This window comes from Geotrypetes seraphini, chromosome 5 (genome assembly GCF_902459505.1).
Source record: "Geotrypetes seraphini chromosome 5, aGeoSer1.1, whole genome shotgun sequence".
Taxonomy (NCBI): domain Eukaryota; kingdom Metazoa; phylum Chordata; class Amphibia; order Gymnophiona; family Dermophiidae; genus Geotrypetes; species Geotrypetes seraphini.
The window spans coordinates 243,899,494-244,137,059 of record NC_047088.1 but is presented as its reverse complement, the minus strand read 5'-3'; the positions used below and the strand labels follow the sequence as shown (position 1 = coordinate 244,137,059).

General features: G+C 43.9%; 3 protein-coding genes across 4 annotated transcripts; 1 reads left to right on the top strand and 2 right to left on the bottom strand.

Moving 5' to 3' along the window:
* Nucleotides 1-228: 228 nt before the first annotated feature.
* On the bottom strand, nt 229-141,942 carry CFAP221 (cilia and flagella associated protein 221). 2 transcript variants are annotated; one of them, XM_033947169.1, is made up of 25 exons: nt 141,778-141,941; nt 137,258-137,446; nt 120,496-120,596; nt 115,563-115,646; nt 114,577-114,672; nt 105,532-105,632; nt 91,233-91,336; nt 77,437-77,602; nt 74,230-74,350; nt 74,021-74,132; nt 70,901-71,009; nt 68,612-68,699; nt 65,332-65,421; nt 63,167-63,262; nt 54,403-54,496; nt 49,879-50,015; nt 48,534-48,614; nt 38,548-38,652; nt 38,302-38,442; nt 35,179-35,337; nt 25,604-25,707; nt 24,097-24,192; nt 23,034-23,138; nt 10,644-10,709; nt 229-1,206 (listed from the first exon to the last, which is right to left on the bottom strand). In XM_033947169.1, the coding sequence occupies exons 2-25, from the start codon at nt 137,391-137,393 to the stop codon at nt 1,119-1,121; spliced, it is 2,580 nt and encodes an 859-aa protein (XP_033803060.1). In that variant the 5' UTR covers nt 137,394-137,446; nt 141,778-141,941; the 3' UTR covers nt 229-1,118. The 2 variants fall into 2 exon arrangements, with proteins under 2 accessions (XP_033803060.1, XP_033803062.1); XM_033947171.1 differs by lacking the exon at nt 10,644-10,709 and having other exon boundaries at nt 141,778-141,942.
* An 11,586-nt stretch (nt 141,943-153,528) lies between these two features.
* Nucleotides 153,529-186,885, top strand: SCTR (secretin receptor). The gene is made up of 12 exons (XM_033944131.1): nt 153,529-153,628; nt 158,014-158,124; nt 162,577-162,680; nt 163,233-163,330; nt 170,520-170,652; nt 177,675-177,828; nt 177,939-177,999; nt 180,601-180,670; nt 180,816-180,907; nt 181,664-181,802; nt 183,248-183,289; nt 186,703-186,885. Exons 1-12 carry the CDS (start codon nt 153,529-153,531, stop codon nt 186,883-186,885), a joined length of 1,287 nt encoding a protein of 428 aa, XP_033800022.1.
* Nucleotides 186,886-221,715: 34,830 nt separating this feature from the next.
* On the bottom strand, nt 221,716-230,377 carry TMEM37 (transmembrane protein 37). The gene is made up of 2 exons (XM_033946066.1): nt 229,533-230,377; nt 221,716-223,199 (listed from the first exon to the last, which is right to left on the bottom strand). Exons 1-2 carry the CDS (start codon nt 229,551-229,553, stop codon nt 222,627-222,629), a joined length of 594 nt encoding a protein of 197 aa, XP_033801957.1. The 5' UTR covers nt 229,554-230,377; the 3' UTR covers nt 221,716-222,626.
* Nucleotides 230,378-237,566: the final 7,189 nt, after the last annotated feature.

Here is a 237,566-nt window from a genome sequence, read left to right as displayed (position 1 = left end):
GAAATACGGCCCACATTGGGTCCGTATTTTCCAAGTCAATGTGGATTTTGGAGATTACTGTACATATAAATTAATTCAATAAATCTTGGCATCATGAACATCAGTTCCGCAGTTTCCTTCTTTTGTCTTTCGTACTAATGCAAAACATAAAATCTTGCAGCAAAAACAACTGCGCAATCCCAAAGTTCTTGACGAACTCCATTTTGGAGGAAAATGTATTACATGCCCAGTGGTCAGATCCTACTTTATTTTAATAACTGCGTTCAGGTACAAATTTATATTAAAGCTTTCAGCAATTATTGTATACTTATACATTATTTCCAAGCCATGCTGAGCAATGTCTACTGTTCTGCCCAGCTACTGAGATATGTTTATATTTGAAGATTCTCACTTAGATGGTAAATATTCTATATGGTATACTTAGGGATCTTCGATGCAACTATATAGATGTAAATAAATCCCAAGTTATTCTAATCAAAAACTTCTCAAATCCACTCTTTGTTTCTCTTATCGGGCCTCGGGCCCCTTAAAAGATATTTAAGCTAAGTTAACTACTTAAAACATATTTAAAAGTAATTGTAAGAAGAAATAGAGTGAAAGTTTGTTACAAAAGAGGGGCCAGTGACGAATAGACACATGAAATCCACCGCTATGAACCATTGTTGGGCGGCGGAGGTGTTTCGCAGAGGCCCAATAAGAGAAACAAAGAGTGGATTTGAGAAGTTTTGGATTAGAATAACTTGGGATATATTTTCATCTATATAGTTACATTTGAAGATGATCATCAAAGGGATTCTCCCTCATTAAACGCAGGCACAAAAGGGAGTGCCAGAGGTAGGGTGGTGCTGGGGCCATCCTGACAAAGGATGAGTTGAAAGTGTATATTTTATTTCCTGTATTCACTTCCCAGTGCAGATCGTGTGCCAGTGTCCCCGAGCAAAACATTTTCAAAGAGAAATTTTAAAGGGAGTCTCCCTTTGAAATTACGCTTACAAGCGCATGGATTCAAGGTATCCAAGGGCCTGCAGGCTACACAGGGGGACTGAAAAGGAACCCCCCTTATAATTAGTACAGAAAAGTTTAGCAGCTGCTTTGTAGAATCCTTAGACATGCAAAGTTTATTCCAGAATCAAGTTTTTGTTGACAGTTTTTAGCTTCATAATTTCCAGCCTTGCTTTCACCTTTCCTTGAAGATTCTCAGACGTTCTGTAGGGGAAGAAAAAGGGAAGACTGTTAGAAAAGAAAGCGAGGAAGCAAAATTCTGAGCTATTATATGAAAAATAGTGAAAAGCAAAAATGATACATTAAGGTACATTTAATTCATTTTCTATGTACTGATAGGGCTGGTCTAATATTTATGCACTTTCAAGTTTTGGTAAAAAAAAACAACCTCTCCTGACAAATGAAGACCCTTAGGGCTCCTTTACCTAAGGTGCGTTAGGGCCTTAATGCATGGAAAGGCACACGCTAAATTGCCACGCGCTGGCATTGAGCTGGCATTATTCTAAAAGCATACCGTTCAGTAGCGCACCTTAGTAAAAGGAGCCCTTAGTTTATCCTCTGGGGCTGGTCTGTGATTTTCAACTTAGCATTGCTCATTTTCTTGGTATGATCCCTTTTATTACTTTATTGCCAAGGGCTCAATTCATTTAAACTTGGGATAGCATTTTGCAGACCTTAGGAAACTGGAAGACTGGGTGCCCAAATGGCAGATGAAATTTAACATGGACAAATGCAAAGTGATGCACATTGGGATGAAAAACCTGAATCACAGTTACTGGATGCTAGGGTCCACCATGGGGATTAGCACCCAAGAAAAGGATCTGGGTGTCATCATAGACAATACGATGAAATCTTCCATCCAATGTGTGGCGGCAGCCATAAAAGCAAATAGGATGCTAGGAATTATTAAAAAAGGGATGGTTAACAAGACTAAGAATGTTATAATGCCCCTGTATCACTCCCTGGTGCGACTTCATCTGGAGTATTGCGTTCAATCCTGGTCTCCTTATCTCAAGAAAGATATAGTGGCGCTGGAAAAGGTTCAAAGAAAAGCAACCAAGATGATAAAGGGGATGGAACTCCTCTCATATGAGGAAAGACTAAAACAGTTAGGGCTCTTCAGCTTGGAAAAGAGACGGCTGAGGGGAGACATGATTAAGTTTACAAAATCCTGAGTGGAGTAGAACAGGTACAAGTGGATCGATGTTTCACTCAGTCAAAAATTACAAGGACTAGGGGACAGTCAATGAAGATATAGGGAAATATTTTTAAAACCAATTGGAGGAAATTTTTTTTCACTCAGAGAATAGTTAAGCTCTGGAACGCGTTGCCAGAGGATGTGATAAGAGCTGATAGCGTAGCTGGTTTTAAAAAAGGTTTGGACAAGTTCCTGGAGGAAAAGTCCATGGTCTGTTATTGAGAAAGACACAGGGGAAGCCACTGCTTGCCGTGTATCGGTAGTATGGAATATTGCTACACCTTGGGTTTTGGCCACCATGAGAACCGGCTACTGGGCTTGATGGACCATTGGTCTGACCCAGTAAAGCTATTCTTATGTTCTTAAATCTTGTTACTTGGTAATTTAGAAGAATAAACATATTAGCATAGCATCATTAAAAAGCTGCTATAAGATCTGGGTGTCTTTAAACAAATCATGTAAACCTCCTTTATGGGATCTTGAATAAGAAATTACATTTTGAGCCTCTTTTCATTATGTGTAAGCCTCATTACCCCTTACTTAACCCTCTATTTTCCTAGAGAAATGACCAGTCTTCCAAATCTGAGCTTAAGATGAGATATACAGCCCATTCTCCTTATTCATGGTAGTGTGGTTCCCGAAAATGTTTGTGAACTGTGTAATCATGAATAACGAAACACTGAGTCTATGGGAAAATGGAGTTTAGGGTCCCGAAGTACATGTTGTCCCTCAAAACTACAGAAATGGAACAATAGATCTTATTGGGGGGTCGCCATGCAACAAATTACTCAAAATTGGAAAGACTATACTAAATTAAATTACACATTTTGGTGGAATTCAGTTTGCCACATATATAAGATGGAAAAGATTACAACAAGGGAATATTCATAATTTTAAAAAAGTGTGGGGCCATTGGCTAGTTACTCTAATGATCAGATATCTTAGCACATGGATAGACTATATTGGGATTAGGGAGGGTAATATATTTTTATTTGGAAATAGGAATATTGATAAAAAGGGGGGGATAGCTATTTCATATTATAAGAATATTTGAATGTAATTCAAGTGTTATGAAATAATTGTACTTTATTATGTATTTTCACTTGATGTAAGAAATGAAAATGAATAAAGATTTATAAAAAAAAAAAAAGGGTTAGGTTCCTGAATGGGATAGCACTTAGAGTACCTGTAATTCACTTTCCGGATGCTTTGGGGGCCATATCTGAAAGCCTGACTACGAGATGAAAGTGAAAGCAAATACGCAAACACAGTGGCACGAATGGGGAATATTGGTAGCAATTGATACAACCGCAGATACGTGAAATCATGCTTCGGGAATGTGCAAATAACAAGAATGAACTGTAGAAGTTTTTTCCCTGTCCAAGTTGCCTTACGGTCTGTTCTCAGCCCAGTCCTTGGGACAAACCATCCAGTCAGGTTTTCAGGATATCCACAACAAATATACATGTGATAGATAGTAGTCATCCTTCCTTGGAATTCATGCTAACCTCAATAAACGACGAACTTCGCCCCCACCCTTTAGGCATCCTACTACTTTACCGCCCACCCACCCCCTGGAACAAATCCTCCGACTTAGTTCTTGAGACCATAACAAAGGCCTATCTAAAATTCCAAAGACTATTGATCATTGGTGACATAAACCTTCACCTAGAAGACAACACCAACAAGGACACAACTGAGTTCAAAGATTTCCTCACTTCCTTAGGCTTCACTGCTCCCCCGCCCACCCCTACCTATGAAAAAGGGCACTCCATTGACATCATTAGTTTTCTTGACCTGACTGAGCACAAAACTTCCGCAGACATGACCCGTTGGGAACATGTCCCCTGGTCTGATCACCTCCTTGGGTCTTTTTGCCTCCCAGTCTTCATGTCAGCCCTTGATATCCCAACCCATGCCACAAACTTCATCTCCTACCGCAAAAAAATCTCAAGTGAATTATTCTGGTCCCAGTTTCTCAACAAACTCCCTCCTCTTCCCAATCACATGGACCCAGACTCAGTCTGGCACAACTGGGTGACTCTTTCCGAAACCACATACCGTGTCCTTGCCCCTCTAGCCACTAAACCCATCTCCTACTCTCATAAGGCTCCCTGGTATCTCCCATACCACAGAGAATTAAAACAGAAGTGTCGGGCCCTAGAACGGAAATGGAAAAAATCAAAAACCCCCCTAGACAAGCAATCCTGGAGAGAAAACATCAAATTCTACAACTCCGTGCTAAAAAAAGCTAGGAAGATTTACTATGGAGATAAAATCTCCAAGTCAAAAAACCAAAACAGTACACTGTTCCACATCTGGCGGAACCTAACTTCTAAAAACAACTCCGCCCCCTCCCCCCCTCCCATCTCCAAATGACCTAGCCAAATTCTTCAATGAGAAGATCACTACCATAAAGAGTTCGTTCCCCTCAGCTATCTCCTACAACTCTCTTTCCCCGAAAGACTCTGACCCTATCCCTGCCGACAGATCTTGGACTACATTCGAACTTGTATCCGAGACCCAGATCTCTAAACTCTGCCTGAAACTTAAATCCTGCAAGTGTATCCTAGATCCTTTCCCATCCTACCTTTACGAAAACATCCCTGCGCAGGCCATCTCTTCCCTTACAAACCTTATAAATAAAGTTTTACTATCTGGCCTGTTCTCTGAAATGGGACACATTGCCTTATCCCCTCTTCTGAAAAAAGCCGATCTCGACCCTTCCTCACCATCGAACTACCGCCCCATAGCAAACATCCCTCTTTTAACAAAACTTCTAGAGACCATAGTCGCTACTCAGCTCTCCTCCTACCTAGAGAGATTCTCCATTCTCCAACATTACCAATACGGATTTAGGCCCAATTTCAGCACCGAGTCCCTCCTAGTTTCCTTAATCTCAAAGGTGCAACAACTACACGCCCGAAAAAAATTTGCTGTTCTCCTACAGTTTGATCTCTCTGCGGCTTTCGACGTCGTACACCATGACATACTAATCTACCAACTTTCAGAGATAGGAATAGACTCCTCTGTTCTAAACTGGTTCTCAAACTTCCTCCGCGCTCGTTCCTATATTGTCAACACAAACGGCTCCAAATCTGCTTCATGGACACCATCCTGTGGTGTCCCCCAGGGCTCCCCCCTATCCCCTATTCTCTTCAACATGTATATGACCTCCCTGAAACTCCTCAAACTATCCCCCCTTGAAACAATCTACACATATGCAGACGATATCCTTATCCTCCTCGAAACAGATTCAAACCTTACAAACCTCCAAGATAACATCTCTTCATGCATAACGAGACTTCACACCTGGTCCCTCTCTGTACAGATGAAACTAAATGAATCAAAAACAAAATTACTCTGGCTCGGCCCAAAACTAGCACACCTGCCCACCCTCTTCACTCTACCCACAGGCCCTGCTCTGCACCTTGAATTCTCTAGCAAGGTCCTCGGCATCACCATCGACTCCTCCCTTTCCCTCAACGATCACCTGAACTCCTTGGCAAAATCTTGTTACTTCAGCCTCCACATGCTGAGGAAAGTTAGATCCTATTTTCACCAAAAACATTTCACCGTCCTTGTACAATCCATCATCCTATCCAAACTCGATTATTGTAATGCCATCTACTTGTGCCTAACAAAAAAAAGTCTCCGCAGACTCCAGCTTATCCAGAATACTGCGGCCAAGCTGATTTTTGCTAAACGCAAATCTGATCACGTCTCCCCACTACTTACCAATCTTCACTGGCTCCCAGTACTTTCCAGAATTCATTTCAAATGTTCCTGCCTAGCCTTCAAGATCATTCACGGCATCCTTCCGCCACTAATCCCTCTATTCTTCTTCGCCCAGACACCTGCCACCACCAGATCAGCCCACAGACATAAACTATCCTTCCCCTCTCTACACGGCATCCTCCATGCAGGTAAACTGGGAAAATCCCTCCTCTCCAAAATCATGGGCCTTTGGAACAATCTCACTGTCCCGCTGCGGAACCTGGGTTCCCTCCAACTATTCTGAAAACAACTGAAAACCTGGCTTTTCCCTAGCATATAACTTTCTCTCCTTCTGTCTACATCCCCTCTTTTTATATGCTTTTGTAAACCCTTCTCCCTTCTCTTCTTATTTTTTAAGCTTTGTAAACCGTGTCGAGCTCCACTTCCGTGGAGATGATGCGGTATATAAACTTAAGGCTTAGTTTAGTTTAGTTTAGATCTGCATGCACTGCCTCAATCTTATGTTTATTCATTTCCTAACTTATGTCAATGCACAATAATACAAGTTAATTTAAATTATTAGCCTGAGCAACTAAATAGGCCCCATTATTTAATGTGTTTTAGATCACATCGATACAATTTAGTAACTGAGGCTATTAAACTGTAAGCCCTCTAGGAAAAAGGAACCACCTACTGTATGTGAATGTAACTTGACTTAAGCTACCAATGAAAAGTTGTGAGCTAAATGTAAACAAATAAGAATATATAGGGAAAGGTGGGAGGGGAGAGGAAGGAGGAGACTGGAGTGTGCAATTGGACGAGACTGATTCTCCTTCCCACATACACATTTACTCACTCAATACTCCACCTCACTATACTGTCAAACACCACCATAAATCCCCAGCTAGGGCCATATTCTGGGTTGGGGAAGAGAGATTGAGTTTATGCCCTACCATCTACGCTTCCGATCATTTACTTACTGCTACTACTTATCATTTCTGCTCGATGTATGCAGCGCTGTACATTAAAACATTCAAGAGACAGTCCCCGCTCAGTAGAGCTTATAATCTATTTGACTCTAGTGCTTTCTACTAACTAGTCTGGACTCATAGGAGCATGTTTAGTGTGCTACACAGTTAGGGGGAAATTTGTCAAGTAGCATTAGGGTCTTTGCACTGACGTTAGGGTATTAATGCAGGCTAAATACTAAGAAGCTCATTTTAGCATGTGTTAATTTCCTTAATGTGTGTTAAAGCTCTAACACCTGTGCAAAGGCCCTAATGCTGCTTGATGAAGTCCTCCCTTAGTGTAGGTTTTAGCATGTGCTAAGTGTAAGCACAGACCTTTGCAAATAGCTACTACACATTGTAAGAGCAGGTATAGTATATATTTTATATACTTGAATATAAACCTAGATTTTGGGGCCAAAAATGGGGGTTTCAGTTTATATTCAGATCTACGGCTCTGCATCCCCCCACCCAAAACCTTTGCAGACCAAGTGACCTGCCCAGGGATTCAGGGTGCAAGTGAGAGAGGGGTGAGATTTAGAGGGAGACAGAACTGCCATCTCTTCTAGTTTGTTCAGGTCCCTTTGTAAATCTTCACAGTCCTCTTTAGTCCCAACTCCAGACTTGCTTTGGGAAAGCAGATTGCTTCACTGGTGAACCAAGAATGATAAGATCAGCCCTGAGTCTGACCAGCTTTAGAATAGTAGCTCAGGCAATCTTACTCCCATATCTGGACTATTGCAACTCTATACTCCAACATCCTTAAGAGATTGCTGTTGCTCCAGAATAGAGCAGCTAGACTGATCCTTCATAAGACCAGGTTTGAGAGGGCCAGTCTGCTGGTGGTGGAACTGCACTGGTTGCCAGTTAAGAGCAGAGTCCAATTTAAAGTCGCATGTATGGTCCATAAGGCTATATAAGGGGAAAACTCGACTGGGCTAACTCCTTCCTTCTACAACTCAAGAATGACCCAGTGCTGCAAACTGCCTCTTCCCTCTCCATGTCAAATCCAGAAAAAAATCCCTCTTCGAGTCTACCTTCGAGTTTCAAGACCCCAAGATATGGAATTGCCTTCCAGTCTGCTGGCGACAGATCCCTTCCTATTTTCAATTGAGAAAATCACTAGAGACACATCTGTTCTCACTGTAATCCAAGACAAACTCTACATTAACTGATCCTTGATGTTACTGTTAAGAATCCTTATTAATCTTATGTAAGCCACAATGATTCCTTGCTGATAATTGTGAGATAATAGAAAGAGTATGATATGATATGGTATGGTATAGTATATGCTAATTGCTAACGTGCTGCATGGTTAGTGTGTGAGAATGCCCATGTTAAGAAACTAATGCACCACAGTAAATAGGTCCCTAAGCAGATACCTGGATAAAACCATGGCCTGCAAATGACCTAAGCTGACAAGGAATTTCCATCTGTGGGCAGTGCGGCCACATAGGATGCAAGGGAGGCAAGGGCTCCAAAATTGTGCCCTGTCCATTGCCTTCCCTACTTGGCTATGACTCAGTGGGTGGGATAGAAGCTCTAGGTGGCATTTCACATGGGGTGTGATTCTGGCTTGGGACGGTCTTGCGTCTATGGAACAGACTTTGTGCTCGCAGGCCTGTGAATATAGAGTGGGGTTTACAAATTTCCTCAGTAATATATATTTCCAATACGATAACTGCTTAATAATCATCTGTTATAATTTGTTCTAAAAGTGTTTATACTAAGGGGGAGGAGTTATCAGTGATACTGTAGGTTATTTTACTGCTAACCCCATTTATTAACAACTAGGTCTTACTGCTAAAATAATCTAAGGAAGGAAGGGTAAGGGTCATGCATTTGATTCACTGCCTTTCCATGGTACAATGAAAGTTGCTTACAGGTACTTATTTTGTCCATGAAATAGCACCAGTTAGAAGTAATATAATATAATATGACTAGTCTTTAAGCCCGTTACATTAACGGGTGCTAGAACATATGTGTGTGTGTCTGTCTTTTTCTCTCTCTCTCTCCTTAGCCGCTTTCTTTCTTTCTGCCTTTCTTTTTCCTTGGCTGTCCATCACCACCCCTTGCCTGCTCCCCCTGTCCATTTTCCCTTCCTTTTACCTCCACTGTGTCCACCACCACCACCCCTTCACTGCTCTCCTTATGCAGCAGCAGCCCTTCTCCCTTTGTTTTACCTCCCCCCTGTCCAGCAGCACCTCTTTCCTTCTCCCTCTGTCCAACATTAGTCCTCCGTTCCTTTTTCTTCACCTCCCCTGTCCATCAGCATCTCTTTCCTTCTCCCCCTGTCCAGCAGTAGGCATCTCTTCCTTTTTTATCCTCCCTCCTCCTTCTTATCCCTATGATACTCTTACCTTGCTCTGCCCCTGATCAGAGGTTCCCGACAGCTGCCCAGTTGCACCCATTGGAAAAGTTCCCACTGCCGCATCCCGCACCCCTCCTGACGCGGCTCCCGCTGTCCTTTCTGTCTGTCTCTGTCCCTGGCCTCCTTTGCCTGTCTGTCTTTCTGTGTATCTCCCTGACTCTGTGTCTTTCTTCTTTCCTTTCTGTCTCCCTTCCTCCCTCTGTCTGTCTGTCCAAAGCAGCATTCCATCCCCATTTCCCTCCCCCCACACCAGTTCCCTGTGCACCTGCCCCTGTGTCTTTCTTATTTTCTTTGTGTTTCCCTTCCTCTGTCTGTCCAAAGCAGCATTCCATCCCCCTCCATTTCCCTCCCCCCACACCAGTTCCCTGTGCACCTGCCCCTGTGTCTTTCTTATTTTCTTTGTGTTTCCCTTCCTCTCTCTGTCTGTCCAAAGCAGCATTCCATCCCCCTCCATTTCCCTCCCCCCACACCAGTTCCCTGAGCACCTGCCCCTGTGTATTTCTTATTTTCTTTGTGTTTCCCTTCCTCTCTCTGTCTGTCTGTCCGTCCAAAGCAGCATTCCCTTCCCCTCCATTTCCCTCCCCCCCACCAGTTCCCTGTGCAGCAGCATTAGCGTTTCCTCTACCCCCCCCCTTTCCCTTCCCACGGGCCGGACTACAAAGGTGGTGATTCCAGCAGCGCTTGCATCAGTCTCCACACGCTGCTTCGGGCCCTTCTACTGCCCTGATTTACTCTGGCACGTCCCTGATGACATCATCAGAGACGTGGCAGAGCAAATCAGGGCAGTAGAAGGGCCCGAAGCAGCGTGTGGAGACTGATGTACACGCTGCTGGAATCGCCATTCGGGCCCGCGGGAAAAGAAGGGGGTGGGCGGCAAAGAAGAAACGGAGATCGGCGGCGGCGGCAGGAGAAACGGAGAACGTCGTCTGGCTGCGGTCCTGCTTGTGGAGGCGATAGGCTGGTGATGTATTAGCGCGCATGCGCACTCCTTAGGCCACAGACCTACAGCGCACAGAACACGCAAATAGGAGTGCGCATGCGCGGCTATCTCTTTATTATATTAGATATGATATGGTGTACTTGATGTAAGATGAAAAAATGAATAAAGATTTGGAAAAAAAGAAGTAAAATGGTAGCTGTCATTGGCAACTAGGCCCCTAAGTCAGTATTCAGTGAATGTTTTAACTCTCACAGTAATGGAAATTTTAGGCACTGTAAATGGTTTTTTTGTGTTAAGCCTGCTAACGAGGTTTTAGGCACTGTAAATGGTTTTTTCCTTAAACCTGCTAACGAGAGATCCCACATTCATTTCATTCATACAGAATAATAAATAAAACATGTGATTTACTTTGCAACAGATTCAGGGGAAGTGGTAGTGGTGAAGGAAGAAGTCTTAGATCCACCAGGTAGCTCACTGCAGAAAAAAAATATAAAACTTTAGTCCTATGTAACTTCTTTTTTTTCAAATTCTTTATTCATTTTTTCATCTTACATTAAGTACACAATATTACATCATTTAAAACTTTTACACATCACTTGAATTTCTATCTATTGTCATCGTAAATACATAAATTTATTCCCTCCCCACAAATATTTCAATCAAAAATATCATATAAATATTGTATTCTTATCTATTGATTAAACCTTTAATAGAACTTTATACCATCCCCCTCCCCCCTATGTATAAATATACTGTCAGTGGAAAATGATGTCTAATTATTACAATAATTTGTCAATGGCCCCCAAATCTTTTTAAAATTATTATAATTCCCTTTCTGTAAAGCAATTGTTCTTTCCATTTTGTAAATGTGGCACAACGAATTCCACCAGAATGTATAGCTAAGATTATTGCAATTTTTCCAATTACTGGTGATTAGTCCTATGTAACTTTTAATACATCTATTACAAAAAAAATATTTTTGTTTGCTTACATCCTATTGGATTAGGATAGGATAATACTGGCTAATACAATAAGCAATCAATGAAGCTTCAAAGCTCACAGAGTGCATTGCTACAAAATGGAGTCCCAATATTTAATGGAGTCCCAATATTTTATCATTGGCTTTCCCTAAAAAAACATCAGGAAAAAAAGAACAGAGTAAAAACTCCAACTTTGAAGAAAAAAACCTTGATGTTTCTAGCCCACAATCTCTGATCCTTTCCAACCCAAGGAAGGTTTAAAAAACCAATTTACAATGCCAGAAAAAAACCTGTAAATAGGGAGGTCAGTTCCCACTACCACATCCTTTGAACTCAACCATATGTATTCAAAAAACTTGGCAGTGCTTATCTTCATGCCGTCGAAGAACTCATAAAACATCCACTTCTGGTGCTTCAGCTATAGCCACATAAGCAATGAACTATCTTCCACTTTGTATTTCATAGATTACAAGGGGAGCGTCTTCTTTACAAGGATGGGCATGAAATTTGGGAAAGAACTGATATGATTAAGATGGACATCAGATACCACCTTAGGAAGGAACTTAGGTGCGAACAGAGAACTAGTCTGTTGTGATGAAACTTCATGAAAGGTGGATCTGCCATTAGGACCTGAAGTTCACTGACCATGCAAGCTGAAGCAATGGGCACCGCCAAAAAGCACAGTTACTTACCGTAACAGGTGTTATCCAGGGACAGCAGGCAGATATTCTCACATGTGGGTGACGTCATCCACGGAGCCCCAGCGCGGACAGCTTTTCAAGCAAACTTGATTGAAGTTTCAAGTTTGCACACTGCACCACGCATGTGTGTGCCTTCCTGATCCACTAGAGGGCGCATACCCTCCTCATGGTCCTCAGTTCAGATAGCTAGCAAAGAAGCCAACCTCGGGGAGGCGGGCGGGTTGTGAGAATATCTGCCTGCTGTCCCTGGATAACACCTGTTACGGTAAGTAACTGTGCTTTATCCCAGGACAAGCAGGCAGCATATTCTCACATGTGGGTGACCTCCAAGCTAACCAAAAAGGGACGGAGGGAAGTTGGCAATACAAGAAAACAGATTACGCAAAACCGACTGGCCAAACCGGCCGTCGCTCCTGGACAGAGTATCCAGGCAGTAGTGGGAGGTGAAAGTATGAACCGAAGACCAAGTGGCAGCCTTGCAAATCTCCCCGATAGGCGTCGACCTGAGGAAAGCTACAGAAGCCGCCATCGCTCGGACTTTATGTCCCGTGACTCGACATTGCAGCGCGAGACCAGCCTAAGCGTAGCAAAAGGAAAAACAAGCAGCCAACCAGTTGGACAAGGAGCGCTTGGAAACTGGGCGTCCCAACCAATTAGGGTCGAAGGACAAAAAGAATTGAGGAACCGTCCAAGGAGACTGAGTGCGTTGAAGACAAAAAGCCAACGCCCTCTGACAGTCAATTGTGTGAAGCGCCACCTCGCTAGGAGGCGAGTGGGGCTTCGGAAAAAAGACCGGAAGAACAATGGAAAGATCGAAAGGAAAGTCCGAAACCACCCTGGACAAGAACTGGGGTTGAGTACGCAGGACCCCCGTGTCATGATGAAATACAGGAAAAGACGGGTCCGCAACCAGAGCTTGCAGCTCACTGACTCTGCGAGCAGACGTGAGAGCAACCAGGAAACCCACCTGCCAGGTGAAGTAATTCAAAAGAGCTTCATCAATGGAATCAAATGGAGGTATCACCAATTGAGCCAGGAACACACAAAGATCCCAAACCACCGGAGGGATGTACAATGAAGAGATCCCTCATAAAACGGGAAACCATCTGGTGGACGGAGAGCAGCGTCCCATTTAGCGGCCGAAGAAAGGCAGCAAAAGCACAGAGGTGGACTCGAATAGATGTAGATTTGAGACCAGACCGAGACAAGTGCAACAGAAAATCCAGCACTGAAGGCAAGGAGGCAGAGAGCGAATCCATGCGGTGCTCAGCACACCACTCAGCAAATCAGGACCATATCTGGGAAAAGCATTGCCGAGTGGAGATCTTTCGAGAGGCCTCGAGAACACCCCCACCGACTGAGAGAAACAGAAGGAGGGAGGCACGTTGCGAGGAACCAAGCTGATAAGTGTAGAGACTGCAGATTGGAATGCAACAGAAACCGCAACACTGAGACAGCGGAGACAGGAACATAGGTAGAAGCTGAGTCTCCCTGACACGCTGGAGGAGCAGGGAGAACCATGGCCGCCAGGGCCACAGAGGAGCCATCAAGATCCTGGTGGCGCAGACCGACAGGAGGTGTATCAAAGACCCGAGAATCAGAGTAAAGGGAGGGAACGCATAGAGGAACCTGCCCATTCCATTGAGAAGGCAAGCATCCTCCTCGATGCGAACCCAGGAGAACATCCTCGAGCAATATCGAGGCAACCAGTGAGTGAGGGGCGAAGCGAACAGAACTACCTGTTGGGTTCCCCACCGAACAACCACATGCCGCAGAGTCCGAGAATGGAGCAACCATTCATGCGGTCGAAAAGGGCGACTCAACGTGTCCAACAGACAATGCTGCACGCCCTGGAAAAACACTGCCCGAAGAAAGAAGCAGTGGTGTAACGTCCCCTGCCAATGACGAAGGGCTTCCCTGCAAAGTAACAGGGAACCTGTACACCCTGGCTTGGTCACAGAAACAACGCAACCGAGATGTCGGGACGCACCAGGACCCTGCAATCTTGCAACCCATAACGAAAATCCACCACGGCATTGTAAATGGCCCGGAGCTCCATCAGATTGATGCGGCTGCGACAGTCTGCACCTGACCAAGGACCCTGAGTCCGAAGGCCGTCGAGGTGCACCCCTAAGCCCATGCCGAGGAGTCCAGCGGCAGAACCTTCTGATGCGGGGATACGAAGTGGTGGCCCACCAACGAAACGAGCGTGTCCAGGAGGGAGGCACCACAATGTGCTGGGAAGCGGGATCCCGATCCTGCCATCACTGAGATGCTCGGGTCCAGCGGGGAACACGAAGATGAAACCAGGCGAACAGCGGGACATCACCGTGGAGACCCCTGATCCAAAAAGGATCAGCAACAGCTCAGCCGAGGCCGAAGACCGCTGAGACACCAGCTGACTCAAGCGCCGACAGGCAGCCTGCCGAGGCAGAGGCAGAAAAGACCGGAGGCGGACCGAGGACAGAGGGGCCACCTTCCGGCATAAACAAACAAGGGCCTCCCCCTGAGGCCGAGACAAGAAGGAGCGCAGACAAACTGGGTCCAGGTCCGCCCCGACGGACTCCCGAGACCGGGGTGGGCAGAGTCTGACCCACTCCCGTACTAGAAACTAGTGCAGGTCACGAAGGGCCAGGACCAGACGCAGAAGGGAGGATGGGAATGCCCAACCGACAGAAGAGAGGCAATACTCCCGGTGCGTAGACACAGAGACACCCCTCCCGAAGGGAGGGGAGGAATCCCCAGAAGGGGAGCAGCCCAGAGGCTATGCGAGAATAGTCAAAAGGACGGCCAGGAGTCGCCGAAGCCGGCGGCTGAACCCTAACCCGGCGCTGCTGCAGCTATTGCGGCTGCTGCAAAGGAGGCCGAGATAACACAAGAAAGGTATCCAGAGGGCCCCTCCGGAGAAGGAGACCAACCCACTAAGGCAGACGGGATTTAGCTGGAGGCGTCCCGAGGGGCGAAGGACCGGTCGCGGTCTGAGAGGCGGTTAGTGGCCACCGCAAGAGAGGCCTGAAGAAGCGCAGAACTCACGCAAGTAAAAGCGGCGAGACGACCCTGGAGGTTCGGATCCTCAGCCACACTCTGCGCCAAGCGAGATGACGCATGGCGGGAGCAATAGAGCCGGAGCAGGGAGAGAGTCTCCTCCAGGAAACCAAACTCCGCACTACAAGATTCCGTCACGGCTGCCCGGAATGAACCGAAGAGAAAGCGGGGAAGCCTCTCGAACCGGAGCTGGAGACGCCGAGGCGCAAACCCGCAGTCGACGCCGAGGCCCAATACCTCAGCCGCTGCCGAGGTAAAACGGCCCAAGTGACGTCAAGGCACAAAGCTTCCGTCGACGGCACGAAGCCTCGGCAACGACGAGGCACCGAGCTCCAGCCGACGATGAGGCCCTCAGCCTCAGTCGACGTCGAGGCACAAGCCTCAGGCGACGTTAAAGCACCAGCGTCAAATGACGCGGAGCACACGGCCGCAGCCGACGTTGAAGGTACAAAGACACACAGCCTCAGTCGACATCGAGACCCCAAGCCCCAGTCGACATTGAGTCAGAAAATCAAAGCACAAAGCCTTAGACGACGTCGAGGCACCCAGCCGCATACTACGTCGAGGCACAAGGCCTCAGGCGGTGGTGAGGCACCAAGCCGCAGTCGACGTCGAGGCACAAAGCCTCAGTCGAGGCACCAAGCCCCAGTCGACGTCGAGGCACCAAGCCCCCAGTCGACGTCGAGGCACGAAACCTTCGTCGACGTCGAGGTACGAAGCCTCCATCGACGTCAAGGCACGAAGCCTCAGTCGACGTCGAGGCACGAAGCCTCCGTCGACGTCGAGGCACGAAGCCTCCGTCGAGGCACGAAGCCTACGTCGAGGCACGAAGCCTCCGTCGAGGCACGAAACCTCCGTCGAGGCACTAAACCTCCGTCGAGGCACTAAACCTTCGTCGACGTCGAGGTACGAAGCCTCCGTTGAGGCACGAAGCCTCCGTCGACGTCGAGGCACGAAACCTCCGTCGACGTACGAAACCTCCGTCGATGTCGAGGCACGAAGCCTCCGTCGACGTCGAGGCACGAAGCCTCCGTCGAGGTCGAGGCACGAAGCCTCCGTCGGGGCACCAAGCCTCCGTCGGGGCACCAAGCCTCCGTCGGGGCACCAAGCCTCCGTCGGGGCCCCAAGCCTCCGTCGGGGCCCCAAGCCTCCGTCGAGGCCCCAAGCCTCCGTCGAGGCACGCAGCCTCAGTCGACGCCGAGGCACGAAGCCTCAGTCGACGTCGAGGCACACAGCCTCCGTCGAGGCACGAAGCCTCCGTCGAGGCACCAAACCTCCGTCGAGGCACCAAGCCTCCGTCGAGGCACCAAGCCTCAGTCGACGGCGAAGCACCAAGCCTCCGTCGAGGCACCAAGCCTCCGTCGAGGCACCAAGCCTCCGTCGAGGCACGAAACCCCCGTCGACGTCGAGGCACACAGCCTCCGTCGAGGCACGAAGCCTCCGTCGAGGCACCAAACCTCCGTCGAGGCACCAAGCCTCCGTCGAGGCACCAAGCCTCAGTCGACGTCGAGGCACACAGCCTCCGTCGAGGCACGAAGCCTCCGTCGAGGCACCAAACCTCCGTCGAGGCACCAAGCCTCCGTCGAGGCACCAAGCCTCAGTCGACGGCGAAGCACGAAGCCTCCGTCGAGGCACCAAGCCTCCGTCGAGGCACCAAACCTCCGTCGAGGCACCAAGCCTCCGTCGAGGCACCAAGCCTCAGTCGACGGCGAGGCACGAAGCCTCCGTCGAGGCACGAAGCCTCCGTCGAGGCACGAAGCCTCAGTCGACGTCGAGGGACGAAGCTCCAGTCGACGTCGAGGCACGAAGCTCCAGTCGACGTCGAGGCACATCGAGTTTCAGAAGTCGGCACCGTACCAATGAAACTGGTAATAAAGGTGCAGCAGTGCACTCCATAAGGGCAACCTCGATATGAGTATTCCCATGAAAGGAGGCACGCTTTGAAGGTCTCGTAGAGGCGGGCACGATCGCACTCGATGCCTGGAATGCCTGAGACTCAGCCGGTGGCGTTACCGAGGTAACGCACCTAGAAGAAAGAAAGAAAGAAAAACTTACCGGGGATCGAAGCTGCACAGTCCGATTCCAACGAAGGAAAGAGGATCCCGGCCATTCTGCTCACACGAGGTGAGCCCAGAGAGAGGCCAGGGAAGAAGAAAATACAGCTGCAGGCAAATGAGGCCTAGCCGCATGGCTGAGGCCCAAGAAGGGCCTGCCGGAGGAAAAACACAATAAAAAGTCCTCTTTTTTTTTTTTTTTTTTTTGAAACAAAGAAATACACGATCAATTAACAAACGCACAGCGACTCCCTAACAAAATAAAGAAGCCGCGGTGCCAGAAAGGCACTTAGAAGAACGCAGAGAAGAGAGACAAGGTCTTTCTGGCTCAGCGGAAAACTAAGAACTGAGGACCATGAGGAGGGTATGCGCCCTCTAGTGGATCAGGAAGGCACACACATGCGTGGTGCAGTGTGCAAACTTGAAACTTCAATCAAGTTTGCTTGAAAAGCTGTCCGCGCTGGGGCTCCGTGGATGACGTCACCCACATGTGAGAATATGCTGCCTGCTTGTCCTGGGATAACAAGAGTTTCCAGGGCCTAGATTCTCAAAAATATGCATAAAAAACTAATGGGTTGCTGTCGCAGCCGTTATTGTTGCGATTTTCAAAAAGTGAGTCATTCTGCAAAAAACGCTCATGCAAATGAGGTTGGCAGAGAGTAGAGAAGACTCGCTAAATTTGCATGTGCCCGTTGCTGGTGATAGTGATGGGCACATGTGCAGAATAAACACACACAAAGAAAAAAAAAAAACGACAGCGGGAGAGATGCCTAATCTCTTGCGCTGCCAACCATCACAGCGCCACTAATCAACACAACCCTCAGCAGCGGGAGAAGCCCAATCTCTCCCATCGCCAAACAACACACCTCTCGGCAGCAGGAGAAATGGCCAATTTCTCCTGCCGCAAATCAACACCCCCCTCCAGCATTGGAAGAGATGCCCAATCTCTCCTGCCACCAACCAACACATCCCCCAAACCCCCTCGGCAGCGGGAGAGATGCCCATGTTCTCCCACTGCCACACAACACTCCCCTTTGCCTCCAATGGCCTCCATCCTCTTCCCCTTACCTTACTTTAGATGGCTGGCCAGAGGGAAGCCTACTCTCTCCGGCCAGCTGGCCCGCCTCTTCAAAATGGCAGGCCTTCCTTTCCCCGGTGCATCCGGGGAGGGGCCTGAGGCTCTGACTGGCCCAGGTTGTTTAAGGCCTCTCCTATGGGAGGGGGCTTAGGGGGGCCTTAAACAACCTGGGTCAATCAGAGCTTCAAGCCCCTCCCCGGATGCACCGGGAAGGGGCCTAAAGCTCTGATTGGCCCAGAAGAGGAGGGCACAGCTGGAAGAGGCCAAGAGAGAGACTTTATGGAACCGGTGTGTGTTTCTAAATGAGGTCAGTGACCTTTTCCACCTTATTCCAAAAATGATTGCCTCCTGAGCATGGAACTTTTGCTAATCTCTCTTGCACAGCAGTCTGAAGATCTGAGACACTCAACCAGGAAAATCTGCACAATCCGATACCCAAAGCATCAAAAGTGCCTCTGGTCATATATTTTCTACAATCCAGCTGATTCTTGTTGAGTTTGGGAAACACAGCAGCCCTATACTTCAGTAAAAAGTGGCATGTAAAATTAACAAATCAAATCAGCACTTACAGGCTATTATCCTTCTCCCCACACCTTCCCAGAGTCTGTGGCTGCCATCAGCAAAACAAGGAACCACAAATACATGGCCTCCGAGACTCCACTGCACTCTCAAGAGTAAGCCAGTCCCATTCCTCTGACAAGAATCTCTGACATTTCTTTCACGTCAGAGGGGGCAGGTTCAATAGGGCCCTGGAAGCGCCATGGCCTCTAAGAGGCCCAGTGCTCACTATCTATTTGTCCTCACAGCCACACACCTGGGAAGATGCGGGTCAGGTGGTAGTTATGGAAATGAGCGAGGAAACTAGTACAGAATATGCTGCAATTAGCTGTGAGGAGAAACGAGGCTGCTGCTGCAGATTTGCTGGTGAGGCAGGCTTTTGCTACCCTTGAGCCAGCCCAGCCCTTTGGACAAAGAATAGCAAAATGCTTTTGTAATTTCTTATTATGTCCTTCCCTCATTTATTGAATTACCTGTAAACCGTGCCGAGCTCTATCTTTATGGAGATGATGCAGTATACAAACTTAAGGTTTAGTTTAGTTTAAACCAAAAACTCATCATATGATGTATCTCAGTAGTCTCAAACTCAAACCCTTTGTGGGGCCACATTTTGGATTTATAGGTACTTGGAGGGCCGCAGCAAAAAATAGTTAATGCCTTATTAAAGAAATGACAATTTTGTATGAGGTAAAACTCTTTATAGTTTATAAAACTTTCCTTTAACAGTTAAAAGGAAAGATATATAGACTATAAAGAGTTTTACCTTATGCAAAATTATCATTTCTTTAATAAGACATTAACTATTTTTTCTGCGGCCCTCCAAGTACTCTATTTTTTCTGCAGCTCTCACATTTAAAGTTTAATATCTTTTTTTTCTCAAAACTGACACATTTCAATCACTATATTGAAAATAAAATCATTTTCCCTACCTTTGTTGTCTGGTGACTTTATTTTTCTGTGCTTTCAACTATGTTTCCAGGGCCTTCTTGTCCTTTGACTGTTTTTCTCTCCGTCTTCACTTTCTGCCTTGCATCCATCTTTGGCATTAACTTAATGTTCAATTTTTCTGCTTTCTTTTCAAAATCTACGTTTCCATGTCTTACCTTCCCTTCCTATCTCTCTCTTCTTCCGTCCTATTTCCATGGTCTGGCATCTCTTTCCTTCCTTTCTCTCCCTCCCTCCTTCCTTCCTTTCCCCTGGTCTGGCATCTGTCTCCTTCCCTTCCCCCATGCCCTGGCATCTCTCTCTCCCCCTCCATGGTCTGATATCTCCTTTCCTTCCCTCCCTCCCATGAACTTTGCATCTCTTGTTCCTCTCCTTTCCCTTGTCTTCCTTCTCCTCCCTTCCCTCTGTTTCCCCAATTGGGTGCAGCAGCAACAGAAGCAGCATTTCCCTTCCCCCTTTCCTGTGCAGCAGAAGTATTTCTCTTCCCTTTTCCCTCCCTCTCCCTCTCCAACTTGCGGTAGCAGGAGGATTTTGACATCCATGAAGGGAGTACAGCTCAAACAAATGGTGCTAGAGCCCACTAGGGCCGAGGCCATCCTAGACCTCGTACTTACAAACAGCGAGAGTGTCTCGGAGGTCTCAGTGGGAGAAAAGCTAGCTACCAGTGACCATAACATGGTATGGTTCAATCTCAGGAAAGGTTTCCCTAAATCACAAACTAAAACGAGGGTACTCAATTTCCGGGGCACTGATTTCGCACGTATGGGAGATTTCGTTCAACAGACGCTGCAGGATCAAGAAGCAACTGATAATATGGAAACCATGTGGTCAAACCTGAAATCGACCCTACACGAGGCAACTATCCGCTACATAAAATTGGTACATAAACAACAAAGACACAAAACACCCCAATGGTTCACTGAAGAGGTCTCGTACCTCGTCAAGGAGAAAAAAAGAGCATTTCTTTCATACAAACGTACGGGAACAGATGAAGCTGACATTGAATATAGGGCCAGGTCTGCAGCAGTCAAAACAGCAGTCAGGGAGAGCAAGCTCGCAGTGGAAGAAACTCTAGCAAAGAACATTAAGAAAGGAGACAAATCCTTCTTCAGGTACATTAGTGACAGGAAAAAAAACACAAACGGGATAGTACGCCTCAGAACACCGGATGGGAATTACGCGGAAACAGATTCCGATAAAGCCAAATTACTGAATGAATACTTCTGCTCGGTTTTTACCTGCGAGGCACCAGGGAAAGGGCCACATCTGGAAGCCATGTCAAGCGTGGAAGACCCATTTCAGAATTTTGAGTTCACACCAACTGATGTCTACAGCGAATTGTCAAGACTCCAGGTGAGCAAAGCCATGGGTCCAGACGAATTGCACCCAAGAGTGCTCAGAGAGCTGTGCGAGGTCCTGGCGGAACCATTAGCCATGCTCTTCAATCTCTCCCTAAAGAAAGGGAGAGTCCCCCTGGATTGGAAAACAGCGAATGTTGTTCCTCTGCATAAAAAGGGATGCAGGGCAGAGGCCGCGAATTACCGACCAGTGAGTCTCACATCGATAGTATGTAAACTCATGGAAACACTAATTAAACGTAAGTTGGACACGATCTTGGATGAGGGGAATCTCAGGGATCCTAGTCAACATGGATTCACTAAGGGTCGGTCGTGTCAATCCAACCTCATCAGCTTCTTTGATTGGGTAACAGGAAAGCTGGACTCAGGAGAGTCTCTGGACATAGTATATCTGGATTTCAGCAAAGCTTTTGACAGCGTCCCACACCGCAGGCTACTAAACAAGATGAAATTAAATGGGGTTGGGTGAGACGATAACTGCATGGGTCAATGATTGGCTGAGTGGTAGACTTCAGAGGGTGATAGTCAACGGTACCCTCTCTGAAACATCAGAGGTGACCAGCAGAGTGCCGCAGGGCTCGGTCCTGGGTCCTCTCCTTTTTAATATATTCATAAGGGACATGACACGAGGGCTACAGGGTAAAGTGACATTATTCGCCGACGACGCAAAACTGTGCAACATAGTAAGTGAAAGCTTTTTACAGGATAGTATGACACAGGACCTTCGTACTTTGGAAAACTGGTCCTCGACATGGCAGCTAGGCTTCAATGCTATGAAATGTAAGGTCATGCACCTCGGTAGCAGAAATCCGTGCAGAACTTACACCTTAAATGGAGTAACATTAGCTAGAACCTCAGTAGAACGAGATTTGGGTGTAGTCATCAGTGCGGACATGAAGGCTGCCAAGCAGGTAGAGAAGGCCACATCCAAGGCAAGGCAAATAATGGGATGTATCAATAGAAGTTTCGTCAGTCGGAAACCAGAAGTCATAATGCCGCTATACAAAACCATGGTGAGACCTCATCTGGAATACTGTGTGCAGTTCTGGAGGCCGCATTACCATAAAGACGTGCTTAGAGTCGAGTCGGTTCAGCGGATGGCTACTAGGACGATCTTGGGGTTCAAGGGTCTCTCGTATGAAGAGAGACTGAGCAGACTGCGGCTCTACACTCTTGAGGAACGCAGGGAGAGGGGGGACATGATTGAGACATTTAAATACATCACAGGACGTGTCGAAGTGGAAAATGACATCCTCTTCCCCAAAGGACCCTCGACCACAAGAGGGCATCCGCATAAACTCAGAGGGGGGAAATTTAGTAGTGACACCAGGAAGTATTTTTTCACGGAAAGGGTGGTAGATCACTGGAATAAGCTTCCGGTGCAGGTGGTCAAGGCCACAGGCGTGCTTGACTTTAAGAGCAAATGGGACATGTACGTGGGATCCCTAAGTAAGATGATTCACTAGCATCTAGACTTATTGGGATGGGCCAGTAGTGTGGGCAGACTTGGTGGGCTATAGCCCTTTTCTGCCGTCATCTTTCTATGTTTCTATGTTTCCCTGTACAGCAGCAGCAGCAGCATTTCCCTAGGGTCCCCCTTTCCTATGCAGCAGAAGCATTTCTCTTTCCCCTCCCCTTCCATTCTCTTCCTTGAGAAGCAGCAGCATGTCTGGCCGGCTCAGTTGATCATTCCGTTCAAAGCCACGGGTGGCGGCTCCTCGCGCCTGTGTCTGAAGCATCTCTGATGTTGTGACGTCAGAGAGGCTTCCGATGCAGGAGTGGATAGCGCGAGGAGCCGCCATCTCACGGCTTTGAACGGAACGATCGACTGAGCTGGCCAGACACGCTGCTGCTCCAAAAGGAAGGGAAAGGGAAAGAGAAATGCTGTTTTGATCGCATCCAGACCGCGGGACGCAAAATAGCACCTGGAGAGCCGCATGCGGCCCATAGGCCGCGTGTTTGAGACCGCTGATATATCTGGTATAAAAGGACATTGAATTGTTATAGCATTGTTGCTTCTTTGTAACAAGTGTTTTCCACACACAACAGGATTGATTTTACACTCATTCACATGCTTACCTTCCAACTTCTTCCAGTGATGAATATAATTTTTCCCCAAACGTAAATTCAGCTTTGAGCATATTTGGGGTAAGGTATACTTTTGGTTCTCCTTCAGTGGTTTTACTAGAATATAACAAAGTAAGGGTAGCTTTAGTTTTTATTTATCTCTTGCTTCCTGGAGAAATTTGTAAAATCAAATGAGAAATGATCATGATCATCTGTTAACAGAGGGGGAAATTAATAATGGCTGACATTTTGCTACTGTGATCCTAATTTGAATTTTTTTACTGTATTAATAGAAATGAGGAGATTAATAGTCAAGGGCATTTCTATGAGTAAAACAGCATTTTACTTTCAGACATAGGCTATTTATATCAAGCGCATATGCACTTTTTACTCCACAATTTAATTTTATTAACAAATTAAGGGCCCCTTTTACAAAGCTGTGGTAGCGATGCTGCTGTGGCTTTTTAAATGGTGCCCTAAGAGACCCTTTTACTAAAATGTTAAAATCTGAGCTTAATTTGTTTTAACGTGGGACTTTCCTGTATGCTAAATTCAGTTTTAATGCAGTGGGTCATTGGGATTTTTATAAAAACATTTTGCATGTTCTGTACAAATTTTTCCATTAGCATTCAGGACCTACAAAAAATGAAGGTGAAAAGGAGAAACTAATGAAAACAAATCTACCCATTATTGTAGCAGACCATGGGTAGTTTGATAATCTACCCCCTACATTATTAGTTAAGAAGGACTTCACCTTAAGTGAACAGTTCCCTCTCACCACCTGGAATACCCAGCTTGTTGGCTACCCTGGGTGGAGCACCCCCCCTCCTCCAGGCAGAAGGAAGATGCATGGAGTTGTTGCAGGGCAGTGGTCCGCATGTACATGGTTGTCAGCTCCACTGACCTCCATCCCTTCTGAGGTCAACTTTCTTTCTGGAAAGGGTGATGGCAGAGCCAAAGGCTGTGCGTATGCGGACTGTGGTCCCATGACTGCTCCAACTCCTGGGACAAATCGCCCCCATCGCCCCACCTTTAGTATGCTAGAGACCACCCCAACCCCTCCCCCAAATCTTACCTTGCTGGTACAATGATTTTCTTGTCTCTGTCCAATAGGCCATCAAGTGTAGGAGGTCCTTCTATAGGTAGCAATTCTGTACTGAAGTGATCACACCTGCAGAAACAGAATACTGTGCACTCTAACAAAGGGCCTGTTTGGTTGGAAGTTCATGAGTTTCACCTAACAGAAACGTAAACCAGCGCTCAAAGGTAAAACAGCAGTCTTATACATTTAAGAAAATATTGCTTATTGGAACGACAGTTTTCTTCTATTCCTAGTAGGCTATGGAGCTATGAGACTTAATTGAGAACAATCTGAATGTTTTCCTCTATTGTAATACTTCTCCCAAATGTAGCCACATCAGCCATCTCTAGTAACTACAGCACTGCCGCTTATGATTCCTTCTAGAACCCAGTAGGTATACATCTGGAGTCAGGCTTGTAGGTGCTGCTATTGTACAATGGCTGAACCTCACAGATGGTAAAGAGTAATGGATTTGATGTATCACCTTTCTACGGTACAACCAAAATGGTTTACATTTATTATACCATAATTTTTACTTGCTTATATTCACTGATCTTGGTAAAAACATTATTTCTTCTTATGATAAATATGCATGTAAATAAATAAATAAGTGTTCAGCCTCTTATCTCCTGCATATAAGCCACAGCTCATCAGTAGATAAATGCAATAGATAATATATCAGCACAGGCTGGATGATTTATGATTTGCGATCAGATATAACATACAATAAGAGACATACAAGTGCTATGATGCTTCCGGAATGATCTCACTGTGGCTCATATGCAGGAGATAAGAGACTGAACACTTATTTATTTATTTAATTATTTATTTACATACATATTTATCATAAGAAGAAATAATATTTTTATCAAGATCAGTGAATATAAACAAGTACAAATTATGGGTTTTTTGAATCAGTTATAAAGAAATACTGGCAATATAGACTTTATACTCATAATTAGTTAAGTTACATTTATTATATGCAGTTACGCTCTTTACCCCTAGGGGGCTCACAATCCAAGTTTTTGAACCTGGGACAAAGAAGGATTAAGTGATTTGCCTAGGATCACAAGGCACCAGAGTGGAAATTGGACCCACTTCCCCAGGTTTTCAGTCCACTGCTCTAACCATTAGTAGGATTGCCAGATGTCCAGGAAAACCCGGACATGTCCTCTTTTTATCATATTACTGTCCTCAAGGCTCATGTTTTCAGATTCTTAGTTCATTGCTAATATTTTCCTTTGGCTAGCTAGTCTATTTGCTAACTGAACAGAGTGGCCCTAGTAACATTTGTCATTTCAAAAATGGAACACAGTATTTGGATATAGTTATTGAAATGCTAAAATACATACATGGAACTTTATCATGCACAAATGCAGATATAGAGAATTTTGAGTGGAACTAGGAATCCTTCAGGGATGATATACAAACAGTGACATACACAGTGAATGCAAGGTATAAAAGCTGCATCAGAAACTAGGAGAAAGTTCTGTTTGCTTACCTTTGAGGCACTACTGATATACTAGTTGTAGAAAGAGTGCTGGAGAAGGAAGAAAGAGCCACTGATGGAAAATTTCTCCAGCTCATTAACCCTTGTATCACTTCCTAAAACCACAGATAACAGGAACAAAAACAGAAGATGGTAAATAAAGCAGTTCTACAGAAATTCTATTTTTATTGCCCAGAAAGTTAAACAAGGAGGTGGCAGCTGAATAGCTCATGTCTCTTGCCCTGTAGTAATTAATGAAAACTACATAGCATACAGTGGCATAGTAAAGGGAGGGGGCGGGGGGGGGGGGGGTGGGCAGTCTGCCCCGAGTGCCATTTTGATGAGGGCGTGGGCACCTATCCTCCTCTCTACTCCCTGCTCCTTCCCCACCCCCCCAACTGCTGCGCATGCATGCCACTTCCCTTCCCCCGTACCTCTAAGATTCCTGGAGCAAGCTGCAACCCCAAGTTGTTATTGCGCCAGCGTTGACTCTTCCTCTGATGTCACTTCCTGGACCCGCATCTAGGAAGTGACGTCAGAGGAAGAGCAGACGCTGGTGTGACAGCAGCTTGGGGGTTGCTGCTCATGTCAGGAACATTAAAGAGGTTCGGGGGAAGGGAAGCGGTGTGCAACAGGAGGGGTTAGGGAAGGAGCGTGTGGAGGTGGGCGGGCTGAGAAGAGGGTGGGGGAGGGGCACCACCACCCGGGCTCCTCTCACCCTCACTACGCCATTGATTGTATATATGGATTTCCTGGCAATTCCAGTGTAGTTTTTAGATAAAGGCAAGGTTCAATAAGTTAGGGGAGGATGGCAAGAAAGGTGAAGCAGCAGGAACAAACACAAATGAGGCAATTTATGTGTGTGATTGAAAAATTGTTGATGAAAAATTTAAAGCTTCACTGAAAGCTGACATCCTAAAGCGATTACAAAAGACACTGCTGTAAAAGATTTTGTGACGAATGTTGTAGAAATGTGAGGGATCTTTACAGAAGTTCTATCCCTGCACATCTATTCAGTTGGCCAGCATCACTTGATCTAAGCATTTTCTAAAATACATGCAGGAGTGCACATATATTGTATATCAAAAAAGCAACCTACATCTTCCAGATGTTCCCATCCAGACCACAACTCTTTGACATAATCCCCCATCTGAATAAAGTTAGGGTTGTTTTTTTTAAGTTTAGAACCTTCACTTTTAATGAACCCTTTTTATACCTGTCTTAATATTAAACCACACCACCCAGTAATCACTGGATGCCAGATGTTCACCCATTCATAATCACTGCCCCATCCTGCATGGCTTTGATTACCAACTGCTGGAACAGCTCTCCTTATAAACATAAGAACATAAGCAGTGCCTCTGCCGGGTCAGACCACAGGTCCATCCCGCCCAGCAGTCCGCCCCTGCGGCGGCCCAACAGGTCATGACCTGCCTTAATCACCAGAAGGGGCCCCCTTTGCCACCTAGGTTTGTCATCAAAGTCCTATCTTCCCCTCAAAGTCCTAACCCTCCGGCCTTGCACCTGCACGACCTGGTGAGCTGTCTATACTTATGCAACACCCCAGCACCTCCCTCAGTACCCTACGATCCCCTTTTCCCTCAGGAATCCGTCCAATCCCTGCTTGAATCCCTGTACTGTACTCTGCTGGATCACTTCCTCCGGGAGCGCATTCCATGTGTCCACGACCCTTTGGGTGAAGAAAAACTTCCTTGCATTTGATCTGAACCTATCCCCCTTCAGTTTCTCTGAGTGCCCCCTCATACCTGTCGTCCCCTTTAGTCTGAAGAGCCTGTCCCTGTCCACCCTCTCTATGCCCCTAAGTATTTTGAAGATCTCTATCATATCCCCCCTGAACCTCCTCTTTTCTAGAGAAAAGAGCCCCAGTTTATCCAGCCTCTCGGCATATGGGCAGTTTTCCAGTCCTCTTACCAGTTTTGTTGCCCTCCTTTGGACTCTCTCAAGAATTGCCATGTCCTTCTTGAGGTGCGGCGACCAATATTGAACGCAGTATTCCAGATGTGGGAGCACCATCACTCGATACAGCGGCATGATGACTTCCCGCGTCCTGGTTGTTATGCCCCTCTTGATGATGCCCAGCATCCTGTTGGCTTTCTTCGAGGCTACTGCACACTGTGCGGATGGTTTCATGGATGGATCCACTAGCACACCCAAGTCTCTCTCAAGTCCGGTGTCTCCCAGCAATCCCCCCCCCCATTTTATACTCGAACAACGGGTTCTTTTTCCCTATGTGCATGACCTTGCATTTATCTACATTAAAGCGCATTTGCCATTTGTTTGCCCAGTCCTCCAGCTTATCGAGGTCCCTTTGCAGTTCCTCACACTCCTCCCTGGTCCTAACTCTGGCGCAGAGTTTGGTATCATCTGCAAATTTTATAACCTCACACTTTGCTTCCGTTTCCAGGTCATTGATAAATATGTTGAAGAGTAGTGGCCCCAGCACCGATCCCTGCGGCACACCGCTCGTGACTCCCCGCCAGTCAGAATATTGGCCTTTTACTCCGACCCTCTGTAGTCTACCTGATAGCCAGTGCTTGATCCATCTATGTACATCCCTGCCCACCCCGTGGTTCCACAGCTTCCTAAGCAGCCTTTCATGTGGCACCTTGTCAAAGGCCTTTTGAAAATCGAGGTAAATGATGTTTATGGGTTCCCTTTGTCCACCTGACTGCTTATTCCCTCAAAGAAGTACAGAAGGTTTGTCAGGCACGACCTTCCCTTACAGAATCCGTGCTGGCTTGTCCGCAGTAGGCCATTTTTCTCGATGTGCTCGCATATGCTGTCCTTGATTATTGCTTCCACCATCTTCCCTATAACTGAAGTCAGGCTCACCGGCCTGTAGTTCCCGGGGTCACCTCTCGATCCCTTCTTAAAGATAGGTGTGACATTCGCCAGTTTCCAGTCCTCTGGTACCTCTCCAGTTGTCAAGGATAGGTTGCAAACATGCTGGATTGCGCCTGCTATTTCCTGTCTTAGTTTCTTTAGAACCTTTGGGTGGATCCCGTCCGGTCCCGGAGATTTGCCGCTTTTCAACCTGTCAATCTGTTTGAGGACAACCTCCCGACTTACCTCTATATGCCCCAATTTTTCGGCCTGCTCCCCACTCATGAGATCCTCTGAGTCCGGTATATTGGACGTGTCCTCGCTCGTGAAGACCGACGAGAAGAACGTGTTCAACCTCTCAGCTACCTCTTTATCCTCCTTAATCACTCCCTTCCTATCCCCATCATCCAATGGCCCCCACCTCCTCTCTCACTGGTTGCTTCCCCTTTACGTAACTGAAGAATGCCTTGAAGTTTTTCGCCTCCCTGGCCAGCCCCTGCTCGTATTTCCCTTTTGCTTTTCTAACCTCTCGGTGGCATTCCTTTTGGCATTTCCTGTGCTCCTGGTGATTTTCCTCCGTTGGGTCCCTCTTCCATTTCCGGAAGGACACTTTCTTGTCACTGATTGCCCTCTTTACTTCAGGTGTCATCCAAACCGGGTCCTTTGGCCGCTTGTTCTTACGGCCTTTCCTGAAACTGGGGATGTACAGTTTTTGCGCTTCCTGCAGTGTGTCCTTGAGAAGGGTCCAGGCGCTCCCTGCAGTCTCCATCTTAATGCCGTTCCTGAGCTTCCTCCCCACCATTTTCCTCATAGCAACATAGTTCCCTTTCCTGAAGTTGAGCGCAGTTGATGCGGTCCTCCCCACTATGGGTGACCCCCTTTCTAATGTGAATCTGATCACATTGTGATCACTGTTGCCTAGTGTTCCTCCCACTTCTACCCCTCTTGCAGGCCCCCCTAATCCGTTAAGGATGAGGTCAAGAGTAGCACCCCCTCGTGTCGGTTCCTTGACTAGTTGCTCCATGAAGCAGTCCCTCACAGCTTCTACGAATCCTGCTTCCCTCGTGGAGTTGGTGTGACCCGTACTCCAGTCTATCCCCGGGTAATTGAAGTCCCCCCATCACTGTTACACTTCCAGTCCTGCATTCCTGTCTCAGTTCTTCTTCCAAGTCGTGTCCTATTGTTTCTGACGCACCAGGCGGGCGATAATATAGCCCCAGCTTTATATCTGCATTCTTCTTTCCCGGCAATTTGACCCATAGCGATTCCAGCTCCTCTGACTTTGTTGCCGTATCGATCCCAATCGAGTAGATATAGTCCTTTATATACTGCGCTATGCCTCCCCCCTTCTTGTGGGTCCTGTCCCTCCTGTAGAGCTTGTACCCTGGCAGCGCCACGTCCCATTGATTTTCCTCTGTCCACCAGGTTTCTGTAATTCCTATTATATCCAGGTCCTCCCCCTTGGCCATGACTTCCAGTTCACCCATCTTAGCCATGAGGCTTCTTGCATTTGCTTATAAGCACTGTAGGTCCCGGTGCTTGTCCTCCACCTCTGCCTTTACCTGGGCCGCCTTCCCTTGAGTCTTGGGCCGTTTTCCCGCTCCCGGTGCCACAACCTCTGCCTTTACCTGGGCCACCTTCCCTTGGGTCTCGGGCCATTTTCCCGCTCCCGGTGCCTCTGCTGTGCCCTCCGCCTTTACCCTCGAAGCTCCCTTCCTCCCCATGTCCCCTCCACCCCACCTCCCTGCTTTTCCCCAGGGAGTACCAGCCCCCTCCCGTGCTATCATCCCCTGAGCCTTGGTTTGTTCCCCCTTGCCTTGTGGCTCCCCTTTGCCCTGTGGCTCCACCTTATTGCCTTCTGTTTGCACCCTGGTGTCATCTCGCCCCCCTGAATCCCCTGTTTTCCCCTTCCCCTTAAGCTTCTCCCAGCAAGTTGTTACCTGGTGTTTCCCTCGCTGTCTGATCACGAGTTCCATCGGTCCCCCGTCCTCCTCCCTGCAGTCAGCCCGTTCAGCATCTTTTCTGGATACTGCTGTCCGAAGCGTCATCAGGTCAGCTGTCGGCTTTCCCCCTCTCCGTAGTTTAAAGCCCTCTCGATCTCCTTCTTAACGTTGGCTGCTAGGATTCTTGTTCCCGCCGTGCTCAGGTGCAGGCCATCCCGCTTGTAGAGCTTGCTCTTTCCCCAGAAGGACGACCAGTTCCTCACAAAGTGGAAGCCCTCCTCTTTGCACCACCTCCTCAGCCACGCATTCACCTCCTGGAGCTCGGCCTGCCTCCTTGCATCTGCCCTCGGGACCGGCAGAATCTCCGAGAATGCTATCCTCTGTGTCTTCCATTTCAGCTTCCTTCCCAGGACCTTGAACTGGTCTGTTAGCGCAGGCATGCTGAAGTTCCTCCGGCTTACATCATTTGTTCCGATGTGGACAATTACTGCTGTCTCCTCCGTTTCAGCTCCGTCCAGGATCCTCTCGATTCTGTCGGCAATGTCCTTTGTCCTGGCCCCTGGGAGACATGTCACCAGCCGGTCCTCTCGACCTCTGGCAACGTGACTGTCCACCTCCCTCAGGATCGAGTCTCCCACAACAATTGCAGTCTTTCCCTTCCTTAAGAGCCTCCTCTGCCTCAGGTCCGTGTCCATGGTGAATCTCGGCGCTTCTCCCTCGGGGTCCTTGGCCTCCTCTGCCCTCCTGGCCTCTCCACTAGGTCCATCCTCCGGTGGGTCCTGGCTCTCGTCTGGTGACACCTGTCTGAGCTGCTGCTGGTTCTGCTCCTCGACCCTCCTGTAGCTCTCCTCGATGAATCTCTCAAGGTCCCTCACCTGATCTTCAATGAAGCTGTTTCTGTCTGGATCCTCAGACACCTGGCATGGCTCCTCTGAAGCGTGCTGCCCCTCCAGGTCCTGAACCCTGGCCTGCAATCTCGCGACCTCATACTTCAGGCCTTCCAGCTCCTGGCACCGGCCGCATATGTACTCCTGCCTTCCCGAGGGGAGGTAGTCGTACATATGGCACCCCATGCAGTATACTGGAAAGCTCTGGTGTATTCCGGCTGCCTCCATTTCTATCTTATCCGCTCCGCTCTCCGGTCTCCCTCAGCTCTCCGCTCCGCACCTTTGGTCCGTCTGTCTGCTCTCCGCTCTCTCGTCTGCCTGCTCTGCTCTCTCCTCTCTCCTCTGGCTCTCACCACTCTGGTCTCCTCTAATCTGTTGGTGTCCTCACTCCCTTGCTCTCCCTCTGCCTGTTGCTGCTGTGTCCTCTCTCCCACTCTCGCTCTCCGCCTGCTGCTGCTGTGTCCTCTCTCCCTCTGCCTGCTGCTGCTGTGTCCCCTCCCCCACTCTCGCTCTCCGCCTGCTGCTGCTGTGTCCTCTCTCCCTCTGCCTGGTGCTGCTGTGTCCCCTCTCCCACTCTCGCTCTCCGCTTGCTGCTGCTGTGTCCTCTCTCCCTCTGCCTGGTGCTGCTGTGTCCCTTCTCCCACTCTCACTCCCGGCCTGCTGCTGCTGTGTCCTCACTCCCTCTGCCTGCTGCTGCTGTGACCTCTCACCAACTCTCACTCTCTGCCTGCTGCTGCTGTGACCTCTCACCCACACTCCCTCTTTGCCTCAGGTTGTGTGCTGACCTTGGTGTAGTGCCCTGGCCCTTCTCAAGGCCCTTCGCAAAGGCGCTCTCGCTAAGGCGAGCGCCTTTGCTGCTCGCCTTCGCTGCGCGCCGAACGGCCGTGCGCCGTTGGCTCCCCCCCTTTTAAGGGGGAGTCCGGGCGCCCGACGCTACTGGTGCCTCGCTGGGGGTGGGCGGAGCTTCCTCTCGCCGCCGCCCCTCACCACGTGTCCACCGCTCTCTCCTGTAGCCCCTTACTGGTGCCTGCTGCCTCCCGACTCGGCCCCAAGTAAGTGCCCGCTCTGCTAACCTCTGCCGCTTCTCCTGCTCGTGCCCTCTGCCTCCCGACTCGGCCCGATAAAGAATCCAGGATCTCCCTACTTCTAGCATACCCTGCAATATGGATATCCCCAATCAATATCTGACATTAAAATCACCCATTATTAATATTTCCTCATCTACAGCTATATTTTGAATGTCTACTATTAAATCCCTGTCCACTTTTTCCACCTGTGAAGGAGGCCTGTATATCACATCAATGTAGATACATTTTCCATTCCCTCTTTCCAAATTGACCCACAGTGCCTCTTCCTTACTCCTACTTTTCTTCCTACCCAGTCATGGTTCTCTGTGAACATGTCTTCGTGATCACCACTAAATCAGTCTCTTTCATCACAGCCTCTAGATCCAAAACCTTATTTACATTACATTAGTGACTTCTATTCCACTCGTACCTTGCAGTTCTAGGCAGATTACAAAGAAGCTAACTGGACATTTCCAGGAGATTTGCAATTTAGGGATACTTTGGATATACTATGGACATACTATTAGCATATACTGCTTTTGAGACACTGCCCCTTTTTTCTATGTGTGTATTGGTATTTAATGATTCACTTACCTTAGGGCTTATACTTACCTGGAGGCTTTGAACACCTAGCCCCAATGAGTTTAAAGCCCTCTTCAGTAGGTTAGCCAGTCTGTTACTGAAGGCACTTCTTCCCTTCTTTGATAAATGCACACCCATCCATGCCCAGGAGCCCTTAGAAAATCATCTCTTGGTCCAAGAAGCCAAAATACTTTTGATGACACCATCAGCGAAGCCATGTGTCGATCTTCAAGATGCAAGGTTCACTGCCTTGGCCTCGACAGGGAAGACTGACAAGAACACTAACTGAGCACCGGTCTGTTTCACTTTGTCTCCCAGAGCCACAAAATCACTTTTGATATGTTCAGAGTGGTACCTAGCAGTATCATTTGTGTCAACATGGATGAATAGCTTTGGATAATATGTCATTAGGTTTGATGAGTCTCGGCAAGCTCTCCATAACATCTTGAATTTTGGCACCAGGCAGACAGCACACCTCCTGGGACATCATGTCTGGTATATGGATGGATGCTTCTGTACCCCTGAGAAAGGAATCGCAAACCACCACTACCTTTCACCTCTTAGTGGTCACGGAACCTGCAACTTTGGGGATTTTGAGCTTTAGTTCTTCCTCTCCCAGGGATGCTCTCACCTCCTTCACTTCCAGGGTTGCATATCAGTTCTTCAGGTCAAGAGAAGGTACAGCTAACTTTCAGAAGGCAGTGGCAACTCCAGCACAGAGGTGGCTGATGGCCCCAGGCAGTGCAAATGGTTTGTATGACTAACTGATATGTTACAGAAATGAATTGCATGAGATATACTTGTTGTTCTTTATAACAGATATGTTCCTATAGTTTAAGATGTTCAGCCCCGACTATTATGATTTCACTTTGGTCACTTTAGACCTCCTCAGTTCGGTGGATTGGAATCCTGGTGTCAGGTCAAAAGTGCGCCAGGACAAAGGCGCACGCAGACAACTGAGCGCAATGCGGAGCCGCGCGCCGAAGAAAATGACTGTTTTATAGGGCTCCAACGGGGGATGTGGGGGGGAACCCCCCCACTTTACTTTATACAGTTCGCGCCGCGTTGTGGGGGCATTGTGGGGGGTTTGGGGGGTTGTAACCCCCCGCATTTTACTGAAAACTTCACTTTTTCCCTAAAAAACAGGGAAACAGTTAAGTTTCCAGTATGAGGGGGATTACAACCCCCCAAACCCCCCACAACACCGCCACGATCTGTATTAAGTAAAGTAGGGGGGGTTCCCCAACAAAAACCCCCATCGGAGCCCCTAAAAACACTCTTTTTCTTCGGCGCGCGCTTCCATCTTGCGCTCAGTTGTCGGTGCGCGCCTTTGTTTTCAGCGGTTTTGTCTATGAACCGGAATCTTGCTCTTTCTTAGCTACTGCGCTGCTGGTTTCTTTTCTTGTGTAGCCATGGGCTTCTTTCGCCCTCTTTCTTGTTGGCTTCTACTGGCAGCTACCTTTGTATTTGTCTATTTTGGTTTATTGTTGTGCAGGGCCAGAGATAGGGGAAGCGGAGTTGGGTGGGGGTGGGATTTGGGGACCAAGGGACCTTTGCTGTATAATTTCTTGAACCACTGTACCTACAATTGTATTCCTTGTTCTTTTTTCTGGCTTGTTCAATAAAAATTGTTTCAACTAAAAAAAAAGATGTTCATTATGTATTTGTACTATTAGATAAATTGTGTAAATTGAATACATTGTAGATACTTTTAGCCAGCCTTATTCACAAATACTCTGCTTTTTTTTAGGGATTTTCTTAGGGGGAAGGGAGGGAAATCCTACCCATTAATACCCTTCTCCTTCAGGTGGTGGCACCAGGTGTCAAGCACTCAGGAATCACTGGAACCTACCCAAGGGGGATTCTTGCCAGAGATGTTTAAAAGAGAACAATACATGCATATGCCATATACACATCTAAATAAATTGCACGGTGGCCCGTGCTAATCGGTTTCATAAAAGAGGCCCTAAATAAACAACCTTACTAGTACAGAAAAGGAATGTATTAAAGCAACATTCATCTGGAGTTTTACAAAGAGAAGCAAAGGGAAGTCTCAAACTGAAGCTAGAAATGTTCATTTTACAGCCACATCTGCACCGTTGGAACACATGTTTCTGAAGGGCAGTGCTCGCAAAGCATGCTGGGATTGGGTTTGGATACAATACATCACAAAAAAACAGATGTACTGATATGTCCTACAATGTTACAAAATGTTAATGACTATGCAAAGTAAGTTATAATCATGATATAATAAGTGCTGGTACCTCTCTGTTCAGGAATTTTCTTTGTGTGTTGGCAATGCTGTTTTCCCCAACTCTTTCTTGGCTCATTGTGTATTTTGGGATAGGACAAACATAATATGAAAGGTCGGTTTCTGGATAAGAGAGAGATCTTTTGAATGCAAAAAAATCTGGAGCTGGATTCTGGAAAGAAAAATAGGTGAAACAATCTGATTTTCTTTCAGAAGATTTAATGACATACTTAATTGTCTACAACAGCAAAATTGGGGTTTTAATAGTCTGTACAATACCAGTTTCCTTAAAGAAGAGAGAAATTATATCTTACCTGTTCATTTTCTTTCTTTTGGTGCACCAGATCAGTCCAAGACATTTGGGTTTTGTCTCCATCAACCAGCAGGTGGAGATAGAGTAAAGAACTGTGATGTGCTACATAGGCATCAGTGCAGTTTAACAATTCAATATTATATATCAAAGCAATGGAAACATAAAATAACTTCCTCTTCTGCTAACAGGCAAACCAATAATAAAGTCCTCATTCAACAAGAGAACTTGGAACAATGAATAAAGAAGATTGCCTATAAAAATGTAGAACCTTAGAAGAGACAATATAGTACAGGTAGATACCATGTTTCCCCGAAAATAAGACAGTATTTTATATTCATTTGTGGCCCAAAAAAGGCACTATGTCTTATTTTCGGGGTATGCACATGATCATCTCTCCCTCCCTCTCCTTCCCCCCAATTCTTCCTCTTTCCTTTCTCTCCCCCACATGTACAGCATCTTTCCTCCCCTCCCTCCCATCCCCTTGTGCAGTAGAAGTTCAGAAGTTTGCCCAGCTTCTATCCTTCCCTCCCTATCCCTTGTGCAGCCTTGCCCAGCTTCTATCCTTCCCTCCCTCCCATCCCTCGTGCAGCCTTGCCCAGCTTCTATCCTTCCTTCCCTCCCATCCCTTGTGCAGCCGAACCCTTAAGCACCCCTCCACCCTGCGCAGCCGAACCCTTGCTGACCCTCCATCCTTCCCTCCCCACTGACCGTGAGCGAGCCCTACCTTGATCCGAAGCAGCGTCGGACCGGCAGCACTCTAAACAGGCTGCTTGGCCTTGTCCATCAGGAATTTCATTCTGCCACGTTGGAGAATTGCCGGGGAATCCCGGGACTAGGGCTTATTTTTTGGGTAGGGCTTATATTAAGACCTACCCTGAAAATGATGCTAGGGCTTATTTTCGGAGTAGGTCTTATTTTTGGGGAAACATGTTAGTTGTACTGATCTGGTGTAACTAAAGGAAAGAAAATTAGCAGGCAAGATCTAATTTCTCTTTCCTTAACATTAGTACCAGACTAGTCCGTGATGTGTGAAATGTCAAAAAAAGCATTTTCAAATGGGAGGAAACGAAAAAAGACTCCTGTTCTATTTACTGAAACACCAAAACCAGTTTCCTCTTTTGCTACAAGATCCCGTTCTGAGCTCTTTGGGGAGGACAGGATATAAAAACAAATACATAAATAATAAATATGAAGAGAGGAACATGTTGCAGTTTTACAAATGTCCAGGAGACAGACAGCAGAACGTTCAGCCAAGGAAGAAGTCTCCCCTAATGTAGTGAGCTTTCAAATTCGTAAGAGGTTTTTCCCCACTCAAAACTACCTTCGGAGTTGCAGCTGTGGAGCCTAGAACTTGCATATAATCCCAAACTCAAAGGCTTTGCTGACATAAAATTTCCTAATTTGAGACTGGAGCTTTTGCATTCTGTGAATAGTAAGAAACACTTTTACTTGTTGAAGATTGAAGAGAACTCTGAGATATTCCAGGGACTGAACAGGTATCAATTTGCTTGTTTAGTTGATTTTATATCCGCCCTCCCCTCAGAACAAGTTACAAGTTTACTTACATAATAAAGCGTATTTATACGAAGTGATGGCAAATACAGTATGGTAAAAGATAACAAGGCAAAACACTGTCTGACAGGAATGGTAAAACACAATAAGACATAATATGACAAAACATGGATGGCATGGCAAACAGTATTACAGAGCATGGCTAACCTAGTATGACATGGCAAAATAGTATGGCAAGCGTAGTTTGACAAAACATAGCGAGGTAGACATGGAGCGGCAAACACTGTGTGGCGTGGTATAAATAGTATGGGAAACACAGTATAGTAAATATGACTAAGTCTAGTGTAGTATAGTACGACAAAAATGGCGACAGTTTGACAAAGTGTGAAAAAAACAATGTATGAGAAAACATGGCATGGTTAGACATACTTATAGCATGGTGGGACCATACATATCAGTGAAGTGGGGGGGAGGAACTTGGTATGGTAGAACATTAAATGGTGGGCAATGCAATGTATTGGCATGTACATGGCATGATAGGATGAAGACCAAAAAAACTAGGTGAAACAACCCCAGGCAGAGCAAAAACTGAAGAAGAAACCAAGTGGGGAGTCGGACAGTACACATCAACCTCGAGAACAACAAGTTTTATTAATATAAAAGCAAATAAAATACATATATATCAACACAACGTCCTTTGTCTTTTTTCCAGAGAGTTTCTCCGATTTTCCCGCGATTTGTACCACACTTCGCGAGTCCTTACTACACGCAAGTGCAAGCACGATTTTTAGAGTTTATGATTTAAGTATAACAGTGCCATCTTGTGGACTGACCACTATGCCCCTGAGGCAGACTTCCTTTTGGAGGCTGAAACATGGACCGTCTCGGGTCACCAAGACAAAGGACTTTATATTTATGTGTTGATATATTTATATTTATGTGTTGATATATATGTATTTTATTTGAGTTTATATTAATAAAGCTTCTTGTTCTCGAGGTAGATGTGTATTGTCCCACTCCCCACTTGGTTTCTTCTTCAGTTCATGATAGAATGAAACACACCCCAAAGACTGAAGCAGAACTAACACTCTAGCAGCGACTCAGACACTTTCTTGATGAGAAGATGCTCAAATTAACCAATCATCCAGAGAGGAATGAACTAATTTCTTCCCAAAGAAGAATTGCAACTACCCATGATCTTTGAATATGTTTTGGGAGGAGTTGCCAATCCAAAGGGCATCACCTGAAATTGAGAATGTTGGCCTAGAACAGCAAACCCATTAAACAATTATCCTTCATATGTTTACTTACAAAAATAGAGAGAGGATGGTATTCTGCAGGGCTGAGCAAACTTTCTGGCGGTAAAACTTTAAAAGCTGTAGTGTCTTCTTCAAGTTCTTTCCTTTTTCCCTCAAGGATTTCAGCAAGGAGGCCTGTCATCATCACATCATCCTGAAATGAAAAACAAAATAGAAAAATACAGTAGCTAGCATTTGAGAATAAATATCAATTGAAATAATAAAAACAATGTATTTATGTTTCTTGGCTAGACATTACCTCAGGACCACTCCTAAGAGAGCGGAAAAGGTTGGTTGGTCTATAATCAATTGCATTCTGGACAGATAACGGCAGGTAGCCCAGCACCTTGTAACGCTGAAGGATCTGCATATCAATGAAGATGCTTCATTAGGACACACACAAACAGAACTAGATTCAGAAGTTTTAGAAAACACTACACAGCCAGTTTCCTACGGTACTGAGTTTAATCAGCTTTTATGAGAATTTCACAATATAAAAGTGTTCTTTTCTCTCAGATCATAAAAACAAGCATTAGCAACAGGCTATTTGAAAATTGCAAATCCTACATATGCTTGCAGAGTAGTGCTATCTCCCTAAATTTACTTACAGTGCGAGGTATATTCCTGGACAGGTTTGCATTTATGTTCATGCTTTTGAATTTTTAAAGCTCACTAAAGTTGGCAAATATTTATAAATAAATGTTTTATCCAGCTAAGGATGCCGCCGCCATCTTTTCTCACAGTAAGATTGGAGTCGGATGACAGCGGCAGCCTTGGTGAGTGCAACATATAGAAATTGAAATATTTATGGATGAATTTTGATAGGAGAGGGGCAAGACACAATTGGATGTGACAGCTTCTGTTCTATATTTTGCAGGGAGACCCTTGATAAAACACTTTTTTGTGTGAAACATGTTGGGTCTGACTCCCAGGTTTTGGCTGAGATAAGTATTTATTACTTTTAAAATCTATATCACAATATTGAAGATATGAAGTGATTCATTTAAATTATTTATTCTAAAAAAACACTTAAAGAATATTAGCAAAAAAGAAAAAAAAATACTACAAATGGACAGCCAATGATGAGACACCACGGTATGCTTCCCGCAGTATAAATGATTACAGCGGAGGAGTGGTGGGGCTGAGGCGTCTTTTTGAAGCATGAGATGTTTGAGCAAGTGATGTATTAATTTCATATATATCCAGACAGCACAGCAGCATATACAAATTTGAATTTTTAAAAGCGTGCATTCCATTTTCTCAGGAAAACTAATCGTAAAAATTAGCTGGTGAAAATGTGTGCAGATAGAAAATGATCCTGCAAAGAGCGAAGTGAAGATATGCACATAATTCACTTTGAAAATTATTGTGTAGTCTGCAGGTAAATGATACTCATGGACTTTGCACCCATACAGAAAGTTATAAAGTCATTCCCCAGGTCATTGTCAAAGAAAAATCCTGGTTGAAATTGGTATATAAATGATTATTGATGTTGGCTTTTTGAATACAGGATCTGTTGTTAGCATCACTTGGGAGCTATTGGTCTTATGAACCTTCCCAATGCAAGTGCAAAGATCTCTTCTTCAGTTATATAGATCACAGTTCTTCAACCGCCGGTCCGCGGACCGGTGTTGGTCCGCAGAAAATTCCTGCCGGTCCGCGCAGGACTGGCGAGATCAACTTCTTCAATTTCCTGCCGGTCCGCGCAGGACCGGCAAGATCGAGGAGCGCAGGGCCGGAGAGATAATGGGAAGCCTCAGACTGTGCTTTCTTCCCTTCCAGCGGCTCTCCTTACGAGCGCAGCGATTCAGGAAGGAAGCCTTGGAGCTTTTGCTGAGTCGGGCCGCCTCTGATGATGCAACTTCCGCTTTCCTCAGAGGCGGTGCGACCCAACAAAGGACCCGAGGCTGCATTACTGAATCGCAGCGGTGGTAATTAAGAAGAGTTGCTGGGAGGGGAGAAAGCTGCTGGGCATGGTGAATAAAAAGAAAGGGACAGCTGCTACTGGACCTGGAGAGGGAGAAGGAGAGATGCTGCTGGGAGGGGAGGAGGGAAAGGAGTCTGGGAAGCTGCTGGGCAAGGGGAAAAAGGGACAGCTGCTACTGGACCTGGATAGGGAGAAGGAGAGATGCTGCTGGGAGGGGGGAGGGAAAGGAGTCTGGGAAGCTGCTGGGTAAGGGGGAAAAAGGGACAGCTGCTACTGGACCTGGAGAGGGAGAAGGAGAGATGCTGCTGGGAGGGGAGGAGGGAAAGGAGTCTGGGAAGCTGCTGGGCAAGGGGAAAAAGGGACAGCTGCTACTGGACCTGGAGGGAGGGAGAAGGAGAGATGCTGCTGGGAGGGGAGGAGGGAAAAGAAAAGGAAGAGAGTTACTGCTGGACAGGGGGGAGGAGGGAAGGGAGAAGAAAAAAGGAAGGAAACAGCTTGCAGGGAGATTAGAGGAAGGGAAGGGGAGAGATAGGAATGAGATGGGAAGGGGGGTCAGCAGAGAAATTGAGAGGGTCAAAGAAGCTAGATCTGGTGTAGGAGAGATAAAAATGAAGAGAGCAGTGAAGCTGGAGTGAATTGTGTAAAAAGGAGAGAGGGGCATAGAAAGAAGACAAATACCATATGGAAGGGGGAGAGGTCAGACTGTAGATGGAAGGGGCAGATGCTGGATTGAAGAGAAAAAGAGGGCAGACGCTGGAAGGAAGAGAGTGAAAAGAAGATGAAAGCAGAAACCAGAGACAACAAAAGGCAGAAATAAATAATTTTATTTCTATTTTGTGATTAGAATATATCAGATTTGAAATATATATCCTGCTAGAGACATAACTGGGGACTGCAGTATTCTGTTAGCATGATATTTCTATGAACTTGGCTTGTTCAGTTTTCTTGATAGTAGAGGGGATATATGTGAAGGGGAGGGGAGACAGGGGTTTTGTTGGTCCATGCTCTGTATATTTGTATTTATAAAATCACAATTGTTCAGAATATTGTTTCTTTTTATACTTTAATAAAATACGTTCAATATAAAATCATAATTGCGGCTTGTGCAGATGGGATCAGATGGTTTGCGGGGACCGAGCTCGCGGAAATGGAGCGTAAACGGGGTTTTTAAATTTTAGTCCTATTAGTTTGCCGGTCCACAAAATAATTCTTTTATTTCTGCCGGTCCACGGGTGTAAAAAGGTTGAAGAACACTGATATAGATCATGACAGCAGAAGTTCTCTTCCTTATATATACAATTGTGTCCTGATCAAACTGTTATGTTCCAATGAAATTTTAGGTCAGCACTGCTCAACCTTTTTCTGGTCACAGCAATGCTCTTGACCACACTATAATATGTCATGATGATGCACCATTCGGGGTTGCAACCCTTAGTTTGGGAAGCACTGCTCTAAGTGAACAGAAGATAACACAATCTCTACTTACTACAAAGTTAAACACAAATCAGTTGACCAAGTGCACAGCCTAGGAATATTTATTTATTTAAAAAATTTACAGTATATACCGCATAAATCTTATGTGATTCACATAAAAAACAAACTTAAAACTTTGACTATACAAACACAGTAATCATAAAGCTAAGTCCTACATAACTTGAAATAACATCCCCACACACAACCCGTCCTTGACATATGATAAACCAATTTCTCAACCGCAGTCAAACCCCATCACATAAATGCATTGATAAACAGGTATGTTTTTAATAGTTTCTTAAAGCCTAATCTGGACTTACATAACCGCAAGGTTCCAGCTAGAGTGTTCCAAAGCTTCACTCCCCCACCACCACCAACACCATAGCATCTCCAATCCTTGAATGAACAATTGACCAGCTCTTGTTAGATTTTAACTGCATGCTTGTTTCAGATCGCAAAGCTCTTCATGGATTACTGCAATGCGCTAGTCAAAGGTCTGAGGAAGGAGGGGGAGGAGAAAGGCCTGTACAGGTGCATACAGGTGAAGAAGGTAAGACCTCCATGAAACTGGAGGTGAAGACAGAGCCCCCTGAAATCCCCAGAATAATAGAAAAATGGCAATACATTTTACAGGCCTGAAAAATACTTTGAAACATTACAGTTCTCACAAACTCTTATCTCTGCTAAAATTAGCAAGCCAAGCGGAACCCATCCTTCATACAGAAGCCAGCAAACATCTGCTGAAGTCTATCTGTGAGAATAAAATTACCAGCACAGAAGGGGATTACTACATACCTTAATCAAGAATATAAAATTAATTACTGTACAAATAAGGAATGGGCAGACCTTGCTTGGAAAATTGGAGAACCTTGATATTAAAAAGGCATATGTCGGAAAATAGATAGAACCTTTTTGGTAAACAGGATATCACGCGCAATATGACTTAGGAAAGTAAAAATATTGTCCAATTAATGAAATGATAAGAAAAATGACCATTATGACAAACTGTGTATGTCCAATAACAATCAAACACGTAATATGTACTAACGTGGTCTCAGACTGTCAAAAATATATAAAAAGTTAGTCTTTTGATAACTCAGCAGGACAGACACCCAGGTATACTCAAGCACTTGAAGTATATTATCTGTCAGCTCTATATGCTGAAGGGATTTATTCTTGTAACTTGTTATTGATTATCAATAAAATATATATTACTTATACCAGCATATTGGGTTGTCATGAGGTCATTCGGTGAGGTCCATAACAGGTGGCCTTCAAGTCTCACAGCAAAGAATGTACAATGTCTCCAACGTGTACAAAACAAGGCGATCAGTCTTCTAAAAAACCTCCATGCCCGCAACCCTGTCTCCCAGGCTCTAGCGTTGGCTCACTGGCTGCCTGAAACCAAACATTGTTTCTTCAGGGGCCTGATGCTAGCATTCAAATCCTTGCACAACATGGCACTGGGCTATGTGACGGCTAAGTTTCCTCCATATGTGCCAAACAGGTCCTTCCTCTCCCAGAATGAAATATGCCTCAAAACGCCCCTGGCCATGCCCTTCAACTGCAAACTGCCAAATAACATTCCTACTCCCACTTTATACCGAGCCACTGGAATCGACTGCCCCCACAGATCAGATCCCTTGAAGGACTCCTCAACTTTAGGAAAGCAATAAAAACATACCTCCCCCTGCCCTTGTCTGATGGACTACAAAGAAAAGTATATTGATACCGGATCTCGGTATGTGTCATGTAAGGAAACTTGTATTGAAAAATCTGGCACTGTAACTATGGCAAATCTAACCTGTAAACAGTCTATGTGTGTCAAGCTAGGATATAACTTGTACTGGAAAACTTGTACTGTAAGGACAATTATGGCAAATCGTAACCTGTAACCTGTATAACCTCTATAATAAAACCCTAAGCGCGCATGTGTACTTACAATGCCATGATCCCTGCCACCATGATGTGTGCCTCCGTATTCTATTTGCAGCGCACGCGGCGGTTGGATGCTGGCCTACACGAAAAAAAAAAAAAACGCTGCCCACAGAGACAAACAGGAAGTGAAGGACCGCAGCACACAGTCGCACAATCAACTCTAACATCCGTTTCGGGGGGGGGGGGGGTAGGGAATCAAGCACCCTGGAGTAGGAGGACAGGGAGAGAGTGTGAGCGTTAGAGATAGCTCCACATAAGGCGCCGCTGTAGGCACCCCGGCAACGGGTAGAGGAGGAGAAGGCCCGATGATAGGGAGAGACCGCTGGAATTTGGAACAAATGGTGCTACTGGACAGGGGGAAGGTAAAAGGAAGGGATAATGACTACTGTTGGACAGGGGGAGCAGGAAAGAGGTGCTGTTGAACAGGGGGGAGGTAAAAGTTATGGAGAAGTGCTACTGCTGGACAGGGGGATCAGGGAAGAAGTGTTTCTGGACAAGGGGGAGGTAAAATCAATGGAAAAGGCTACTGCTGAATAGGGGGAGCCGTGAAGAGGTGCTGCTAGACAAGGGGGAGGTAAAAGTAAGGGAAAAGGCCTACTGCTAGACAGTGAGAGCAGAGAAAGGGGGTGTTGCTGGACAGGGGGGAGAAAAAAGTAAGGAAGAAAGGGTGCTAGCACCCATTAATGTAACGGGCTAAAAAACTAGTTATATTTATTAGTATTAGACCACTAGTATGTGTCAAGTTAGGATAATAACTTTTTTTTTTTTAATTCTTTATTCATTTTTACATATTACAACAAGTGTATAAGAAAAATCATTTGAACTTATAAATATACACTTGATTAACTTTCATATATCATTAAAAATATAACTTTTCATCAAATATCTATATTCTATAATATTTTGAATATTATGAACTATTCCTAGTATCTAAACAATTGATATCAAGTTAGAAAACCCTCCCAACCCCTCCCTCCCCTTACAAAAGTTCCATTCCCAATACATCAAAAACAGTTAAATACTCTTATACATTATAGGATTTAATATTTATTACCCACCCACACCCCTCCATGTCAAATATCTTACTTTGGGAAAACGTTATTACCGTACTCATTACAAAAATCTGTTAATGGTCCCCAAATCTTCTGAAATTTACCAAAATATCCTCTTTGTATTGCTATTGTGCGCTCTATTTTATATATATGACACAAAGAATTCCACCAGAAACTGTAATTTAATCTGCTATGATTTTTCCAATTGAATGTAATCTGTTGAATGGCAACTCCAGTCAATATAAAGGATAATAACTTTTATCATAAACTTGTACTGAAATTATAGCAAATCCAGTGCAAATCATAACCTGTTAACTGTATACCACGCACACATGTTTACCCTGTAACCTGTTCTGAGCTCTTTGGGGACAACAGGATAGAAAAGGAATTAAATCAATCAATCATAAAGTATTACATTATGGCATGCTTTTATCTCTCTCTTGCCATCTAATTTCATACAGTCCATCCAGAACCTTAAGATCCACACAATCCAATCTGCAATATGTCCCTTCACTAAGACAAATACGATGGCTCCCACTATCTAATATAATAAAATAATAGGCCGCGCATGCACACTAAAAAAACGTGTTCCCTGGTCTGTCGTGAAAAAATGAGTGCGCATGCGCGGCCCCGCCTCTCACTGTCCATAGTTCTGCGGCGGCTTTCAAATAAAAAAAAAAAAACTTACACAACTGCGGCGGCCTTCCTCACCCCTGGCTCTCACTGCATGGTACCGGCTCCTCTCTCGAACTGCACCAGGATCGAGAGAGGAGCTGCGGCGGTGGCTTTCAAATACAAAAAAAATAAAATAAAATACACAGCTGGGGGTCGCCGCTCTCACCCGGCTCTCACGGTGCGGCTGAGCGCTGGCGGCCGGCGAACCCTAATTGCGGCAGCGGCTTTCAACTACAAAAACAAAAACAGCTGAGGGCAGCAGCTCTCACCCGGCTCTCACGGTGCCGTGTTCCCTGATCCGATCTCTGTTCTTCCTGCACCATGGCACGCCGCCGCCGGCCGGGAGCTCCTGGGGGCCGGCGGCGCAAGCCGCCCGGCCAGTGCTGAGGTCCCGCCTCCCGCTTCCGCCTTACACGGCGCCGCCAGACCCGGCCCTACACTCAGATCCGCGAACAGGGGATCAGGAACTAAACAGAGATTTTAAAAAACATACAAACAACAGTGGACAAGGACAGAGACACATAAACACTCACAGAAGGACAGGGGGCGAAAGAGACAGATTGAAAAAATCACAAAACACAGAGGACAAGGAGAGAGACACACACAGACACTCACAGAAGGACAGGGGCTAAAGAGACAGATTGAAAAAAATCACAAAACACAGAGGACAAGGAGAGAGAGACACACAGACACTCACAGAAGGACAGGGGGCTAAAGAGACAGATTGAAAAAAAATAACAAAACACTAAGGAGAGAGAGAGACACAGGAAACAAATGTTACAGCCGGTAGGCTGTTTTAAAGAAGAGGAGCCGCATGCTGGACAGGGGGAGCAGGTAAGGAGTGCTGCTGGACAGGGGGCGCAGGGAAGAGGGTCAGGGGGAGAAAGTAAGGAGTGCTGCTGGGTAGGGGGAGCAGGGAAGAGGGTCAGCGGGAGAAAATAAAGATAGCTGCTGGACAGGGAGAGCAGGGAAGAGGAACAGGGGAGCAGGGAAGAGGAACAGGGGAGCAGGTAAGAAGTGCTGCTGGACAGGGGGAGCAGGAAAGAGTGACTGGGGAGCAGGGAAGAAGTGCTGCTGCACAGGGGGAGCAGGGAAGAGGGACAGGGGGAGCAGGTAAGGAGTGCTTCTGGACAGGGGGAGGTAAAAGGGAGAAGGCCTACTGCTGGACAGATGGAACAGGCAAGGGGTGATGGTTGACAGCCGAGGAAAGAGAGAGACAGAAAGCGGCCAAGGGGAGAGAGAGAGAAAGAAAGACACACACATCTATTCTAGCACCCGTTATTGTAACGGGCTTAAAGACTAGTAATAATAATAATTACAATAATAATAATAATTTATTTTTATATACTGCCATACCCGAAAGTTCTAGGCGGTTCACAACAATTAAGCATAGTACAAACAATGCAAATCATTTGAGATTTGGCAAGTTACATGCATATAATATAGGGAAAAATACATACAATATAAAAAAGATACAAGCAATTTAAAAATGGAATAAAAAATGTTAAAATAATAAAAATACATTAAGAACCCAATCTGTTGAATAATTGAGTTTATATCTGTTTTCTAAAATCAAGATAAGAGGAGGCTTCTAACACAGTATTGGCAAGCCATAAATTCAGTTTGGCCGCCTGAAAAGAAAAGGTTCTTTCAAGGAACCTTTTGTAATGACATAATTTTATTGAGGGATATGCAAACAAGTATATTCTTCGAGAGCTCTTGTTAGTGTAACTCAGTGTAAAATGAGGGATAAGATAACCCGGTAGCATGCCAAATACTATTTTATAGCAAATGCATAAAAACTTAAACAAAACTCTGGATTCCAATGGTAGCTAGTGGAGCTTTTGATAAAAGGGGGTAACATGTTCCCATTTTTTTAGGCCGAAAATAAGGTGGACAGCCGTATTCTGAACCACCCTTAATTTTCTGAGGATTTTCTTGAAAGCGCCCAAATATATGATGTTACAGTAATCAAGAATACTCAGAATGGAAGATTGAACTAACAGATGGAAAGAGGCTTCGTCAAAGTACTTCTTAATGGTGCGGATTTTCTAGAGCACCAAGATACTTTTCTTAAATACTAAATCAGAATGTTTTTCCAATGTGAGATGTTTATCCAAAGTTACTCCCAGTATTTTTAAGGATTGTTCAATATTATAATCCATCCCATTCACATGTATCATAGTTTCCTTGATTTTATCATTAGGAGCTGCTAGGAAAAATTTAGTTTTTTCTGTATTTAATTTTAATTTGAAAGCAGACATCCAAAGTTCGACCTGATTTAAAATGATTGAGAATTTATGAACTCAGATGAAAAACAAATTAGCGGAATGACTATAGTAATGTCATCCGCATAGATGTAAAATTTGAGCTTTAGGCTCTGCAAGAAATTTCCCAAAGAAACAAAATAGATGTTGAACAAGGTGGGGGACAAAGGGGAGTCCTGAGGAACTCCACAGGAATTGTCCCAACCGTAGGAGAGAATATCGTCCTTTTTTTAAAAAAATTTCTTTATTAACATGAAATACTATCATATAACACTTGAACATCATACATTATATTCTTAATATGTAAATTAATTAAAAACCCTCCCATCTTTCTATACAATCATTAAAACTATCATATTCCTTCAAAATTTCAATTTCGCTACATCTTATCTTCCAATCCCCTCACCCCCCTATGTATATTATCAAAGAAAAATGATGCCTATTCACTACAAAAATCAACCATCGGTCTCCATATCTTTAAAAAATTCTGTATTGCAGAATATCATCCTTAAACACCTGATAGGATCTTTTTCCCAGGAACCCATGGAACCAATTCAGGACTATAGAGTGCTATATCAAATTAATTAATAACTTGATATTTAAACACGACAGTTGGCATTTGAATTAGTCATGGATATTCAGTACTGCTATCTGGATACTGAGCTGCACTATATATCCGTGTAGTGCAGTCAGTATCAGAGCTATCTCTATCTCATAGAATTACTCTGAGCGTTGGAGCAGTGTAGGAGCATTTAGCTCCCCGGGCTGCAGTAGAAACCTCTACCACAGCTTAGTAAAAGAAGGCCATAATTAGTGATATTGATACCTTATAATAAAGGCATTTAAAACATTTTAATCATAGTTAGTGGACATATTTACCATATAAAAAGAAGGAGAAGATATAAAACTTAACCGTTAAGACGAAGAATGGAAGTAGTTGTTTGAGATGAACTTCAGCAGGCTTGACAGAGAATGAAAGAAGAATATCTTCTGTCTAAAACAATCAAACATTTAAAATTAACATCATTTTTAATTTCAATTTTTTTTTAACAAATAGCATTTATAGAGATAAAATAGATTCTGCTTTTCACCTTTTCAGGTGCGTTTCATCCAAGTAGTGCCTGTTGAAGAGACCCCATCCATCTGTTTCTGTACGCACACACACACACACACACAGACATATAGGACACATACATATACCACAACACATACACACACACACACACACACACACACAAAGACTCATGCTTCAAACAGTTCCTGACACCCTAACAAGTCACACTTTACTGTGTCTTTTCACACCCAGTCCCTGAAAATATGTGCTTGAGATTTCAAATGGAGGAAAAAGAAATCCCTCAATTTGTCACACTATAATTATGCACTTTTTATCTTCTTGTTTGTTTCTATTGACACACCTCCATAGAGTCGTTGGCCTCTCCTGCTCACTCTATGTACTAACTCAGGTTTTTATCCTCCAGCAACTCAGTGGCAGGAGACATGAATTCTTCTATCTGATAATATAAAGATGGATTGTTTTGTCCCCTTTTTTTTTCTTTCCATCCCAACAGATATAGGCCAAGAAATTATACCTAAGGAGCTTAAAATATCTGTCTGTCTGGGGGCAACATAGCTGAGAATTTAACATGTGAAAATTGGTTAGAAGAAACAATGAATTCAAAAATAGGCAATACACTTCTTCCTCCGTATTCACTGTGATAGGGGATTAACAGAACTGCAAATACAGAAAAACCGCAAATAACTTTTTCATATGTTATTCGCTGTTTTCTATTAAAAACCATCGTGAAATGGTGAAACCCTTCCCATTGTTCTTACCATTCATGTCTTCTTTTCTAATAAATACTATTGTAGTTCTGCCCTCTTTTCCTTATGTATCTGTTAGTTTGTATGTCAATCTGTTAAATTTATGCAATTTATTGTAAAAATTAGTATATTGTAAAAATTAGTATATGTGTATACCTTTTTTATTTTATTATGTAAATCGCTTAGTAAATTAAATAAGCGATTCAATAAGTTAAAAATAAACTTGAAACTTAAGGAGAGGCAAAACACGGTGATGAAAGTGCTGGGAATCAGCGATTTCTCTATGCAAGCTGATATAATTTGGGGGGAGGAGCTATCAAGTTAAAAACCGTGAATAACTGAAACCGCGATTGCTGAAACCTAAATTTGGAGGGAGAAGTGTACTGTGTTTTATTGATTAATTTATTTTTTAGGAAGTGTTACATTTTATCACTTACCAAATCCTCGCTCTTTTCAGGTGGATGGGAGGGGAATGCGAATGGCAGCACCTTTTCCTGACTCACTTGGAGAGAGACTGCAATGTCTTTGTCTTTGTGTACTTTAAGGCTGATATCTGCTATACTTTCTTTTGAAACTAGGGAAAAATAAATGTCATGTAACATTTTAAGAATCTGACTCGATTTTGCTTTTCCCTGACCACATATATATGATGTAAATCAACCAATTCTAGATTGCTGTCTTGAGAGCTTTACAGATCTACACAAGGAAAAAAATTGGTTTGTTTTTGGACTTTAGGCCTCCCTCTTTTTTCATCCTTATATACTGATTTAAAATGTAAAATGTTTATTCCAACCGTTTAGCATCTGCAAGTTGACATTACACATGTTTTTTTTTTTTTTTTAAATCTTTATTCATTTTTAATACTTCAATAAGTGAAAACAGAATAAACATTTTACTCTTTAGACATCACTTATAATTTTACAAGATTCAAACAGATCAATACCCTCCCCCACCCCATCTAATCATAAGAACATAAGAACATAAGCAGTGCCTCCGCCGGGTCAGACCATAGGTCCATCCTGCCCGGCAGTCTGCTCCCGCGGCGGCCCAAACAGGTCACGACCTGTCTGAATCACCAGAAGGGGCTCCCTTGCCACCTTGGTTTCTCATTGAAGTCCTATCTTCCCATCGTAGTCCTAACCCTCCGGTCTTGCACATGCACGACCTGTTGGGTTTCTATACTTATTACCTGGTTAGCTTTCTATACCTGTGTTACATCCCAGCACCTCTCTCAGTATCCCACGATCCCTTTATCCCTCAGGAATCCGTCCAATTCCTGTTTGAATCCCTGTACCGTACTCTGCCTGATCACTTCCTCCGGTAGCGCATTCCAAGTGTCCACGACCCTTTGGGTGAAAAAAAACTTCCTTGCATTTGTTTTGAACCTATCTCCCTTCAGTTTCTCCGAATGCCCCCTCCTACTTGTTGTCCCCTTCTGTCTGAAGAATCTGTCCCTATCCACCCTCTCTATGCCCCTCATGATCTTGAAGGTCTCTATCATATCTCCCCTGAGCCTCCTTTTTTCCAGAGAGAAGAGCCCCAGCCTATCCAACCTCTCGGCGTATGGGCAGTGTTCCAGCCCTTTTACCAGTTTCGTTGCTCTCCTTTGGACTCTCTCAAGTACCGCCATGTCCTTCTTGAGGTGTGGCGACCAATACTGAACGCAGTATTCCAGATGTGGACGCACCATCGCTCGATACAATGGCATGATGACTTCCCGCGTCCTGGTTGTTATGCCCCTCTTTATGATGCCCAGCATCCTGTTGGCTTTTTTCGAGGCTGCTGCGCACTGTGCAGATGGCTTTAGTGATGCATCCACCAGCACACCCAAGTCTCTCTCAAGTCTGCTGTCTCCCAACAATGCCCCCCCCCAATTTGTAGTTGAACAATGGGTTCTTTTTCCCTATATGCATGACCTTGCATTTTTCAGTATCATTTTTCAGTATCATTAAAGTATCTATAAAATTTTACCATAGTTTTAGAAATACACTATACATGTTTAACCATAAATTACACATGTATAAACATTCAGAATTGTTTATCAAACCTCATAAATACACCCTTCCCTCCCAATACCATTAGTAAAAATATTCATTTTAAACCTTATATTCCACCCCTCCCTGGATGTGCAGTTTATCTGACAACAAAAAAAATACAACTATAATAATTCTACAAAAGACATCAATGGGCCCCATATTAATTTAAAATTTTTAGTATTCCCTAACAAATCAGCGTTCATTTTCTCATATTTATAAATTAGACATAAACTTGCCTACCAGAATGTAAAGTTAAGACGATCCCAGTTTTTCCAGTTACGTGTAATCAATTGTACAGCTGTACTTGTCATAATTAAGAAGAGTTGTCTTTTATATTTGGCTAGGGGATCTTTAACATGCAAAATGGTACCACAAATCACTACTTCATAAGTTAAAGGAATCGCAGATTCTAAAATATTATTAATATGTCCCCAATGATCTCCAAAAAATCAGTATCTTAGGGCAATAAAATAATAAATGATCCAATGTTCCCACGTCTAGATGACAGTGCCAGCATCTATTAGATCTAGAATTATCCAACTTATTCAATCTAACTGGGGTCTAAAAAGAACGATGCAACAACAACAAAAAAGTTTGTTTCATAGATGCTGACGCTGTAGTGTACACCTCATCCTCCAAGACCAAATACGTGGCCATCGAGATGCAGAAATATACTGCTTAATCTCAATGCTCCAAATGTCTCTAAGAGCGTTTTTGGGTTTCTTATTCACAAGTTCAGATATTAATTTATACCACTTGGCGGCCTGATGTCCTTGCATAACTGTCTGAAAACAGAGGAACTGCAAGCTATAGTAATTTTTCAAATTACGCCAATCAGGGAATCCCCTCTGAATAGCCTGCTTCAGTTGCAACGATTTATAAAATTGAAATTTTGAAATACCAAAAGATTGTTGCAACCGTGAAAAATCAAGCAATTCTCCATTTAAAATAACATCCTCTAATGTTCTTATGCCTGCTTGCATCCAATCTTTCCAGGCAATTTTAGACCCGCCTATTTGTATCTTGGAGTTCAGCCATAGGGATTGACACAAAGACTGTTCTATAGGAATTTCAGTTAACTTATTTATACATCTCAGGGTCTTCCAAGTATCTAAAATAATGATATTATCCTTAGCATAACTAGGTAGTTTAATGTCTAATATATGTGACAGGTCAAATGCACGCAAGACAACAGCGCGCGGACAAAAACGTGAAGACAAATCAGTGCAAAGATAATTGCGCGCAAAGATAATAGCGCATGAGACAATTGAGCGCAATGATAACTCAGCGCATATGAGACAGACGCATTGGGGACATAATTTTCCATTCCAAAATTAACCATTCTGGATAATGTTCCATGAGGTCAGGCAGGATCCAGTACATACCCTGACGCAGAATATAGGCCTGATGATACCTAAAGAAATTTGGAAAATTTACCCCCCTCCACACTTTACACATGTTAACTTTTAGGTTAACATACATTAAATTTATTCTGTGTGCACTGGGGGGGGGGGCTTTTACTAAATGCACAACTAGTGCACACTATCAAGCTACTGCAAAATACTTTAAAGTTTTTTTGTGGTATTTTGCCTGTTAGCGTACAGTAAACCCTGCACCACCAATTTTTCAAAATATTTTGGGGAAAGGGCATGGTATGGGAGGAGACTGGGCATGAAAGCATTATCTAGTTAGTGTATGCTAATTAGGGTGTGCTAACTGGATAACACAGAGTTAATATGGGAGCTCTAAGTGCTTCCTAAATACATTCAAGTCAAATTTTCCCAAATAACATGCTAATGACAATCCACCCCCCCCTTTTTACAAAACCGCGGAAGCGGTTTTTAGTTTAGACCAGCGCGCTTCTAAAACAGGTCTAACTTAAATGATTCAAGTTAGACCTGTTTTAGAAGTGCCAAAAAGATGCCCAAACTGACCAGATAAACATTGGAGGTATTAATCTCTGCCCCCCACCCCCACAACCCCAGTGGTCACAGACTCCTTCCCACCCCAAACATTTTGCAGAATGTCCTGGATCAGGGGTCTCAAAGTCCCTCCTTGAGGGCCGCAATCCAGTCGGGTTTTCAGGATTTCCCCAATGAATATGCATGAGATCTATGTGCATGCACTGCTTTCAATGCATATTCATTGGGGAAATCCTGAAAACCTGACTGGATTGCGGCCCTCAAGGAGGGACTGAGATCCCTGTCCTGGATGGAACTTAGATATTTCATCCTGCAAAATGTTTGATTATATCTGCAGGATGTTCACGTCTAAGCCGGCCCATATCACGCCTCCCAACATGCCCCTTTACTCTCTGGGCACACAGTGGGTGAAACGTCCCACTAGACGTCCAGGAAATGAGTTTTGATTATCGACACTTGGCTGTTTTGGTGAGAAAAATATCCAAATGTTGACTTTTAGGCGCTTCTTTGGACATTTGGATGTTTTGATTATGCCCTGATAGTGTTTTGATTATGCCCCTGATTGAAATTGCCCTCAAAATGTGCCGTGTAAAATCTGGGCATAGCATGCACTAAAATCCCATGTTAGCACATGCTAAGCCTAGATTTCAGCCCACTTTAGTAAAAGGATCAGTTATTTTTTTTAAGGTGTACTAACAGACCATATATGTGTTGATGAATGCACATCCTTGGAAGGCTTCATTAGCACAAGAAGTTGAAACAAGACCCTCTTTCCATTTAATCACCATTTTATGAGCACAGGGGCCACCTGGCACGTTCAGCTTCTCTGCTGGAATATGCCTGCATTACTACTTGTTTGAAACCAAATAGCTCTGCTTGACTGGAGACCCAAAATTTGCTTTCTTATGAAAGAATCAACAGTCACCAGATAATGGTCTCCTGCACAGCAGTGCAAAGCATTGCCACAAAGCCATCAACCTACAATTTGTAGTCTTATTTTTACCTGATTCAGGTCCTCTATCTACGAGTTCTTTGAGATGTTGAACCAGTCCTTTTAATTGCTCCAATCTGTGATTTACTCGACACCGAATTAAAATCTAGGATAAATCAAGTTTTAAAATATATATTTATGTTATTGGATTAGATATGAAAGCGAGTCTCACAGAATTGCTATTTCATAAAATTGAAGTTGTAAAGGTTTGCATGCTAAATCCACCTGTGTACTTTGCACCTACTTGCACAAGTGGCTGAGTGGGTGCAAGACAGCTGGAAATCACAAGTATATGTGCTGTTTTACTCCCCCAGGTTAAATGTGTCCACAGAAGTGCCTCTTTTCACCAGGATAAAAGTATATGCATCATGGAAGGCCATGTGCACATTTAGGGTTCCTTTTACGAAGGTGCGCTAGCGTTTTTAGTGCGTGCTAGCCAAAAAACTACCGCCTTCTTAAAAGGAGGCGGTAGTGGCTAGTGCGCGCGGCATGCACTAAAACCGCTAGCGCACATATGTAAAAGGAGCCCTTAATCAGCCAGAGGACAATTTTCAGGCAAGCCATTTTACCTTGATGAATTACTATCTAAGTAAATGGTGTGAAGGTTGATTCTGTAACTGGATGTGCCCCTTGTGCAAGCAAATTCACAGAATACTAGTACTTAAGTGTGCTGTACATATATCAGTGAAGGTGCTAGCCAGTGGCGTGCAGTGAAGGTTTTCAGGGATTCAGTGAATTCCCCAACTGTACAGCCCTGCTTTTTTAATTTTTTTTGTTAACTTTATGCTTGATGCAGTTTGATTTGGTGAGTAGGCAGCCTGCTCAATCAGTCAAACTGCATCAAAGAAAAAGTACAAAAAAAAAAAAAGCAGGGCTCTTAGGCTGGGGATTCTCTGAACCTCTTCAAAAATACAAAATGCATCTCCCAATATCATACAATATGGTTTAAATTTGAGAGAAGGATCTCAGAAACCTGCTTGATGTTCTCAATCATTCAATCTGTCAAGACTTATACAGTTCCAAGTCTCTATCATGGATCCTGAAAAACCTCTCTTACTATATTATGTATATTACTTAAAATTTCTTTAATTTTTTTTGTCTTTTTTGTGCAATTCTTAGGTGCAAAACTAATGTTGTTTTTTTTAAGTTCTTTATTCATTTTAAAACTGACAAACAAGTGATTAATATTATAACATTTCATTTCTTTTTTTTTTTTTTTTTTTAAATTTTTATTTATAAATTTTTCATTCTTACAATATTTGAATCATACAAAATATTATTAATTATTACATATCCAAAATATTATCATTAATAATTCATAGTATTTAAAATATAATATGGTAAAGATTATATAATATCATGTAAAATATAAATCCCTCCCCCTTTTTATATAATATGTTTCCACTAATTAATCAAATCCCACCCCATTCATATATAATTTTTATCATTGTGCTAAGAAACTAATCATTAGAATAATTTGTCAATGGTTGCCAAATTTTCTTGAAATTAAGAAGACTTCCCTGTTGTAACGCTAATATTTTTTCCATTTTATAAATATGACAGACAGAATTCCACCAGAACGTATAATTTAATTTGGTATAATCTTTCCAATTTTGAGTAATTTGTTGCATGGCGACTCCTGTTAGTATTAGTAATAGCTTATTATTATTTGCTGAAATCGGACTCTTAGTTCTCATTGCAGTGCCAAATAATATGGTGTCATATGAGAGTCCTACATGATTTTCTAGTAACTTATTAATTTGGGGCCAAATTGAATTCCAAAATGCGTTTACACAGGGACAGAAAAAGATTAAATGATCTAACGTCCCTATTTCCAATTTACAATGCCAGCATCTATTAGATCTAGTACTATCTATTTTTTGCAGGCGCGTTGGGGTCCAGAACACTCTATGTAATAAAAACAACCATGTTTGATTCATAGATGCTGACTTTGTAGATCTTAATCTCCAGGACCAAAATCGTGGCCATTGAGATTCAGAAATTGTCTGTCCAATCTCAATACTCCAAATATCCCTAAGACCTGTTTTCTTTTTTTTATTTAAAAATCCGTTTATCAATTTGTACCATTTTGCGGCTTGGTGACCCAAAAAATCCGTCTGGAAACATAGAACCTGTAGACTATATTGATTATTTAGATTTTTCCATTCAGGGAACCCTACCTGAATGGCCTGCTTCAATTGCATCCATTTAAAATATTGTGTTTTATTTAATCCAAATTTATTTTGCAATTGTGAAAAACTAAGCAGTGATCCTTCTGATATGACATCATTCAATGTTCTTATTCCTGCATTTATCCATTGTTTCCAGACGATTTTAAATCCGCCAATTCTGATCCTGGAGTTTATCCATATTGATTGATTTAGATATTTAGCAATAGGTTCTGGTGATAGATTACTGATATATCTCAATGTTTTCCAAGTGTCAAATAAAATTCTGTGGTCTTTGTATCTTTTAGGCATTGTTATAGTTATTAATTGTTCTGGATATAAAGGGAACAGGAGCCGCCATTCTAAATACAGCCAATCTGGTACATTTTCTAAAAGGTCTGGGAGGATCCAATACATACCCTGTCTTAAAATATAGGCTTGATGATACCTATAAAAATTTGGAAAATTTACCCCCCCCTTCCATAATTGGTCTTTGTAATGATACTAAAGCGATTCTTGGTCTTTTCCCACACCAAACAAATTTTGTAAGAACATTGTTAAGTTTTTTATAAAATGACCCCTGAAAAAATATTGGAATCATACTCATTTGGTAACAAACCACAGGCAATATCATCATTTTAATTGTTTGAATTCTTCCCCACCAAGAAAGATGTAGTGGATTCCATTGCTCACACATTTCTGTTATTTTTTTCAATAAAAGTTTTTCATTCTCTTTGACTGTATCTTCAATTGTATTTTTGATCATAATTCCTAAGTATTTTATTCCATCCTCTTTCCAAATAAATGAATATGGGTCAAATAATCCTTTGGTACAATGAACATTTATTGGGAGAATTTCAGATTTGTTCCAATTAATTTTATATCCAGAAAAAGTACCATATTTTTCTATTAAATTAAGTATGCATGGAATAGTAGTTTCCGGTTCTCTTAAATATAATAATATATCATCTGCATATGCAGATAATTTAAATTCAAAACTGGTAAATGATATTCCCTTTATCTCCTTAGTTTTGTTTATTGCAATTAATAAAGGTTCTAGGACAATATCAAAAAGTAAAGGAGACAAAGGGCATCCTTGTCTAACTCCCCTATGCAAGTTAAATCTATTTGATAAATTATTGTTAATATATAATCTTGCTCCAGGAGAGTTATACAATGTCTGAATCATTTTAATAAAACCGGATCCTATACCAAACCATTGTAAAGCTTGGTATATAAAATTCCATTCCACTCTATCAAAGGCTTTTTCTGCATCTAAAGATATTAAAAAAGCTGGATCATTTATATTTTTTGCTAAATTTAATGAGTGGAATGCTAATCTAGTATTATTTGAAGAATGTCTTTTAGCAATAAATCCTGTTTGATGTACATTAATAATGAAAGGAAGGGCTTTTGCCAATCTTAATGCTAATACTTTAGCCATTAATTTGTTATCCACATTCAATAATGAAATAGGCCTGTAATTTGATACAAGAGTAGGATCTTTGTTTGGTTTTGGTAAGACTATAATTATCGATTCTGCCATAGTACCAGAAATATTTTCATTCTTTATTTGATATTGATACAAATTTAACAGATGTGGTAATATGATATTTTGGAAAAATTTATAGAATTCAACAGTATACCCATCTCCACCTGGAGCGGATCCAACTCTAAGAGACTTCAATGCTGTTTCTAACTCTTTTAAAGATATAGGTTCTTCTAAACTTCCTTTTATATGATCTGGAATATTTGGTCCAATATATGAATTTAAAAAAGTTAATCCATCTTGTTCTTTATTTTTATAAGAATTGGAAGTATATAATTCTTTATAAAAATCAAGAAATTGTGTTATAATATCTTTTGTGTTGGTATGTGTGTTACCTTGTGTATCTTTGATTGCAATAATCTTAGATTTTCTTTTCTTTACTTTAAGAAAATTTGCTAATAATTTCCCCGCTTTATTTGAATTTCCATAATATTGTACTTGTTTATTGAAAATGTCTTTTCTCACAATTTGAGAAGAAATCTCATTATATTTAACTTTTAATTTTAATATTTCTTGTAATGTTTTATTTTCCCATTTCTCAATTAATTTATTTTCTAATAATTTAATTTGTTTTCCTATTTCAAGAAATTGTTTTTTTTTTTGTTTATTAATAAATGTTGAATATGAAATAATATTTCCTCTCATAGTTGCTTTAAAAGCATCCCATAAGATCTCAGCATTAATAGTATCTGATTCATTAAATTGAAAGAATTCTTGCATTTTTATTTTAAAATCTTCAAGAAATTTTGAATCCGCTAGTAAATCATTATTAAATCTCCATATTGAATCAAAGTTTTCAACATCATAATTTTGAAGATTAATCCACACACCAGCATGATCTGAAATTATAATGGGATCAATTATTGCTTTTAGTACACGCTGCGCTATATTATTAGAAACAAATATATAATCAATTCGTGAAAAAGATTTATGGACCTGAGAACAAAAAGAAAATTCCTGTTCATTAAAATGAAGAATTCGCCATATATCTACTAAATCACAAGATAGTATCAAATTATCTAAGCCTAATGATTTCATAACTTTACTTGGTTTTTTATCCAATATCGGATCCATTACAGCATTGAAATCCCCTGCTACTATTAAATTAGATGTAGCCAGTGGTAAAAGTAATTGTTGAATTTGTTTAAAAAACTCCATTTGATTCGTATTAGGAGCATATAAATTGAATAAATTCAGGGTTGTATTTCCCAGAACCATTTCGATATGTACCCATCTTCCTAAGGGATCATAATTAATTAATTTAAAATCTGCATTACATTTTTTGTTTATTAGAACAGCCACTCCAGCTTTTTTCTTTAAAGCCGGTGCAAATAAACATTTAGAAATCCAACCTCCAGATAATTTTTTTGATTCAATTTCTGAAAGATGGGTCTCTTGAATGAAGTAAATGTCCGCATTTTGATTTTTAAGGAACGATAATAATTTCTTCTTCTTAATAGGATGATTTAAACCATTGACATTCAGGGAATACATTTTTATATCCATCTAATTAATAATTATGTTGTGACCAATATTCTATGATAATTTACAAGATTAGTTCCTAGCACATTCAATAAAAATTTATCTCCTATCCCACCCATTATTTTCCCTCCCTCCCCACCCATTATCATATTCTGATTTGGAACACGCATTGGTCATGCAAAACCTAAATCTCCATCCCCAGGCAACTAATAATTCATTATATTATTTAAAAACATATTTCTAAATTCAATACATTCTTTATACTTCCACCCTTATATAATTGTATATTATGTCCATTTAATCTATAAAATTTTTTTTTTTTTTTTTATAAATTTACTGAGAATTATATATATTTGATTCATAAAATTAAATTCAATATCATGCATACATGTAATATAATACTCTGAATAAATAAACATATTACAAATATAGCTCTTATTCTCTATATATCTGTTATTCATCATGTAAATTAAATATATCCATTTTTATAAAAATATTAATATTAATAATAATGCATTTCAATCATTTTCTTAGATCATCTTCATAATAAATTAATTTGAATGAATAATTGAATAAAATATACATTTTATATCAATAAATAAGTTTTATAATAAATTCATATTTTATTAATTATCTACCAATCAGTTACTTAATTTCTTATTTTTCATAATAAGTTAATATGACAGAATAATTGAATTAAATAAAAATCTTATAGTAGACATCTATTTTATTAATTAATCCTGTCAATAATCAAATTATTTTCTTGTATATATTTCATAAAATTATAATTTTCTTACACAGAATTAAAATATTGTTTTTATAATAAATTAATATATTTCATTTTTATATCTTATTTTCAATATAGCAATAATAAATTTTCCTTTCAATATTTTTAATGATAATTTCATTGTAAATCATTTCATTATTCATTAATCATAATAAGTTAATATGCTATATAATTGAATAAATTCTCTATTTTGATTAAAATATGTATTTTATATAAATTTTTAAATAAATAATTTATTTATTTATATTTTAATAATTTAAAAAAAAATTGTTTTTTTTTTTTATATTTTATTTTATTTATTTTTTTTTTTTTAGTAATATTAATGATTGTGGATGCTAATATTTTATTAATAATTAATTTAATAAAATAATATTATATTATTGCATCCACTATATCAATAAATTATATTTCCAGTTAGTAACATTTCTTATGTCTTAATTTTTTTTTTTTTTAATAATCTTCTTTATTTTCCCTTTTTTCCATCTTCTTTCTTCTTTCTTCAGCTGAATTATTCTGTTTTTTATGTAAACATAGGTTCTTTTTGTGTCAAAAATTCTTTCAGTTTTGCAGGGTCTTGAAAATATATGGATTTATTTCCACTGGATACTCTCATAGTGGATGGATAATATATTCCATATATGTATCCTTTTTCTTTCAGCTGCTGTCTGTATGTGAGGAATTGTTTTCTTATGTTTGCTGTATATTTAGCAAAATCCGGTACTAAAATCAGTTTTGATCCTTTATAATTCAAGTTTTTATTTGCTTTTGCCATTTTTAATATTTCTTGAGCTTGTTGATACCTTAACACCTTGAATATCAAAGGTCTTGGAGCAGTCTGGTTTACTGGCTTTCTTGTGGGGATTCTGTGGGCTCTTTCAATTTCTAACGGCCATTTTGAATTGAGCTGAAGCAGTTTAGGTAAAAGATTTTCCAAGAATTGTACAGGATCTCCCCCTCCAATATTTTCAGCCAGCCCCAAAATTCTGATGTTCTTTCTTTTTCCTCGGTTTTCCATGTCCACCAATTGATTTTTTAAAGCTGCTACTTCTTTTTTATCTTTGTCATATTCTTGTGTGAAGGATTCAAATTTCTCCATTTTTTCTTCCATCACTGTCATTCTCAGTCTTTCCGTTTGGATCTCTTGTTTCATGTTAAGAAGTTCTTCTTTAACTTCAGATATTTTATTGGCATTTTCAGTCAGCATCAGTTTTATTTTGAACAGTTCAGTCATTATATCAGACTTTTCAGTGAGTTCTTCAGTCTCCATCGGGAACGGCACACTCGATGGTGACAGGGGAGTTACTTTTGTTCTTTTTGCTGATATACCCGATGTTGAAGGTTTTTCAGCTTTCCCCTGCTTCATACTCGCCATTTCCGACGTTGTTTTATGTATTTTTAATAGCGATTTGAGAAAGTAGAAGTTTTATTTTTATTCCGTTTGTTGCCTGGATACGGGAGCGCTGCGGTTAGGCTGCCATATCGTGCGCGCTCCAAGCCACGCCCCCCATAACATTTCATTTCTAATAAGATATTCAACACTTTAAAACTTGACATTCTTATACATATAATCCATTAATGTAAAAATTATAACCCCTCCCACCCACCCACCAATCCTTTAAAGAATATAACCATAATAAACATAAATCAAATCATTAATTGAAAATATTAACCATCCAATTCCCCCCTCCCCCCCAAAAAATATATGTAACAATAAAAAAAAAGAAAAACAGTGTTCATTCATTACAATAATTTTCTAATGGCCCCCAGATCTTTATGAATTTATTATAATTTCCTTTCTGTATAGCAATTGCTCTTTCCATTTTAAAAATATGACAAAGTGAATTCCACCAAAATGAATAATTAAGATTAGTATAATTTTTCCTATTAGCCGTAATATGCTGAATTACCACCCCTGTCATTATTAATAGAAGTTTGTTAAAATACAGCCCGGTTTTCAATGCCAGTCATCAGAAACAGCCTAGCATTGAATATATAAGTGCAATGCTGCAGGCAGTCAAAGTGCCTTATCATAGTTTCACTTCAGTAAGGACTAGAGAATGACACGGTGACTGTTATCTGTGGGTAGACACAAGAACATGGGAAAAAAATCAATTGGTTGCCACAGGTACAGGGACAAGGTCATTCACTGCCCCATGGAGCGGTGAATGGCCTTGTCACCGCAGTAAAGGATCTGCCGCAAGTTGCCTCCCTTCTCATCCCTCCGGTCAGCAGCCCCCTCACGATCGCATGTCCAGCAGCCTTCCTCACGATCGTAGATGCAGCAGCAGCCCCCCTCCTTCCCTATCGTGGGTCCAACAGTCCTCCACCCTCACACCCAATGTGGAGCCACTGTTGTTGCCGCCACTGCTGGTGATACCATTTACAAACAGGTCTCCTTCCTGCCCTCCAGCTGCATGCTCCCCTCTGCTGAAACAGACCTGGAAGGCTTCCCTTAGGGTCAGCCAGGGATCCTAGTTACCTCAACAGTCCTCCTTCTGGTACGCCCCCAACATTGTTGGCTTATTTTTCAGCGCTAATTGGGCATTTTTTTTTAGCAGTGATAACCAATTAAATGCCATTGAAAATGCTCAGTTAGCCAAGATGCAAGTTAACCAATTAGCGTTCATTCACGGTCAATTAACTCGCACTGAATATCGAATGGTTAGTGCCTAATATACAAAGAGGTATATTCATCCTGTCTTTTGCTGTTGTTTTTCACCCTGAAGATATTTAGTTAAGTTTTTATCATCCAAATGGAAATCATGGTTAGTGATGAGGTTCTTTACTTACTTTACGAGCTGCTTGCTGAAACCGTTGCAGAATTCTCCGTCTGCTGGCCCACAGATTGTTAGTGTAAAAATCAAACTTGGGTTCATAGGAGGGATGCTGTATTAACCACAAGTACAAGTTTAGATTTTTATTTTGATACAAGTGAAATAACAACATACAAGGTTTAATGAAGCTTAAACACTAAAGTTATGCATTTCAAGCTAAAACAGTTTAGTATGCTCCAGAGTAATTTAAGGAAATACTTTTTTTACAGAAAGGGTGGTAGATGCGCAGAACAGTCTCCCAGAAGAGGTGGTGGAGACAGAGACTGTTTGAATTCAAGAGGGCCTGGGACAGGTGCATGGGATCTTTCAGGGAGAGAAAGAGATAATGGTTACTGCTGACTAGATGGGCCATTTTGCCTTTATCTGCCATCATGTTTCTATGTTAAAAATAGCATGCTGGTCACTAATAATTTAGCATACATGCTAAGATGGTCTGTGGATTTGAACTAATACAAGGAGACTCATGCAACGTCTTGATGTGGCCCTTTGAGGAGGCATTTTCTTGATAAATCCCCCTTCCAACTAGTATATCAGCATTATTTGGGAGCTAAAGCAATGGAAGGAGAATATTCACATCCCTCCTGCTGGCACAGACTGGGAACGGAGACCCTCTAGAATGGTAAATAATGGAAACTCAAGACGATTTTTTCCACAACCCAAAAACTTTAATACAAAATACTGTATTTTTCGCTTCATAAGATGCACTTTTTTTCCACCCAAAATTGGGTGGAAATTTCGATGCAACTTATGAAGCGAAGGTAACTTTTTTTCAACACCCCCATCCACCCCGTTGTATCTTTTTAAAATGTCCCACTCATTGGGGGTACGGGGGCTGACTGCTGCCCGCCCCTGCCGCTGCTCACCACCCACCTGCTCACCGCCACTGCACTGCAACTCCAGGAAGGGAAGGGCCAGTGTGCAGTAATTGCATGTCGTTGGCCCACAAGCCTTCTCCCGATGTCAGAACTGACATCAGTTCTGACGTTGGGAAAAGGCTTGTGGGCCGGCAACGTGCAATCGCTGCACGCTGGCCCTTCCTTTCATTGAGTTGCAGCACAGTGGCAGACCCAGGCCAGAGGAGGAGGAATCGGCGGAGGGTAGGTTTCAGCGCGGCAGGGAGGGAAGAAGGTAGTTTCCGGCACGGCAGTGAGGACAAAGGTTGGAAGGCAGTGAGGGGGAGGAGGCACGAACTCGGGCCATGGGAGGGAGGTAGGTCAAAGAACAAAGGCTGGAAGGTAGTAATTGAGAGAGGGCACGAACTCGGGACATGGCAGGGAGGTAGGTCGAAGAACAAAGGCTGGAAGGCAGTGAATGGGAGGTAGCACGAACTTGGGACATGGGAGGGAGGGAATAGAAAGGGACAATTGTTGGGCCTGAGTGAAGAAAGGAAGGAAGAAAGAAAGGAAGGAAGGAGACTCATGAAATCACCAGACAACAAAGGTAGGAAAAAATGATTTTATTTTCAATCTAGTGATCAAAATGTGTCAGTTTTGATAATTTATATCTGCTGTGTGTATTGTGTGTATATGAAAAATGAAAGGAACAGCCTGGCAGGGAAGGGGAGACAGGGTGCAGAGCCTGGGAGGGAAGGGGACAGGGTGCTGAGCCTGGCAAGGAGTGTGGGGTTGGGTGCAGAGCCTGGCAGGGAGTGAGAGGGGCTGGGTACAGAGCCTGGTATATATTAGTACATAATTTGGTTCAGAATGTTTTTTTTCTGGTTTTCCTACTCTAAATCTAGGGTGCATCTTAAGGTCTGGTGCATCTTATGGAGCGAAAAATACGGTATTATATGTACTTGTATTGCAAGACCTTGCTCATTTAAAACAGTCACTACACTCCTGCAGCGTCAGAGAGAGAAGAATCACTGGCTCAGTTGTGATGTGTGTATACTGTATGTACTTGTATTTGCAAGACATTGCTTGTATATCAAGTTAAAATTTAATCAAATGTTTTGCTTGTCTTACAAAACACTTGCAAACCAAGTTACTTGCAATCCAAGGTTTTACTGTATGTTGAAAAATACTACAACCTATGTAGTTTCTTGAGCAGATAGAATTATCTAGGAAAAATAGCTATGACAGGACCAATAGTATTATTAGGCTAGGGTATCACATCCTGTACCTGATTGGCAATCCGGAAAACACGGTGAATGCAAACTTCTACTTTGTTTCTTTGAAATTCATGTTCTTCCACTGGTTCACCTTTATAAAGCTAATCAATAAGAATTAATATTGAACAGAATACCTCTCCCACACAAAAGGGCAATAAAAAGTGAAAGGCATAGGTATGCTTTATCTCCATCAAAATATTTCAGCTGACAAAAGGATGTAGCCAGGATTTTAAAAATATTAAGTATAACAGACATAAAGAAATGCAAGTATATACTGAAGTTTTACAATATATAAGTATATGTGGAGCTTTGAAGAAGAGAAAGGAAAAGCAAAGCCATTAGGACATCGGATAACTTTGTTCAATTTTGTTTTAATAAAAGCAGAGATTTTGGAGTGATCTTTGATGACAGCAGTTGCAAATTAAAGATTTTATTATGACATATTCTTAACTAAAAACTAGTGCTTTGCTCAGAAATTTATTTATAAAATATGTATTTGCTGCTTATCTCTATTCTAAGCAAGTTACAAATCAAACACTAGAAATATTTCTGCTTACTACTGTCAAATCTATACTTTATAGCAGTGTCTCGCAAACTGGAAGCTGCGGCTCGAGAGCACCTCAATGTGCACATATGTCACTGCATCGACATCCGCCCATGCATGGATGCCCTCCAGATGGGACTCTGAGCTGACAAAGAAGAGGCGCAGAGAGGAGAGGGGCTGGGCTGGCTGACTGCCTACAGGATGTGCCTCTCACATTTTCTCCGTAACGGCACCCACTATTTGGAACTCACTACCTTTACAGTTAAGAGTAGAACAAAACTTGGCTAAGTTTAAGAGCAGCTTAAAATGCTTCCTTTTTAAAGATGCATATGATTAACGCATCTGATTCAATTTTGATGTGTTTTATACAATCTTAATTCACCTTTGTTTCTTATCAATTTTAAAATTCCCTATCCTTTCCCTTCATTTCTTCTCTCTGTTTTAATTTTTTTTTTTTTTTATTGTAATTTTCTTCCATACGTCCCTTTTCTTTTATTCCTCCTTCCCACCTTAGTATGTCTGTCCTTGTATTATCTGCCCTTGTATTGTCTCTGCCCATTATTTATTTTTTTTATTTTAATTGTACAACGCTTTGAAATATATTATAAAGCGTTTTATCAAATTTTAAATAAACGAAACAAAACGTCCTATAGGCATTCCGCAGGCGCTGGCACCTCTCCTCCTCCCCGGCACACCTGAAATCTCATGTGCTACAGCACACAGTTTGTGATACACTGCATTATAGATTTGGTAGACCTGTCTCAAGGTGGGTGCTTATTGGAAGATGATCCAGTACAAGCTGCAATCTTAGTTGGATCTTGACATGCCATGAAACCCAGCTATCTATTTGTTTAATACATGTAGAAGAGCTCCGGGAGCACGCTTGAGACAGTAACGTTTATCGACAACGGTCTTAATGTAGTTACTGAGGTCCTTTTCCCACTTTTTCTAACTTATTTTGTTTGGGGCTACTCAGATCTGTATAATGAGGAATATTTTCTATTGATTTGAGTATATGGTTGTGGTTTATATTCTTAATGTAGCATGTCTCACTGTGGCTACTGCCTGGAAATCAGAAAGTGTTCCACCTGCCTATAAATGGATTACAAAACTTTGGTTTGTAGCTGATATGGACTAGATCATGACACTGTATAACAAGACATTGGCTAAATGGAAGTTCATATGAAAAAGATATGGGGGAAGCCACTGCTTGCCCTGGATCGCTACTCCTTGGGTTTTGGTCAAGTACTAGGGACCTGGATTGGCCACCGTGAAAAAGGGTTATTCGGCTTGATGGACCATTGGTCTGACCCAGTAAGGCTATTCTTATGTTCTTATGAATCCTTTCTGACTCATTGCTCATAGAATTTGCTTGTGGACATTCATTGCTCATATGTTTTATTGCAAAGTCTGGTGGAAGAGGGAGGGGATTTTGGGAGGTGAGGTTTGAGAAACAAATTGGGGGTTTATATACATCTTGCAAAAAAAAAAAAAAAAATTAGAAGCTCCAGTTTGGGCCTTTATTTTTTAGAAGCGATTTGCCTTATGTGGGGGGGGGGGGGCATTTTCGAAAAGGGCGTCTAAGAACAATTTTGATGTTTCCTGCTAAATGTCCAAAGTTGAAAGCAAAGAAACATCCATTTTTGAAAGTCGAACCACTAGGTGTTAAAAAAAAAAAAATTGTCTACTTGAATGTCCAATCTTTAGGATGCCTAACTTTACACCCCATTTTCGACCAAAAAAATGTCCAAGTTGAAAACACCCAAACCCAGACCATTTGGACTTGACAATGACCATCATTTTGAAGAACTGGCCTCACAGACATACCAACAGAGCAAACAGGGCAACGCTGTGAATGTCACATAAAAAGTGCTAGAAGTACATGTCACCATATACCCCTTATAATTTATGGTGAGCCCTCCAAAACTCCCCAAAACCTACTAGACTCACCTTTCTACCACCCCATAGCCCTTATGGCTACATGTGGCACCTATATGGCTGTAGAGTAGGGTTTTAGTGGGCTCACACTTTCCACCCTAAATGTAGTGGTTAGAGTGGCTTATGGGCCTGGGTCCTTCTCTCTATGGTTCTCTGGCCCACCCACCAGGTTACTTAAGACACCTGTGTGATGCTCTACTAGGCTTTCCCATATCAAGTGCTGCTGTTCTAGAGACAGGTATGTACTCTTCCATTCAGATCTTTAGGAGGTAAGAGGGGGTTAGTAAGCAGTGGGGGAGTGCAGGGGGTCATAATTTAATGTATCCAGTGGTCATCTGGTCAGTTTGGGTCCATTTGTGGCACTTGGATGCTTCTAAAACAGGCCTAGCTCTGAACGTCCAAGTTCCATCCAGGATGTCTTGGAAAAGGTTTATTGCTGCAAGACGTCCAAGTTAAGCCCGCCCAAAGTCTGCCCATAACCCACCTCCCAGCACGCCCCCTGGAATTCTGGATGCACTTCACAAGAAACGTCTCACTAGATGACCAGGAAAAGGGTTTTGATTATCGGCACTTGGATGTCCTGGCAATCAGGACGTCCAAGTGCCAATTTAGGCTTTTTTTTTTTTTTTTTTTTTTTACATTTTAGGTTTTTTTTAATTATAAGCCCCATATTGTTTATTTTACTGATGTTTGATATATATTGTCTGTTCTTTGTAAAGTTGACTTGACCAATTCATAATAAAAAAAAATAATTTTATAAATAAATATAACATCTATACTTTTATTTAAAAAAATTAAAGAAAACTAACCTTATATTGTTGTTCATCCCTTTTGTGCTGATCAATAATATTTTTTCTTAATTTTGCTGAAATTGGATTTTTGCCAAGAGTCGTTTGCCTGCAATAAATACAAACAGGCAAGAAATCTTTCCTCCTATGCAGTTCAAAAGAACTTGTAGGATAATTTTCAAAGGATCCATCTGCAATTCTTAAGAAGTCCTGTGGCTAGATCTGGCCATTTGAAAACTGCTCTAAGCCTAGTGGGCAAAGGGGCCAATTCTAGAAAACAGGAGCTCACATTTACACTTGCATTACTGTATATGTTCAGAGTCTTAGCATATGTGTGTAGATATTCTAACATTCTACTTGCGTTATTCTGTAAATATGCACATATCTTATCTAGTGTTTATTTGCAAGGGGGCATTCTTCCAGTATTCTATAAATTCCATGCATAAATCTGGCATTTAGGTATAAGCAATTTAATGGCTGGTGCGACAGGTACAGATTGTGCCCTGTCATGAGGGAAAATTATAACTGATAATTTGTTACAATTAAAAACTGTGGAAGAAATGGTGGTTTCCTTTTAAGAAATTAAGGGGAAGGAAACTACAACTCCCACAAAGCCCGGGCTGGAGCAGAAAATTGCCAAGAAAGGGGGGGCCAGCTAAGGAGTTTCCAGCCGAAGCTGTGGATAAATGGGAGGTATGGCTCAGAAGTGTGGGGGGCAAAGAAGCCTTCATCCCAGGAGGAAATGTGCCCATATTGGGAGAGGCTTGGAGGAGAAAGCCAGCTATCCTAACCAGGAGTGTAATGAGACAACCCACTAATAGGTTGGGAGCTAACAAGAACAGGGGAATTGAGACTCTGGGGTCCCTTTAAAATATCTCCCATGAGACAGAGAATCCTAGGGAGGTGGGGGAGAAGAAGGAAGAACCCACTGCTTGGAGAAGGGAGAGAGTAGATGGCCTGTGAAGCTAATCAGGAATGCCCATGGGGAAACTGATCCAAGGACGGACAAACATTTTCTATGAACTGAGAAGAACAGCAGGGAATGGAGGATAGGACTGTAAAGTCAGGTCCTATCCAGGATAGCTTTTAGACTGCAGCTCCTAGTTATTATGGAATAGAAACCAGTCTTTTAGTAAAACGTTTGGAGAATGTTAAGAAGAGAAACACCTGGACCATGTTAGAATGGAAATACGCAAATTAGATTTCAGTCTCTCTCACAGGCTTCCATAAGTCTGTGAGACTACTACTACTTATAATTTCTATAGCGTGGTACACTAAACACGTATCAAACATTTCCTGCTTGACAGAGCTTATAATCTAATCAAAATAGACAAACAGGATAAACAAGGGAATAGGGAATTGCTTATGGTGGGAATGACTAGACAGACATGGGTACTCTACAAGTGAATAGGAGTTAGGAGTCAATAACTAATAACAGCCTCAAAAAGTGAGAAGTGCACCAGTAATGAAAGGCAGCCATGCAACTCCTGAATACCAAAAAACTCCTTGTAGTAGTACATTATAGTAAACTTACACTGATAAACATACTGGTCAATATTCAACCAGCAATAGTAAACATTTTTGTAAATGTTGATCACCAGCAGCTAAAACAGACCTGGATATTCAGTGCTGGGCCATGTCTGGGCACTGGCATTGACTATCTGGGCCAGCAGTGGAAACCATGTCATAATTTTTATACTTTACCTAATTGTTTTGCAGGGATGTACTGTAATTAGGCAGATGATTCAGTTTCAAATTCCATTTTATTTTGACAAGTGCAATTAGCTTGTGGCTGTATGTAAATAAGAGTCCAAAGATATGAGTGAAAGGACTCTAAGGGCTCCTTTTATCAAGCCACACGTTAAACGGCCGGCCGCGCTAGCCGCTAACGCCTCCCTTGAGCAGGCAGTAGTTTTTAGGCCAGCGCGGGGGTTAACGTGTGATGAAAAGTCGCATGCGTTAACCCCGCTAGTGCGGCTTGATAAAAGGAGCCCTAAGCCTTGGTGTTTTACACATTTTATATATGTGATATGTTTTTAAGGCTTGGTGTCATATATTTTATACATGTGATATATTTTTTATGCCCAATGGTTGATGTGCACAGGCCCTTCCCCGCTTGTCTTTTGCAAATAAGGCACTGCATCAAGGAAAGTAACTATAATCTGTAGGAACAACACTCTGAGCTAGGATAACTACGACCTTGTCCAACATGATTGCTGAAAATGCATACATTTGTGCGAGTTAATACTTTAAGAGCAATCATGTCAGGCAGGATCATGGTTATCCTAGCTCGGTTCTAGGTATATTCACCATTTAAGATTATTTATTTCTTCATCTGCCTCGTTTTGTCGGACGTTTTGCTCAAATGCGGCCTCCTTCATCTGATAGTTCTGTGGTTCTGCTCCTGGGTGAGATAAGCCTGAAGAAAGGATTCAGAAATATGAAATCAGCGAAGAATATTGGTGAAGATGAAAATATACTACTGCCAGGGGTTACATCTCTTGGAGGGACTTTCTTTCTACGGCACCCTTGTAAATGTGTAATACAATACCATATGAAAAAATATATATTCTTTGAGCCATTCAGTTGACAGCCTTTCTGGCAGGAACTCGACTGGATGAAGGGAAACTAAAGTGAAGTGCAATTGAATAAATGATATCCTTTCTCAGCTAAAGGGATCTTGTTTTCCTATATATTTGAATTAATATTTTGTTAATATGTTCGCCTAATCCTTCTTGGATCTAATTGGAGGACTTGAGCTGAATTTAAGCTAAACATTTATTTTATTTGATTATTATGTATTTTAAATTTTGAGTATTATTTTCCTGCTTTTCTTCAACTTTCTGTACAAGTGGATACTTGTTTTGTAAAATGTGAAAACTTGATAAATAAATAATAAAAAAAAAAAAAGATGAAAATATACTTAAAGGGCCAAATTCTACACATAGAGTCAAAACAATTGGTGCTTACTAGAACGGTGCTTAGTGCAATTCTATAAAAGGCATACACCATCTATAGAATTGTACTTAGCAGCTATAAGTGTCACTAACATTTAGGCGCACCCATTTAGGCCTAAATATCTAAGTTGTGCGTGGATTGGGCATATTCTATAACAGTGCGCTAAACTTTTAGGAGGTCCGCCCATGCTCCCCTCTAGCCATGCCCCCCTTTGGAGCTTTATGCACTAGAACAGGCGTGCACCACTTTATAGAATGCGTCTACCAAGTTGTACTCTATGTGGGTAATTCATTCAATGATCACACGAATATCTAGAATGGTTAATACAGTTGTGAGTGATCTTTTTAAACATTCAACATTTTCACATATTCTCTCCTTAGATCATTGGAAATAGTGCAGCAATCCTATAGAAAGACTGCTTAAATCATCATCAATCCTTTAGATCAGGGTGCCCAACACATCGATTGCGATCTACCGGTCAATCGCAAAGGAAACGCGAGTCGATTGCGGAGCCCTGCCTTTCAAAATAAGCTCTACCGCGCACAGAAGACACTGTAACGTATAAACACCGCTGCCCAGGATCTCTCCCTGCCTGCCCCCTGCTGAAGCCGCCGCCAATTCCTCCCTGCCACCCGATACGCTACAACCACCTCCTTGGTCCGCCAACGCCGCAGCACCCACCGTCGCCACCTGACATACTCCATCCAATCATCCTCCACCACCGCCACAACTCCAGGCAAGGAAGGGCCAGGCGCATGCAGCAATTTCACGCCGCTGGCCCAAAAGCCTTCCCCCCCCCCTCCGACGTCAATTCTGACATCGGAGAGAAGGTTCTGGGCCAGCCAATCAGCTTCAGGGGCGGGAGGAAGGGGGTAGGACAAAGGCTGAAGTACAAAATGCATGTTCACCGACACCCCATGCATTTTGTGCAGCAGTGGTGATTAAGAATGTACCCGGAGTAGCTGTAAAGACTACAGTACCATCTTACTAAGATAAGTAGTTTTTGTTCCTTTTTTAGGAGCTGTGGATGTTGTTAGAACTTATGCTATATAGTAATGGTGGGTGAGACTGTGAACAAGCAATGATGGTCTCTTTACACAGCTTCTCTGTGATATTTCACTGGGATATAGTTGTGGGTCTGAGTGTTCACTATTAAGCATGTATCATATTTTGTGTGGTTATTTTTTATATACAAAGAGATTTATAGATTGTTGATGGGTGACTAATAAAAACAGTATTTAAAGTGGATCACAACATGAGATTTTGTTTCAGACTACAAAAAAAGTGCTAAAGAACATGCAAAATGTTAAAATTAGTTTATGGTGATGCTGCAGTGACCATGAAGCAGTTTACAAGTGGTTCAGGTGATTTCGTAATGGCTGTGAATCAGTTGAAGATGAGGAGAGATTGGGACATCCTTCAATATCAAAAACCCAAGAGAATGTTGAAAGAGTAAGTGAAATGATTTGATCAAACAGGCGATTGACTATTAGGGAAATTTCCAAGGATCTGAGCATCTCTTATGGTTCCGTTGAAAACATTTTAACAACAGATTTGAACATAAGGCAAGTGAGTGTGACCTGAGAAATGGGCAAATGGTTTCATCCTCCATCATGACAACGCTCTGTGTCACATGTTGCTTCTGGTATGGCAATTTGTCAAATAAAAACATTACAGTGCGTCCTCATTCACTGGATCTGGCACTGTATGACTTCTGGCTTTTCTCCAAAGTCAAAATGAAAGGTAAACATTTTGAATCAATTCAAGACATCAAGGTAGTCACGACAGCGCAACTAAAAGCACTCACAAAAGAGGACTTCCAGAACTGCTTCAGAAAGTGACAAAAACGATAGGATGTGTATTTGAAGCGAGGGGGATTAATGGCAATGTGTCTTTTAATGTAATATTTTTTTTTAATTTAAACATTCACCATATTTTTTGATCACACCTCGTACATTCAAAGCTGAATAGAAATTTTAAAACTAAATAAATACACTTCTCTCAGAACAGGTGTAAATGTGTATGCCTGCTTTCCCTGAAGTCATTTTATTAAAGTACCCAAGCTCATTATAAAGTAAGTGCAATCTATATGCTTAGACGCCTTGTTATAGAACTACACTTCTCCCTCCATATTCGCGGGGGGGATGCGGACAGAACATAGCTGTGAATACCGAAAACCGCAAATAACTTTTTGCATGTTATTCGCGGTTTTTCAGTAAAACAGACTTGAAAACGATAATAAACCGTGAATAACCCGACCTGCAATTTGCTCCGTACAACGCCTGGAGCAGCGAATTCATTCAGGAACCACCGGGAGCTGCGATTTCCTCCATGAACCACCGGGAGCAGCGATTTCCAATGTGAAACGCCGGATTCAGTGATGAAAATTAGGGGGAGGAGTCAGCAGCCAAAAAATCACGAATAAGCGAATCCGCGGATACGGAGGGAGAAGTGTACTCTTTCATCTGTTACCTTTCCTGAGATCTTTAGCCTTTAATTTTCCTGGCTCTTGGATTAACACAGTTGCCACAGCGTAAGGATTTGACAGATCTACTGGAAACTTCAAGTTCTGGTATATAATCTCCTGGGGAATAAAAACAAACAGAACCTTATAAATGAAGTGCCAACACAATACTGCAGACACCTCATATTCCAATCACTAAACATCTTTGATGATGCACCTTTGCTTTAGGCGGAGGGCTTTTCATCTGAGTTTTTCTCCGTGGGATTTCTACCACTGACTTTGCCAAGCGATTTTTTAATGATTTTGAAAAGGCAAGTTGATTTTCGAGGTCTTCTTTTCTAATAATATAAGACAATAAATATGATTAGTCATGTTTTGTAGTCAACATTGAGCTTACTTGTACTTTGTAGGTTGTGATATCTTTCATTAAGACAGCATATGAAGTGTCTAAAGATGATGGAGAACACAAGTTTTGAGATCACAAAATTCCATTCTTCAGATTAAAAATAAATAAATAATTCTTCCCACATGGTCTTAAAAGCTCGTGTACAAGGTTAGATATCAAAATATCTAGAGTCTAGAATAGTAGGACATCACATGCTCTATTTACATTTCCTTCGGTCAAGGGCTGTAAAAATAAGAAATATCACGAACAGGCGGTGTATTATGAGAAAGATTTCTGACCACTGTTAGTTAGATCTATTTCATATGATTACAAAAGTTAGATAGCTCTAAGTCTAATAGATGATGGCATTGTAATCTGGAAGCAGGGACTTTAGATCATTTAATATTCTATTGTCCCTGTATCATGGCATTTTGGAAATCAATTTGGTCTTAAATTAATTGTTTATTAGAAAACCATGTAGCATTATCATATGATACAATAATGTTCGGTATGTCAATGAGAACAAAAAGTCAAATTTCATCAAGCAATAATAAACTTTTATTGATCATGACAGGAGTCGCCATACAACATATTACCAGTAATTGGAAAAATTACAGTAGACTTAACTATATCTTCTAGTGGAATTCGTTATGCCCCATTTACAAAATGGAAAGAGTAATTGCCATACAAAGAGGGAATTATAATAATTTTAAAAAGATTTGGGGGCCATTGACAAATTATTGCAATGATTAGACACCATTATCTATTGAAAGTACACTTATACATAAGGGGAGGGGTTATAAAGTTATATTAAAGTTTGATCAATTGATAATATTTATATGATATTTTTGATTAAAATATTTGTGGGAAGGGTGGGAGGGGAGGGTATAAATGCATGTTTTTAAGATGATGTTAAAAGAAGTACAAGTGATATTTACAAGGTTTAAATGATGTAATATTGTGTTCTTTTTTTTTTTTTAATATAATTTCTTTATTCATTTTTAAACTTACATCAAGTGTACAGTAAATATCAACCAAATATAATACAACATCACTTGAAAAATTTTCAATATCAAAAACCAAGGAGATTTAACCCCCCACCCCCTCCCAAATTCATATACAACTAATATATACCACATGAAAATAATATCTTACGACAATCATCTATATATTCTTAATGGAAAAACAAGAAATCCACCCCCCCCCCAAATCCACATGTGAATTAAGATTGGGAAAAGAAATTGGGATGTAATATTGTGTTCTTGATGTAAGATGGAAAAACGAATAAAGAATTTGAAAAAAAAAAAAAAAGAAAGTTGTTGAAAACCTTTCTCTTCTCTAAATTTTTGATTAATTAAATATCTTCACATTCTTTACAATATTCTCTGTTTTTTTCTTTAGTATAATCTTTTGTTAACCGCACTGAACTCGTGGCTATGCGGTCTAGAAATCTGCTGTTATGTTATGTTTCTAGGCTGACTTAATAGCCAGTGCATAGTACTGGCATGTAGAAGATCCCAGGTTTGACCCCCAAGTCAGATCTCCTACTCCTAGGTTGGCTGAGGCCAAGGGTGCTGCAGAGTAGACATGTGCATAGAGACGTAAGCTGGTCCTCATCCCCACCCATCCCCAGTCTGTTTGGATCCATCCTCAATCAATTATTTTCCAAAATTACCCCAGCATGCTCAGAATAATGAGCATGCAAATTAATGTTGTGTTAAAATTGAGATATTAATTAGCTGCTCACTATTCTGCATTAATTTTCCTGTCAATGCTTAAGTGCTGATTGGCTCAGGCACTAACAGGCAAGTTGACTTAAAAAAAAAAAGCATGTCATGGTTCCCTTACTCCAACTCCTTTCCTATTAATTAAACCCCCCCAATAAAAAACCTGGCCCAAATCCCACCCACCTCAAACATTGAGTACGTACCCCCCTGAACATCCCTCCCAAACATCAGGTGACCCCCCTCACCTTAAAAAAAATCATTGGTGGTTCAGTGGACCCCTTCCCAGCCCCCTCACAAAATTTCTGGTGACTTAGTGGACCCCTCCCAGCGCCTCAGAAAAGGCTCTGTGATCAGGTGGACCCTGATCCTCCCTAAAATAAAAACCAAAGAAGACAAAGCCCTGGCTAGGCCAGACCAGATCCCTTCCCCCCAAAAGATCCACCCTAGTGACCTAGGTGTGGCCTTGATGCATCTCACCCCTTTAACCCCACCCTGACATACCTTCTAGGAAGCAAAGGAGGAGGGAAGGATGTCTACTTCCTCCTCTCTTTGAATGGAGTATTCCCCCCAAATTTGCGGGGGTTCCATTCCAAGAACACCCACAAATTTTGACAAACTGCGAATGCAGTTTAAGGGGCTGATCGAAGGCAGGAGAGACAGGAGAGGGCAGCTGGGGGCACGGCAGGTGCTGAAAATCATTTGTGGTATTTTCCGACTGCCTCTTCCTGGTACTAAAGTCAGGCTACACCAATCAGGAGCTGCTTTGACACGCCTGATAGCGTGTCAAAGCAGCTCCTGATTGGTGTAACCATGACTTTAAGTGGCGGTTGGAAAATACCGTGAATTCGCGGGGGTTTACTGTAAACTGTACTGCGCTCCCCTGGTAAGAGAAATGCAGTCTTCTCAAAAATGCAGAACAACTTACTGACATTTTTACAGAACCATACTTCCTTATTGTTTCATTGAAGCGTCTCTTTTATGATGTTCATACTAAGGCTTCCTTTCACAAAGGTGCGTTAGGGCCTTAACACGCAGAATAGCACGCGCTAAAATGCCGCATGCGCTAGCCGCTACCGCCTCCTCTTGAGCAGGTGGTAGTTTTTTGGGTAGCGCACGCTAATCCGGTCCGTGTGCTAAAAACGCTAGCGCACCTTTGTAAAAGGAGCCCTAAGTGACTTTAAGTCTTTTGGATTATATTCACATTTCATAATTGAATCCTGTCTTGAGCATTACTGGATAACAAACTGAAACAAATAATCCTAATCAGAACGTGCAAAAACATTCAAAAATAACCAAATGTTCTGAAACTTACATATGCTGAGTAGCCAAATGTGGATATGACGTTCCAGTGAACACGCAGACATATGGCTTTGAGTTAAACTGTGAAATCAGTACTTGCACCTTTATTTGAGCTGTTCCATATTCAAAAGGTGTATATCTAACAACGATTTCCACCTGTTCATTAGCTGGAATTAATCCTGTTAAAAAAAGATATTACAGTAGTACATTTCAAGAAGATATTTCTTGCTCCTAAAAGCTCATAAATTGGCTTGTCTATGGGGCTTTTTCAAAACAGAAAAATGTAAGATGGAGGTGTTTTTCACAAAAACGTCCTCACTATTTTTGAAATTCATTTTTAAGACGTTATTCTATACAGTTTATCAAAATCTCAAGGAGGGGGGGGGAGCTTGTTGGAGGTGCAGAAACTTGAGGTACAACTATACGATGGGAGGGATATTATTGAATGAGAGTACACAGGAAAGGGACTTGGGGGTAATGGTGGACATGACAATGAAGCCGATGGCACAGTGCGCAGCGGTCGCTAAGAGAGCGAATAGAATGCTTGGTATAATCAAGAAGGGCATTGCGACCAGAACGAAAGAAGTTATTCTGCCATTGTATCGATCGATGGTGCATCCGCATCTGGAGTACTGCGTCCAATTTTGGTCACCGTATCTTAAGAAGGATATGGCGTTACTCGAAAGGGTCCAGAGGAGAGCGACACGTCTGATAAAAGGTATGGAAAACCTTTCATACGCTGAGAGATTGGAGAAATTGGGTCTCTTTTCTCTGGAGAAGAGGAGACTTAGAGGGGATATGATAGAAACTTACAAGATCATGAAGGGCATAGAGAAAGTGGAGAGAGACAGATTCTTCAAACTTTCAAAAAATAAAAGAACAAGAGGGCACTCGGAAAAGTTGAAAGGGGACAGATTCAAAATGAATGCTAGGAAGTTCTTCTTTACCCAACGTGTGGTGAACACCTGGAATGCGCTTCCAGAAGACGTTATAGGGCAGAGTACGGTAATGGGGTTTAAGAAAAGATTGGATAATTACCTACTGGAAAAGGGGATAGAGGGGTATAGATAGAGGATTACTGCACAGGTCCTGGACCTATTGGGTCGCCGCGAAAGCAGACTGCTGGGCATGATGGACCTCAGGTCTGACCCAGCAGAGGCATTGCTTATGTTCTTATGTTCATTTTGGGTGGGACCAGGTTGGGCTTACAATTTGGCTGGTTTACTGCAATAATGGAACATTGTAAAAACGTCCAGGGCAAAAAATAGTTACTATTGAAACAGGCCTAGCCAAAAATATCCTAAGTGCCAAAAAAGGTGCCCAAAGTGACCAGGATAAAAACATGATCCCCTTTAATCCCCCAGTGGTCACTTACCCCTTCCTACCCCCCTAAGAGGTAAAAGTGACAGTACATACCAGGCTCTATGACAAGTGCAGATATAATGGCAATTCCTCTTAGAGCAGAAAACCAGGTCCCTAGAGAAGCCTAGGAGTTGGTGCAGTTGTAGGGACCCAGATCCATATTCCACTATAACTGATTCACTTATGGTGAAAAGTATGAGCTGGGAGAAACACTAACTACATGGGTCAATGACTGGCTGAGTGGCAGACTTCAGAGGATGGTAGTTAACGGTACCCTCTCTAAAACATCGGAGGTGATCAGTGGAGTACCGCAGGGCTCAGCCTTGGACCCGCTCCTTTTCAACATATTCATAAGGGACCTAACTCAGGGGCTTCAAGGTAAGGTAACGTTATTCGCTGATGATGCCAAACTATGCAATATAGTGAGAGACGGCAATTCACCTGATAGTATGACACAGGACCTACATTTGTTGGAGCTTTGGTCCTCGACCTGGCAGCTGGGCTTCAACGCTAAGAAATGCAAGATCATGCACTTCGGCAGCAGAAATCCGTGCAGAACTTACACCTTGAATGGTGAGACCTTAGCTAGAACTTCAACAGAACGAGACTTGGGAGTGATCATCAGCGCAGACATGAAAACTGCCGATCATGTGGAGAAGGCTTCATCTAAGGCAAGACAGTTGTTAGGTTGCATCCGTAGGAGTTTCATCAGCCGGAAGCCTGAAGTCATAATGCCATTATACAGAACCATGGTGAGGCCTCATTTGGAATACTGTGTGCAATTCTGGAGGCCACACTACCGAAAAGATGTGCTGAGAGTAGAGTCGGTGCAATGGATGGCCACCAGGATGGTCTCGGGGCTCAAGGATCTATCGTACGAGGAAAGGCTGAAAAATTTGCGGTTGTACTCACTCGAGGAACTTAGGGAGAGAGGAGACATGATCGAGACAGTTCACAGTGCAAGGCCAGCCGAAGGGAGACTGTAGGAGCTGTGCCTAGTCCTGAGCACATGGTAGCAGAGTTCTGAGCACATGGCAGAACAGTGAGCGGAGAGTGTGCTAGCAGGAAGAAGCAGAGAGAGGAGCAGAGAAGGCGGTGCTAGCAGGGGAAGAGGCGAGAGCTAACTCCGCCCACCCCTGACATCACCAGCCAAACTCCCCCCATAAAAGGGGACGAGCCAACAGCAGAGAGTTCACAGTGCAAGGCCAGCCGAAGGGAGACTGTAGGAGCTGTGCCTAGTCCTGAGCACATGGTAGCAGAGTTCTGAGCACATGGCAGAACAGTGAGCGGAGAGTGTGCTAGCCGGAAGAAGCAGAGAGAGGAGCAGAGAAGGCGGTGCTAGCAGGGGAAGAGGCGAGAGCTAACTCCGCCCACCCCTGACATCACCAGCCAAACTCCCCCCATAAAAGGGGACGAGCCAACAGCAGAGAGTTCACAGTGCAAGGCCAGCCGAAGGGAGACTGTAGGAGCTGTGCCTAGTCCTGAGCACATGGTAGCAGAGTTCTGAGCACATGGCAGAACAGTGAGCGGAGAGTGTGCTAGCAGGAAGAAGCAGAGAGAGGAGCAGAGAAGGCGGTGCTAGGAAGAGGCGAGAACTAACTCCGCCCACCCCTGACATCACCAGCCAAACTCCCCCCATAAAAGGGGACGAGCCAACGGCGCCTTAGCGAGAGCGCCTTTGCGAAGAGCCTTAAGAAGAGCCAAACTACATAAGACAACGATACCTTAGGGCAACAAGCGGACCTCTCAAACACACTATCCCTTCACCCTAATCGTACAGGCTCTCATACTAACTCACAGACAGCAACCCTCTCAGACATCTCAAACTCTCAATCTCTCAGACACCCTTATCTTTCAAGCACTAGATACCCCAATCTTCCAACTCTCAGACACCCTAACTTTCAAAATCTCACACCTGCTCACAGACAGATTTTTCTAATTTTCCTAATTCTCTTCCTTACTGACAGGCAGACCTCAATTACAACTCAGCAATGGCAGGGAGGACAAGAAGCGCGAAGTCTACAATCAAGACCAATATTCCAGTCGCTATGGGGATCCAGGAAGCGACCACGGACTGCGTGCAGAAGGAGGAAGACCCAGGACGGTGGACAGAGGTCTCTGTGCAGACCGAGACCATCCCCCAGCGCTACACTACAGTCTCTACACAGACAGAGGAGGCTGCGCAGCTGGATGGAGATCTCATGCAGGAACTAAGGAGCCTCAGGGAGGAGGTGATACGCCTGAGAAGCATCCGAGAGGACGAGGCCTACATCGACGGAGTCGTCCAGGAGCTGTCCCAAATCACCGAGCAGGCCCATGACAAGTCCATCCTCGAGACACCCAAATCATCAGCTTTGAAACCAACAATTGGGATACAGGAAATGGCTAGCGGCACTGACTCCTGGCAGCTTGTGACCTCCTCCACGGGCAAACATAGGAGACCCCCCCTTTTTTTCAATCTCTTCATCTTCTCCTTCTTCTTACAAACAGGGCAGCTATACATCAACCCCTCAACTCGTCCTGCGGAACAGATTCCAGATTCTTCAGGAAGGAACTGCCGATGAGGAACAGGAGCAGGCCCAACACCCAGCTCCATCTCCAGGGACAACTGACCGGCTTCCCCCAAAGAAGCGCAGAGTAATAGTCATCGGGGATTCCATGCTGAGGGGCACCGAGGGACCAATTTGCAGACCGGATATGCAATCTAGGGAGGTCTGCTGTCTGCCTGGAGCCAGGATACGAGATGTCACCGCCAGTCTGGATAGACTACTCACGCCCCGAGACCACTTTCCTATGCTTCTTGTCCACATAGGAACCAACGACACTGCCAGGAACACACCGGAGACCATCACCAGAGACTTTGGAGCACTGGGTGAGAGGCTGAAGCAGACAGGAGCGCAGGTGGTTTTCTCATCGATCCTCCCAGTTAGAGGCAAGGGAAGAGCCAGAGATGAACGTATCCTGAGGACGAACGAGTGGCTACAGGGATGGTGCCGGGATATGAACTTCGGATTCCTAAACCATGGGGAAGCGCTACAAGGACTTCAGGGACCAGACGGACTCCATCTGACCAGTAGGGGTAAGAACGTCTTCGGACACCGACTAGCCCGCCTGCTTCACAGGGCTTTAAACTAGGTAAGTCGGGGGAGGGTACCCATTCACATATTAGTGCAGAAAGGAATTATCCTGATGAGGTGAGTCGAAACTCCGCTTCCATGTCCAAGGTAAGTACCCACATTGCAAACAGTTCTTTGGGAGTCACACCGACTCGGGTAGGATACGCTTCACAGGGACTTAGCAAACACAAGATATGGAGGGCCATGTATGTCAATGCACACAGTTTAGGTAACAAAATTCTAGAATTGGAGGCTGAAATAAGGAATGCCGACCTAGATGTGGTGGCAATATCTGAAACTTGGTTCACGGACTCACATGGGTGGGATATGGCTATACCGGGCTACAATCTACTTCGTCAGGACAGAGAGGGCAGGTTAGGAGGGGGGGTAGCTCTATACATTAAAGAGGACATCAAAACCACCAGGATCACAGATGTCAAGTAAACCGGGGAGTCCCTCTGGGTAAACCTGGCAAGAGGCAGAGAAAAATGCCTGTATCTAGGTGTGGTTTACAGACCCCCAAGACAACTGGAAGACATGGACGCAGAATTAATTGAAGACATAGAGAATATCACTCTACGAGGAGAAGCTGTACTGCTAGGGGACTTCAATATGCCTGATGCAGACTGGAACTCATTTTCAGCGACAACCAGCGGTAGCAGGAGGCTCTTAACCTCCATAAAGGGAGCACGTCTCAAACAAATGGTAACGGAGCCCACTAGGGCCCAGGCGATCCTCGACCTGGTACTCACCAACGGGGAAAGCGTTTCAGAGGTCTCAGTAGGAGATACGCTAGCCTCCAGCGACCACAAAATAGTATGGTTCAACCTTCCCTAGATCAAACACGAAAACAAAGGTACTTAATTTCCGGGGCACAGACTTCGCACGCATGGGAGATTTCGTCCATCAGACGCTGCAGGACCAAGCGGAGACCGATGATGTAGAAGCTAAGTGGTTAACACTGAAATCAACCATACATGAAGCAACTAGCCGCTTCATAAAATCAGTAATTAAACGACAAAGAAACAATAAACCCCAATGGTTCACCGCGGAGATCTCGCACCTCATTAAGGAGAAGAAAAAAGCGTTTCTCTCCTACAAGCGCACGGAGAAAAGAGAGGCAAAAGTAAAATATAGGACCAGGTCTACAGCGGTCAAAATGGCAGTTAGGGAGGCAAAACTTCGAGTGGAAGAAATTCTGGCAAAAAACATTAAAAAGGGGGACAAATCCTTCTTCAGGTATATTAGTGACAGAAAAAGGAACACAGGCGGGATAGTACGCCTTAGAAGACCGGATGGAAGTTACGTGGAAGCAGATTCCGATAAAGCCGAACTACTGAATGAATACTTCTGCTCAGTCTTCACCTGTGAGGCACCGGGACACGGTCCCCAGTTGAAGGCAACACAAAGCACAGAAGACCCGTTTCAGAATTTTGAGTTCACACCAGGTGAAGTTTACAGTGAACTGGCAAGACTCAAGGTGAACAAAGCCATGGGACCAGACAATTTGCACCCAAGAATGCTCAGAGAATTGAGCGATGTCCTGGCGAAACCGTTGGCTGAGCTATTCAATCTCTCCCTAAGTAAGGGGAAAGTTCCCCTGGACTGGAAATTAGCTAATGTCGTTCCTCTGCATAAAAAGGGTTGCAGGGCAGAGGCTGCGAATTATAGACCGGTGAGTCTCACATCAATAGTGTGCAAACTCATGGAAACACTAATTAAAAGCAAATTGGACACGATCTTGAATGAAGGGAATCTTCGGGATCCCAGTCAGCATGGATTCACCAAGGGTAGGTCCTGCCAATCCAATCTCATCAGCTTCTTTGACTGGGTAACAAGAAAGTTGGACTTGGGAGAGTCTTTGGACGTCGTGTACCTGGACTTCAGGAAAGCTTTTGACAGTGTCCCACACCGCAGGCTGCTAAGCAAGATGGAATCGATGGGGTTAGGAGAGACACTAACTGCATGGGTCAATGATTGGCTGAGTGGCAGACTTCAGAGGGTGGTGGTTAATGGTACCCTCTCTAAAACATCGGAGGTGACCAGTGGAGTGCCGCAGGGCTCGGTCCTGGGTCCACTCCTTTTCAACATATTCATAGGGGATCTGACTCAAGGGCTTCAAGGTAAAATGACACTATTCACCGATGACGCCAAACTATGTAATATAGTAAGTGAATGCAGTTTACAGAATTATATGGCGCAGGACCTGCTTACATTGGAAAGTTGGTCCTCAACCTGGCAGCTAGGCTTCAATGCTAAGAAATGTAAGGTCTTGCACCTCGGAAGCGGAAATCCATGCAGGACGTACTTCTTGAACGGAGAAACTTTAACTAGGACTTCAGCAGAACGAGATTTAGGAGTAATCATCAGTGCAGACATGAAAACTGCCAATCAAGTGGAGAAGGCTTCATCTAAGGCAAGGCAGATATTGGGTTGTATCAATAGAAGTTTCGTCAGCCGAAAGCCTGAAGTCATAATGCCGTTGTACAGGGCCATGGTGAGACCTCATCTGGAGTACTGTGTGCAATTCTGGAGGCCACATTACAGTAAAGATGTGCGCAGAATTGAATCGGTTCAACGGACGGCCACCAGGATGATCTCGGGGCTCAAGGGTCTCTCGTACGAAGAGAGACTGAACAAATTGCAGCTCTACACTCTTGAGGAACGTAGGAAGAGGGGAGACATGATCGAAACATTTAAGTACCTCACGGGACGTGTCGAAGTGGAAGATGATATTTTCTTTCTCAAGGGACCCTCGGCCACAAGAGGGCACCCGCTCAAACTCAGGGGCGGAAAATTTCATGGCGACACCAGAAAGTATTTCTTCACAGAGAGAGTGGTTGATCATTGGAACAAGCTTCCAGTGCAGGTGATCGAGGCAGACAGCGTGCCAGACTTTAAGAATAAATGGGATACCCATGTGGGATCCCTACGAGGGTCAAGATAAGGAAATTGGGTCATTAGGGCATAGACAGGGGGTGGGTAAGCAGAGTGGGCAGACTTGATGGGCTGTAGCCTTTTTCTGCCGTCATCTTCTATGTTTCTATGAGAAGTTTACGTATATTACCGGCCGTATCGAGATGGAAGAAGAGATTCTCTTTCTCAAAGGACCCTCAGCCACAAGAGGGCATCCGCTCAAACTCAGGGGCGGGAAATTTCATGGCGACACCAGGAAATATTTATTCACCGAGAGAGTGGTTGATCCTTGGAACGAGCTCCCGGTGCAGGTGATCGAGGCAAACAGCGTGCAAGAATTTAAGAGCAAATGGGATGCCCATGTGGGATCCCTTAGAGGGTTAAGCCAAGGGAACCTGTCACCAGGAGTGGGATCCCTAGGATAGTAGACTTGGGGGTGGGTCAGTAGAGTGGGCAATCCTGATGGGCTATGGCCCTTATCTGCCGTCATCTTCTATGTTTCTATGTTTCCCAAAACCACAAAATACCTACCGAACCCACATACTGTATAGGTTACACTTGCAGGCATAAGGGTTATTGTAGTGGTATACATTTGGGTATAGTACACTTTTTGCTATTCCTGCAGGACTCACCATACAATATAAGAGAGTTACGATGTGATGTGCACCTGGGACCATTCATGTGAAGTTCACTGCAGTGTGCCCTAGGCTGTTCCGCTGCTCTTCTGGGATGTCTGTATGGCCAGTCTAGGATGACTGCTGGCCCCCAGAATCCCAATGGCTTGTTTGGTTTTCCCCTTGGATGTTTTGGTTTTTTTGTTTGAAAATGGCCTTTAATGAAAGATGCAGTGATGACACTGCCAAGAACACCCTGGAGGACATAGCCAGAGACTTCGGAGCTCTGGGAAAGAGGCTGAAGCAGACAGGAGCACAGGTAGTATTCTCTTCAATTCTTCCTGTTTGGGGCAGAGGAAGGGACAGGGACGAACGTATCCTGAAGACGAATGAGTGGCTACAACGATGGTGCCGGGAGATGAACTTCGGATTCCTGAATCACGGAGAGACACTACAGGGACTACAGGGACCAGACGGACTCCACTTGACCAACAGAGGTAAGAACGTCTTCGGACACTGACTAGCCCACCTACTTCGAAAGGCTTTAAACTAGGTAAGTCGGGGGTGGGTACCCACTTTTACACCAGAGCAGTAAGTAACAATCCTGATGTGGCGAACCAAAACTCCGCTTCTAAGTCTAAGGTAAGTACCCTTACTGCAAAAGAATTGCTAGGAGTCACTTTAACTCAAATGGGTGGCTCTCTGCATGAGCTTAGTAAACAAAAAGAGTGGAGAGCTATGTATGTTAACGCACACAGCCTAGGGAATAAATTTCTAGAACTGGAAACAGAAATAGTTAATGCAGACCTAGACGTAGTAGCAATTTCAGAGACATGGTTCACAGACTCTCATGGGTGGGATATAACTATACCAGGATACAACCTGCTTCGCCAAGACAGAGAGGGTAAGTTAGGAGGAGGGGTAGCACTTTACATCAAAGAAAACATCAAGACAACCAGAATCACGGATATCAAGTATACTGGGGAATCCATCTGGGTAAACCTGGCCAGAGGCGGAGAAAAATGCCTGTATCTTGGTGTGGTGTACAGACCTCCAAGACAATCGGAGCACAAGGACATTGAATTAATTGAAGACATTGAGAATATCACCTTACGGGGAGACGTTGTTCTGTTAGGAGACTTTAACATGCCTGATGTAGATTGGAACATACTCTCAGCGACTACTTGTGATAGCAGGAGGATATTAACGTCCATGAAGGGAGTACGGCTCAAACAATTGGTATTAGAACCCACTAGGGCCCAGGCCATCCTGGACCTGGTACTTACGAACGGGGAAAGTGTCTCAGAGATCTCGGTGGGAGAACCGCTAGCCACCAGTGACCATAACATGGTATGGTTCAATCTTAGGAAAGGCTTCCCTAGATCACAAACAAAAACAAGGGTACTCAATTTCCGGAGTACTGACTTCACACGCATGGGAGACTTCGTCCATCAGACGCTTCAGGTTCAAGAAGTAACGGATAATGTGGAGGTTATGTGGTCAACCTTGAAATCGACCCTTCATGAGGCAACTATCCGCTACATAAAATCAGTAACTAAACAACAAAGAAAAAAGAAACCCGAATGGTTCACTGATGAGGTCTCGTACCTCGTCAAGGATAAGAAAAGAGCGTTTCTCTTGTACAAACGCACGGGGGAAAAAGAAGCAAACATTGAATACAGGACAAAGTCTGCAGCGGTCAAAACAGCAGTCAGGGAGGCCAAACTTCGAATGGAAGAAACTCTAGCGAAGAACATTAAAAAAGGGGACAAATCCTTCTTCAGGTACATTAGCGACAGGAAAAAGAACGCAGACGGGATAGTACGCCTTAGAACGCCAGACGGGAATTATGTGGAAACAGATTCTGAAAAAGCCAAACTACTGAACGATTACTTCTGCTCAGTCTTTACCTGCGAGGCACCAGGGCACGGGCCACGGCTGGAAGCAAAAGAAAGCAAGGAAGACCCATTTCTGAATTTTGAGTTTACACCAGCTGATGTTTACAGAGAACTTTCAAGACTCAAGGTGAACAAAGCCATGGGACCGGACAATTTGCACCCAAGATTGCTCAGAGAGCTGTGCGATGTTCTGGCGGAACCATTAGCCATGCTCTTCAATCTCTCCCTAAGTACGGGGAGAGTCCCCCTGGACTGGAAAACAGCCAACGTCGTTCCTCTGCACAAAAAGGGTTGCAGAGCAGAGGCTGCAAATTATAGACCAGTGAGTCTCACATCAATAGTGTGTAAACTCATGGAAACTCTACTTAAAGGTAAATTAGACACGATAATGGATGAAGGGAATCTAAGGGATCCCTGTCAACATGGATTCACCAGAGGTAGGTCATGCCAATCCAATCTTATAAGCTTCTTCGATTGGGTGACAGGAAAGCTAGACTCGGGAGAGTCTCTGGACATAGTGTACTTGGATTTCAGTAAAGCTTTCGACAGTGTCCCACACTGTAGACTATTAAACAAGATGAAATAGCTGGGTTTGGGTGAGAAACTAACTGCATGGGTCAGTAATTGGCTGAGTGGAAGACTTCAGAGGGTGGTGGTCAACGGCACCCTCTCTGAGACATCGGAGGTGACTAGCGGAGTGCCGCAGGGCTCAGTCCTGGGACCATCCCTTTTCAACATATTCATAGGGGACTTGACCCGGGGGCTTCAGGGTAAAGTAGCACTGTTCGCCGACGATGCCAAACTGTGTAACATAGTAAGTGAAAGCAACCTCCAGGATAGTATGACACAAGATCTGATCACGTTGGAAAACTGGTCCTCGACATGGCAGCTAGGCTTCAACACTAAAAAATGTAAGGTCATGCATCTCGGCAGCGGAAATCCATGCAGAACATACTCCTTTAATGGAGAAACACTAGCTAGGACTTCAGAGGAACGGGACTTGGGGGTAATCATCAGTGCAGACATGAAGGCTGCCAAACAAGTAGAGAAGGCCTCATCAAAGGCAAGGCAAATGATGGGATGTATCAATAGAAGCTTCGTCAGCCGTAAACCTGAAGCCATAATGCCACTCTACAGAACCATGGTGAGACCTCATCTGGAATACTGTGTGCAATTCTGGAGGCCACACTACCGGAAAGATGTGCTTCGAGCTGAGTCGGTCCAGTGGATGGCCACTAGGATGGTCGCGGGGCTCAAAGTCTCTCATACGAAGAAAGACTGGGCAAACTGCAGCTCTATACCCTAGAGGAGCGCAGGGAAAGGGGTGACATGATTGAGACATTTAAGTACGTCACGGGTCGTGTCGAGGTGGAAAACAATATATTCTTTCCCAGGGGACCCTCGGTCACAAGAGGGCACCCGCTCAAACTTAGAGGAGGGAAATTTAGTGGTGACACCAGGAAGTATTTCTTCACAGAAAGGGTGGTAGATCACTGGAACAGACTTCCGGTGCAGGTGATAAAGGCCACCAGCGTGCTCGACTTTAAGACTAAATGGGACATCCACGTGAGATCCCTACGAGGGTCGAGTTAAGGAACTAGGTCATTAGCATTCAGACTTAATGGGGTGGGTCAATAGAGTGGGCAGACTTGATGGGCTGTAGCCCTTTTCTGCCGTCATCTTTCTATGTTTCTAAGTTCAAAAACATCTAAAATAGGGCACATTTTTGAACCAAAAGACAGAAATGTTTCTGGTTCCCAGTTAGATTGAATAAGTTGGATAACTCTAGGTCTAATAGACGCTGGCACTGTCATCTAGACCAGTGTTCTTCAACCTTTTTACACCCGTGGACCGGCAGAAATAAAAGAATTATTTTGTGGACCGGCAAACTACTAAGACTGAAATTTAAAAAAAAACATTTCCGCCCCGTCTCCACGAGCTCAGTCCCCGCAAACCATCTGATCCCTTCTGCACAAGCCGCAGTTATGATTTTATATTGAACGTATTTTATTAAAGTATAAAAAGAAACAATATTCTGTACAATTGTCATTTTATAAATACAAATATACAGAGCATGGACCAACAAAACCACTGTCTCCCCTCCCCTTCACATATATCCCCTCTACTATCAAAAAAACTGAACAAGCCAAGTTATTACAGAATGCTACACAGAAATATCATGCTAACAGTATACTGAAGTCACACATGACAGGAATAGCGTTAGGGGAGTGACCCCTGGTCAGAGAGAGCCCTAAGCTAGCTGGAAGCTAAAGAAGCACTTCCTGGGCTTTGCAGTCCCCAGTTATGTCTCTAGCAGGATATATATTTCAAATCTGATATATTCTAATGACAAAATAGAAATAAAATTATTTTTTTCTACCTTTTGTTGTCTCTGGTTTCTGCTTTCATCTTCTTTTCACTCTTCCTTCCAGCATCTGCCCTGTCTCTTCAATCCAGCATCTGCCCATTCCATCCACTGTCTGCCCTCTCCCCCTTACATAAGTATCTAACTTCTTTCTATGCCCCTCTCCACTTTCCATTCAGCCTGTGCCGCCTCTCTCCTTTTTACATCATTCATTCCAGCTTCACTGCTTTCTTCATTTTTATCTCTCCTACACCAGATCTAGCATCGTTGTCCCCCTCTGCTAATTTCTCTGATGACCCCTTCCCATCATCAATCTCTCTACTTTCTCATGCCTGACTCTCCCCTTCCCCTCCTCTAATCTCCCTGCCAGCTGTTTCCTTCTTTTTTCCTTCTCCCTTCTCTCCTCCCCCTGTCCAGCAGTAACTCTCTTCCCTTCCCTTTCCCTCCTCCCCTCCCAGCAGCATCTCTCCTCCTTCCCGCCAGATCCAGTAGCAGCTTTCCCTTATTTTCCCTTGTCCAGCAGCTTCCCAGACTCCTTTCCCTCCTACCCTCCCAGCAGCATCTCTCCTTCTCCTACCCTCCAGATCCAGTAGCAGATGTCCCTTTTTTTCCCTTGCCCAGCAGCTTCTCAGCCTCCAACAGTGGCTTTCTCCCCTCCCAGCAGCTCTCCTTACTTGCCAGCGCAGCGATTCAGGAAGGCAGCCTCAGGTCCTTTGTTGGGTCGCGCTGCCTCTGAGGAAAGAGGAAGTTGCATCATCAGAGGCAGCAGCGACTCAGCAAAAGCCCCAAGGCTGCCTTCGTGAATCGTTGCGCTGGTAAGTAAGGAGAGCTGCTGGGAGGGGAGAAAGCCACTGTTGGAGGCTCCCATTGATCTCTCTGGCAAGCAGCTGGAAATAAAGGCTGAAGAGGCTGAAGAGGAGGGGAGGAGAGCTCTGATGTTGGAGGGAGTGAGGCTTGCTGCCGAAGAAGTGTTCCGGTGCAGTGGGGGATGATGTGGCCTCCCTTCCCCCTCACTATTCTGAAGTGGGAACACGCCAGTCCGTTGAGCCCTTTAAAGGGCTGAAGAGGAAGACAGGAGAGCTCTGAGGTTGGAGGGGGTGGGGCTTGCCACTGAAAAAGTATTCCGATGCAGTGAGGGGGGATGATATGGTCTCCTTTCCCCCTCACTGTGCTGGTCCATTTCTAAGCTCAGTATGTCTTTTTACTAGTTTTTCTCCTTTCTAAGTATGTTCTTTGTGTGTAAGATTTTTTAATGTGGTACTTGTATTGAAAAATGCAGGGAACACCCCCAACAGGTGCTACAAATCTACAGCTACCATGCAGTAAAATCCTGTGTTAACTGCACATTTTACCATAGTTTAGTAATAAGACCCCACTGATTGCTACTTTTCCTATTATTCTACATATTTATGACCTGCGGAATGAGCAAGAATTTCAATATACTTCCCCATCTTTGCTTGTTTTTAGGAAATTTTCACAGAGGCTTACAATCAGGAACAGAAAAGGAACTTCTACAAAATGATATACAAAGGTTATACCTGATGTTGGCTGAACAGTGAATGCTGGATGAGAATGAATACAAGTGATGGTGAACTCAAAATCTATTGGACAGCTGCATTTCAAAGGGATGACATAATCCTTGCTGAAAAAATAAAAAGTTGCATTTTATTATGCAATATTTTCATACTTAAATTATGAAGCAAAATGCTTTTTCAGGCAAAATTTATTTATTTTTATTTATTTATATAGTCCTAGGCAGTTTACAAAAATTAGATTAAATCTAATTAAATAGAACACCTGAAAGGATACTTAGAAATCATCATCCATTAGGTCTGGCTTAGTGGTAGTGCTTTGTGCTGCCTTGTGGCAGGCCAGGGTTGCAAATGATGTAAGTCAGTGTTTCTCAACTTCTTCAAGCCAAGTACCCCCTAAGACTAACAAATATGAACAGAGTACCCCCAACCACCACCCGCCCAAGCTCCACCCCAGACCCCACCCCCATTACTAATTGTAATGCAATTTCTTCCATTCATTTTTCATAAACACACAATATACACAGCAGATATAAATTCTCAGAACTGACAAAACCTAAAACTGGACTTAGGGACATTTGAAGCATTGAGATTAAGCATCAAATTACTGCGTCTCAATGGCCACGAATTTGGTCTTAGAGAATGAGATGTACTGTGTCCACATCTATGAGACAAACTTGGTTTTTCCTTTTACATAGAGCATTTTGGACCCCAGTTACATTACAGAAGTTAAATAGCTCTAAGTCTAATAGATGCTGGCATTGTAATCTTGAGATTGGGACATTAGATCATTTATTATACTATTGTCCCTTTATCTTGATCTTTTGGAAATCAATCTGGACCCAAATAAATTGTTTATTAGAGAATCCTGTGGCTTTGTCGTATAATACGATTCTATTTGGTATGTCAATGAGAACAAAGAGCCAAATTTCATCAAACAATAATAAGCTTTTATTGATTATGACAGGAGTCGCCACACAACATATCATGCATAATTGGAAAAATTGGAGCAGGCTTAATTACAGTTTTTGATGGAACTCATTGTGTCACATTTATAAGATGGAGAGAACAATAGCCATACAAAAAGGGAATTATAAGAAATTTAAAGAGATATGGGGGCCATTGACAAATTATTGTAATGAATAGATACCATTTTTCCATTATAATACAATACAAGTAAAGGGGTGGGGGGGGAATTCTGAATTTTGTTCAATGTTTGGATCAATAGAAAATAATATTTTATAGGTTATATTTGATTGCATATGTTATGGCAGGGGTGAGTGGGAAGGGATTAAATTTTATGTATAAATGTTAAATATGATAGAAATTCAAGTGATGTATTTAATTTCAACTGTCATTTATTGATACACTTGTTGTAAGATGTAAAATGAATAAAGAATAAAAAATAAAATAAAATAATTTTCCCTACCTTTGCTGTCTGGTGATTTTATTTTTCTAATCATCTTTTCCCAGTCTCTGGTTGCACTTCCTTCTGTCTGTGCTCTTAACTGTGTTTCCAGGGCCTTCTTATCCATTGACTGTTTCTCTCATTCTTCACTTTCTGCCTGCATCCATCTTTGACATTGACTTATAACATTAAACTTTTTTCCATTTTTCTGCTTTCTTCTCAAAATCTACTTTTCCATGTCTTCTCTTCCTATCTCTCTCCTCTCCCATGGGCTCTGCATCCTTAACCTATATGTCATGTCTGTCTGTCCAACTTAGATTGTAAGGTGGCCAAACAGGTTGAAAAGGTGACGGCGAAAGCTAGAAGGATGCTAGGTTGCATAGGGAGAGGTATGGCCAGTAGGAAAAAGGAGGTATTGATGCTTCTGTATGACTTTGGTGAGACCTCATTTAGAATATTATGTACAATTCTGCAGGCCGCACCTTCAAAAAGATATAAAAAGGATGGAGTCGGTCCAGAAGAAGGCTACTAAAATGGTGTGTGATCTTTGTGATAAGGCGTTTGGGACAGACTTAAAGATCTCAATCTGTATACTTTGGATGAAAGGCAGGAGAGGGGAGATATGATTGAGTCGTTTAAAATACCTACATAATATAAATGTGCTTGAGTCGAGTCTCTTTCATTTGAAAGGAAACTCTGCAATGAGAGGATATAGGATGATGTTAAGAGGTGATAGGCTCCGGAGTAATCTGAGGAAATAATTTTTTACAGAAAGGGTGGTAGATAAGTGGAAGTCTCCCGGAAGAGATGGTGGAAACAGACACTGTGTCTGAATTCAAGAGGGCCTGGGATAGGCATGTGGTATCTCTCGGAGAGAGAAAGAGATAATGGTTACTGTGGATGGGCAGACTAGATGGGCCATTTGGCCTTTATTTGCTGTTGTATTTTATGTAAACTCTTCTGAGAAGGGACCGCCTATTAAATGTGAAAATATAGAGTGCTGCGTATGCCTTTCAGCAATATAGAAGTGATAAATAGTAGTAGTAATGTCTAAAGTCTGGAACTTATTTTGAACAATAAAAACTTTTGAGACACATTAATTAATTGTAACCTGTTCTGGGCTCCTTTGGGAGGACGGGCTAAAAATCGAATAAATAAATAAATAATAGATCTATAGCAGGAATCTCAAATTCCCTCCTTGAGGGCTGCAATCCAGTCGGGTTTTCAGGATTTCCCCAATGAATATGCATTGAAAGCAGTGCATGCACATAGATCTCATGCATATTCATTGGGGAAATTCTGAAAACCCGACTGGATTGCGGACCTCAAGGAGGGACTTTGAGACCCCTGATCTATAGGAACAAAAGTCAGGAGGATTATCTGCCAAGGTATAACAATAAGCTCACTATTTTGTCAAAAGGAGGAAGGAAAAAAAACCAAAGAATAGAGAACACAGCAGATACCCCTGAGCCACAATTTTCAGGTTTATTTTTTTAGTCACAGCAAAAGAATGAAACAGGACAGGAAAAAAAAAACCCATGTTATCACTGGATCATCTGAAAGCTAAAACTCTGCTACTCAAGAATGATGAATATGGTTCGATTCATCAACATGATTAATAGCACCATAAAATCCCTAAATAGAGCAGCTTGTCAGATATCATTTGCTGAGCTAATAAACCCTAGTAACTCCTTGCAATGCTTTGGACAGCATGAAAAACCAACAATCTGGAAATGCTTTCTGGGAGGTTTAGTATCAAATAATTGAGAACTCGCAATTTTATCTGTTTTCTCAATTTTAATGTTTAGTTTTTAAGCTTTACAGACAAAACTGTTACAAGGGAGAGCAACAGTATAATTTGGGCTTTACCAAGTACTCTACTCGTATGCATGTGACCTTAAAGAAATAAAAGGCACTTTTATTAAGCTGAGTTATCATTAACAATTGCATAACATAGCTCAAAATATCATGCTCAGGCATCCTGCGGTATTTGCCAAACTAGCCCCCACTAACTGCATGCTAAAAAAATATTTCTAAATTTTGTGGGAGCAGAGAGTGGGTGTTCCTGTGCTAATTAGCTGCTGTAGCTATATTACTCTGTGTAACTGGTTAGCGCGGGATTACTGTGTGAGCCCTTACCACCTAAAAAATGGGTGGTGGTAAGTGCTCACGCAGTAACTTTTTAAAAATCACCACATGCTAATGCAGCACTAATATTATGTATTTGTTTTATCATGTGTTTATTTTTATATTATGCATGTAAATTATGTAAACCGCTTAGTTTTAAATGGTATATAAATTTTTAAAATAAAATACCGTATTTTACACTCCATTAGACACATTTTTTCCCCAAAAAAAGTGGGTGGAAATTAGAGTGCGTCTTATGCAGCGAATACCCAAAGCGCGCGCCCTCCCCCCCCGTTACCTTATTCTAATGCGGCCACCCTCCCTCGCTGAATGTGGCGCACAAGGCAGGCCCTGGCCCTCTTCCTTCTACCTGATGCCTCCTGCGCGTACCTTTTTTTTTTTTTAACTTCTGGATGCAGCGCCTTGCTGAGAGTGGTGCACCAGGCTGGCTGCCTGATTCCCGCCGCTTCCTCCGAGAACTGCCGGCTGCATCTTCTTCTGTTCTCTCGCGTAGCGGCGCACCAGGTTGCCTGCCTGGTCCCATGCTGCTTCCCGTGAGAACACTAAGGCTATTCTTTTACAGCAGCTTAGTAAAAGTGCCTCTAAATTGTCAGCTCACTGGTTGCCCATAGCCAAATGTTGTGTCTTCAAAAGCCTTGCACGACATGACTACATGACAACCAAACTTCCTCTGTACGTATCAAAACGGTCCCTCTGCTCCCAGGATGAAATATGCCTCAAAACGCCCACTGGTCGTACCCTCCAACTTCAAACCACCAAACGACATTCCTACTCCCACTTCATACCAAGCCACTGGACTCGACTGCCCCCACAGATCAGATCCCTTGAAGGACTCCTGAACTTTAGGAAAACAATAAAAACAGACCTCTTCACCTAACACCCCCTGCCTATGACCAATAGATTATAAAGAAATGTATGTCAGTACTATATCCTCAGTATGTGTCATGTTCAGATATAAATTTGCATTGATAAATCTTGCACTATAACTATGGCAAATTTAACCTGTAAACTGTATATTATGGGGCTCATAATTTAAAAAAACCCATCTACAAAGTGGCCTAAATGGGTACTTGGACGATCAAAAAGCCTGATCATCCAAGTACCCATAACCAAAGCTGGTTTTAGACGTATATAAAACCAGCTTAGGCCTTTCCCCTAGGCGTTTTTAGAGGAGGGGAAAGGGCGGGATGTGGGACGACCTAGATATAGGCGTACAGCAGGTATAACCAAAAGTTTAGGCAGGTTGCCTAGTCGGCATTTATACGTTTTGACTTAGACCAAGTCAAAACAGGTATAAATGCCGAAAAAGGGGCTGCTGCGCTGATCGTGGCTGCCGCGATGAGCTCAGAGGCCCCAGCAACCTGCCTATCCCCCACCACAACCATCACAGCAGGAGAGATGGCTCATCTCCCCTGACGAGATGGTGATCACTCCTCTACTCGAATTGCCGCGACACGCAGCAGGAGAGATGCCCAATCTCTCCTGCCACAGTTTGTGGCAGTTCGTGTAGAGGGGTGATCGCTATCGTGGCAGGAGAGATAGCCAATCTCTCTTAACGTGATCCACCACCCCCTTGACAAGATCAATACAGCCCCCCGCGATTGGCTCGGGTAGGAGGGGGCCCAACCCCTCCTGCCCCAGCAACCCCCCCCCCCCCCGACTCGACATGGGCAGGAGGGAGCTCAAGCTCTCCTGCCCCATCAACCCCTCCCCAACTCGATCCGGGCAGAAGGGAGCCCAACCCCTCCTACTCTGGCGAAATCCCCACCCCCACCACCACCCCATTAAGATATGGGCAGGAGGGATCCTAGGCCCTCCTGCCCCCTAACCCCTCCGATCAGCCCCCTTACCTGCCAACCCCTAGACCCCCCAGCCAATCCTGAGACACCACCCCCTACCCCCGACACTCCCCCCATACCTTAAAAAAGTTGGACGGACGTATGGATCCCAAGCCTGTCCGTCCAGCAGGCCCACCATCTGCAGAATGGAGGGCCTTAGGGCCTGATTGTCCCAGGCGTCTCAAACCCTGCCCACAGGAGGGGCCTTAGACGCCTGGGCCAACCGGAATTGGCCCAGTTGCCTTAGGCCCCCTCCTGTGGGTGGGGCCTTAGGCACATAGACTGGGTTGGGCCCATGTGCCTAAGGCCCCGCCCACAGGAGAGGCCTAAGGCAACTGGGCCAATTCCAGATGGCCCAGGTGCCTGGGCCAATCAGGTCCTAAGGCCCGCCATTCTGCAGATGGCGGGCCTGCCGGACGGACAGGTTTGGGACCTGTCCGTCCGTCCAACTTTTTTAAGGTACGGGGGAAGTGTTGGGGGTGGTGTTGCGTGGTCAGCGGGGGGGGGGGGGGGTCGGTCATGGAGGGCATTGTGGGCAAGAGGGTCTAGGATCACTCCTACCCATATCTTAATGGGGGTGGGGGGTTTTCACCAGGGCAGGAGAGGTTGGGGGGGGTGATGGATCGTGGCAGGAGAGAGTGGCTATTCTCCTGCCGTGATAACGATCCAAAATGCCGCGGTTGATGGCACTTCGGGATCGTTATCACAGCAGGGGAGATGAGCCATCTCTCCTGCCACGATCGTTGCTGGGGGGGGTGTTTATGGATTTTGTAACCGGCATTCTTTATGACAGATACCAGTTACAGAATCCAGCTTCCTTCCCCTAAAGGCTCTTGTGTTGGGCGTTGGGGACTTAGGCTTTTTTTTGGTTAATTATAAGTTGTTATTGTAGATGTAATGATGGTCTCGGTGTTTAAACAGCTGAACGTAGAGGCAAGCATTATAAAAAAAAACAAATCTCCTTTTGGACATTTTTTTTGAGAATGGACATTTTCCCTGCTTCTACTTTCAGCGTTTAGGGCCTAGGCCAAAAGGGGACTTAGACTTTTTTTTATATTATGCCCCTCTATGTATATTGGTATTAGACCCCTACTATGTGTCAAGTTAGGAAAAAATTTGTAATGAAAATATCCTGCGCTGTAACTATGGCAAATTGTAACCTGTATATTGGTATTAGATCCCTATTATGTGTCAAGTTTGGATAAAAATTTGTATCAAAATAACTTGTACTGTGGTCTCCCAAAAGCAAAAAGCCATAGGACCAGGGAACAGCTCGCTGGAGAACGCTCTCTAGAAAAGGGAGAGCGCGCAGCCATACAGCAGCGGAAGGGCACTCCAAGAAATGATGAGTAAGGGAGCTTTCAGACCGGTGGCACTTGATACAGACTGCATCCTCCCACAGTACCATCCAGGGTTCTGTACATGGCTGTCTTGGTGGTGAAAAAGCTCCTGTTAACACACTGGGTGGGCGATTCTGTGGTCTCCTTCCCGATGTGGAGGGCTCGATTGGCTGATGTGGGGCGTTATGAACTTCAGCGAGTTCCTCCGTCTGGTACTCTGAATCAACGATGTTACCGCGATTTGTGGCAGCGGGTGTTGAGGGGCTGTTCCAGCATGGATGCAGAGGACGTGCCTGTCTCCCCCTGACTTCTTGATTTCTTCTTCCTTCTTTCGTTCCCCCTCCCCTCCCTTTGTTGGGGGGGCGGCTGCTGCTGTTTGTGCTTCTGTCTTTTTATTTCTCTTTCGTTTCTCTTCTGTCTTTTCGCCCTGGTCCCTGGAGTTGCTGCATCTGCGGTGATGTGGGTGTGTGTGCCTGGGTGGGTGCTGTTGGGATGCTGGATGGACTGTGAAGGGTGTGCTTGGTGAGGTTTGTGGTGTGGGCGTGGGATTGGCAGATGTGTGGTTGCTTGGGGAGGGGTCTTAACACAAAATGTCAATTGTGATGGGCGTGCACTAATGGGGTTTTTCTTTTTGTACCGTGTATTTCTCTGGTTGGCCTTCTCTTTTATGTTGTTCCCGACTGTTGTCGATGGCTATGTTCTGGCTGTTTTGCCCATGGATGTATGTTCCTTTGCAATTGTTAATAAAGATATTGCAAAAAAAAAAAAATAATAACTTGTACTGAAACTGGCAAATTGTAACCTGTTAACTGTATATTATGAATGTATGTTAATCCGTAATCCGTTCTGCGCTCTTTGGGGAGAATGGGATAGAAAATACATAAATAAATAGAAAAGCCAAGAAAGTCCAGCATTAAATTCGTCGGGACAGAGAGGGCAAATTAGGAGGGGGGGTAGCACTATACACTAAGGATAATATCAAAACTACCAGGATCACAGAGGTTAGATACACAGGGGAATCACTTTGGGTAAACCTTGCCAGAGGGAACGAAAAATGCCTTTACCTCGGTGTGGTGTACAGGCCTCCGAGACAAAAGGAAGACAAAGACAAAGAATTGATTGAGGACATAGAGAACATCACTTTGCGTGGTGACACAGTACTGTTAGGCGACTTCAACATGCCAGATGCTGACTGGAACACCCTCTCAGCAACTACGAGCGGTAGCAAAAGAATAGTAACCTCCATTATAGGTGCACAACTAAAACAAATGGTATTAGAGCCCACCAGAGAAAAAGCAATACTGGACCTGGTACTCACAAATGGAGACAGTGTCTCGGAAGTATCAGTGGGAGACACGCTGGCCTCCAGTGATCACAACATGGTATGGCTCAACCTCAGAAAAGGCTTCTCTAAATCAAACACAGCAACGAGGGTCCTCAACTTTAGGGAGGCAGATTTCGACCACATGAGAGACTTTGTCCATCAAGAGCTGCAAAACCATGCAGAAACTGACAATCCGGAAACTATGTGGTCAAATCTAAAATCCATCATGAATGAAGCAACTGGCCGCTACGTAAAAACAGTAAGCAAACGCCGGAAAAACAAAAAACCACAATGGTTCAACAAGGAAATTTCGGACCTCATTAAAATGAAAAAAGAAACATTTATCAACTACAAACATCTTGGGAAAAGGGAGGCAAAAGAAGACTATCTGGCCAGATCTAAGGCTGTCAAAAAGGCAGTCAGGGAAGCCAAACTTCAAACAGAGGAAGATCTAGCACGGAACATTAAAAAAGGGGACAAATCCTTCTTTAGGTACATTAGCGACAGGAAGAGAAACAAAAATGGAATAGAACGCCTTAGGAAATCAGATGGAAACTACGCAGAATCTGATACTACCAAGGCAGAACTGCTAAACGAATACTTCTGCTCAGTATTCACCTGTGAAGCACCGGGAGATGGTCCACAATTACAAATAAGAGACAGCCAAAATGACCTGTTTCGCGATTACGAGTTTACACCTAGTAGCGTCTACAACGAACTTTCAAGACTCAAAGTGGACAAAGCCATGGGGCCAGATAATCTACACCCCAGGGTACTCAGAGAGCTGAGTGAAGTTCTGGCTGAACCACTATCCGTACTCTTCAATCTTTCCATGCGCACGGGAAAAGTACCCCTAGACTGGAAAACGGCTAACGTAATTCCACTCCACAAAAAGGGATGCAGAACAGAGACAGGAAATTACAGACCGGTGAGTCTTACATCCATAGTGTGTAAACTCATGGAAACACTGATCAAACAAGAACTTGACAAAATTCTAGACGAAGAAAGTTTACGTGATCCACATCAACATGGATTTACCAGGGGAAGGTCCTGCCAATCTAATCTGATTGACTTCTTTGACTGGGTGACCAGTCATCTGGATGCCGGTGAGTCCCTTGACGTGATATATTTGGACTTCAGCAAAGCTTTTGATAGCGTCCCACACCGAAGGCTGTTGAACAAACTAAAATCGATGGGATTAGGGGATACATTCACTACATGGATAAAGGATTGGCTAGATGGTAGGCTTCAAAGGGTGATGGTAAACGGTACCCCCTCCAAAACGTCAGCAGTGATGAGTGGAGTACCTCAGGGCTCCGTCTTAGGGCCGATTCTATTCAATTTATTCATAGGAGATTTGACCCAAGGACTTAGAGGAAAAGTATCACTGTTTGCCGACGATGCCAAACTATGCAACATAGTTGGCAACAGCAGTGTGCCTGACTTTATGACGCAGGACCTAAGAAAGCTCGAGCAGTGGTCATCAACTTGGCAGCTAGGCTTCAATGCTAAAAAATGTAAAATAATGCATCTAGGCAAAAAAAATCCACACAGAACTTACACACTAAATGGTGAAACCTTGTCCAGGACCACGATGGAACGTGATTTAGGAGTGATCATTAGTGACGATATGAAGGCTGCCAATCAAGTAGAGAAGGCTTCATCCAAGGCAAGACAAATGATGGGCTGTATCCGTAGGGGTTTTGTCAGCAGAAAACCTGAAGTAATAATGCCACTGTACAGATCCATGGTGAGACCTCATCTCGAGTATTGTGTTCAATTCTGGAGACCACACTACCGAAAAGATGTGTTGAGAATTGAGTCGGTTCAGCGAATGGCTACTAGGATGGTTTTGGGGCTCGGGGATCTCACGTATGAAGAAAGGTTAAAAAAACTGCGGATGTACTCATTGGAGGAGCGAAGACAGAGAGGAGACATGATTGAAACCTTTAAGTATATTACTGGGCGTATAGTGGTGAAAGATGATATCTTCAGTCTTACGGGGCCCTCGGTAACCAGAGGACACTCGCTGAAAATCAGGGGAAGGAAATTTCAGGGTGATGCTAGGAAGTACTTCTTCACCGAAAGGGTGGTCGATCATTGGAACGAGCTGCCTCAGCGGGTGATTGAGGCCAGCAGCGTGTTAGATTTCAAGAGGAAATGGGATATTCATGTGGGATCTCTAGGAGAGTAAGAATCAGGGGGTGGGTCACTGGTGTGGGCAGACTCGATGGGCTGTGGCCCTTTTCTGCCGTCAATTTCTATGTTTCTATGTTTCTATGTTTAAATTCAGTGAAAGGAACTGAATTACATACCAAAATGAAGCTAAAGTTCTCATTCTGAAAACTTGTTGTCTTTGGTACAGCAATGTCAGTATGTTTAGGTATGTTAATAAATTAATTTCAGTGTATTTGAAGGTTTGTGGGCTGCACCCGCCTGGCCCTTCCCTTCCCGGAGTTGCTGCGGCAATGGCGGTGGATAATTAAATGGAGCTGGTGGGTGGTGGCGGTGGGCGAGTGGCAGCGGTGGGAGATAATTTAAATGGAGCTGGCGGGGGTGAGGGGGCAGGGAGGAATCAGCAGTCAGCCCGCGCACCCCCAACAGGTGAACCGCGTACCCCCTAGGGTTCGCATACCGCAGGTTGAGAAACTGCTTTAGGCTGCCTAACACCACTTCCGGTGTTGGTCATGTCTACTTTGGCATTTGGCAGTCTAATGCACATACATAGGCGCAATTTCAGCATGGTTTTCTAGGCGCCAGTATGCGCCTCAAATCTCAGTTAAAAATGTCATTTGGACGGCTTTTTTAATGGAGGTATGGGTGCCTACTGGTGCCTAGAAAATCAGTGCCAGTTCGAGAATCCTGACTTTATACTTTGTTTTTAAAACGTAAAAATGTGCCTTTCAGAACTTTCTCCTTAATTGGCTGCACTTTATATATATATACATACAATTTTCTGGAAGGCAACAGAGAGTAGTGGTCAATGGAGATCGCGCTGAGGAAAGGGATACCTCAAGTGATATGCCTCAAGGCTCGGTTCTTGGGCCTGTTCTTTTTAACATTTTCGTAATCAATATTGCTGAAGAGCTGTTAGGTAAGATTTGCCTCTTTGCAGAGGATACCAAAATCTGCAATAGAGTAGACACTCCTGATGGTTTGGATAACATAAGGAAGGACCTAGTAAAGCTTGAGGAATGGTCTGAAATTTAGAAGCTAAGATTTAATGCTGAGAAATGCAAGTTAATGTATTTGAGCTACAAACACTCAAGAGATTGGTACGGTTTAGGAGGTGAAGAACATTTGTGCACGAAAGAGGAGTGGTACTTGGGTGTGATAGTATGTGATAATCTTAAAGTGGCCAAAAAGGTTGAAAGCTAGAAGGATGCACATGGAGAGAAAAAGGAGATATTTATGCCCCTGTATAAGACTCCGGTGAGACCTCATTTAGAAAATTGTGTATAATTCTGGAGACTACAAAAAGATAAAAACAGGATGGAGCCAGTCCAGATGAAGGCTACTAAAATAGTCGGTGGTTTACATAAGCCATATGGGAACAGACTCAAAGATCTCAATAAATATACTTTGGAAGAAAGGCAAGAGAGGGGAGATAGGTATTTAAACATCTCTATCATATGTGACATAAATATGCATGAGGCCAGGCTTTTTCAATTGAAAGGAAACTCTAGACCAGGGGTGTCAAAGTCCCTTCTCAAGGGCCACAATTCAGTCAGGTTTTCAGGATTTCCCCAATGAATATGCATGAGATCTATTTGCATGCCCTGCTTTCATTGTATGCTAATAGATCTCATGCATATTCATTGGGGAAATTCTGAAAACCCAACTGGATTGTGGCCCTTGAGGAGGGACTTTGACAACCCCTGCTCTAGACCGAGAGGACATAGGATGAAGTTAAGAGGTAATAGGCTCAGGAATAATCTAAGGAAATACTTATTATGCGGAGGAGTAGTTTATTGCTTGGTGCAGTGGTCTGGGAACCAGGTTCAGTTCCCACTGCTGCTCCTTGTGACCCTGGGCAAGTCACTTAACCCTCCATTGCCCCAGGTACAAAATGAAGTCTTAGATTGGGAGCCCACAAAGTACCTGTATATAATATGTAAACTACTATGACTGTAGCACAAAAAGGCAATGTATCAAATCCTTTCCTCATGTCTGAGCTAAGTTAAAGATAAGACTCTTTCTCTACAAAACTGCATAACCTGAACAGCTTGGTTTACTGCATCATTTCCCATTCATAGTGTCTTTAGAATTTTGCTTACATTTAAGTCAGGAACAGGTACGTATGCTCTTTGTAATAGTTGGCATATGAGCCATGAAGGAAGCAAAAATATGCCTGGCTTAAGAGCTAGAGGAATTTCATTAATTTTCTTTTAACCTCCTGCGTAAACACAAAAGGTAAATGTTCAGCTGGCCGCTAAGCACAAATTTATACAGCTAGTTTACCTGTATTACTTTATGCATATTTTCAGTCAGACTATGGGGCTCATTTTCAAAACACTAAGACGTCCAAAAAACAGCATAAATCAGCATTTGGATTTTTTTTCTCGCCAAAACATCCAAGTGCTGATTTTCGAAACCGACTTTCTGAACTTCTTGCAAGGTTTCTTAGCTGCTGTATGTCCAAAGTTCAAGGGGGCGTGTTGGAGGCATGCTATGGGCGGGCTTAGCATTTGGATATCTTGTAGTGATAATGAAACATTTCCTAAGATGTCCAGGACGTAACTTGACCTGTTCTAAAAGAATCTAAGGGTCAAAAAGGTGTCCAAACTGACCAGATGACAATTGGAGAAATTAAGAAATGACACCCCACACACACACACACACACTCCTCCAAGTGAAAACTGACCCCCTCCCATGCCATACCTGTCTCTAGAACAGCATCACCTGGCATGGGAAATTCTAGAAGAGCAGCACACATTTGTCTTATGTAGCCCTGGTGGGCTAATGAACCAAAGAGAGGAGGACCCAGGCCCATAAACACTCTAACCACTACATTCACCCACCAAAAAAGGTGCCATATAGGTGCCACCTGGGCTACTGGTGTAGTAGTCAGGTAGGTATGGTGAGATGTGTACCTGACACCTTTTATGTACGTTCAGAGCAGTGCCCTTTAAGGTGCCCCAATGCTCTATTGGAATGTCTCTGTGGCCAGTCCATTATAACGCTAGCCACTCCCACGTCCAAATACTCTGGATTTGCACGTATTGAACTTGGATGTTTTTGTAGTCGAAAATTGACATAAAGGTTAGGCGTCCTAAAGTTGAATGTCCTGAAAGCCAAGACGCCCAAATAGGTCATTTAAAAAAAAAAATTGGATGTCTAATGGTTTCAAAACTGGATGTTTTCAGCGTCTGAATTTTGGACTTACACACATTATCGAAAATGCCCCTCCACATATCCAGCTTTAAACAGTGAAAATGTCAACATAACTTTGTACCGATACAGTATTTATGTAAAGTTTTCCGCCTTTTCTGACTTCAGAGCTGAATGCATGTTATTTGAATAAGGGCTGAATATCATCACTATTTGGATGACTATGGCCCTATTCCAAATCAAATCCAGCCCAACCTTAGCTGAACAGATTTTGTGTGTAAAGAAACTCTTGAGCCAAATCTGCAGTCTTTACACCCAAAAGGCCGCAGTGCGCTTTTAAGATGGGTGACTTGATCTGGATGCTCAGTTTGCTGGGGTGAGAGAGCGATGGTGAGCTAGGGAGTACCATGGGTGGGGAGGGAGGAGCATATGGTTCTCGCAATTAGTCATAGGTTTATATATTGGGGATAAGTTGGGGGAGGGAGGTGGAGTGGCTTCTTCGGGGCTCAGAGTCCAGGGCCCCGGAGGGCCATTCTGTCGACTCTGGCCTTGTTTGCCTTGGGTGAATTGGGGGGGGGGGGGGGGTTGTTGCTGTTCTTATCTCCAGTATGTACTTGCTTATCGGTTGAATTTGATGCCTCAATATTGGTACTATGAATCTTTTGTGTTTTATTGTTTTGATTGCATTATTGTTTGCATCAATAAAAAAATGTTTGAACCTAAGAAACTCTTACAAGTATGAGGAATTTTTAAAGAAAGCCACTTATGCTGTCAGCACCTGATGACTACAATAAGGGTTTGAATATCAGGTTTTTAGTTGTATGTATGGAAAATTAAATTAAAAACTCAACATGAAATATTTGTAACTGAATTTTCACAAACTATGAAAGCACTTTGGGAATAGTTCAAAGCTTACCTGTATCCAAGTGGAACATCAGATAAGTTTATATATGATGGAAAATCCACATTATTCATAACTGGGTAAGCATGAATGGGAACCAGTAATGCATCATCGCCCTAGAAATGTTTGCAAAACTTCCAAATTAATTATACTTTTAAAGTATTACACAATATACATTTGTATATGCAATAGAAAGTTGCATAGGGTAAAATCTGGTCTTACCTATTAAATTTCCTTATCTTGATTTCTGCTACACCAGTCCAATGAATAAGTTATGTCCCCCTATCAGCAGATGGAAGCAGAGCAGTTCAAGATTCTAGTGACTTCACCAGTATAGTAAGCGGTATAGACTGGAACTTACCTGTATACCATAACTAACATGAACAGTAAAACTCCATAATAACTTGCCCAAAACACATTTACAAAACTCCCCAGATTATGAATCCAATACTGAAAGTTAGGCAAATGACCAAAGAATCTCAAACTGAGGTTCCATGGTGGATCTGGACTGGTCTAACAGGATAAGGAAGGTGAAATATTTTTTCATTAATTTCCACTAGACCAGTCCAGACCAATGGGATATTATCAATGCTTTATCCATCATGGGCAAAGGAAAACAAGAACCTCTTTAAGAATGTCCTGCCAAAGGTTCTGTAACCTTTGACCCAAACATAAATATTTAACAAAAGAATGCAGGGATGACCAAGTTGCTGCCCTACAAACGTCCTCTGGGCTAGTGCCCTAGCTTCTGCTCATGAGTCGCCTGACCTAGTTGAGTGAGCCCAGAGCCTTTGCAAAACCACTTTATGGTTGAAGATATGCAGCAGTCTTAATCCAGTGTACCAGTGATTACTTCAAGGTCACCTGACCCTTAAATGAACCAATAAAGAGCATCAAGAGATCTCCTGAAGGAACTGGTGACCTCTAGATCAGTGGTTCTTAATCCTGTCCTGAGGGACTACCAGCTATTCGAGTTTTCCAGGTATCCTTAATGAACCAGAATGCTAATCCAGGATACTCTAAGGAACCCGTCTAGATCTTCCTGGGTTAGGGGATACAACTTGCTCATAAACTTAGTAACCCTGAGCATATGATCTGGCACCTTCTACTCATCTAGCATCAACTTGGAAAGAGACTTATGAGGGGAAAGGCCTTGGGGGGGGGGTCCCTTCAGCCTCCAAAACCTACTCCTGCAGTGCTGAAGGAACAAGTGAACTCCATTAATAAGTGGTTAATTCTTCATGGCAAAATAACTGAACTATATGGGAGTCATCATCCCTCATTTGGAGAAAGATCCCCCAACTCTAGAGAAGAAAGACCAGGAGAAACATCCTGCAAAGCTACAAAAACACCTCTAATCTTCATCAAGTGAAGGACTGTAGTGCACCAGTTAGACTGCAAAACTGCAACCATGGGGTCACAAGCCTTAGAATGTGGTCCAGGGAGTCAGGTAAAAAAAACCCAAAACCTACAAAAAAAATTCTGTTGCACCAGTACAACCTGCACCATCTGCTGAAGGCAGTGAAATATTGGCAAGTTTCAGGCTGCATCACTCCTTATACCACTGATGTCACTGGAATCGTTAGCTGTTCTGCTTCCATCTATTGCAGTGGTCTCAAACTCAAACCCTTTGCAGGGCCACATTTTGGATTTGTAGGTACTTGGAGGGCCTCAGAAAAAAAAAATAGTTAGGGCTCCTTTTACTAAGAACGCAAAAGATTAGTATGCGCTAGCCGAAAAATTACCACCTGCTTAAAAGGTGGTAGCGGCTAGCATGCATGACATTTTAGCGTGCGCTAAAACCGCTAGCGCACCTTTGTAAAAGGAGCCCTTAATGTCTTATTAAAGAAACGACAATTTTGCATGAGGTAAAACTCTTTATAGTTCATAAATCTTTCCTTTTGGCTAAGTCTTAATAATAATATTGTAACTTATAGCTAACAAGACATGTGATCACGAAACTGTTTTATTTTACTTTTGTGATTATGATAAACATACCGAGGGCCTCAAAATAGTACCTGGAGGGCCGCATGTGGCCCCCAGGCTACGAGTTTGAGACCACTGATCTATTGCTAGAAAGACTTAGCCACTGGTTTGGACAGGTCTAACAGGATGATAAAGAAAGATTAGGCTCTTACCTTGATAATCTTCTTGTAAATGTGTCAAGTAGTCCTGAATGCTAGGGTTATGCATTTAAACCCACAAGTTGATTGCAGAATGCTGTCAATCATCTTTGAACTTTGCCTCCTTTCCAGGAAGTTGTTCCTGCCCCCTCAGTTTCTACAAAAGCAATTAGCAGCACTGTAATGACAGACACAAATGGAAGGAGGGTCATGGGGAAAAATTCCTGACACTGAAGAGGCCTCAATGACAGCAGAGAGTCGTGAGGAAGAGATGTCAATCATTCAACCGTGGTTTTAAATTCAAAATTCACTTTATTGGTAGTAGCACTGCGTAGACTCAACACTGATAGTGTTTCAGTGGAAATGCCTTTGTCAAGAATCTCACGGAAAAATAGACTTCACAATACAAATACTCTTGTGTGATGTAGAGAATTAAGCGACAATTCAATGGTAGAAGAGTGCAAATCTCTGCATGAAATTCACTGATGACCACATATAGGAGCTCCTCTAAAACCAGGCTTGGACTACAGCGTCCAGCCCGGCACTTCCAGTCTCATACCTTCGACTGAAGAAACAAGTTGCCTTTTTGTTGAATATTGAGGCCATGAAGTCAAACATCGGACGTCCCCAGTGCCTTGCTATGCAGTCAAAGACCCTCCAAGAAAGAGACCACACCCCAGGATCCAAGGCCTGCCAACTTAGGAAGTCTGCCTGCACATTCTCCACCCCAGCTAAATGAGCCGCTGAGATGGCCAAAAGATGGGCTTTCATCCACCGAAAGAGCAGGCGAGCTTCCAAGCTCAGCGGTGCACTCCTGGTGCCTCCTTGCCTGTTTACATAGGCTACTGTAATCACACTGTTTGAGAAGACTCAGACTGTCTTTCTTTCTAAGATGCTACCCAGAACTCGCAGAGCTAACCGTATCGCTCTCAGTTCCAAGTGCTTGATCGACCATTTCCTCTGAGATGGGGAACACCGCCCTTGCAGCAGACATCCCTCGCAATGAGCTCCCCAGTCAAAAAGATTGGCATTCATTGTTAGGACTATCCATTGGGAGATGCGTAGTGGTGTTCCTCTGTTCAAGGACTATGGCTCCAACCCTTGCCTGACCATGGCAGTGAGAGATCCAGGACGTCCGCTTGCAGAGAACACTTTGAGAGGAATGACTCCTGAAGCAGGCAAAAAGTGTTCTCTTGCCCAAGGAACCACATCTATTGTGGTTACCATGGATCCCAGCAGTTGAAGATACTGCTAAACTGAGGGGGTTGGCAGGCTGTGAATCTCCCCAATATGCCTCATGAACTTCATTTTGCCTGCTTCTTGGAGGAAGACTGCTCTGTGCTGTCTCGAAATGGATTCCCAGATATTCCAGGGACTGGGTTGGGATCAACTGACTCTTCCTGAAGTTGACTACCCAGCCCAACATCTGTAGGAGCTGGACCATTTGCTCTACCACTGTCACTCTCTCATCCCTTGAAGATGTTCTTATGAGCCAATTGTCCAGGTAAGGATGCACCTGAATTCCCACTTTGCAGAGCTGCGCTGCCATAACAACCATCACATTTGTAAAGGTTCATGGTGCTGTTGTTAGGCCAAAGGGAAGAACAGAGAAATGAAAATGCTTGTCCAGACTATTGAATCTCAAGACCTTTCTGTGAGCCAGAAAGATGGGAATATGCAAATATGCCTCTGTTAGTTCCAGAGAGGCAAGGTATTCCCCCCGGTGCAACTGAGGCAATGACCGACCGCATCGTTTCCATTTAAAAGTAGGGAATCTTGAGGGCTGCGTTGACCGACTTTAGATCCAGAATCAGTCTTTCGTCTTCTGAGTCTCTTTTGGGCATAATGAAGTGTATGGAGTATCTGCCCAAGCCCCATTATCCTGAAAGTATAGGTTATCTGGACCCTAGAGCAATAAGTCCCTGAACAGTCACCCACACTGCCTTTTCTGGTCTCCCTCCCAGAAAAGTAAGAAAGAGATCCAGGAGGGACCAGTAGAATTCAAGTTTGTACCCCTCCTGAATGACCTTCAGCACCCACTGATCTGAAGAGATCTGTTTCCAAATCTGCCAGTACTCTGCCAGCCTGCTACCACCCCCCCCCCCCCCAAGCCCGCCTCGTGAAGGATGGCTGCTATCCAGGCATCATTGCTGTTTCTTGAAAGCCACAGAGGAACAGGATCTGGACCCTTGGGGATGTTTGGTGCTACTGAACCTTTGTCTCTGGCCTCTGATTAGAGGACACTCCTGAATATTAGTGAAACTGTCAGGAGTCACAAAAATTTCCCCTACCGGACCCCCTCGCTTTCCAGGGTCTGCTATCTGCTAAGGATTTTGGCTTGTGATCCATCATACTAGCCATTAAATCATCCAGGCACTTGCCAAAGAGAAACTCTTTTTAAAAGGAAAGTTTGCTCAGGATCGCCAAGCCGAATCTCCAACCCATTGCCTGATACAGAGCATTCTGCAGGCAGAGATAGAATAAGCTGAGACGTTGCTAAGGACTCTGAAAAAGTCATACAGAGCATCTGCAACATAATCCAAGAGGAACTTGGGGGTTAGTGTTGCTGTCCAGATCCGGAGCCCGGCTTAGCTGAGAGTGGCATGCCTGGGCAATATAAGATGCCGCCACTGCCGCTTTCAGTCCCAGCACAGCAGCCTTGAATTGTCTTTTGATGACAAAGTCTATTCTGCAGTCCTGTGTATCCTTGAGGATTATACCCCTCTTCACCAGGGAGTGAAGTTCGTTTCGTAACTGAACCACCAGTAAATCCACTTTAGGTATAGCATACCGCTGCTGAAACTCAGCATCCCTTGGGAAGAGCTTAGCCATGGACTTAGTTACCTCTAAGGACGCCTTTGGTACATTCCAGTGATCTGTTAACATCTTAGTAATCATTGGATGTGAGGGGAAACAGGCATTCTGTTCTTTGGCGCTGCTCATGAGTGAGCACTGAGCTGTGGAAGCTTGAGGAAACTCCAACTTTAGTTTCTCATTTAGAATATTGTGTACAATTCTGGAGGCCGCACCTTCAAAAAGATATAAAAAGGATAGAGTCGATCCAGAGGAAAGCTACTAAAATGGTATGTGATCTTCATCATAAGGCATATGGGGACAGACTTAAAGATCTCAATCTGTATACTTTGGAGGAAAGGAGAGAGAGGGAAGATATGATAGAGACGTTTAAATACCTAAGTAATGTACGGTAAATGTACATGAGTCGAGTCTCCTTCATTTGAAAGGAAACTCTGCAATGAGAGGGCATAGGATGAAGTTAAGAGGTGATAGGCTCCGGAGTAATCTAAGGAAATACCTTTTTACAGAAAGGGTGGTAGATGCATGGAACAGTCTCCCAGAAGAGGTGGAGGAGACAGAGACTGTCTGAATTCAAAAGGCCTGGGATAGGCACATGGGATCTCTCAGAGAGAGAAAGAGATAATGGTTACTGCGGATGGGCAGACTAGATGGGCCATTTGGCCTTTTCTGCCATCATGTTTCGATGTTTCTAAACCTTGCAGGCTAGAAGGTATGAATAACCTTCGCACTCTTGGATCATCTCTGAGATTCAGGGCTGCCACCTGATCGTGGTCAGCCCCTCCCAGCTAGGATGCTGAATCTCCTAGAGCTGAGGACCCTGAATGAGAAATTAAAGGCATGGACTCTGAACCTTCATTCTATGAGTCCACCATAGCTTGAGTCCCCATGAAATCTGCATGGCTTCTTGGGGTGGACCCTCAGCCTTTCATAAAAAAACGTGGTGCTATCTCCGCCAAGGCTCCCGAGAAGTTAGGTTGGCATTTGAAGCTTAAAAAGGCATAGTACATCATGTGTATGAATTTGGGAGCGGACCATTGTCCAGAGGGTCCTGGCAGGGTCTCCCGCACTGGCTTCTGGTACACAGCTACATTTTGCCCGGGACCCCAAGTCTGTTTTCTCTGGCTCCTGCCAGAATTTATGGATAGAAAATGCTCCAACTGAGCATCTAAGCCACCGGAAGCAGAAAGGGAGGTAAAGCCCAAAGTTCCCCCCCCCCCCCAAACACACACCAAGCTGCATGTGGAACAATGCCCCCTTCAGACAGGTATCCATCACAAATCTGATATGAATCTGAAGTTATCTCCACCTGAGGAGTCCATCTATACTGTTTTCTGTCAAAAATAAGGGGTATTGAGGCAGATGGAGGCTTTTAAACAAAATCAGGAAATCCAAGATGGCCACCGCAATAGCAATTCTGGCGCCTAAAACAGCCTGTAAAGAAAAAATGCAGGGAAGGGGTTTGGGAGGTGGGAGACTTCATCCCTAATCTCAGAAACCTTCAAAAATGACTTTTAAGGACAACCCCTCCCCCCCCCCATCCCCATTTTCCCCATAGGCTGCAATTGCCATGCTGCTGTGCTGGAGCTGCACAGGGAAACTTCAGATCAAAGGTGAGAGAAGATTTCTGTCTCAGAAAGGCCTGCAGTCCAACAGATGGCTTGTTTCTTCAGATTAAATCCCATCAACAACCTCAAGAGTCATAAATGTTTAATAGCAAACTTAAGAACCCCAGAGACACCACTCGGGACTCATAAATATTCATTGTCCTAAGCTTCCATCTCCTCACTGGTTCATATAACTTTTATCCAATATTCAATAGCTTATTTATTTAGCCAATATAAAATATTGAAAGCATTAATGATATGCTTTCAATATTTTATATTGTCTAAATAAGCTATTGAATATTGGAGGTTCTTAAGTTTGCTATTAAATATTTATGACTCTTTAGGTTGTTGATGGGATTTATATTGAAGATTTCCTCAAGATATTAAGATTTAGAGCATAATTAAATCAGTTTTTTACTCGGACTGCCATCCAGTTCCCAATGTAGAACTGAACCTTCAGACCCCCCCACGTGATCTTGTGGGGGGAGGAATGCAGTTGGCCCTGATCCTGGATAGAACTGCTATGGGACCCGCTCAGTCTGCACTCAAGCCTACTGCGGACTGAACCTGGGGCAAGCCACTCAAGTCCACTGTGGACAAACCTGGGGCGAGATTGCTCTCAAGGGTATGGATCCTGAGCTCTGAGAACTATTGATGCAGACTGGCCACACAGGAATCATGCGAGGCATGTGCCTGTAGGCTACAGACCTCAGCCCTGATAGTCTGTATCTTCTCGCAGCTAGAGATGTCCCAGGGTGACTGGGATCCTCTGCAGCACCGAAAGCCTCCAACCGGATAATAAACCCCCCAAAATAATAAAGATTAAACTTGAGCAGAACAGACAGGCTCTCTACTCTTTATTTATAGAAAGTAAGACTGAGGGGGTGGAGCTTAGGTTACCAGAAAAAGGAGGATGGATTGAGACATCCGGGTTTTACTTCCATTGCTTTCAATCCGTCCTCCTTTTTCTGGAGCCGTATGGTAATCCTAGTGGCGCTCATCCTAGAATAATGGGAGGTGGAGCGAGAAAATCAAACAATGGGCTCTCTACAACCTTGCAATTAATGGAGATTTGACCTGTTGGTCAAGACTACCAGCCTGTTACACAAGAAATTAATATTTTTAACTATAGGGTGGTTGATGAACAGTCAAGACAAGAAACAGAGCATCAGATCTGGGCTTTGAAGATTCAGTCTCTCTCCTAATCCTCAGTGCCTTCAAAAATACAAATGGATCTGGAGCCCTGGAAAATGCCTTCAAAAAGGGGTTTGCTCAAGACTTCTCACTAAATACATAAACCAAACTGTACTAAACAAAAACACGGAAAACAGATAAATGAAAAATCAAAATGATGGTTTTGACCAATGAAAAGGTTATAGAAGAGTCATTTGCTAGTTGTATCATTTAGATGTCATCTTAAGCCTTTATTTCCTGCCCAGGCCACAAGTCTCTTTTGCAAATGGCTCTTATACACTCCTCCCTCAATATTCGCGGGGGTTAGGGGCAGAGCCGGCCCGCAAATACTGAAAATTCGTGAATAACTTTTGGGCTGACTCTGACCCATCCCTGCCTTCCCCTGGCATCCCGGACCTTACCTGGTGGTCTAGTGGTCTTTTGGGGCAGGAGCGATCTTCTTACGCTCCTGCCCCATGCAGATCACTCATCCAAAATGGCTACCGTGAGTTCCCTTTGTCTCTCAAGACTACAACGGGAACTCACAGCAGCCATTTTGAATGAGTGATCAGCACGAGGCAGGAGCGTAGGAAGATCATTCCTGCTCTGAAAGACTGCTAGACCACCAGATAAGGTCCGTGGAGGTTCGGGAGATGGGTGGGAGGAGGGGGTGATTCCGGTTTTAGGAAATCGTGAGTCCTAAAACCACGAATCGGGAGGGGGAAGTGTACTTTCCTTACCTGTAAATCTTAGTATTTTGGAACACAGTAGTTCCCTAATACACTTGAAATTCATGCAAGGAATTTGATTCATGTTTCTTCCATTCTATCTTTTTGTTCTGTTTTTGGAATGTTTTATTAATTTTGTAAACTGCCTGGATGACATCCCCAATGGATAGTATATCAAGATAAAATAACAATTAAAGCTTCATAATGAAATTCTCCATAGGCATAACACTGGAAATAGGATGATCTTTTACAATCTTGTCATTTTTCAAGTACTAATTTATACATGTAAAATAAGATTTAAGGTAGGAATAAAGTTGAGTCCACTGAATCTGGAGTAAAATGAGAACAGGATAAGGAGAAATGGAAGTGTTTCAGTCTTCTAACCCAGGGGTAGGCAATTCCGGTCCTCGAGAGCAGGAGCCAGGTCAGGTTTTCAGCATATATCCACAATAAATATGCATGAGATAGATTTGCATCTCAAGGAGGCAGTGCATGCAAATCCATCTCATACATATTCATGGTGGATATCCTGAAAACCTGACCAGGCTCCGGCTCTCGAGGACCGGAATTGCCTACCCCTGTTCTAACCTAATTTTGTAGCACTTAAATGCTCACCTTGCAATGCACGCGGATGCAGTCGTAGTAATAGCGCAATTCATCGGGAAAAAAATCAACAGTAACAGTAATCGACAACCCAGGGATAAGTCGGAGCTGCAACGGAGAATAAGAACATCATAGTAAAGAACACTGTGAAGCTCAACATTTGCTCTGCATTACACAATACCATCATTTGTTCCTCCTTAATGTGCTTTAGTAAAATGTCCCCTTATAGGCAGATCAGCAATCGACCCCTTATTTTGATAGCGCAAAGCTTTTCTCTTACTATTCTACTTTGTCACATAGAAACATAGAAACATAGAAAAAAGCGGCAGAAAAGGGCTATAGCCCACCAAGTCTGCCCATTCCAAGTATCCCCCCCCCCTGAATTTACTCCCTTAAAGATCCCACAAGAGTATTCCATTTTTTCTTAAAATCCATCATGCTGCTAGCCTTTATCATGTCTATAAACACCACTTTATAAACAAGTTTTTCAAGCTACATTTTTTAGTCTTACTTTTCAACTTCTTCTCAATGCTGAAGTGTTTTTGTGAGTTTTATTTTTAGGGCTCCTTTTACTAAGTTGCGCTAGCGGTTTTAGCGCGTGCTACATTGCCGCAAGCGCTACATGCTAACGCCTCCATAGATTTTGCGTTAGTATTTTTTGTGTAACGCGGGGTTAGTGCGTGCTAATCTTCAGCGCATGCTAAAAATGCTACCGCAGTTTAGTAAAAGGAGCCCTATAAAGCTCAACATATTTGTCCTGATTTAATTAAATAATAACCCCCCCCCCCCCTTTTTATGAAGCCACATAAGGGTTTTTTTAATTGCAGGCTGTGGAAGTAAAAGCTTTGACGCTCATAGAATTCCTATGAACATCAGAGTTTTTATTGCTGTGGCCTATGATTAAAAAACCCTAAAGCGGCTTCATAAAAGGGAAGGAAAATGATTAGTTTGGAAGATACAATGAAAAAAATATAAACAAAATTGTGGAGAATTCTTACTTTTCTGTACGTGATTTGAAAGTATATTGTCTGCGGTGGTATAATGTGAACATCTGTGACTTCAGAGGAAATATTTTTCAGATTCTGTATAATAAGACAAAATGCCTGCTGGTTATTTTTCCCCAAAGTAAAGAAAAAGTACTTATGTCCTTGTTATCATACAAAAGCAAGAGAATTGACCCAATAATCTCCACAGACAAATCCAAGAAGAAACAAAAAACAATGTGGAGAAATGATGTTTCTGAGATGGACTTTATTAATATATTAACAAAGTCCTTGTCATCATACAGGCATTTTACAAGTGTGAACTGGCATATAAGTGCAAAACTGCCTTTATACAATTAAATGTATCCAGAAAGAGGATATTCACTTCATGGGATCATAATCCGCAATCCCACTGTTAAATCTAGGACTGCATATTCAGTGTTCCTACCTAAACAAACAGGATTACTGTATATCAGGCATAAAGATAGAGGGGGAAAGCATCTGATTATCCTTATGCAGCAGCTGTTTTTATGAATATTACCCACAATGTTATTTGACGAAAACTGAGCAGGTTACTAACAATAAAGCAAATATGAGTTTGGAGGGATGCATTCACTTACTGAATGAATCTAAACAGCATTAAAAAAAGATAGTAGAGATGCAGTCAGGTCACTTCTTTACACATCTCATTCAAAAGACTGACAGGGTCAGTCTACCAAACTGAGGTAAAAAGTGGTATGCTAAGGTCAATTTTTCTATTTTCCCCATTAATGGTTTTGAGAGTGTGGCTCGCACTGTCTGTGAGGGGCACATGTGCATGGGGTGGAGAGTGTTGCTGCTATGCAAGGCGCGTGTAGAAGCCAGTGTCTCATAAGGTCCTTAAGGAGCAGACTCTTCAAATGGATTAGTTTTGCACATTCTTATGACAGGAATGAACCTTGTTCCTAAGCTAGGTGACTGGAGGGAGCCATGTCCAATTTCACAAAAAATATAAAAAAGTCACTCTGTATTCCTTTAACAGTGAACTAGAGGCAAATGTGCATCAACTGCTGTTGAAACTAATGCTCAGAGACATGAAGGCAGATGTAACCGCCTCACCACCCAATCATTGCATTGTTCAATACAGTGTCAGAACTATAACAGCGGTGAACGTTAAACTTGCAATTGCCTAATTGGCTATAAGCTCTATATCTTAAATAGATTACTTAAGATGGTAAAACTTAACTTCAGGTTAACTTCAGGTTAACTGGTTCCGACGTGCCACGTTTCGATACTGCTTCAGGGAGTGAAGTAAAGGGAGTTCCCGTCCCGGATGATAGAGAGCACCCAACTGTCGGTGGTAAGACTTTCCCACTGGGTATAGAAATTATGGAGACGACCCCCGATGGGGAGGAGGGAAGGCTCCAGGAGGAAGGGAGCCTGAAGGCTCAGACCGGAATTGTCAAAAAGACAGCCCAGTCTTCGCCAGAGCCCACGGCTGGGCCTTAGTTTGACGTTGCTGCTCTTGTTGTGGAGGAGGCCAAGAGAACGCAGGAGTAGATTTCTGCGGGTACCTCCGGAGAGGAATTTTGTATTGCCAAGCCGGAGGGGTCTCACCAGAGAGGCGAAGGACCGTTCATGTTCCGAGAGGCGCTTAGTGGCCGCTTCGATGGAATCATCAAAGAGCTCATGACCCACACATGGGAGATTGGCCAGATGATTCTGGAGATTCGGATCCATATCCACAATCCTGAGCCAAGCGAGGCGGCGCATGGTGATCGCAAAGGCCGTGACCCTCGAGGAAAACTCATAGGTGTCATAGGCCGCCTGAAACATATAGAGGCGGAGCTGGGAGAGGGTCTCCTCGAGGAGATGAAACTCCTGACGCTGAGAATCTGGCACATCCTCCTGGAACAAGCGGAGGGCATCCACATAGAACCGGAGGTAGGACGTGAAGATAAAGTTATAGTTGAGGACACGATTCGCCATCATTGAGTTTTGATAAAGACGGCGACCAAATTTGTCCATCGTACAGCCCTCTCTGCCCGGAGGGATGGCAGCGTAAACCTTCGAGGGGTTGGACTTCTTCAAGGAAGACTCAACTACCAAGGATTGGTGAGAAAGCTGGGAACTTTCAAACTCCTTAACTGGGATCGTCCGGTAACGGGACTCCAACTTGGAGGGAATGGCCGTGACCGCATAGGGGGGCTCCAGGTTCCGGAGAAATGTTTGCCAGAGAACCTGGTGCAATGGTAAGCGCAGCGCCTCACGGGGTGGATGATCAACACCCATTTCCACCAGGAATTCCTGGGTATAATGGGACTCAGACTGAAGGTCCAGGTTCAAGACCCTGCCCATGTCAGAGATGAAACAAGTAAAGGAGGAGTTTCGAGAAGAAGACTCATCCTCCTGAGAAGACTCCTAGCGAGATCTGGGGGCAGCTGAGAAAGAGGGAGAAATTTCCCTCAAATAGTAAGTTGGGGCCTCAAAATCCCGCAAATGGAAGATCGAAGAGGCCTGACTAAAGTGTCTGGGTAGCATTGAGGAATGCCCCCATGCAAGGTGGATCGGGGAGGACCCCGGAGTCTGAGGAATCAGCTGGCGGAGCCTCGGAGAAGACGGGGCAAATGAAAATTCCTCCACCGGTTTCGAAGAAGACCCCCTAGAGGCTGGCATCTGCCTCGATGGAGAATGCAAAGTAGAGTCCAACTTGAGGACAAGGCTTTGTGGTCGGAGACCTGCCCCGAAGGGGCGGAGAAGACCGGAGCTTTTTAGGAGGGGCAAACTTCAACATAGTAGCGGGTGAAAAGCGGGCTCCTGTCCTAGGCCCTCGAAAAGTCACAGGTGACTCGGACGATGAAGAATCGCTCGAGGCAACCCGAAGAGTCTTGCAGGCATGGCCCCGAGACACGAGAGAAGGACGCTCAGGCTGGTCAAACTGGGGCTGGGTCGAGAATGAGGTCAGAGGCATCGAGGTCGGGACCAGTTGGCTCACCACCGAGAAAAGCTGCGTGGTTAGGATAGCCTTAAGCATGTCCTCGAACATAGGCACCGAGACCAAAGGCTGTTGGATCGTAGGTGCAGCAGTGCGCTCCTTCGGGGGCGACCTCGAGGAAGAGTATTCCCTACGTGAGGAGGCACGCTTAGAATGATGTCTCGAAGATGCAGACGAGGCGGCACTGACATGAGACTCTGAGGTAGGCTTCCTTGCCGGCACACCTGAGGAGGAAAGTGGAGACTTACCCGAGACCGGAGTAGCAGGAGGAGCCGAAGCTGGGGCCTTCGAGGCCAAGGGGGACTTCAAGGCCGAGGCACCCAGCGAGGGCGCCGAGGCCGAGCTCGAGGCCTGTCTCGCAGGATCCATGGGGCCAAAAAGTTGAAGAATCTTGGCCACCCTCCGACGAAGAGCCCACAGTTGCAAAGTCGCACAACATGGACACGACTCAGCGCAGTGCTCCACACCCAGGCACTCCACACACCAACGATGAGGGTCAGTGATGGAGATAACCCAGTTGCACTTAGTACAGTTTTTAAACCCGGAACGAGGCCAGGACATAAGAAAAAATATGGCTGCGGCCCCACGAGGCCAGGCGGTCAGAGCAAGACCGGTGAACCCGGTCAAAAATATACGAATGGAAAAAAAAAGAAAAAAGAAAGACGCGCGAGTGCAGTGACTCAACTGAAATTAATCAAATAAGCCGCGGTGCAAGAGGGACAACAAGATCGCGCGAAGCAAGGGAGCAGTGCTTCTGGCTCCGCGGAAAACATAGAACTGAGGCCACGCTGAGGAGATGCATGCCCTAGACCAGGTGGGAGGGGCACGCGCGCATGCGCGGGCCAATCACAAGCTTGAAGGTCTTCAAGCAAGTCTGCTTACGAAAACATCCGCTAGGGGGCTCCGTCGGTGACGTCACCCACATGTTGAGAATATGCCCCCTGCTTGTCCTGGGATAAACATGCTTGTACTGTTTTGGCCCCTTGACAGTTCATTGTAAGGCCTGGGTCAAGTCTTACTCCTAAGATTGTCATTGACTCTCTCACTGGAAGTACTTCATCTATTACCTTTAATTCCGTTGGCCACCTTTTCTGATCAGATTTCCCCCCAAACATTACTTCTGTCATCCATATTCAATCTCAAACCCTGCTCTCCCATCCATTCAACAATTTTACTCATATAATTACTCAGTACTCTCTCCAGATCTTCTCCCCATCCACACACTGGGGAAAATAAAAGATAATATCATCCGCATTAATTCGGTATTCGACTTCCAGAGACTGAAACAACTGACCTGTAGTGGCCATGTAAATGTTAAATGAAAGCGCCGAAAAAGCCAATCCCTGGGGAACTCCTGTCTTCACTTTGTATTCACCTGAAATCTTACATCCATTCCTTACCTGAAAAGAACAGCCTGTCAAGTACTTAGTGAACCATTTAAAAATGGTACCTTTTGAGATCTTTAAGTCTGTGCCCATACACCTTATGATGAAGACTACCCACCATTTTAGTAGCCTTCCTCTGGACTGACTCCATCCGATTTATATCTTTTTTGGCCCAGAGTAGTGGTAGGAAAGTTGTTAGACTGCAGAGTCCATAGTGAGGGGAAAATAAAGTGATGTGCATTACCTGATGGACGGGCTATAGCAGGGATCTCAAAGTCCCTCCTTGAGGGCCACAATCCAGTCAGGTTTTCAGGATTTCCCCAATGAATATGCATGAGATCTATCTGCATGTACTGCTTTCATAGCATAGTCATTGGGGAAATCCTGAAAACCCGACTGGATTGCAGCCCTCAAGAAGGGACTTTGAAACCCATGAGCTATAGGGTAGCCAGGAAAGATAGCCTGGGAAACTTAGGCTGGATTTCTACCTAGTTCATAAAGTTATATTGGTATTTCAGTAAAACTGTAAAAAGAAATGTAGTGCTCCAGAAATGAGAAGTAGAACTGTTTTGATTTTTGTTTAACTCACCATTATCTGCTGGTGAAGTTTTCCAATTTCATAGCCTCCAAAATGCAGCACTCCAGGTTCAGCCTCTACGACCTTGTTTTTCACTAATTTTGCATACACCTCTGTAATAAATGTATCACAGAGAAGAAACTAAGATGACTTTCTTACTGGCTATGACAACAATCAATACGGAGGAACTGCATCTGCTCCATAATAAGCATGTTAGCCTCCGTCAAAAGATAGCAAATGCTAGAACGATGGTTCTCAACCAAGTCCTCAAGAGACAACTAGTCAATCGGGTTCTCATGAGATAAGATTTTCATACAATGGACTGCATACAGATCTACCTCATGGGGATATCATGAAAATCATATTGGCTGGTATGTGTCCTGAGGTCTGCGTTGATAAACCCTGTGCTAAAAAAATACCAAGACTCTCTTCCTCCATAAGATAAATCAATCAATCTTCACAACTCTTATTTTTAACTAAATATATATAAACAGAAAAAATCTCTAAAGGGCTTTTAGCCTGTGAAATTCAAAAAAGACTGGCAAGAACATCTGTGCAGATATAAATCTCCATGGGATAAAACTGAACACTACCAAGTTTAGAGCCCAACCAAAGCCAGGATCTTCGGTTTCTAGCGAAACCAAATCTGTCACCAAAACTGGCCACTCAGTTTCAGCAGAAACAAAAAACTGTTATAAAAATTATAAAAAAAATATCATGGCAGTGGCCTCCTTATGATCACTCTCCCATGCCCTCCCCTTCCTGCCCAACCACCTGTAAAGGCCCTCCCCGGGCCTACCTTAGTGAAGCCCTGCTGGTCTAGTTACGTCTGTGGGGACAGGAATGCACCCTACTTATTCCTGTCCTGTGCATTGCTCCAATCCAAATAGCTGCCAAGACTGCCTTGGGAGGTCCTGTCAGCCATTTTTTTGATTGCTGCGGGAGGTCCTGGCAACCATTTTGTGAATGCCTGTTTTTTTTTTTGTATAAATATTTTTTATTCTTTTTTTTAAATTCTTACATCAAGTGAAATACATATATTACATTCAATTATACAAAAAAACACTTGAAATTATTATTAAATTTTCTTACAATGTGAATTAAATAAACCCTTTTTCAGAATTTATATCATATTAATATTACAATAGTTTTCCCTCCCTACCCCTTCTATATGTTCTATACATGTGTTATTATATCTGATCAGTGGAATAAATTGTCAATGGTCTCCATATTTTATTAAATTTGTTAATATAACCTTGTTGTAATGCCAATACTTTTTCCATTTTATATATATGACAAATTGAATTCCACCAAAAAGTGTAATTCAATTTAGTGTAATCCTTCCAATTCTGAGTAATTTGCTGTATGGCTACCCCTGTTAAAATTAATAAAAGTTTATTATTATCAGCAGAAATCGGACTTTGTGTTCTCATTTCTGTTCCAAATAATATTGTATCATATGAAAGTCCAACATGATTGTCTAATAAATTATTAATTTGGGGCCAAATTAATTTCCAAAAGGAATTAATGCAGGGACAAAAGAATAGTAAATGGTCTAATGTCCCCACTTCTATCTTACAATGCCAGCATCTATTAGATCTACTACTATCTAATTTTGTAATCTCGTAGGGGTCCATAAAACTCTATGTAATAAAAACAACCATGTTTGACTCATAGATGTTGATCTTGTAGTATGTATTCTCCAGGACCAAAATTTTTGCCATTGAGATGGAGAAATTATCTGTCCTATCTCAATACTCCAAATATCCCTAAGTCCTGATCTCTTTTTTTTGTTTAAAAATTCGTTTATTTTCTTATACCATTTTGCGGCTTGGTGTCCTAGAAAATCCGCTTGAAAACAAAGGATTGGTAAACTATATTGAGTGTTAAGATTCTTCCATTCAGGGAACCCTTCCTGAATGGCCTGCTTCAATTGCATCCATTTAAAATATTGTGTTTTATCTAATCCAAATTTTTGTTGCAATTGTGAAAAACTAAGCAGTGATCCATTTACTATTACATCTTTTAAAGTTCGTATACCTGCTTTTATCCATTGTTTCCATACTATTTTAAATCCACCAATTTTGATCCTGGAGTTTACCCAAATAGATTGATTTAAAGATTTAGTCAAAGGATCTGGTGTTGAATTGCTTATAAATCTTAGTGTTTTCCATGTATCTATTAGAATTCTGTTGTCCTTATATCTCCTAGGCATTGTTATACTGATAAAATGTTCTGGATGTAAAGGAAACATGAGGCGCCATTCTAAATATAACCAGTCGGGTACATTTTCCATGAGATCTGGGAGGATCCAATACATTCCCTGTCTTAAAATATAGGCTTGATGGTACCTATAGAAATTTGGAAAATTTACCCCTCCTTCCTTAATTGTTTTTTGTAATGATGCTAAAGCGATTCTTGGTCTTTTCCCAAACCAAACAAATTTTGTTAGAATATTGTTTAATTTTTTATAAAATGACCCCTGAAAAAATATTGGAATCATACTCATTTGATAACAAACCACAGGTAAAATCATCATTTTAACTGTTTGGACTCTTCCCCACCAAGAAAGATGTAAAGGATTCCATTGCTCGCACATTTCTGTTATTTTTTTTAATAAAAGTTTTTCATTCTCTTTTACTGTGTCATCAATTGTATTTTTTATAAGAATACCTAAATATTTTAGTCCTTCCTCTTTCCATTTAAATGAATATGAATCAAATAGTCCTTTGGTGCAATGGATATTAATTGGAAGAACTTCAGATTTTTCCCAATTGATTTTATATCCAGAAAACTTTCCAAACTTTTCTATTAAATTAAGTAGATGTGGAATGGTGTCTTCTGGTTCTCTTAAATATAATAATATATCATCTGCATATGCAGATAATTTAAATTCCCAATTAGAAAATGTGATTCCCTTTATTCCCTTAGTTTGATTTATTGCAATTAATAAGGGTTGTAGAACGATATCAAATAGTAAGGGAGATAAAGGACAACCCTGTCTAACTCCCCTTAGCAAGTTAAATTTATCAGATAAATTATTGTTTATATTTAATCTTGCTCCAGGGGAGCTATATAATGTTTGAATCATTTTAATAAAACCAGGTCCTATACCAAACCATTCTAGAGTTTGATACATAAACTTCCATTCTACTCTATCAAATGCTTTTTCTGCATCTAATGATATTAGAAAAGCTGGATCATTCAAATTTTTTGCTAAATTTAGAGAATGAAATGCTAATCTTGTGTTATGTGAAGAGTGTCTATTAGCAACAAATCCAGTTTGGTGTATATCAATAATAAAAGGAAGAGCTTTTGCTAATCTTATAGCTAGCACTTTAGCAATTAATTTAGCATCTACATTCATCAAAGATATAGGCCTATAATTTGTTATCAATGTCGGATCCCTGTTTGGTTTTGGTAAGACAATTATAACAGAATCAGCCATAGTTCCTGTTATATTTCCATTATTTATTTGATATTGATATAAATTTAATAGATAAGGTAATAAAATATTTTGAAATGTTTTGTAAAATTCAACAGTATATCCATCTCCACCTGGAGCGGATCCAAATCTAAGAGCTTTCAATGCTGATTCTACTTCTTTTAAAGATATATGTTCTTCTAAACTTCCTTTTATATAATCCGGAATATTTGGTCCAATAAATGCCTTTAAAAATTCTATACCATCTTGTTCTTTATTTTCATAAGTATCAGAAGTGTATAAATCCTTATAAAAATCAAGAAATTGTTTTATAATATCTTCATTACTAGTGTGTGTATTGCCCTGTTTATCCTTAATTGCAATAATCTTAGATTTTCTTTTTTTTTGCTTTAATAAAATTTGCTAATAATCTTCCATTTTTATTTGAATTTCCATAATACTGTACTTGCCGACAGAACATATCTTTCCTTACAAATTGAGAAGAAATCTCATTATATTTAACTTTTGTTTTTAATAATTTCTGCAATGTATCATGTTCCCATTTAGTAATTAATTTTTGTTCTAATAATTTAATTTCTTGTTCCAATTGTATAAATTGTTTTTTAAGTTGTTTTTCCATATATGCAGAATATGATATGATATTTCCTCTCATTGTTGCTTTATAAGCGTCCCATAAAATTTCAATGTTTATGTTATCCAAATCATTAAATTGAAAGAATTCATGCATTTTTTCTTTAATATTTTCTATAAATTTTATGTCTGCAAGTAAAGCATTGTTAAATCTCCAAATTGGTTTAGAATAAACAGATATATCATTTTGTAGATCAATCCACACACCAGCATGATCTGATATGATAATAGGATCAATAATTGCTTTCATCACTTTTTGTGCTATGTTATTAGAAACAAATATATAATCAATTCTTGAAAAGGATTTATGGACCTGAGAACAAAAAGAATATTCTTGATCATTAAAATGAAGGATACGCCATATATCTACTAAATCACAAGTTTGTATCAAATTATCTAATCCTAATGATTTCATTATTTTACTTGGTTTTTTATCCAAAATAGGATCCATTACAGCATTGAAATCTCCAGCTACTACTAAATTAGAAGCAGCCAGTGGTAGTAATATCTGTTGAATATTTTTGAAAAACTCCATTTGATTTGAATTAGGAGCATATAAATTGAATAAATCCAGGGTTGTATTCCTCAGATTCATTTTAATATGTACCCATCTTCCTAATGGATCAAATTTTATTAACTTAAAATCTGCTATACATTTTTTATTTATGAGAATAGCTACTCCTGCTTTTTTTCCAACAGCAGGTGCATAAAAACATTTGGACACCCAACCCTCTTTTAGTTTATTAGATTCAATACCTGACAAGTGTGTCTCTTGTATGAAATAAATATCAGCTTTTTGCTTATGAAGAAAATTTAGTACTTTCTTTCGTTTGATTGGATGGTTAAGACCATTGACGTTAAGAGAATAAATTTTAAGAGCCATTTAAATTAAAAAGTAATATTTTAATTAAAATTTTATAAATATATTTTTGATCAGATATCCACACATGTTTAATATTTATTCTTCTAGTTATTATTAAACCCTTAATTTTAAGATTTTCTTTAATTAATTTCATCTCCCTTTTCCCACCCCCCTCCCTTCCCTCCCCATTTAGCAAAAATAGTGTATACTTGGTAACACGCATATCAAGGTCAGCCATAACACACTCCAAGAAGACCCTTTAGCTTTCCAAATACAGTTTAAGTCATTAAATATTTAAATAAAATTAAAATATAAATAGTTCATATATTATATATCTGTGAATTCAATCAGTTACATATACATTTCTTAGGATATTTTAAAAGTCTATATTTATTACCATCAATTCATTAATAATTAAATAAATATAGTATTTTTCATTCTATCTCAAAAAACTTTTTCCTCTCATCTTATATTTTATTATAGTAATATCATTAATATGGGAACATAATGATATAGGAACAATAGTTTCACAAGTAAAGAATCTCCCCCCCCATGAGAGAACACCGCTAAAATCACACACCAGGCACATACATCGTTTCTCCACTTATCTGATTCTTTCTCTCTCTCTTCTCATTTTTATTTTCTTCTTTTTCCTTGTCTTCTTTCTTCTTCTTTTCTTAAGGAGATTATATTGAATAGTTCTTTACGATCTTCCAAAGTTATTGTAATCCATTTTCTGATTTCTTCTTCTTCTTTTTTCTTCTTATATTTTATATTATATGTTCATGTTTTGTTTCCGGTATGAAAAAAATCCATTTCCTGCGTTCCTTACGCATAGACCTTCGGGATTGTAAGTTTTTAGATTTTTTAAGTCATTTTAAAGAGAGAAGAGGAAACACAATTTAAACAAGCATATATATGCGTCCGGTGTGCGACCCCGCAGCAGTCTCACCACAGGAAAAGAAAAACTTCACCCGAAAAACCATTCCCCTCAATTTTTTATTATTTTTTTTTTTTTAATCTCTGATGTTCCCACCAATATATTCTGTCTGTAATCAATTTCAAAGCAGGCTTTTAGTTATATTATCCTTTCTATATTACATTCATTTAAATTTATGTTAACTTTTTTTTCCATATTTTATATTATAATTATTTCCTGTTAAACTTACAAACATATAATTGCATTAAGCCTTTGAAATTTTTTTTTTTTTTTTTAGAATGTCTGTTACATTCTAATTCTATTGTAAGAGAGACGTTGAAAAGAATATATTTGAAGCTAAATAAAAACATTCTAAATCGTTGCATTTTGAAATACAGTGGTGCCTCACACAACGAACTTAATTGGTTCCAGGAGCAAGTTTGTTATGTGAAACGTTCGTTATGTGAAACGCGTTTTCCCATAGGAATACATGTAAAAAAAAATAATTCGTTCTGCAGCATAAAATATGCTAAGATGACATAAAAAAAGATAAATTTTTGGTTATTATTTTTATTTAGATACATCTAAAAACATAATTGTTTTTTAAAACAACACACATTTTTTAAATTTAAAGACAGACTAAGTAGAGTCTAATTTTACAGTGAGAGAGGGCAGAGTCTCAGCGGCAAAAACTGGGACTTAACTGTTCATTTTTTTTTTTTTTCAACCGTGTTTCCCCGATGATAAGGCAGGGCCATCAAATAAGACAGCCCCCCCTTTTTAGAAAAAAATGTAAAATAAGGCACCCCCCCGCAAATAAGCCACCCACCGATACCTGCGCTTACCCGAATCGGGTGGTACGGTGGGTGACTCCGTGTGGTCCTTGGCACCCCCGACACGATCGGGGCAAGAGGGAGCTCAAGCCCTCTTGCCCCCCCGACTCCCCGACACGATCGGGGCAAGAGGGAGCCCAAGCCCTCTTGCCCCCCGACTCCCCGACACGATCGGGGCAAGAGGGAGCCCAAGCCCTCTTGCCCCCCCGACTCCCCGACACGATCGGGGCAAGAGGGAGCCCAAGCCCTCTTGCCCCCCCCCGACTCCCCGACACGATCGGGGCAAGAGGGAGCCCAAGCCCTCTTGCCCCCCCGACTCCCCGACACGATCGGGGCAAGAGGGAACCCAATCCCTCTTGCCCCCCGACTCCCCGACACGATCGGGGCAAGAGGGAGCCCAAGCCCTCTTGCCCCCCCGACTCCCCGACACGATCGGGGCAAGAGGGAGCCCAAGCCCTCTTGCCCCCCCGATTCCCCAACTCCCCGACAATATCGGGCCAGGAGGGAGCCCAAGTCCTCCTGGCCACGGCGACCCCCTAACCCCACCCTGCACTACATTACGGGCAGGAGGGATCCCAGGCCCTCCTGCCCTCGACGCAAACCCCCCCTCCCCCCAACGACCGCCCCCCCCAAGAACCTCCGACCGCCCCCCCAGCCGACCCGCGACCCCCCTGGCCGACCCCCACGACACCCCCAACCCCCTTCCCCGTACCTTTCTGTAGTTGGCCGGACAGACGGGAGCCAAACCCGCCTGTCCGGCAGGCAGCCAACGACGGAATGAGGCCGGATTGGCCCATCCGTCCCAAAGCTCCGCCTACTGGTGGGGCCTAAGGCGCCTGGGCCAATCAGAATAGGCCCGGGAGCCTTAGGTCCCTCCTGGGGGCAGGGCCTGAGGCACATGGTCGGGTTGGGCCCATGTGCCTCAGGCCCCGCCCCCAGGAGGGACCTAAGGCTCCCGGGCCTATTCTGATTGGCCCAGGCGCCTTAGGCCCCACCAGTAGGCGGAGCTTTGGGACGGATGGGCCAATCCGGCCTCATTCCGTCGTTGGCTGCCTGCCGGACAGGCGGGTTTGGCTCCCGTCTGTCCGGCCAACTACAGAAAGGTACGGGGAAGGGGGTTGGGGGTGTCGTGGGGGTCGGCCAGGGGGGTCGCGGGTCGGCTGGGGGGCGGTCGGAGGTTCTTGGGGGGGGCGGTCGTTGGGGGGAGGGGGGGTTTGCGTCGAGGGCAGGAGGGCCTGGGATCCCTCCTGCCCGTAATGTAGTGCAGGGTGGGGTTAGGGGGTCGCCGTGGCCAGGAGGACTTGGGCTCCCTCCTGGCCCGATCGTGTCGGGGAGTCGGGGGGGCAAGAGGGCTTGGGCTCCCTCTTGCCCCGATCGTGTCGGGGAGTCGGGGGGGCAAGAGGGCTTGAGCTCCCTCTTGCCCCGATCGTGTCGGGGAGTCGGGGGGGCAAGAGGGCTTGGGCTCCCTCTTGCCCCGATCGTGTCGGGGAGTCGGGGGGGGCAAGAGGGCTTGAGCTCCCTCTTGCCCCGATCGTGTCGGGGAGTCGGGGGGGGCAAGAGGGCTTGGGCTCCCTCTTGCCCCGATCGTGTCGGGGAGTCGGGGGGGCAAGAGGGCTTGAGCTCCCTCTTGCCCCGATCGTGTCGGGGAGTCGGGGGGGCAAGAGGGCTTGGGCTCCCTCTTGCCCCGATCGTGTCGGGGAGTCGGGGGGGCAAGAGGGCTTGGGCTCCCTCTTGCCCCGATCGTGTCGGGGAGTCGGGGGGGCAAGAGGGCTTGGGCTCCCTCTTGCCCCGATCGTGTCGGGGAGTCGGGGGGGGGGCAAGAGGGAGCCAGGCGGAGAGAGGGCAGTTAAGCGCAGTGCCTGCGCGGAAGGATGCAGCTCGGGCGACTTCGTTGTGTGAAACGAAGTTCGTTGTACGAATCAAGACATAAAGTTCGTTGTGCGCAGCGTTCGCTGTGCGAGGCGTCCGTTATGCGAGGCACCACTGTATAGTAAATTCTTTAAAGTTATTTTTCTCTATATAATTAATATATGATGATATATATAGTATAATATTTCCCCAAATTTATATTAATAAATTAAAGACATATTATTCAAAATTAGGATAACATAGGTATTTCTTGAGTTTGAATAAATTTCTCTAGTTTCTCAGCATCATCAAATGTAAAAGTTTTATTTCCGATGGTAACCTTCATGTTTGCAGGATACATTAATCCAAACTTTGCACCTAATTCTCTTAGTTTTGGCCTCAATTCCAACAACTTTTTCCTTTTTATAGCTGTGTTTTTAGCAAAATCAGGAACAAAGTGGATATAAGCATCTTGATATTTAAGACCTTTATTTTGCTTTGCTAGTTGAAGTATTTCTAAGACCTGTTGGTGGCGCAATAGTTTGAATATAAATGGTCTTGGTCCGTGTTGATTTTCTCCTCTCTTCATAGGCACTCTATGTGCTCTTTCTACCTCTATGGGATATTTTGTTTTTATAGGAAGTAGTTTGGGTAACAGATTTTCAATAAAGAGTACCGGATTTCCCTTTTCTGCTCCTTCTGGTAATCCAATCAAACGGACATTACTTCTTCTTTCTCGATTAGAATAATCTTCAATTTCTTTAGTAAGTATTTCTATTTTTTTTCTATCTGTTCGACTGTAACTTGCTTCTTCTTCTACAAACATCATTCTTTCTTCTAGATTATTTGACTTTAATTCCAGGAGATCCATTTTTTTGTTTAGCGCTGAAACGTCCTCTGATATATTCGTAACTTTTTTCGTTAATACTGATAGCATTTCTTTTATTTCCTTTAGTTCTTTTACTACTTCTATATCTGTCATTTTTGAACCTGTCTCCTGTTCCGGTTTTGATCTTTTGCTGCTACCAGCCACCGCAAAGTCGTTTTTGTTCTGTTTTCCTGTTGCCATTCTTTTATCTTGTCTTCTTTATTAATCCAAGCTTTTTTTTCCCTTATTTTTAAAGTTTTTTTTAGACTTTTTGCAGACTTTCAAGGTCTTTTTCTTGGAGCTCACTTATTAGCCAACCTTCCTCATGCGCTTCCAAGCCACGCCCCTTGTGAATGCCTGTTGAATCGTCAGTGCTGATTCCATTCGGAAAATGGTTGCTGGGACCTGGTCAGTGCTGATTCCATTTGGAAAATGGCTGCTGCTGCCCCCCCCCCCCCCCCCCCCCATGGCAGTCAAGTTTCAAGTTTATTTGGGATTTGATAAAAATCGCTTTTTTTCATGGATTACAAAACGATGAACAGTTTAAAAAAAATGGGGTAGAATTTTTGGGGAATCACTGACATGCTCTTCAATCTCTCCCTAAGTACGGGGAGAGTCCCCCTGGACTGGAAAACTGCCAATGTTGTTCCTCTGCACAAAAAGGGTTGCAGAGCGGAGGCTGCGAATTACAGACCAGTAAATCTCACATCAATAGTGTGTAAACTCATAGAAACTCTACTTAAAGGGAAATTAGACATGATATTGGATGAGGGGAATCTGAGGGATCCCTGTCAACATGGATTCACTAGGGGCAGGTCATGCCAATCCAATCTTATCAGCTTCTTTGACTGGGTGACAGGAAAGCTAGACTCGGGAGAGTCTCTGGACATAGTGTACTTGGATTTCAGTAAAGCGTTTGACAGTGTCCCACACCGTAGACTATTAAACAAGATGAAATCGATGGGGTTAGGTGAGAAACTAACGGCATGGGTCAATGATTGGCTGAGTGGAAGACTTCAGAGGGTGGTGGTCAATGGCACCCTCTCTAAGACATCGGAGGTGACTAGCGGAGTGCCACAGGGCTCAGTCCTGGGACCATCCCTTTTTAACATATTCATAAGGGACTTGACCCGAGGGCTTCAGGGTAAAGTAGCGCTGTTTGCCGATGACGCCAAACTGTGTAATATAGTAGGTGAAAGCGATCTCACGGATGGTATAGTGCAGGATCTGATCAAGTTGGAAAACTGGTCTTCAACATGGCAGCTGGGCTTCAACGCAAAGAAGTGTAAGGTGATGCATCTCGGCAGCAGAAATCCATGCAGAACATACACCTTGAATGGAGAAACACTAGCTACGACCTCAGAAGAACGGGACTTGGGAGTAATCATCAGTGCAGACATGAAGGCTGCCAAACAAGTAGAGAAGGCCTCATCCAAGGAAAGGCGGATGATGGGATGTATCAATAGAAGCTTCGTCAGCCGTAAACCTGAAGTCATAATGCCACTGTACAGAACCATGGTGAGACCTCATCTGGAGTACTGTGTGCAATTCTGGAGGCCACATTACCGTAAAGATGTACTTCGAGCTGAGTCAGTCCAGCGAATGGCCACTAGGATGGTCTCCGGACTCAAGGGTCTCTCATACGAGGAAAGACTGGGCAAGTTGCAGCTCTACTCTCTAGAGGAGCACAGGGAGAGGGGTGACATGATTGAGACATTTAAGTACGTCACAGGTCGTGTCGAGGTGGAAAACGACATATTCTTTCCTAAGGGACTTTCAGTCACAAGGGGGCACCCGCTCAAACTCAGAGGAGGGAGATTTGGTGGTGACACCAGGAAGTATTTCTTTACAGAAAGGGTGGTGGATCACTGGAACAAACTACCGGTGCAAGTGATCAAGGCCACTAGCGTGCTCGACTTTAAGAATAAATGGGACATCCACGTGGGATCTCTACGTGGGTCAAGCAGCACTCTGACTTAATGAGGTGGGACAGTAGAGTGGGCAGACTTGATGGGCTATAGCCCTTTTCTGCCGTCATCTTTCTATGTTTCTACTTTCAATGAGAGGGAAATAGAGGGAGAAACTACAAATTAGTATAGGAAAGAAAACAAAGAAGGGAAAAAGAAAAGAGAATTTAAATTGATCAAAGCTTGCCTACTTTAAGTGGAGATGCCAAGTGGACTTCAGAATCAGATTAATTAAAGGTGTCCCTGAATAGGTAGCTTTTTAATTTTGCTTTGAACTTTTCAAGTGTTTTTTTCTTCCCTTACCAGGGCTGGTAGTAGGTTCCAAATTTGAGGAGCAGGAATGGGTTGGGATCTGTTCTTGCCTCCAAAGAGGCCACTAGAACACCAGGGCACTTCAAGTTAGCAGCAGCAAGCCGAGTTCGTTCCTGCCCCTGAAAAGGCCACTAGGTCACCAATGATTCACTAAGATAGGCCCAAGAAGGGCTTACAAGTGTTCAAGCAGGGCACGAGAGGGGAGTTGAAGAGGTTCAGTTTCGGCCAAAAATGCCTCAAAACCTGTATTTCGGGTCATTTTCAGTGCCAAATCCAAAACTGAAATTCGATCAGCCTCTAACCAAGTTTTACTACCAATTTTTCAGCCAAGAAGAACTATCAGAGGTAAGATGACCATACGTCCCGTTTTGAACTGGACTTTCCCCTTTTTAGATCCCCTGTCCCGTTGTCCCCAAGCACAGCTTCAGAATGCCGAAATGTCCCGTTTTTAGGGACAGCGTCTTGAAGCTGTCTGTGGGGACAACGGGACAAGCGATCGCTTCCCCTCCCTCCAACGCAGAAACCAGCCCCCCCCCCCCCGGAATGGCCCCCACTGCTGCTACCTATCGCTGCTTCAAATACCCCCCCCCCACCCGCCTCAGGATCATTCTGACCAATGAGTACCAGGAGGAAACAAAACCCCTCAACTCCCACCCTCTCAGTGCTACAGGGCGGAACATTTTAACTACTCTTCCACCCCAGCAACTATCTGACCAATCAGCACTGAAAGGGGCGAAACCAACAAAAAAGCCCTGCAGTTATCCTCCAGCCCTCATGTAAAAGAGCTGGACTTCCAGCCTTTGCTCCCTCCTTAAACTCCTTCTCTCCCTGCCCCAGGAAAATTCTGACCATTGAGTGTCAGGAGGAGCCAAAACTCCTCCTCCTCCTCTCCCCCTCTCAGTGCTACAGGGCAGAACTCTCCACCACTGCAATTCTTTGACCAATCAGCACTGAAAGGGGCGGGACCAACAAGAAGAGACTATGCCTCACTCCGTAGACGCAGTGCTCTAAGTGAAGCTCCGCCTCCCTTTTGTGATGTGAACAGGAAATGAGTCTTTTCTACTTGTGACAAACTTCCGGCTCGAAATCTCCCTTCCCGCCCTATTGTTCTTTCTCCCTCGGCCACATTCATTTCTAATCGTAGAGCAGCAGAGAGGGAAATGCCTGCAGGAGCTTCTGCCCAGGTAGGTCTTGTTGAAAACACTGAGGGGAAGGAGAGAGATCAGGAGTCCCACAAAGGGGGATTTGGGCTGGGACTGAATTACTGCCCTACTGAGAGATCTCCTGAAATGGAACATAATGTGCCTGTGTACACCCCAAAACATTTCCTCATGCCTAAGGTGACCATATGTCCCGCTTTGAATGGGACTATCCCCTTTTTAGATCCCCTGTCCCGTTGTCCCCATGCACAGCTTCGGGATGCTGAAATGTTCCGTTTTCAGAGACAGCATCCTGAAGCTGTCCGTGGAAACAACGGGACAGGCGATCGCTTCCCCTCGCTCCCTGCCAAGCCAAAGCTAGCCTTGCCTGCATCCCTCCCTGCAGCGCTGAAGCCTGCCCCCCCCCACCCGCCCAGACTGGCCCCTGCTGTTGTTACTAGGACCGCCCCAGATGCCATTCCTAGGGGGGTACACAGCCAGCCAGCTGGCCGGGTCTGGAACCTCCCACGCTGCTGTAATCAGCACCTGCACCTCAGCGCAGCTACCGTACTTTTTCCGAAGGAGAGTCAGCAGCCGCGCTGAAGTGCAGGAAGGTCCCGCGATGACTGCCATCTGCCGCCTCTACTCCAGAAGACGTAAGTGACGTCGGAGGGGGTGGACGGGCAGCCACATTCATCGCGGGACCTTGCCGCAACTCCCTGCGTCTGCCGGCCCACCCCCCTCCGACGTCACTTACCTCTTCCACAGCAAAGGCAACAGAAGCAATCATCGCGGGACCTTGCTGGTTTGGAGGGAGAGAGGAGCAAAGAAGGGTGGAGGAGGGAAAGAAAGGGGGTCAGGGTGGTATGGAAGGGTGGTGGAGGGAGAGAAAGGGGGTCAGGGTGGTGGATGGAGAGAAAGGGGGCAGATGCTGATGGAATTGGTGTGCAGGGAAAGGAGAGAGACATAAGGGGAAGGATACTGGATGGAATTTGGTTGGAGGGAAAGAAAGGGGGCAGATGCTGATGGAAGTGGGGGGAAGGGAGAGCAGAGAGTGAAATGCAAGACCATAGGGTGTGGAAGAGGGAAGGGAAGAAGAGGAGAGATGCCAGACCATTGGAGGAAGGAAGGGAAGAAGATGGATGCCAGACCAATCACTGCCTGGCTGGCCTGGAACTTCCTCTCCGACGTCAGAATTGACGTTGGAAAGAAGGTTTATAGGCCAGCGCCTGGACCTTCTTTTTCTTTAGTTGCAGCAGGCAGCAGCAGCAGCAGACTGGGTGTGTGTGTGTGTGTTTTGAAGCAGCAGTAGGCCAGGCTTTGGCAGGTAGGTAGCAGCAGCAGCAGGGGCCGGTCCGAGGGGGGGGCAGGCTTCGGCGTTGGAGGGAGGCAGGCAGGCTGGCTTTAGCACGGGAGGGAGGGAGGTACGCTGGAAGGCAGTGAGGGGAACATAGGAAGGAGCACTGGGGGCGCTAAGGACATGGGAAGGGGCACTAAGGACATGGGAAGGAGGTACTGGGGGCACCAAGGACATAGGAAGAAGGGAGGGAATAGAAAGGAACAATTGTTGGGCCTGAGTAAAGAAAGAAAGGATGCACTGTCAGAAGGAAATGCAACCAGAGACTCATGAAATCACCAGACCTCAAAGATAGGAAAAATGATTTTATTTTCAATTTAGTGATCAAAATGTGTCAGTTTTGAGAATTTATATCTGCTGTCTATATTTTGCACTTTATTTGTCTATTTTTCTATAGTTACTGAGGTGATATTGCATATTTTAAAGTCATCTGCCTTGACATATTTGAAACCCCCCCAAATATAAATGATAATTAACATTTTCTCTGCATATAGTGTGCTTTGTAGTTTTTTAAAATTTTATGGTTACCATTATGAATTAATACGATATTATGTGTACATGAACAATGAATGGAAGAAATTGGGGGCGGGATTAGGGGCGTGACTGAATATTAATAGATGTCCCATTTTGATGAAAAAAATAAATGGTCACCTTAATCAGAGGTCAAATATCTCCATATATTTAGTGAGATTTGCAGAACTAAAGTCAAGTTTGTTAAACAAAGCACCAGAGGAATGTTCTATTCATACAGTAATAGCATCTTATTTTCCATTTTTTAAATATATACTTGTAATTCTTAATTTGTAATGTACCATCAGAGTAATATAAAAAAAAAAATTTTTCTCACATCAACTCAATCCTTTGCTCACAAAATTTTTTTTTTTTTTTGCTCACAAGAACTCGGTCCTTAGAGGGAACATTGACTGTAGCCCATAGACAAGTGAAAAGAAAGACCTGAACTCACTTTTATTTGTTAACCCAGTACAACCAGCAGCTCATCCCACATTGCTGCCAAGAAGAGTTTATACTAGCCTGGGCATTTGTAAAGCAACTATTAACAGTACAGTGGCAGACAGCAGGATACATTGGATCACAAAGACAGGTAGCAAATAAAAATTAATCCAGACACCATGTTATGTTAAACTCTTACCAATTCACTTACTTGATACTTGCCGAACATTCTCAGAGTAGCCACCAAAATTGAACTCTTCCAGAGGGGCTACACCAGACTGAAGACTAGAAAGCAGGTGAAATCCCGGCTCTTCTCCCAAGCCATTAATATATGGCGCAACTGGACTAGCTTGCCACAGACCAGTTCCTGATATTTAACTGTACATATAATTTGTGTTCAATTTAGCTACCCATCAGTGGCGTAGCGAGGGTGGTAGGTGCCCCTCCCCCAATCCTCCCTGCCGCACATGCACCCCCTTCTCTTCCCCCGTACCTCTAGTTCACCGCTGCAGCAACAAGAACTTCAATGTGTTCCTCGCGACCCCGTCGTCTCTCCAGCTGATGTCACTTCCTATGCGGTTGCAAGGAGCCGCGGCAGTGAAGATCTGGAGGTACAGGGGAATGAAAGGGAGGCGTGCATGTGGCGAGGGGAGGAATGGGAAGAGGCGGGGCGTAGAGGAGGAGGGGTGCCGGCATCCCACCAACATGGCGTCTAGGGCGGACTGCCCCCCATTACTACACTACTGGCTGGAAGCAATGCAGATGCAGCCAGAGTGCAGCACAGCAGCAGCAAGCTATAAGCATTTTAAACACCGCTGGACACCTACACTAGTCTTAGGAATAACACGTCTGCCATTATAATAATAATAATAATAATAACTTTATTCTTATATACCGCCAACAATCTATGTGGTCTTAAAGTTATTAGTCTGTTATTTCTACTTTGGCATCACTAGCTTATAACATTGTTGTTTTTCCACAAATAAAAATTGTTTAAAACTAAAGTCTCGCCTGTTATTGCAGTGCGGCTCATCTTTAACCTGAAAAAATTCGACCACATAACCGCATTCTATCAAAAACTGCATTGGCCGGCAATAATAGGGCCGAGTGCTCTTCAAATTCAGCTGTCTCTTTTACAAAGCATTATATGGCCTACTGTCCAACTTACCTTACTAATCAGTTCCTATTCGCCGGACCTGGCTGATCCACATGCCATCAATCATTCGTCACCTCCCCCTCAGTCAAAGGCTGCACTCAGAAAAGATTCATCAACAGACTGCCGTCATACCAAGCTGCTTTCAGAGATCCAGAATGGAGCCAGCTCCTAAAAACACACCTCTTTTCTAAATTCAGCAGTCCTTCCTAGGACGTGACCTCCATTATTAATCTCTCCTACCACGCTAAGTTGTAGCTCAATGACACTGGTCAGTTCTACTTCTCTATAAATCTCTACTGCTAACTACTCCTGACAGGTTAACTGTCAGGATCTGATTGTTACCTCATTGTTAATTCCTTTGTTAACCCCCCTGTCAATTTATGCTGTAGTTCGCCGACTTTGCTGAGCCTTACCTCTTTTGTAAACCGCATAGAACCATAAGGCTTTTGCGGGACAGGACATGCGGAATGGATGGTAAGCTACTTACTTGTTTCAAGCAGGTGATTGGGTACATTTAGTCTCTTGGGCTCCTCTACCAGGCTATCCAAAAGAAGGGCAGGCACTTTCTTAAACATGCTCTCGCCACAGCTGAGGTCTAAGGGATTTGGCTGGATCACCTCCATTTTATAGAGAGAAATGTTATCATCAGACAGACAGAGCCCACGTTTCTTATAACCTGCAATGATCCAAAAATATAAATGTCCAAAAAAGAAAAGGATTTGATTTGATTTCTTATATACCGCTATACCGTGAGGTTCAAAGCAGTTTACAATGAAGATAGATTAAAGATACATTAAAATAAAATAAATAAAAATGGTACTTTGGATTTCCCTAGCTGTCCCGAAGGCTCACAATCTAGCTAAAGTACCTGGCAAACAATAAATATTACACAGTCACAAGCAGAATAAGGAACTAGAGAAGAAGTTGGAAAAGACTGGGACACAGCAGCTGAAGGTTTCTGTCCCAAAATAGGCATTATGACAGCGATATTGGCCAAAACACAGAGCATTTGGCTTTTAATTCCTGCCATCTGCCTTCTTAGAAAATAACAGAGGTTTAGCCAAGGTTAGTGGTAGCTGGTCATTTTCCAATATGGCGGGAATAAACACTGGGGAGGGGCCATCTGGGAACTTGTAGTATGAGTAGGTAGGGGTTAATAGGGTAGGTTGTTGGTCTCAGGACACTCATGCCTAGGGATCAGAGGTCAGAGATGACCACAATCAAGGGACATCACTGAAAGAGCCTGTGCTAGACTCCTACCAGGAAACATCGTTTTGTGGTCTTGAGACAGAATGACCGGGGGCATTTAAATCAATTTTCCAATAAACCTTTTCTCATTTCTCAATATATAATATGTACTGTATATCCTTTATATATTTTCAGTAGTATTGTGTTCTGTTTAGTGTGGATTGTACATATTTATCTGTGCTGTGTATGGAACTTTTCGCTTCTGGGGTAGTGTTCAAGTCCAAGTTAAAAGCTCACCTCTTCGAGACTGCTTTCAACTCCTAACTCCTAACCTTAGGTTCTGTATCCCCAACCCTGTCCATCCAAGTTAAATTGTAAGCTCTTCTGAACAGGGACCATCTATCATATATCAAAATGTACAGCGTTGCATACGCCTTTCAGCACTATAGAAGTGATAAGTAACACAGAAACATGATGGCAGATAAAGGCCAAATGACCCAGCCTCAGTAACTATTATCTCTTCCTTTCTCTAAGTCAAGAGCCCATGTGCCTATCTCACGCTTTCCTGAATTCAGACATACAGCCTCTTTTACAAAGCCACACTAGCGGCTGCTCTGCGCTAACAGCCCCGAAGCTTATAGAGAATTAAAGGGCTTCAGGGCTGTTTCCGCGCAGCTTTGTAAAAGAAGCCGATAGTCTCTGTCTCCACTGCCTCTTCCAGGAGACTGTTTCTCTGTCTCCACTGCCTCTTCCAAGAGAGTGTTTCTCTGTCTCCACTGCCCCTTCCAGGAAACTGTTCCTCGCATCTGCCACCTTTCCTGTAAAAAGGTATTTCCATAGCTTACTCCTGAGCCTATCATCTCTTAACTTCATCATATGCCCTCTCATTCCAGGGCTTCCTTTCAAATGAAAGAGACTCGACTCATGCGCATTTACGCCATGTAGATATTTAAACGTCTCTATCATATCTCCCCTCTCCCGCCTTTCCTTCAAAGTATACAGATTGAGATCTTTAAGTCTATCCCCATACGCCACACACTAATGAATATGCATGTACTCAACTGTGTTAATCTTAGCACAGGGATCTCAAAGTCCCTCCTTGAGGGCCGCAATCCAGTCGGGTTTTCAGGATTTCCCCAATGAATATGCATTGAAAGCAGTGCATGCACATAGATCTCATGCATATTCATTAGGGAAATCCTGAAAACCCGACTGGATTGCGGCCCAGCACAATAATTTAGTTCCATTCTAGTGCTGATTTGTTTGTTCACTAGATTACTTCCCATATAGTAAAGGGCTCATTTTCAAAAAAGACAGACATCCAAAATAAGGTATAAACCGGCACTTGGATGTCTTACTAGTCAAAATGTTCAAGTGGGCTTTTTGAAAACTGACTTTTTAGACATCTTTCTGGTTATTTTGTCTCTAGTGCATCTAAATCTTAAGGAATTAGTATGTATGGCTAATAGGTCAAAAATACTTAATAGAAGAATGTATGCTGTAACACCTTTGGGGGTAGGATGTAATGTAAACCTCCCCTCAATGCCTTCTATACCACAAGTGCTTGTGCAATAAAGTCTTCAGGCCCTCAGAGGTGCCACCAGGAGCTCAATATATCTTCACAGCAACTGGCTTTATGCCCCCTATTGTCATCGGGTCTATTTAATGTGCAATGCTTAATAAACTTATTTTTGTGTTTTCAATAAATAATCATAAATAGTTTTAAATGAAGTATTTAACTTAACTTGGGTGGTTTAGCCAAGAGGGACAGAGTACGCCAACATGTTTCACCCTGTTCAGGTTTCCTCAGGGCACAATCCCTCGAAACTATGTTACTCTTCACGACGTGGCCACCCAAATAATGATCTAAGAATGGTCTAAATCTTAAGGAGGCATATTAGATGTGGGATTTGGGTGGGATTAGTAAAAGGGGGCCTATATTTGGAGAGGAGTCAACAAGGCCTATGAAGAGAAGCATACCATCTCTACTGTAAAGCACAGAGATGCATCCCTGCAGTTTTGGGAGTGGGTGACCTACAGAATGCAGCATCTTACTAGAAAATATTGGAGGAGAATTTACATTCATTAGCTAGGAAGCTGCACTTGGACTTTCCAACATGATAATGATCCAAAACATAAGGCCAAGTCGACCCTTCAGTAGCTGCAGCAGAAAAAAGTGAAGGTTCTGGAGTGGCCATCATTATCGCCTTTTGGAGAGAACTCAAACATGCATTTAATGCAAGACCACCACAGAATTTACAGGATCTGGAGGCTTTTTGCCAAGAATGGGCAGTTTTACTACATGAGAAAATAAAGGGCCTCGTTCACAACTATCAGAAAAGACTGTAAGCTGTTATTGATGTAAAAGAAGATAATACACAATATTAAGAACTAAGGGTATGCCAATTACTGCCTGCGATGTTAAATGATAGATGTAATGTAATGTAATGTAATTTATTTCTTATATACCGCTACATCCGTTAGGTTCTAAGCGGTTTACAGAAAATATACATTAAGATTAGAAATAAGAAAGGTACTTGAAAAATTCCCTTACTGTCCCGAAGGCTCACAATCTAACTAAAGTACCTGGAGGGTAATAGAGAAGTGAAAAGTAGAGTTAGAGGAAAAATAAAAATAAAATAAACATTTTAACAAGACAGCATAGATAGATTTAATTTCCTGTTTAATACTGGTGACCATTAGAATGTGGACTATATCATTGATGATTAATTTCCTTTATATGTTAAGTTGTATTTTCTATACAGAATTTTGTGGATATTCATGGATATTTGTTATTGTAATGAATAATCAAATAAAGAATTAAATATAAAAAAAAAGAACTAAGGGTATGCAAACTTTTGAACTAGACCATTTTATTAATTCCTTTATTACTATGGTTTGTTTAATGAGTGTGCTAATCTGTGATGCATAATGGTTTAATTTGAAACAAATTCAAAATAAAAGGAATGTGTTTTCCAATCACTCATATTTTCCACAAAAGGTACACATCTTAGACAAATTCTGCCAGGGGTATGCAAACTTATGAGCACAACTGTTTATATGGTCTATGCCAAGAGTGTTCAGTATTGACACAGTGTATCAGCCTTATTCTATGAACATTTACACCCATGCATGGACTCATATGCTGTATATCCAGAAACTGTATTCATAATTAATGGTACAAAGACTTGCAATGATACAGTCTGCAGCCAACATATAATCTATTTGACAAAGAGATCCGCTGCTGTGTGTCATTCACTGCATCTGACATTATTTGCTACAGCTTTAACACGAACTGTACTCACAAAGGTGACTTTCCACCCATGAAGCTCCAAGTCATCAGTCCTGGAAATATTGGACTTGCAGAAGCAAAAGGCATTCTACTCCCATATTCACTTTTTTGCATTTCACACTATATCTCCGTATTTCTAAAAGCTATGTTAGGTTGCATTGCTGCTACGTTCACTTTGCTTTATTACATGATCATACCTTGTGCTTTTAACTGCATTACCACTTTCACGTCAGTGTTAGCATACCTTAACACCTGTTTGCTATTTTTCATTTATATGTCAAGGATGGGCTGCATGCTTTAGTCTGGAGTTTTTGGTTGGTTTTATTTTTATTTCTAGTTGCAAATCTAGAGAAGAAGGCTCTTTACATGCCTATTTAAATGCTTTACCGCTAAAGCCAGTGCACGTGTTTTACTGGCAACCCAGGTCCTTCTCTGGCCTTGCAGTTGATCAGGCCTCTGGACGGGACAGAGCGGCAACAGCCCGGCCACACCTGTCACCGGGCTGTTTAGCGAAGCAAAAGACCTACCCCGTGCGGCCGGCCTCCGAAGCTGCCGGCCTCTCCCCGGGACACCGCATGGCGTTCAAAGCGAGGCTTATCCTGCTTCCCGCTCCGTCCGCAAATTCACGGGCCAGACGCCGGGACGCGGATCTCCGTACCCATGGCAACGCGCGTCCCCGCCCCACCCCTCGCTCGCGCACAGCCCGTGGCGTCGCCGGCAGGAGTGGAGCGTTCCATTCACTAAAACTAGGGGAGGAGAGAGAGCCCGGGTCGAAATCACCCACACCGAGTAGGATTTATACACTGACCTGATTGGGAAATATAACTATTATTGGATTGGCTTCACAATCCTTGCATATTTTATATTCTACCTGGGTGAGTTAATTCCGGGCTGGTCATACCACGGTTGCGGAAGGGGGGGGGGGAGTGCTGAGGAGGTAAGGGTACGTCACACATGGAAGCCGAAAGGTGTGGGAGATTGGAATGTTGGTAGCAGCCAATTGGATGCAAGCTCGAGGGAGATGCGGTCCTAGCGTAAGAGGGGTTTATATGAGGTCACTGTGGAGCGGGAGTGAAAAGTTCGAGCTTTAGGCGTTTTCCACTTTTAAGTGGCAACGGAGATTAATGCATAGCAGACGCGTGTGGATGTGAAAGTAGGAAAAGCTTTAGAAAGAAGACACATTTCTCCAACGCAATCTCACCTCATACACAGCCCTCAAAATAAAAATAACTATACGTATACTGTACCTATATCCTGTATACTGTACGTATATCCAGTGCATATCTCCCCTTGGGCAAAATAAACCCTCTCCCCTCTCCCCTCCCACAGCAGGCAAATGAAGATTAAACATTTCTTGGTAAAGTGATAACTGGTGAGACATGAGTCCAAGGTTATGACGTGGAAATCAAAGCTCAATCGTCTAAATGGAGAACCAAAACATTGCCAAAGCCAGAAAAGGCTCGGCAAGTTCAGTTGAACATCAAAGTGATGTTAACAGGCTTTTTTTTATATACAGTATATACAGAGAGAGTTGCGGCATTGTTCGCTATGAATTTCTACCATAAGGACAAACTATCAACCAAAATTACTATCTGAAAGTGTTGAAATGACTCCATGAGAGAATCAGAGAAAGCATCCCGAACTTTGGAGGTTCCTGCATCACTGACAACATGCCCACTCACGCCGCCATCAAAATCCATGAATTTTACACAAGAAACACGATGCCACCTTACTGTCCTGACTTGGCCCCTCCTAAACTTAAATTCACGCTGAAAGGAAAGCGATTCAACACCACTGAAGACATAAAGTAAACTTTGATGCATTAACTCTTGGCGATTCCTGAAGATGCATTTAAGGACCGTTTCCAGCAGTGGAAATAACATTGGGAAAAGTGTATATATAGGGAAGGGTAGTACTTTGGAGGGGACCCAAAATCAGTCCTAGAACTTTTTGAATAGACCTCATATCACAAATTCTGGCCCACCAAGTATTGATCCAGTTCAGATGGAAAGTTTGGGTTATAGTTTGTATAAAATACCTTTTTCTAATTATTAATGTGCTTCTATGCAAAGGTTTTGCAGTAACTGCTGGGGGGATGCCAGTATGTCATCTGCAATTCCTGCAGGGAAAAGTTATTTTCCCTACATTAAGGGCTCCTTTTATCAAGCCACGCTAGCAGTTTAACATGCGTAATAGCGCGCATTAAACCGCCGGCTGTGCTAGCCGCTAACACCTCCCTTGAGCAGGCAGTAGTTTTTAGGCCAGCGCGGGGGTTAACACGTGATGAAACATCGTGTGCATTAACCCCGCTAACGCGGCTTGATAAAAGGAGCCCTAAAATTATTCACAATTAGCATGAATGCACTTAACACCTCTTCAAAAATCCTTAAGTGCACAAGTGAAAGCACATTGCCAGGTGCTAACTGCAACATGCAGTCCTTGCTCATATTGCACCCATAACCTGCACTGTTCCTGTTCCCTAACACAGCATGTAGTTATTATGTGAATTACCATGCTTTATCATGTCACTGCAGTAACAATTCCCCTATTCTCTGGAATTTCTTCTCACCTGTTCTCCAAGCCCATCTTTTATCTCCAATTCAAGGTTTCTTTAAAGACTCACCTTTTCTGCATGACATAGGATGGTGTCCCATGAGATGGGTGGAGGGCCTTCAGTGTTGTAATGTGGCTCTTCTGTTACATCCCTTCTGGATTCCATATGCTAGGTGTTCAATCCCAACCCGCAATCCAGAGTTGCAGAAATCCACAACTTTTCTGAGCACATGCTCCACCCCCTTAGCCTAAGAGCTAGTAAACATATCCAGTTACATTTTCTGCAAGCAATCTGTGCAGAAGTCTCTGGCAATTGCTCTGCTTATTTTTCTTATTTTTTCACTTAAAATTCATTTCTCGGTGGCTTCAGTAACTTGAGATCCGGTGGTCTCCTGTCAGAGAAAAGGACACAGTCTAGTGGTGCTGGACTGCAGCTTCACAGATAAACTCTGGTGGATCTGTGGAGCCAGCCTGCTGTGTGCAGTGGCGTACCTAGGGGGGGGCGGGGGGGGGCGGGCCGCCCCGGGTACCAGCCCTGAGGGGGTGTTCCCGGCCTTGCCGCTCAGTCCCCCCCCCACGCCCGAAGGACCGCTCGCCCCACTGACCTTCCAGCACACCTATGAAGCAGCCCGCAGCAGGATCGCGACGTCAGCAATCCCTCAGCTGCTTGGGCGCTGCTTCCTGCGCCGCGGTCCCGTCCCTCCTCTGACGTCAGATGAGGGGGCGGGACCGCGGCGCAGGAAGCAGCGCCCAAGCAGCTGAGGGATTGCTGACGTCGCGATCCTGCTGCGGGCTGCTTCATAGGTGTGCTGGAAGGTCAGTGGGGCGAGCGGTCCTTCGGGCGTGGGGGGGGCAGTAGCTTAAGGTAGCCCGGCGCAGGAAGCAGCTCCTAAGCAGCGCAAAGATAGCTGATGTCGCGATCCTGCTGCGGCTGCTTCATAGGTAGTGCGGGGAGGCCAGGGGGGCGAATGGTCCTTCGGGGTGGGTCGGGGCATCAGGCCTTCAGGGTGGGGCGGGCGGGCGGGCAGGCAGACTTTCAAGGGGGAGGGGGGTGACAGGCAGGCAGGCAGGCCTTCAAGGGGGGGTGCAGGTCTTCGGGGGGGGGGGGGTGCAGACCTTCAAGGGGGTGCAGGCCTTCAAGGGGGGGACAGGCAGGCAGGCCTTCAAGGGGGGGACAGGCCTACAAGGGGGGGGGGACAGGCCTACAAGGGGGTGCAGGCCTACAAGGGGGGGGGACAGGCCTTCAAGGGGGGACAGGCCTTCAGGGGGGGTGCATGCCTTCAGGGGGGGTGCCGACCTTCAAGGGGGTGCAGGCCTTCAAGGGGGGGACAGGCAGGCAGGCCTTCAAGTGGGGGGACAGGCCTTCGGGGGGGTGCAGGCCTTCGGGGGGGGGTGCAGACCTTCAAGGGGGTGCAGGCCTTCAAGGGGGGGACAGGCAGGCAGGCCTTCAAGGGGGGGACAGGCCTACAAGGGGGTGGGACAGGCCTTCAAGGGGGTGCAGGCCTTTGGGGGGGTGCCAACCTTCAAGGGGGGGACAGGCCTTCAAGGGGGGACAAGCAGGCAGGCCTTCAAGGGGGGGTCAGGCCTTCAAGGGGGGGGACAGGCCTACAAGGGGGTGGGACAGGCAGACCTTTAAGGGGGGACAGGCCTACAAGGGGGTGGGACAGGCAGACCTTTAAGGGGGGATAGGCCTTCAAGGGGGGACAAGCAGGCAGGCCTTCAAGGGGGGGGCAGGCCTTCAAGGGGGGGGGACAGGCCTTCGGGGGTGCAGGCCTTCGGGGTGGGTGCAGGCATTCGGGGTGGGTGCAGGCCTTCGGGATGGGTGCAGGCCTTCAGGGGGGGACAGACCTTCGGGTGGGGGGTACAATCCTTCGGGGAGGGTGCAGGCCTTCAGGGGTGGGGTTTAGGCGTTCAGAGGGGGACAGACCTTCGGGTGGGAGGTAAAGTCCTTCGGGGGGTGCAGGTCTTCAGGGGTGGGGTGTAGCCCTTCTGAGGGGGGACAGACCTTCGGGGGAAGGGGGTCCTGGTGTAAAAGTACACAGAGGGAGAGAGGGAAGGGGGGGGTTCAAAGATACGTGCATATGCCAGACTTTGGGGGTTAGAAATAATGGGTCTAAAAACAGAGGAGTGGGAGAGAGATGGTGCATAATGGGATTTAGGGAGGGAAGGAACAGAAAGGGAGAGAACTTGGAAACAGGGGATGGTGTGGAGGGGGGATAGAGATACTGGATAGGAGGATAGTTGGGAACAGAAAGGGAGAGATGGTGGATCCTGGGGTGGTGGGGAGTTGAGAAAAGGTGAATCTGTGGATGGAGACAAAAAAAAGGAAAGATGCCAGATCTCCGGGAGAGGGAAGGGAAACGGAAGGGGAGAACAGAGATGGCTGACGGATGGTTAGCACGGAGAAAGGAGACCCTGGCAAGCAAGACAACAAGAGCCTGGGACCAACAAGATTTGAATATTGATCAGAGAACAAAAGGTAGAAAAAATAATTTTATTTTCTGTTTTGTGATTACAATATGTTAGATTTGAAAAGTGTACATGAGACAGCTTGAAATGGGAACTTTTCTATTTTTGTGAATGGCAAGGCTGAGTTCAGTTAAAATATATGCTTTATAAGAAAATATAATAATGTGTTTTATAAAGTTTATAAGCATTGCTGGCATACTCGGTGAGGTGTTCCTAGTGTTGGTGGTGGTGGTAGCATGTCAGTGTGTTGAGAGGAAGAGGTAGTCTGGGAAATTCTGCTGAGCAAACTCTGGGCCCATTTCCACCCCCAGTTAGTCCACTCCACTCAACTGGTTCACACACTGAGTGGGTCTTTGGGTGTTATTTCTGGGTAGTTGTTTTAGAATCTCTTCCAGTGGTTTGTCAGTATCTCCTTCTGGTCCAAGGAAGGAAACTTTGTCAACCTTAGCATTGACCTTCAGAATATGTTTGTAACAGCGCTGCTTGTGTGGCATTAGGCTATGTAGTGATCGAAAGAAAAAAACAGACCTTTGCACATTTTTGCACTATATGGTGGGTGTATGAGGAGATTCATTTCCTGCACAGTTAAGTCCATGTGAAGTTACCTTGTGCTGTATTTGACATCTAGCAAGGTCTCTGTTTGGAAGGAAAGATCTAAGCTTAAAAATGAAGTGGCCAGAAGTTATGTTAAAAGTAGATAGCGTAGCTGGTTTTAAGAAAGGTTTGGACAAATTCCTGGAGGAAAAGTCCATTGTCTGTTATTAAGACATGGGGGAAGCGTCTGCTTGCCCTGGATTGGTGCACTCAGCAGCAACAAATACTAGTTTTGGCTGGCTCTTTCCCCGCATTTCTCCTCTCTTCCCCACGATTTAATATCCAGTTCAGGCAGTAAGTAAATGCATCGGCAGGGGGGGTCTGGTAAGTCTTGGGGGCTGGGGATGGAAGGTGAGAATCAGTTCTGTAGGCTATCAGAAATTTGCTTAATTATCTACTCACACAGAAAAGCAGTAAAGTCAATAGGTTCTCTGAGTGGGAACAACCTGTTTGATCTTGCACTCTTGTGATTGACCAATTGTTTATCACTGTTTAATTTATCACATTGATTAATTTGAGCACACCTGAGGTGTCCTATGATGGTGTGCACTGCAGGCAGAGGAGCCTTATTGTGTAAAGCACTGGAGAATTCTCTCCTCTCGCTTACCTCTCACGCTGAGGACACCCTGCTTCAGTATAATCATTTATATGATTTATCTTATAAACATTATTACGTGGTCTTTTCCTCAAGTGCTGAGACATCAGGTTGTTCCCACTTGGAGAACCTATTGACTTTTACTGCTTTTCTGTGTGGCTTTAACATTTTTGCTATTCAGTATACCTAAACTATTATTCAGTAGAAAAAATATGGTTTGTTCAATCAAATCCTGTGTGGACATTGGACTTCTATGAGTGAATGTTCTGCTTGATTGAACAAACTAAATTTTTTCTACTGAATAATAGTCTAGGTACAATGAAAGTAAATAGCAAAAATGTTTGAGTAGATAATTAAGGAAATCTTTTTCATATTGCTTGCTTATGGACTGGGAAAAAAGACTGTTCAAGAAAATGTCTCCAGAACTGCTTTAATGGAAAAATGTGATTTTTTTTTTTTAAGTACTTTGTGAAATTTATTGTTGTTGTGAAATTTATTGTTATACTTTGTTTAAACTTAAAAAGCGGTGTCATTAACAGTGAATCTAATCGAAAAATCGATTCAACAGGGTGAATCGAATCGAATGAAATATTTTTCTCTGAATCGGGCAGCACTATTGGCTACCATGAGAATGGGCTACTGGGCATGATGGACCATTGGTGTGACCCAGTTAGGCTATTCTTATGTTATGTTCTCATCTGTAGGGGCCTTTGTTTTCACTTCTTATTTTAATGTATTTTTTTCCTGGGAACTTATCAGTGTTTTTTTATAATGGGAACAAAAATGGAAGAGAATTAATGTGTGTGGAATGGGGGGGTAACTAATTTCTTCAGCTAAATAATTCAATCCACTTCAAACAGACATAGGAGAACTCACGCACCATTCACACACCCTCCAACCAAAAACGTCAAAAGAAAAAAACTGTTCGACAACCTCCTAGCCATTCGAGCTGCAACACTTGACCCCCAACTCTACAACCTATTGACCTCGACCACAAACTACAAAACCTTAAAAAAAGAAATAAAAACCCTTCTATTCAAAAAACACATAAAACCAAACTAACATAATCAGAACTGTCCCAAGCATCACCTGCAACTACTCCATATGTACTTCTGATGTCATGACAATTCCGACATAATTTATGTTATGTTATGTTTGGAATAATGGTTACATAAATGAGGTTCAATAAAAGAAAATTTTCACTGCCTGTTTCTATTCTGACCATTTATTCCATTTCATGGTTATTGCAAAAAAAAAAAAAAAAAAATTTTTCCATGAGGGGGGGGGGGGGTGTCAAAAAATGATGGGCCCCGGGTGCCACATACCCTAGGTACGCCACTGGCTGTGTGCCACCCTTCTTAGAATATTCGGGGTTCCTTCCCTTGGGAGTCTGCTTGCCAGTGACATTGTCACAAGTTTCAAGTGCAGGCTGTATGCATCTGGAGTGAAACCCACCCAGGCTTCCTTTCTTGCCCCCGACTGCATGGCAGAGGATCCGTGGGGGGCAGAGGTTACAGTCGGTGGTTGGCTGGTAGTCTGAAGATCTTCAGCTCTGAGCATTTGGTGCTGCTTCTGAGGCAGAAAGTCCTTTCTCTCCACTCAGCTGCTTTTAAAATCACTGACAGGCAAAAGCACTGCAAAACTGTGACATCCGTGCATTTCTGGATGCCCTCCAGCCGTTGCCCTGAGTTTTCAAAAAAGTTTGCAGCACACTGGAATAGAGCATAGTTCCAGGATCTGTGACCAATTTTGTCCAACTGAAACCTAGTGTATTTAGGCACGAATCCCCCTTATTCTGTAACACTGCACACACATTCCAGGAATGCTCCTGTTCCTTCCAAGACCTTCCCATGGCCATGCCCCCTTTTCGGATCCAGGTGTAAAATTTATGCACGGATCCTGACACCTAAAGATGTGTGTGTAAATTTTAATTTATGCCAATTAACGCTGCTAATTGATCATTGGCGCCCAATGATTAGTGCTAATTGACTCATTTGGTAATTAAATTGTAAGCACAAATTTGTACATGCAATTTTGAGCTCCATATATAGAATCTGAGGTAACTGCTTAAATCTTTAGTAAAAGGGCATTATGGGGTCCTTTTACTAAGGCGCGCTAGCCAATTTAGCACATGCTAAACGCTAACGCGTGCTAACACATTCATTATATACTATGGACGCGTTAGCATTTAGTGCGTGCTCAAATGGCTACCGTACCTTAGTAAAAGGACTACATAGGGCTCCTTTTACTAAGGTGCGCTAGCGTTTTTAGTGCATGCAGGAAATTACCGCGCGCTATGCTTCTAGAACAAATGCCAGCTCAATGCTGGTGTCAAGGTCTAGTGCGCAAGGCAATGTAGCGCGCGCTATTCCATGCGTTAAAGCCCTAATGCGGCTAAGTAAAATGAGCCCATGGGGCTCCTTTTACAAAGTCACGCTAGCGGTTTAACGCACATAATAGCATGCGCTAAACTGCCGGCCACACTAGCCGCTACCGCCTCCTCTTGAGCAGGCTGTAGTTTTTCTGCGCGTGATGAAAAGTCGTGCGCATTAAACCCGCTAGCACGGCTTAGTAAAAGGAGCCCATAGTGTCTGTGAATATTTTATTCACTGTGGATGGTTTTACATTCACTGATCTAGGACACAGTGTGTGTTGAGGGGGCAGGGGGTGGGAGGGGAGGTTTTCACCAATTGAAACTTAAGGTTGCCCTTGTTTTTAAATTAGGCTACCCGTATTTTGCAGTTTTGGATAAGATTTAAAAATTAAAGAACGTTCTTTTTATCTTTAATACATTTTACTTTTCTTATTACAAAAATATATCTGTGTTCCAATCTACTTTCTGCTTGGTATGATCACTGCACTATCCTTTAGATGGAAATACCAGGCACTGTATATTGGAAGGGGAAGACAAGGGGGCCAATACACTGTAAAAAAAAAAAAAAAATACATTAGCTCTTTTAACTGTAAAAGACTGGTGGCCCTATTAACCAGTTAATATATCTTACATATTAGAGTAATATTAATTTAATGTTAGTGTACAGGTATTGTACATACCGAGTATTAGGGCAACACCATTCCTGCTCTTGGGAAATATGCTTAATATTTCACAAGGTCAAACTGTGGACTCAAATGTAATATTGGGTTATGGAATTTGGATTGAGAAAAATTCAGGAATTATGGGTTTCAATTTATGGTTTGTTTGGGGGGTTTTAGCTTATGCAACCTGTATATTTTTATTAATTGTGCTAGAATAATCCTTATTTTTATTTTCTACCCCTCTGATGCCCAAAGTATGTAATAATCAGTTTTGCTGTATGAATAAATCCTTGAAATATTTCTTCACCGAGAGAGTGGTTGATCCTTGGAACGAGCTCCCGGTGCAGGTGATCGAGGCAAACAGCGGGCAAGAATTTAAGAGCAAATGGGATGCCCATGTGGGATCCCTTAGAGGGTTAAGTCAAGGGAACCTGTCACCGGGAGTGGGATCCCTAGGATAGTAGACTTGGGGGTGGGTCAGTAGAGTGAGCAGACCTGATGGGCTATGGCCCTTATCTGCCGTCATCTTCTATGTTTCTATGTTTCTATATTAAGTCTATTTCTTACTGTAATTGCTGGGTCCTACTGCCTTCCTTTCTCTGAGCCCTCTTAGGGCAGCTGGCAATAGCACCTGGCTTTTTTCTGGAGAGAGGACCACCAGAAAGGATGCAGTGCCAGATTCCTTGTATCTGGCGACCTCTGCTGTTGGACTAGGACTACACTGTAGTGCGTGGAAAAGTGGAAGCAGACCAGTGGGGAACCAGTCCGGATGTATAACCCCCCCCCCCACACACACACACACACACCCTGACACTGCCATGCTGGGAAATCTAAGATAATAACCTGCTAAAACAAATAAACAAGATTCCTGGGGAATTGAATGGGGGGAGGGTGGAACTATTCTTTAGCTTGCCGAGAATGCTAAAACAGTCAGAAGCTGATAGGACCTGCTGCTGGGAGAGGCCCAGTTCATTTTACACTGTGATGCCTGCATACCAGGATGGCCACTGAGGTCGGCACCAGCATGTGGCTATTCCTCTTAACTCCTTTGTTACGTGGTCTTTGGCTTGTAAGTACTGTACTCCAGTTTCGTGAATCGTGAATTTTGTTTCCATTTCTTTGCCAATACGTTTATAGGGAAACGTGTATGAATTACTGCAGCTTACGTTATCCAAGATATCACTTTTAACTAAAACCATCAACTGGAAGTGCTGAAACTCAAGAACCTGATTTAAAATCCTGAGCAGAAATATTCAATGGAAAATATTTTCCCTTTATTTACCTTCTCTTTTAATACAGAAGTGTCTGTACACTGGGATGTCAACGAGACGTCGAAACCTGATACCTAGCAAGATCCACAATTTAATTTCTTGGTCGACTTGCAATACACATAAACTCTCATCACTTTAATCTGTGTGTGAGAAAACAAAGATCCATAACATTAAAGTCAATAATATAGGGTTGAGTTATTTGTATTTTTATTTCAGAGCTAGTCATTTATTTTGAACACCAAATGTTGCTTGTAGTCCCACGGGGTTCGTCCATATAATATAATGGACACGTCAGCCTTAGTAAAAGAGGGGGTTTATAAGTTAATTACCTGAACAGAAAACAAAAAAAGGGTTCCTCCAAAGAGATTCCACAAGGAAAACAGCAGCGCAAACACAAAAGAAACTGTGGAATTGATGATCCTGTCAGAAGTAATTGCTGCTTTTTATGGGGACGGGCGGGGATGAAGGTAATTCCTTGCGGGGATAGGTGGGGACGGAGAGGATCCTGGCGGGGACGGGTGGGGATGGAGAGGATCCTGATGGGGACGGGTGGGGACGGAGAGGATTTCTGTCCCCGTGCAACTCTCTACTCCAGATATTGGAGCACTATATGTTCTTGTACTTGTACTTTATTCAAGATCCTACATGGCATTCTTCCTCCCCTAATCCCACTATCCTGGAATTCTTCGAGACCTGACACTACCAGATCCGCCCACATACTCAAACTATCTTTCTCCTCGTTAAAAGGCGTCATGTGTGCAGGTAAATTAGGGAAATCTCTTTTCTTCAAATTCACTGAGCTTTGGAATAACCTCCCTGCCCCGCTGCTGAACCTAGGCTCATTCCAATTATTCCGAAAGCATCTGAAAACCTGGCTTTTCTCCAAAACATAAAGCTATCTATTTAAAATGTAAAGCTAGCTATCCTCTTCATAACCTCTAATTTCTTATTATGTCCTTCCCTCATTTATTGAATTTGCCTGTAAAACGTGCCGAGCTCTATCTTTATGGAGATGATGCGCTATACAAACTTACGGTTTAGTTTAGTTTCTCTTCCTCTCTCTCTCTTTCTCTCTCTTCCTCTCTCTCTCCTTTTTTCTCTCTCTCTTTTCTCTCTTCCTCTCTCTCCTTTTTTTTTCTCTCTCTCTTCCTCTCTCTTTTTTTCTCTCTCTCTCACTCTTCCTCTCTCTTTTTTTTTTCTCTCTCTCTCTCTTCTTTTTTTCTCTCTTTCTCATTCTCATTAAAAGGCGTCATGAAAAAAAAAAAAAAAAAAAAAAGGCGTCATGTATGCAGGTAAATTAGGGAAATCCCTTTTCTTCAAATTCACTGAGCTTTGGAATAACCTCCCTGCCCCATTGCGGAACCTAGGCTCAATCCAATTATTCCGAAATCATCTGAAAACCTGGCTTTTCTCCAAAATGTAACGCTATCTATTTAAAATGTAAAGCTAGCTATCCTCTTCATAACCTCTAATTTCTTATTATCTCTTTCCCTCATTTATTGAATTACCTGGAAACCATGTCGAGCTCTATCTTTATGGAGATGATGCGGTATACAAACTTAAGGTTTAGTTTAGTTTACTGATTCAACTTCTGTCAATGTGCCCGAAAATCATATACTGTAGCTCCAATAACTTGAATTTGTACCTATATTATATGATGACTTCGTTATAGAAATAAGAATTGCTTATTTTTGGCCTTTGTTTTGTTGAATCATTTTGAAAAAATGATGTATTTATATTTTCAGACTGAAGCTATTTTGATGTGTGATGTGCTTGGTGTTCTGGAAAAGGAAGCAGACCTATGCTCTGAGTTACTTAATCGAGAACAGAATAGATCAGAAAATCAGCCACTCACATCAGGTAAATACTGTGATTTTATGTATTAACAATTCAAAATCTTCAATTACATAATAATTTCTTGTAGGTCTCCTATAATCCTTTTTTTTTTCACTATCTACTAAAGTTTATTCAAAGTACAAGCCTTAATTTGAAATCATAAATCTATGAAATGATCAAATCCAAAGAAACTAATGTAAATATATAGGCGTCATTTTACTAAGGTGATAAGCACTAAAGTATGCTTACCGCAGCAAAAAAAAAAAAAAAAAGGCTTACCACGGGCTGCGCTCAGGCATCCTATGGTAAATTTTGCACTTGCGCACACCACCCATTTATTTTGTAGCAGTGGAGGTGGTTCTGGGGGTGCCTAAACACACCTCCCGCTCCCCCATTCTCTGTTTCTGTGGACAACACTCCTGTCAGCTCACATCCTCGGGGGTCATCTTTGACTCCTCTCTCTCCTTCTCCGCTCAGATCCAACAAACCACTAAAGCCTGTTGCTTCTTCCTCTATGTTGCCACAATCCGAACAAAACCCTTCTCCACGCTCTCATCACCTCTTGCTTAGACTACTGCAACTTACTTCTCTCAGATCTTCCACTCAACCATCTCTCTCCTCTTTGATCCATTCAAAATTCCGCTAGAGCCGCCATACTCATATTACGCCTCTCCTCAAGTCACTTCATTGGTTCCCCATCCAGTTCCGTATACAGTTCGACTCCTCTTACTGACTTACAAGTGCATTCACTCTGCAGCCTCCCCCCCCATTTCTCTCCTCAATTATCTCCCCCTATGCTCCCCCCGTGAACTCCATTCATCGGGTAAGTTCCTCTTATCTGTATCCTTTTCCTTCCCTGTCAACTCTAGACTCCATCCCTTCTTTTTTGCTGCGCTGTATGCCTGCAACAGACTGCCTGAGTTAATATGGCAAGGTCCATATCTAGCAGTATTCAAATCCAAGCTAAAAGCTCATTTTTTCAAGGCTTCTTTCAACTTCTAGCTCCAATTCACCGTATGATACTTATGTCCATCCTATCATTCTCTCTGGAAGAAACTCTCCAACCCTATGGGCTCCGTTTACTAAGGTGCGCTAGCGTTTTTAGCGCACGCATGATATTACCGCGTGCGCTACACCGCACGCTACGCAGCTAGAACTAACGCCAGCTCAGTGCTGGCGTTAAGGTCTAGTGCGCGTGGCAATTCAGCGTGCGCTATTCCGTGCGTTAATGCCCTAACGGAGCTTAGTAGAAGGAGCCCTATATGTCTTGTCTGTCTGTGCATACTAGATTGCAAGCTGAGCAGGGTCCGTCTATTGCATGTTAAATGTACAGCACTGCGTACGTCTTTCAGGGTTCATAGACAACGGCGCGAAAGACAAAAGCGTGCGCTGACAATTGAGGGGCTCCGACGGGGGGTTTTGTTGGGGAACCCCCCCCAGTTTACTTAATAGACATCGCACCGGCATTATGGGGGGTTTGGGGGGTTGTAACCCTCCACATTTTACTGTAAACTGAACTTTTTCCCTAAAAACAGGGAAAAAGTGAAGTTTTCAGTAAAATGTGGGGGGTTATAAGCCCCCACACCCCCCACAACGCCCCCACAACGCGGCGCGATGTCTATTAAGTAAAGTGGGGGGGGTTCCCCCCCACGCCCCCCCATTGGAGCACTAAAAACAGTAATTTAGAGCGGTGCGGCGGCGCGCGCTGCGCTCAATTGTCTGGGCGCGCCTTTGTCCCGGCGCGCTTTTGACCTGACACCGTCTTTCAGCACTATAGAAATGATAAATAGTGGTAGTAGTTTCCACCTAACATTGGCAACAATATCCCTGGTTCCTTGATCTTTCCTGAAACCAGCCTGAACTTCAGGTAATTCTTGCTCCTCATATGGTTGCAACCTTAGTTATATTTCCAACAATATTTTGCTGGCATGTGGAATTAAAGCAATTGTTCTATAGTTGTTATAATCTTTGGTGTCACCTTTCATAGGTATAGGTATAAATAATAGTAATAATAACTTTATTCTTATATACCACCATACCAGCAGTTCTAGGCGGTTCACATAAAAGAATACTGGACAATCAGTGAAGGTACAATTGTATAAGAAATACAGAAATAGGAACAACATTGTCATGTAATAAATTTATCAAACAGACTAGTCTTAATCATTTTCCTAAAAGAACAGTAAGACAAGGCCTGAGAAATGGAAACACCTAACCAATTTTGCATTTTGCCTGCCTGAAATGCAAGTGTTCTCTCCCAAAAAGTCTTATATCGGTAGGATTTTAAACGCGGGGAGGAATCAGTTGGCTACCTGGGAGGCGAGGGATGCGGGAGGGTCTAGGAAGCAGAAGATAGTTTTCTTGAATGTCCGGGAGCCATATCTGCAGTCCTTACACCCAAAAGGTTGAAGTGCGATTTTAAGATGGGTGACTTGAACTAGAAGCTCAGTTTGCTGGGGTGATAGAGCGCTAGTGATCCATGGTGGGATGGGGTGGGGAGTACCATTGGGGGGTGGGGAGGGGATTTTTGGGGAGGGCGGATGGGGGTTTTTGTATGGTTCTTGCATTTAGTTACAGGTTTATGTATTGGGGATGGTTGGGGAAGGGATGTGGAGTGGCTACTTCGGGCTCATCAGAGTCCAGGGCCTCGAAGGGCCATTCTGCTGACTCTGGCCTTGTTTGCCGTGAGTCAAGTGAGGGGGGGGGGGGGTTGTTGCAGTTCTGATCTTCTCTATGTACTTGATATCCTGTTGCATATGATGCGTCAATATTTGTACTCTGAATCTTTTGTGTTTCTGTGTATTGCTCGCATTATTGTATGCATCAATAAAAATTGTTTGAACCTAAACTCGGGTAGGCAAACGGATAAGAATATCGAGTAACCTTGGTGGACCTAAACTGCTCAAAATGAGAGGAAAAGTAAACTGGAGCCAAACCAAATATCAATTTAAAGCAAGTACAGGCAAATTTAAACAGAACTCTTGCCTCAGTTGGCAGCCAATGTAATTGACGATAATAAGGGCTGACATGCTCATGTTTTTTTAGACCAAAAATCAATCGGACAGCTGAATTTTGGATTATCCTCAGTCTTCTAAGAATTTTCTTTTTAGAGCCTAAATAGATTATATTATTACAATAGTCAAGAATGGACAGAATCGAAGCTTGGACTAACAGTCTAAAAGATGTTCTCCAGCCAGTTGGCCATGTTTTTCTCTCCCAAATCTGTTGACACAGTCGAGTGAGAGCCATAATAGCACCTTGCAAGCCTTTAATTAATTCAATTGGAATGCCATCGATGCCAGGTGACTTTTTCAATAAAGCCTTAATTACTGCGATAACTTCTCATAAAATATTTGGTTCTTTTTCAACGTCAATTTCCAATTCAATTTCCCCTATGTATTTCTACATTGCTTTTTTGGTATAGATTTTCTCTATATTCCTTCTGTCTCTTTTTTCATTCCTTCTGGGTCATTCACTATTATTCCATTGACATCTGCAAACATCCCTAGTCGAGGCTGAAATTTCTGCTGCAATCTCTTAATATCCTAACAAACTAATCTAAGGTATATAAATTCAGGTCCTCAAGCACACCCAATACCATACCAGGATTCAATAACCTTCAAAAAAGTCCACAAAGTTTACTTAAGAAAACTAAGAGCCCAATATTCAGTCAATGGTGATCAGCGTTTTACTAATTGCAGCCAGTATTAAACTTGGAAATTATTTTTTTCTCTCCTTCATGTTTTATGAATGTAGTTGTTGGAAGCCATAAGAAACCAGGCTGATGGTAACATTTGGTAAAAAATGCTTTTGGTAAAAAATGTCCATTTTGTTCAACTGTGTATTATACTCCCAATAAACTATTTTGTTTTCCCTTTCCCTTTGGATATTACCCTTAAATGTACTTCCTTTCCTATCATAAAATGTATTTCATTCCCTTCTATCCTAGTGTTTCCTGTTGTAATTTGTCTATTTTTATATGATTTTATATTTTTTATATATCTTTGTTATCGTTTGCCTTATATTTATATTTTATGTACATCGCTTAGTAACTGTGATAGGCGATTAATCAAATAACAAATAAACTTGAAACTTGAAACTTTTATGCAGGGTTAGGGGAGAGTTTGACTGAGAAGGAGGGAGAGGGCAGGGGGGTTATTGTTCATAATTGGACTGTATTGTATTGGATCACTGTTTGTTTATTATGTGAATATGAAAACAATAAAAATGTTTTCAAGTAAATCCCGGAAATTCACAACTTCAAATCCTCCCCCCTCACCTCCAAAGAAAGGCATCCTTGCAAAAGTTTGTTTAATTGTCATTCTTATTTAGAACTTTTCAAATGTAGGTACTGAACTGTTATCCAAGTATGCATACGAGACAGAAATGTGCTTTTCATTTGATCTTAGGGCAGTGTGCTGGTGTATGGGATAATATGACTTGCTGGCCGCCTTCTGCAGTTGGACAGACTGTCTCTGTTCCATGTCCAGAATTTCTACAAATATTTACTGGAAACAAAGGTAACAGGTGAAAAAAAAGTAAGCAGTAGAATTTACACTGGAGAAGCATAGAGCAGGCTGTATAATAAGTGATCCTTCAGGCGTGTGTCCCAGCCAGGGGTGGCTCATAAGAACATAAGAATTGCACACTGGGACAGACCGAACATAAGAACAGAAGAATAGCCTTACTGGGTCAGACCAATGGTCCATTAAGCCCAGTAGCACATCCTCATAATGGCCAATCCAGGTCACCAGTACTTGGCAAAAACCCAAGAAGTAGCAACATTCCATGCTACCGATCCAGGGCAAGCAGTGGCTTTCCCCAGTATCCTGTTTGCAAGTGTCCAATCCAGGTCCAAATACCTGGCAAGATTCTAAGTAAAACAGATTTTATGCTGCTCATCCTGGAAATAAATGGCTTATGGATTTTTATTTTAGGAAACTGTCCAAACCATTTTTAAGCCTTGCTAAGCTAACTGCTTTTACTACTATCTCTGGCAAGGAATTGAAGAGTTTAATTATACGTTAAGTGAAGAAATATTTTCTCCGGTTTGTTTTAAATATAGTAGTTAGTAGCTTGGAAGTGAGGAATGGCCTAGTGGTAGAGCTCTTGCCTCAGCACCCTGTAACCCTGGGTAAGTCACTTAATCCCCCGTCATCGCACGCAATGAAGTCCTAGGATTTGGGGGGAAAGATTAAACAAGCGATTCATGTCTACCCATTCCTCTCATTATTTTATAGACCTCTTATATCTCCCCTCAGCTGTCTCTTTTCTAAAGTGAAGAGCCCTAGCCACTTTAGCCTTTCCTTATAGGGAAGTCGTCCCATCCCCTTTATCATTTGCTTCACCCTTCTCTGTACCTTTTCTAATTCCGCTATATCTTTTTTGAGATGTGGTGACCAGAACTGCCCACAGTGCTCAAAGTGTGGTTACACCATGGAGCGATACAAAGGCATTATAACATTTTCATCTTTGTTTTCCATTCCTTTTCTAATAATTCCTATCATTCTATTTGCTTTCTTAGCTACCGCTGCACACTGAGCAGAGGGTTTCAATGTATCATCAACAATGACACTTAGATCCTTTTCCGGGGCAGTGACTCCTAACTCCCTGCATCACGTTTCTATAGTTTGGGGGTCCTCTTTCCTACATGCATCACTCTGCACTTGCTCACATTAAATATCATCTGCCATTCGGATACCCAGTCTCCCTGTCTTGTGAGGTCCTCTTATGGTTTGGCAATTTTAATTATTTTATTTATTTAAGAGCAATTAATATACTGCCCTTTATTAAACATACTAGTGTTTAAGCCTGTTACATTAACGGGTGTTAGAAAGCAGGCCCCTTTCCCTCTCCCCCTCCAGTTCCTCCCTGACTGTCCCTCCATGGCCCCCATTCTGTGTTCCCCCCCTAAGCAAAATGATCTGCCTCCCAGCACACCCCTCCCCCAAAGCAGACCCCTTTCCCTCTGCCCCTCCAGTTCCTCCCTGACTGTCTCTCCATGGGCCCCCTTCTGTCTCCCCCCCAAGCAAAGCTGTCTGTTTCCAAGCACATCATCAGAGACGCAGCAGAGCAAATCAGGGCAGTAGAGGCCGCGAAGCATCTTATTTACAGTACTGTGGCCGCTGCTGGAGCCAGGAGGTTTGTCGACCGCGGGAAGGGAAGGGGGTGGCAACGGCGGCAAGGGACTAAGGGAGCCGGCTAGACCGCGAGAAGGGAAAGTGAGATGGGAGGGTCAGACCATGGTGAGAGGCTCAACGGGGATTCGGGTGGGGGGGGCCAAGACGACGATGAAGACGAACTGAAAAGAACTCTAGGCGTGCATGCGCACTACTCCTGCGACCACAGACCTACATCTCACAGATCAGGGAAAATGGAAGCACGCAAGTAGGAGTGCGCATGCGCGGCTAGCGTTTTATTATATAGGATGGCCTATCTAGTCTGCCTACCCCTCCTACCCCTCCTCTCCCTGAGCGATCCAACGTACTTGTCCCAAACCTTCTTGAATTGCACATACCAGAGTGCCTTCTCCCACACAGTGTGTAGCTGCCACGCGTTCTCACGAGTCCTGCGGGAACTCAGGGCAGCTATTCAGCGAGCGGCTCAGCACCGGGCAGGAGCGAGGAAAGCTCTCTCATGCCCAGCACATGGCTGAGCTGGGATAACTTGAGGAGGCCATTTAGGGAGGGGCTCAGCGTGGGCAGGAGCATGAAAAGTTCACTCCTGCCCGGTACACAGCTAGACCACCAGGGATTCAAAAAGGTACTTGGGGGAGGTGGGAGGGAAGTAAAAAAAAATTGCAGAGTCAGCCGGGTCAGAAGACGGGAGGGATCCCTCCTTGTCTCAGCCAACCCCAACAAGCCATACGGCAGGCCCAGCGGAGGCCTGTAACAAGTACAGGGGGGGGGGGGCGATAACCCCAAAATAAGCCAAGACCACCATTTTTGGGCCATTTCTTTGGCCCCCAAATCTCAGTTTATATTCGAGTATATACGGTATATCAAAAATGTAGCTATGAGATCAATTTGAATAAACATAACATCTCTACAATTATCGCTGAGTTATAATTTCATCAAGCATTCTCACTAGTAGAGTCTCTGTATTATATCCTTTACAGAAACTAGATTGATAAGGATGAAATACCTTAGTGGAGTTCCAATATCGTAAAAACTGATTCACTACTGAATAACTTTGTGTTGTCAGCAAATTTAATCACTTTGCTCGTTATTAGTTTCTAAATCATTTATAAATATATTAAAAAGCAGCAGTCCCAGAACAGACCCCTATTTACCCTTCTCCATTGAGAATATTGACTATATAACCTTATTCTATGTTTTCTATGCTTTAACCAGCTTCCTTCTATCCCGTGACTTTCTAATTTCCTCAGGAGTTGTTCATAAAGTACCTTGTCAGATGCCTTCTGAAAATTCAAGGCCCTACTCCCCTTGTAGCCCAGCATCTCCCCTTTCTTCCTTTAACCTTCCTGGTCTTGGATCTCTCTTTACTTTCCCTACCCCACCCTCTGGCATCTTACTTTCTCTCTTCCCTCCTTGTCCAAGCAGCTCCCCTTCCTTTGCATGCTCTACCATCTCCCCTTACCTACTCCCTCCCAGTTCTAGCATCTTCCTTTCCCTACCCCCCGCCCCTCATCCAGCAGCTTCCCTTCTCTTCCCTACTCTTCTCACTCCTTCCTCAGGGGTCTGAGATGTCCAATCTATCACATGTAGAGAGTGATGCGGAAAACAACGTAGTAATATGGTCATCAAAATTTTAGAAACTGGTGCAAAAAAAATTTCCTTCTGAGCTGACGCAGCAGCCCCTGTCTCTGCCCCTACTTGTCCAGAATATCTCCTTCCTTTGCCTATCTCCTGTGCTCACCATCTCTCTTTTTCTATCCTCCATGCATAGAATCTTCCCTTCCCTTACCCCTCAAGCTATCCAGCATCTCTCCTTCCTTAATTCCGCAAAAGTGTCCAGCATCTCCCCTTCTCCACTTCCCTCAGTGTCCAACAAATCTGCTTAATTTGCCTAACCCCCACCAGGTGTCCAGCCTCTCCTCTTCCCTTCCTTATGGCCCCAAGGAGTCCAACATATCTGCTTCTTTGTTTTCTTCCTTAAGTTCCAGCATCTCCCCTTCCCTACCTCCAAAGTGTCCAGCATTTCATCTCTTTTACTTATCACTGCTCCAGATGTTCTGTATATTTGCTTTTTTTAACAGCCCATGCAGTCCAGCATCTCTTTTTCCCTTCTATAGCCCCATGATCCAGCATCTTCTTTTCCCTACAACACCCCCCCAGGTCTTCAGCTTCTCCCCCCTCTTTTCCCTGTCCCCAACAAGTTGTCCTGCATCTATCCTTCCCTTCCCTAACTCCCAAGGTGTCCAGCATCTCATCTCCACTTTCTAATCCTACTGCAGCATCCGACATCCAGCATTTCCTCATTCTCTTTCCTGCTCTTCCCTCTGCAAGACCTGCCACTGCCACTGCCACAACTTAAGAACATAAGAATTGCCGCTGCTGGGTCAGACAAGTGGTCCACTCACGCGGTGGTCCTTAGGTCAAAGACTAGTGCCCTGAGTCTAGCCTTACCTGCATACATTCTGGTTCAGCAGGAACTTTTCTAACTTTGTCTTGAATCCCTGGAGGGTGTTTTCCCCTATAACAACCTCCGGAAGAGCGTTCCAGTTTTCTACCACTCTCTGAGTGAAGAAGAACTTCCTTACATTTGTATGGAATCTATCCCCTTTTAACTTTAGAGAGTGCCCTCTTGTTCTCTTTACCTTGGAGAGGGTGAACAACCTGTCTTTATCTACTAAGTCTATTCCCTTCATTATCTTGAATGTTTCGATCATGTCCCCTCTCAGTCTCCTCTTTTCAAGGGAGAAGAGGCCCAGTTATGTGTTAGAATTATTTAATTTTTTAAATATTATAAGTATTTGCTTATATGTGTTTGTGTCTGCTGCTCTTGCTTAGGTGTTATTTATCGCAATTGCACCCATGAAGGCTGGTCTGCCATTTTCCCAACGGTTGATGTTGCTTGTGGATATGAAGTAAATGACACCAGCAGTGAAGCCAGTGTAAGTCTGACTGGTTTGTGACAAAGTGTCGGGTTTTGAAAAGCCGTCCTACACTTCTGCAAAGAGATTTCTAACCTCAGGTGTCTAGTTACAGGAATTGCCTTTTAAAGTTTTTAAGGAGTGCTACCAAACTGAATGTGCATTAAGGGATGTACCTCCCTAACTGCAAACCATTGCTTCTCTATCCTGCCCTGCTTCTGTTTGTTTGCCATGGTATACACTGTCTGTGCCAGGGGAAAATAAAACAACAGGACAGATGTTGCCAAGGCATATTTTGTGTTGAAGGGGAGTGTGTGGGGCAGTGGTTAAAGCTAAAGCCTCAGCACTCTGGGGTTGTGGGTTCAAACCCACGGTGCTCCTTGTGACCTTGGGCAAGTCACTTAATCCCCCCATTGCCCCAGGTGCATTAGGTAGATTGTGAGCCCGCCGGGACAGGCAGGGAAAAACGCTTGAGTACCTGAATAAATTCATGTAAACCGTTCTGAACTCCCCTGGGAGAACGGTATAGAAAACTTGAAAAAAAATAATCCTGAACTTTGGTCTCTTTTACAGAATTCCTTTTACATGAAATTGAAGATCTTGTACTCAGTCGGGTACGGCGCTTCCCTTGGGACACTGACGGCGGCCTTAGTGATCCTTGCTACCTTTCGGTCAGAAAATTTTTTTATTTCATTTCATGTCCTTTCTGAACAAATCAAGGGCCCATTTTTACTAAGCTGAGGCCGCTTTCAGCACAACAGTAAAATGGCCGATTCTCCATAATTCCATTAATAGTTAAGTGCTAATTTTGTTATATCTAACCAAAAACAAACAATAAACTCAGTGGTCAACAAGTATCTAATACTAAATTTCTGTATAAAACCCCACTAATATTCAACCGTGAAGTTTGAAAGGTTTATCTATTCAAATGACATTTTGTCAGGGTGAAAAAGCCTCAGAATATGGAGCAGTATACCGAATTCGGGTTTTTATCGTGAAAAAAATTCACTGGCTCCTGCTCATGTCATAGGCAAAAACCCTGCAATCTATTAATTTTTTTAGTTTTTTGTTTCATAAAAACCATTACTGTATTTTTCGCTCCATAAGACGCACTTTTTCCAACCCCAAAAAGGAGGTGGAAAAGTGGGTGTGTCTTATGGAGTGAATACACCCCCCCCCCCCGGTACCTGCACACTCTCCTGCTGGACAGCTGGCTTTGGTAGTGAAGAACTGACCTCAGCTAATCACTCAGTGGCGCGGGACCAGGCAGGAAGTGCAAAGGTCATACTCCTGCGTCGCACCGCTCTGCTACCAAAGCCAGCTGTCCAGCAGGAGAGCACGCTGGACCACCACAACTTTAAAAAGGTACGAGGGGTTGCGGGCGGCTTCAGGCTGTGGGTGGGCTGCTTTGGCTGTGGGCGGCTTCGAGCTGTGGGCTGCAAGTGGACTCCTTCGGCAGCAGATGGCTTCAGGCTATGGGCTGCAGGCTGCTTTGGCTGCGGGTGGCTTCGGTCTGTGGGCTGCAGGCTGTGAGCGGGCTGCTTCAGGCTGCGGGTGGGCTGCTTCGGGCTTCCCAGCACAAGACCACCAGACGCACTCCCCTGTAGAGGAGGAAACTTTTTTTCCTTGGTTTTTCTTCCTCTACAGGAGGTTGCATCTTATGGACGGGTGTGTCTTATAGAACGAAAAATACAGTATCTGTTTTAACATTAATCATTGATAGTTACCTACTGGCTAATTCATTATTTTAATCGTGCCATTAAAAACTGGCACTTAACTGTAAACATCTTTTATAGAATCAGACCTGGAAGTGTTAACCAGTTAACACATTTGCATTACTGAACATTCACTGTATAAAGTAGGGTTAATGCAGGAGTAGGGTTACCATTTTTGTGCTGCAAAAATCCAGACACATGGCCCTGCCCCATTCTGCCCCAGCCCCTCCCAGTTCAGCCTCCAGCCCCGCCCCCATAACCCTTCTCTTTTTTTCCCCGACAAGATCCGGCCGCATCTGAAGGGCCTGGAGCATGAGCGGATGTGTGTGGCATTATCTGTGCATGCTTAGATGCCCTCAAGATGCGGCCGGAGCTTGTCGGAATTTTCCAAAACCCAGACAAACTGCTGGGTTTTGGAAAGTCGATCCGGGACGCTGGATAGTCCTCTAAAAATAGGACATGTCCGGGTTTTCCCAGATGTCTAGTAACCCTACACAAGAGCACTTAGGCCCTAATTACTGAGGAAATTACAATCAAATAATGAAATTTGGCTTAAGTTACCAACTAGCAGATCATAATACCAGCTAGAACCGGTATGGAAGTTTGAAATGTTCTATCTCTGCTCTATCTCTGTGTATGAGTGCGGTCTAAAAACCTTTTACATATACCTTTATTAGAACTGAAAAAAAGCTTGATGTATTTAATGTAATCTGTGGCTAATGTGTTTGCTGATGTAACCCACCTTGAATTCTATTTGTAAAGTTGGCTCTTAATGGCCATATTAAATTACATTCCATTTTTGGTATATGTCTTATTTTGTATTGCAGAGATGAATAAATGTTGTTAGATGATTCTAGATTATTAGTGGCCAGCTAAGTCAGGGACCCATAGTTAGGGTGACCAGGTTACCCATTCCAGAAGGGAGACTTTTTGGCCAGTCCTGGTTTTAAAAATTACATCCCCCCAAAATGGCTGCTGTAAGCTGGATGTGCTGAGTCGCTCGCGTCAGGACAGCGATTTCGTCAAAGCAATTTCTTAGCGGTTAACATAACTTACCGCGATGCCTAAGAGAAGGGGCCGGGCGCTGCTTCTGCCTCGCAGTGCCCCGGAGCTCCAGGTCTCGGCAATATCCAGGAATTCCTGAGGCGAAAGCAGGAGGTCTCGGCGTCATCGGATGGTAGCCCGCTGAGGACACAGGGAGGTGAACCCGCAGTGGAACCTCTTGGGCCTGATACTACTCTCAGCCCCGATGACAAGGCTTCACCCCCGCAGCCTCAGGTTACCAGCTCCCCCAGGGGTGGGGAAACCCCGGAAGCCGAGGTGTTCTCTTCTCTGCAGATTCATCTCTGCAGGAGGGTGAAGCCCAGAAGACATGCTCCGAAGAAAATCTACAGAATGGTGAGCACTCTACACTGATACAAGTTCCGGTCTTATTAACTAAGCCCGCTGAAGTGACTCTAGATTCTTTATGGGATTTAATGGCTGACTTTGTAAAGATTATTACTCCTACCTTTCAACAAATTGAGGGGAAAATTAAAGAACATAACAAAGAATTGAATGACTTGAGAAAGGAAACGATTGCTTCAAATTCATCTATACAGAAAATTGAAAAATAAATTACCACATCTAAACAACTCCAAGAGACTTTAATTAAAGATAACATCAATTTAAGGAAGAAAATTGAAATGCTTGACAATAATTCACGTAGTAATAATTTAAGGTTAATTAATTTTCCTAGGCTTGAAATGGTAACACTCAGAGATATGCTTAAGAGATACTTGGTGGAAGTTTTAGAGATATCTGAAGAAATGTTACCACCATTCTCACGGGTCTGTTATCTCCCTGATAAAGGACGTAATCAACAACAAAAAGAAAAACCCGCAGACCAAGATCCCTTAACTATCTCAGAAATTCTAGAGACATCTGATAAGGACTTAGCATTGTCAGCCACTTTGATCATAACTTTAGCTTTACCAATTGATAAAACATGCTTGTTAAAACTTTACTTTACAAACAGACAAAAAATTTTCCTTGGTCATAAAGTACAAATGTTCCCCGATCTTTCACGGGAGACGCAAAGGTGCCGCTGTGAATTTCTTCTATTGAAACCTGGGGTTATATCTTTGGGGGCGACTTTTTATCTGAGACACCCATGGAAGTGTATTGTGTGTTACCGTTCTGTTAAGTATGTGAACCATCTCAATTGACAACCTTTGTGGCAATATCTCGTCTGGATGTAGGAAATCCTTGAGCCCTATAATTTGTTTAAGTAGGGGACCCCATTTCAATGCTATAGCTTACAGCACCTTGCTAAATATTTTTCATTTTCTTCTATGTTTCACTAATTATGTAGTCTTGGATCCAAAGATGAGGACTTGAGCATAAATAGTTTAATTTTGTTATCTTTGAATTATAATTTCAAATGTATTTAATGTACCTCACTATTATTGCTTTCTGTACAAGTGTAATACTTGGATTTAAATTGAAAATCAATAAAGATTGAATTATTATAAAAAAATAAAGGTGACGGGATAATCGCGCGCCAGACACCAGCACGCCAACAATCCAGCGCTGACAATTCAGTGCAAGAAAGAAGCGCGGCGCCGAAAGCTGCCGAAAAACATTTAAAAATAAGTTTTTGGGCGGCTTTCAGCGGCACGCTCCTTTCTTGCGCTGAATTGTCAGTGGTGGATTGTCGGCGTGCTGGTGTCTGGCGCGCGATTATCCCGTCACCTTTATTTTTTTATAATAATTAAATCTTTATTGATTTTCAATTTAAATCCAAGTATTACACTTGTACAGAAAGCAATAATAGTGAGGTACATTAAATACATTTGAAATTATAATTCAAAGATAACAAAATTAAACTTGCGCGCCACTGAATGTGAAGCAAAAATAAATAAAAAAATAAAATAAAATTACATCCCATAGCGGTGTCGTATTTGTAGTCCATAATTCTATCCATTGAACTCACTGCTGCAGGTCCCATAATGCACTAGGATGAGGTTGGCAGAAATCCAGGACTGGTCAAAAAGTCTCCCTTCTGGAATGGGTAACCTGGCCACCCCACCTAGAGTGCTGCTGTTCATAAGAACATAAGAACATAAGAAATGCCTCTGCTGGGTCAGACCCGAGGTCCATCGTGCCCAGCAGTCCGCTCACGCGGCGGCCCAACAGGTCCAGGACCTGTGCAGTAATCTTCTATCTATACCCTTCTATCCCCATTTCCAGTAGGAATTTGTCCAATCCTTTCTTGAACCCCAGTACCGTACTCTGCCTTATAACGTCCTCTGGAAGTGCATTCCAGGTGTCCATAGAAAAATGCTTGAGTACCTGAATAAATTCATGTAAACCGTTCTAAGCTCTGCTGGGAGAACCGTATAGAAAAATGAATGAATAAATAAAGAAGTCTATACATGAAGTGCTGGGATCAGTAAAGTGCATTTAAAAATCAGCAGTCAATGCTAGTTTATAATGGGCACTCAAAGAAGAGTGCTAATTTTGGGTCCAGATTTGGGTACTGGAACGTACACCGGCAGAAACCATGTGTACTTTCCAGCGCCCGATATCAGTACATATCCCCAGCATTATTATTATTACTAATGTTTAAGCCCGTTAGATTAACCCTTTCAGGACCAAGGGACATATTTGTCCCATAACTTTAAAATCCTATAAATTTTGATTGGGATAGTCTACAGTTCTAAATTTGATATGTACGGATTCCATAGGATACTGCCTTTATGTAAACAAACTGGTTCCGACATTCATTCATTAGCGTCGTTGCTAGATTGACGAGAAGATTCACTTGCCACACTGTCCATAAGCCAGAAGTGTGATTTTTTTAAATAAAAATAATGATATTTCACAAAAAAAATCAATTTTTTGGCATCTGCAAGCCCTTTTTACCATAAAAATGTCGTCAAAACCACAAAAATTGGCCTACGATCCTTATGGTCCTGAAAGGGTTAACAGGTGCTAGATGTGAAATGTTAACAACGGCCCCACACTCGCGGTCTGGCTGGTTTACGTGTCAGCGCCTTGCTGCGTGGAGTTAATGCACCCTCGGGCTATCCTTCTCCACGCCGCGTCCTTGCCTGCGAAGTGGTGAAGCCTGCGGCACACTTGGCCGAGCCTGCCAGCGCCTGCGAGTCGAGGTAAGAGAATATGAGGAGGAGGATTTCTTCGGGCAGGCCCAGAAGAGAGAACATGTCTGGCCCGTCGGCCTCCAGTGGTTTCCTCTGCCTCCGGGTGCCTGTATCCTAAAGCTTGAGGGCAGCTGATCTTCCTTCCCATGGTGTTTTCTGAAACGGCAAGTCAGAAGTAGCTCGGAGCGGAAGCCATCATAATTGGAGCATCTGAGAGTCACATGGCCCGGCAGCTGCCTGTCAATCAACGGTGCCGCTGCGCGCAGGAGAGCTGGAGCAGATCGCGCATTGGGCCGTAGTAAGTGCACATGCGCACTCTTGCCGGCCACAGACCTACGGATCATGGAAGCACGCCGCATGTGCCGCTTAGAGTTTTATTATAAGAGATTCTATAACACTGCGGGCAAATTTTAGGTATACTCCTGACCTGCCAATGCATCTCCCATAACCCCGCCCCCTTATGAGTTACACACTATAGGATTTGGTTGTACATTGTTATATAATAGAGCACTGTTCTTCAACCGCCAGTCCGCGGACCGGTGCCAGTCCGCAGGAAATTTCTGCCGGTCTGCACAGGGCCGGCAAGATTAAGGTGACCATAGGTCCCGTTTTCAGACCCCCTGTCCCGTTATCCCGAAGCTGTGCTCGGGGACAACGGGACAGGTGATCATTTCCTATCCCTACCTGCCGCGAAAAAAAAAAAAAAAAAAAAGCCTCCCTCCTTCCTTTCCCCGGTCTGCTGCTATCTTACCGCCCTGCTGCTGCTAAAGCCGACAGGAAGTCTTCTTTCCGACGTCAATTCTGACATCGGAGAGGACGTTCTGGGCCAGCCAATCGCTGCCTGGCTGGCCCAGAACGTCCTCTCCGACGTCAGAATTGACATCAGAAAGAAGACTTCCTGTCGGCTTTAGCAGTAGCAGCAGCAGGGGGTAAGATAGCAGCGGACCGGGGAAAGGAAGGAGGGAGGCTTTTTTTATTTTGCGCGGCAGGGAGGGAAGGAGGTAGGCAGGCAAGCAGGCTGGCTTTGTCCAGGGAGGGAGGGAGAGAAGTAGACAGGCAGGCAGGCTGGCTTCGGGGGTGGGGTTGGGGGTGGGACAAAGTGTGGATGGCAGTGAGAGGGACATAGGAAGGATGCACTGGGGGCACTAAAGACAGGAACGGGCACTAAGGACATGGGAAGGAGGCACTGGGGGCACTAAAGACAGGAAGGGACACTAAGGACTTGGGAAGGAGGCACTGGGGGCACTAAAGACATGGGAAGGAAGCACTGGGAGCACTAAAGACAGGAAGGGGCACTAAGGACATGGGAAGGAGGCACTGGGGGCACTAAGGACATAGGAAGGAAAGAGGGAGGGAATAGAAAGGGACAATTCTTGGGCCTGAGTGCAGAAAGAAAGAAATGAAAGAAAGGATACACAGACAGAAGGAAACGCAACCAGAGACTCATGAAATCACCAGACAGCAAAGGTAGGAAAAATGATTTTATTTTCAATTTAGTGATCAAAATGTGTCAGTTTTGAGAATTTATATCTACTGTCCATATTTTGCACTATATTTGTCTATTTTTCTATAGTTACTGAGGTGACCGAGCTCGCGGAGATGGGGCAGAAACGGGGTTTTTTAATTTTAGTCCTAGTAGTTTGCCGGTCCACAAAATAATTATTTTATTTCTGCCGGTCCACGGGTGTAAAAAGGTTGAAAAACACTGTAATAGAGCATAGCAAGATGTATGTATAAATTCAAACTGGTACCAATTAGACAATTTAGTTGGATGCACATCTTGGATCGGTGTGCAAATATCAGCATCCAATTTTGGGCTTCATCTATAGAAATCAGGGGGCTGTGGAGAGAACTCAGGCTGGCATAGCTTGCACATTATTATGTTGAATCAGCTGGTAACGATGGTCATTGTTATATGGTCAAGTGAGCTTTATCGAAAAAAAACAACTAACCAACCATTTTTTTGACCCATATCTTACATTCTTAATGTTTTCTAACAGGAGACTCCATTGTACCAGGAACTACATCCACATGCACTTGTTTGTATCTTTTATTTTGCGTGCTGTGTCGGTCTTTGTTCGAGACGGAGTTCTCTATTCTGTTGAGGACATTAATCACTGCAGTTCTTATTCGGTACAGTATTCTAATCCAGGCTAAAAACTTTTTGAGGCTTCTTTATCTCTTAACCTCCTAGTAGTCACCTGTTCAATACCCATGTTTGTTTAAATCAGGGGTCTCCAAAGTCCCTCCTCGAGGTCCGAATCCAGTCAGGTTTTCGGGATTTCCCCAATGAATACACATGAGATCTATGTGCATGTACTGCTTTCAGTGCATATTCATTGGGGAAATCCCGAAAACCTGACTGGATTCGGCCCTCGAGGAGACCCCTGGTTTAAATTATTCCCACAATTAATAACTCCTTAATCTAGTGATTCCCAAACTATGTGCCACAACATTCTAGGGCATTGCAGCAAACTCACAGGGATGCCGCAGAGGAGATGCAAACAACTGCCAGTCAGTCCAGCACCCTACCTCCCTTCCCCCAGTGGGAAACCTCTCTCCATTCCCCATGCTGCAGTTTACAATCTTTGGCTGCAGGAAGCTTAAATGCACTGCCTTTGATGACCTGGAAGCTTTCCCTCTGCTACAGCATCCTGTCTCTGCGGGGACAAGAAGTTGAAGCAGAGGGGAAAGCTTCCAGGGCCACTGAAGACAGTGTGTTTAATCTGTTGGCGGCCCAATGATCACATGCTGCACTGGTGAGAAGGGAGAGAGAGGTACCAGATCCTGTGAGGAGAGAAATGCTGCACCCCATTGGGAGGGTTGAGAAAATAGCCAGGCTGGGGAGAGGGGGGAAGAAGAAAGGAGACAGATGCCAGACCAGAAAAGGGAAGAAAAGGAAAGAGAAGGAATAGTAGAGGAGAAGAGAGGAGAGAGAGATGGCGGACCATGGGGAGGGAAGAGAAGGAGAGGAGAGAGATACCAGATTGGGGGGGAGGAAGAGAGGGAAAGAAGGAAGGGAAGGAGAGGGATGCCAGATAATGGGGGAAAGAGGGGAGATAAGGGAGGAAGGAAGGGAAGGAGAAGAGACAGATACCAGGCTGTGGAGGGGGTGAGGGGGTAAGATAGGTATCATAGCATGGGGGAGGGTGAAGGGAGCTGTTAAGTATTTGTTTTGACTTAGGGGTGCCATGAAAACTTACTTCACCACCACCCTTCCCAGGAGCACCTTTCACTCTTAGAATTAATTTATCCACCTTTTATGCCAGCTTTAGCGGTGTAACTCAATGCTCAAAGTAAACTTTCATTGCATTGAGCTTTACACACCCACCTCATCATCAGCCTTTTACAATCTAAACTGTGCTTTATCTTTCACCACGATTCCTTTAAGTATACCAACTACTTAATCAGTAAGAACATTTTTTTAAAGGGTAAACTTATCTCGTTTTAAAGGCTTGCTGTCCGTCGGACTGGGGGAGTACGTCCAACATGTTTTGCCAAACTGAAGTGGCTTGATCAAGGACTTCCCCTGTTAGAAAGGACAGAAAAACAAATCAGCATTGCCTTACCTCCCTTTACCATACCAGTCTCCACAGTCACCTCAACTCACCTACCTTATGCTGCCGTGACCCCCTGATTACCCTCATAGTTCCGGACAAGGGCCCGACACCAACTCCACTTATTATGTGAATGTACTGCCGACATCATTTTCCCAGTTGAAAGAAAAGATTGAAGAATTGGAGTGGGATCTGAAGTCATGGATTGCGGTAGACCTTTATGATCAAAAGCAATGGTGGGCTTTAAAGATACAATTAAACAGGTTAAAATAAAAAAGCTGAAAAGAGAATAAAGTTTACAATTGGGCAAAATAGAATGTGAATGTATATCAACCACAGAAAAAGAAAATGGCATGTGGGAATTCATCTGGGGATACAGATGATACAAATGAAGATTCGACTGATGTCACTATGGATAGAACAGCGAGGGAAGATACCAGCAGTGTGAGCCAAGTGATACATGGGGTGGTAGATTCAGGGGCAATGTTAGGAAATTCTACTTTACGGAGAGGGTGGTGGATGCCTGGAATGCGCTCCTGAGAGAGGTGGTGGAGAGTAAAACTGTGACTGAGTTCAAAGAAGCGTGGGATGAACACAAAGGATCTAGAATCAGAAAATAAGATTAAATATTGAACTAGGCCAGTTACTGGGCAGACTTGCACGGTCTGTGTCTGTGTATGGCCGTTTGGTGGAGGATGGGCTGGGGAGGGCTTCAATGGCTGGGAGGGTGTATATGGGTTGGAGTAAGTCTTAACTGAGATTTCGGCAGTTGGAACCCAAGCACAGTACCGGGTAAAGCTTTGGATTCTTGCCCAGAAATAGCTAAGAAGAAAAAAAAATTTTAAAAAAAATTTTTTAAATTGAATCAGGTTGGGCAGACTGGATGGACCATTCGGGTCTTTATCTGCCGTCATCTACTATGTTATTATGTTACTAAGATGATCCAGAGGTCTCAAAGGAAACAGCCCTGTGGGGAGGGGGGGCGTTCAGACCCCGAAAACAACAAATTCTTAGTGATTAACATATCATCTTTTGAATTGACAGAGGTACAACGCAAGGTCTTGGAATTAGGACTGGGCTTTGTGCTTTCAGCTCCTTTGGACTCATTTCGGCTGTGTATAAGTTTTTTAAATTTTTGGCGGAAGTTACAACTAAAAATTAATTTTTTAAACAACCCTCCGATGGTGGATAATTCAGTGGTCAATCTGGTATCACGTTGGGTTCCTCCAGGGCTGGTTAATGCTGTAGTGGCAACCTTTAGAGATGTGGTATTATGCGATCTTGAGGAATTGGAATGTCGAAGATGGACTAAGATGTGGAACATTACAAGAGTCCAATCGGAAGCTTTGATAGAGCTGGCTCATCAAAAAGAGGTGATTGTAATAAAAGCAGATGAAGGTGGTGATGGATAGGAAGACATTTAAGGAGGAAGTGGAGACACAATTGAAAGATGGAAGAGTTGACTGAGGATCCGACTCCTGCATTGAAATCTGTCATTTTGGACTTTCCTACGAAACATCATAAGTTGGGAATATTAACCACAAAGGAGTTTCAGTTTCTATGTGAAAAATATCTGATAATACCAAGAATTTATTTTGTACCACAGATTCACGAAAGGTTGATCAATCCACCTGGTTGTCCAATTGTGAACATCAGGAATTCACTGCTAGAACCACTGTCTAAATTTGTGAATTTTTTTTTTTTTTTAAATGTGAGGAAATAAAAACAGTTACATCATATTTAAAGGATTCTACTCATATGCTAAGGATCTTACAAGAATATGGGACTTGTCTAGTTATTTTGAATGTTGTTTCCTTGTGCACAAGGATTCTGCAAGATGGAGATAATAGAGGAAGTACTTAATCGCAGGGATGAGCCACAACAGATCTCTAGCCTGTTTTTTTTAAACTTTAGCTGATTGGCTCATAAAGAATAATTATTTCACCTATAGAGCAAGTGGGTGGGGTGGCAATGTGGGCCACCTTAGCCTCGTCAGTTGCCATACTCTTATCATTTGAAAAAATTGGGAGGGATATAAATATCCCTCCCAATTTTTTCAAATGATAAGAGTATGGAATCGATTTTTGGATGATGTGTTTTTCATCTGGGAGGGTTCGGAAGTTGAATTACAGCAGTTTGAGAGGTGGTTAAATGCCTTGGATCCCTGTTTACAGTTTAAGATGTCCCATGACGCCAGAAATATTGAGTTTTTGGACTTGAAAATAGTTAAAATGGCAGAGGGACCGTCGGCTACAATTTATCGAAAACCTGTATCATGTAACACCTTTTTGCATTTCTCCAGTTTCCACTCTTATATGCTTAAATTTAGTCAGTTGTGAAGAATTTGCTCCACTGTTGCTGAGTTAAAAAAACAGTCAGTCAGTCTAAAAAGAAGATTTGAAGTGAGAGATTATCCTAGATTAGCTATATGCCAAGCATACTTGAGGACACGGTTTGCAAATAGGGACTTGCTATTGAGGGATTCGATTCCAACAGACACCCTGAAGTGTGTTCTACCATTTTCTAGGGAGATTAAGCCGTTTGTTGAGATAACGAAGAAACGCTGGCATATTGTCCAGTTGTTCTCATATTTTTCTGAATTTCCCTTGATAGTGTACTCCAGGCAGAAGACTATGGGAGAGTATTTGAACAATCTAAAGTATGGGGAAATACAAGAAGGGGAGAGCGAGGACAGTACAGCCATGACAAATGTGGGGGGTTGTCAATGGTGTGAGGCCACTTTAGAGGGAGCTGAATGGATAGATCCACAGACAAAGAGGAGAGTAGTGAGCGCCTGTCAGACAACCTGCAATAGCAGTCAGGTGGTACATATAATTGAATGCCCATGCAGGCTGATGTATGTGGGACGTACTAGTCACTCCATTAAAATTGGATTAAATGAGCATTAATTGTGTATAGTTGAGGAAGGAAAGGAGGGACAGGGACGATATGATTCAGACGTTCAGATACTTGGAAGGTATTAACGTAGAACAAAATCTTTTCCAGAGAAAGGAAAATGGTAAAACCAGAGGACATAATTTGAGGTTGAGGGGTGGTAGACTCAAGAGCAATGTAAGGAAATTCTTCTTTACGGAGAGGGTGGTGGATGCCTGGAATGCGCTCCCGAGAGAAGTGGTGGAGATGAAAACATTGATGGAGTTCAAAAAAGCGTGGGATGAACACAGAGGATCTAGAATCAGAAAATAATCGTAAATTTTGAAGAACTAAGGCCAGTCCTGGGAAGACTTGCACGGTCTGTGTCTGTATAGGGCCGTTTGATGGAGGATGGGCTGGGGAGGGCTTCATAGGATGGGAGGGTGTAGATGAACCGGAGTGAGCTTTGACGGAGACTTCAGTAGGTAGAACCTAAGAACAGTAAAGGGTAGAGCTTTGGATTCTTGCCCAAAAATAGTTAAGAAGAAGAAGAAAACCCAACAAATTTTTAGATTGAATCAGGTTGGGCAGACTAGATGGACCATTTGGGTCTTTATCTGCCATCATCTACTATGTTACTATGGTGCAGCACTGATCTGATGAGGGTCATCAGATGTCAGATTTAAGGTGAAGGGTTATTGACACTGTAAAGATGGGTAGGGAGGGTGGCAACAATGAGAAAATATTAAATTTCAGGGAACAATTCTGGATGTTTACCTTAAATACGGTAGCGAAATTGAATAGATGACATTGATTTGACCAGGTCAGCTCTTGGATTGGTGGGAGGTTAGATGATGTTAGAAGTGTATTCACATAAGAAGTGGGGGTGGTGCCGGGCCCTCGGTTTGTCCAGAACTACGGGAGTAATCAGGGGGTTACGGCAGCATAAGGTAGGTGAGTTGAGTTGACTGTGGAGACTGGTATGATGGTAAAGGGAGGTAAGGCAATGCTGATTTGTTTTTCTGCCCTTTCTAACAGGGGAAGTCCTTGATAAAGCCACTTCAGTTTGGCGAAACATGTTGGACGTACTTCCCCACTCTGACGGACAGCAAGCCTTAAAACGAGATAAGTTTAGCCTTTAAAAAAATGTTCTAACTGATAAATTAGTTGGTATACTTAAAGTTAATCGTGGTGAAAGATAAAGCACAGTTTAGATTGTAACAGGCTGATGACGAGGTGGGTGTGTAAAGCTCGATGCAATGCAATGGAGTGTCACCGCTGAAGCCGGTATAAAAGGCGGATAAATTAATTGCAAGAGTGAAAGGTGCTCCTGGGAAGAGTGGTGGTGAAGTGGATATACTAGTGAGATCGTGAGCACCACACTGTCACTCTGTGAAGATTCAAGCCCTGAAGAAACGGCTTAGTGCGGTGAAACGTTGGCATTTTAACAGACTGCTTTAAACACTCACAGTGGTTTCAGTTGCAAAATACCTCAGTCCTCAATTATTTGAAACCTCAACAGCGAGTTGTAACTCTATGGAAGTTTTTTTAGCCAATGATGTGGAGGTGGTGGTTTGAGCTCGAGCTCTGCCAATAAAACCTGAGGCTTTTTTCTTCCATTTGAGCAGACTCTCAGCTACCTTTAAGTGGAGTTTTTTTTTTTTTTTTTTTGCACTACTTTATTTATATGTCCCCACTTCACTTTTTTTTGCAATATTATGGTGAAGTGGATATATGCATCCTGGGAATTGATTAAGTGCGGTGGATATTGTGAATGAAATAATCACTGGCACACGAAGGGGTGCCTTAAAACTGAAAAGGTTTGGGAATCACTGTTTTAAATCCCTTATTTGTTCCGTTTGTCTGTCTTCACTAGATTGTAAACTCTGTCGGGCAGGAACTGTCTCTGCCATGTTTTGTGTACAGTGCTGTGTACTGTATGTCTAATATCACTACAGAAATGATAAATAGTAGAAGTACTAGTGCAGAACCCTCTAGTTCTGTTCCCTTTTTTTCACAGGGTCAGTCTTGTGGTATGAGTGGCAAGCTACCATAACCTTGAGGCTCCTACCATGAGAAGGGCTGTGGCTCACAGGTTGAGCTGCTGCCTCTGCACCCAGAGGTTGTGAGATCAAATCCCGATGCTGCTCCTTGTGACCCTGGGCCAGTCACTTAATCCTCCAGTGCCCACAACTTTGAATGTCAGCTTTGAAATGCCAAAGCCACAAAAAGGTGGTATACATGTCCCCCTTCCCTTTGCCTAAGCCCAGTATCCTGTTTGCAACAGAAACCCAAAGAGTAGCGACATTCCAGAGCTGAGATTCTGATGTCATAATGCCTAAGAGCCAACCTCATCAGTGATGTCACAATGGTTTGATTGTCCTATACTCAGTAACATAAGAATTGCCATACTGGGATGGACCGAAGGTGTGGCTCACTGGTAGAGGTTATGAGATCAAATCCCAGTGCTGCTCTTGTGACCCTGGACCAGTCACTTAATCCTCCAGTGCCCACCGTTTTGAATGTCAGCTTTGAAATGCCCAAAGCTACAAAGAAGTGCTGAGTTAGGGTCTCAGAAGGATCTGAGCCAAACTGACAGATTGCAAAAAGAGCCAGAAGAAGTGCTGGGAGAAGGGGGAGGACAAAAATGAAAGGTTTGCCCAAAGTGCCAAATGCCCTTGAATTAGCCTTACACATGACAGCAGCATCTGACTTTTTTTCTAGGCTGGTTGCAAGTATGGTATGATCCTTTTCCAGTACTGCATCATGGCTAATTACAGCTGGCTGCTGGTTGAGGGTCTCTACCTCCATACCCTCCTCACCATCTCTTTCTTCTCTGAGCAAAAGTACTTTGGCGGGTACATTGCTCTTGGATGGGGTAGGTTCAAGATTCCTTCCTTCAATAAAAGCAGTCATGGTGTATCATTTATGGGTGTGCTCAATGGCATGAGTTTATGAGAGAGGAACTGTGTTTTTGTTTCATTTCAGGGCTCCCGTTAGTGTTTGTCGTAGCGTGGTCCATATGCAGACACTTGTATGAAGACAAAAGGTAAATACATTATTTCAATGTAAATCTAATCAACTGTGGAGAAACAGGGTTATATGGAGATGTTATCCTTAACAGAGACTCTATTTGTTTTCATATAACTGTTCTGTTTCTACCACCAGTGGTTTGTTCACAAAACCTGAGGAAGTACTGATGTTACAGTAGTTTAGCAATCTATGGATGGTTTGTTGCACTTTGCATTCTGGGATCATTTTCTCTGCAGACTCCTAGATGGATATCTCAAAACTGAACTTTCTACATATATTTTTGTTCTGTTTGTCTTGTGAGGAGTGTACTGATACCCGGTTCATAGACAATTGAGCTCAAGACAATCGTGCGCAGACAAAGTGGCGCAGACAACTGAGTGTGAGACAACTGAGCGCAAGACAATTGAGCGTGAAGACAAGTGAACGCGAAGACAACCTAGCGCAAGACATTTGAGCGCAAGACAATTGAGCGCAAATTATTTTCCATAATGTGCACGAGCGGGACAACTGAGCGCAAGAGAACTAAGCGCAAGACAACTCAGCGCAAGACAACTCAGCGCCGGCAGGTGAGCGCAAGACAACTCAGCGCAAGACGGAAGCGCGCGTCGAAGAAAAAGAGTGTTTTTAGGGGCTCCAACTGGGGTTTTTTGGGGAACCCCCCAGTTTAGCGCAATTGTCTGTGAGCGCGATTGTCATTGCGCTGAGTTGTCTGCGCGATTTTGTCCGCTCGTGATTGTCTTGCGCGCTTTTGACCTGTCACCCTGATACCCTAGCTGTGCTTGTTAGCTGGTTCCGTGTTCTAAAGTACATGGATCCGTAGTTCTGATATCTGTTAAGACAGCAGGATTATAAGTCCTTCCATGCAATGGTGCAACACCAGGACTAGATGAGTCTGTTTCTCATAGTAAGGAAGTAGCTGACATCCCTTCACCTGCTTGCACTTACAGGATGAAATTACTAATGAAGACTGATTGAACTAGACAGAAGTGGGAAAGAAGGGGATATTGAGAAGGAGTGTCCAGCACAGATGCCAAGTTTAACTCATGAGTAGGACAGTGTCACATTCATTTGGAGGCTCATTCATTCTCACACTCTCTGAGCCCCTTCTCTCACACATTGGGAATGTTGCACACTCATTTGGAGGTTCTCTCGCTCTCTGAGCCCCTTCTCTCACTCATTGGGAGTGGTGCACACTCATTTGAAGGCTCTCACACTCTGCGAGTCCATTCTCTCACTCATTGGGAGTGTTCCACACTCATTTGGAGTCTCTCTCACACTCTGTGAGTCCCTTCTCTCACTCATTGGGAGTGTTGCACACTCATTTGGAGCCTCTCTCACTCTCTGAGCCCCTTCTCTTACTCATTGAGGAGTGTCCAGCACAGATGCCAAGTTTAACTCATGAGTAGGACAGTGTCACATTCATTTGGAGGCTCATTCATTCTCACACTCTCTGAGCCCCTTCTCTCACACATTGGGAGATTTGCACACTCATTTGGAGGTTCTCTCGCTCTCTGAGCCACTTCTCTCACTCATTGGGAGTGTTGCACACTCATTTGAAGGCTCTCATACTCTGTGAGTCCATTCTCTCACTCATTGGGAATGTTGCACACTCATTTGGAGCCTCTCTCAGTCTCTGAGTCCCTTCTCTCACTCATTGGGAGTGTTGCACACTCATTTGGAGGCTCTCATACTCTCTGAGCCCCTTCTCTCACTCATTGGGAGTGTTCCACACTCATTTGGAGTCTCTCTCACACTCTGTGAGTCCCTTCTCTCACTCATTGGGAGTGTTGCACACTCATTTGGAGCCTCTCTCACTCTCTGAGTCCCTTCTCTCACTCATTGGGAGTGTTGCACACTCATTTGGAGGCTCTCATACTCTCTGAGCCCCTTCTCTCACTCATTGGGAGTGTTGCACACTCATTTGAAGGCTCTCATACTCTCTGAGCCCCTTCTCTCACTCATTGGGAGTGTTGCACACTCATTTGAAGGCTCTCATACTCTGTGAGTCCCTTCTCTCACTCATTGGGAGTGTTGCACACTCATTTGGAGGCCTTCTCACTCTCACACTCTCTGAGCCCCTTCTCCCACTATCTAAAACAATCTCACTCTGTGAGATCTTTGGTATCTCTGGGTCACTAATCAAGATTTTGCAGTTAGAACTGACCTGTGTAGGTTTTCCAGTTTTTCGGTGCAATACATTGCCTTACAAAAGACATGGATATGATCCCCAGGGCTGGCCGAGATTAGAGATACTGTACTGCAAAGGCAGCATTAATGTCTCCTTGGGAGAGTAGCTGTCTCTGAGTGGTGACTCCTGCTGGCAAAGTTCAGGATGTACATGTACCAGATTCAGGAGAGATTGGGAAGGGAGTGACAGATACCGTCCAGGCAACCCTATGACACTGCAGTGAGAAAATTCTCCCTGTTTTCAGGGATTTTATGTTTTTAAACATCCCACTAGGCTACATTTTCAAATGCAATTCAAGGTTTGATGGGAACTGTACTTGGTGGAAGATTAAGCCCCAGGTACATTAGATAGACTGTGACAGAGAGGGAAAAATGCTTGAGTAGCTGAATGTAAGTAGTATATCAAGAAATAACTTTTTCTGATTTACAGGTGCTGGGATATTAATTCGAATGCCAGTATTTGGTGGATTATCAGAGGACCTGTAATTATTTCCATTTTTGTAAGTTTCAACAGCTAATTGTGTTTCTGAGTAATTCTGAGAGTACAATTTCAAATATACTCAAAAGGGAGGTGGGGGGGGGTGATACAGTAAAACGTTGTTGTTTTTTTTTCTTTTCTATCCGAACTCCTTCTCTTTTTTTCAGATCAACTTTATATTTTTCATAAGAATCCTAAGGATAGTGATTAAAAAGCTTAGATCTTCAGAAGTTTGGGGGACAGAGTTTGCTCACTACAAGTAAGTTGATTTTCAGCTGCTTTTAAATATCTGTATCTTTATACAGCATATTGAGGGACAGAGAGAGAATGAATTGTATTAAAACAATTGAATAGGGGGCTGACCCGGGTGCTCAGTGGCAGTGCTGCACCGGGCCATGCAGAGAGACATGACTATGTTTCCCAGACTGGATGAGAAGGCATTCATACCCAGTAGAGGTGGCAGTTGCTAGGGTTACCAGACGTCCTCCTTTTGAGACGGCTTTTCAAAACCTGGCACTTTGTCTGGGTTTTGAAAAGCCTCTTTAAATCGCATCAGGCAGGCAGCAGGGGGGGCGGGACTGTGGGCGGGATTAGGGCATTTACAGGGAGGGGTGGGCGGGCCTGAGTGGGCCTAGGGACAGGTTTGGGGGGGATCCGGATTTTCTGATTGGAAAATCTGGCAACCCTAGGTGAAAGCGAACCCCAGTCATTATACAATAGTGACACCTAGTGGCTAGATTTGGGGGCCCATGTTTCCAGGATTCCTGAAAGAGTCGTGGTGCAAGGTTTCTAGCTGAACATTGTCATAGCAATGACTGAATTAAGCTATGTCGAAAGGGGCTTTACAATGGGAAAAAATCCCAGAGAAGCTGTGACAAAGGCTTATTATGTAAGATCCCAGTTCAGGTTTCCACTGAGCTGACAGACAAAGGAACAGGAGGAAATTGCTATAGTAAAAAATGTGCATAGTACTTGATTTATTTCCTGCTCTCATGCAATGCATTATTCTTCACAGGAGACTCGCCAGATCCACGCTGCTGCTCATCCCTCTCTTTGGCATACATTACATTCTCTTTGCCTTCTTCCCTGAAGATGTGAGCAGTGACTTACTCGAAATACGGCTCTCCTTTGAGTTAGCACTCGGATCTTTTCAGGTAAATACTTTGAACCCTCAGCATGCTCCACTGTCAGTATAGATACTTGAAAAGTAGGAGTTTCGTTGAAATCATAACCTTTCATTCTTGTGCATTCGAAACCTGATTGATTGTGACATACAGAGCTTCAGAAAGGAAACAGAGAAACATGATGGCAGATAAAGGCCAAATGGCCCATCCAATCTGCCCATCCACTATCTCCTCCTCTCCCTAAGAGATCCCACATGCCTGTTCCAAGCTTTCTTGAATTCAGACACAGTCTTTGTCTCCACCACCTCTACCAGGAAACTATTCCACGCACCTACCATCCTTTCTGTGAAAAAGTATTTCCTTAGATTACTCCTGAGCCTTTCAGCTCTTAACTTCATCCCATGCCCTCTCATTCTGGAGCTACCTTTCAAATGAAAGATATTCGCCTTATGCGCATTTCTGCCACTTAAGTATTTAAACGTCTCTATCATATCTCCCCTCTCCTGCATTTCCTTCAAAGTGTACACTTCCCCCTTCCCATTCGCGGTTTTGGCAATTGATTTTTTGGGGAGGGGGAAAAAAGAAAAAAAAAAACATCGTTAAGTCTTCCCCCAGCATCCCGGCCTTACCTGGTGGTCTAGTGGGCTTTCAGGGCAGGAGCGATCTTCCTACACTCCTGCCCCGTGCAGATCGCCATTAGGAAATAGCTGTAGGGAGTTCCCGTCGTAGTCCTTATGACGAAGACCACTGACCATTTTAGTAGCCTTCCTCTGGATTGACTCCATCCTGTTATATCTTTTGAAGGTGCAGCCTCCAGAACTGTACACAATATTCTACATGAGGTCTCACCAGAGTCTTATATAGGGCCATCAATACCTCCTTTTCCCTACCGGCCTACCTCTCCCTATGCACCCTAGCATCCTTCCAGCTTTCGCCGTCACCTTTTCAACCTGTTTGAACCTGTTTAAGATCATCACATACTATCACATCCATACTTCACTCCCTTAACTGTACCGTTCCCTCAGGTTTTTGTAGCCCAAATGCATGACCTTGCATTTCTTGGCATTATATCGTAACTGCTAAATTTCAGACCATTCTTCAAGATAGATTTCCATGCGGATTCTTTCACTTCCAGGGCAGCTTTAAAAAGAATTTTGTTTCTGTTTATTAAAAGTTTTAGCCGCACTTCAGTTTATCAACCGCACGGTGTACAAAATATATAAAAACGATTTTCCCTTTTCACATCTTTTTGTTGTTTATACATGAACTGTTTCAACCCTTACATTTGTATGCAGATAAATTCCTAGCATGAGTAAACCAGTTTTCATGTCTTTCATAAATTAAATACAATTTTATTATCCCATATGCTTCTATACACGAAATGAAGAGTTATCTATAAGAAGCCCTTTCTGCAAATCATACTGTATATACTGTCTATATGAGATTGAGTTTACTGTTCAAGATTTGTTTTGCAGGGCTTTGTTGTAGCTGTGCTGTATTGTTTCCTTAATGGTGAGGTAAGTTGCAAGCAGATCTTTGACTATTTGTTCTAGCAATCTATATGTGCTCAAAATGGAATCTCTAGTCTCCCATGTCTTGGCCTTCTTGTGGTATCAGATCAAGTATAAAACTTCAGTTATGTATACTGTTCTCATAAAGCAGTGTTTTTCAACCTTTTTACACCTATGGACCGGCAGAAATAAAAGAATTATTCTGTGGACCGGCATCAGTCCGTGGACCGGTGGTTGAACAACACTGGGCTAAGTCGTGGGCCAGACTCCGCCCATCTCTACCCCAGACCCCGCCCCCATAATAGTACTAATTGCACCTTGCACGTCCCGTGCTTCATCTGGAAGCCTTCCCTCTGACGTTGCAGAGAGAAGGCTTCTGGTTCAGGCGCAGGATGCCCGTAGGAGCCACTGCCTGTGGCTTTGTGCACTGAATCAGTTAGGAAGAGGGAGTTGGCTTGAAGATAACACCGCATCAATCGCACCGTGAACCGGCGGTTGAAGAACACTGTTTTGGGCCTGATGCACGTGCTGCCCCTGTGCACCGGCAGGAAATTTCTGTGGACCGGCACTGGTCCATGGACCGGTGGTTGAAGAACACTGTCATAAAACATACAACTCAAACAAAACCTCCAGTTATGCTGTGTTATCTTGCCAGGGAACAAAAAAGAAGAGACATAGTCTCGGGCTACTATGAAGAGAACAGCAAAAAGAGGCACTGCAGATGTCGCAGCCAACTAGTGGATACAAGTCTTTTATTTGAAAACTAGTGTTTAAGCCCGTTACATTAACGGGTGCTAGAGTAGAGCCTCCTTCCCATGTCCTTAGTGCCCCCAGTACCTCTGTCCTGTGTCCATAATACCCCCAGTGCCTCCTTCCCATGTCCTTAATGCCCCCAGTGCCTCCGTCCTGTGTCGTTAGTGCCCCAGTGCCTCCGTACTGTGTTCTTAGTGCCCCCAGTGCCTCCTTTCCGTGTCCTTAGTGCCCCCAGTGCCTCCTTCCTGTGTTCTTAGTGCCCCCAGAGTCTCTGTCCTGTGTCCTTAATGCCCTCAGTGCCTCCTATGTCCTTATTGCCCTCAGTGCCCCTTTATATGTCCTTAGTGCCCCCCCCCCCGAAGCCAGCCTGCCTGCCTCCCTCCCATCCCCCTGAGTAGCATGTTTCCATTTAACCCCCCCACCACCCGCCACTACCACCGCCAAGCAGCCGACCCTCCCACTGAACTCATGATGCATATTAATAGAAGAGGCCCTCGGGGGACAGAGAAATCAGAATGGAACCATTCAGCATGGCCCTTTAAGAACCGCCTGAGCAGCATGTTCCCATTTAAACCCTCCCCCCTGCCACTACCGCCACCGTGCATCTAACCCTCCCACCGCTAGACGGTCAACAAACCTCCCGGCTCCAGCAGCGTCCGAGGCACAGTAAATACGCTGCTTCACGGCCTTCTACTGCCCTAATTTCCTCTGCTGCATCTCTGATGATGTCATCAGGGATGTGGCAGAGGAAATCAAGGCAGTAGAAGGCCGCGAAGCAGCGTGTTTAGTGTGCCTGGGATGCTGCTGGAGTCGGCAAGTTTGTGTTCGTCTCGCATTGGGATTTTAGGATGGGAAGGTCAACGGGGGGTTCGGGTGTACTGGGTAGGGTTGGTGGTGGCGGTGGCGTCGGCGGGGAGGGGGGAAGGGGGGAGTCACCGGCGTGTTACCTGCTGCTGGTCGTGGTGCAGGGACCGATGTATGCGTGCATGCGCACTCCTGCTGGCCACGGACCTACTGATCACGGAACACGCCGGTGAGAGTGCGCATGCGCGCTTAGGGTTTTATTATAGTAGATGAGCCACTAAAATATGAAAAAACACGCAAAGTCCTGACTAGAATCCAAGTTTCGGCGACAGCGTCGCCTTCCTCAGGGGACAGTATCAAACTAAAAAATACATAAAAGAATATACATGTGAATTAATACATATTATATACAAATAATTGCTAGAGAAATATAATAAGAACAAATGACCAACATGGTGCGTTGAAAATACTTCTTGATTAATATGAATTGATAATTGTAATAAACCAATTACAAAAAACAGACTATTAGTCCGATGAATGAAATACCAATGACTATTAAGAATTTACCTAATAAACAAAAGGTTTTAAGATCATGGTGATAAATTAATTCTATGATTAATTGATTGAATGTGGGATTAAACATAGACAATATATCCACACACTTATAATCAATAAATATTTAGAACGCATACCATTATATGCAAAAGAATATGGGGCTCAAAAACTTCCAAGTGCCGATAATAAAAACGGGTTTTGGACGTATTTCTAAACGACTTAGGCCTTCATAGTGCCGCTGAACGACCAAAGCTAAACGGGGCATTTCGGGACGCGTGTCAAGGGTGGGAGTTGGGCGGGACGTGGGCCGGCTTAGACTTACAACAGAGCCTAGACGGAATTTGGACGTTGTGACTTAGACCATGTAAAACATGGTCTAAGTCACAAAAACCCACCTAAAGTCACCAGATAAGCACTGCAAACACATAAAACAAACCTCCCATACACTACCCCAGTGATCACTGACTCCCCCACACCCATAAAAATTTTAATCATAGTTTTAAAATTCAGCCTCCAGACCATCATCACCTGGCCGCCTGGCATAGGAAAGCCTAGTCATCCAGCCCAGAGGCAGCTTAAGTCATCTTGGGGCTAGATTGCGTATAAGCAATGGTACTTTCTCTTGGTTTAGCATAAGAAATTGTCCAAAGATGTTCTTTTACATGACCTTTGGAGACCACACAGATGCAGTTTGTTTGTTTTTTAGATAGGATCATTTGGCAGACAATCTGAAAGAGAAATGAATGATTAACTTAGCACACCTAAACAAAGACTAGGGGACACTCAATGAAGTTACAGGGAAATATTTTTAAAACCAATAGGAGGAAATTTTTTTTCACTTGGCTCTGGGACGCTTTGCCGGGGGTTGTGGTAAGAGCGGATAGCGTAGCTGGTTTTAAGAAAGGTTTGGACAATTTCCTGGAGGAAAGTCCATAGTCTGTTATTGAGAAAGACATGGGGGAAGCCACTGTTTGCCCTGGATCGGTAGCATGGAATGTTGCTACTCTTTGGGGATCTAGAATCTTGTTACTCTCTGAGATTCCGGAATCTTGCTATTCTTTGAGATTCTGTATGGAATGTTGCTACTATTTGGGTTTTGGCCAGGTACTAAGGATCTGAATTGGCCACCCTGAGAACGGGCTACTGGGCTTTTATGGACCATTGCTCTGACCCATTAAGGTTACTCTTATGTTCTTAAACTGTTAAGTCTGTAGTGCTGACTCTCTGTTCTTGCCGTCCTACCTCTTTCAGGTTTTTCTTTGTCAGACCTGAACTTTCCCTTTTAACTATTATCTTATTTTGACTAGGTTCAGTTTGAAATTCAGAGAAAATGGAGACCATGGCATCTAAGGAAACAGATTTGGTTCCATCAGCAAAAGAGCTCATCGTCTAACAGTGGAGAAACTGTCTTAACCCAGGTGATGCAAGTAACTAAATCCAGTCCAAAGGAGCAAAGGAAGATGACCGCACAGAGATCGAGCCTCTTCTAGCAGATGAAGGCTCCATTGTCCAGGAAGAGAAGTTCACTAAATGGACCGAATTCATTTTCTTCGCATCCTGCACTGTATTGAGTTAGTCTTATACAGTTATGAGCTTCCTGGCTTGGCTTAGTCCAAACTAGATGGGACCCATCGATTCTTGGTCCCCTTAATTTTGAGCCAAGAACTTTCTTCCATGTTTATTTCTTTTCGTTATGTCATTTTCAGTACTGCCTTAAAGCTGTATTTCTCAACTTCTTCAGGCCAAGTAGGCCCCTAAGTCTAACAAATATCAACCGAGTTACCCTGCCCAAGCTCTGCCCCAGACCTGCCCAAGCTCCGCACCTGCCCCCCCCCTAATAATAGTAATGTAATTTATTTTATTCATTTTTCATATACACACGCTATAATATTATTAACAATACATAATGGCAACCACAAAATCAAACTACACAAAGCAGAGAAAATGTTAATTATCATTTATATTCTGGGTTTTTTTTAAGAGGTCAAGGCAGATGACTTTAAATTATACAATGTTACAGCTACAGAAAAATAGACAAATATAGAGCAAAATATAGACAGCAGATATGAATTCTCAAAACTGACACATTTTGATCATTGATGATTTTATTTTTCTAATCATCCTTTCCCGGTCTCTGGTTGCACTTCCTTCTGACTGTGCAACTATTGATTGTTTTTTTTTCTCCTTCTTCACTTTCTGCCATGCATCCATCTTTCTTTATGAGATGGCGGGGATGTCACTAGTGAAAACTAGAAGAAGTCAGAAATTGCTTTGATAAATAATATATAAACTGACTTCGCATTCAACACAAACCTGTCTATGAAGTGTAATCAATATGTTTTAAGTTGCTCAGAAATGTGAAACTCAACAAGGGGGGAACGCACCCCCCTAGAAAGGGAACAGAGTTTACCTCCCAGTCATTGCAACTGTTTCTGTAGAGATCACACTTCAAGCCAGGATGTTGGTTAATAAAGATTGTTACAGTCCTTGAAATGATATAAAGTATAGGATTTTCTCCTTTCTTCTTATACTTGTTTTATACTTGTCAGAACATCACTTATGCATGATTAATAGAATCATAACTTAGCTCAATGAGGGGTTTGGGGTCCCGACGCGGCCCCGTTTCGTGTCCTTCGTCAGGAGACCCACTCACGATTGCTGGAAAACTGGCTGTAGTCTTTTAAACTTCAGTTATGTTAAAGTTAGTGATACGACAACATTTCAAAACTGGCAGTTTGAATACACTTTGTGGTGTGAGAGCTTTTCAGTTTTGAAATGTTGTCGTATCACTAACTTTAACATAACTGAAGTTTAAAAGACTACAGCCAGTTTTCCAGCAATCGTGAGTGGGTCTCCTGACGAAGGACACGAAACGGGGCCGCGTCGGGACCCCAAACCCCTCATTGAGCTAAGTTATGATTCTATTAATCATGCATAAGTGATGTTCTGACAAGTATAAAACAAGTATAAGAAGAAAGGAGAAAATCCTATACTTTATATCATTTCAAGGACTGTAACAATCTTTATTAACCAACATCCTGGCTTGAAGTGTGATCTCTACAGAAACAGTTGCAATGACTGGGAGGTAAACTCTGTTCCCTTTCTAGGGGGGTGCGTTCCCCCCTTGTTGAGTTTCACATTTCTGAGCAACTTAAAACATATTGATTACACTTCATAGACAGGTTTGTGTTGAATGCGAAGTCAGTTCATATATTATTTATGCATCCATCTTTGGCATTAACTTTTAACATTCAACTTTTTTCCATTTTTCTGCTTTCATCTCAAAATCTACTTTTCCATGTCTTCCCTTCCCTTCCTATCTCTCTCCTCTCCCATGGTCTGGCATCTCTCTCTCCTTCCCTCTGCGTTCCCATGGTCTGACATCTCTCTCTCTCTCTCCCTTCTCCCAGTGGTCTGACATCTTTCTCTTTCCTTTCCCTCCTTCCCAGAGTCTGGCATCTCCCTTCTCCTTCCTACAGTCTGGTATCTCTTTCTCCCCTTCTTCCCTTCCATTCCCTGGTCCAGCATCTCTCTCCTTCCTTTCTCCCCTTCCCACAGTCTGGCATCTCTAACATCTCTTTCCCCTCCAACCTCTCACAGGTCTCTGCACCTCATCCCTCCCTCCCCCTGCCCCATCCTCCAACCTATGGCCAAGGTTATCTCCCCTCTCCAGGCCCCAACCCTTTAATCTCCATTCCAACCCCATGATTCTCCCTGGGTCTACCAAGGTACTCGGTGGTCCAACAGGAGTTCTCTTGCTCCTGCCTCCTCGCGGCTGCCTTCTAAAATGGCTGCCACGACCTCTCGCAGCAACTCGCGCTACTACAGGAAATGCCAGAAGCAGCTGCAAGAGGTCATGGCAGCTATTTTAGAAGGCAGCCACAAGGAGGCAGGAAAAAGAGGGCTGCGCTTCTGCCACATAGACTTCTGCTGGACCATCAGGTAACTCGGTAGGCCAGGGGGGGGGGGGTGGAGGGATTGTAGGGTTGGGAAGGTTGGGAGGGAGATTAAAGGCTCAGGGCCTGGAAAGCAAATCGACCAGGCAGCCTCAGGCCTTTTGCTAGGCCAGCCACCTCTGAGGAAAGACGAATTGCATCATTGGAGGTGGGCCGCTAGCAAAGGCTGCTTGACGGAATCGCTGAAGTAACGATAGCGGCAGTTGTGTGGGGAAGATAAGAGCACAGGGAGTTGCCGCTGCTAGTCTGGGAGGGCTAGGGAGAGAAGATGATGGTGATAAAATATGTGAGGGCAGAAGGAGGATGGGACAATGGTGCGTGTACTCCCTGAAGTACGCGTACCGCGTGTTGAGAACCTCTGCCTTAAAGGATATGAGACCTTCAAGAACCTGGTAGAACTTGGCAGAAGACCTTTTAATTGCAGTAGGGCTTAATGAGCTTCAGTGCAAAAAAGTCCTTTTTATTGCAGAGCAGGATTAAAGCATAGATCAAATGTTTAAGGCCCAAATGTTTAGGAGGGGCCTCTTCAACTGTTCTAATTCTGTGGCTGTGACCGAGCTTTATAAATTGAAACATTGAGAAAGATAAGTCTGAGTCACTTTAGAACCTACTTTTTTGACCACTTGCTATTTATTTGAATTGCACAACACAGAGCCCTATGAGGAGGCCCCACGGGAGGTTTTTTGCCAATGAGGTTCTCCGCCTGAACACCTTATGCCACGGCTGTGGCGGTGGGAGGGCTTCGTCTGAGGCTTTTTCCTCCTAGCGATGGCACATCTGGCTTGTGTTGTAGCTACATTATTCTTGCTCGATCCATGTGAATATGTTTTTGTATACTGATATTGGATTTGTCACTACTTCTGTGTTATTTATACTAATTCTGTGGCTCCCAAAGCATATTTTGCCAGTGTCAGCTGTTAGCAGAAGAAAGAGTGAGAGAGAGAAAGGATGGGGAGTACAGCCACTACTTCCCAAACAAGCCTGTCTCTTCTTCCCAACCCAACCACCCCCCATGCATTGTTCTCCAGTCAGAAGGAAGAGTTGACAATCTGATTTCTTAACTGTTGTTTCTCCTCAGCAGTCAGAACTATAGAGGACACCGTTTGTGGGAGATTTAGAATGTGTTTATATTACGGTGAAGGACCCACTGCACTTATTTTATCTAGGGCCTACCAAAGGGTTAATCTTGCTCTGTTTTTGTGGTTCTTCCCCGTCTAGGACTCTGTAAGGGCAGATCTTTGTCCTTGCAGATGTTGGCACTTTCCTCAGACCCCCCCCCCCTCCCCCAGCTCCTCTAGGCAGATCTCTTTATTGCTTCTCAAGCTTCCCCTTTGAAAGCAGTGAAGGTGGTCTGGTCCCCATTCCAGTTTTCACCAAAGATCAGGATAGCAGCTTGATGGACTCCTATACTCGCTCCACACTCCTCTTCTTCCCTGTGCACTGGCTGGGCTAGGAAATCACTAGCTCCCCTCACATAAATGGTGCAGTAGCCAGGGAGCAAAAGCCAAAAACATAATCTCCTCCTGGTAGTTACAGTAACTCAAATTTTTCTCCAAAGGGGTGGCTCCTTCTACCACTGTTATTCAATATCATCCCTTGTTCTGGAAACGGTATAGAAATTTTTTAAATAAATTAAATAAATAAATTTCCATGTCGATTTCAGCAAGTGCTTTTTCTCGTAGAGTTACTAGAGGTCACTGCTGTGCAATTTAAAAAGCATGTCCATAGCAGCCTCTATAATCCACTATAATAAAACTCTTAGCGCGCATGCACACTTCAAATTCCATGCGTCTGTGCCGCCGCATGTGCAGTAAGAGCCTGCAGTGGTTTCTCCATCAGCCTCTGTCCTCATGCACATACATGGGAATGGCTTCCCCCCTCCCACACCCCAGCCAGCCTGCGCTTTAACGAACGGCAAATGTCCAAGCCTCCAGGGGTCAAGGCACCGCTGCCAGGCGCATAGACAGGGACTAGCGGGGTTTCCCCAGCCCGAGGGTAGCCGCTGGGCATGGAGGAACATGACTGCGGCTCTTCGGCGTTGTGACTGGGTTCGCTTGCTGGGAAGCCAAGGAGCCAGAGGTAAAAGGGAGGAAAGCTACGATCGGACATCTTGCCTGAGAGAGACAGAAAGAAAGACAGACAGACACACAGAAAGACAGGGGCAGGAAGAGACAAAGAAAGAAAGACAGACAGACAGACAGATAGCAGGCAGGAAGAAACAGAAAGAAAGAATGACAGACAGCGGGCAGGGAGAGAGACAAACAAAGAAAGACAGACAGACAGCGGTCAGGGAGAGAGACAGAAAGAAAGACAGACAGCTGGATGGGAGGGAGACAGACAGAAAAAGACAGACAGACAGACAGTGGACAGGGAGAGAGAGACAGAAAGACAGACAGTGGGCAGGGAGAGAGACAGAAAGAAATAGAAAGAGACAGACAGGGGGCCAGGGAGAAACAGGGGGGCATGGAGAGAGAAAGAAAGACAGAAAGAAAGAAACGCCTCAGCACCCCATTGTGCTAAAAGTCTACACATCTATTCTAGCACTCGTTAATGTAACGGGCTTAAACACTAGTACATACATATTTATATTAATACAGATAGTATTTCAGATAATGTTATAACAGGGCACCTGGGTCATAAGGCCAAGCAGATGTCTATTTTATCCCTATTTTATATATAGACAACCATTAGGGGCAAAAAACTAAAACTTCCAAAAAACTGCCTGAATTGGCACTTGGATGTCCTAATCGTTGAGACATCCAAGTGCCAATAATCAAAATTGGTTGTCTGCATGTCTAATGAGATGTTTCTCTCGCTGTGTATCCAGAGTTCAAGGGGGGGCGTGTTAAGAGATGTGTTCTGGGCAGTGGTGTAGTAAGGAGAGTGAGGGATGGTGGTCCTTCCTGGGCATGGTCTTGGTAGGAGCACTGGCACCTATCCTCCTTTCTCCCCCCCCCTCCCCGCCGCACATGTGCACTCCTTCCCTTTCCTTGTACCTCTTTAATTTTCCCTGCATGAGCAGCATTACAAATTTGCTGCCTGCATCGGTATCGCCTCTCTCTGACATCACATCTGGGCCCCGAGCCTAGGAAGTGACATCAGAGGGATAGCCAACACGATGCGAACAGCAAGTTTGTTAGGTTGCTCACGCCTGGAAAATTTAAAAGGTATGGAGGAAGGGGGCACACGTGGGGGGGGGAAGAAAAGAGTGGGGGAGGGGCACCACTGGGCACCACTCACTCTCACCACGCTACTGGTTAAGGGTGGGCTAAACTTGGATGTCTTGCAGTGATAGTCAAACTTTTTGTAAAATATCTTGGCCGGAGGTTAGATATTTTGGGCTAGACCTCTTTTGGAAGCGTCTAAATGCCAAAAAGGTACCCAAACTGACCAAATGACCACTGGAGAGATTAAATCATGACCCTCCTCACACTCCCCCAGTAGTAACTGATCTCCCTCCCACCCCCAAAATCTGAATCAGAGAGTACATACCTTTCTCTAGAACAGCAGCACCTGGTATGGGAAATCCTAGTACAGCCTCACACAGGTGTCTTAAGTAGCCAGATGGGTGGGCTAGTAAATAAATAGCCAAAAGGACTCAGATATTGTGACAACCAACAGTAATTAATAAAACACTTCACAACAGTAAGATGCACTATGTCAGATGGTGTGTTAATAACACAGTACAGGCTGAATGACCATTTTCAAATGGAGGAAAAAGCCTCAGACAAGGGCCCTCCCACCTCCACAATGGTGGAATAGCGGTGGTGGAGCGTTCACCTCACTGGCAAAAAAAACCTCCTTAAAATGAAACAAGCGCTGTGCTGTGTTATGCTTAGCTTAGAAGATCTTTGGATGTAGGAGACGCGTTCTGCGTCCGAATTAAAGTTTGATCGGATACGTTAAACCCTGAGGCAGCAGACTTGCGAAACGCTGGCCACCGTTGGTGTACCGATCAACAGAAGATAAGTTGAACATGTTTTTTCATCTATGTTGAAATATCTTCCAAGCTAAGCATAACACAGCACAGCGCTTGTTTCATTTTAAGTTTTTTTTTGCCAGTGAGGTGAACGCTCCACCACCACTATTCCACCATTGTGGAGGTGGGAGGGCCCTTGTCTGAGGCTTTTTCCTCCATTTGAAAATGGTCATTCAGCCTGTACTGTGTTATTAACACACCATCTGACATAGTGCATCTTACTGTTGTAGGCTAGTAAATAAACCATAGAGAGGAGCCACCAGACTCATAAGGCACTCTAACCACAACATCTATGGTGTTATATATGAATCCACCACAACCCTACTATATTGCTGCCACCTGCAGCCATAAGGGCTACTGGGGTGGTAAACAGTTGGGTATAGTAGGTTTTGGGGGAGTTTTGGAGGACTCACCATAAATTATAAGGGGTATACTGTATGATGAGATGTATATCTGGCACCCTTTATGTGAAGTTCACAGCTGTGCCCTCTAAGGTGCCCCACTGCTCTGTTGGTATGTCTATGTGTCCAGTCCATTAGAATGGTGGCCCCTCCCATGCCTAAATGGTGCAGATTTGGTCATTTCTAACTTTGACAGTTTTGCGGTCAAAAATGGTGAACAATGCTAGATGTCCCAGCGGTCTAGACATTTTGGCGACTAAGACATCCAAGTAGATGTTTTTCAAAAAAAATTCATTTAGACGTCCCACTCAATAATGGACGTTTCTGTGCTTCTGACTTTGGACGTTTAGCAGGAAATGTCTAAGTCAGACATCCTCTTCAAAAATGACCCTCTATGTGTCTTTATAAAATACCAGTACAAAAGCTGCCAAAATGTGGTCATGTATATTTACACCAGTTTCTGAGTATGAACATAGGTGGGCATTTTATAACCAATGCATAAAATTAATTTTTCTACCCATGCTTCACCCAAATTCCTTCCCCAAAATTCCTACATCTAGGTACCATAAATGATGCACCTACTGTACATGGCATAGTGAACATAAGAACAAACAAATAGCCTTACTGTGTCAGACCAATGGTCCATCAAGCCCAGTAGTATGTTCTCACGGTGGCCAATCCAGGTCACTAGTACCTGGCTAAAACCCAAGGAGTAGCAACATTCCATACAGAATCTCAAAGAATAGCAAGATTCCGGAATCCCAGAGAGTAACAAGATTCTAGAACCCCAAGAAGTAGCAACATTCCATGCTACCGATCTAGGGCAAGCAGAGATATTATACATGGGGGTAATCTTATAAGAGGCATATACCAGCAATGAGAACCATTTCCAACAAAACTAGTAATCCAGGTAAGTGGGTTATATGAAAACTGATCTCCCTCCCCGAGAGTCAACTTACATGCTAATCTTTCAAATTTTGCAGCTGTCAAGATGTATAATTTCGCTTTGATATTGCTGCTATTTGCCACACCTTTGAAGCTTCCATTCTAGGCAATCACATGATTTACCTATTGTTTAAGCCAGCCCTGGCCGAATGGACTTTGTGTTTGGATATTACTCACATTTATTGACACTATTGTTCAGATAAGTACTGAATTGTATTTTCACTTTTTATGCACAGCTGTTTTCGGGAACACTTTCTTGTTGAGAGAGCGTCATGCTACAGATTTATTAAGAAACATATGAACATTTGCCATTTTTTATGGAGTAGTTGGTTTTTCTCCCAGCTTCTTTGGGAGTTGTTCCCACCGCTTTTGATTCTGGAATTGTTGGAAACCAATGATATAACTGGACTCCATTTTGGGATAGACTATAAAAGTTTGCAGATTTTTCCCAAGAGTTTGAGGTTTCATTGTTTATATAATTTTTAAAATTAATGTTAGTAGTTCTATAGCGGTGGTCTCAAACTTGTGGCCCAGGGGCCACATGCGGCTCATAGGTACTACTTTGAGGCCCTTGGTATGTTTATCATAATCACAAAAATAAAATAAAACAGTTTCTTGATCATATGTCTCTTTAGCTATAAATTACAGTATTATTAAGATAGCCATAAGGAAAGATTTATAAACTACTAGCTGATGCCCCGGCGTTGCACGGGTATTTAATTATAGCAATAACACTGTAAATGGATTCAAATAAAGATACTTTATAGTGGTGAATGAAATTATTTTTTTACAGCTTCATAAAAAGTACAATATTCAAATTATAATGTGAAATATTTGACAAAATGAATACAATACAACTAACGCAAAACGTGATTATAAACAACAATTTTAGTTTCACCTCCTGGAGCAAGAACATATAAATTCTTGGGTGAACCCACCCTTGAGCAAGCAACATAGAGTTGTGGGCCGCGAGACCCCCAGAACATATCACCCCAGGTAGTGAGGGATCTGCATACCAAGTTTCGTTCAAATCGGTCAAGCCGTTTTTGAAGTACTGTGAGAATGGCAGCTTTTTACATTTTTTCCATTGACATGAATGGGTGAAATCTGATTTTCTGTTTGTAGCTCCGCCCACGTGTGCAGGTGGACCGCGAGACCCCCAGAACATATCACCCCAGGTAGTGAGGGATCTGCATACCAAGTTTCGTTCAAATCGGTCAAGCCGTTTTTGAATTACAGTGAGAATGGCAGCTTTTTACATTTTTTCCATTGACATGAATGGGTGAAATCTGATTTTCTGTTTGTAGCTCCGCCCACGTGTGCAGGTGGGCCGCGAGACCCCCAGAACATATCACCCCAGGTAGTGAGGGATCTGCATACCAAGTTTCGTTCAAATCGGTCAAGCCGTTTTTGAATTACAGTGAGAATGGCAGCTTTTTACATTTTTTCCATTGACATGAATGGGTGAAATCTGATTTTCTGTTTGTAGCTCCGCCCACGTGTGCAGGTGGGCCGTGAGACCCCCAGAACATATCACCCCAGGTAGTGAGGGATCTGCATACCAAGTTTCGTTCAAATCGTTCAAGCCGTTTTTGAATTACTGTGAGAATGGCAGCTTTTTACATTTTTTCCATTGACATGAATGGGTGAAATCTGATGTTCTGTTTGTAGCTCCGCCCACGTGTGCAGGTGGGCCGCAAGACCCCCAGAAAATATCACCCCAGGTAGTTGGAATTACTGTGAGAATGGCAGTTTTTTTACATTTTTTCCATTGACATGAATGGGTGAAATCTGATTTTCTGTTTGTAGCTCCGCCCATGTGTGCAGGTGGGCCGCGAGACCCCCAGAACATATCACCCCAGGTAGTGAGGGATCAGCATACCAAGTTTAGTTTAAATCGGTCCCACAGCTTTTTACATTTTTCCCATTGACTTGAATGGGTGTAATCTGAAGTTCTGTTTGTAGCTCCGCCCATGTGTGCAATTGGGCTGCGAGACCCCCAGAACATATAATCCCGGTTAGTGAGGGATCCGCATACCAAGTTTCGTTCAAATCGGGCAAGCCGGTTTTGCGGAGGCAGTTTTTACATTTTTTCCATTGACATGAATGGGTGAAATCTGATTTTCTGTTTGTAGCTCCGCCCACATGTGCAGGTTGGCCGCGATACCCCCAGAACATATCACCCCAGGTAGTGAGGGATCTGCATACCAAGTTTCGTTCAAATCGGTCAAGCCGTTTTTTGCGTGATCGCGGCACATACATACATACATCCGATTTTATATATATAGATAAAGAGTTTTACCTCATGCAAAATTGTCATTTCTTTAATAAGACGTTAACTATTTTTTCTGAAGCCCTCCAAGTACCTACAAATCCAAAATGTGGCCCTGCAAAGGGTTTGAGTTTGAGACCACTGTTCTATAGGTACATGACTCCCTCTTGTAAAATTCTATCTTTGGGATTTTTTTTGTAATCATAATTATCTGCTAAGTACGTGGAGGAGTATTTTCAAAACAAACGTTTAAGTCTGATTTGGATGTTTCAAACAAAACGTCTAAATCAGAAGTACAAAAAAAGGCTATTTCTGAAACCCAAACCACTATGGGGCTCATAATCGAAAGAGAAAAAATGTCCAAAAACCAGCCTGTCGGCACTTGGATGAACATTTCTCAAAAAAGTCCAAGCGATGATAATAAAACCGGGTTTTGGATGCATTTCTAAACAACCTAGGCCTTCATAGGGATTGTAGGGTTGGGAAGGTTGGGAGGGAGATTAAAGGCTCAGGGCCTGGAAAGCAAATCGACCAGGCAGCCTCAGGCCTTTTGCTAGGCCAGCCACCTCTGAGGAAAGACGAATTGCATCATTGGAGGTGGGCCGCTAGCAAAGGCTGCCTGACGGAATCGCTGAAGTAACGATAGCGGCAGCTGTGTGGGGAAGATAAGAGCACAGGGAGTTGCCGCTGCTAGTCTGGGAGGGCTAGGGAGAGAAGATGATGGTGATAAAATATGTGAGGGCAGAAGGAGGATGGGAGACTTACACCTTTGACAATGGTGCGTGTACTCCCTGAAGTACGCGTACCGCGTGTTGAGAACCTCTGCCTTAAAGGATATGAGACCTTCAAGAACCTGGTAGAACTTGGCAGAAGACCTTTTAATTGCAGTAGGGCTTAATGAGCTTCAGTGCAAAAAAGTCCTTTTTATTGCAGAGCAGGATTAAAGCATAGATCAAATGTTTAAGGCCCAAATGTTTAGTAGGGGCCTCTTCAACTGTTCTAATTCTGTGGCTGTGACCGAGCTTTATAAATTGAAACATTGAGAAAGATAAGTCTGAGTCACTTTAGAACCTACTTTTTTGACCACTCGCTATTTATTTGAATTGCACAACACAGAGCCCTACGAGGAGGCCCCACGGGAGGTTTTTTGCCAATGAGGTTCTCCGCCTGAACACCTTATGCCACGGCTGTGGCAGTGGGAGGGCTTCGTCTGAGGCTTTTTCCTCCTAGCGATGGCACATCTGGCTTGTGTTGTAGCTACATTATTCTTGCTCGATCCATGTGAATATGTTTTTGTATACTGATATTGGATTTGTCACTACTTCTGTGTTATTTATACTAATTCTGTGGCTCCCAAAGCATATTTTGCCAGTGTCAGCTGTTAGCAGAAGAAAGAGTGAGAGAGAGAAAGGATGGGGAGTACAGCCACTACTTCCCAAACAAGCCTGTCTCTTCTTCCCAACCCAACCACCCCCATGCATTGTTCTCCAGTCAGAAGGAAGAGTTGACAATCTGATTTCTTAACTGTTGTTTCTCCTCAGCAGTCAGAACTATAGAGGACACCGTTTGTGGGAGATTTAGAATGTGTTTATATTACGGTGAAGGACCCACTGCACTTATTTTATCTAGGGCCTACCAAAGGGTTAATCTTGCTCTGTTTTTGTGGTTCTTCCCCGTCTAGGACTCTGTAAGGGCAGATCTTTGTCCTTGCAGATGTTGGCACTTTCCTCAGACCCCCCCCCCTCCCCCAGCTCCTCTAGGCAGATCTCTTTATTGCTTCTCAAGCTTCCCCTTTGAAAGCAGTGAAGGTGGTCTGGTCCCCATTCCAGTTTTCACCAAAGATCAGGATAGCAGCTTCATGGACTCCTATACTCGCTCCACACTCCTCTTCTTCCCTGTGCACTGGCTGGGCTAGGAAATCACTAGCTCCCCTCACATAAATGGTGCAGTAGCCAGGGAGCAAAAGCCAAAAACATAATCTCCTCCTGGTAGTTACAGTAACTCAAATTTTTCTCCAAAGGGGTGGCTCCTTCTACCACTGTTATTCAATGTCATCCCTTGTTCTGGAAACGGTATAGAAATTTTTTAAATAAATTAAATAAATAAATTTCCATGTCGATTTCAGCAAGTGCTTTTTCTCGTAGAGTTACTAGAGGTCACTGCTGTGCAATTTAAAAAGCATGTCCATAGCAGCCTCTATAATCCACTATAATAAAACCCTTAGCGCGCATGCACACTTCAAATTCCATGCGTCTGTGCCGCCGCATGTGCAGTAAGAGCCTGCGGTGGTTTCTCCATCGGCCTCTGTCCTCATGCACATACATGGGAATGGCTTCCCCCCTCCCACACCCCAGCCAGCCTGCGCTTTAACGAACGGCAAATGTCCAAGCCTCCAGGGGTCAAGGCACCGCTGCCAGGCGCATAGACAGGGACTAGCGGGGTTTCCCCAGCCCGAGGGTAGCTGCTAGGCATGGAGGAACATGACTGCGGCTCTTCGGCGTTGTGACTGGGTTCGCTTGCTGGGAAGCCAAGGAGCCAGAGGTAAAAGGGAGGAAAGCTACGATCGGACATCTTGCCTGAGAGAGACAGAAAGAAAGAAAGACAGACAGACACACAGAAAGACAGGGGGCATGGAGAGAGACAAAGAAAGAAAGACAGACAGACAGACAGACAGGAAGAAACAGAAAGAAAGAATGACAGACAGCGGGCAGGGAGAGAGACAAACAAAGAAAGACAGACAGACAGCGGTCAGGGAGAGAGACAGAAAGAAAGACAGACAGCTGGATGGGAGGGAGACAGACAGAAAAAGACAGACAGACAGACAGTGGACAGGGAGAGAGAGACAGAAAGACAGACAGCGGGCTGGGAGAGAGACAGAAAGAAAGACACACAGACAGAAAGGGGGCCAAGGAGACAGACAGACAGAAAGACAGACAGTGGGCAGGGAGAGAGACAGAAAGAAATAGAAAGAGACAGACAGGGGGCCAGGGAGAAACAGGGGGGCATGGAGAGAGAAAAAAAAGACAGAAAGAAAGAAACGCCTCAGCGCCCCATTGTGCTAAAAGTCTACACATCTATTCTAGCACTCGTTAATGTAACGGGCTTAAACACTAGTACATACATATTTATATTAATACAGATAGTATTTCAGATAATGTTATAACAGGGCACCTGGGTCATAAGGCCAAGCAGATGCCTATTTTATCCCTATTTTATATATAGACAACCATTAGGGGCAAAAAACTAAAACTTCCAAAAAACTGCCTGAATTGGCACTTGGATGTCCTAATCGTTGAGACATCCAAGTGCCAATAATCAAAATTGGTTGTCTGCATGTCTAATGAGATGTTTCTCTCGCTGTGTGTCCAGAGTTCAAGGGGGGGCGTGTTAAGAGATGTGTTCTGGGCAGTGGTGTAGTAAGGAGAGTGAGGGATGGTGGTCCTTCCTGGGCATGGTTTTGGTAGGAGCGCTGGCACCTGTCCTCCTTTCTCCCCCCCCTCCCCGCCGCACATGTGCACTCCTTCTCTTTCCTTGTACCTCTTTAATTTTCCCTGCATGAGCAGCATTACAAATTTGCTGCCTGCATCGGTATTGCCTCTCTCTGACATCACATCTGGGCCCCGAGCCTAGGAAGTGACATCAGAGGGATAGCCAACACGATGCGAACAGCAAGTTTGTTAGGTTGCTCACGCCTGGAAAATTTAAAAGGTATGGAGGAAGGGGGCACACGTGGGGGGGGGGAAGAAAAGAGTGGGGGAGGGGCACCACTGGGCACCACTCACTCTCACCACGCTACTGGTTAAGGGTGGGCTAAACTTGGATGTCTTGCAGCGATAGTCAAACTTTTTGTAAAATATCTTGGCCGGAGGTTAGATATTTTGGGCTAGACCTCTTTTGGAAGCGTCTAAATGCCAAAAAGGTACCCAAACTGACCAAATGACCACTGGAGAGATTAAATCATGACCCTCCTCACACTCCCCCAGTAGTAACTGATCTCCCTCCCACCCCCAAAATCTGAATCAGAGAGTACATACCTTTCTCTAGAACAGCAGCACCTGGTATGGGAAATCCTAGTACAGCCTCACACAGGTGTCTTAAGTAGCCAGATGGGTGGGCTAGTAAATAAATAGCCAAAAGGACTCAGATATTGTGACAACCAACAGTAATTAATAAAACACTTCACAACAGTAAGATGCACTATGTCAGATGGTGTTAATAACACAGTACAGGCTGAATGACCATTTTCAAATGGAGGAAAAAGCCTCAGACAAGGGCCCTCCCACCTCCACAATGGTGGAATAGCGGTGGTGGAGCGTTCACCTCACTGGCAAAAAAAAACCTCCTTAAAATGAAACAAGCGCTGTGCTGTGTTATGCTTAGCTTAGAAGATCTTTGGATGTAGGAGACGCGTTCTGCGTCCGAATTAAAGTTTGATCGGATATGTTAAACCCTGAGGCAGCAGACTTGCGAAACGCTGGCCACCGTTGGTGTACCGATCAACAGAAGATAAGTTGAACATGTTTTTTCATCTATGTTGAAATATCTTCCAAGCTAAGCATAACACAGCACAGCGCTTGTTTCATTTTAAGGTTTTTTTTGCCAGTGAGGTGAACGCTCCACCACCGCTATTCCACCATTGTGGAGGTGGGAGGGCCCTTGTCTGAGGCTTTTTCCTCCATTTGAAAATGGTCATTCAGCCTGTACTGTGTTATTAACACACCATCTGACATAGTGCATCTTACTGTTGTGGGCTAGTAAATAAACCATAGAGAGGAGCCGCCAGACTCATAAGGCACTCTAACCACAACATCTATGGTGTTATGTATGAATCCACCACAACCCTACTATATTGCTGCCACCTGCAGCCATAAGGGCTACTGGGGTGGTAAACAGTTGGGTATAGTAGGTTTTGGGGGAGTTTTGGAGGACTCACCATAAATTATAAGGGGTATACTGTATGATGAGATGTATATCTGGCACCCTTTATGTGAAGTTCACAGCTGTGCCCTCTAAGGTGCCCCACTGCTCTGTTGGTATGTCTATGTGTCCAGTCCATTAGAATGGTGGCCCCTCCCATGCCTAAATGGTGCAGATTTGGTCATTTCTAACTTTGACAGTTTTGCGGTCAAAAATGGTGAACAATGCTAGATGTCCCAGCGGTCTAGACATTTTGGCGACTAAGACATCCAAGTAGATGTTTTTCGAAAAAAATTCATTTAGACGTCCCGCTCAATAATGGACGTTTCTGTGCTTCTGACTTTGGACGTTTAGCGGGAAATGTCTAAGTCAGACATCCTCTTCAAAAATGACCCTCTATGTGTCTTTATAAAATACCAGTACAAAAGCTGCCAAAATGTGGTCATGTATATTTACACCAGTTTCTGAGTATGAACATAGGTGGGCATTTTATAACCAATGCATAAAATTAATTTTTCTACCCATGCTTCACCCAAATTCCTTCCCCAAAACTCCTACATCTAGGTACCATAAATGATGCACCTACTGTACATGGCATAGTGAACATAAGAACAAATAGCCTTACTGTGTCAGACCAATGGTCCATCAAGCCCAGTAGTATGTTCTCACGGTGGCCAATCCAGGTCACTAGTACCTGGCTAAAACCCAAGGAGTAGCAACATTCCATACAGAATCTCAAAGAATAGCAAGATTCCGGAATCCCAGAGAGTAACAAGATTCTAGAACCCCAAGAAGTAGCAACATTCCATGCTACCGATCTAGGGCAAGCAGAGATATTATACATGGGGGTAATCTTATAAGAGGCATATACCAGCAATGAGAACCATTTCCAACAAAACTAGTAATCCAGGTAAGTGGGTTATATGAAAACTGATCTCCCTCCCCGAGAGTCAACTTACATGCTAATCTTTCAAATTTTGCAGCTGTCAAGATGTATAATTTCGCTTTGATATTGCTGCTATTTGCCACACCTTTGAAGCTTCCATTCTAGGCAATCACATGATTTACCTATTGTTTAAGCCAGCCCTGGCCGAATGGACTTTGTGTTTGGATATTACTCACATTTATTGACACTATTGTTCAGATAAGTACTGAATTGTATTTTCACTTTTTATGCACAGCTGTTTTCGGGAACACTTTCTTGTTGAGAGAGCGTCATGCTACAGATTTATTAAGAAACATATGAACATTTGCCATTTTTTATGGAGTAGTTGGTTTTTCTCCCAGCTTCTTTGGGAGTTGTTCCCACCGCTTTTGATTCTGGAATTGTTGGAAACCAATGATATAACTGGACTCCATTTTGGGATAGACTATAAAAGTTTGCAGATTTTTCCCAAGAGTTTGAGGTTTCTTTGTTTATATAATTTTTAAAATTAATGTTAGTAGTTCTATAGCGGTGGTCTCAAACTTGTGGCCCAGGGGCCACATGCGGCTCATAGGTACTACTTTGAGGCCCTTGGTATGTTTATCATAATCACAAAAATAAAATAAAACAGTTTCTTGATCATATGTCTCTTTAGCTATAAATTACAGTATTATTAAGATAGCCATAAGGAAAGATTTATAAACTACTAGCTGATGCCCCGGCGTTGCACGGGTATTTAATTATAGCAATAACACTGTAAATGGATTCAAATAAAGATACTTTATAGTGGTGAATGAAATTATTTTTTTACAGCTTCATAAAAAGTACAATATTCAAATTATAATGTGAAATATTTGACAAAATGAATACAATACAACTAACGCAAAACGTGATTATAAACAACAATTTTAGTTTCACCTCCTGGAGCAAGAACATATAAATTCTTGGGTGAACCCACCCTTGAGCAAGCAACATAGAGTTGTGGGCCGCGAGACCCCCAGAACATATCACCCCAGGTAGTGAGGGATCTGCATACCAAGTTTCGTTCAAATCGGTCAAGCCGTTTTTGAAGTACTGTGAGAATGGCAGCTTTTTACATTTTTTCCATTGACATGAATGGGTGAAATCTGATTTTCTGTTTGTAGCTCCGCCCACGTGTGCAGGTGGACCGCGAGACCCCCAGAACATATCACCCCAGGTAGTGAGGGATCTGCATACCAAGTTTCGTTCAAATCGGTCAAGCCGTTTTTGAATTACAGTGAGAATGGCAGCTTTTTACATTTTTTCCATTGACATGAATGGGTGAAATCTGATTTTCTGTTTGTAGCTCCGCCCACGTGTGCAGGTGGGCCGCGAGACCCCCAGAACATATCACCCCAGGTAGTGAGGGATCTGCATACCAAGTTTCGTTCAAATCGTTCAAGCCGTTTTTGAATTACTGTGAGAATGGCAGCTTTTTACATTTTTTCCATTGACATGAATGGGTGAAATCTGATGTTCTGTTTGTAGCTCCGCCCACGTGTGCAGGTGGGCCGCAAGACCCCCAGAAAATATCACCCCAGGTAGTTGGAATTACTGTGAGAATGGCAGTTTTTTACATTTTTTCCATTGACATGAATGGGTGAAATCTGATTTTCTGTTTGTAGCTCCGCCCATGTGTGCAGGTGGGCCGCGAGACCCCCAGAACATATCACCCCAGGTAGTGAGGGATCAGCATACCAAGTTTAGTTTAAATCGGTCCCACAGCTTTTTACATTTTTCCCATTGACTTGAATGGGTGTAATCTGAAGTTCTGTTTGTAGCTCCGCCCATGTGTGCAATTGGGCTGCGAGACCCCCAGAACATATAATCCCGGTTAGTGAGGGATCCGCATACCAAGTTTCGTTCAAATCGGGCAAGCCGGTTTTGCGGAGGCAGTTTTTACATTTTTTCCATTGACATGAATGGGTGAAATCTGATTTTCTGTTTGTAGCTCCGCCCACATGTGCAGGTTGGCCGCGATACCCCCAGAACATATCACCCCAGGTAGTGAGGGATCTGCATACCAAGTTTCGTTCAAATCGGTCAAGCCGTTTTTGCGTGATCGCGGCACATACATACATACATCCGATTTTATATATATAGATAAAGAGTTTTACCTCATGCAAAATTGTCATTTCTTTAATAAGACGTTAACTATTTTTTCTGAAGCCCTCCAAGTACCTACAAATCCAAAATGTGGCCCTGCAAAGGGTTTGAGTTTGAGACCACTGTTCTATAGGTACATGACTCCCTCTTGTAAAATTCTATCTTTGGGATTTTTTTTGTAATCATAATTATCTGCTAAGTACGTGGAGGAGTATTTTCAAAACAAACGTTTAAGTCTGATTTGGATGTTTCAAACAAAACGTCTAAATCAGAAGTACAAAAAAAGGCTATTTCTGAAACCCAAACCACTATGGGGCTCATAATCGAAAGAGAAAAATGTCCAAAAACCAGCCTGTCGGCACTTGGATGAACATTTCTCAAAAAAGTCCAAGCGATGATAATAAAACCGGGTTTTGGATGCATTTCTAAACAACCTAGGCCTTCATAGGGATTGTAGGGTTGGGAAGGTTGGGAGGGAGATTAAAGGCTCAGGGCCTGGAAAGCAAATCGACCAGGCAGCCTCAGGCCTTTTGCTAGGCCAGCCACCTCTGAGGAAAGACGAATTGCATCATTGGAGGTGGGCCGCTAGCAAAGGCTGCCTGACGGAATCGCTGAAGTAACGATAGCGGCAGCTGTGTGGGGAAGATAAGAGCACAGGGAGTTGCCGCTGCTAGTCTGGGAGGGCTAGGGAGAGAAGATGATGGTGATAAAATATGTGAGGGCAGAAGGAGGATGGGAGACTTACACCTTTGACAATGGTGCGTGTACTCCCTGAAGTACGCGTACCGCGTGTTGAGAACCTCTGCCTTAAAGGATATGAGACCTTCAAGAACCTGGTAGAACTTGGCAGAAGACCTTTTAATTGCAGTAGGGCTTAATGAGCTTCAGTGCAAAAAAGTCCTTTTTATTGCAGAGCAGGATTAAAGCATAGATCAAATGTTTAAGGCCCAAATGTTTAGTAGGGGCCTCTTCAACTGTTCTAATTCTGTGGCTGTGACCGAGCTTTATAAATTGAAACATTGAGAAAGATAAGTCTGAGTCACTTTAGAACCTACTTTTTTGACCACTCGCTATTTATTTGAATTGCACAACACAGAGCCCTACGAGGAGGCCCCACGGGAGGTTTTTTGCCAATGAGGTTCTCCGCCTGAACACCTTATGCCACGGCTGTGGCGGTGGGAGGGCTTCGTCTGAGGCTTTTTCCTCCTAGCGATGGCACATCTGGCTTGTGTTGTAGCTACATTATTCTTGCTCGATCCATGTGAATATGTTTTTGTATACTGATATTGGATTTGTCACTACTTCTGTGTTATTTATACTAATTCTGTGGCTCCCAAAGCATATTTTGCCAGTGTCAGCTGTTAGCAGAAGAAAGAGTGAGAGAGAGAAAGGATGGGGAGTACAGCCACTACTTCCCAAACAAGCCTGTCTCTTCTTCCCAACCCAACCACCCCCATGCATTGTTCTCCAGTCAGAAGGAAGAGTTGACAATCTGATTTCTTAACTGTTGTTTCTCCTCAGCAGTCAGAACTATAGAGGACACCGTTTGTGGGAGATTTAGAATGTGTTTATATTACGGTGAAGGACCCACTGCACTTATTTTATCTAGGGCCTACCAAAGGGTTAATCTTGCTCTGTTTTTGTGGTTCTTCCCCGTCTAGGACTCTGTAAGGGCAGATCTTTGTCCTTGCAGATGTTGGCACTTTCCTCAGACCCCCCCCCTCCCCCAGCTCCTCTAGGCAGATCTCTTTATTGCTTCTCAAGCTTCCCCTTTGAAAGCAGTGAAGGTGGTCTGGTCCCCATTCCAGTTTTCACCAAAGATCAGGATAGCAGCTTCATGGACTCCTATACTCGCTCCACACTCCTCTTCTTCCCTGTGCACTGGCTGGGCTAGGAAATCACTAGCTCCCCTCACATAAATGGTGCAGTAGCCAGGGAGCAAAAGCCAAAAACATAATCTCCTCCTGGTAGTTACAGTAACTCAAATTTTTCTCCAAAGGGGTGGCTCCTTCTACCACTGTTATTCAATGTCATCCCTTGTTCTGGAAACGGTATAGAAATTTTTTAAATAAATTAAATAAATAAATTTCCATGTCGATTTCAGCAAGTGCTTTTTCTCGTAGAGTTACTAGAGGTCACTGCTGTGCAATTTAAAAAGCATGTCCATAGCAGCCTCTATAATCCACTATAATAAAACCCTTAGCGCGCATGCACACTTCAAATTCCATGCGTCTGTGCCGCCGCATGTGCAGTAAGAGCCTGCGGTGGTTTCTCCATCGGCCTCTGTCCTCATGCACATACATGGGAATGGCTTCCCCCCTCCCACACCCCAGCCAGCCTGCGCTTTAACGAACGGCAAATGTCCAAGCCTCCAGGGGTCAAGGCACCGCTGCCAGGCGCATAGACAGGGACTAGCGGGGTTTCCCCAGCCCGAGGGTAGCTGCTGGGCATGGAGGAACATGACTGCGGCTCTTCGGCGTTGTGACTGGGTTCGCTTGCTGGGAAGCCAAGGAGCCAGAGGTAAAAGGGAGGAAAGCTACGATCGGACATCTTGCCTGAGAGAGACAGAAAGAAAGAAAGACAGACAGACACACAGAAAGACAGGGGGCATGGAGAGAGACAAAGAAAGAAAGACAGACAGACAGACAGACAGGAAGAAACAGAAAGAAAGAATGACAGACAGCGGGCAGGGAGAGAGACAAACAAAGAAAGACAGACAGACAGCGGTCAGGGAGAGAGACAGAAAGAAAGACAGACAGCTGGATGGGAGGGAGACAGACAGAAAAAGACAGACAGACAGACAGTGGACAGGGAGAGAGAGACAGAAAGACAGACAGCGGGCTGGGAGAGAGACAGAAAGAAAGACACACAGACAGAAAGGGGGCCAAGGAGACAGACAGACAGAAAGACAGACAGTGGGCAGGGAGAGAGACAGAAAGAAATAGAAAGAGACAGACAGGGGGCCAGGGAGAAACAGGGGGGCATGGAGAGAGAAAAAAAAGACAGAAAGAAAGAAACGCCTCAGCGCCCCATTGTGCTAAAAGTCTACACATCTATTCTAGCACTCGTTAATGTAACGGGCTTAAACACTAGTACATACATATTTATATTAATACAGATAGTATTTCAGATAATGTTATAACAGGGCACCTGGGTCATAAGGCCAAGCAGATGCCTATTTTATCCCTATTTTATATATAGACAACCATTAGGGGCAAAAAACTAAAACTTCCAAAAAACTGCCTGAATTGGCACTTGGATGTCCTAATCGTTGAGACATCCAAGTGCCAATAATCAAAATTGGTTGTCTGCATGTCTAATGAGATGTTTCTCTCGCTGTGTGTCCAGAGTTCAAGGGGGGGCGTGTTAAGAGATGTGTTCTGGGCAGTGGTGTAGTAAGGAGAGTGAGGGATGGTGGTCCTTCCTGGGCATGGTTTTGGTAGGAGCGCTGGCACCTGTCCTCCTTTCTCCCCCCCCTCCCCGCCGCACATGTGCACTCCTTCTCTTTCCTTGTACCTGTTTAATTTTCCCTGCATGAGCAGCATTACAAATTTGCTGCCTGCATCGGTATTGCCTCTCTCTGACATCACATCTGGGCCCCGAGCCTAGTAAGTGACATCAGAGGGATAGCCAACACGATGCGAACAGCAAGTTTGTTAGGTTGCTCACGCCTGGAAAATTTAAAAGGTATGGAGGAAGGGGGCACACGTGGGGGGGGGAAGAAAAGAGTGGGGGAGGGGCACCACTGGGCACCACTCACTCTCACCACGCTACTGGTTAAGGGTGGGCTAAACTTGGATGTCTTGCAGCGATAGTCAAACTTTTTGTAAAATATCTTGGCCGGAGGTTAGATATTTTGGGCTAGACCTCTTTTGGAAGCGTCTAAATGCCAAAAAGGTACCCAAACTGACCAAATGACCACTGGAGAGATTAAATCATGACCCTCCTCACACTCCCCCAGTAGTAACTGATCTCCCTCCCACCCCCAAAATCTGAATCAGAGAGTACATACCTTTCTCTAGAACAGCAGCACCTGGTATGGGAAATCCTAGTAAAGCGTCACACAGGTGTCTTAAGTAGCCAGATGGGTGGGCTAGTAAATAAATAGCCAAAAGGACTCAGATATTGTGACAACCAACAGTAATTAATAAAACATTTCACAACAGTAAGATGCACTATGTCAGATGGTGTGTTAATAACACAGTACAGGCTGAATGACCATTTTCAAATGGAGGAAAAAGCCTCAGACAAGGGCCCTCCCACCTCCACAATGGTGGAATAGCGGTGGTGGAGCGTTCACCTCACTGGCAAAAAAAACCTCCTTAAAATGAAACAAGCGCTGTGCTGTGTTATGCTTAGCTTAGAAGATCTTTGGATGTAGGAGATGCGTTCTGCGTCCGAATTAAAGTTTGATTGGATACGTTAAACCCTGAGGCAGCAGACTTGCGAAACGCTGGCCACCGTTGGTGTACCGATCAACAGAAGATAAGTTGAACATGTTTTTTCATCTATGTTGAAATATCTTCCAAGCTAAGCATAACACAGCACAGCGCTTGTTTCATTTTAAGGTTTTTTTGCCAGTGAGGTGAACGCTCCACCACCACTATTCCACCATTGTGGAGGTGGGAGGGCCCTTGTCTGAGGCTTTTTCCTCCATTTGAAAATGGTCATTCAGCCTGTACTGTGTTATTAACACACCATCTGACATAGTGCATCTTACTGTTGTAGGCTAGTAAATAAACCATAGAGAGGAGCCACCAGACTCATAAGGCACTCTAACCACAACATCTATGGTGTTATATATGAATCCACCACAACCCTACTATATTGCTGCCACCTGCAGCCATAAGGGCTACTGGGGTGGTAAACAGTTGGGTATAGTAGGTTTTGGGGGAGTTTTGGAGGACTCACCATAAATTATAAGGGGTATACTGTATGATGAGATGTATATCTGGCACCCTTTATGTGAAGTTCACAGCTGTGCCCTCTAAGGTGCCCCACTGCTCTGTTGGTATGTCTATGTGTCCAGTCCATTAGAATGGTGGCCCCTCCCATGCCTAAATGGTGCAGATTTGGTCATTTCTAACTTTGACAGTTTTGCGGTCAAAAATGGTGAACAATGCTAGATGTCCCAGCGGTCTAGACATTTTGGCGACTAAGACATCCAAGTAGATGTTTTTCGAAAAAAATTCATTTAGACGTCCCGCTCAATAATGGACGTTTCTGTGCTTCTGACTTTGGACGTTTAGCGGGAAATGTCTAAGTCAGACATCCTCTTCAAAAATGACCCTCTATGTGTCTTTATAAAATACCAGTACAAAAGCTGCCAAAATGTGGTCATGTATATTTACACCAGTTTCTGAGTATGAACATAGGTGGGCATTTTATAACCAATGCATAAAATTAATTTTTCTACCCATGCTTCACCCAAATTCCTTCCCCAAAATTCCTACATCTAGGTACCATAAATGATGCACCTACTGTACATGGCATAGTGAACATAAGAACAAACAAATAGCCTTACTGTGTCAGACCAATGGTCCATCAAGCCCAGTAGTATGTTCTCACGGTGGCCAATCCAGGTCACTAGTACCTGGCTAAAACCCAAGGAGTAGCAACATTCCATACAGAATCTCAAAGAATAGCAAGATTCCGGAATCCCAGAGAGTAACAAGATTCTAGAACCCCAAGAAGTAGCAACATTCCATGCTACCGATCTAGGGCAAGCAGAGATATTATACATGGGGGTAATCTTATAAGAGGCATATACCAGCAATGAGAATCATTTCCAACAAAACTAGTAATCCAGGTAAGTGGGTTATATGAAAACTGATCTCCCTCCCCGAGAGTCAACTTACATGCTAATCTTTCAAATTTTGCAGCTGTCATGATGTATAATTTCGCTTTGATACTGCTGCTATTTGCCACACCTTTGAAGCTTCCATTCTAGGCGATCACATGATTTACCTATTGTTTAAGCCAGTCCTGGCCGAATGGACTTTGTGTTTGGATATTACTCACATTTATTGACACTATTGTTCAGATAAGTACTGAATTGTATTTTCACTTTTTATGCACAGCTGTTTTCGGGAACACTTTCTTGTTGAGAGAGCGTCATGCTACAGATTTATTAAGAAACATATGAACATTTGCCATTTTTTATGGAGTAGTTGGTTTTTCTCCCAGCTTCTTTGGGAGTTGTTCCCACCGCTTTTGATTCTGGAATTGTTGGAAACCAATGATATAACTGGACTCCATTTTGGGATAGACTATAAAAGTTTGCAGATTTTTCCCAAGAGTTTGAGGTTTCTTTGTTTATATAATTTTTAAAATTAATGTTAGTAGTTCTATAGCAGTGGTCTTAAACTTGTGGCCCAGGGGCCACATGCGGCCCTTGGTATGTTTATCATAATCACAAAAATAAAATAAAACAGTTTCTTGATCATATGTCTCTTTAGCTATAAATTACAGTATTATTAAGATAGCCAAAAGGAAAGATTTATAAACTATAAAGAGTTTTACCTCATGCAAAATTGTCATTTCTTTAATAAGACGTTAACTATTTTTTCTGAAGCCCTCCAAGTACCTACAAATCCAAAATGTGGCCCTGCAAAGGGTTTGAGTTTGAGACCACTGTTCTATAGGTACATGACTCCCTCTTGTAAAATTCTATCTTTGGGATTTTTTTTGTAATCATAATTATCTGCTAAGTACGTGGAGGAGTATTTTCAAAACAAACGTTTAAGTCTGATTTAGATGTTTCAAACAAAACGTCTAAATCAGAAGTACAAAAAAAGGCTATTTCTGAAACCCAAACCACTATGGGGCTCATAATCGAAAGAGAAAAATGTCCAAAAACCAGCCTGTCGGCACTTGGATGAACATTTCTCAAAAAAGTCCAAGCGTTGATAATAAAACCGGGTTTTGGACGCATTTCTAAACGACCTAGGCCTTCATAGTGCCGCTCAACGTCCAAAGCTAAACGGGGCATTTCGGGAGGCGTGTCAAAGGCAGGAGTTGGGCGGGACGTGGGCCAGCTTAGACTTAGTTGTACAGCATGTATACCCCTCCCATGTCCAACAGAGCTTGTTCTAGGCGTTTTGGACTTGGACGGAAGGTTGGACGGAAATGTGGTATAAAGATGGACGATTTAGCGGCTTGGACGATCAGATCAGCAGGACATATAATTAGACGATTTTCGAAAGTAAAAAAAAGTTGGACGTATCTTTCGAAAATGTGTCTTAGGCTCTTTTTTACTTTGGACGACTTGCGAGATGGACGTAAACGGACTTAGACATCTCTTTTGATTATGCCCCTCCACATATATATATATAAAATCTACTTAGATGTCTAGACTGCCAGAATGTCAAAAGTTATACCCTATTTTTTACCACAAAATCATCAAAGTTGGAAACATCCAAATGAACTGCATTTGGATGTGAGAGGGGTCAGCATTATGATGGAGTGCCAACAGAGCAGTGGGGCACTTTAGAGGGCACTGCTGTGAACTTCACATAAAGGGTATCACATATCCATCTCACTATAACCTCCTTAAAAGTTGTAGTGAGCCCCCAAAACCCATTATTCCCACCTAGCTACCGTCCCAATAGCCCTTATGGCTACAGGTGGTACCTATATGGCAGTAGAGTGGGATTTTGGTGGGTTCAAACTTTCCACCATAAATGTGGGTAGAGTGGCTTATGGGTCTGGGTCCTCCTTTCTATTGTTCACTAGCCAACTTAAGACACGGCTACTGGGCTTGATGGACCATTGGCCTGACCCAGTAATGCTATTCTTATGTTCTTCTTATGTGATGCTCTAGTAGGTTTTCCCATAGGAGGTGCTGCCACTCTACATACAGGTATGGACTTTTAAATTCAGATGTTTGTGAGGTGGGTGGGGGGCCTGTGACCATTGGGGGAGTGTGTGTGTATGTTTGGGGGAGGGGGGGTCAGTATTAATCCGCCCAGTGTTTGAGCATCTTTTTGGCATTTAGATGCTTCTAAAACAGGTCTAACCTAAAATGTCTAAGCTCCATCCAGGACATCCTGCAAAATGTTTGATTATAGCTGAATGTTTGGTTTTCTCTGATTATAGCTGCAGGACATCCAAGTCTAAGGTCGCCCACAGCCCACCCATATCGCACCTTCCACCATCTCCCCTTTACTCTCTCGATGCACAGAGGATGAAATATCTCACTTGACATCCAGGAAATGAGTTTTGATTATCGACACAGGCATGTTTTGGCGGGAAAAACATCCAAGTGCTGACTTAGGCGCTCTTTTGGGAAGTATGGATGTTTTGATTATGAGCCCCATAATATTCTGATTACAGTTTCTCTGCTATCAAATTATGATGATGCTCGACTTGTTAAAAACTTTTACAAAAACCAATAAAAAGGTGTACAAAAATTATTAAGAACATAAGAACATAAGCAATGCCTCCGCTGGGTCAGATCTGAGGTCCATCGTGCCCAGCAGTCCGCTCATGCGGCGGCCCAACAGGTCCAGGACCTGTGCAGTAATCCTCTATCTATAGCCCTCTATCCCCTTTTCCAGCAGGAAATTGTCCAATCCTTTCTTGAACCCCAGTACCATACTCTGCCCTATTACGTCCTCTGCAAGCGCATTCCAGGTGTCCACCACTCGTTGGGTAAAGAACTTCCTAGCATTCGTTTTGAATCTGTCCCCTTTCAACTTTTCCGAATGCCCTCTTGTTCTTTTATTTTTCGAGTTTGAAGAATCTGTCCCTCTCTACTCTCTCTATGCCCTTCATGATTTTGTAAGTCTCTATCATATCCCCTCTAAGTCTCCTCTTCTCCAGGGAAAAGAGACCCAGTTTCTCCAATCTCTCAGCGTTTGAAAGGTTTTCCATACCTTTTATCAGAAGTTTCGCTCTCCTCTGAACCCTCTTGAGTATCGCCATATCTTTCTTAAGGTACGGCGACCAATATTGGACGCAGTACTCCAGATGCAGACGCACCATCGTCTGATACAACAGCAGGATAACTTCTTTCGTTCTGGTTGTAATACCCTTCTTGATTATACCTAGCATTCTATTCGCTCTCTTAGTGGCCGCTGCGCACTGTGCCATCGGCTTCATTGTCATGTCCACCATTACCCCAAAGTCCCTTTCTTGGGTACTCTCATTCAATAACATCCCTCCCATTGTATAGTTGTACCTTGGGTTTCTGCTTCCCACATGTAATACTTTACATTTCTCAATGTTGAACTTCATCTGCCATCTCGTCGCCCATTCCCCTAGTTTGTTCAAGTCCCTTTGCAATTCTTCGCAGTCCTCTTTAGTTCGAGTTCCACTAAATAGTTTGGTGTCGTCCGCAAATTTTATTATCTCACACTTCGTCCCTATTTCTAGATCATTTATGAATATATTAAATAGCAGCAGCCCAAGCACCGAGCCCTGCAGGACACCACTCGTGACCCTCCTCCAGTCCGAGTAGTGGCCTTCACTCCTACCCTCTGCTTCCTACCTGTCAACCAGTTTCTGATCCATCTATGTATGTCTCCTTCCACCCCATTGTTCTTCAGTTTCTGGAGTAGACGTTCATGGGGCACCTTGTCAAAGGCTTTTTGTAAATCTAGATATATGATGTCTATGGGATCTCCTCTGTTGATCCATTTGTTAATTCCTTCGAAGAAGTGCAATAAGTTCGTTAGGCACGATCTCCCCTTGCAGAAATCATGTTGGCTGGTTATCAGAAGTTCGTTTCTTTCAAAATGTTCATCAATGTTTTCTTTTATCAGTGCTTCCGCCATTTTCCCCGGAACAGAGATCAGACTCACCGGTCTGTAGTTTCCCAGGTCACCTCTTGATCCCTTTTTAAAGATGGTCGCAACGTTGGCTATCTTCCAATCCTCCAGGATCACGCCCGTTTTCAGGGATAGATTGCAAATTTGCTGCAGTAGTTCCACCATCTCCTCCTTTAATTCCTTCAGAACCCTTGGATGGATTCCGCCCGGACCCTGGGATTTGTCAGTTTTTAGTTTTTCTATCTGCCTGCGTACATCTTCAAGGCTCACTTCCATGGATGTTAATTTTTCTGCTTGATTTCCAATGAAGAATTGCTCAGGTTCCGGTATGTTGGATGTGTTGTCATTTGTAAATACAGACGAAAAGAACATGTTAAGTCTTTCTGCCACTTCTTTCTCCTCCTTCACCGCTCCCTTCCTGTCTCCGTCGTCCAGCAATCCCATCTCTTCCCTAGCCAGCTGCTTCCCTTTAACATATCTAAAGAATGGTTTGAAATTTTGTGCTTCCCTGGCTAGCCTCTCTTCATACTCTCTTTTGGCTTTTCGAACCACACGGTGATATTTATTTTGGTACTTCTTGTGCTCTTTCCAGTTCCCCTCAGTTTTGTACTTTTTCCATTTCCTGAATGAATTTTTCTTATTGCCTGTCGCTTCCTTCACTATTTTAGTTATCCACGCCGGGTCTTTTGTTCGACTCTTTTTGCACCCCTTTCTGAATCTGGGGATATACAGATTTTGTGCCTCACTCACCGTGTCCTTGAAAAAAGACCAGGCATGTTCTACCGTTTGCCATTTTTTGGAAGTGTTCCTAAGGTTCTTCCTTACCATTTCCCTCATTGCTTCGTAGTTTCCTTTCCTGAAGTTAAAAGTTGTCACTATGGTTCTCTTTTCTTTCGGTATTCCTTCCTCAATCTTGAACTTGATCATATTATGATCGCTGTTTCCCAACAGTCCCACGACTTCCACTTCCTTTGCAGGTCCCCTTAACCCATTTAGGATTAGATCCAGAGTGGCATTTCCTTTCGTTGGTTCTCTAACAAGCTGCTCCATGAAGCAATCTTGTGTAGCCTCCAGGAATTCTGTCTCCCTAGCGCATTTTGAGCTTCCAAGACTCCAATCTATCCCGGGGTAGTTGAAGTCTACCATAATAACCGTGTTACCGCTTTTGTATTCTCGCTTCATCTCGGCTTCCATTTCTTCATCGATATCTCTGATTTGCCCAGGTAGACAATAGCATAGGCCCATCTTTCCTACCCGGTATTTTAACCTATAGCGATTCCAGCTTGTTGGATGTCTCTGCTGTGTCCATTCTTGGCGATTGTATGCTTTCTTTTATGTATAGGGCTATTCCATCTCCTTTCTGTCCTGACCTGTCCTGGCAATAGAGCTTGTACCCCGACAGTGCTGTATCCCATTTGTTTTCCTCATTCCACCATGTTTCAGAGACTCCAATGATGTCTATGTCCTCTGCATTGGCCATGGCTTCTAATTCCCCCATTTTATTTCTTAGGCTCCTTGCATTAGTATATATGCAATTTAGATCCTGGTATTTTTCTTGTCTTCATTTCCTTTCCCTGTCTTTAGTTTGTTCTCTTTTGCTACAATCTTTCTAACCTCCTCTTCTGGGTTAGTCGACTCCTGTAATTTGTCCCTCGTTTGTTCCCAGCCTTTTTTCCCCTTAGTATCTTCACGGGATACCTTCTTCCGAATGGTTGACACTTGGTCGACTATCGGCTTTCCCCTTCTTAGTTTAAAGCTTGTTCTATTCCTCTCCTGATGTTGTTTGCTAGAAGTCTAGTTCCCGCCGCGCTCAGGTGCAGTCCATCTCTCCTGTAGAGCTTGCTTTTGCCCCAGAATGTTGTCCAGTTCCTCACGAAGAAGAACCCTTCTTCCTCACACCATTTCCTCATCCACGCATTTATTGATTGTAGTTCCTCCTGCCTTTTCACATCTGCCCTTGGTACCGGTAGGATCTCTGAGAACACTATCTATCAGCGTGCTTCTTCTGTAGTCTCTTCTGCTGACATCATTCGTCCCGATGTGGATCATTACTGTGATCTCTTCCGTCTCTGCTCCTTCCAGGATCTTTCCAATTTTGTCCACGATGTCTTTGGTTCTTGCTCCTGGGAGGCAGGTCACCAGTTGATCCTCTCTCCCTTCTGCTATGTGGCTGTCCACATGCCTCAGGATCGAGTCTCCCACTAGGATTGCTGACTTTCCCTTCTTTAATTGTCGCTTTGGTCTCAGGTCAGTGTCCTCGGTGTGCTTCGCTGTTACTTCTTCCGGGCATCGACTAGCCATTTTTTCCCTCTCGTGCAGTGTTCCTCTGTGGGTGTCTTCTTTGAGGTCATCTGTTTCTTGTTCTCCCTTCCATGTTGGTGTAACTTCATCTTTCATCTGAAGTTCATTCTCTTCCACCCTCCTCCTGTATGCTTCCTCAATGAATTTTGAGCTCCCTGACTTCCTCTTCAATGTGTCTCTCACTCATGAAGTCTTCAGCTGTCCTGATTGGTTCCTCCGTGGTGTAAAATCCTTCTAGCTCCTATATCTTGTCCTCTAGTCGTTTGACTTCCTTCTTCAAGCTTTTCAGCTCCTGACACTGACCGCATACATATGACTGTCTCCCCGAGGGGAGGTAGTCATACATATGACAGTCTGTGCAGAACACTGAAAAGTTAATCTTCTGGTTTCCCTCTGCTTCCATTGTTGTTCCTACTTTAAAATAACAGTTAACAGATTACGTGTGACCTGTAAGTGCCCTCTGTGACTGCTTTGTGTCATCTCTCTCTCTCTCTCTGCCTGCTGCTGGTGTCCTCTCTGTCTCTCTCTCCGCCTGCTACTGGTGTCCTCTCTCTCTGCCTGCTGCTGGTGTCCTCTCTCTCTCTTTTTGCCTGCTGCTGGTGTCCTCTCTCTCTCTTTTTGCCTGCTGCTGGTGTCCTCTCTGTCTCTCTCTGCCTGCTGCTGGTGTCCTCTCTCTCTCTTTTTGCCTGCTGCTGGTGTCCTCTCTGTCTCTCTCTGCCTGCTGCTGGTGTCCTCTCTCTCTCTTTTTGCCTGCTGCTGGTGTCCTCTCTCTCTCTTTTTGCCTGCTGCTGGTGTCCTCTCTCTCTCTCTGCCTGCTGCTGGTGTCCTCTCTCTCTCTGCCTGCTGCTGGTGTCCTCTCTCTCTCTGCCTGCTGCTGGTGTCCTCTCTCACTCTGCCTGCTGTTGGTGACCTCTCTCTCTCTCCCTCTGCCTGCTTGCTGCATCCTTGGTATCCTTGTGCGGAAGACTTGGCCCTTCTTGAGGCCCTTCGCAAAGGCGCTCTCGCTAAGGTGGGCACCTTTGCCGCTCGTTGAACATCCTGAGCTGGAATTTGTCCTACATGACACGCCCACAACAATGCAGGTACAACCACTGCAAAAGAGACAATGGATGGGGAATGAATTTTGTGCCGCCTTCCCTACTGCTGTGGCCTCATCGCCCACAAAACCCCTGGAACGACCCCGTTGATACATAAATAGCAAAAAATAAAACAATGAATGTTGGTGGGGGCGCCAGCACCCCTCCTCCTCTCTACCCCGTCTCTTCCCGTTCTTCCCCTCACACGCCCCTTCCCCATACCTCTAGTTGGAGTTGTTGTTCGCGGCAGTCAACAATATGCTGCTCTTCGCGACCCCCATCGGCTCTCCCGCTGATGTCATTTCTGGAAAGTGACATCAGAGGGAGAGTAGATGGGGTAGCGAGTAGACTGTTGACCGCCACGAGCAACAACTTCAACTAGAGGTATGGGGAAGGGGGCGCACACGGCAGGCGGGATCAGGGAAGGAGCGGTGGAAGGGGCGGAGATGAGGGCGGGGAGGGACACCTCTCACCCTCTCTATGATACCGAGTCCACAGGTTATCCACTGCCTCTACTATCAGCTAATCACATGCAGTAAAACTAAATGTTATCTGCCTAGATGGGATATGAAAGTCCAAGGGTACTGATTAAGGCAGTTATTTCAGAAGGGCTGTTCACGTTTGAGATGTGCATGAACTGACAACTTAAAATATTTACCTTGTATAAATGTCCAAGTCCCCATTTACAAAGCTGGTTTATACATGTCTCAAATCCCAGTAAGTGGAAATGGTAAGGAGGCATGCTCTGGGCTTGTTTTGAGCAGGACAAGGCTTTGGGAAGTTAATAGACATTTATTTCCCATTTCAGAAGGGGACTAAACATTGGTCTCCTAAAAGACTAATGGTGGGAGTTACACCTGCTACCAATTAATTTATTTATAAATGTGTTACTTGCGCCATCCTCTAGTTCTGTGTGAGTTACAGAATAACATACATCGTTAAAACAAAACACATTTAGGTTTTGCCAGACTTCTCTGATCGAGCAGCACTCCACTGCAGGGATTAGGGGAGGCTTAAGCACATAAGCACATAAGCACATAAGCATGGCCTCTGCCGAGTCAGACCATAGGTCCATCATGCCCAGCAGTCCGCTCCCGCGGCGGCCCCCCAGGTCAATGACCTGTAGTGATCTATTACCCAAGAGCATTTTGTCTTGTATAGTAACCCTCTAATTGTACCCCTGGATTCCCTTACCCCTCAGGAATTCGTCCAATCCCTTTTTGAAACCCAAAACCGTACTCTGCTCAACCACCCCCTCTGGAAGCGCATTCCAGGTGTCCACCACCCTCTGGGTAAAGAAGAACTTCCTAGCATTTGTTCTAAAACTATCTCCCTTCAATTTTTTTGAGTGTCCTCTAGTTCTTGTTGCCCCCTCTTTAATCCACCAGTGGTTTTTGCCCCCCCCTCCCAAGGGTCAAACTAATGGCAAGGGATACCGGTCTCTGTGACAATGTTGGGAAATGTATGTATATATTTCTAAATGTTCTGGGTTTCAACCTGTGGAAATTTCTTTTTTTATGGATGTTTATGGCCCTCTGCACTCAGGCCCAAATTCTGTAAATGCGCTGTAGTTAGGCAACATTAGGCGCCCTATCGCTGCCTAACTGACCAATCAGAGGGCATGTTTTTTTTTTAAATTGAAGGCACCATTCGCATGCATACGGAGGTGCATAGGGACACCTAAGGCTGGTGGGGGCATGGTTTGCATCAGATGTGGCCTTAGGCATACATTGGCATCCCTACTTATCTCCTTAGGCACAAGACTGGTGCCTTAAATGGAGGCCTTTAAAATACTGGCCGACAATTTGTTCCAGGCAATTTGTTTTAAGGCACCTGTTTTAAAAAACAGCCACAATTCTATGAACAACTCCTAAGCGTGAATGACATGTGTGATCAGCGGCCATTTCTTAGATGTGCTTCAGTTCCTCAGTTCATACCAAAGCAATGGACAACCCCTAAGAAACAACAAGGAGGGCACAGGGAATGCCGATAATTCAAGTCTTTTCTGCTCTGCCACAAGAACAATTAATTAAACCCAGTCGAACATACCAGAAACAAAGGTGGAATCAAACAAGCCACTTACCTGAGTGCAACCATCACTAACATTTTATGCAGCTCCCATAGCATCCAAATGTTTTGCTATAGTGCTAATGGATAACTCTTCTTGTTTATCATTAAGCATCATTCTCTCTTGGTCGTATGAATGTCAGGGCAGGGCAGAGCATTCAGTGCACCGGCAGGTGCTAAAAAACACTTTCAAAGTTTTGTAAAAAGGGGGGCAAGTTAATGTTTGACCTTTACAAGTGATTTATCAGTTTTTATTTTTTTAAATTCAGAATATGTATTCAACTAAACAGAAAACACACACCATGTTCTCTTGCAAATTTGAAACTTTGCAAATTTATTCAAAATGTATTTCCAATAGTGGTTTTTATTTCACACTTACAAAATAGTATAAAAAAGGCAGAAATTACACTCCGGGCTCCAATTTTCATAAGCGAGTAGCAAATGCCCAAGTAACAGACTAAGCTGTGATATTTATTATCCTGGATTTAGGCCAAATGCACTTTTAATGGGGTATATGCTCACTTGAACTTATTTATCACACATTCATTAAAAAAGTTTACAAATAGCCAAGTAATCTACTCACTTTTGAAAAAAAGAGCCCTTTTTAAATTTATAAAAAGGTCTAGCAAATCTTTATGTGCCAAAGTGGTATAATCCTATATATAATACTAAATTTGCTAACAAAATTTTCTTCAGCAGTTAATTTACATGAAAAATCTAGCTTTTACATACATTTTCTGTTGAGAAAGCTGAAGGTTGAAAGTAGACAAAAGATTTCTTTTTGAAATATTATTCAAAGTTTAAATGTTACATCGATTTTATTTTTTAACCCAGGAAAATGTCATTTATAAAGTGCAAATAAGGAACCTAACGATTAGACCTCTATCATTCTCCTTAAAAAAAAAAAACCCTCACCAACAAAAAAGAAAACCAAAACAAACCAAACATACCTAATGAACAACTTCTGTTCCTATTGGTATGTTTCAAACTTGTGCTAATTCAGTCCCTAAATTTATGCTACCATGTATCTAACACAAGTACACACAGTTTTCTCCTTAAAGTTTGAACCCACTGCACTTCTGAATACTGTGTAGTGATGCACACAATACATACAGTATAATGCCCCTTAAATTGTATTAAAGTGTCCTCTAGCACACACGTTGTGATAAGTTCCTACTGATGGTGATAACATGTGAGATTTCAGTAAGGTTGTATTCAACATAGAGAATAACATGGGGACAAATTTTTCCCCATCCTGACTCCCTGCGAGTTCTTTTCTTGACCCTGCCCCGTTCCCGCAAGCTCTGTCCTCATCCGCACCAGCCTCAAACCCTTTAAAATCAAGAGCTCAGATTTTGATATCATAATATCTCATTCCACCAATGCCTAAGCTCCGCCCTCATCTGCACAAGCCTCAAAACACTTTAAAATCATAAGTGTTTGAGGCTTGTGCAGTTAAGGCAGAGCTTACAGGAATGGGGCAGGGAGAGCACCAAAACTCGTGGGGCTGGAGAAATTGAGTTCCTGCAGGGATGGGGACAAATTTGTGTCATTCTCTAATTCCATACAGCTGAATGTGTAGCACTGTTCCGGGCATGCTTGCATCAATAAATCTCACTTATAACAGGGCTGAAAATTTTTTTTTTTAAATCTTATATGAATTCTCAAAAATACTGTAATACAGCATGTTAAGCACTTCTTTTAGGAAACAGGCCACTGGTCCTCAAGACTGGCTATAGATGAAATATTTCCTGGACACCTGAGCTGTACACATTTATTGCACCGAGGTGGAGCGGTACATGCCAGAAATTCATGCAAACCCTGCTTCAGCCCCCAGCTCGGTGCACTCTCCCATCCAGAGCTTCACCCCAGCAGCAGCCTTGCCCTCTCCATTCTCGCTGCCTGGCAAGGGTGACAGATCTCCGTCACCTGGTCTAGTCACATCTCAGTAAAGGGGCTGTTTGATCCATACACCCTGCTGTTTTTTGTTTGCTAAAATGCCATTCTCTTTTGGATTAGCTACAGGGGAAAGAGGAAGGCAGAGGGATGAAGTATAGGAAAAGAAACATGAGAGGCAGGATGAGAAAAGATGGCAGGAAACTACCCCCCACTTTCTTTGCCACTTCCTGCTGAGAGAGAATAGGACAAGGAGGGCAGAAGGCACTCTCATAAACAGAGCTTGCTATCTTTAAAACAATAATTGCCAGTATTCCTAACCATCGTATACTGGCCATCCTCTATTCATTCAAATCAAAGCTGTGCCCAGACACAGATAACACAGATGTAAATCTAGACACACTGTGCCACACAAACGCTCTCATACTTTGATAATTATCCTATAAAAACTGCTCTAGGAATGACACACTCAGCTGAAAGCAACCATCAAAATTTCTCTTGTTTTCATATTTTAAACATGGCTGTGCTTGTTAACCTCCATTGCATCCAGATTTATTACAGTGCAATAAAAGCAGAAAGCTGAAGCAGCTCTACCAATCTTAAACCTTCCTTAGTCTGTTTGGCGAATAGGTTATACTGTTAATGTGAAGCCCACTGATGCCATTGAGGAAGAGGAGGAAAACAGAAGTAAACTGGCACCAGTAGGTCAATGTGAAACCCATGAGGGTAACGTGGTTCTTCAGGAGGACCAAGAAAATCAACACTCCAGCAGAGGCCAAGGTGAAGGACATCAAGATGAGGAACGATCCCATAGACCACTTCTTCCTCGAGTCGGTGTTCTCGCAAACCTGGGAGACCATCAGGAGCTCCAGGCCAAAGATGGCAGTCACAACGGCAAAGGAGACGGCGCTTCTGGAAAGGATCATTGCAACGTGCAGGCCGTCCACGTTGGCGAGGTTCAGGTTCGTGGTGCACTGTGGCATGCTGCTGTTGCTCACCGTGCAGAAGTGCCAAAGGCCAAACAACTTCCCCTTGGCAACGAGCCAATGGCCGTCGCAGACCGAGATGGAGGAGAGGACCACGGCTATGGCCACACAAAGGATAATTAAACCTCTGATGAACATCTCAAAGAATGGTCTTCTAGGCCTCGCCCGGACAAGGAACATCTGCGTCTGAAAGGACAAAAATAAAGGCATTGCTCATCAATTTCCCCATAATCTTAACCTTTGTAATCAACACAAACAGCAGTCTTTTTAGACTCGGCGTTCATAGCTTTCTTGTTCTGCCCTCCCCTCACATCCCCTCATTCTTCATTGGCTGAATATTTAGAACACGGCTTCCTGAACTGTAGGTCATGACACTTGCACCGGGTTGGGGGGGGGGGTTTGCAACCTTGGCAGGTTCTCCATTAGAGATGTCACTGACCCCTGCCTCCAGGGATCATCAGCTTTTTATGGTTGCAGCCACAGAATATTTGATAGTTGCCAATTTAAACCTTACATGTGGCTGTATTACAACTTTATTTGCAAGAAAAAGGAAGAACCAGATGATCTTATTGACTGATTTAAGTTTTTGCAGCAGATAAATTCCTGATAAACAGCCAAATATGTACACACACCCCTTAACAATGTTTATAGGGGACTGTACCACCTCACAAATGCTCTCATACCAACTGAGAAGAGTTTCCAAGAGTCTAGCAGGCAACGGAAAGATTGTTTACATAAAAGGAAACCACAAAATCCGGCTTCTGCTGAAAGCAAAATTTTAATGTGTGAGGAGTAAAAGTGCTAATCAGGTGAGAAGACCCTCTAAGTTACTTTTTTTTTCCTTTTGCTTTTTCTAAATAGGATGCAGACCAGGAGAAAATAAGAATCCTTCTGAAATAGCTGGAAACTGAGAAAATTAAATTCAGTATTCCTGCTGGTAATATAGAGAAACAAAACATAAATAAGACGATACCTCTTTCACTGGACCAACTTAATGCATTTTTTGATTAGCTTTCGAAGGTAACCCTTCTTCAGCGAGCAAAACATCTTTCCCAACGTGCCCTGCATGTAGGGATAGCCAGGTTTTTTTTTTAAATTCAAATTTTCTATACCATTCTCCCATGGGAGCTCAGATTGGTTTCCATGAATTTATTCAGCTACTCATGCATTTTTCCGTCTGTCCCAGCAGGCTCACAATTTATCTAATGTACCTGGGGCATTGGGGGGATTATATGACTTGCCCAGGGTCACAAGGAACAGCGTGGGATTGAACCCGCAACCTAAGGAATACTGTGTGCAATTCTGGAGGCCACATTACCGTAAGGATGTGCTCAGAATTGAATCGGTTCAGCGGATGGCCACCAGGATGGTCTCGGGGCTAAATGGTCTCCCGTACGAAGAAAGACTGAGCACGTTGCAGCTCTACACTCTCGAAGAGCGTAGGGAGAGGGGAGACATGATTGAGACATTTAAGTACATCACGGGACGGGTCGAGGTGGAAGATGATATCTTTCTTCTCAAGGGACCCTCGACCACAAGAGGACATCCGCTCAAACTCAGGGGAGGGAAGTTTCGTGGAGACTCCAGGAAGTACTTCTTCACGGAGAGAGTGATTGAGCATTGGAACAAGCTTCCAGTGCAGGTGGTCGAGGCACGCAGCATCCCAGACTTCAAGAACAAATGGGATACCTATGTGGGATCCCTACGAGGTCATGCCAAGGGATAGGGTCACTAGGATTTGAATGAGCGGGTCAGTAGAGTGACAGTATAATTACAATTATACTTTAGGGGTTCAGTAGACTTAAGAGGGTGGGTAAATAGTGTGGGCAGAATTGATGGGCTATAGCCCTTATCTGCCGTCATCTTTCTAAGGATGCTGAGCCGATAGTTTTAATGATTGTGTCACATTCTCCCCAAGACTGCATCCTGAATCAGAAAATGAACACAGACAAATCCAACTGTGTGTGTGGGGGAGGGGGAGGGAATTAACCATATGATTTCAAAACAAAGGTTATTTGAGTCGACTAACTGCACATCATAGGATGGCACTGTAGACAAATTTAGAATATGAGCTCTGTGGACCGAATAGCATAGACCCTATTTACTCTCTGATTTTAGCTTCTTTTTCTTCAATCCCAGAGATCCCTGGACTTATCCCAGGCCTTTTGAAATTCTGTTATCATTTGCTTTGGGGTCTTTTTTTCTGGGATATTGTTCTATGCACCTACCATGCTTCAAAACCAGGAAAGCAGTGAAAATGGTCTATATGACTAAATTTTTTCCAGCACTTTTCCTGGATAACGGACCCAGCCTCTTGTAATACAATCCGACCTTGAACTGAATAGGTAAAGTCTGATGTTAACATAACATAACTTTTCAACCTTATGAGGTCATTTTTATCACAGTAAATTCCCAGGCCCATACTTGTTTTTCAACCCTGGCTGGTCTGCAGTGGATTGTTTCTTCAGTTTGTTCGTTTTTACTATTGATTCCCTACACTTTGTGGGTCAATTTGGGAGGTTTATGTTCAGTTACCGGTACTTCCTGGAATACGAAGCAGGGCTGGGATTGTAAACTAGTATTGAAATCCTATCCTGTTCCCATATTTATTTATTCAATTTTTTATACTGTTCTACCAGGAGAGCTCAGAACGGTTTACATGAGTTTATTCAGGTACGCAAGCATTTTTCCCTGTCTGTCCTGGGTTCACAATCTATCTAATGTACCTGTAGAAATGGGGGGGATTAAGTGACTTGCCCAGGGTCACAAAAAGCAGCGTGGGTTTGAACTCACAACCCCAGGGTGCTGAGACTGTAGCTTTAAGCACTGCGCCACACTCTCCACTGGTAATGTTTGCATGGGAGAGCACAAAGCAGGGTTGGGATTATAAATTAGTACTGAAATCCAATCTTGTTTGTATGGGAGAAGGGGGGATGGTTTAGGTGGGTTTTGGGTTGGGGAGGAAGGGCTGATATTGGGAGAAGGGTAGAGACTTCACAGATGTAAGGGATATAATGAAAACTGGAACAAATGTTTTGCTATTGAATTATTTTTCTTTTTTTAATCTTGTTTTGTTGTTCTGTGATTTTTTTTTTTTGTTTGTTCAATAAGAGAGATTTCCTAAAATGAAACTTTTGTTGCCCTAGTAACTACATTTACCATGTTCATTTTTTAGTTTCCCGCCATCTACTAAAACCAGGTCTGCTTGATCAGAAAATATATTTAGGGATTCACCAGAACACCAAGGGCTCCTTTTACAAAGCCGCACTAGCGGGTTTAACGCACGCGACTTTTCATCACGCGCTAACCCCTGCGCTGGCTGAAAAACTACCGCCTGCTCAAGAAGAGGCGGTAGCGGCTAGTGCGGCTGGCGGTTTAGCGCGCACTATTACGCACGTTAAACCCCTACCGCGGCTTCGTAAAAGGAGCCCTAAAACAACATTACTCATGTATACTGTCGCATTCAGTACAGAACACTTCACTGAAAGCAAAGTATTTGTGTACAGTACTAAAACTTTCTGGCCCAGCAGCACTTCAGTTGTGATGCAAACGTATTTGCGCCCTCCTACCCATATTCTCATCCCTGCTCCTGTCATCCACACGCCGATCCCCAATTCATTTCCCCTCAGCCCTTAAGGCAGGAATAAAACAGCAGCACCCTCCTGACTTTTCATCCGCTGCTGGCCCATGCTTGCATTTCAGCCATTCTTCCACCCCAAAAATGTAAAGCATTCTGAAGGGGAGAAGGTAAAACGAGGATCCCGCAGATCTAAAGTGCATGGCCTTATAAAGAAAGCGGCTGCGACGTGGGGTCCGCAGAGATCCTCGTTTTAATTCCTATGTATCTCACAGATCCTGCTCATGCCATGGATTCTGATTTTAACCCCTGTGTACCTGGCTCACCCCCTAATACCCTACAGATTCTGCTCACCCCATGGATCCTCATCTTACCCTCTCCCACGGATCCCACAGATCCAAATCGGTAGCTGTGCCTGCATGGGGGGTGGGGGGGGTGGAGGGGATAAGATTAGGATTTGTGGGGTCTGCGGGGGTTAAAACCAGAATTTGTGGAGTGAGTGGAGCCTGTGAAGACTTAAAGCGAGGATCTCTGTGGACACCATGCCATGGCCACTTTCTTTTTACGACCATGCGCTTTAGATCTGGGGAATCCTAGTTTTACCCTCTCCCTTCTGAAGCTCTTTCTCCCAAGAGACTCCAAGTCCAGGGATTGCTTACTGGGGAAAGCAAGAAGTGGCTCTTAGCACTTTTGGCTCTCTTGAGAGCAGGTTCAGCCACCACAAATGTTAAATTTGGAAGCCTTGTGGATTTTCCACATAAGAGTATGCGTTCTAATTAATAAAAGTGCACAGAGGGGGAGGGGTGTCTCACACCTTCTCATTCTGTGTGTCCCTCCGGATTTGAGAAGAGAGTTGTCAAGGAACTGGAGGATATCCAACATTTCTGCCCGGGATTCCTCCCTTACCTCTTACTTAAAATGGAATAGTGTTAAGGCCAAAATGACATCTTCTGGAGGAGCGAGGTCAGCCCATCCTCCTCTTCAGCGAACTCTGCTGCTTCCTAACAAGAACACCAGAAGCACTCCTATTCAGACCCACAGAAGTACGCTAGGGGTTACAGGCTAGAAATCAAGGTTTCAGTGAAGATAGTCCTTGATGTTTATCAATCCTGCCTCGATTTGAAATCAACACTGGGGCAGTAGATATTGGTTCCGATGCCCTTTGAGGTCTTGGCACAGATTTTGAGAATCAGTTGCACAATTCTGCATCTACACCAGTGTGTTGCCCGAGATTCCAGGTGTGCTGCGAGATGCCGGAAAGGAGGAGAGGCACCGGCTGACTGCCTACAGGACGTGCCTCTCGCAGCGAGAGGCAAATTCTGTAGGTAGTCAGCCGACGCCAGTGCCTCTCCTCTCCAGCACCCCCCACTGGCGGCTCAGTGCCCCGTCTCGAGGGCCTTCGTGCATGTACACGACGTCATCACGTTGACATCCACGCACTTATGGATGCCCTCGAGCCGTGGCCACCACGTTCAGTGTGCCGCGGCTTCGCAAAGTTTGTGAGCCTCTGATCTATAGGGAACAAATATCAAGTGAGCTTCTCAATCTCCTTGCCCAGTGCTAGAGAATTACATGGCGACAAAATTCATCACCATTCCCGTGGATAACTGTGGGAAACAAGCCCGTGTCATTCTTTGGTGTCTATCTCAACTTCCTTCTCCACCAGCATTTTTCAAAGCAAGGCTTGAGGGGCAATGGTTGTGCCCATTCATACTCTGGTTCTTCCCCCTCTGCTTAAAGAATGGCATGGAGATGGTTTCCCACGGTTATCCGCGGGGGCGGGAACGGTGATGAATATTGTCACCATGTCATTCTCTACCCAGTTCTTTATCAAGGATGGCCGAAGTCAAGATTGAAGCCCTGTGCCTTTGAGTCACTTGAAGTATATATGGTAGGCCTGGCCCAGCCCCTTAATGATAATGGTAGTTTCTCCTACAATGGATAAAATGAGGTAAAAGAAAATTACTGCTACTTTGGGACCTGGAAATCCTATCTGTTCAACTCTCATCTTTATGAATTTATTTTAGTTAATAATTGGTGGAATCCTATTTGCTTAGTTATCCATAACTGGTACGACCCTGCACAAGCTTCAGTACCAATGGCTTGGGCAAACAGTTAGTTCACTTTCACTTTTCCTCTTATGTAAAAATGGAAAGAAAAGTGACTCCAAAAACTTAGAGGGGGGTGCTGAAAAGTTATCGGCCCAACCAACCACGTTCGTAAATTCTGAATGTTATCTTATTTCGTTAAGTGCCAATTTGCAGAAACAAAATTCAGTTTTTTTTTACTGAGCTTTTTTTAAAATATTTTTTTTACATTGTTTCGGATCTTTTCGGTTGGGCTAAGAACTTTTCAGCACCCCCCTCGCATTTAACGGTTATTATGCAAGACACTTTTTTAAAAAAAAAACCTGGGGCAGTCCATTAGGAAAGCAGCCCCCGGGAGACTCTCTCGGTTCACTGTTTTTGCTCAGTGACCGCCGACCAAACGTTTCCCGTGAGAGAGCTTAAACCGAAAGTCTCAGTGGCCCTGAATTACTTGAGGGCGGTAACCCCGGGGGTTAGGAGTAGGACAGGACTCCCTCCTACGTTTAAGAAAAACCTAAGGAACCCCCCCCCCCCTCGCAACTAGTTGCTTCGCCTGTGTGGTAAAAATCCTGAATCAGCAGAGGTTGTTTACTTCACAGGAATGAGCAGCGATCGTTTCTGTAACAGCCCCCAAAAGGTGCAAATTAAGCCCAAGCCCTCGAGCCAACGCTTGATCCTTAATTAACAGGTTTTAGGGACTCGTTTAGCTCCCCGGTGCAGGGAGAGAGGTAGCGGTGGAACCCCCACCTTACCCCCCCCCCCCATAAACTAAAAAAGCGGGACCAAGCCGAACTTTGACCTCTCCCAGCGAACTTTCCCGAGCTTTGACCCCCCCCCCCCCAGCAAACCCTTTACCTGCGCGCCGATGGCAGTCATGGTGGCTTCGGTCTGGAACCAACAAAGCCGAGCTGTGCCGTCTTCTCCCTCCCTTCCAGTCCGCCGGGGCTGTAGATCTTGCAGAACGTCGACGCTTCCCTGGGAAGGGGGAGAAAGAGTTGTTTGGTCTTTAGCAAAGGTCCGGAAGGCCACCGATCAGGGAGCCGAACATCGCCGGGAGGACGGTGCCAGCGGCACGGGGAAGTGGCCGGCTGCCTTTCCCTGAGTCAGCAGAAAGCGGGAGGGCAAGGCTGAGCGAGGCTGCTGAGTAAACAGGAGGGGAGGCGGCCGGGGATCTGGGGCTCTGCCCTCTGCTGCGGGGGCGGGTGCTGGGTTTTTGGAGGCTCTGAATATCTCTGTAGCTTCCCCCCCCCCCATGTGGACGTGACTTCACTCATTGAGCTGGGGGGGGGGGCTACTCATTCCACCCTGGAGCTGGCTACTTTGGGTACAGCCACACAAACATTTATCCTTAGCAAGTGACTCCACCGAGGAAGACATTTGGGGCTGCTTTAAGGATTAAATGAGTCCCTTCAACTCTTCAAGAAAATCATTAAAAAACAACTTTTTCTACATTCTGAAACTCATTCAGTTCAACTTTCTACATTTTTTAAGTAACTATTCTTCTTGCGGATGTAGTTGATCTCGCGTATGGAAGAAGTGTTCATTTTGGATTTTGTCTTCTACGCCATCAATTTCTTCCTAGACATATTCTGAATTTTATTTCTAGATGGCTTTGCTGACGTTTCTGGCTTCATTCCCTGGACACTTCTTTGAAGGGCCATTGAACTCACGTGATTACAGGCTGCCCTTTGCTTTCTGGTTACATTATATTGCTATATCTGAGGGGTTGTTTTTTTTTTTTTTAATAAATCATTCTCATTACTTTCAACTAAATTGGTTAACTATTAAAGATGATTATTTTAAACTAGAAAATTGAAAACGTTATAAAACTGATATGAAACAGAGCAGACTATCCCTTCCCAAGTGGTGTACATTTTCTGAAGCTAAATTAAAAATAAAAAAAGTTGCGCACATTTTCAGACCTCAGTTATTATAAGTTACTTTTGATGTATTTGAGAGTGGCACAGGAAAACAGCATGTTAAAATGAGCCTCATAGTAACCATGAAGCTATTAATTTAAATAGATATTTTTTTCATTAAAATATGCGCTTGTGGGATTTAAAACTCGGCACTTCCTTTCACATGCAGATTGCTCCCCTCCTCCAGCATCCTTGCCCCTGCTCCATTCCAAGGAACAAGACTTGGAAAAGAGGCTAAAAACGTGTTTGGCGTGTCGATTTTCTGACTGAGAGGGGACATGAGGGTTAAATTTTGCACACGAGCTAACCATGTGCAAAAGCGTGCATAGACACAGCACGTTTTGAATCTAGGCTTATCAAGTCATTGGCTCTTCTTATAAAGATGCAGAGAAGTGTACAGAAAATCAAAAGGCTGAAGTCTGAGGACATCATCATAACACAGGTATACAATTAATAACATGTGACTCCCCTAAGAAAGCCTCTCCTACAGCGCAAAAGAGGGGAGTGGTTATTTAGGAAGTGGTTTGCAGAACATTTGTTTATAAACCACTTATAGCCTAAGTGGTTTATATTCAGGCTGAAACATTTTCTCCTATCTGTCCTGGTGGGCTCACACTCTATCTAATGTACCTGGGGAAAAAGGGGATTAAGTTATTTGCCCAGGGTCAGAAGGAGCAGCATAGGATTTTAACCCACAAACTCAGGGTGCTGAGGCAGTAGCTCTAACCACTGCGCCAAATACTCCCATCACCCATTGCTGGAGGCTCCTTTGCATGAGTGGGAGGAGGAACAGCATAAAAGAGGAGTGAGGTGAAATCAAGGCTTTTGGTTATCCTCATTCACTTGCTAGAACAGGAGGTGCAAATCATTTGCATGCAAACAAGATAGTGAATCAATCGCTGTTTTAAATTCAGCCAACAGCGATTGGATTGCTATCTTTTAGTGAATCTGGGCCGGCTGGGCTGGTATAGTGCTGTCTTCTGACCCATTCTGTTACTCCGATTGCAAAAAAACCCAGCAGGTTTTCAAACTCTTAAATGAAATGCTCTTAATGGGGCAATCGGGCTCTGGTTTTAAGAATCATGTGTTTAACAGCTGGGGTGAGGCTGGTCTAGTCTGCAAAACTAGTTCCAGTGCAGGCATTACTTAGTACTATGTTTCCCTGAAAATAAAAGTGTCTTACATTAATTGTGGGTCAATAAAACCCATTAAGGCTGTTTGGGGGGATGTCTTATTTTATTTCATGTACAATCTCTCCCTTCCTTTCCTCCACTCAAATTATTCCTCTTTCGTTTCTCCCCGCCCTATGTGCAGCATCTTTCTAGCCCTCCCTCCCATCCCCCTGTGCAGCAGAACCCCACCTGCCCTCCCACTGTGAGACTGACATACCTCTGGCTTCAAGGCCTTCAAAAACAGCAGCAGTACTCTGAACAGGCTGCTTTGAGGCCTTCCCTTTGCTGCATCACTGATGATGTCATCAATGATGCAGTAGAGGTAAGGTCTCAAAGCAGCCTGTTCAGAGCACTGCCACCGCTGCTACTTTAGGAAGCCTCAGAACAAAGGTATGTCAATTCTTGGTGGTGGGGGTCACTGAATTGACAAGTCCAATTTTTTTTTTTTTTGTTGAATTGGGCAGCACTAGTATCAAGAATGGAGGCAGGGGACATTCAGGGAGAGGGGCTTATAATAGGAGCATCTTTAAAAATCAGGATAGGTCTTACTTTCAGGGAAACAGGGTGGTAAAGGGCCAATAAAACAACAGTTTGTAGATGCTGGTAAGAGCAGAGGCATACCTTTTTAGCTGGAGAGAGATCTCTCCTGCTAACTTTTGGATACACTCCCTACCCACAATATGCATTTGATAAATGTAAGCCACTTTGGTTGTGTTACAGAAAGGTGGTACAGTATATGAAATCCATGACTTAGAAAAATGGAAGAGAGGCACTAAAGTCTTTTACGACTCCAGGAATTTTTAGGTAATTACTGGAATAAACTGAAAATGTAATCTTATGAGGCATCAGAAGATAGCCCAAGTGCCATAACATGGTTCACTGCTACCAGTTCTACTTACTTGACCACGTTGGATGTGGACAAACGCTCTTCATTCAGCCTTGCTTGAAAAATAACTGGATGACTAGTAGATGGAAAATGTATCTTAAATCCAGCATCAGGGTGGTTCCTTGGTTGAGCTACTGCTGTTATGGTGGCATTGGCCAATTTTAATTTAAACATAAAAGAGAAAAAAAAGGATATTCTCTTATAAAGATATCTCACTGTCTGAGGCCTGGTTTGCTTGGATGTTGCAAGACAACAATCAGTCAAGTGAGATCAGAGGACCATAAAGTCAGGATGTCATAATCCAAGCTGCTCTTGCCCATATATGGGAAGGCTACAACTAGGCTCTCTCTTACTGCTAATTAATGAATGAACTTTGAAACACAAGCCCTCTTGTCTATAAGATCATTCAACGATGTTTGAAGAGGTCATGACCTACAGATGCAACTGATGAGCAGAAAAATCCTTTTTTTTTTTTTTTTTGCACTATAGACCATACTCGAGAGGCCATACAAGTTGATTTCAAGTACCATCACTAATAATAAAACCCTAAGATGGGCACTCCTACCTACGTGATCTGTAACTCCATGGCTGCAGAGAAATGTTAAAGTGTGTAGTGTGTGCATTCAGCACAAGTGCGTGTGACGGCTTCCTATATCCTGCGACGGTTACTGAGCACCGGTTGCCCTTCACTGTATAAACGTGATAAAAAAGGTAGGTGGAGGAAGGGGCATGATAAACAGAGGCAGGGACATTGACATGCGACAGTGGTTCGGCCGGTGGGACAGAAGAGAACAGGATAGAGGGAGGGTAGGAATGGCGGTTTGGGAGCAGGAAGAGGTGCTGCTGGACAGGGGGAGGTAAAACGAAGGTAGAAGGGCTACTGCTGGACAGGGGGGGTGGTTAAAGGAAGGAGAAGGGCTACTGCTGGACAGGGAGAGCAGGCAATGGGTGCTGGTGGATAGCTGAGGAAAGAGAGACATCTATTCTAGTACCCATTAATGTAATGGGCTTAAAGAGTAGTTAGTATAATAATTAATAATTTCTACATAGGGCTGTACAGACACATCTTGGTCCCAGTTTCTGCTTTTGTCTATCTTCTACTAATTCTTTCCAGGCCTCATGAACCCCAGTTCCATCCCTGTGGGAGTCCTGTAGACCTTGGGGGGGATCCCGGATACCCACAGGAGTCTTACAATCCCTGTCCAGACCTCTAATTTGAACTTTGAGTTCTTAAATTCCTACTCTCTTAGGCTACTTCACTATCTTGCCCTGGACATTAGTGCTATAATACTAGGCTTTCTACTGTACAGCATATGAGTACAGAAAGCACAGTTGCTTACCATAACAGGTGTTATCCAGGGACAGCAGGCAGATATTCTCTACATGTGGGTGGACGTCACCAGAGTCCCCTAGCCCGACTCAGGGCATGAGTTTCCTCAGTGTGTACTCAGTTCAGATAGCAAGGAAAGAAGCCAACCTTGGGGAAGTGGGTGGGTTGCTAGAATATTTGCCTACTGTCCCTGGGTAACACCTGTTACGGTAAGTAACTGTGCTTTATCCCAAGACAAGCAGGCAGCATATTTACTACATGTGAGTGACCTCGAAGCTCACGAGACAGGGAAGGTGGGAGAGTTGGCAAACTAGGAGAACAGATATTGCAAAACAGACTGGCCAAAATGGCCGTCACACCTGGAGAAAGCATCCAGACAGTAGTGAAAGGTGAAAGTACAAACTGAGGACCAAGTGGCAGCCTTGGCGAGTGGACTCCTTCCGAGACGCCTCAAGAACATCTAGGACCAACAGACAACTGGAAAGAGGCCATCAAGTCTCGAGGAACCAAGCTGTTAAGTGAAGAGACTGCAGGTTGGGATGAAGCAGAGATCCCTGACTGTGTAAGCAGTGAAGGAAAAACAGGCAGAAGGGACTGAGTTGCAGCAGAAGGGAGAACCACGGTTGTCTGGGCCACCGAGGAGCAATCAGAATCATGGTGGCGTGAGTAGACTTGAGCATGATGAGAGTCTTCAGGGTCAGAGGGAACGCATACAGAAAAAGGTGGTCCAGTCCAGAAGGAAGGCATCCACCTTGCTCCGGTGCGGGGTGTAGACTCTGGAGCAGAAGCGAGGCAACTTGTGATTGAGGGGGGACGCAAACAGATTGACATCCGGAGTCCCCCACCGAGCAAACACCTGACGCAGAGTCAAGGAATGGAGAGACTATTCGTGAGGCTGAAGAAGGCTGCTCAACTTGTCTGCCAGACAGTTCTGGTGGCCTTGAATGTAGACCGCCCTGAGAAAGATGTTGCGGCAGTTCGCCCAATCCCAGAGCCGCATCACCTCCTGGTACAGGGAGAGAGATCCTTTGCCCCCGTTTGTTGATATATTACATGGCGACCTGGTTGTCTGTGCGGACCAGCACGACACTGTCACGAAGCAGATGACGGAAAGCCTTCAGAGCGTTGAACACCACTCTGAGCTGCAGCTGATTGATGCGACATAGACGGTCTGCAGTGGACCACAGTCCCTGGGTGTGAAGACCGTCCAGATGTGCCCCCCAAGCATAGGCTGACGAGTCTGTTGTAAGAACCCTCTGTGTAGGAGGAGCGCAAAACAGAAAATCTCTGGAAAGATTGGTAGAGAGCATCCACCAACGGTGAGTCACCACAATGTGTCGAGACACCGGATCCCGGCTCCACTGAGACGCCAGAGTCCACTGAGGAATGCAGAGGTGAAGTCTGGCAAAAGGAATCACATGACCCGTGGAGGCCATGTGACCGAGCAGGACCATCATGAGACAGGCCAGGACCGAGCACCTGAGAGCCACCTTTCGACAAAGATGGATAAGGGCCTCCTGACGAGGTCAAGGCAAGAAGGAGCGAAGACGACATGTGTCCAGTACCACCCCGATAAATTTGAGGGACTGAGACGGACACAGCTGGGACTTTAGAAAGTTCACCTCGAAGTCGAGACTCTGAAGGAGCGAGATTCTCAGATACCGGCAAGAAACTGGATGAATCGGCATGCGAGTATAGGCCTCCTTGAGATCCAAAGAGCACAGCCAGTCCCCTTCGTCCATCAGGGGATACAACGTAGGAAGAGTGAGCATCCGGAATTTGTCCTGGACCAGAAATTTGTTCAGAGCCTTGCGGTCAAGGATCGGACGCAGATCTCCCATCTTGAAAGAACCAGGAGTAAAACCCTGTGTTGAGCTGATCCGGAGGAACCTCCTCGAACACCCTGAGGCAAAGGAGGGCCTGCGCTTCCCACAGAAGGGGAAGGTGCGACCGGGGAGAAGGAAACTCTCCAGACGGAAGATCCGGGGGTACCCAACTGAAGCGAAGGGAGTACCCCTCCCGGATGATGGAAAGGACCCACAGGTCCATGGTAAGTTTCTCCCATTGAGGATAGAAATGATGGAGGCGTCTCCCAATGGGAAGGGGGGAAGGGCTCCAGGAGGAAGGGAGCCAGCAGACCCACAGAAATTGTCAAAATGACGGCCCAGGCTTCGACGGAGCGGGCGGCTGAGTCTTAGAACGCTGCTGTTGTTGCTGCAGGCTTCTCTGGGGCAGGCGAGAGAACGCAGGAGTGGACTTCTGCAGATATCGCCAAAGAGGAATCTTATACTGACGAGCCAGTGGAGTTTGACTTGAGCCTCACCAAGGAGGCAAAAGACCGCTCATGCTCTGACAGGCGCTTAGTGGCAGCCTCGATGGAGTCAAACAGCTCATTTCCCACACAAGGGAGGTTAGCCAGACGATCCTGGAGGTTGGGATCCATGTCCACAATCCGGAGCCAGGCGAGGCGATGCATGGCGACCGCAAAGGCTGTGACCCTCGAGAACAGCTCAAAGGTGTCGTAAGCCGCCTGAAACATATAGAGACGGAGCTGAGAAAGAGTCTCATGAAGCAGATGGAACTCCTGCCTACGAGGAGTAGACACGTCAGACTGGAACGAGAGGAGAGCGTCCACACAGCACGCCATCATCGAGTTCTGATAGAGGCGGCGACCAAATTTATCCAGCGTACGTCCTTCCCTGCCCGGAGGAACAGCCGCGTAGACCTTGGATGGGTTATATTTCTTCAAGGAGGACTCAACCACCAGAGACTGATTGGAAAGCTGTGAACTTTTGAAGCCCTTGACCGGCACCGTCCGGTAACGGGACTCCATCTTGGAGGGAATGGCAGTGACAGCATAAGGAGTCTCCAGATTCTGAAGGAAAGTTTGCTGGAGCACCTGATGCAAGGGCTAGCGCAAAGCTTCGAGGCAGATGAGGAAGCCCCATCTCTGCCAAATACTCCCGAGTATACCGGGACTCGGATTGGAGATCAAGCTTAAGAGCCCGGCCCGTGTCTGAAACAAACTGGGTAAAGGAGGAGGTACGAGAAGACTCATCCTCCGGAGGTGAGGAAGACATAGATATCAGGGGAGACTTCCCTGGAATAATAAGCGGGGGCCTCTGAGTCACGATCTCGGTACACCGAGAAGGCTCTGCTACACTCCCACGGGGCGTCAAAAAACGGCCCCGCTGCAGACGAATTGGGGAGGACCCCGGCGTCCGAGGAACCACCATCTGAAGCTTCAGAGATTGAGGCATATAGGAGGAGTTCCCGATGTGCGCCGAAGCAGATAATCTCCACTCCGAAGAGACCGGCGGAGAAGCATGCAGACAAGGGTCTGTATTCCCGGACGAGACAAGGGGCCCCAAGGAACGAGCAGACGGGGACCTGCTTCGACGAGGCGGAGAAATCCTCTGCCGCTTCGAAGAGGAAGGCACAGTGCAGGTCCTACCCGTAAAATCTCAGGCCTCAAATCAGGCGAAGAAGAATCACTCTAGGGCAGTGGTTTTTAACCTGGGTTCGACCAAACCCCAGGGGTTCGGTGAGTCAGTCTCGCGGGTTTGGCGGAGGTCAAAACAC

Excerpts from the sequence above, each read along its gene's own strand:
- CFAP221 (XM_033947169.1), bottom strand. The coding sequence starts at position 137,393 with ATGGAGGTGATCCAGCCAAATCCCTTAGACCTCAGCTGTGGCGAGAGC. Across the intron at positions 54,497-63,166 it reads TTCAGCAAGCAGCTCGTAAA|ATTTTAATTCGGTGTCGAGT; the intron begins GTAAGTAAAGAA and ends GATTTATCCTAG. Across the intron at positions 23,139-24,096 it reads AAAATCATTGTACCAGCAAG|TAAAACCACTGAAGGAGAAC; the intron begins GTAAGATTTGGG and ends GTTATATTCTAG.
- SCTR (XM_033944131.1), top strand. The coding sequence starts at position 153,529 with ATGTGTGATGTGCTTGGTGTTCTGGAAAAGGAAGCAGACCTATGCTCT. Across the intron at positions 162,681-163,232 it reads ACACCAGCAGTGAAGCCAGT|AATTCCTTTTACATGAAATT; the intron begins GTAAGTCTGACT and ends TCTCTTTTACAG. Across the intron at positions 181,803-183,247 it reads TAGCACTCGGATCTTTTCAG|GGCTTTGTTGTAGCTGTGCT; the intron begins GTAAATACTTTG and ends TTTGTTTTGCAG.
- TMEM37 (XM_033946066.1), bottom strand. The coding sequence starts at position 229,553 with ATGACTGCCATCGGCGCGCAG. Across the intron at positions 223,200-229,532 it reads TGACTGCCATCGGCGCGCAG|ACGCAGATGTTCCTTGTCCG; the intron begins GTAAAGGGTTTG and ends TTGTCCTTTCAG.